Genomic DNA, 288,358 nt, shown 5'->3' with positions numbered 1-288,358 from the left:
ACGGTCACTTAACAGGACACAAAAGTGTCCTGTTACCATTCTAGTGTTAACATGTCACCCTCAAATGGATGTCCAAAGTGAGATCATAAATTTGACTATTCTTGATCTTCTAAAAAACTATGTTGGTGACAAGAATCAAGGTAGTCAATCATGGGAGAAGTACTTACCTTTGTTAAAGATTGCTTGTAATAACACGGTGCATACTTCTACAACAAAGTATCTATTTAAGATAATTGAAGGCCGCCACAAGCCTCCGTAGACCTACGGATCCTCTAGATTTTGAACAACAAGAGGAGATTCTACAACCTGAAGCTATCTTGCAAAGTGGAAAGGTAATACATAGGTATTTGATTTAGTTTAGGAATTACGCACTTGAAGATGCTAAATGGATGCAAGAACCTTGCTAAATGATTCTCTTCCTTTTTTGCAAGACTACGAGTTCATTCATGTGGCTTAAATGAAAATTTAAGGCATACATATACAACTTGTTGAAAGATTTAATACTATGTTTACTTTCTCTCAATGTGCAGTAAATTTTTTTCTTTGTGTCCACTAATGTTTTCAAGGAATAAGTTTTGTGATGACTATGGCACCAAAACTCCTTCTAAACTTGCCATCTAACCTAAGGAAAGTATTCTTGTTGAAAATGTGGACAATGCATTCCAAACATTGTGGGCTTTAAGTGAGGCCTCACAAATGATTATCTCAAGTACGTTGAGCCTCTTCAACCAAAGGACTTATCCGAGGCAGCCAAATAGCTCATGACACCAAGCGCCATGGTGTGGGAGATGGGGCAGGTACTCAAAACATCCACAAGGAACTAAACACTTAATTTACTTCACTTTCGTCACAAATTTCATTGATAGACAACTAAATTTCAATGCGAAATTATCATATGATACAGTTTTTGCAAACTTTACGTCCTTTAATATTTGCAATTCTTATGTGAAGATTAAATGCATGAAAACTAATGCTCATGACTTATGTTGCATTTATTTCATTCATAAAGCAAAAATAATAATAATTTTTATGCTATACCACGTGCATAATCATAGAATATATCGTTTAACCAAATAAATTTTCTATTCAATTCTTATGTGAAGACTAAATGCATGAAAACTAATGCTCATGACTTATGTTGCATTTATTCATTCATAATGCAAAAAAAAGTATTTTTAATGCTATAATGTGTGCATAATCATATTATATATCGTTTAAAAGAATAAATTTTCTATTCCTAATTGAATATTGTCGATCAAAGTAATACTTTTAATAAAAAACTTGAGATAGATTTATAAATATTTCTTTAATTTTATGAAATTTTTATTGCATAAGTCTCTAAATCTAGTTTTCACGTGATGTATGAAGACACAAAAGATATATTTACAAGGCACATAAAGCTCTACTCTACACAACCTATAAACAAAGTTTTCACAAGTACAGGACTAGTGGAACTAAGTTTCTCTCTCTCTCTCTCTCTCTCTCTCTCTCTCTCCAACACAAATCCATCAATCAACCTATGCTTGAGCGAGGGCTCTGTCACTATGAGTTGAGATAGGACCTTTGTGCGTGGCAATGAATGCACCTATGGGACTATATTCTCTCTCTCTCTCTCTCTCTCTCTCTCTCTCTCTCTCTCACACACACACACACACACACACACACACACACACACACACACACACACACACACACACACACACACACACTTTCTCTTAAAGTATTTGGTTTTTTTTTCTCACTATTGTAGTGTTCCCTAGATTTTCTACCTAAACTACAATGCCAACATCCTCAACAACCTCATTTCTCATCAACTTGCTGATGAAACTTCAAAATCCTTTCTTCCAAACTAAATATGCAGATAAATAAGAATTACTAAAAGTAATTTAAACGAAAGTAACTCAAAATATATAACATTCTATAATTCACTTGGCATGTGAGAGTGGATATAAGTTAATTGATTACCCTCCTATTCCAAGATTATGTTGGAGATTGTGTTGGAGCTAACCCATGTGCTCATGTGCCTTTCCTTTTCAACCATGGATACCCTTTGAGGGGCTCTGTGGAAATTAGTCATGAGGCCAACCCTATTTTTCTAGCAAAATATGGGCGGAATAGGATCAACATTGAAATATTCAACATGCCATCTTAGTCAGGTTGCCCCATCATATTTTGCCAGTGGAATATGGTTGGGAATAGGAATAAATGCGAAGGGGAAGGGAGGGCGGGGTGGCAACTTGCAGTGTTGCACATATGAGCATTGCATCGGCATGGTGTCTCCCAAGAACATGGTGAGATGTTGTCCGGTTGTCGAAGAGAGAGAGAGAGAGAGAGAGAGAGAGAGAGAGAGAGAGAGAGAGAGAGAGAGAGAGAGAGAGAGAGAGAGAGAGAGAGAGAGGCAAAGAGAGAGAGAGAGGATTTTTCCATGCTCCTAGTCTGCCACCACACAAAGAAGGGTGCCTGCAACGATAGCAAACGTCATCTCCAAGGCGTTCAACAAAGTGTTAACATGGATGTCTGAGAAATACCATGCCGACATTTCCAGAAGACTCAGTGCTTATGACTGCGTTTTGATTATTTGTATGATGACTCACATGATTTGGATGTAAAGGAGGCGTTGGCTCACCTTCCAGAGTCAGTGATTGATGCACGCAACCAATGAATCAAATGTGCTATGGACCTCTCAATGAAGCATTCACACCTCCCAAAGGAATCACAGGAAAAGAATACACCTCCGGAACCTTACCTTCAAGACATGCTTAGATTGGTGAAAGCAGAGCAGAAGGAAAGAGAAACATTGGGATCAGATGTGCCCTAAAATTGAGCACTTCCTTGAGGTTCTACCATATGCAGTTGTGTCCATGGTGAGCAAAACCACTGGTCTTCAAATAAGTAATGCATATGCCGATATTTTAAGGGAAGCCTACTTTCAAGAGAGATACTTATTATGCAAAGGCACGAGCTATTAGTTTATTTTGTTTATAAATCTTTTAGAGCATCCACTTTTTGGTTACGTTGGTTCTAGTAAACCCTTCATTGCAAGAAACTGTCATAGAATTTTATGTGCCAGGTTGAGTTATTTTCCACACACACACACACACACACACACACACACACACAAAGAGAGAGAGAGAGAGAGAGAGAGAGAGAGAGAGAGAGAGAGAGAGAGAGAGAGAGAGAGAGAGGTTCCGTATTACATCCCCTGCAAGTGGTTGTCTTGGCTTCCAAGAAGGATAAGGCCCTCTTTTGCCCAACTGATCTCCCTCTCTCCCTTTTTCTCAAGCTGCTCACATTCGTTGACAAGCTCCTTCACAACTTCTTGCTCTGCCTGTTCTACTCTTTTCCTGATGCCAAAGAGAGGAATGTCCTTCACCATAGCCACTTGTTGTTGCCTCAGAAGGGAACACATCCTGGTAGGAGGAGCCGCCATGAGTAACCTAATTTAGCAGGTGCATTTGTAGCGGAGGCTGTAGGAGAAGGAGAGGCACATTTCACAGCCATGGATGCAATAGAGGAAGACGTGGCTAATGCTGCAACCATGGCAACCATGGTGAGTAGGCTCGATTGTTGAACCTACTCGCCAAGAGTAGTGTAGGTAGCAAGTAGAAGAAGAAGAATGGAGCAAAGGAAAGAAAAAGGAGAAAGTGAACAACATGGTCTTGTTTGATAAGCTATTGACAGAGATGCCGAAGTACAAGCTCATTACGGGTTCTATCCTCTTGGACCAACTAAGAATAAACGGATCACTTTCTTTGAAGGCTATTAGGGAGTTAATTTTTGGTGGCACAATTAGGCTTGTGGCGCAAATCTATACTCGGGCTACAACTTACACCTAGTTTTTCTAATTGGGCTATTAACGCTTATATGCAAGATTTTAGCAGTCACTCTTTAATATTCTTATGATACTCTATTGGGATCTTGGATTGTCTTTAGCTTTTGTGCGGCAGAGTGTTTAGTGGATCGGCCCCTCTTGTCCTTGTTTTGATGAATATACTACTTTGTATTTGTATTTATCTAAGAGAGAGAGAGTCAGAGCTAGCTTCACCAAATATAGACTATATCGACTCTTGAAGAAATGGGGAGCATGGCTACTTGCAAGGCATGCAAGGCAATGATAGCAACTATGAATCCTTAGTTGATAAGCTACATCCATTAACTATTAGTGTTATCTACACATAGCCTCCCAATCTATATTGGCAAAAGTGTCCTCAATTGCCACCCTTTCCACACCCACCTTTGGATGTGTCCAAACTTGCAGATTTTGTCATCTCCAAAGTAGATGCACCAATGAACTAGGCTAGGAAGGGATCCATCTGACCCATGACCTTTGGTGGACTCGCTTGTGAAGTGTGTGTGTGTGTGTGTGTGTGTGTGTGTGTGTGAGAGAGAGAGAGAGAGAGAGAGAGAGAGAGAGAGAGAGAGAGAGAGAGAGAGAGAGAGAGAGAGAGAGAGAGAGAGAGAGAGAGAGTGCAGCAATGGAGAAGAGAGAAGAAGAGAGGAGACACAAGTTTGGGTGGACTCCAAACACAATAGTGTTAGGGTTATGAGTCCTTATTGTTTTATGTAGAATGAATGGTTAGTGTTAGTTCCTGGTTAGTTTCCGACCACCCAACACTTAGGCGCCGCACATTGGGCTTTACCACCCCAACAACCTCCCACTTAAAGGACAATGTTCCTTTAAGTTGGGGTGACAATGTATATATACATACAAAACAGGGAGACAATAACCATGATCATCTACCCAATGCCGATGAGTGCCCCACAATGTGCAAACCGCTTTGAAGGTAAGCCCTTTGTTAGAAGATCAGCACGATTCTCAACGGTGTGAATCTTGGCAAGCTGCAATCGCTTGTCTTGAAGCACCTCACAAAGGAAGTGATACTTCACATCCACATGCTTTGTCTTTGCATGAAACACTAGATTCTTTGTCAATTGTATAGCACTTTGGCTATCACAATGTAACATAGGCATCTCAACATTGATTCCCAAGTCTCCCACCAGTCGACCAAGCCATATAGCTTCCTTGCAAGCTTCTGAGGTTGCAACATATTCAGCCTCTGTAGTAGACAAGGTAACACAATCTTGAAAACGAGATTGCCATGAAATTGCACCTCTAGTGAATTCAAAAACATAGCCTAAAGTGGTCCTTCTCTTATCCAAGTCTCTTGCATAATCTGCATCCATGTAACCCATTACACATGCTTGCTTTCTTCCAAAGAAAATACACATGTCTTTTGTACCATTCAAATATCGCATAACCCCTTTCACTGCCTCCCAATGTTTCTTGCCTGGATTTGACATATATTTGCTAACAACTTCCACTGCAAAAAGAAATATCAGGACGTGTAGCAATGATAGCATACATCAAACTCCCAACTGTAGATGAATAAGGCACTTGTGCCTTCAGCCTTTTCCTCTTCAGACTTAAGGCAATCATTTTTAGAAGGTTTCACATACGGAGGCAATGGAGTACTCAATGCCTTCCCCCTCTCCATATTGAAACGCTTGAGCACTTTAGCAATGTACTCAGATTGTGATAGATAGACCAATTTCTTGCATCTGTCTTGCCTAATCAGCAAACTACCATCTTTAGCTCGCTTAGTGTAGAGGCAATGGTCCATATCACTATGTTTGTAGCCTTGAGACAGCATGAACGAGTAGAATTTACGATACCACTCCTTTGATGATTTTTTGAGACCATGAAGAGTCTTTTTTAACTGACACACCAAGTCTTCATTGCCCTTCTCAACAAAACCTTCTGGCTGCTGCATATACAATTCTTCTTGAAGATCACCATGCAAGAATGCCGTCTTGACATCCATCTGGTCAAGTTCCATGTCCTCTTTAGCAACCAACGCAAGTACACACCACAGAGTAGTCATTTTGACAACCAAAGAAAAGATCTCATCAAAGTCAATACCCTGCTGCTACTTAAATCCTTTAGCACTAAGTCGTGCCTTGTACTTGGGTTGATCATCATGAGGTGTAATTTTTTGCTTATACACCCATTTGCATGGTAATTCCTTTTTACCTTTAGGCAACCGAGCCAACTTCCAAGTTTGGTTCTTATGCAACGAGTCCATTTCTGATTGCATAGCTTTCCTTCACTTTGCTTTGTCATCCATTGACATGGCTTCCTTATAGCAGGAAGGCTCTCTACGGACCACAATCTGCCAACATAATGTAGTCTAGTGAGAGAGTAAATCTATCAGGAGCCTTGAAACTCTTGTAGACCTTCTAATAACTGCTTGAGCTGGTTGTCCCTCAGCAACATCTGGTACTACAAGAGGATTATGTCCTTGTTGTCTGACATTAGGTACTTCAACCCTATTGTGGACAACTCCATCTTCTTGGAAGGTAACTCTCCTGACCTCCACTGTATGCACACGCTTCTTATGCATCTTTTCTTCATTAAAGTATACGCCATTGCTGCGAAATATCTTTTTAGCTTCAGGATCCCATAACCAAAATCCCATCTCGCCAGAATTGCCATAGCCAAGAAATATGCATTTCTTTGACTTAGGAACCAACTTGCTTCGAAACTCCTTTGGAACATGGAAATACGCTTCACAGCCAAAGACTCTAAGATGCTTGTAAGAAGGTGGCTTCCCATACCAAATCTCTTCAGGTACCTTCTCATTTAAAGCCTTGTTAGGAGATCTATTAATAAGATGGACAATAGCTGCTAACGCTTCCACCCAAAATCCGTTAGGAAACTATGCATTAAACAACATGCTATGGAACTTCTCTTATATGGTACAATTCATCCTCTCAGCAACACCATTTTGTGGAGAGTTATATGGAGCAGTCAACTCTCTTTTGATGCCTTTGGAATCACAAAAATTTTGAAAGGTTTTAGTGACATACTCACCACCATTGTCTGACCTTAAGCACTTGACTTTCTTGCCAGACTGATTCTCCACTAATGCCACAAAGTTCTAAAATTTTGAAAGTAATTCATCCTTCTTCCTGAGAGGATATACCCATACTTTCCTTGAGAAGTCATCAATGAATGTAAAGAAGTACATTGAGCCTCCCATGGATATGTTAGGCATAGGTCCACAAACATCACTATGCACTAACTCTAATGGCTCACTTTTTCTAGTGCTTCCCCTATTGTGTGGTGACTGTGTTTATTTACCATAAAGACAACGCTCACAAAATGAAAATTCTAAGAAATTGAATCCAGGAACATAACCAAAATGAGACAAGATTTTCATTCCCTTTTGATACATATATCCTAACTGACGATGCCACAAAGAAACACTTGGCTGCTCGGTTACACAAATTACAAGGTTTTTAACATTAGATACATGTAGCATGTACAAAGTCCGAGACTTTGAACTATGTGCTACTACTAAAGAACCTTTGGTGAACTTCCATGAACTATCACCAAATGTAAAGTAATATCCTATGTTATTGAATCGTCCTGTACTAATTAAGCTTTTGATAAGCTTTGGCACATGTCTCGCATTGTTGAGCATGAATGAAGAACCATTCTGAAATTTCAGCTGCACATCGTTGACACCAACTATGTCGCAAGAAAAATAATTGTCAAGATGAACATGACTTTTACGGGCTGCATCATATGTACTGAACCACTCTCTGCGAGGAGTCACATGAAACGATGCACCTGAGTCAAGAACCCAACCCTGTAAAGCATAGTCATTAGTGGCAACCAAAAATGATGAATCCATGGTAGATGTGAGATAAATATCTCCATCAAAATTTTCAACAAAAACATTGTTGATCTCTTCAATCTTTATACTGCTTTCCTTTGTCTTGCCTTCTTCCTACTTCTTGTCTTTACCTTTCTCTTGTTTCCACTTTCGATAGTCTTTCTTCATATGACCCTTTCTCAATGTCTTTTTGGCCACAAGATTTGCTACAAGATTTTCCTCTCTAATTCTGCTTGCCCTTTTCATGTGATCGAGCACTAACAACGAGAGCATTGCTAGTACCACAAGAAGCATCAAGATTCTTCCTGCTAATCTCTTCGGTAAGCAAACTACCCTCAACATCAATACATGTTAAACCATCAGGAGGTGCTGAGTTAATTATGGTTGTGCAAAAAGTATCCCAACTTTCTGGCAACGTAACTAGCAAGAACATCGCTTTGATTGAATCTTCGAAATTGACTCCTTGTGTAGAAAGCTGACTAAAAATTGTGTTGAACTCATTGAGATGGTTGCACATGGGTGTGCCCTCATGCATCTTCAAATCAGCTTTTTCAGCCAATAAACCTGTGATGCTGCACTTTGCTTCTCATACAGGTCACATAACTTTTTCCACAGCTCCTAGCTAGCCTTTTCCATGTTCACATTGAAGTACACATTCTTTGACAAAGTCAGCATGATGGTGGACCTAGAAAGCTCTTCCAACTCCTGCCAATCATACTCATCCATATCCTCAGGCTTTATCCCTTCATCTTTATCGGCTGAATTTGCTTCTTTTGTACTAAGACATTGTAAATTTGTTCCTTCCAAAATGGGAGGTTAGTGCCATCTAACTTCTGAATGTTGAACAAAGAGTTCTCTGATGATGAAGCCATCAATTGACAAGGAAAAAAAGTGATAGATCCGTTGCACTAAAGAAGATGATAGAAATCCTATAAGAATTCGGTAGAGTCTCCCTTGTAAAACTGACTTCTAAACACAAAACAAATGTGTACAATGGCTGAAACGCTGATCAAAGTGGCTAAACTGGCAAGATAGAATCTCAAAGAACTGTCATTGTCAGTGTCTCCAAATCTAGAAGAGTTTCTCTGACCAGTTGAACACTATCAAACGCATACACATAAAGATGACAGCAATGCCAACAATGGCGGGTCAACAAATGCACACCAATACTTCACTAACCGCATAAACATACATCCTATGTCGATGCCGAAGCTATGGGGATGTCAGGAGACTCGCTCCAAAACTTGTATCACCGAAAGGATATCCACTTTTGAGAATCCCCCAGCTCAATAAAACCTTACCACGACCCTCAACAATAGGCTTTGCATATTTCCATCACAATACATAAACCGCATAAGATCTTACATCAACCACAAAAACCCATTTCTGTAACCACTGTGGTGGTTTGTCTGATTTAACAGACCCTCAAGATCTTACATCAATTATGCATGTGATAGTGATTGCAGAAAGAGTCTGCAACAAAAACCTGTAGTAGCCAGAAGAACCGACGAAGGTAGACCACCCTGTTGTTTGAATTGAATATCTCTCAAACTGTGCAAAATTTGCAAAAACTTCCTTTTGCAAAGTTGTAGACCACGTGAAAACAATTGGTAATATTGGGAATGGACATGAAATGAGTTGAGATCAAAATAGATTTGTAAAAATATGCAGCTTGTACTTCATGACCTACAGGAAGTTTGAGTGATGCATCTAAAAATTGGTGAAGATTTTGAGAAAGCTTTCTTCTACAAAGTTGAAGAGGACAAAAAATCGGTCAGGAATCACACGAATTGGGAATTGGCTTGAATGAATAAGTTTTGATAGGCCAAAACATATTTGCGAAAATGTGTTGTAGTTTTTGTTGCTTCTTTGCTTGCTTCCCCGTTGAGCTCCAATGGTGCTCCCAATCCCTGAAATTTGATACCAATTGAAGTGCGTGTGCGAGAGTGTGTGTGTGTGTGTGTGAAGCAATGAAGAAGAGAGAAGAAGAGAGGAGACACAGGTTTGGGTGGACTCCGAACAGAATAATGTCTACTCTATTGGAAACTCTTTTTTGAAAATCCATTGCTATCAAATATTCTCTTCCTCCTCATGCTTCTTGGCTTAGATTGCCTACCTTGCCTAAGTTGCTCTCCCCCTCTATCCGCTCCCCTATACCAACCCCTCTACCTCTTACCCTTCCATGTAACTCAGCGTTGCTCCCTCATCAAGAATGTTTTTTGCCTTTATGAGGATTCTTCAAAAATTGAAGGGGTGATGAAACACTTGAGGAGCACTACAGGGTAGTCGGCAAAGCACCATGTAAGGTGCAAATCAGAGAGGGGACATTACACTAGGCACACACTTTGGAGATTTTCTGATGCATAGTTGGGTTGCAGGTAACCCCATTAGGCCTAGCCTACATGCATTGCCACCCCCCTTGTAGCAAAACACGTTGTAGGAAAATTGTACGATCTTGCTTGAGTGTGAGAGAGCCTCCTCATGCCCTCATGCAAAATACTGAAGGGGTGATGAAACCCTTGAGGAGCACTACAGGGTAGTTGGCAAAGTGCCATGTAAGGTGCAAATCAAAGAGGGAACGTTACACTAGGCACACACTTTGGCCCTTTCTCATGCATAGCTGGGTTGCAGGTATCCCCATCAGGCCTAGCCTACATGTATTGCCACCCCCCTTGCAGCAAAACACGTTGTAGGAAAATTGAACGATCTTGATTGAGTGTGAGAGAACCCTCTCATGCGCTCATGCAAAATACTTTGTCTTTGCTTGTAGATACAAAGAAATATCATTGCGACACGTCAAGGAAGGAATACCATTTGACAAGTCGAGACTATCTCTATTTTAATATTGGTCTATTCTATGGTTAAGTGCATCCAATTCTTCTACTCTAGAACTAATTCATCTATTTTTATTTAAAATGAATAGCATAGGGGAGACCTACTTGCTATAACCTTGACTGGTTTAGTATCATTTTTTGGCCTAGTCCTCACCCATCAGACTGCATGATCATTGCTGGTACCCTTACAAATAAGATGGCCCCTACTTAGAGACATTTTCCCCTCTCTCACAATATTCTCCAACTTTTCAATATATCTATCTCTCTTAGAAATATGTATATAAACAATATGATTTATTTGAAGCTCGTCATTTCTTGCTCGTGTGTTTTAGCACTTAAAATGAACATACCCGGCTAGGGATAAAGGAAAAAAGGGGTCCAGGCTCAAAAGAAAAGGCCTTCTAGTGAGAGGCAAGGGGAGAGGACGGATTAGGGAACTAAAAAACCTTTCAAAAAGAAAAGAGAGTTTGCAATCCAAAAAATAAAAGAATTATGTTAAAGCGTGAAAGGAAATCCATTGCTTTAGCTACAATAAGGTAGGGCACACCATGGTTGAATGCCCAAAGCCTAAGCTAGCACTAGTGACATTGAGCCCAAGAGAGATAGTAAATCCTCTAGGGGTAGTTGCATGCGGTGCAGAGGATTCCTCTCACTTTCGGAGCATTGTAATGAGCATCATTTTTGTTGAGCGACGTGGCAGGATAGTGTAAGTCCTCATGACATGGTGCACATGTATGGCATCATAGGTGTCCATAGAGTCACCGTTTATATAGACGACGAAGCTAGCCATAACCTCTTAAAGTACTTTTTAGTTAAGAAGTTAAGGTTAACTGAGACTCCAAGAAATCATGCGTAAACTATTGGTTGGCCAACAGTTATGATAAGATGGTATGGAATATCGTAGTCTTGGGAGTTCCATCTACAATGCACGACTACAAGGATTCACTTGACTTTCATGCCATGCACTTGGCCAGAGCAATTGTGTACTTAGGCAAAGAGTGGCTGTATAGCCTGGGCCCTAGTCTAGTTCACAGTTACTTGCATAACATGCTACAATTTGAGCACGGTGGTAGAGTCATCAACCTACAAAGTGACCGTAGTGTCCCCCTCTACCTCTCTCATTTCTTCCATGGGGCTACATATAGCAATTCGTAGGGGCCAAATATCAGAGGCATTTTCTTGTTACCCTCTTTTAAATCTTGTTGTTGTAAATGATAATAAAATGTTTACGTAGTTGAAATTGTAAGTAATGTTTGCATAGAAACTACAAAAGAATGTTGTAGCATTAAGAATGGTAATACTGACCTAATTATTAAGCTTAAAACTGGTTTTTTAATATAGATATCTATTCAGGCCCTTTACAAATTGGGGCTATATAAAAACCATATGTATAGCTATCTCCTTAAAAATTGAAAAAAATTATAAAAATTTAGAGTACATTAGCGTTTTTTGGACATATGTTTTTAGTTTAAAAAGTTGTAAGTTGGACATGGATGAGACCCGCTATTTGAGAACCCTAATTGGCATGCATGTGATTCTAAAACAAAAAGATCTAAGGCAAAAAATACACTAAAGAAAAAGTTCGTAGATGCTTTAATGAATTTATTACAGGAGTTTCGGGATGTATTTCTTGGTGATGTACCGGATGGATTGTTGTCATCTCGGGAAGTAGACCATGGGATCAATGTTATGCTAGGTTCAAAACCTATAAGTAAACTTGCTTATAGATTAAGCCACTCCGAGGCACATGAAGTGGAAAAAAATTGATGGAATACTTGAACAAAGGCTTTATTAGGCCTAGTTCTAGTCCATGGGCATCACCTATTCTTCTGGCAAAGAAGAAGGAAGGATCTATGCGGATGTGTGTAGATTATAAGGCTCTTAATCAGATAACAATTATGAACAAGTATCTGATGCCGCGTATGGATGGGTTTTTTTATCAACTCTTTGGGTCAAAATTTCTAAAAAATAGACCCGAGATCTGGTATCATTAGGTTAGAATCAAACTAAAAGATGTTGCAAAGACACCATTTAGGACCCGTTTTGGACATTTTGAGTTCTTGGTTATTCCATTTGGGCTACCAATGCACCACCAACATTTATTTTGCATCTGTACTACTTAGTAAAATTTGTAGTAGCTTTTCAAGATGATATAGTAGTCGATAGTAAATCTCAAAAAGAATACTTAGATCATTCACGTCAAGTGTTCAAGGTATGAAGTAAACATAAACTATTTGCGAATGAAAGAAAATTTTATTTCTTTGAGACCGAGATTCATTATCTTGGTCACATTATATCCGCGGAGGGAACACGAAAGGAACCTCAGAATGTGGAAGCTAATCTCAAGTGGCCAGTGCCAAGAAATCTTGAGGAACTACAAATTTTTCTTGGTATGTCGGAATTCTACCAACAATATGTAAAGGACTATGGGAAGATTCCAATCCTATTGACGCACCAATTGAGGTCAAAAGGTAAATGTATTAGTTGAGGGGAAGCCCAATAGAAAATATTTCAAAAGCTTAAGGTGGCTATAGCAGTTGCACCTATATTGACTATAGTTGATCCAAATGAGTCATTTGTCTTGGAGACAAATACAATTAATGAGGTCGTTGAGCTGTACTTATGCAAAGGGGATGCTTGATTGCATTTGAGAGTAAAGAGACAGATCGTGCCTAGCGTAACTACTCGCCCTATGAGCGAGAGTTACTATCTATAGTACTTGCTTAAAAAGTAGAGAACACTATGCCACTTTTGAGGTCCAAGGTGGACCATGAAAGTCTAAAATGGCTTTCATGTCAGAATGAATTAAAGGGAAGAGAATCTCGGTGGGTGGATATCCTACAAGCGTTTGACCTTCAAATACATTACCAAAGAGGTAAATATAACGTAGTGGGGGATGCACTTATTTGCATGCCACAAATTAATGAATTATGCTTCACGATCTTCAAGAATGATTTCTTGGAGTCACTTTATGGATGATGTGAACATGATTCATCTTTTACCAAGGCCTAGTGCATTGTATGTGATTGCATCATCTCACAAATGCGACCACCGTACTGGTATTTCAGAGGGACTAGCCGTAGGTGCAACAGGTAAGAAAGCAAGAGTTAGTTTGGAGAGACTAACTAAGACTTCCAGGTATAGTTTGGAGCCAGAGATCTCTGACATAGAACCTTCATCACCTTTGATACTATAGATTCAAAGGGGGGTGATAAACATTGTCAAGGGGAGAAGTATGATAACTACTCCATTGACAACTGGTACTTACTCCACAAGGGTAGAGTGTGCGTACCAACTAATGGCAAGTTTCGAGTACATATTCTTAAAGAAAGTAACAATAGTCCAAGTCATGTGATCTTACAATTTAGAAGACCTATGCACTAGTTATAGTTAAGTTGACAGACTTAGATGAAGAAACGGCAACTTGGGAATGTCGTAGTGTGATTACCAAGAGATTTTCCCATGTTGTTTTTGCAGACAAAAACTCTTCATTGGAGGAGGAGGGGGGGGGGGGGGGGGGGGGGGGGGGGGGGGTAAATGTCACATAGCTTGTATTGTCGTGACAGCCGTTTGGATGGTCGAGGCCATGGTGGGAGCGCAATAGTATAATGTAAGGGGGAATCCACGCATTCGCCTTTACGATTAGTTGCATTTGAGGGTCGATCATCTCGATTACGAGACCTACCCCTGTTGTCTTTTCTCCCTTATACTTACCAACCAACTCGCATAATCTTGTGTGAACTCCTTCGATGAGTGCATAGGTGTGTCCATATCAAACCACAAGTCACCACCTCTTTTGGAGCGCGCAACCGCCTGTTGATGGCTACAATGAATGGATTTCCCAAGGATTGTATGGCCGTAGATGATTAAGCTGATGTTGAAGATACCGTGTACTATAGCAGTCACTGGTGAGAGACCATACGAACCACGAAAAGATCGTGTCCTAGTAGGAGGTAACTTCATCCTCTATTAAAAACACAAGCCAAGAGGCTGCTGTCCACCCAAAAATGCAACTGCAAGGTGATGAAAACGGTGTTGTCCAACGAAATCCATTACAATGATTGAGGTAAATTTTGGCTGGCTTATTCGTTCTGTTCACCGTTGGTTAGCAAGTATGTTCGACGCCAGGTGGTAATGATGGATCGCCTGTTGGATTTGTACCTCCCCGCTGGTCATTGTCATTTGCCACTAGTTAGTGAGAAAATGGAAGAGTCACCACCTCCTTTGGAGTGCGCAACCGCCTAGTGATGGCTACAATGAATGGATTTCCCGAGGACTGTACGCCCGTAGATGATCAAGCTGATGTCGAAGATACCGTGCACTATAGCAGTCACTGGTGAGAGACCATACGAACCACGACGAGATGGTGTCCTAGCAGGAGGTAACTTCATCCTCTGTTAAAAACACAAGCCAAGAGGCTGTTGTCCACCCAAAAACGCAACTGCGAGGTGATGAAAACGGTGCTGTCCAGCGATTTTTAGCGTGCCTAGCAGGAGGTAACTTCATCTTTTGTGAAAATCACAAGCCAAGAGGCTGCTGTCCACCCAAAAACGCAATTGCGAGGTGATGAAAACGGTGTTGTCCAGCGATTTTCAGCTTGCCTAGCAAGAGGTAACTTCATCCTCTGTTAAAATCACAAGCCAAGAGGCTGCTGTCCACCCAAAAAACGCAATTACGAGGTGATGAAAATGGTGCTGTCCAGCTATTTTCAGCGTGCTCGTACGCTCTCGACATTCGTGCTATTCATCATCTCTGCAAGGTGATGAAAACGGTGTTGTCCAATGAAATCCATTACAATGACTGAGGTAAATTTTGGCTGGCTTATTCGTTCTGTTTACCGTTGATCAGCAAGTATGTTCGACGCCAGGTGGTAATGATGGATCGCCCGTTGGATTTGTACCTCCCCCCTGGTCATTGTCGTTTGCCACCCGTTAGTGAGAAAATGGAAGAGTCACCACCTCCCCCCTGGTCATTGTCGTTTGCCACCCGTTAGTGAGAAAATGGAAGAGTCACCACCTCCTTTGGAGTGCGCAACCGCCTAGTGATGGCTACAATGAATGGATTTCCCAAGGACTGTACGCCCATAGATGATCAAGCTGATGTCGAAGATACCGTGTACTATAGCAGTCACTGGTGAGAGACCATACGAACCACGACGAGATGGTGTCCTAGCAGGAGGTAACTCCATCCTTTGTTAAAAACACAAGCCAAGAGGCTGCTGTCCACCCAAAAACGCAACTGCGAGGTGATGAAAACGGTGCTGTCCAGTGATTTTCAGCGTGCCTAGCAGGAGGTAACTTCATCCTCTATTAAAATCACAAGCCAAGAGGTTGCTGTCCACCCAAAAACGTAATTGCGAGGTGATGAAAACGGTGTTGTCCGGCGATTTTCAACTTGCCTAGCAGGAGGTAACTTCATCCTCTGTTAAAATCACAAGCCAAGAGGCTGATGTCCACCCAAAAAACGCAATTACGAGGTGATGAAAACGGTGTTGTCCATCTATTTTCAGCGTGCTCGTACGCTCTTGACATTCGTGCTATTCATCATCTAGTTCCAATCAAATGCGACAACCTCAGAATCTGTTCTATCTTCCCTTTAATCAACTAGCGTGCTAAGCTATGAGTATTGTGAGATCTCAATCAGAAGGCTACATACATGTGCTCTCACCTGTACTTTGTCCTCATTACCATCCTATATTTGCATCTTTCGTGGAGAGAGGCTTTTGAACGATTTATGCATGATGGTGTTGTGTTTAGAAAACCAGAACTAAGGAAATCGGGGGAGTGCCAGGAGGTGACTGTTGGCTTGTGGGCATCAAGGGCAGGAAAGGTTGTTGGAGGGGTCTCGTGGGGTGCCGTTTTCAGGTTATCCGGCGGTACCGGCCTCCTTGTGGGAGACTATTCCCGAGAGCGCAGGGGAAGCAAAATGGGTATCAACAAAGAAGGCCAGCGGTCAGGGGTCACGGGTAGAACCACCTGAACCTGTCCATATCAGGTTGACAGAAGGCAAGCTGTGGTATTGAAGGGTAAGCCGGGGATATTACGCTGGCAAAACCAGGAAAGGCGTGACAAAAGTTTGTTTTATGGAAAAATAGCGGGCGCGAGTCCTTTCGACGAAGAGATGCATGACAAGGGTATGCAGATGCTGGTAATTTCAATCACGGGACAACCAGGTCTGTGTTATGGAAACGTGTCGGGCGCAAGTCCCTTCGACAAAGAAATGCACGATGATTAGGTCATTCTTGTGGTTATGGAGACTCTAAATGGAAGGGATTTTGAGTCCTATTATGGTTTAGTCGCTGAGCCAAGACGGTCTAAAGTGGACCCTTCGGGAGTGTTCGTCATTAGGATATAGTTGAGCAAGAGGGTGCAGGTCCTGTCATGAACGCACTTGTATGGATGTCCCTTTGCTCGAGGTGTCCTGCAAAACAGCGGGCGACCTCCTCAATGGTCCCGATAGCATGGACAGGTGGTATCTAGAGTAGAGAGCTGAAAGAGATGCAGGGATATGACAAAGTGTGGGCCGAGTGTGTGTTCGAAAATGACATTACTTGGGGGTGCTGGGATATGGAACCCATATTATTTTTTATGCTCGTCCTTTGGTACTACAAACTGATGCTCATTGGGAGCAGCATGGAACAGGGTGGCAAGATGACTGGTATGGAAGGATGGGGGTCTCGGACCCACCTGACTAACGATGTGAATGGGTGGCAATGCCTTGGTCTATATGGATGCCAAAGGAGGTGGCAAATGCAATCACCTATGCTTTCACCTTGAAGGCATCTTGCAATTAATGTTTTCCAAGAGACGCAATTTTGGATATAAAGCTCATCAATAGAACTTTCCATACTTTGATAGCGGCACCAAATTTGGAATTTTTCTGGTTTCGAGAAGTTTCCTTGCCACATCATGTAGGGCAACATAAGGGCAAGCATAGGTGATTGCATTTGGAGAAAGTACTTTCCTTCATATCTGGTTAAAACATCCTAGTGCTTCCTTGCAATAGCCATGTTGGGAATATGCTACAATGAACGCATCCAGGAGACGATATTTTCACTAGACAGCTCATCAAGAAGTTCTAATGCTTTGATAATGGGACCACATTTGGCATTTGCATCCAATTCTTAAAACCTACTTTCCACACCATGTTAGGTAACATAAGGCCACATTCCTCGAATGTGCAAACACAAGTGATTGCATCCAGAGAGAGGCCTTTTTTGCATATATGTGACACAGACCTTCCTTGCGACAACCATGTTGGGCCAACAAAAGCTCACCAGCAACTTTTCATTCTTTCATAAAGGGACCACACGTGGCATACAAAGTGACAAATGCATTTCCAAGGATGAGTATTCGCAACTGCCCCTACCTACCATTCTCATCGTGAATTCTCTGAAGCACATGAGAGAGCCACACCTTCAACGTTCAAGCATAGGTGGAAACAACCCTGCGCCTATTGACACTGCCCGTGGTAAAATCGCACCACATCTGGTATACATCTTGACCTTAGGCCTTCAAGGTACAACCATAGGTGATAGCATCTATAGAGATGCCTTGTCCTTCAAGTAGGAAGCATAGCCAATTGCATCTAGAGAGAGACCTTCTGTTCACAGCTGGTGAAAGTAGTATAGAGCTTCCTTGTTAGAGCCAAGTTGGGCTTAAAACATCTTAATGCTTCCTTGCCACAACATGCTCAGTAGCATAAGGACACACGCCTTCAAGGTGAAAGCATAGGTAATTGCACATGCCTTCTGGCATACATATAGACCAACGCATCGCCAAGCACAACATGTTTTTACAACAACCCCTGATTAGCAATCTCATCATGAATTTTCTCATGCATGTGAAAATCTATGTAGGGCCACATACATCTCAAGGTGCAAGCATAGGTGATTGCATTTGGAGAAAGGACTTTCCTTCCTATCCGGTTAAAACAGCCTGGAGGTTCTTTGCAACACTTGTGTTGTACATATCCTGCAATGAATGGGTTCCAAGAGATGCAACTTTGGATAGAAAGCTCATCAATAGAACTTTCCATGCTTTGATAGCGGCACCATATTTGGAATTTTTCTGGTTAGAGAAGTTTCCTTGCCACACTTTGTAGGGCAACATAAGGGCAAGCATGGCTGATTCTATCTGTAGAGAGCCCCTCCCTTCGCATCCGATGAAAACAACACAGAGCTTTCTTGCCACAACCATGTTGGCCATATCTTGCATTTCTAGACACAATATTTTGTACAAAGAGCTCATCAAGTTCATTCACAAGGGCACCACATTTGGCACATGTGTTTCCGACACCTCTTGGCTAGCAATCTCATCATGAGTTCTCTCACCCATATGAAGTTGTTGTGTAGGGCCACACCCCTTCAAGGTGCAAGAATAGGTGATTGCATTTGAAGAAAGTTGTTGCCTTCATATTTGGTTAAAACATCGTAGTGCTTCCTTGCAATAGCCATGTTGGGAATATCCTACAATGAACGCATCCAGGAGACGAGATTTTCACTAGACAACTCATTTTAACAAGTTCTAATGCTTTGATAATGGGACCACATTTGGCATTTGCATCCAGTTCATAGAACCTACTTGCCACACCATGTTAGGTACCATAAGGCCACATTCCTCCAATGTGCAAACATAGGTGATTGCATCCAAAGAGAGGCCTTTTTTGCGCATATCTAGCACAGTGCGAGCTGTTGTGAAGACTCTAGTGCTAATCGAGCATATCTGTCTCTAAGGAGAGCCCATGTCAGATGCAGCGGAAGAGAATAAGGATTTGCTTGGATCTAGTACTCCACACACAAACACAAGGGACACTTTACTTCACTTGAAAGAACTGAACTGAACTGAAAGAAAGAGAGAAACGAGAGAGAGAGAGAGAAAAGAGACGACACAGGGATGTCGGGTCCCAACCCTCAAGGGCCCCCTTGCTCTGTTGCCAAATCAAGTACTTTCTTTATTCTTGCACAAATGCGACTACAATGACGCTGATGCTGAAGGGTATTGATGCTACTGAGGTACTGAAGGGGTCTATATCAAAGACGATGATGTCCACGACAAGTTCTGTGGGTTCTATGTCGAAGACGGGGAGGTCGACGACGAGGTCTATGTCGAAGACGATGAAGTCGACGAAAGTACTAAGGGTCTTTGTCGACGACGATGGTACTGTGTTGAAGATGGTGAAGTAGACGACGGTTCTGTGTCGATGACGGTGAAGTCGACGACGGTTCTGTGTCGAAGACGGTTCTGTGTCGAAGACGGTGATGTCCACGACGGTTCTGTGTCGAAGACGGTGATGTCCACGACGAGGTCTATGTCGAAGACGATGATGTCGACGACGGGTACTGCTGGTCTATGTCGACGACGACGACGACGATGGTGGCTGTGACGATGACGACAATGGTGTCGTCCTCAAGTCCGGGACTGCGATGACGTTGACGAAGGTGTCGTCGTCAAGATAGGGATCTGCGATGACGATGGCGATGGTGTCGTCATCAAGATAGGGACTTCGACGACGATGACGATGGCGATGACAACGATGGTGTCGATGATGACGGTGTCAAGGCTGAAAACTGAAAATGCCAGGCTGATCTGGGCCTTCTTCTTCTTGAGAAAATGCTAGGGCTCCTGCTGAGGTGCTGCCTGATTGCTGGGTGCCTGTCTCCTTGTGTCCCTGCTCTGATACCAATGTCAGATGCAGCGGAAGAGAATAAGGATTTTCTTGGATCTAGTACTCTGCACACAAACACAAGGGACACTTTACTTCACTTGAGAGAACTGAACTGAACTCAAAGAAAGAGAGAGAGAGAGAGAGAGAGAGAGAGAGAGAGAGAGAAAAGAGACGACACAGGGATGTCGGGTCCCAACCCTCAAGGGCCCCCTTGCTTTGATACCAATGTTAGGTGCAGCGGAATAAATGTTGTATTTTCTCACGATTAGTGATCTTTATTGCTCAAGGTTCCTTTTAGTTCTTAGGGAAAGAGAGAGCTTTCCGTCTTATGGGGAGTGCTATGATCACAACACAAAGTGAGTGGACACTGTGCGTGCAAGTGAATGAGACTGAGAGAAGGAGAGAGAGGAGATACGACACCCGAGAGGTTGTAAAACCCTCCTCCGAAGGCCCCACTCTCGTCGGCGAGAGTGGTCTACTTGATTGCACAAAGATGTACAATGCGTATGCAATGGACTGATGCAATGGGACTATGCCGATGGTGACGACGGTGATGACGATGACGACTTAGGCTGAAATCTGTGAACTTCTTGGTGGTTGAAAATGACTGTTTCTTGATGGGTTCATGGCTGAAAAAAGACTATTTTTGTCGGGTCGAGAGGATGATGAAAAACACTGCAGTAATCTGCTCTTTGGCTGCATTTTTGGGGAGAAAGTTCCTTGCTGAAAAACGTTGGGACAACAGAGGTTTTCTTGTTGAAATTTGCAGGTTTTCAGGTGCTAATAAACCCTTACCGGCTACAGAGGTTGTGCTACAACTGATGATAAAAAAAGCTGATCCAATGATGTGTTCCTGGCGCTAGTGCATGCTGAAAACGCTGCAGATCTGCAAGCAAATACTAGTGTTAGTGATTCTTGATGGTGCTGCTGCCAATGGGGTAAAACGCCAGGGCAAGGTGGGCTTGGGATGGCGATAGCAGGTTCTGGAAAACGCCAAGAGGAAGGTCCTTTTGGCGATGGCTGAAAACGCTGATGGCTGAGGGAAGGGGAGTCTTGCTGAGAGAGGGTGGGGGTCCTTTTCTCAACCCTATATTGTCCATTACATGTATGCATGCTCCTATTGTCAAGGGGGGACCCATCGGCTATCTATGGCTGCATTAGTAGCATACTCCGCTGTTCTATGTGACATGACCTACGTGAACCCACATCCGGCTTCAAAAAACCAGCAAGCAGCTCTAATTCGCCTGGCTTAGCGCTGCTTTGGCTGATCATGCTTAGTGTCCCTTTTTCTTCCACTTCCTCATACATCCTGGTCTCTTTGTATTGCATTGTCATTGTACCTACAATCCAATCATGGGGCCCTTTCCCCAAGTCCCATTGGGCACCATATTTGTCATACATATCAATAATGCATTGGAAAACACAACATCATTCTCCAACAGTCCCCCGACTAGCATCTCATCTTGAATTCACCCATGTCAAGGCCTTGTATAAGGCCTTCCTTTTGAGCCCGCTAAAAACATCCAAGAGCTTTCTTGCCATAGCCATGTTAGGAATATCCTTCCACGAACGTGTTCCAAGAGATGACATTTTGGACAGAAAGTTAATCAACAACTTCTTGTGCTTTGAACAGGGAACCACATTTGGCATTTGCATCCGGTTCATTGAGTTTCCTTGCCACACCATACTCTGTAGCATAAATGCTGATGAACATGGGCTGAAAAGGTTAGACTATTGCTAGAAAAACGGTGAAGTTCATGGGTCCTTGATTTGTGGTGCTCTGGGTACTTGGCTGGTACTTGTCCTTCTGCTTCTGGCCTTCTCAGGAGAGACCACCAAGGTCACATATATACTCGATAAATGCATAGTTATAAGGCTGAGGATGGCACGGTTGGCCAGTTCTCAGTCATGGTACCCTCGACGAAGTACTAATTGGTGGGAGATGCGCAAAGCCTAACTATGGGCAGCTTAAGCTTCCGGGCCTGTCTTGACTCGCCAGATATGGTTCACTCAGAGGACTAGATGTCCTTTTACTCGAGGTGTCCTGCGATGTGGCGGACGACCTCCTCAATGGTCGAGATGGCATGGACAGTTGGTACGGGCTAGAGAGCAGGGCGAGATGCAGGGATATGACAAAGAGTGGGCCGAGTGGGTGTCCGAAGATGTCAGTATCTAGAGGTCCTACCGGGAGATAGAACCCATATTTTTTTTGATGCTCATTTTGTGCTATTGGCACCTTATGCTCACGAGGAGCAGCATAGGAGCAGCATGGAACGGTGAGAGAGATGTATGGCGACCGGGGCTGCCTACTTTTATGAATAAGGAGCCCCCTAACGGGTTACTCAATGGGATTGAGTAGGGCCGGCTGAAGGTAAAGACATGCGAGTTGACTGGTTTTTGTTTTGAGAATCGTGAGCCAAAGTGTGGCAGTGACCAATGGCGGCCCTTTGAGCGGGCAGCTTTGCGAGGTCTTTCAGGTAGACGAAAGCAGGGGCTTGATGCATAATGGCTGGGACTTGATGCATAACTGCAGCCGTTCTCTGGTCTTGATGAACAAGAGGTAAGCAGCCATGTGGTGTACCTAATGGATCAGCAGGGGCTGGTTTTACTGCAAGCCCACAGATGGCCACTGCATTCCCCCACGACGAAGCGGAATACGAGAGAGGGGGGGCAAGACGGGTAGAGTGTACTCGATACCGTGCCTGGCATATCAGGCAGCAAGAAAAATAGGTGGTTGGCCGATGGTTTATCCCTCCTTGAAGAGGGCTGATCAGCGAGGTGGAGTACCATTTGCGAGGTACTAAAAAGAACGGTGTTTTTGACTGGTCATGCGAACCAGGTGAGGTGTCGCTCAAATATTCATGGGAGGAAAAGTTGGCCAATGTAAGGCACAATCCATATTGCGAGCGGGCGGGCTCCAGTGAGCACTAGCCCGCGTTTTATTTGAGTTGCTTCGTTTGGCTAGTGGCTTGGATTGGAGCTACGACAGGACAATGCGGGGTCAATGATGACGATGGGTATGCTTGGAGAGTGATCATGCACACACTTTTGCTCATTCAACGGTGTTGGTTAAGATGGCACCACTGGATTCCGGGTATCGAAGCGGCAAATAAACTATATGCTTATTGCAGCCAGCAGGGTAGTGCGTTGATGGGTAAATCAGAAATGCGGGGATGGCGATCGAGCGACTTCGTTTGGTTGATTGCTTGGACTAAAATTATGACAGTGGATGACACTGCATATGTGGCTTCGAGTGGTGTCCAACAATGTAAGCTGCGCCCGGAAGATGGGGGTTACTGCTCTATGGATAATGTATGTACACTCGATGAGGACATCGATCTTTTTTGCGGGAGGGGTGAGTGTTACGGGTCCCATTTTTGGAGAACACTTCGGGACCCTCCACCTCTGCTCGGCCTCGCATTACTAGCTCACTTTCATGATCCGAGGCCTCGAGGGCTCCGAGCCGACAAGAGGCCTAGCTATTCATTTTGGTTGTAAGCGTGCTCCCATTGGTCTTCGGTCAGGGAAAAGCTCAATGGGGAAGCTCAAATCAGGTTGCCTGGAGGCCATAGCATGTGAGGTATGGATGCAAGCCATTCCGGAGTGGAATGTGGATGGTTTTGGGCATTAGCCCTTCGTTAGCTTCTAAGTCATGCATGTTCACGGACATTGGCAATTCCCCATTGTCTGAGGGGAGAGAGTCGGCAGGCTCCACGTGATGCTCCTTATCATCAGTTTCACTTAAGTAGCCCGCAATCTTCCCATCTGGCTCGTAGGCCATCAATTACCCATCCCAAAGGACCTCACAGTCATTGCATCTACCGAAATCCAGCCCAAAGGATTAGAACCGTTTTCTGGTCTTGCTAAACAAGAGGTAAAAAAATAGGTGTTGCTCCTAATGGATCAGAAGGGGCTGGTTCGAATGCAGGCCACAGATGGCTATGAGATTTTTCCTCTACGAGGTGAATTACCGGAAGATGCGAGGCGTCTTGCAATACATCGGACTACCCCCCCGATGGTCCAGATGACATGGACAAATAATATCCGGGCTAGATAGCCGAGTGAGATACAGGGATATAATAGTTTGGTCTGAAATTTTTCTCAAAAATGTCGGTACAGTTGTCGCAGACGCTTGTGCATACTCACTCGCCAAGCATACCCAACATCATCATTGACCTTGTATTCCACTATTGTGGATCCAAGCCAAGCAACTGTCCAAATAAAACAACTCGTACGAGGCGCGGGCTGGTGCTCACTGAAACCCGCATTCCCGCAAGACGAGTTATGTCCTACATCAGCTAGGTCTTCTTCGTTTGTCCGTGTCGCATTCCTTACACTGCTAATCACTTGCGTGCCCTGCTCGTGACTGCCAAGCCCTTCGAGCATCAACCATACCAGAAACGTTACCACCATTAGTGTGCCCACTCTACATAATTGGGGGCCCCATGCCCTGTTTTGCTCGAGAGGTAAGCACCTATAATACAATCTGGTCGTGCTTCCATCTACTCCCCGTTTTTTAAAAACGTGCTTGTGTCCTCACAAGCAGCTTGATGGAAGTGAACCAATTGTCTGCAGTTGAAGGAGCTTGTCATCATGGAACAGAGGAATGAGCTGATCCGTCGTTCATCAGATACGAGATGTGTACCCGATCAGATCGCGAAGCTGATTCCTGGAAATGCACTGAAAAACATAAAGTGAATCTAGACCAAGTTCAGTGAGTTTGCAATGCGTCAATTTCTGAAGTTGATCCACCACATATCAGCGTATGGTATGATTTGGCATACATGTCAATCAAAGCTTTGTCAAGTATTATGTTGTTTTTCATCAAATTTTGAATCTTTTGCCTTGGTCGACTTCTTGTTTCCTTGGTTGATTTCTTGTATGGTGCCACATTCCTTCCAAATGCAAGGATTAGTGATTAGGAGAGATGCATGCCTTTGCGTTAAAAATAAATAAATAGACTAAGGCTTTCACCTTGGCCTTGCATATAAGTGGAGTCCAAGAGATAGCATTGCAAACATAAAGCTTACCAAGAACTTGTGTGCTGTCAAAAGTATATCACATACCACACATGTCAATCAAAGCTTTACCAAAGCTGGTCAAGCATTGTTCTCTTATCATTCCTTTGGTAATTAGCATCAAATTATATATCTCTATATTCTAACTTCTTAAGTTTTACCATTTGCTAGTTTACAAGAAGCTCTTCAACATCTACAAAGCAACTTAACATTTGACTATAACACAAGGTATGTCATATTTAAAAATATTTTAAACACCTATTAAAAAACAAATTTTAATATTAGTATTTTGATAACCACAATAAGATAAAAAAGATTTTCTTTCCAAATTAGAATATTAGTCTAAGCTCAATACAAATAATATACCTATCAATATAAATATAATGAAATCTTAAGGTCACCAAATATACAAAATAATAATAAACAATATATAATTGAAGATGAAAACAAATAAACTATTACCTACAAACAAAGCATCCAAACTAAAACAAAAAGCAAAGCATACCAAGATTATAAGACATTTATGTAGAAAAACAGACTTACTTCCAACTTTTGACATTTTTAATTTAGATTTTGATTCATGGGTAAATATTTGTTCTAATTCGATCAAATCATATAAATATTGTTCCAATTGTGGAAACTTATTTTTTAAGTATGAAAAACAAAACTTAAAATATATAGAAAAAACAAATACCTATTTACGAAGATATGAATTATCTAATCCATATCTAACATCATTTCAAAATAACAAACAAGGAAATATAGAAATTTATAACTGTTCAAAATGTTTTCAAAACAACATTAGAGGAAAATATTGGGTAACTTATCATCCGACTTATGTAAAAAAAATACTAACAATGAATGTACATGAAGTACAAATGCTATCTACTTTAGATATCTCTTTAAATATAAGTAAAAAGATAACATCTATAGCCATAGGTAATATAGAACAAAGATCATTATTAGATAATCCTCTATTTTCATATCAAAATAATAATGATTTATTAAATATTCTAACAAAAAACTCATATGACATAAACACACTATTGCACTTTTTAGTAAAAAATAATCCATTAGCAAAAAAATTCTATACTATATATGAGCAACCACAAAAAACTTTAGCAATTCCTATAATTCCTTCTAATGCAATTACTACTTTTCTAAACAAACATGCATCATCTTCTCCTTATGACTTAATGATAGTAGCACACAATAAAAATTATTTAGGTATCTTAGATCAAGTAAACAACACACAACTAAAATCACAATACAAAATAGGTAAGTTATCTCATGGTGGGGTTATATATGACAGATTAAATAACAAAAAAATCATTAACTTATATGCAAGTTTAGATGGAGTATCTAATTTAGAAGATATTACAATAGAGAAAGCCCTATTTCCATTTCTATTTCCATTAGGATATGGAGTTGATGATGGAGCTTTAAAATTTCATACATATCTAAAAATGAGAATAGCCTCATTCTTCTCAATATTCACTTTATACAAGCCATACTTATTGATGATGTACCAATTACGTCAAGCTTTGATAATAGCAAATTCAACAAATTTAACAATGCTACAATCAGACATAGATAAATTCAAACTTAAAAATCCACATGCATCTAATCTAGATACTATACGTTATATGTTAAAACACAATATCTCTTATTCAATTCCACGCTCTCCGTCATGGTATCGTAAGAATTTAAAAGATTTATTATGCATGGTAGAGTCATTTGGTTTACCTAACTTCTTCTTAACCCTAACTTGTGACGAAGTATCCTCTAGTAGATGGGTAGAAATAGAAGATTTAGAAAAAATTATCCAAAAGATAGACTTAAAACTCAATTGGACAGATTGTCGAGCCGAGTGCATGATGATTTTTCACAAACGATTACATACATTTTTAAACAAATACATATTTATTCCTAATGGATTATTAGGTACCATCAACCACTATCTAATACGATATGAGATACAAAATAGAGGTTCACCACATGCACATATAATGCTATGGGTAGATTCAAACGATATCGATCGAATATCTTTAGAGATAGATAGCCATATACCTTATTTACATACAATAAATAAATTTGATCCAATATCAATTGAATATAAATTGTATAACTTAGTTATCAAAAAACAAATACATAATTGTAGAGAATCTTGTAAAATAGAATTACAAAATAAAAAAATTAAATGTAAATATGGAATTCCATACGATATTCAAAGTAATCCTAAGCCAATTATTCATGAACAAACTCAAGGATGGCTTTACTATAGACCAACATTAGAACACAGAAATGTGGTCCCTTATCATGCAAGAGTATTATTGTTAGGGCAAGCTCATATGAATATTCAAAAAGTAACCAATATAGTTTTATCATATTACTTACTAAAATATGCATTGAAATCAGAACCTATAGGAAAAATAGATATCGATTTAGAAACAGCGAAAACATTAGGACTAAATAATATTGATGATACAAAACTCAACTAATATCTTCTTATGTATTAACAAAACTCAAACCATTAGAATTGGAAAGCTTAACATTTTATTCATACTTTCGTCACTATATAATTAACAAAATACTCAAGCATACAACAAAGAAAATATGTAAAATGCATGATTTATTTGGAAATGAAATAGAAGAGTATAAACAATTAGTAAGGTTTACCGATTTTCACCCTTTCCATCAAATGGCACTACAAGAGGCTCTTCACATTAGCGACGCTCACACAGCGACGCTCAAAAAAAAAATTCCCGGCGTCGCTATGAGCGTCGCTATGAGCGTCGCTATAAGCGTCGCTATGAGCGTCGCAAATTTACAAAGAAATTTGCGACGCTCATAGCGACGCTTATAGCGACGCTCATAGCGACGCCAGCTGGGGTAAAAAAAATAACCGAGCGCGCCCAAAAACTCAGATCTCAGATCTGAGTTTTTCGACGCCCTCAAGCAAAGAGCAGGTAACGCTCTCCCTCACTCTCTCTCTCTCTCTCTCTCTCTCTCTTTTTCTTTTACACACACACACACACACACACACACACACACGAGGAGAGGAAGGAGAGCCAGGTATGCTCCTTCCCTCTCCTCATTCTCATGTTCCCTTCCCCTCTTTCTCTCTCCCTCTCTCTCTCTCTCACACACACACATACACACACACACATAGTGTTTTTGAGAGAGAGAGAGAGAGAGAGAGAGAGAGCGAGAGAGAGTGCAAAAACGCACACACATACATAAACAAAGAATGCACACACACATTGAGAGAGAAAAAGAGAGAGAGAGCATGCATAAACAAAAAACGCACGCATTGAGAGAGGAAAAGAGAGAGAGAACATGCATAAACAAAAAACGCACACATTGAGAGAGGAAAAGAGAAAGAAAACATGCATACGATCCAAAAAAACGCACACACATTGAGAGAGAAAGAAAGAGAAACTAAGGGAGCGTCGTAGGAAACTACTTAAAATTAAAAGACCTAAAGATCTAGCCGACGAGGAGTTGAACTGAAGACCTATTATTCAAGAGAGAAATGGCATAATCAATCTATCATACTTGGCATGGGTGATAGAAAGGTTATACCATTTATCTCTTTTTATTGGCACACACATCCACACACGCGCACACACACAGGAAGAAGAGAGTTATAACGTCGTAGGAAACTATCTTAAAAGACGTTAAAGATTAGGTTATATGTAGACTTACATTAAATTAGATTTAGGTTTATTTTTAACTAGATTTACGTTTATTTAAGCTAGATTTAGATTTACGTTATATTAGATTAGATGCGGGTCTCCATAGACTGCGATGCCTGCATGAAGCGGGTGAAGAAAGCCCTCAATGGAATATAGGGTATTGCTGCCTTCACTCATGGTGGGCTCCGTCGATCCAAAAGTACTGGTGAAATGTCTTCAGAAGATAGGGAAGAAGGTGGATCTTCAGGGCGGCAAGAGTCACTACATCCCCGACACAATGACCATCTAGACAACCTCTAGTCATTAGACTTACGTTAAATTAGATTTAGCTTTATTTTTAGTTAGATTTACGTTTATTTAGATTTACGCTTATTTACGTTAGATCGAGTCCACGCAAGAATTACTTACGGTTTAGGGTTTAGAGTTAGACGAACAGTGAAAAGATCTACTGTGAAAAGATGTTAAGATGAAGTGAAGTGCTACAGCTAGAGAAGAGGCAAAGGGATTTTGTCCACTACATGCAGTATCATGTAGACGTGGGTGTCTAGAGAATGTGAGGTAAAGAGAGAGAGAATGTGAGGTAAAGAGAGAGAGAGAGAGAGAGAGAGAGAGAGAGAGAGAGAGAAAGAGAGATAAGACGAAGAATGCCAATAGAATATTAAATTTGTTGTTCAGGTTATAAGTTTTTTATCCTCATTATGAGTAGCGACGAGGATGTGGGACCGTCCAACCGAAACACCTATCTCTCAACGAGGGTCTTATGTCCTTGTAATCAATGCAAGCATGCTGTGCGACGGACTAGACGTGTTTCTTTGCAGCACGTTCGCGAATTTGGCGAGTTCGATCCATCTATTATAGATCGAGTTGTTGCCAATTATAACTCGTCGGACTCTGACGCTGGCCAACAAGCAGCAATCTTGCAACCCAATAGACGTATTCGCAGGCGCTTTGGTCAAGCAGCATATGTGAGGCCACAAGATGTAGCCTCTGACAGCTCGGGGGATGATCATGCAGAGCACATTCCCAACGAGGCAATGTTTGAGCCCGAGATTGATGAAATGATCGAGACGATCATGGATTCAGAAAGGCTTATCTATGATGATATGAAAAGTGAAGCCGATACATCATTGTATAATGGAGCACGTATGTCTAGATTGAAAGCACTCCTGGTTCTTCTCAACATGCAGGCAAAGTTTGGATGGAGTGACACTAGAGTCACAGCGCTTTTCAGGTGATCTATTACAATTAGTTTACTTTAATAGAACTCTAAATGTATAATGATCTGATAGATTTTTACACGACTGTATCATATTTTTATGTTGTGTAGATTGCTGAAAGAGCACATTCTACCAGCTGACAATGTGATGCCAGATTCCCGAGATGAAGCAAGAAAGATTTTGCGAAACTTGGGGATGGATTACAATTCTATCCACGCTTGTCCTAATGACTGCATTCTTTTCAGAGGGGAATACACAGACATGGAGAAGTGTCCGAAATGTGATTCCGAAAGATATCGAGTAGATCTCCACGGGACAAAAATTCCACAAAAGGTTTTGCGACATTTTCCTTTGCTTCCTCGCATCAAGCATTTCTTCGAATGTAAGTCCATGGCCGCCCTAGCATCATGGCATGAGGAGAATAAATCTTCGGATGGTGTGCTACGAATTCCTGCAGATTGCGCAGCCTGGAAACATATAGATGGAACATGGTCGGATTTTGCCAGGGAAGCTCGAAATTTGCGCTTAGGCCTGGCTATGGATGGCGTAAATCCATTTGGTCAAAGATCAACATCTTACAGTGTATGGCCCGTTGTCATCGTCAACTACAACATTCCCCCGTGGTTGACTACGAAGAAGGGGCACCTATGGCTAAGCTTGATTGTGCCAGGGCGATATAAAGTGGGGAATATGGATGTGTATCTTCGTCCACTATTGGAAGAGCTACAACAATTGTGGATTGGCATAGAGGTGGTGGATATGAGCCGACACACAGGACGACGGAATGCTTTGATCAGAGGTATTCTAATGTGGACCATGCATGACTATCCCGGGCTAACAGAATGCTCAGGTGATCTATTGACACTCCTCTCTCAGACACTGTAAATCTTGTTTTTTCCCATAGTTGATCTATTATCATGTGTATACATGCAGGGCTTCAAACAAGCGGATACAGAGCATGTGTCACATGTGGACCTAGACTGAATGCACGTAGGGCACCCTCACTGAAGAAGCAAATCTACGAAGGTCATCAAGCGTATCTTCCGGAGAATCATGTGTTACGCGACGGCTTTTTGGGAAGAGAGCCACCAAGGATGTCTGCACAAGCATGGTTAGAGCAGAAGGAGATGTGCGATGACGGATTGCCTCCAGGGATGAAGAGACTATCTCTATGGTACGAGTTACCATACTGGCCCCGACTCGTGATCAATCACTTGCTCGATCCAATGCACATATTCAAGAATGTGGGTAATCTACTATGGGACCATTTGACCGGCAAGAAAGATATTTTGGGAGCCAGAGTTGACCTTAGAAATGTGGATCGTATGGAGCAATATTGGCCGCAAACAGCGTCTGATGGATCGATAAAACTTCCTAAAGCACCATGGATTTTCACAGGAGCCCAAGAACGCAAAGTAAAAGAGGCCATTCGATCTTTGCGGACCCCCACTGGCGTAATGCACTCGCTCCGAACGTGTTTTACTAAAGAAGGAAAGCTTACCGGTTTGAAGTCACACGATTGGCATAAAATGTGTCAGGTACGTTCATAGTGGACTTTAATATCATTGCATAAAATGTGGACTTTAATATCATTGCTGCACATACTTTACAGTTTATTTTACCGGTTGCCATTGAGGGATGTTTGTCTCTCGACATCCGTAACACAATCTACAAACTTGCAAAGCTGGTGCAATGGATCTCACAAAAGGAGATCGACGTAGACTCCATACCATTCGCCAAACTAAATGCTGCGGAGCTTGTGTGCATGTTTGAGAAACATTTTCCTACTACAATACTAACCATTCAGGTGCATCTTCTTATTCACATAGTTGATGAGGTGGAAATAGCTGGCACAGTTCATTCCAGATGGATGTTCTTCTTAGAGCGTTTCATGAAAACGCTTAAGGGATATGTGCGTCAAAAGGCACGTCCGGAGGGTAGCATGGCAGAAGGTTGGTTGGTATCAGAGTCCCTAGTGTACATTGGAGAGTGGCTAGACGGATTTGATAAATCCCGGGACACGCTATGGCGAACCATAGATGATGAGCGCATATCTGGGATTGTCATGTGCAATCTCGGTGTTGAGAAGAAGATGACGGAAGATCTAGAGGCTAAAATCAACCGATTTTGCATGCTTCACAATCCAGTGATGCAAAAGTGGATTTCACAATATGAGGATGCAAAGCAAGAGCGACAAAGGACACGAATCGAGTGGAGACGGGGAAGACGACCACCGATGCACTATCCAGCGGTTCTGGAGAGCCTACCAACCTTCATGAGCTTAAGATGGTTGCACAACCAATTGAAAAGCGCACAACAATGCGGTGACGAAGTGACTGAAGAAGAGTGGGAGTACTCTCGGGGTTATGCTGAGTTATGCGAGGATGAGAGAGAGACGTCTTAAAGCCACAAATATTGTATTTGAACAATTTTGCTCCGTGCTGTAAAAGCTCTAGCTCTCTAAGTAGCTTCCATGGTGTGTAACGCTCTTTTCTACTCGCGCTCACATCTTTTGATTGAAAATTCTGAGTTTTCGACTTGCCTCTTCTATCACTCGATTCATTGCGTCATTGTATTTATATGCGTCATTACGTCATTGTATTTAATGGTCTTTGCGTCATTGTCTACTCTATTCATTCAATATTAAGTTTAAATATTCGTGTGTTTAATGCAGGTATGGATGATGAGGAGTTTCTTTCTTCTTTGTCACCGCAGCAGAGACAGTGGTACGTGGAGCGTCATCGCTCTGGCGCATCATCGCGCGTTCCTACACCATCCGCATCTCCCTCTCTTTCGGAGCATTCGGCGCGCTCCGAAGCTTCGGCGTCGACGAGACGAGCGTCACACTCGTCTAGACACCGGCGCTCTAGTGGTGGCGGTGGCGGTTGTTGTGGGGATTCCGCCACCGATGCCTCCACACCGCCTCGTGTTCGACGAGGCTCTTTACCCTCCCCTTCTTTGCCCGCCCCCACACCAGCCACAGCATCGCTGTCTACGCCAGGTTTTGCACGGCTGACTGTTCCTAGAAGCTACACACCTCTACCTACTCCGCCAGGAGCCACCCCACTCGACACTCCTCGCTTCGGCGCCCAGACGCCGATGGAGACACCTGACGTCCGTACCCCCATCGACACGCCGCTAGAGACCCCTGCCGGACACCCAGGTTCACGCGTCACCGGCCAGAGGGCTTGCCTTACTCCGTCGACATCAGCGGCGGCATCATCATGGATGATGACGGCAAGAAGGTGATCTCGCGCATGCGTGGTCTTTGCTCTCAGCTGTTTAGACACTATATACTAAACAAATGGAGTGAAGTACCAAGTGATTTAAAAAACAGAGTCATCAGCATACTTCATGATGAGTTTCCCGTTCCAACACGGGATCAGCGCTTCAATGAAGACCTGATGAAGATTCGAATGCGCGAATACTGCAAACACAAGCGTTCCGAAGTGCAAAAAGCAATCAAGAATGGGTGGAATAGGCCAGATTGGCTGGCCAAAGAAGATTGGAAGAATGCGAAGAAAGCAGCGCGCGAGAATCCCGACAAGTGGAAGCAACAAAAGGATGCAGCCAGAGCGCGAGTAGAGGCAGGGAGCTCGCACCACTTGGGGAGCGGTGGATGGGCATCATTTGAGGCCGATTTTGTAAGTCTTTTCACATTGCTCTTTATGCATGTTCGATAGTTTAGGGTTTATGAGTTTTTTAGTTCTAACATAATGAAATCTTTGTATGTTTTGACAGTGGTCGATGACAGGACGTGATCCCACACCGTACGAGCGCGAGTACGCAGGCAGGAAGGGCTTAAACGCCCTGATGGACATTCTCAGTTCTCGCGGCGGCATGGTTAGTATTAGGGTTTACTCTTTTTTATTTTTTGTATTGTTTTATAAATGTCGTTATATGTTTATATTTACTGAAAACTGTCTTATTGTCTTTTTTTGCAGAATCCGACAGATACGCCGCTTGGACGCGATGAGACGTCTGATTAGACGACGTTAGTTTAGCCGTAGCTAGATAGCATTAGTTTAGGGTTTCTCATAGCTTATGTATTATGAGACGGATTTTATACGTCTTTTTGAACCATGTATATTATTACATTTGTCACCGCAATTCCTTTTGCCAATCAATTCTTTATGCCTATGATGTTGTACAATTGTCATTATTACATTTGCCAATCAATTCAGTTTGTCTATGATGTGTACAATTGTCAATTTTGCAAACAATGCATCTTGTGGGTGACTATTTTGGGTCTATTATTTACTTTTGCACTTTTTTTTAAAAAGTGAATCAAGTACAATATGGTTGATGGGTGGTAGGACATTCAATGCCCTGCCACCAAAAAAATATTCTCTCAGGCGTCGCTATAAGCGTCGCTATTTATGGCTCTGTAGCGTCGCTATATGCGTCGTTATACTCTCCCTGAGAGCGTTGCTATGTGCGTCGCTATAGGCGTCGCTATGAGCGTCGCTATATAGCGACTCCTATAGCGACGTCTATAGCGACGTCTATAGCGACGCCTATAGCGACGCTCTCGTAGCGACGCTTTTAGCGACGCTCATAGCGACGCCGGGGGTTATAAAAACCCAGTGTATTTCCGTCGCTAAGAGCGTCACAAGAGCACACAACCTCTTGTAGTGTGGAAGGTTTTTTTTTAACTATTCTATTAAAACATATACATTTTCGTAATGAAAAAGAATTAATCTCAATTAACAACACAGAAAAATCTTACTTTTTAGAATGTCAAATACGACAAATAATAAAGAATGAAGAAGACATAGAGAATCTAGTTGGAAATTATTCTCAATTACATCTATTAATCGATGAATCTAGACAACAAATTACAAATCAAATACTTCAAATGCATCCCATACATAATTTAGAAGAACATTTAACATCAAATGATTTTATAGAAAACAAACCAATATTAAAACTGTAGGAGAGAATCAATATGATCCAATAATACATCTACAAGAGCTTAAACACATAGAAAATACAACTTTGACTAAAGAGCAAGAACTAATATACAATAAAATTTTCAAAAAATCGGGTGGGTTACAATAAATGGAACACATGGATCTGGGAAAACGTTTCTAATTCAATATATCACATTTAAATGTATAACCAAAAACATAGGAGTCCTCCTTATAGCAACCACAGGAGTAGCAGCTACAAGACTTAGTCGATTAGCGCGTACTTCACATTATTTTTTTTGTTTACCTAATAAAAATCAATTATTTTGTTCTAATTTGGAACCAAATGATATCCGTTCAATTAAAATAAGATCTTCTGATGTAATTATAATTGATGAATTCTCAATGATGACATCACAAATATTACATACAATTATACTCTAAATTTCAGAAGCTTGTAATTTATCTATGCTAGAAATATTTAACACTAAAAAACTACTTCTATTTGGAGATATAGCGCAATTGCCTGCAATATGTAATTGTAAAAATAAAGACTTGATATGCCAAAAATGTGTAATAACAAATTCTACATTTTGGAAATTAGCTATACACCACACATTATATACCTCAATACGTCATTGTTCATATCCAGACTTCATTGAATTCTTAAATATAATCAGACAAAGTAAACCATCTAAATCACAATTAGATAAATACTTAAAAGATACATTTATACAAGAGAAAGATTTAGAACAATATATAGATAAAGACACAACTATATTATGTACACATAATAAAGATGTCATATACTATAATGACCTCATATTATTAAAGATATTCAACCCTTCCAATATATTCAATATAGATATTGCTACAACAGCACATCATATACCAGAACTACAACATTGGATAAATGATACAGAATTTCATACCCTATCCAAAGTAGCAATAGGAGCATTAGTAATGTTTACACAAAACATAGATCTAGCAATAGGTATAGCTAATGTAACTTTTGGGACAATCGTAGATATTAAATATAACAATATTACATCTATTATAACAAAACTTATAATACGTGTAAATCATACACAACAAAATGTAACTATTAGAAGATCTAAATATAAAAAAAAGACATACAATGAACATGGTATCATAAAACATCTTTTCCACTAACACTAGCATATGCAATGATTGGACATAAATCCCAAGGATGTACTATCTTTGGTAAGTCATTGTTAATAGTTCGAAAATGTTTTTCTCCTGGACTATTATATGTCATGTTGTCTCGATCGACTAACCGAAAGAACATAAAAATATTGAATTCAATTACATTGACGATTTCTAAATACAAGTAATAAACCATTATATATATGAAGATTATTGACTTACAAAAGTATATCCCAAAGATTAAAACAAAGGTAACGTATGCTAAATTATTTTATATCTGTGCGCTCCTTGCCGCACTGTCAAAGCAAGGGACTTGCCGATACACCGTGTGCGAGCCACAAATGGCTCCAAGCACACAACAAGACTAATCTAGCAAGCTTAAGAGATCAAAGGGTGTGTCACTCACCGCTCTATGCTCGCCTTCGTGGTGGATTCCTCGCCGCGATGAAGAAGAAGCTGCAGTCGTGTCGCGCTCAACCGCTTCGCCACCGTCGTGCCTTCGTAATGCTCGATCGCACACACACTCTCCCTCTCTCTCTCTTTCACACACACACACACACACACACACACACGAGGAGGTGAAGAAGAAGAAGATGGAGATGGAGATGGAGCAAGAGCACTCTTCTATTGCACAAATGAGAGAATGAGTGAATTTTAGGTTTAGTTGGCTTTTATATGAGCTCACCCCATTCACACTTGGGCGCCCATGCTTAGCCAACTAATCCCTTGAATGTCCCAGTTAGAGTGTGCCTCTCATCGGCGATCACTCTTACCCTTTTCCTATTGGTCTGACAAGCCCGGTACCTGACTCTACCAAATACATAATACATGTCCGTCGTAGGTGATGGGGTGTCCGTGAGCCGTGAGGGTTAACATGCCCCCCTTCCTGATGTAGATTCCGTCCTCGGAAGCTATTGAGTTGAAGCTCGTTTGTCGAGGTGGAAGAGAATTTGAGATGAATGTCCTTAGCCTTCTTCAGTCACTGCAAAATCAAACAACATTGGCACAGTAATTGCATTCTCATAAGTGATTAAAAAGCATATGCAGTTTTAGGTAGACAAATTGATTGGTAAAAGAATTTCAAACAATTTGTCAGTAATGAACATTAAATTGCAATGTAATCAAATGCATAAACAGATGTAAAGGTAAAAAATTAAACAAGTCTGGGGTCGCTAATTTGACAGTCGAAAGGCACTAGAGATCGAATATTAATACCATGGGTAAGCTTCTTAATTTTCTGTGGTCAGTTAAGTTGTTTAATCGCGAGAGCCAAGTATTCATGTTCGAGGGCTGACTAGAGGCTATATCTAGAAGACCTTGTAGTTAATTTACCATAAAAGGAATTTCTCATGAAATCATCGCCTGACTGATTACTTTTTCTTTGACCCCCCAAAGTCTGTTCACAGTGATTCAATTTTGATGTGTGTGCTTATTTTGTATGCCTTCGGTTTTTTGCTTTTCAAGTAAAAGCGCCCATACTGGGAACCTCTAGGGCTCTAGTACCATAGGCAATACATGTGAGTGAAGTACCAAATCAAGCTGAGATTTCTCTTCCAGCTTAAGATTTTACAGTGTGGCACTTGATTTTTTGTTTGTTCATTTTCAACATTTTAATTTTGTAACTTTGGGGGGTCATATAACACTGATACACCTCCCCAGGCTCATCACACTAGTAAACTCCCTTTATAATACTTAAGCTAAAGGTCAATAGGGTCAAGCCCACTAGAAAGCCCTAGTACATTTCACACAATGTTGCCTAAATCGGATTAAGAACCTAAGTAACCATTAATTATTAGGAAGGCATTCCCCATGGTATTAAGAGAAGATTTCTAACACCTAACTTGGTCAAACTAGTTTGTCGGACTGCTTGAATTTTAAACCTAGACAAGTGATTATGACAAAAAATTACATTGAATTAAATGTTTGATACTAAGCAAATGCGATGAATATTAGGCTACCAATCACAATTAAAGCTGACAATCATAGATGCAAAAAAGATAAGGGGCAATGCTAATGGACAAGAAACACCTGTTTGTGTCGATGGTCGCGCTTGATTTGAAGAGTGAGTCGAGATAAAGATTCCATGAAGGTCCAAATCCTACCAATAGCAACACGCTCTTGTACACACTAGGAAACAAAAGGAATACCTCCAGGAGGCACATTAGTGGAAAAAGGTACTAACACTTATTGAACACAACAAAAAACATAAGGAACCCTAACCTAATTATTTGCACTCCCCCTAGAGAGTCAAGGGAATAGGATATTGTAGAGGTTGGGGGGAAACCCTAAGGCTAAACCCCTATCCTCGTCGTTGAGATAAACAAAGTCATCATCCATGAGACCATATGTGCCATCCGTGTAGTCGTGTAAATTTTCTTCTTCATCATAGGTGCCCATGTTTACTAAGAAGGTCACTAGACGCCTATAGTCATCTTGGTCAAAAGGGTAGGCTTGTGCAATGGGAGAAACGCTCTCTACTAAGTATGGATCAGACGTGGTCAAGAGACGTATCAGCCATTCTGACTCCTCAAAATTCCTCTCACATGCTAGCGTACCTATCAAATCCCATTCACATGCAAGCACTGGAAAGACCATGTGAAATATTTGTGAAAAGTAACGAGGGTACCTCTCACCCAAGGCAGGAGTGGATGACTCTAGCGTACTAACCATATCTGTACACGCAAATAGATGATGGTTAGAGTGCAAATATTACAAGGGTCGTGTTCTTGTGCATAATTTGTTTTTATGATTTGTGTTATGGCACTTGCTCTTTTACTTTCTTATCTTGGTTTTGTGAGTATAAGGCTTTATATATACATTCCCTAAGATCGGAGATTAAGAGGTCAGGGAGAAAGGTTGAGAGGGAAGCAAGTGAATGATGGATGTCCACAAACACTCCCCCCTTCCTTGGGTAGATCATACCGTTTGAAATGATGTCGTCACCCTTTGAAACCAATTGTTCCAGTTGGTAATAGGTGAGGATTTTTGCCAGTAGTTTTCTATTACCCTAGGTGCCTCGTCAAGTTGCAAGGGTGGTAAGGTACTCTCCCAGGATCGAACTTGAAGTGGTTCATCAGGTGATTCTTGAACACTGGGAGGTGTGGATTCTTTTGTAGCTTCATGGAGGTCCACTACTATAGATGGAGGTTGTGTAGAAGCTTTTACCTCTATGGATGTATTACATGAGGAGCTAGAAGCTTCATGGAACTCCCCCCTTCCTGAGCTAGGTGGAATAAATTGGTTTTGCCTTGGAGCCCAAACTAGCTCTGGACTAGGTGTGTAGCATTCTGTGATCTTTCCCTTCCCACGGTGTGCCATTGGCTTTAGCGTTACACTGTTTGACTCATATGGGTTTGTTGTTGATAGGGAAGGACACATTTTACGTTTAGGTACCCAGATTTGCTCATTTCCATCATAGTAGCCTTGGGCTTCTAATAGTTGTTTTGGAATCCATCGTGATTTGGTCTTGACTCTCCTAGGGCGCGCTCTTGGTTTTCCCGGGAAATTTTTTCTTGGAATGGATGGGAGGGTTGAGGTAGTTGGAAGTAAGGCCTTGGGGACCCATTGATATGTACTCTTAGGTCGTGCAGGTTGAGTACTTGCAATATTACTGCTTGCTGCAACTACAAGTGTTGAAGTGCTAATTTCATGGGTAGCCGGCAAAAGACGAGTTAACCACCTTGGCTTGTGAATGTTGGCTATCCTTCAACTTTGCTAGAGTTTGCAACGTAGGTGACTTTGCTTGAATGATAGGGGTAAGAGTCGGTGGTCGCGTCGTGACACTACCAGTATCCCAATCAATAGTGCATTTGGTTGCCAACATCCACGTGCGTCCCAGGTTTACGTTGCCTTCCATAGCTCCTGCGGGCATGACTAGAAACCTCTGCACTATGCTTCCATTGTCATAGACAACAGGGGTCTGAAGGACTCCAAGAATAGCAGTTTTCTTTTTATTAATGCCCTTGACTTGCATCGTACTCGGGGATAGGGTCGGTTTTCCTAATTGACACCAAACTCCATAGGATAACAAATTGTGTTTAGCTCCCGTATCTAATAAGGCATTGTATAGTACTTTCCCATAGGGGCTATTTAGCTCAATTGGGTATCGTAGGGGTGGCTCAGATTCTAATGAGTCGTCATCTGTGTCCTCGAAAAATTCTTGTGTGATTCCCAGATTAGCCTCTCGTTGGCGTATAAGACGTTGTTGTCGTTCTAGAGCCTCAACTCTTGCTTGGATTTTTTAAAGCTCTGCTTGTTCCTTGGCAGCCTTCTTTTGATGGATGGCTTGCAACTCTTCCTGGCTTAGAGGATCATAATATCTTTTGAATTTACTCCCATTAAGGAATCCAATGGTTTCAACTCCATCTAGAGTCTCCACACGAATGGTACCTTGCGGAGTAATTTCACACACTCAATATGGTCCCTTACCAGCGTATTTCAATTTCTTCTTTTCATTACGTACCCCGTACACAAGAACTTTATCACCAACCTTGATGTCTTTATCCTTTAAATGGCTATCAAACCACTTCTTTCTCCTATCCTTCTCCACTAGAGCATTTCGCACAGCTAATTGCCTTTCTTCATCTAGCCTTTCCAGGATATATAATCGCTCCACTAAGGGGTTACCATCGCAACCTTCTTGAGAAGCTACTCGAAGACTAGGAATGACAAACTCCCATGGCATAACTGCTTCTTGGCCATACACCATCTTAAACGGTGTGCAATTAATAACATCTTTATACGCAGTACGATAAGCCCATAAAGCTGATGTAAGCTTTAGGTCCCAATCAGTGCGATGAGCCTCGACTGTCTTTGTCAAAATGGAGATGAGAGTTTTGTTGGTACTCTTAGCTTGGCCATTTGCTTGGGGATAATAGGGTGTAGACTTGTGGTGAGATATCATGAAGTTTGATGTGAGTTCTTTTATTACTTCATTTATAAAATGAGTTCCATTGTCACTCACAAGTTCAAAGGGGCATCCAAAACGTGTGATAATGTTCTCAAAGAGGAACTTAGTTGTTGTTATTGCATTCGCCTTTCGTGTTGCTTTTGCTTCAGCCCATTTGGTTACATAGTCGGTAGCGACAATGATATATGGTGATTGCGTGTTACGTGCAGCCGGACTAATCGGTCCTACAAAGTCTAAGCCCCACTTTTCAAATGGTTGGGTTACCTTGATGGGATGTAGAGGCATCCTATCCCTTCTTTGTGGCTTGTTGAAGCGTTGGCATTCATCACATCCCTTTGCAAAAAGTGATGCATCCTTAAACAAAGTGGGCCACCAATAGCCTGACTGCAAGATCTTTCGGGCAGTCAACTTTCCTAAACAGTGACCACCAGCTACGCCCATGTGTGCCTCTTGTAGAATATATAAATACTCATCCTCGCGGGCACAGCATCTAAAAACATCATCTTTTCCTCTCTTATAGAGAGTTCCAGCCAGTAAGCAATAGGGTTCGCATTTCTTGATTAATTTTCGAGCTATATCTTTTCGCAGTTCTTTGGGTGGAAAACCATTAACTAAGAAGTTAACAATCTTTTCACTCCATTCAGGCATTGTCTCAACAATGAACAAAGGAGTATCAGGCAATTCATCATCAACTTCCGTAGGAGCTTCGCCATTAGGGATACGAGATAAATGATCCGCCATGACATGTTTCCTCCCAGGCCTAACAACAACGGTGAAGTCAAACTCAAGAAGAATTAACAACCATCGTGTAATTCGACGTGTGGAACACGGCTTGTTTACCAAATATAGCAATGCTTGATGATCAACATAAAACATAAACTTGGTAGCAAGAAGGTAATAGCAAAATTTCTTTACTGCGTAAATCATAGCTAGACCTTCGCGCTCTGTAGTAGTGTAGTTCATCTCGGCATCATTTAATTGGCGACTTGCAAAGCTAATAGGGTAGTCCAATTTATGTTCTCTTGGTTGAGTTAGAACACACCCAATAGCAAAATTTGATGCATTAATATGCACATGAAAAGGTACATTCCAATCAGGTGTTCGCAGGATTGGAGCACTTGTTAGGGCCTTCTTTAATAACTCATAAGATTGATGACATTCTTCCGTCCAGTGAAACTCGATAAGAAGCTTGTACAATGGACGCGCTATCTCGGCAAAGTTTAAAATAAACCTTCGATAATAACCAACATGGCCCATAAATCTTTGAACTCCTTTATAGTTAGTAGGTGGTGGCAAATCGGCAATGGCTTTAATCTTACTCTCATCTGTGGATATCCCGTTCTTGGACACTATATGCCCTAGAATGACTCCATGCTTAACCCAAAATTGGCATTTGAAAGGGTTCAATGAGATGCGATAAAATCTGCACCTTTCAAATATTTTTCGTAGATATAACAAATGCTTCTCCCAAGAAGAATAAACACAAAGGTCATCTAGGAAATCTTCACAAAACTCCCTTAGAAATTCTTTAAACGCAGTGTTTATTAATCGTTGGAATGTAGCAGGGGCATTCGTTAAGCCAAAAGCCATAGCACGAAATGCAAACACTCCAAACTTTGTGATAAAAGTAGCTTTAGCTTGGTCCTCTAATGCAATTGTGATTTGATTGTAACCAGAGTACCCATCTAAAAAGCTATAAGCCTCCTTGCCCGCAACTCTTTCAAGCACATGTTCTGAATATGGCAACGGATAATGATCTCTCCTAGTGGCTGCATTAACTTTCTTGAGGTCCACGCACACTCTTAGTTTCCCATTGTTTTTTGGCACAATGACTATTGGAGAAACCCATTCTGAGTGCTCAATAGGGTATATGAATCCACATTGGATAAGTTTTTCAATCTCCTCTTGTACAATTTTGGCGTACTTAGGATTCATTGGATAGGGTCGTTGCTGGACAGGTTTAGCAGTGTTGATCATGGGAATTGTATGTTGCACCACAGAAGGTGGAACGCCCTTCATGTCATGATATGTCCAAGCAAAGATATCCTTGTATTCCTTGAGGAGCTCCTTAAGTACAGCCTCTTCAGTTTCGGTAAGGTCTTGAGCAATAAAGACTGGTTTAGACTCCTCACCTGGTTCTGCTAATTCTATCTCTTTAACTACCACTGGACCATCATAGACTCCACTGCTTCCATTGGTAGGTATTCGTTGGGCTTTGGCATACACAACCTTTCACTCCCCCGTGGTATAAGATTTAAAATGTTCAGGAGCCGTATGTAAGTCGGCAGGCTCTTGTCCTGACGGAGACCTTTCTTTTAGTTCTGCCTCCTTTTGTTGTTGTGCTAACTCTCGGTTTTGACGTCTTCTTATAGTTCGACTCAATTTCGGCTCTGTAACCTCCAATTGAGCGAGGTCAATGGGTCGCGGGCTGCACCACATGACACTCTGGAGATGTTCACCCCAATTGTCTACTAGCTTTCGATGAGCATCACATGCCCCTAGATAGCTAAGCCATTCTGCAGTAGATCTTTCCTTGTTTATCCTAGCTCTCACATTTGCTCGATATCATCGTCTCTTATATGACCTTTGTTTCTTGTTAAGGTTTTGATTTTGGTAAATGTTTGAACTCGACTCGCTTGATAGGTCTTCGCTTGTATCTTCTTCACTCTCATATAAATTACCATAGATGGTCGTACTAGACCTTGAGTGTTCAGTTTCTATACTTGGCTCACTCGATGTTTCCTCAGGTTCTGAATCAATTTCTCCCTGAGATTCCGTTTCTGATGTGTATTGATCTGAAGCCTTGAGGAATCATCGGTTTCACTCTCAGGTAGGTGTGCCTCTTTCTTATCATCGGATGTTACATGCGCTACACCTAACATGTTTACTGGTGCAATGTGTGGTATCTCTTCCCCATGTGGTGTTACCCAGGTTGTTCCTCTAGCTCCCCATGTATCTATAGTTGCCGCTAGGTGTACCCAATCGACATTGTCTGACTCAGTCATTCCGGGTAGGATATCCATATAAGGAGAGTTCTCCCCAATATTCGTGTCTTCGTTACACGTGTAACAATACTGTAATGGAGCTGAGTGAATTGTTGTGTCTGATCGATTATCAATGATGACTTTATTTCCTAGAGGATGCGTTCGACCACTTAAAAGATCAACTCGAATGACAGAGTCTTGGAACTGTAAGTAGACGTGGTTTTTGGACTAGTCATGCACCATTTTTGCTTCCCTCATGAATGAACGCCCTAAGATCATGTCAAATGACATAGGATGCTTGGAAAAATCCATAACAATGAAAGTTTGCCTTACCTTGTGTCCCAAGACCTTGATCCTAAGATCCTTAAGCATTCCAATAGGCGTAACAATAGATCCATTAGCCATTTTTACCACTACGCTTGTGGCTTCAAGGTGAGGTCGCCCCATAGACTCCCAACAACTCTTTGTCACCATGCTGACTCCCGCACCACCGTCAAGGACCCCCTTTACAGTTAATCCTTTAGTAGTGATTGGTAGAGTAGCATTAGATTCATCACCTTCAAAGTATTGCCCCAACTTGTTAACGGGTACTTCAATTACAGATTCATGTCCCGCTAAGTCAGATGGTGGTGCTAAATGTTCCTCATCATTCATTACCGAGTTAGGTTTGTTCATATGTGCAAACTGTGGTTATCCGGCCTGTAATTCTCCATTGAGGAAGGCTCGAAGAGCCGAGACTAGCTCGGGGTCTTTATATAGTTTGGACATGATGGTGGTTCTAACTTCTGAAGACATGAAATCCATCAATTTGGCAACATTTAATGGAATCTTGTGGGACGTAGGACCCTGACAAGAGAATGGTGAAGATGGAATCTCCACTTCCTCAAGGGGGTCGGGCATTCCCTCATCAAACATTCTCTCTAGTAGGAAAGGTGTGTGTCCACTTTCAGATGTCCTACCCTCACTCTCTTCCCGAATGATACTGGGTATAGCTAACGGCCTGTAGTTCTTGTGAGGTTGAACTTGTGTGGGAAACACTGTGTCCGACATCTGGATATGTTTGGGTTCAGGTTCTAATGTTCGTTGAGTTTCTTCCACCAAACCCCTCAGTTGTTGGACTCGTTCAATTTCCACTGTTGGGTTTGGATAGGTTCCAATCTTTCTCTTGCAATCCTCATTTTTTGTCTCTCGTGGCTTATCTTGGGGATTCGCAACTGGGTGGTTTAACTTTGAATACTCTTTTGGTGTTCGTCGTAATTCCCTCTCGTGATCCTCCTCACTGGCTTTTTCCTTTGTAGTAATAGTTTTGGTCTCCGTGGTCTCTATCGAATCTGAGTCATCCTCAGGGTCATTCATATACACGGGATCCTCTCCTGTCCCTATGTTAGTCTTTGAACTAGGTTTTGAGCTAGAAGCATTAAGGGATTTCTTTCTTCGTATTTTCTTCTTTCTCACTCGGCCAATGGATGCAGCATCTCTCTCTTCGAGGATGTAATTTTGCTTTTGGAGCATCGACCGTGTGAGTGCATTCACTGGTGCTATGTTTATAGTTGGTGGTGTCCCATCAACAATCTCTATTAACTTCAATGGTGTGATTTTCGGTGCGTTTGGATTGTTAGGACACTGTGCGATCAAATGATCTATGCCACAACGATTACAAATGAGTATTGGCATTGCCAATGCACTCCCTTGACTTGTTTGCATTAGTGCAGCATTCTTTTGCATTCTAATGGGGCACTCAACTACTCGATGTGGTCCACCACATTCGTAGCACTGAAGAGGTGGTCTCCTAGCAAAACTATTAATGTTTTGGCCTCTTGCTGCTAGCGCAGTAGCTTGATATACCGGTTTGATTTGTCCCCAATGGTCTTCCATATAGTACATGGGACACTCCTCAAGCATGTCGACTCCATAGGTGATACTAGGGTCTATGTCCCCTTCGCAATCTACATAAGTACTAGATGAATCGCAACCTATTTGGTTCATAGGTGTAACTCTTGGATGAGGGGGTTGCGGTCCTAGCACTGGAGGTGGCAACGGTGTGGTTTGGACCACATTTTGGGTTCTAGGGACCATGTGCTATAATGGCAACTGTTGCTCCATGGGTGGGGTAGGCATCAATGCAGGAACTCGAGGTGAGTCTGCCCAAGCTATAGGCGGTCTATTTTCCATGATGCGTTTAAGCATTAGGCAATCCTTCGCTTGATGGCCATACCTACCACACGCGTTACAAGTCCCGTTAAACTTTACTCTGAAAGTAGGGCATTCACTCGTAGTATGTGGGCCCAAGCAAATTGAGCACCATTGTTGCTCCCTTCTTGGATACATGTGAGTGTTTTGTGGAGCACGATTACCCCTAAGGCTTTCTTGGATGGCCTTGGTGAGATCTGCCAAAGTCATCTCAGATATCGTTTGCTCTTTCACGATTGGCTTTATCTTCATTGGCTCATGCCCTGATGCTTGCGAGCTACTTGACTTCGGCTCGGCAGACACTCTTTCTCCTGCAATCATTAAATTATCCTCCAATTGGATTGCATTCATGGTGACTGCTTCCCAAGTAGTGATACCTCTAATGACTAGGCCATTATAGATACTTTCATGTCGTAGTCCCCTAATGAATCTATCGAGCAATTGGTTGTTGTTGAATCGCTCGTTTGGATTCCATCGAGAATTCAAATTCTTTAGGCGACTAATGAAGTCTCTCACGGATTCACCTTCTTCTCGTTGGGCTTTCTGGAGCTGAGAGGCTACACCCCAAAGTACTCCCTCTCGTATGTATTCTTTTAAGAACAGTCTCCTAAGAGTAGAGTAGATCGTTTTCTCTTCTACTCTTAAGGTTCTATACCAATCTCCAGCCTTTCCGCTTAGGGTCAAACTCAAAGCCTTACACTTATGTAGCTCATTGTGCTCTTCCAAGGAATCGCACACATGTTCAAAGACTTCCATATGCTTTCTAGCATCTCCGTCTCCACTGAATTTCTGTGTGAGCTTAGCTACTTGAACTGCCTTGCTCCTAGGCTCTCTATCAGGTGCACTACGCATGTTTTCCACAATAGAGCGACCGATAGTTTGAGCAAATGCTGCCAAATCTCCTATTTGAGCAGGTATAATGGGTGTATGTGCTCCTGGAACCACATGTGAGATGGGAGTTGGCCTTGGCCTTGGCATACGCGCGGCTCTTGGGTCCCAAATTTCGTATGGTGGTGTACTAGACGGTGGTCCAAAGTTTACAGGCGTGGCCCTAGGCATAGGGGGTGCCTGATATGGCATGTTATTATTAAATGGCATGGCTCCACTTGTATAAGAGGTTGGATAATTCCATTGTGGATTGTAAGCTCTTGGAATAATCGGAGGTGTAGGAGCTACATGAGGCTGAGGTACGACAGGTGCACATGATTGATACATACATGTAGGTATAGTTGGGGGCACTGTGCTACTAGGCATCGGCGCCGTGTTAACAAATGAACTCCATGGTGTACTTCTTGTCATGCTCACCATTGGGATATGCATGGTAGCCGTAGTGTCATTAAGAGAAAGATGAGCTAGATTTGGGAAGGTAAAGCTGCCACTTGTGGGCTCAGATTGTACTGAGGCTCCTAGCGAAACAACATATGGAGGATCAATGGGGCTCACTGAGGGAGTCTCCATTTGTGACAAGGTTGGTTGGTTGGCCTTTCCCGTATCCAAGAATCTCATTAGGCCTGTTGAAGGCATGTTGATCCCTGTGTTCTGTCTTTCTAACTCGACAATCCTATGGAGGACATCACAGAATTTTTGTTGTTGCTCATCTATACTAGTAGCACCCGATGTGGATTGTAGAACATCTAACCAACCCACATGATAGGTGTGTCCTGTGTACCGATCATGTAAAGCTTCTGCTTGTAGGTCATACTCCCAATTTTCGTTTAGGAATATCCCATCTAGGCCTGGCGTGATGGAGGTTTCCCTTGAAGTGGAAGCATTATTGCTCCCCATAGCTTGCCCCTCCGTGACTGCTACCTTGGGAGCACTCGGTTGCTCGGCTGGCATGATTGTTGTCATAGGAGCCTTTGCTTTCAGGGCTCGACTTTGTTCTAGCCTTCGTAGGTTCTCAATTTCCCTCTCCCTTGTTGCTTGCATATAGCGTTCGATCTCTTGTACTTCGGCAAGACTCCTACCATCGGGTAGTAAAACCTCAGAAGGAGATAGTCCTAAAGGATCAGGAGGTGCAGTGGATGGAACATTCACATGCACACTCTCAAGAAGCATAGGGTCCATTTTAGGCATGAATGACGAATTTACTTCCCCACTCCCTTCATTTATTTCATTAACCGCATGTTCGGAGTGAGTAGCTCTACTAAGGGTCTCTTTTAAGCGGCTAAACACGCTGGACCCGGGCCGTGGGCCCATGGCATGCATGTCTTGACTTGAACTATCAGGGTTTGGTGTAGGATACCCCTCCATGACTTCGTAGTCAGAGGAAGAATCACTAGACGCGATATGAGGATCTTGGGTCGCGCTACCTTGAGTCCCGGCCGAAGGTCAGAACCTAGGGTGGAGGAATAATGGGTGCCCGCGTAAATGGAGGCACTACCAATATGCTCGTGCTCTAACACTCGTCCAGAGCGTAGGTTCATATGACTTGGATCCCCTAGAAGTGTCAGTGAGGGCCCGTGAAGGCTGCTCACCTAGTAATTTTGGGTGTTTTGCAACCCAAGTCTTTTCTTATTTATTTATTTTTTGATTTTTTGGTCTTTTTTTCCTGACCCAGCTATAGAATAGAACGTATGATAGCTCAAAACGAGCGTCTCGGTCAGAGGGACGTGCCGTGCTTTACAGCCCTCTGTTTGGTCACTTTATGCCATCGGAATCCCTAAAACCGTCAATTTCTAGTAGGGAACTAGGCCCAAATTAGAAAGTCTAAGGGTGCAAGTGGAAAGAGAAGGGAGGAGAGTGGAGGACTTGCCCCACATGCCCTCATTCCCTCTTGAGGGGGTAGGGTATATATATAAGAGTGAGTCTAGTATATATCATAAGATTGAGGCCTGAGGCCTGGGCTTGGGCTTGGGCTTGGGATCCCGATCCCGATCAAAATTTTAGTGTAGCCCCCTAGTCACTCACGCTTAAATATTTTCGGTTTTTTTTATTAAAAAAATTTATTTTTTTATTTTTTTATTTTTTATTTTGGGGCGATGACCGCGCGCGGTTTAGGTGACCCTTTCTTGGCCACACACATTGTCACCTACCTAACCTCCCAGTCAACAGCTCACAAAGAGCTCACTACCTTATCTACTTACTAACAGTGCTGCTAACCACTGACTAATCTGTTAACTGCTTACTGACAGTGAGCTAACTGTCCACCTACTTCCTCTCTCACTACCTTACTGTGCAAAGACTGTGTGCAGCCAAACCTTGACAGAAAACTGCGTACAGACTGTGTGCAAACAGAAATTGCTAACTGCCTTCCTACTTATTCATTCACTGCAAACAAGCTAACGACTACTAATTGTGCAAAGACTGTGTGCAAACAGAAAACACAACATTATGCAGAAATCACAGAACTTGCAAACAACACAGAAATTAACAACTTACAGAAAAACAACTCATTCCTCTTCCTCTTCCTCTTCTTTCCTACTACAAACAACTCATAGGAGAAGCACAAAGTGCCTCTTGGGCTTAGTGCAGGGCGATTCCCCGACAACGGAGCCAAAAATGTGCGCTCCTTGCCGCACTGTCGAAGCAAGGGACTTGCCGATACACCGTGTGCGAGCCACAAATGGCTCCAAGCACACAACAAGACTAATTTAGCAAGCTCAAGAGAGCAAAGGGTGTGTCACTCACCGCTCTATGCTCGCCTTCGTGGTGGATTCCTCGCTGCAATGAAGAAGAAGCTGCAGTCGTGTCCCGCTCAACCGCTTCACCGCCGTCGTGCCTTCGTAATGCTCGATCGCACACACACTCTCCCTCTCTCTCTCTCTCTCTCTCACATACACACACACACACGAGGAGGTGAAGAAGAAGAAGATGGAGATGGAGATGGAGATGGAGCAAGAGCACTCTTCTATTGCACAAATGAGAGAATGAGTGAATTTTAGGTTTAGTTGGCTTTTATATGAGCTCACCCCATTCACACTTGAGCGCCCATGCTTATCCAACTAATCCCTTGAATGTCCCAGTTAGAGTGCGTCTCTCATCGACGATCACTCTTACCCTTTTCCTATTGGTTCGACAAGCCCGGTACCTGACTCTACCAAATACATAATACACGTCCGTCGTAGGTGATGGGGTGTCCGTGAGCCGTGAGGATTAACAATATCAAAGTTACACAACAACTTCGCGCTCAACTATTAGCTAACTGCCCCATACTAGTTTAAATTGGCTATCTTAACCTACATCAATCTCTCTCTCTCTCTCTCTCTCTCTCTCCAACTTATCTTTTCTTTGCATTTTCTCCATCAAGATAATGTTCATATATTGTATGATCTCAACCTTACCCTAGAGGGGCTTGACCTCTTGCTCATAAATAGAGCTAGTGGATAGGTCCTAGCTTCTTGGGGGTTGCCACATGTTAGCGGATTAACCTTTTAATAGCTTGTTTTGAGGATTGATACTTAGCCTTTTAAAGGCCCCTATAGTTGCCATAGGTAAGCCCATTAACCTTTTAAGGTCTTATTCTAAGGATTGGCACTTCTCTTTGAAATCATCAAAGCGTATTGAGTCTCCCTCGACTTACCTTCCTTGATAGCCATTTGTACTTTGGTGTTTTCTCATGAGCTTTCCAATAAAGCTATGTGCAATTGGGCTACTAGGATCTCCTCTTGTTGCTCTAGGATCTCCTCTTGTTGCTCTAGCATCTTTTCTCTTTCCCTCTCAAAAACGAAGTTATCTTTCTAAAGGAAATCTTTCTTCAATACTTTGAGATTTTCCTTGACCACACCTTATTTTCTAGTAGAAGAACTTTGCCATTTTATGTGACTTTATGTGAGGTTGTTCATCCTTTAACTTATCCACTATCTCTCTCTCTTGTTGGATCCAAAATTTTCCTTGAGTCTCCATCAATGACGTACATATTGTATAGAGAGGGCAATTGCTCTTGGGCCAACTATCTTCACCAATGGTTTGGGTTGATGTTGAGATCAATGATAGGTGTGGTGAATGTGATGGTTTCTTTATGGGCAATAGTATGGCCACCTACTCTTGATTACTTTCCACCCCTGTATGTGGGCTTTGTTGTTGTTGGTTCTTAAGGTGTTGCCTTTGAACTGTATGTTCTTTATCATGTTGTTGGTCTAAGTCAGTATCTATAATTTTATTCATCCTTGTTCTCCTCATCCTCTTGCTCCTTCTACTTGTCATCGTCTTTAGGGATTTTATAATGCTTCCCTTTATCCTCATCATTGTTTTGGTCTCATTTTTAGAATATGATCCTTCATGATGTCCTTTTTATTTGTCTTCCTCCCGTCTGAATTCTCGACCCCTTACCTTGGTCTTCATAAGTGTTGTTTTTGCATGAAGGAGGTTATGATGATCTATCTACTCTTGGCAAGTTCCTTCTTGTGCATTTTGAGTAGTAAGAGGGGCTCCTTCACTAGGTAGCTTGGTGGAGCAATCTATTGTTCATTTCATTGATCTTTTTAATTTTGTTGTTGTGAGGTGGTAAGTGGAAAAGAAGGTGGGTTTAGCACTCTAGAATCTCCTTACTTTCTTTCTCTATCAGCTCTCTCCAGCTCTTCTTTTTCTCTTTACAACTTCTCTTCTTCTCCCCTTTGTTGATCATTTAATGGGGTATATGCCATGCATGTAATATAGATCCTAACAAAAAAATATTGGATTTTTTAATGATAGAAAAATAACCAAAATAAATGCCACCTGAATTGGTTTACAATGGTTCATAACCACACTTATTGAGAAGAAAAAGACGCCATCTATTGTATGTATTGAAAACAAGGAGGCTCAATCATACAAGAATCGTTTTTTGTCCATAGAGGCAAAATAAATGCCTATAAGAAAATATTCGTGTCCAAAACATAATAGGAAATGCATACAAGGAAAAATAAATTCCAATCAATAGTCTTGTGTGCACCCTTATGAATAATTGCATAAGCATCACGATACAAAAGCTCATAGCTTAAAACGTGTGTACTTATACACCCTTGTGCATGCCTTGCATATCTTTATTATATTCAACCTTGCCAATTATCAAACAAATAATTGACCTTGTTGACTTTGTTGGGCATGAAATTTAGTACACTTGGATCATCGACTGTGATCTTATGCATAGAGGAAAAAAAAGTACCACAATCTGGCCAATGATGGCCTTGATAGAGTATCATGTGGTGTAGTGAAAGTGTTAAAAAGCCTTCTTGTGTGGAGATAAATTTCACCATATTGGCATGCCTTGCATGGAGCTTTAGCAAATTTTGTGGTAGCCATCAACCTTATAGATGAAATTCCAAAATCCTTGTTCTTGCCTCATTTGTATCTAGTTGCTTGTAGCCATCTATGCTGGCCTTGGCCTCTTTGAAAATTTTGGATCTTGCTTTAGTAATGATGGCTTGGTTTTGAGAAACACTCTTCCGTGTTCCTCCTTCTTTCTACTAGGTATTGAATTTCTCTATCGGCCAAAGTTTTCCTCCTTGAAAGAGCCTTGGAACTGAGTGTACCTGGTTCTTGAGACCTCCACAAGATCTAGACTTTTTAAAATATAGTTGATACCTTGTATGTGCTTTGGTTTAACGTTTTTGACAACTTGTTGCCGTGCTTGAAGGAAAATTTTCTTGCACCCTTCTCGCACCCTTATGCCTATGTTGTTTGTCATGCTTTGCACCAGCATGTATGAAGCCTTGCTCCCTAAAATGCGAACACCATTTTGCATAATTCCTTGGATTCCTTTCTTCTTGCACTCAAGAGATTTGCATGGCTTTGCATGAGCTTCTACATTTGCCTTGCATGGCATAGAAGCCTTGCCTCCTTTTTAATGACCTTGCTCGCCAAGAATTAGGCTTGGGTTGTACTAGCCCGGTCATATGCAAAACCTTCAAAACTGTTTAAAGAGGAGTCAATTGTCTACCCTTTGAACCATTGACATTGTGTGTGAGCGGATTGTATCCTTGAAAACCTTCAAATCCTTCTTGGTGAAGTGGGAGTGACCCCTTGTGTGGGCCTTAGGGACACACTTGGTCACCCAAGTCTCAAAGAAATGTATGAAAGGAAGATCTAATTCCATAGTGGTAGCATGCAAGGTACCAAGAAGGCAAAGAAAAGATTATGATGCTTTGTATGGGATTCTGTTGGAGCCGACGCTATGTCCAAATCCCTTCACTAGCTCAAGATACCTTGGTCCATGATTCCTATCGCATGAACCATGCACAACTCGCCTTGTGTGTATCCTACGAGCTCCCTGGCGACCTTCATCCTTGACCACCATCGGTTGAACTTCTTTCTAGATCAAGTTTCTAAATATTCACTTTTGGTATTTTTGTGAAAAAAAAACTACTCTCTTGTCACATTCATTGAGTTTTGTGACTAAATCATGTCCTGAGTTTTCTAAATGGAGAAAGGTCACAATTACAATGATGTCAGTTGTGATCCATATTTTAACAACTTTTCCATACTCATCTTCTATTTTTACATTCCCATCCTCCTATATCGACATCATAAGTTGGTAGCTTTTTTTGTAGTCCATTCCATTAGTACCATGAAGAGAAGCCTTGTAGTAGAAGGTGTTGGTAGTATGATTTTCTTAGTCTTTTTTTGTTGATAGGACTTTTGGAGAGTTATGGCAGCTATCCATGGTCTGAAAGGCCTCCTTTTAGATGAGGATGTGGATTCATCCAATTGGTCCCGTTATCTCGCAAGGATAGGTGTTATGGAGTGAGGGTTGTTTTGTGGTTGTGCCCGCAACTGTGAGAAAATTTTATCAGGTTGAGATGTAGTAGCCATGTTTAGCTCAGGGTCTTGGCTCAATTCCATGGCTATGTAGACTCCTTGCAATATTGGGAATTTTTCCTTAGTAGCTCCCTTGCCTTCCAAGGCCCTTATCGGCGAGTAGGGTCCATTTCTGTCCATTTACCCATTTATTGAGGTATTTCACGGTAGTGGGTCGACAACTTTTGGGGGGACCTATGTATGGTCCCCCACGCTTCGATACCCAGTGTGTTGTAGTACACCCGCTCAGGGGCATGCAAAGGAGGCCATTGTGCAGTAGAGAAAGTAGCCATGCCTAGCGTTTTTGGGATCAACATCTCTAACATTTTTAAGAGCCATGATTGAGAGACAAATGGTATGATCCCCATGCTTTGATACCCAGTGTGTTGTAGTACACCCCCTAGGGGACATGCAAACGAGGCCATTAGGTAGTAGAGAGAGTAGCCATGCCTAGCATTTCTGGGATCAATATCTCTAGCATTTTTGGGAGCCATGATCGAGCAACAGATAGAGAATACACACAACACAATGGATAGCAAGTCATTTCCTTGGTTGTCCTTCCACTTATGTTGTAGCCTGTTCTCCATGCTCTCAGAGTAGCAATAACACATTTGCACTCAGAGTAGCAATAGCACATTTGATGATCCTCACATCACATTACTTCCCTTTTTCCAGGAGGGGGTTTAGATCTGATGTTCCCCATGCTTGGTCTATTGGTTCCCAATTGGTGCCAAGGGTCTCGTGTGCATGATTAGTTGGCATTGTTAGTATAAATTTTGTATGTCGGGGATTTTTCCATGGGAGATGTAGCATATATGAAGGACCTCCCTAGGAAGCATCTTTGTGATCATCATGGATAGACTTTCCTCTCTCTCTCTCTCTCTCTCTCTCTCTCTCTCTCTCTCTCTCTCTCTCTCTCATTTGTAGATGTCGTGTCTCTTTCTACCTCAATGATCTCCCTTCTCCGCAATTGCCTTGAACAGATGGAGAATACACACATCACAATGGATAGCAAGTTAGTTCCTTGGTTGTCCTTCCACTTATGTTGTAGCCTTTTCTCCATGCACTCAGAGTAGCAATACCAGATTTGATGATCCTCACGACACATCTTCCCTTTTTCCAAGAGGTGGTCTAGATCTGTTGTTCCCCATGCTTGCTCTATTGGTTCCCAATTGCTGCCAAGGGTCTCATTTGCATGATTAGTTGGCATTGTTAGTAGAAATTTTGTCTGTCAAGGATTTTTCCATGGAGAGCATGTAGCATCTATGAAGGACCTCCCCAGGACACATCTTTGTGATCAGCATGGATAGACTCCCCCCCCCCGCCCCCCCCTGTCTCTCTCATTCGTAGATGTCATGTCTCTTTCTACCTCAATGATCTCCCTTCGCTGCAATTGCCTTGACCATGTATGTGGTATTCCAGGTGTTCTCTAATGTTAGAGGATCTTATCGGAGTCGAGCCAAATTGGAGTTGAGGCAGTGTTTGGGAAAAACCATTTTTCCAAACATACAAAATTCCTTTCCTTGATCTTGTTAAGAGGAAATTTCATAAAAGTAGGTTTTTTTTTTCCAGTTTTTACACAATTTTTGTCTATTTTGGGGTGGAATTTCTCCTTTTCCCCTTGCCTGTGATGTTTGTGGGCCTAGTGATGATTACTCTAGGCATGCATGTGTATATCCGCTTAAAGCGAAGTTTGAAGTGTTTTTGTGCTTCAAGCAATTTCTGGCTATGGCTAAAAATGTCTCAAAATATATTATGGGCACCCTCCATTCCAATCGAGGGGGGGGGGGGGGGGGGGGGGGGGGGGGAGTAAATGTCTCATGAATTTAATGCATTTTTGGCAAGTCATGAGATAAAACACCAATGAAAAGTTCCATTTACACCTCAACAAAATGGTGTTGCTGAGAGGAAAAAAAGGTATGTTATGAAAATCAAGATGTATGGTCAAAGGTCAAGCTTTGCCACAATCGTTTTGGCTTGAGGCTTTTATGTGTGCCACTTATGTACTTGATAGGTGTCCTACAAAATCTTTGCAATCTATGAATCCTTCTGAAGCATGGCATGATAGAAAGCTTCTATTGAGCACATGCGTGTTTTTGGTTGTTTGGCATATGGTTTGGTGCCACAAACGCAACACAAAAAATTGGATGATAAGTGTCTTTAATACTAGTCCTGTAATTGGACACTAAAGTGTCCCGAGACACTAAAGTATCCCGAGACACTAAAGTGTCCTGTTTTCCTACCAACTTTTGGCAATTTATTTGTCAAGCTAAAAAGAAGTTTTTTACACCTTGCTTCTACCATAGGTTTGTTATGAGGGAAAGAAAACGTTGGATTTTTCTCCATGTCAAAATACAAGCCCTATGGAGAGAATTGTGGTAAATCATAAGTCGTAAATTTTTGTAAAATTTCAAGATATTTTTGTTGAAAAATTTATAAAACTCTTATATCTTTTTGTAGAGATGACCCTTTTTTATGTTTGTAACGGTAAAGTGTTAGCACTTAGTGCTAGAAAACAATGGAATGGCCATCTCAAGAAATAGTTTCCACACCATTTGCAAGTTATAGACATAATCTCATACATGAGCACATGCTGAGTAAGAGCATAATTTCTGCCTTTCAAAGGTCCTCTCATGGAATTGGGGCTATTCTGGTACAATTTATTAATTGCAAATGACTTTATATGTTGAAACCAAGAAACTACGTATTTTTTTGGCTTCCTAACTCAGTTAAATCTTGTTGCTTGAACCCTATTTTGAAAATTTTATTGTGCAAAAACTCTCAAAAATCTAGAGTCCTCCATAAGAACATTGAGACCAAGGTTTTAGGTGCCCCAATTGTGTCCATATTATGTATTTTGACACATTTAGTTGATCTATTTGGAAAGTTTGAAATTATTTGAGGGTTCTACATGCTGATATCTCAAGAATTAAAATATCAAAATTTTTGCATGTGCAATTTTGAATATTTGAAATGATCTAGTAATTGTTGTGATATTTCTTGATCATGATGATAGCTTCTAAAATGCAAGGTTATATATATATATATATATATATATATAAAACAAAACTCACAATTGTGAGTGATTGTATTAGAATTCCTTCGAGGAATATACAAATCCACCTCAAGCTCATGACGAGCCTTGAGTGACAGATAGTTACATCAGAGCCTAGCCAGCCGTACCACGTATCAAACTATTAACTAACCTTTACATAGGACGACTCAATCGGATGGCGAGAGTCACTCTGACCCAGTCATCCGAGCTTTGCCCTTTTCCTACCGCAAATATTATTTCCTTACTTTTTTGTACTATCTCTGAGAAGCTAGCCACAATTAGATCATCGTCAAAAACTCGACGGTTCCTGGCCTTCCAAAGATTACTGAAGAAACAATATCTGACAAATTGAGTACAGACTAGAAGCGCAGGATTTTGAAAATGTTTCCCACCAAGGCACAGATCCTTCTTAAAGAATCCTATCTTCCACATTGTTTGCATCCATTTCCAAACCTTTCCTATCAAGCCTTTAATAGCCGGGAATTCCATGAACAGGTGGCAATGTCTTTGCAAGCCAAACTGCACCCTCAACATCTATCAAATTGGATGCCACATATCTGAACCTTGACACCTTTTGGAGAGCCCCCCACAGCATCTTCCACAGAAAAACCTTCATGAACTGCAGCCACTTTGGATTCCAAATGTTCTTTGTGACTTCAAGCCATCTAGCTTCTGACCATTGCAACTTCCACTTTTTTTGCAATGGGCCGAACTTATCAGCCTCGTGCACTAATGCTTGGTAAATGCCCTTGGTTCGAGGTTTTAAAAAAAAGGCAATTCTTGGTCCATTTCCAAGCTTTCCACTTGAAAGAAGAATCCCAGACCTCGAAATTCTGTTGCTTCTCAGTTCCACCGACTGGGCAGCCAATTGGTTAGAGGATTTTTGACCCTTGCTGTTACCATCCCAAAAGTTGATTAGCTATTGGAGTCGTATATTGTTCACCCTTCTTGCAGTTTCTCTCCAATAAAAGTTCAAGATTACACCAAAGGTTTTAACAACCACGGGGACCAATGTGAGATGGAGTTCTGGAAGTATCTGGTTAATTCACCCCATTCTAATACCCAAGCCGATCTATTGCATTTTTGTACCAGCTCTCCCGTAATGCCACCCAGTCTCAAGCTACACCAACTTGGGGCTAATAGTTTGTCGTGCACCTCGATCCCTTTCCATTGGCCACCTTTAGAGCAAAGTTTTGACTTGTCTATCATATCCTTGGCCATGATAGCCCAAGACTGGTCTTGTTTGGCTAATGAGACCACAAATTTGGCACATATGGCCTTGGCATGTAAAACTGGGTTGAGAATCGTGAGGTCACCTTGTAACACCGGTTGAGCGATGACGTCCCACTTTGCCCATTGCCATGGCAGCGAGGCTTTAGTGTTGCTCCTCCATAATAATATTTTAACATGTTTCAAAAACTCCTTCCAATTCCTTTTGGCTATTTTGAGAAGTGGGTTGGTGAAAGCAATGTAAGGAAGCATAAAAGAATTGATGACTTTGATCCAACTCGAGAAGGGAAGCAACACATACTCCCACCTTCTCATTTTTCTTTGGATCTTTTCCAAGACCCACTAGAATCTGTGCTTGTGTGTAACTTCCCCGTAACTTCCACCCCCAGGGGGACGCCCAAAATGTCAAAAAATCCTTCCTCTAGACATAATCTCCCCTGTCAGACCGATGGGTGAAATGAGTCCTTTTTTGTAAGTGAGATTAGTCTAGACTTCTCAATACTACACTTTGATCCCAAAGCCACTGAAAATGCCTGCACAATCTCAAGTGCCTTCCTGAGAACATGAGCACAAGCTTTCAAAAAGAGGAGGGAGTCGTTTGCGAACATCTTGGCCAAGATTTGGTCGTTGCCGCACAAAGTTAGACCTTGAATTTCCCCTCGTGTAGCAGAAGCTTCGAGCATCGTTATTAGAGGATGCGACCCAATGGAAAAGCCAAGGGTATCCTTGCTTAATAGCTCATCTAGCTTTGAAGGAGCCCAAAATTCTATCATTGAACAATAGTTCAGATTGATTGCCTGCACCTAGAGTTTGTATGAGTCGACAAAGACGAGGCCCAAATCCTAGTGATTTCATGACTTCTTCAATGAAAGACCACATTATCCTATCATACGCCTTGTCCAGGTATAGCTGAAATAGAATACACTCCTGCTTTGTGAAGGATGTGTACTCAATGCCAACCATTGTTGCCAAGATATTGTCAAGTATTGACCTTCCTTTGATAAACCCGTGCTGATGAGGGGATATGAGTCTATCCAAGAGGGGGAAAATTATAAGAGCGACTACCTTGGAAATGATTTTGTAAGCTACAGACATCATACTTATGGGCCACCATTCCTTAATATGCGAACAACAAACCTGTTTCGGGATAAGTTTGATAAGTCCTATTTTCACGCTAGGATCCAACGACCCCTTGACTAAAGTTTGGTTAGCCATTTTCGTGACAGGGACCTTGAGGTCATCCCAGAACTCCTTGAAGTTTTCAGTAGTCATACCATCCCAACCAGGTGACTTCTTCTTGCCAAGAGCTTGTAACGCGTGCAAGCACTCCTCTTTAGAAAAGGCCCTCTCAAGGTGATTGGCTTCTGGTTGAGCAACTTCCCTTTTGACACTCTCAAGCAAGGTCGCTTTGGCTTCATCCACTTTGAGAGCGAGTCTCTAGTTAGCCAATGATTTGGCTTAGATAATCAAGAATCATCCTAACCATTTTGTCTGGGTCTTACGTAGTATTCCTATTCTCATATGTGAGCGAGTTGATGGAGCCCCAACTTTTCTTGATTTTCAGGGCCTTGAAAAAGTGTGCTTGATTAGTGGCTTCTGGCTGGAGGAAAGTCACCGTGGATATCCATCTCGCCCTCCTGACCTCTTCAAGCTGCTGCTCAGCCAGATTGAATTTATCTTCTTGCCAACATTTGTGATCTTCTTTGGAGGCCAACCCATTAGCTTTTTTGGACGTTAGCCAAGCAAACTCCTCTTCGAGCTGCTTCCAATGCTCTTTTCGGGCCTTTTTCACCCAAGGGCGTGAACTTTTGATCGCTTTTTGGATGCTCCCAGCAAAGAGGTCCCAAGCTTTCGGTTTTACCAAACCAATATCTTTATTGAGTTTACCCAAAGCTTTCTTAGTCAACCTTCTAAACAAAAGGTAATTAAATAAGTGTGCCCCAATAGCCAACAATTTCTTACTCCCTCTAGGGACTTGCCCTTAGAGGGAGCAAGAAAGACCCTCTTTAGCTTTGTTGAAGGTGCTCACAACAAAGAGCAAGGTTATATTTTTAAAAGACCCTCTAGCTAACATATTTAAGTATATCAACAGGGTTTTCTTAAATACATCGTCTGATGCAAGTAGTATTTAATCTAAATTTTAAGTGTTCTCATACCAAACTAGTGTTGAGAGCCCAAAAAGACATGTAATCATTAACTTCATAGAAGCACTTCTTAAACCCCCCAATGTCTTGTAGTACCACTATTTTGACGCCAGAGAATGTCAAGCAAGCATTCTGCTAGAAACTCACCTATATGTCCCCCTCATAATTTCTAAAGAAAAAACTATCTTCTTGGTGGCCGTGACTTGTCATCTCAAAGATCAAGCTAATGATACAACTAGGATTCATGCCAAAAGCTAAAGAATTCCTCATGGCTTTGAAAGAAAAAAATTCTTACATTGCTCAAAGAAACTCTATGGGTAAGAAAAGACTTGAGGAAACTCTAAAGCTAAGCAAACAACTAAGGAGACAAGGAACTAAAACGCCCTAGGCATCCTCCTTTATAGAGAGCACAAAAACCTTTTGACCTTCCAATGTCACAAGGGTATTCATTTTCCTCGACATTGACTTCCATTTTTCTTCTCATACCCTCCGAAGTACCACCCTCCAATTTTGAGTTTTGGATGGTTTGAAAGGTTTTCTAATTTTTTAAAATCGTGGAGACCTACTCACCGAGATCTTTCATTAAATATGCTCAATTTTTTACCTTGAGAATCAAAGGCTAATGAATTACAATCAAGATTGTTTATTTCTTATTGGGAAATCTACACTACAAACTAAACATGTGAGCACTGCCCCTCATGACTGAAAAATGGGGCGCACAAAAAGATGATGCCTACTTGTTAGTGCCCCTCTTAAATGAAAAGGAAGAACATTAACTTCTCCATTTAACAAACTTTATCCAAAGTTCCACAATTTCCAGCCAGAGATCAACACTTTACCAAGGCCTTATATAGAAGTGAGTTTAAATATGGATCTCTTCTACCCTTGACTAAGCATAGCACACATGTAGCCACAATGAATGTGGAGATCTTCTAATAATGTGATTTGACATTGCTAAAATGATTTTTTTCATATAGGATTCATACTATCTCTCATGCAAAGACATCATAACATGAACAAAAGTTTCTCGCATGCACTCCTAGGATTTGAAGGAAGGACGGGCACTCTAAAGTAGTACCCCTCCCTATGGAATGACATATTTCCATTTTGTCCTTGAAATGATAGAATATCACAAATCAAATTTTGTATTAGGATGTAAATGTTGAAGAATATAAGAAGATAGTGTGTCGAGGGGCTTTAAACGCACTCGCTATGGTTCAACCTTACGACATGCGGGTGTGGGTGTGTGGGTGCAATCTCATAAAACAAAGTGATGTGAAGCATTATATACTATGACAAAAAGCCACATCAATGCGTGTGCAAGGCATGGTGTAGGTTCTTTTTTTTTTTGCTTTTTTAATGAATTTTCTTTGTCTTTTATGATTTTTTTGTGTTTTTAAAGATTTTTGTGAATTTTTATGAATTTTGTGGTGATTTTTCTAATTCTTTCCTAATTTTTAAAGATTTTTGTGCAATTTTTTAATATTTTAATTTTTTAACTTAATTTTCTATTTTTTGTACTTTTTTATATATTTTTTAAAATTTGAATTTTTTCTCTTTTTGTTTTTTTAATTTTTTGGGAATGTTTTATTTATTTATTTGTGTCTTTTTGGAATTTTGTTTTTTTGGATTTTTTGGGATCTTTATTAAATGAACCTTATGAAATAATTTTGTTAAAAAATAAATTCAAAATAAAAAAAAACATTTAAATTTAAAAAAGTAACCTTACCTGCAGAAGCAACGATGTTGGCGGCAACATTGATGTCTAATGTGGATGGCGAAGAGCGCGGGCAGGGTGCTTGTGCATGCAAAGGACGAGAGAGAGAGAGAGAGAGAGAGAGAGAGAGAGAGAGAGAGAGAAGAGTTTTGCGCTGGCGGCTGGAGCAGAGGGAGAGAGTGTGAGTAATGGGGTGTGTGTGTGTTGGTGAGATGGTGTGCAACGAACCACGCACACCGCAAATAGACGTGAGAGGGTGATGTGTGAGTATCTGTGTGGGTGTTTGTGCTGCTACATGGCTAGCAGCAACGCTAGTTAAAGCAGCAGGGGTGAGAGTGAGACCTTAGGCGGTGTTGCAAGTAGGGAGATGTGTCGGGTGTGTGAGCGTTAAGCTCGGGCATGAAGAGCCGTACAATTGATTGGCGGGCCACAATAGCTGGTAAATAGGTGAGGTTTGAGTGATGCTAGTGGGTGGCATTAATTGCAAGTAGGAGTGAAGAGTAGATTGAGTGAGAGCGTGTATGTTTACTCCTTAGCGTCGAAAGGCATCGAAGAGAGAGAGAATGTAGGTGTGTGTGTGTGTGTGTGTGTGTGTGTGTGAGGTAATTGGTTAGCAGCTGGCACCGAAAGGCATTATCAAGGGAGTTTGACTTTTGGTGTGTGTGTAGGTTTCAAAAAGGTGCCAAAAGGCATGGTGCTTGGGCCCTACATAATAAAGCGCAAGTTTAACTTGCTTCGAAGAGAGAGAAAGAGGGTAGGGTAGAGAGAGAGAGATAGTTAACGGAGAGAGAAAAGGAGAGGGAAGAGAGAGATGGAGAGGGGAGGAAAGAGAAAGATAACAAGCGCGCTTAGTGAGGGAGGGTCTCTTCTTTTTAAAAAGCATTACACAAAGCAAGAGGAGGTTCTCACAAAAAATGATGTCGAAAGTCAATTTCTCGCCGAAGCTCAAAAACTTATCGCCGCATTCGTCCGTGATTGTGCAACTTTGTTGGATTGCACACCGAAGCTCGTAAACAATCGCCGGCCGGAGTTAGGACCAATTTTTTGAATTTGAATTTTTTAAGTCCCCGAAATTGGCAAAATTAGCCGAAAGGTGGCATAAAACTCCAAAAATCACCCGAAAATTCCCAAAAAACCCAAGAAAATCCTAAAAATTTCCATAAACCATAGAGATCGTTGACATTCACATTGAAATATTTTTGACATGTACAAGCAAGCCAAAAATAGCAAATTTCATAAAAAATACCAATTACAATAAAATCACCAAACCAACCTTACAAAATAGCAAAACGCACAAAACTCGACCAATGAGGGCACCAAAGCGCTCCAAATCATACCATAATTATACACACACAAAAAATCATCAAGATCACAATTTATCAAATTTGTATGGAATTAATTGAAAATTAGTGCAAAAATTACCAAAAAGTAATAAAGTTACAGAAATTACTCAAAAAATACCAAAAAAATCTAAAAATTCCACACATATAAGCAAATTTAGGCAATTAAAACAAAAAAACTAGGTAAAAAATTGGCACAATTAGAGTATGTGTAAATCACTGCTTTGAGCTCAAAAATGTAACAATCAATCATAATATACATCAACTTTGAACTCAAACATCGAATTAATCATGCACATCAACCAACTTTTATGCGTGCGCACGCACACACACATACTTGGCAATTTTTACCAATTTCTAGGTGTACACACACAAGTTTTTCTCTTATCAAAATTGCAAATTAAGCGCACAAATGTCTAATTGGACATGTCCATATCACAAATCAATCATCACATTTGTAGAATCCTTAAGCACACATTGATTTTTAGGGCACACACAAAGGAAAATTAGTGCACACATACCTACAATTAGGTATTCACACGCTTAATCTTAGTGCACACAATTACAATTGAACCATCCAAGCATGCAATTAGCAAGTCAAATTACCAAATGAAACCATCAATTTATGCACATTCGATTCTGGGAAAATTTTGGCTTTATGACAGCATGCAAACGCACAAATCAAAAGCTCAAAAATCATCAAATTGATAATGACTATACATATTGCACAATTCTTGAATCCAATGGCACTATCCAATTGCCGATTACTCGATGTGTTGGCCAATTTCGTCGAAGCTTCAAGCCTCAAAAATCATCAAATTGATAATGACTATACATATGGCACAATTCTTGAATCCAATGGCACTATCCAATTTCCGATTACTCGATGTGCTGGCCGATTTCGTCGAAGCTTCAAGCCTCAAAAATCATCAAATTGATAATGACTATACGTATCGCACAATTCTGAATCCAATGGCACTATCCAATTGCCGATTACTCGATGTGTTGGCCAATTTCGTCGAAGCTTCAAGCCCTAATCTTGCATTCCAAAATAACCAATTGGCAATTAGCACAAATTGGCATCGTTAGAATGCAATCCAAGCCTCTAATCAGGCAGCATAAGCACAAAATATTAGTGCAATTAGTAAAAAATTAGTGTGTAAGTTAGCAAAAAAATAGTGAAATTAGCAAAGGGTTAGCACAAATCGGCATTGTTGTAATGCAATCCAAGCCTCTAATCAGGCAAATATCAAAAAATAAGCATAGAATGTTAGTGCAATTAATAGAAAATTAGTGTGTAAGTTAGCAAAAAATAGTGAAATTAGCAAGGGATTAGTGAAAAATTAGAGTGCGTAGGCACACAATTAGCATGATATAGTATCAAATTAGGGAAAACTGAATACATTGTCATATGCACATACATTCAAAATCCACAAACGACAAACACACAAAGAAAATTATGGAGGAAACCTATTCGATTATGCCATGATTACATTATCATAGGCCATTGATCCTCGAAAATGGTGCCAAATGTTGGGGGTACCATCATAGCATAGCTCCAATGACCAACACATAAATGCCAATCTGAAGTGATGTCCTACCCAGATAGGGCATGGAAACACTCACACGATTAGTGAGCTAATCATGGTGACTCTACGAGGTGAGTTGCTCGGCCTATGGAGGAGCTAAGCCATAGAGATATGCAATTTACACATCCACTTCTCTTCACCTCAAATCAACCCAATCATACACACTAACAATTGCACCGATGCACACATCAAATCCCATCATGCAACACACTAATCATAAGTGCACACACATAGATCTATTGAGCATCCACACTCCAATTAAACCTACATGCACACACAAAGAATAGAGTGCAAATCAGACAATATTAGAGCAGGATTAACACTAATTAGTTACGATCAAGCTAATTAAGCATCATAGATAATCATAAGAGAGAATGAAAGAGGCATAGTGAGAAGAGAATTAAGCATTGATTAGTGTTAATTAAGTCACATGAGCAAGGAGAAGCTCAAGGGCTCCATAGCTACACACCTCATGAGCTCTCACTAAGAGTGGTCTCAACAAACGAGGTTGAGAATCTTAATTCCATTTACACACTGCCTTATATATCTAGGGTTAAAATGCGCATTTTTCGCGAAACAAATAGAAAAATTACAATTTATGACCATCTTGGAAAAATGTTAAAATATGTAACTCCAATCTTAACTAATTCTTTGTATTCGTCTATGATGTGCATTTGCAAGGCTTGGGCCTTTAGCAGATTCTACTAACTAATGTTAGCTCAGTTAACTAAGTAGAAGCACCATACCCTATGTGGGATCAACCGGTCCACCTAGCCACATCCACTCTTACTACAGACAGAGAGAATTTCACTTCGTTGGGAGTGAGCCATAACATCTCCAATTTATCTGAGCTAGACATAAGCCGATCTTGCTTAGCCTCCCTCTATGAACCCCAGTTTCAAAAGGATTTCAAAGTGGTAGAATATGAACACCAACCAAACATAACACATAATTCCAACCATATCATAGCATCTTGTATATGCACAAACAATCCTTTCCAATTCAATCAATCTGTACAATGTCTTTATGCTTACATGTTTGAAATAATCCATAAAAGCCATGCATAATCCAGTCCAAAATCATAAACCATAATCCAAATTCTCATCACACACGAGTGAGCGCTCCATCCTACCCTGGGTGATGCACATCCATCCTCCAAAACCATTTTTAGCACATAACATGGCTAAGGAAAAAATGACAACATTTTGGCAATACACCCATGGTCAAAAAAGAAAATCCAAGAGACACACCAGCTACCACAACCAAAACATCCTAACCATAATCATAAGGGACCTTCAGGCCTTGACCAAAAAACATTTTCATCACTAAAACCAACTCCCACACTTGGGGCTTTGACTATACTTGTGATGCAGTCAACTGAGCCAATACACATGGCCCTTAAAGATAAACCTTTTATGCATACAAAAGTTCTAATCAATGACTAAAAATAACCTCAAATCACCAATTAAGTGTATTTAACTATATACAATTGATGTATCACACTCGCACATCACCCCTTGCACATAGAGCTAGTTTTGATCTAGAAGGGCGAAAAGTAGTACACACATGCACATGAGACATCCATATACATCCTTCTAGGTTTTATATATTATATAACATCAGCACATAGTCCTAATCATGATGCAAAACAACTCCATCACTTTGGTCAATCGTATGCCATAACTTCATATGTGACTACAAAAAAACTTTTATCTAGTTTTGGATGTGCACACGATAGACAAAAGAGAGTATTTGACCTCATACTAATGCATCAAGTTTAGCTCCATAACATAGACTATCACCTTATCACATTAGTTTACCCATATGAGACTCATGCTAACTATGGTGATGTGAAAATAAAGCCATTTTATACAAAACTACCCATACATTTCGGTTCGGATAACTATACATAAACACATAAGTTTATGGATGTCAAACGAGTGGGTTAAAATCACCAAAATAAACCATAAACCATAAACCATATATGAACCTCCAATCAAACCTACAACTCTATATGGTACCCCGTCTCTGTAGCACCCCTACATGTAATCCCGTATAAACAACGATTAATAACTCAACACTCATGGAGTGATAATGGTGATTCAAAATACATTTATCAGCATGTTTAATCAAAGTTTTGACTTGGCTAAATGAGTTTTCCCATCCAATAAGTCTATACATTGGCTCTCCAAGGAGCTAGGGTCCAAAATATTAACTAAGTGCAGTGGGAAGTAAGCTATATTTTGACCATAACTCTTTGCTCAAGCAGAATTTTCACATGATACATAGAAAGAAAATGCTCTAAGCAATGTGATTGATCTTTGATTCAAAGGGTTCGGCTTGATTCATAACGATCTGAGAGATACAACCAAAATAGTGTGTCTGCTGTCTACAAGAGGTGAAAACAAAGTGTGCTTTTTATGTATCTATGTGATCATAAACACATGCTAAACAAAGAGTGCCTTTTATGTATCTACGTGATTATAAACACACCCTATGCATGTATCATTATGCTAAACATGGTAAGACAACTATAAATCAACATTGTATACTTTCAACAAGCCCATACATGCCCATGTACACAAAAAATCATAAACCAATAGCGTAGTTCTTATACATGTAACGAAAACAAAAGTAGAGTAAATACTTCTTCCATTCACATTGGTTATCTGAAACATAGCGCTTTAAGATGTCTTGAACTATTGTAGAGTTAGAAATTTCGCATTGTCCACTGGTCTAAGGATGATAAGGTGATGAGAAATTCACCTTAGTTCTTGAATTTGGAAAAAGTGCTCTCCAAAAATTACTAGTCATTTATAGATTGCGATCACTTATAATTCTTTTGGGCATTTCACAAAGATCTTTGCCATGTGATCAACTTTGATGGTCTTTCTTACTGAATAAAATGGCCTTGCTTACTGATTCTATCAATAATAGTCCATATTACACCATTTCATTTGGATTTTGTGTCAAATTCATTATAAAATTCATGGCAATACTTTCGCAAGGTACCTGGGAAAGTATTGCTAATACTTTTCTAGCCCCTACTAGTACCTAGGGTACTGGTAGGGGCTAAAGTAAGTCAAGGGTTTTATACTTAGATTTTTGGCATGCTACACAATCTCTAACATATTTTTTTATGCCAGTTCGTAGCGTTGGCCATCAAAAATATATTTCTAATGCATGTATTGTGGACATTATACCTCCATGTCTCGCATAAGGATAAACAAGTGCTTCATCCATCACTTTTGTTCTAAGTGGATGTGCCACACCAAAGCCTAATGAAAATAAAAATATACCCATGTTGAGAACTAGTCAGACAAGAAGTTGAAGGCTTTGTGCACTAACAACGGGGAAGAGTACGTCTCTATTGAGTTAAAAAAAATTTGTAGTGAAAAAGGAATTTGATGGTAGTTTAGTACATCATACAATCTTGCTTAGAATGGAGTTGTTGAGTGTATGAATATGACTATTTAGGAGAGGATCACTTTCATACTATCTATGGTGAATTCACCTCAAGAGTTTTGGGGAGAGCTTGTTATGAAAATGATGCATGTAATCAATAAGTCGCCTACTACACCGTTGAACTACAAGATTCCACAAGAGGTGTGGACATGCAAGAAGCCTAATTATGATGGATTATGTGTGTTTGGGTGTGAGGCATTCTCATATGTGCCTCAAGCGCTTAGAAAGAAATTAGACCCCAAGTCACACAAATGCATCTTCATTGGCTATGGTACAATTGGAGAGATGGGTTATCATCTGTCACACTCGAAATTTTGAAGAGTTATTCGTAGCTCACAAGTGATCTTTAACAAATTAAAGATGCACAGACAACATGTGAAAGAGGTTGAGTATCACAAAGTGAGATTTGAGGATATAGCCTCAAGTCCAGTTATGCAAATATCTTAGTCTACTAGTGATGTTCCTACCACTAGTAGTGCGCTAGAGAGAGCATAGTCCAACAATTAAGCAATGAGAAGATCTACACGAGTCTCTTGTGCCCTTAAGCATTTTCAACCAGAGTTAGACTATTTGTTGGTCACTGACTACGGAGATCCAACTTCTTTACCAAGAGGCTATTTAGATGGAAGATAGTGTGAAGTGGGAGCAAGCAATGCAATCAAAGTATAACTTGATTATGTTAAATGAAACTTGGGAATCAATAGAGTTGCCAGAGGGCAAACAAGCCTTGCCTTGCAAATGGGTTTACATGAAAAAGTAGACGGCAAAAGATATCAAGACCAAAGATAAGGCTAAATTGGTTGCTAAGGGTTTCATGCAAAAGAAAGGCGTGGACTTTGATGATTTTTTTTTCTAGTGGTCAAGATGACTATGCTACATCTTGTGCTTGGGCTAGTAGCCACTCAAGACTTGGAACTTGTCCAAATGGAAGTGAAGGTGGCTTTTCTTCACGGGGATCTTGATAAGGATGTCTACATGAGGGTTTTGAACCTCAAACCTGAGAAGCCTACGAGAGCAGAAATGGTGTGTAGATTCCATAAGGCATTGTATGGCCTAAAGTAGGGCTCAAGGTAGTGGTACATGAAGTTTGGCATTTCTTGGTATGCATATCAAGAGGGATAGAAAACGTGGAATGCTAGAGTTATCACATGAAAAATATATCCACAAGATCTTACAACGTTTTAATATGCACGGGGAAAAGGCTACATTGAGTACCCCTAAGTAAGCATATGAAAAACTTAGCAAGAATGATGCTCCCAAATCTGATGCTAAGAAAGCAGAAATGACCAAGGTGCCATATTCTTCAACACTTAGTAGTGTTATGTACGCCATGATAGCCACAAGACGAGACAATGCTTTTGCAGTGGGAGTGGTTAGCAAATATATGGCAAATCCTAGCAAAAAGAACTAGGAAGCAAACAAGTGCTTACGCTTTAGGAATAGTGATGCATCCATTGTGGGTTACACGGCTGCAGATTATGTGGATAGTAGAAGATCCACGTCTAACTATGTTTTCTAATTTGCTAGAGCAACCGTGTTATGGAGATAAGTCTTCAAAACTGTACGTCATCTTCCAAGTTCCACCACAGAAGAGTATGTGACAGTTTGTGATGCTAGAGAATTTTGTACACATGTGAAAAACTTTCAAGGAGTGGCTTATGTGCCTGTTTCACCAAACTCTTTCAAATACAAAACCAACAAAACCTCTCTCTCTCTCTCTCTCTCACACACACACACACACACACACACACACACACACACTCACACACACACACACACACTCTTGACTAAGAGGTCTTGAGTTCAACTCTCCTCGTCCAGTAGATAGTTTCCTACGACGTTAAAACTTCTCTCACACACACACACGCGCGCGCGCGCACACAGAGAGCTCAAGTGGGCGCTAGAGAGAGAGAGAGAGAGAGAGAGAGAGAGAGAGAGAGAGAGAGACACGAAAGCGGAGCATGACACAACAGGGGTGGTGGATTAGGTAGCAATGGCGGAGCTATAACTTGGAGGTACAGAGGCACGAAGCGCAGGGCAGAAATGGGTATCGTAGATTGCAGAGTGGCTGAGGCAATTGATGAGTAGCTGAGCTACCGTCTGGGGCGGCGCGATGGCCACACAGTAGGGGCATACCTTATGGATAAATTTTGGGGAGCTGCGGTCCTGTAGGTAAAGGTGACCAGCACACCCTGTTACGATTTTTTCAAGGGGTTGTGAATGGGCTTGGCTCTTCAGTAGCAGGCAACTGTGCAGGGGTTGATAGTGCTTGAATGGTGGGGGGCAAAGGGGTGTGCTCTAGAGCTCTGTTGGGGACACAACAAGGCAGTAGACAGTAGCAGGTAAGTGTTGTGGTAGAAAGCAACAGATCCAGCATCGGTTCTGGACTAGGGGGTGATCAAAAGCGGATCACCGTTGCTGTTAGCAACAGGTGGGGAGGGGCCATTTGCATTAGGTAGACTCGGACAAAGATCCCGAGGAAGACAAGGTGAAGGAAGGGTGTTGACACTATAGCGATCAAAAAGGAGCTGTGGACAGTAGAGTGGTGGGTGTATAGACGTAGGATCTAGAGAGAGAGAGAGAGAGAGAGAGAGAGAGAGAGAGAGAGAGAGAGAGAGAGAGAGAGAGAGAGAGATAGAGATATTTAATTATCATCCACGGAGATCAGATATGACCCATGGGACCAAAACAAACCATTACATCCGTTCTTTTGGGGTGGAGGCGTTAGGTACATATCAGTTAGGTACTGAGAGTCCATCAAGGGAGAAAAGAAAAAGGATAAGAACTCCAATGATGATAAAATCATTGAGGCTTTGAGAAGGGGTTAACGGTTGCGTAAGAAACATGCGAGCGATTGCATGCAAAACCAAAGAGCAAGGACGATATGGCATGGTAGTTGCAACCTTGGTGGGATGGGTTCGCAAATGCACATGCACAAGAATCTGACTCGGAAGAAAAAGAGCAACAAGCTGATCCAGAGTCAAATAGAGAAGACAGTGACAATAATACAACTTTAAGTGAGATTAAACATGTTGGTGAGGATGAAAAGGAATAAGTGAACCCGGTTGTAGAACTTGAAGACAATAAGCTTCTATTTAAGTCTACGTTGGTACGTCAACACAACGGCAATCCCTCATAGTCAAAGGATTGACTTACAAGGGTTCGCCAAGGAGTTTACTATGCCAAGCATGAGAACTATCAAGCTGGGACAAATGAGAATTTATTTGGCATTGGCTCCGATTGTGCTGTATTCTTTGAAAAAGAGGATGCCAATCTGAAAATCACAAGGTCATGCAAGCGAAGGCCTTCAAGTAGCAAGAGGAAAACCAAGAGCCATGGAATGTGGTACTTGGGACGAGTTCAAAAGATGAGAAGACAAGTTAGTGCAGCCTATGTGGAGTACAAGAGGGGATTTAGCCTCTCAAATAGGCCATCAGAGACGGAGATTCAACTTGGCTGGTATCAAAAAGAAAAGGGACCTAGGTGCTTTACGTATGACTTAACGGACCTTGATATGGTGAATATTGATAGCGTCATTGCTCTTGCAAACCTCACATATGATTCCAACAAGAATAAGTATGAACTTGATGAAATGGATCGAAAAGTTTTTAATGATTTTTTCAAGGACCATTAAGGATAGATAGAGCTACTTTCACTTTGTCCTTTCTTTTCTTTGTCTTATTTAGTATGGCTTGTTGCATAGGATTTCTAAAATATATTTCTAGCATTACCCGAATTTTCAAGTTCTAATTTATGTTTTATATCTTTTGTAGGAGCATAACTATGGATTGGAGCAATACATGAAAACTAAGAATTGACTGCAAAATTAAGCCTTTTTGACAACTTGAAGGTGTTAAGTACATCATGTTTGTCAGCCAATGGAAGATTTTTGTCTCTAAATTTTTTTGCATGAATAGTTCTTATAGTTGCACTTATATAAAAGAGTTATACAACCACTAATATCTTGTTATTCGTCTAGCTGGACTTTGGTCTATAAAGACTCAAGAGACGTGTAAATTTGCCCTTTTATGTATTTGCTAACTATTAACAAATGGATAATGTATTCCTAGTTTTTGCTGAAAAGATGCAAATGTGATTAATGTGTAATACATAAATTTCATTAAATAGATGCATGATGCTGCTGTCTCATTGATGCATGTGGTTTACTATGTCATTTGAGCAAGTTGGTGAAAGTGGTGACGTACGTTGTCCCATTTTTAAAATTTCTTGGTTTTCTATACGTATGACAAGTTTTTGTATTTCATCACATAGTTGGATGTGCGTTTTGCTGAAGTGGACTGGACAAGACTAAGAAGAGTTTAAATCACTTCAAAACAAAAAGAAGAATTTTAGCAGAGAGAAGAAGAATCACATGTATACCAAATATGGTGTTCTTATGTGTACAAAAGCGATTTGCCCAACATGGCTATGCAATGCTAGGTAATACTTTGTTGATAGGTATTTGACTTGTAGTGTCCTTAGAATTGCACAAAACATTCTACACAAGCTTGTTGTTCGGAATGTTGTCGGGGATGTGGTCACTTAGAGTGCGCATGATGAGATCGCAAACCGTGTCGTGCTGGCAATGCTATGGTCGACAAGTATGCCAAACACAATGTCCTCCAAAAAGAAAAGAAATTCCTTAAATATCAAGCTTTATGTCTGGTAGGTACTCAGTTGGAGCGTGTTTATGGTGAGATATGCCCCACTTGGCTATGGCAAAGAAGCTATGGGTTGTTTTTAGTAGATGTGAAGTTCATGCCTTTCTCCTAATGCGATCACCTATGCAAAAGCCGATGGCATGACAAAGAGTATCCATGACGTTATCCCTAGTCAAGGACTATTGCTGTGGTACTTGACGACCACGATGTCGACGAGGATGATGATGTCGACAAAAATGACGACGACGATAATAACGATGATGGTGACGATGACGACAATGATGTCAGCGACGAGGTCTAGGCTAAGGGCTGAATTCTGAAAACGCTAGGGATGCTAATGAGATCTGGATCCTGCGGCGAAGCAAATGGACTGAACTGTCGTCGCTGACGACGACGATGGATGAAAGCTGAAAAACATTGTCCTTGTCGTGATGGGAAGATCAACGGCAACGAGGGAAACGTTGATTTGCAAGGGTACTGCAACGAGAAGCCGGGAAAGCAAACACTACTACTGGCTGCAAACGCTGAAGCTGAAAACTTTGGTCTTGCCGAGAAAAATGCCGGAGGAGACTGGGTCTTGCAGGTACTGCTGGTGCTCTGTGATCCTCTGTGCTTTCTGCCTTCATCTAGCACCCAATGGATTCCCTTTATAGGTGTAGAAACCTGGGTCGAGTTGTATTGACAAAGAAGCTATGGGCTATTTTCAATGGATGTGAAGTGAAGACCTTCTTCCACATGCATTCGCCTATGCTTGCACCTTGAAGGCATGTGGCAGTGCGCATGATGAAATTGCAAACCGTGTCGTGCTTGGCAATGCTATGGTCGACAAGAATGCCAAACACAATGTCCTCCAAAAAGAAGATAAATTCCTTAACTAATGAGATTTATGTCTGGTAGGTACTTAGCTGGAGCGTGTTTATTGTGAGATATGCCCACTTGGCTATGGCAAGGAAGCTATTGGTTTTTTTCAGTAGATGTGAAGTTCATGGCTTTCTCCTAATGCGATCATCTCTGCATGCACTTTGAATGCATGTGGGCTACAAAAGATGATGGCATGGCAAAGAGTATCCATGACGTAATCCCTAGTCAAGGACTATGGCTGTGGTACTTGACGACGATGATGTCGACGACAATGATGACTACGACGATGACGACAATGATGTCGGCAATGAGGTCGAGGCTAAGGGCTGAAATTTGAAAACGTTAGGGATAAGATATGGATCATGCAGCGAAGCTAATGGGCTGAACTGTCATCGGTGACGACGACGATGGCTGAAAATTGAAAACGCTGTCCTTGTCGCGATGGGAAGATCAACCACGACGAGGGAAACATTGATCTGCAAGGCAACGGGAAGCCGAGAAACCAAACGATGGCGCATCACGCTCAAGCTCCATAGCTGCCCTTCTTTCTTCGCGATAGCGGTCCATGGTAGCGCGTTGTGCCTCTTGTTGTAGCATCATGTCCATCATCGACTTGACCAAAGCCTCCATATGATTCGGTTCAATCCGTGGCGTAGATGGGGATGGGGGAGGATCAGGGAGCGATCCTCCTGGTGTAGAAACTTCTTCTTCTCCAACTCCACTCTGTCACAAACTAATGACGTGGCAGGCTTCCAGACACACACATAGTGTCCGTGGCAAAAATGCCACGTGGCAACAATACAGACCCGCACATAATGCGCTAGTAGGCCGACGTGGCCAACTGTACAGAATTCCAAAAATTGCGGTGCAGAGTACGCTAGCAATACTGATGTGGCATTTCTGTATAGATTTTCGTTAATTGCGCTGGCTGAATGAGTGGGCAGCTTTTGGGACAATTGCTTTTGTATAAAAAGCTTTTGAGTCTAATGCTTTTGGGCATCCCATGTACCTTTAAATGAGTGGGCAGGGCCTCACTTCTCAGAGCATCTAGACGCAGAGTCTGAGAGTGAGCACCCACCCGCTCTCTTGTACTTTGAACACAGATTAACACAAAAAGAAATACCGAAAGGGGCACCAGTCTTTGGGGCCAATACCTCTGGGCATGGAACTACGCCGTGCCGTGTCAATTTTGTGAACTTTTTGAAGTGAATCTCTGTTGTGTTGTGGTAGAATTTTGACTTGGGGTGTCCAAGTTTGGTACAGTGGTATCAGAGCACAGAAAGATTCTTCTTCTACGGAGGATCCGATCCTTTTTGCAACGCACACAGCGTTTGGGAAAGAATCTTTGTGTTCCGACCCTAGACTTATTAGCCACTCCCGCTGTAGCAGGCTACAGTGTCACTTTCACAGGACACTCAGTTAGTACGGTTGGTCTGGCCTAGTTCACACTAGTCGGACTCTGGACGGACTCTGTGGGCTGGGCTGGGCAGTGACACGTGGCAGGATACGGACGGTGGTCTAGTGGACATCGTGGCCAGGTCACCACCACCACTCACTTTGGAGATTGGCTTAGGTGGTTGACATTTATGAGCCGTTGGGTCATTATCATCATCGGCTTCACCTTTGGTCCCAGCATCGTCGTCGAGGGCAGTGAGTCTATTCACAGAGCACTTCTTCACCATCCCGGCACATCTGAGCCTCGACGCCCCCATTGTATCTGAGAGTCCTGGGCTGGAGCTGAGTGTGCTGCCACGCCAGAGTCTGTATCAGTCTTTGAGATAGTCGAGTCATATGTTCTGGTCTGCTGTTGTGTCTTTGCGAGCTCTGTTGACGTCTACTGTTTCCTTTCTGTTCAGTCTGTTTGAGTGAGATTGTCACGCACATTGCACTGAGGACCACCCACTGTAGAGAGCACGACACGTTATCCGCGCTACAGGTGCTCTCATTTTGGCGATCACGGTGGGACCTCAACTGAAGACTCACTCTGTTGAGTAGCTGGTTTTCTTCGCTTCGCCTGTGCAGCCTGTTGGTCTGGTCTAGTTTCACCCTTGACAGCTTCATCTAGCTGGTCTAGTCTCTCGCCTTGCTGGTCTGGTCCTCTCTCGCCCTAGTCCACCCAGTCCTCGTCCTGGTCTAGTCCTTCTCGTCCCTGGTCTAGTCCTTCCTCGTCCTGGTCCAGGCCAGGTGGTCTAGTCACTCGCCCTGGTCTAGTAGAGTCTAGACCAATGTTCAGCCAAGTGAAGGTCGTCTTGCCCAAGTGAAGGTCTTCTTGCCCAAAGCTTGGTGGGATTGGCGGTTACTGCATGACACATACAAGGAGGTCATTGGAGCGTCAAAGTGCACTACTGAGTCGTCTGAAGTACTACCACAGACGGCGTCACCCCTTGGTGCCCAGTAGAAGCATATTAACCCCATCACCCATACCTACTCATACGGCTACCTCCATTCCTTCGACCGGTTCTACATCCTCCAGGTCACCTTCTCCGGTAAGGCTCTCCCCCATCTTGTTACAGCAAGCTAGTGAGAAACAGACTCAGGAGCAGGAGGCCATGGAGGAGCTCACAAGTGTTTTGGCAAAGGTGAACATCAAGTTCCCTACCTTTAAGGGTCTCTCCACAGAGGATGCAGACGACCATGCTCGGAGGTTTGTCTCTCTTTGCAGAGGTCGTGGCCTCTGCAAAGAGGATGCAGACGACCATGCTCAGAGGTTTGTCTCTCTTTGCAAAGGTCGTGGCCTCAACAGAGAAGACGCATACCTGGTGCTCTTTCCGTCCACCTTGGATGGTCTTGCAGATAAATGGTACAGTCACTTTGTTGAAAACCACTTTACTACTTGGACCATGTTAAGACAGCAGTTCTGTGAAGCTTTCCGACCAGGGGATTATCACGAGAAGATTCTAGATGAGTTGGCCAACCTGTTGCTCCAGCCCAAGGAGACATTTGCAGAGCTCATGACCAGAACAAAGTCCCTGGTCGCCAAGCTGCCTTAGCAACCAGGGGAATTCATGGTGAAGAAGTGGGTAGAGAAGGCTCTACCTAAGACTTCTCAACAAAAGCTCAGAGAAAGCCTCCGTCCTGAAGCCAGTCTGGAAGACTTTGTTGCTACTGCTACTAGAATAGAGGGAGCAAGAATGCAGTTCACTGACTCTCCTAGGTTAGATGCTGCCCCTGTACTCGTGGACAGTCCAACAGATCCCTTGACTTCTTTACGAAGGGAACTGGAAGCCCTAAAGTTACAGCGGGCCCTTCAAGAAGAGAGATCCTTCTCTCTCAAACAGGAGAAGCCTCCACATCAAGGGGCTTATGATCAACTTAAAAGAGAGTTAGAAGAGCTCAGGTCTCAGCAGGAGACTAAGGCTATGGTATGGTGTAGTTCATGCCGCTCTCCAGGACACCCTCCACAGGACTGTCCCCTTCGCTCTTATTGCCACTTCTGCAAAAAATCGGGTCATGAGGATAAGGATTGCTACTATATAAAGGGATTGCACAAAATACAGCAAAGTCTTGGTCCTACTCTCCAACAGGGGTTAGCACCAGCATCCAACATGGTTTCCCACTACGGCCATCCCAACTACATGCCACCTTTGCTCAATACCCCTATTGTCCAAAGTATGTCAAGTACTTTCCCGACTCAGTTTTTATAATGCTAATGCCACCTCAACCCCTCAGAGCTTCTACACTTCAGCCTCCAACTCCATGCAACAACCACCTTGTCCCCCGTTTCGTCCTTCCAATCGGCCCATACTCTGCTACAGATGCGGAGAATATGGGCATTATCAGAGCAAGTGTCCTTTACCTAAGGGGTCCCCTCCTTGTCGTCATTGCCCTGATTCGAAGGATCACTACAGTAAGGATTGTCCCACGCAAAGGGCATCCACGTCTTCAGGCTCGACTCAGAACCAACAAGATTTCACCTTCCCGAAGATAAACTTGATTACTGTGAACACCGTGCCTCAACCATCACCTGCTACTCATGTGGTAAAGCCACTGCAAGTGGAGGAGCCTGCTGGTGTCCTTACTCGGGCACAAAGAGCAGCTCTTGGTCTCAGTCTGCCCACAGGTCCACCTCGCCAGTTCCCACTTCCTCAATCTGGTCTACCTAACCCAAAGGACGAGTCCTTCAAAATTGTTCAGAGCAAACCAACTTCCCTATTATCTGACATTGATGGAGGCTTCTTGGAAGCAGTGGCTGACTTGGAACAGATTAAGGTCCCAAAGGGAGCCCAGTTTGAAGGCGACAAGCCCACAACAAAAGCCATCTTGAAAAATACTTTTCAGCAGGTGTCACTATACGACATGCTAAGGCTCGACGCAACACTTAGAAGTGACACCTTGTCAGTCATTCAGTCTCTGTACCCGGGGGCTGGGCCTAGTGGCGGGAACCTCCCTGTACAGCCCTTAGAGTCTTATTTGATTTCCTATCCAAATGCTCCCCTCACCGATTATAAAAGTCCTCGTCTCACTGTATCTATTCTTGGGCACCAACTATCCGGCGTCATCGTTGATGGTGGATCTGGAATCAACCTGATGCCCGAGTTCACTATGTTAGCTCTAGGTCTACAACCTACTCGCCCTGCCCCCTTCACAGTTACATTGGCCGATCAACGAACAGTATACCCGGTGGGCATCGTGGATAATGTGCCTCTGCAGGTACAAAACTTTACTTTTAACTTGGATTTTGTGGTGGTTCGTCTTCCCCAGGTTGAGGTTGGATTTCCTTTGCTCATTGGAAGACCATGGCTGCGACACACTAAAGCACTTCATGATTGGGGAAACGACGCAATGTGGATACAAACTTCTGGCTCCCCGATGCAACCCATCCTTTTGGAAGGAGGTATGGATCCAGCGGTGTAGCAAGTTTTTTTGTCAATGGAAACCAACCCTGAACAAGAACAGCCTACTACACCTGAAGGGTCAGACGAAGATCTGCTGGAGTGGTTGGAGGCTACCAAATCTATGCCTTGTTATGGAGCCTCTATTCACTCTTTGCCTGAAGGAACACCCTCTTCAAATGATTCCACAACAACTCAATCTAATGTGCCACCTGAGCCTATGAAGAAGCATAAAAGCAGTAAGAAATCTCTTCTACAGCAGTTCACCCCCCTTCAAACATCAACCCCTTTGGTGTCTGCTTCTCAGACCAGAACAAAGCTCTCCTCTGTGTCTAGCAAACTCCCTTCACCGAACCCGTCCTGCAAGATGAATTCCAAGATCATGATATCTCTCTTGCTCATGATAGCTGCGTGCTCTTTATTTGCACCCTACCCATCACCCTACCCTTCCCATCTCCCCCTCACCTTCGAGCTAATCCCTCCCCCTCCCCTCGCCCTACCCTCCCCCTCTCCCCCTCGCCCTTGCCCTACCCTCACCCTCGAGCTAATCCCTCCCCCTCCCCTCGCCCTACCCTCCCTCTCTCCCCCTCGCCCTTGCCCCTACCCTCGCCCTCGCCCTAACCTTCCCCCTTTCCCATCCCCTCGCCCTCGCCCTTTCCTATCCCCTCGCCCCTCGCCCTCGCCCCCCTTTCCCCCTTTTCCCCTCGCCCCTAGCCCCTAGCCCCTGGTCCCTAGTCCCTAGTCCCTAGCCCCTAGCCCCTAGCCTCTAGTCCCTAGTCCCTAGTCCCTAGCCCCTCGTCCCTAGTCCCTAGCCCCTTTGCCCCTAGCCCCTAGTCCCTTGCCCCTAGCCCCTAGCCCCTGGTCCCTAGTCCCTTGCCCCTAGCCTCTAGTCCCTAGTCCCTCGCCCCTCACCCCTAGTCCCTAGCCCCTCGCCCCTAGTCCCTAGCCCCTCGCCCCTAGTCCCTAGCCTCTAGTCCCTAGCCCCTCGCCCCTCGCCCCTCGCCCCTAGTCCCTAGCCCCTAGCCTCTAGTCCCTAGTCGCTAGTCCCTATCCCTCGCCCCTTTCCCTTGCCCCTGCCCACCCCTGCCCTATCTAATAAACCCAGCCTCAGCAGCAACCGCTTCTTCCTCAGCAGATGATTTCTCGTGGCGGAACCGGCCAGTACGCTACTCTCAGACGTCTAGGAATGGCTAGGAAGTATCTCTTCAAGGAGCCAATAGCTATGAAATGGCTGGAATTCCTTCGAGCACATCTGATACAAGCCTCTCATTCCGCTCTACACCCGCCCTTCATACATCGCACATCGGGCGCGCTCCACTAGTTTGCAATCAACAGTGTCTAAACCATGAGTGTGGTTGCTTAAGAACTAAATTTCAAAGGTAAAGAAGAGTAGCGAATAAGGTTTTTGAGGGTACTAAAGCACAAAATAAATTATACATAAGTTTAATTAGCATGACTGACAATAATCAAGAGAGTAGAATAAATATTGACAACTTTGATTTTGCACATGAAGTTGCTAATGATGATGCCCCCATGTTTGTTAATTATCTTGTTACTAGGCTGCAACAAGCTATGGGGAACCCTGCTTTGCAAGCCAACGTTACTCAACAACTTCGTGCTTATGGGATTACCCTTCCTCTCCAAGAGGAGAGAGAGCTTAGGAGGCCTCTTGATTAGACTCCCAAAAGAAGACTCTCTCCCATAAGAGAGGAGGAATCCAAAGAATGAAAGAAGCGAATCACTAAGTTCCTATGAAGATGTGGCTCCATGAAGAGGGCGGTCTACACGATCGCCAACTACTCCCAAGAGGAAACGGTCAACCCATAGTCCTACTCCTCGTCATTCTAAAAGGGAAGAGAGGAAACAAAGGAAGAAAAAGTCAAGAAAGAGATCACACCTTCTCCTTCTTCTTTACCTTCCTCCTCTTTCGATGAAAACAACAACTATTCTCCTAGAGAAGACAAGAGGAGAGGACATTGCAAATCCTACCCTACGTGGAGAACGTCCCAAAATATCAATAAGTTCAAAGACGGAGAAAAGAGTATCTCTTTTCTTACCTATGATGACACTTTTGGTGCTACCGACAAAGTATTGGCCTTCATCCAACAATTCAACGCGGCCTTTGGAGACGAGGGATTCACAGAGTCCTCCAAGCTATACCATGTAGCTATGCACTTCCAAAAATCTTCTCATCAATGGTGGGCTAGCTTTCGTGGCAATAGCAACGCCCCAAAGACATGGAAAACTCAACAAATTTCCATCATGAAGCAATTCCTTGCAAGCAATGTAAAGGACAAAGTGCTCACCGAATGGTAGAGTTTGAAGCTCCTCTTCGACGAGTCTATCCAAAAATATGTGGACAAGTTTTGGGATTTACATCTCAAGGCTACTATCTTTCAAAAGATAGACTTCACCGAAAAAAGCGATGATTTTGTGCAGGATTAACTGAAGAAATGGTTGAGTATGTCAACCGCCAAAGGCCTGGTTATATCACCAAAGTAATCCACCACACTATGGTTGCTTTATATTGCAAAGGGGAAGAACAACGCCCAAAATTCTTCCCAAGGCAATTCCAACAACAACAACAATCGGTCCAAGGAGAAGGGAGTTTACAAAGATAAAAATAAATTCTCTCCTGAAGTGCTAGAAGCTTTTCATAATAAGGACCACAAATGCTTTAAGAGTGGGGAGCAAGGACATGGCTATCGTTCTTGTTCCAAAAGAAATGAGACTCCTAGAGCTTCCACAATCGAAGCTCCAAAAGGGGATTCTCATTGCAAAGGATCACCTCTCTCCTATGCTTGGGGAAAGGTAAGGAAACATGATGCCTTCATCCTGTTTGACACTCGCTCTACTCACAACTTCATATCAATGGAGTTGGCCACTAAGTTGGGCATTCAAGCTTTCGAGATGAGAGATATTGTAACTGTCGAGATGGAGATTTCAACGGATAACAAGCCTCCGTTACTTCCTTGATTGGAAAGTTGAGGCTTCATGTTCAAAGCTACATCGACAAAGAAGACTTTTTCATCTCTCCTCTCCAACATGAGGATGTTATCCTAGGGGAACCATGGTTCAACTGCATGGCTGCCAACATGAAGTTCCCTGAAAGGAGAATCTACTTCACTTACAGGGAAAAGACTATGTATATAGATGCTAATGAGTCTGGTAGTACTATACCACTTGTAAATTCACCTACTTTTGATAAGTCAATGATATGAAAATGGATTATACTTTGTGGTTGTCCAACCATCACCCTGTGTTGTTGAATTTGTATTTTGGGCAATCACTTTGTGATAGACCTCTTTCTCGGAAGTGTCTGCTACATATTAATAATGCTTATCTTACTCATGAGGCCTTTCGAGATATGATTGCTGGACTCATTTCCCCCTTGATTGCTCACATGCATCTGGATCTTGATGTTGCCTGGTTTTGATTTGTTATGCGAGTGCAATGTGTTATTCAGGATTATGGCAAGCAATACTTGCATTGGACTCGTGGCAAAGGTATGGATGCCAAGCAGGCCTGTCACACTTGCAAGAATTGGCTATATGAATATGAACTATCGGAGTTGTGTGAAGCTCGAGTATGCATACAACTTGATGATAAACATAAGCTTGAAAAATGGCAAACACGGCTCGTCAAAGGGATTTTGTGGGTAAAGGATGTGCTTCAAATTTCAAGAATTTGCATCACACGAGGCTTTCTCAGAACATTAAGCGTGCGAAGCTTCCTTAAGGTGCTTGAACATCTTCCAAACAGGAACTTGCTACTGCCATGATCTTGCATTATAGACAAATTTTTGCTGCTCCTCATGAATCATCAGCAGTGCATCAAGCACAACAATTGCTACTCTCTCATGTACGTCCAATTATTTCTTTACAAGATGCACTATCCCTTGAGGAGCCTTTCACTGATTCTGAATTGCATAGTGCATTGTTTTCTTTGGGCCGTTGGTGATTCCCTGGCTAGGATGGGCTTATTGTGGAGTTTAATCTCTTTTTGGGAGACTTTGAAAGAGCCCTTAATTTTCATGATTAATGCAACATGGAAAAAACATGATTCGCTAGTTCCTTGGAAAGAGGGTCTGCTTAAATTGTGTCCTAAGTAGGCAATTTGTGAGCACTTCTCGCATTGGAGCCCAATTACATTGATCCCTGCCATGTATAAGATATTGGCTAAGCGTTGGTGAATAGAATTAAGGATCACCTTTTTACTGGAATACATCAAGCTCAATATGGTTTCATATCACGTCGTCAAATTAATGATAATGCAAAGTACACGCAGCAGGATGCAATTGTCATGCAAGTTGATATTGAAAAGGCTTTCGATAATGTGCAGTGGGACTACATTGCAGCCACAATGTACTTGGTCCTAAATTAACCAATGTTGTTTATTTCTTGTACGCTTGCAGTTTGTCTTCAAGGATTCTTGATGGTGGATTCTTGATGGTGGTGAACTGGCAGACGCTTGGCCTCTTGGTTGCTTCGTTAGACAAGTCTGCCCCCTTAGTGCACTATTGTATGCTATTGCCACACACCCTTTGTTGATGCATCTGGATCATTTGACTTCTGTTGGTTGTCTTCACGGCGTGCAGATACCGTCGAGTCACAACTTCATTGGGCAAGCCTATATTGACGACTCGTTGTTCGTGTCCCATAAGTGCCAAGCTGATGTTTGAATGATTATGGAAGCTTTGGAGTTGTATGGGCTTGTAGTGGGTCTTCGAGTAGATTTTTGCAAATCGAATCTTCTGTCGCTGAATTCTTGTGATTGGCATGATTTGCTATGGCCAGTAGAAGAAGAAGAAGAAGAAGAGAGTTTTAATGTCGTAGGAAACTATCCCAAGAGACCTTCAAGATCTAGCCGACGAGGAGAGTTGAACTCAAGACCTGTTATTCAAGAGGGAAATGGCATAACCATTCAGAGATTGTTCCTCCGAATGTGATCGTGATGCATTTGGGGTATCCAATTAATTGAAATGCTACCCATACTCAAAAAGTGGATTGAATCATGCAACACTTAACGTCAAATTGCATTACTGGAAATTGTCCACATGGCCATTGCATGTTCGGGTGCGAATTATCCAGAGTATCATGATGGCTTATGTTCAGTTATTTTTGCCGTTGTTGTAATGGTCTTGCCGTTGTCTCACATCACTTATGTCACCGACTCTGTCTCATTTATGGTGTACTCATGCTCACAAAAAAGGCTTGCGTTTGATGTCGATGGAGAAACTTTGCACTCCAAAACGATATGGTGGTTCAATATTATGGATTTGCGCCGGCATGTTCTTGCCCAGAAAGCTACGTTGCTGTCGACTCTCGTGCAACAAACTCAACCATGGGCTCTTATGCTTGCCTGCTTGTGTCGACATGTTGTTACTTCTTCCTTTGGTCATTTTGACAGCAAGATTTTTGGAAGGTTGTTTTTGGCAAGATGGAAGGGCACGTTCCTGGATGCCCTACCACCTCCAATCCGATTTTCGATTGGAAGGAAGTTACAGTGCATTTATCATTGTCTCATCAACATCAGCATGAAGTGAATTCGTTTTGATGAGAGAGTCTCCATTAGAGGTGGGTATTCTCTCTTGATTTGGTTGATCACTCGCCTCGCCAGGCCTACTTCCTCTCTTGTCGTGGCCTTCGAGTTGTTGGTGATGTCGTTGATGATGCGGGATACACCTTTCCCTCTCCTATTACTGCTCGTCAGTTTGGGTTGGGTCGGTTTGGGTTGGATATGCATTACTGTCAGTTTTGGGGACAACTTCAACACATGCTGATTGACTTTTTGCATGTTCCACCTTTGTTTCCTAGGGATTGCATGTCTGATTGGTGTCTTTGGGACATGCGCTTTGAGGCTATGTCTGCTAACAAGGTTTATGCTCTTCTTCTTTGGTGAACATTGCAATGCATTATGGTCGATGCACAAGTCTAATATTTGGTGGAAGAAAGTGCTTTCTACCCTTTGGAAGAGCCATTTGCCTTTGAAGGAGAGATTGTTTCTTTGGCGATGCTTGGTTGGAGTTCTTCCAGTGGGTGCTTTTGTTAGTGTACGTTGTATCTGGTCCTCCCCTTGTGTTTGTTGCTCGATTGCAGAGGAGACTATCAGTCATCTCCTTTGGATTGCAGCATCACTAGATAGTTTCTTCCTAGTATAGCAGCTGGCCTGCAGCTTCGATTCCCCTCCATGGTTTTCCACAAAAGGTTTTGGGCTTTTGGCATTCTCCCACCTTCTTCACAACGATTTCAACGATTTTCTTCATGCGGATCAGATTTTGGGCCTATTGGATCCTGTGGCGTCAACGCGATAAGTACATGTTCTCTCGTGCTGATGCAGATCCTTTTCACTTCAAGCTTTCCCTTAGGAAATCCTTATGTTTTGCCTAAAAAGTGGATTACACCACTTTAAACATGCATCAACTCTGATACCACTGTCACAAACGGGAGCACACACGAACAATCAACAAGCTGAAAATAAATAATCTTTCAACTAAAAGAGTTGAAGGAGAAGATCGACACAGTATTTGAGACCAGAAGATGGGCTGTCCTCAACTGTAGTGCTTTAGAATCTCCTGATAAGATGCTAATTTCTGCTCGGTCATCCACTCAGTGTCTTGAGTAGAATAATTCTTAAAATTTACCAAATCTTTTCGTGTAATCTTTTTGGACTTGAGTGGCCGCTCCTGATGATGAATGATTTGCTCCGGATGGAGTATTTCTTCTGTTTTCTCAACTTCATGAGGTTCCTCAGCAATAGGCTGACTTGGAGGCAATCCCACATATGATCGAAGTAGACTAACATGGAAAGCACTATGGATCTTCCAATTAGATGGTAAATCTAATTGGAATGTCATATCGTTCACTTGGTCAATTATCTTAAACGGCCCATAATAACGAATGGAAAGTTTTATCACGTTCCTTTTATGAGTCGCTTGTTTCTTTAGTCTTGCTTTCTCAAACTTGAGTAAGACTAATTGATTGACTGTTAAGTTTAGATTCTTTTTGTCCAAATCTCGGACAAACTCATCTGTTGCAAAAATCTTATCCTTAGTGACAAGAATTGGTGGAAGCAAAGGCTTACCATCAAGAATCTCAAAAGGTGCTTTCCCCGTAGACGAAAGCACGGTATTGTTATACACATACTTGACAAGGGACAAATACTTGCCCACTCAGACTGTCTTTCTGACACATAAGATTTCAGCATATCCAATACTGTGGAATTAGCGATCTCACTCTTGCAGAAGAAAAATTCAACTTTGTACCAAGGGAGAAGCGTTGAAAAGGAACTTCAACAAGTGCGAGTCCAGCTTGTGGAATTGCAACAACTTCTCACGTTGCCAGATGTCCAGAAGGTTTTGGATGGACTTAAGAACACGCAAGGAACAAATGTCGGTGGGCATCAGGAAAACACTACGGGTGGTACAAAACCGTAGGAGGAACATACTGAGGGTGGTGTCGATAATGTATATACACGATGAATGTCCCCTGTATTGAAAGAACTATATAGATAAAAAAATGGAAATCAAAGGGGTTGCAAGGGCAATACAATCTTCTTGCCATTTAATGACTTGGCCTTGGTGCTCATACTTGAGAAGGCAAGACTAGCTTGCTAATACACACACTTCTAGCACTACAATGTTATTTTGTTGTAACCATTTACCAACTGTAAGATGTACTTTGATCACAGTACATCTCAAGAAACTTCAACTTTTTGACTAGCAAATAGTTCAAAAACCCTAGGTTGTGTAATTCTACCTATAAAATTTAACATTTAATTCTAAATTTAAAAGGTGAGAAAACCTACAAAATTTAATAAAATTTAGTGTGAAAACCTTCCAATCTAGTCACTCTCATGCTAGTCATATGTAGGTTTTTATATGTTTTTTGAAAAGTTCTTTATTGAGCAATGAAATAAACTTGATTGAACACTAGACAAATAGGATTTGTGTAAATTTGAAATGTACAAGTGATTGCCTTGTATGGTAGAAACATTAGGCTTCTTTTTCTTGTATTTTGTATAGAGAATATGATATGCTTTTGGAGTTTACATAATGTCATATAATATTAGCAAAGTCACTCGGATCTAATGTTCGGGAAAAATCATATTTGCAACCATACACGATTTCTTTTCAAGGATTTTTCAAGAGAAATTTTTGAAAAATTGACTTAAATTTTTTTTATTGATTTTACACTTTCGTCAAAGGAAATTTTGTTTTTCCAATCGGCATTTTGGAATTTTAAAGCAACCCAATTGTAAGCTCATACACATTTTTCCCAAACATTGCAATTAGATCTCAATTCCATGGTGGATGAGAGTAGCTAGCTTGCCACAAGACATGCTTCTAAAAAACCGAGCTACTATCTAGAAGTTTGATGATATAACAACCAAATTGCATTGAAAAAGAGACCTTTTGAAAATAGCATCACTCGACATCCCAAAATGTCTTGATTGATGAATTCAACACACCTAATAATGCTTCTACTACAAGACATGCAACTCATCGAAGGAGACATGTATATTTACCACTATTGTCAATTCTTCATTCAATGTGGTGAACCATTCACAGCATCTAATAATTGTTATAACAATAGGAAAACACTGAATGAAGGTGTTGACAAGAGTGTTGTTATTGTCAAAATCCATATGTGGTATTAATAATCTTATCAATGCAAAATTCTAGTGCATTATTGCAAGGATTTTGAACTACATGAATCATGGACACTTGTCAACCCCTTCATTCAGTGTGGTGCACAATTTACATTACTCAATCAGGCTTAATCTAGTTTAAGTGCACGAGTCATAAACTACAAACAAACAATTCATTACTGTCTGCCAAGAATTGGAACTAAGGTACATGCTTTTCATTCCCAAAAAAGTGTAAACGCAACCACTTCATCTATGGGGAGAATTCTTCAATCTTCTAATGCTTCTAATACATTCATTATGCACATCCCTCACAAAAAAAATAAAACCATTTTTGGGCAGAGTACAAGCACATGCACAATAGTACAATGTTGGTGATGACCTTTAGGTAGGTACAACGGGATTTCTCATGAGGTGAAGTGTGCACAAACCATACAGAGAAGGTTCTTGGAGCTGTGCCGAACATATCTAAACATAAGGAAGCATATGAAATGCTTTGAACCGCAAATTTTTTTGGCCATAAGCATGTGTCTTTGCTATATACCAGTCCAAACCTGCTTACCATTTAAGCACACTATATAAACAAAGAAAACCCTCATCCAAATAAACAGATATCTACATTAAAAAAGGGGTTTATTAGTGCATAATGCTTGCTTCAACGGTGAACAGGATAGGAAGTGCCGATCAAATTACAAATGCTGCCTTACGTTATATGAGGGACGACAACATTACACAATGCTAATAAATAGAAATTAAAACATGCACAACATGCTAATGACATAGGGCACATAAATGTTCAAGCACTATAGCTTCAGGTAGTTCTTATTTATATCGATTGACCCCAAGGGACTCGGGTTTTTTTAAAAATGAAATCTCTCTAAAATGATATTATTTCGTCCCTCTAGTTAATTCAAAGCGCGCTTATGGCAACAAAGAAAAAAGAACTTGATTATGGTTGACACGTCAGAGCATAGATGACTTCATAGTTAAGTTTAAGCAAAAATCTCAATGTTTACCAAATTAACAGGGATCATGATGCATGTTTCACACACACAACCCCTTCTTGCACATGGAAAGATCTTGATTCTGACTCTAATCCATGTGATAAGGGTGTCTTCAATTTAGCACAATCAAATGCTAAAAACTTGTAGATAAGTAAGCTATCACAACAAGGCACAAAATTTACGAAGACTATTATAAGCTTTACCTTAACTCAATATATATTGAACTCAAAATTTTGCTGACCATGACACTCTAGGCAGAAGGTAGCTGACCTTGCACACATTGGAGTGTTGCTTGCTGAAACTTGAGGTGATATTTTATGTATTGACATGCTCAAGAAGGTGGAAGCAGAGAATCAAATAAAACATATGTGCATGAGCCCCCTTCCAGACAGGCATTTTTAGTTTGACAATTTCTCTCATTACAAAGAGCAAAAAGGTTAGTTTCTTAAACTCTTCGTTTGGCTTCCTTACACCTCATAGAAAACCAAACATCCTTCATTTTACACTGTAAGCATGAGAGACCCTTCCTCTGCAACTTAAAAAAACTCTCCTCTTCTCAAAAAGAGAGGTTGCAATCAAAACTTCATTTACTGTTCACAATCAGTACAACATAGTCCATTGCATTGATTTGAACTATCTGAGAGGTACTTATCATGCAATTCTACTTTTGACAGTTGTGGTAAGCAATTACTTGCATACTGATAATTATTCCCCAGAAACCTTACAGCACCACGGTTATGCTTTGTCTTTGACATTAGTTTGAACATATGTACAAAAACCTCGAATGAATTTTGTACACTCGTATAGTCAATGAGCTATGAAAATCCCCACAACTTCAATGTGGGTGCATCCTGTTTTGAGTCTCTTATAATGCTCTTGCTGGAGGCTAGCCGACTTAGAGCCATACAGAAGCGAATCTGCCGACAAAGCAATGAAAGAAATTACTAAGAAGCAAAAACTTGATTGTAAGCCATACAATTCAGGTGTACAAATATAGAGCATCTCTTTAAGTGCTAAACAGAGATAAGTAAGAAACATCGTTTAATATGGTAGAGACTTGTTTTTCTAAGTATGCTAAACACCCTTTTTCTTTAGTAGACAATGAGAAGCCATTTTAGTGATTCACTACATATCACTGAGTTATCTGGACACGTGCAATCTATTTCTTTTGTGGTCCATAAAAGATGCCAGAACAGATGGAGAGTTTTCTATGAGAAAAGCTTTGTTCCAATGCAGACATGGAAGTATCGTCTTCTCTAAGAGAAAGTGTCATCAGTCATTCAAAAGATGAAGTAGAATACATGAGATTTCAGTTTTAAAGCGCAGGTCTCCTCAGCTAAAGTGGTGAAAATGTCATTTTGAGCATGCTTTCTCACCTTCAGTTCAAAGTTGCTGGAGCAAGGCAACTCCCAACTTGGGACTCACATGGGCCCACAAATCTGAGGAGTTACTGTCCCTTGCTTCACACACTAGGTTTTCTGGATGTACAGGCATATCATGAGCTGAGACTCCAAGGGTCCCATGACAGTGTACCTTTATAGAACTTGCACAAAGGTCATGCGAAGCAGATGTTGCTTCTGCCTTGAAACTGGCAGCCGCAATGTTCCCAACACAACCAAGGTTTGATCGAAACACATACCTGTGTGTGTGTGTGAGAGAAATGAAATGAAATGTAATATTAATGTCTGGCTGAAAGCATACAATGGTGGTACAAAAAGGACTGTCCTTGACACAACATGGGCTTGGTGGTTCATTTGTGTATAAATTGGACCTTTTAATTGGAAATGGAGAGGGGCGGCCATATATTTCTTTGTTTTTAGACGTTTCACTATTTGGAGGGGCCACTCCAAGAGAGGAGGTGGGGGGAGAGGGCTGGACCCACATTATGGTTATTGGCTTTCATGACACCACCTCTCTCTCTCTCTCTCTCTCTCCACACGGTTGTGTTGATCCTGTGCACCTTCCGTGCTCCATAGCTAGCGAACTTGGGCTGCTCTCTCTCTCTCCACCAGCAAGCTGAGCCCTAGTTTTGCAAAGGATAAATGGATAAGATAATTGAATTGACCAGCCGCTGCATCTCTCTCTCTCTCTCTCTCTCTCTCTCTCTCTCTCTCTCTCTCTGCGTGCGCGCGTGTGTCTCTCTTGCTCCTTACCAATATACAATACTACAAGAGTTTACCGCTCGGGTGACTCACAGCTACTCTCTTTAGACAAGTTGGATGAGGAGGAATCACGCATGGATGAACAGATACAAAACCATCCCATTGTCAGTTCAATTGAAACACGTGTCACTAATCAAGCTTTTCTTCGTAATTATTGGGCTGCAAAGAAACGCGAGAAGAGAAAGAACGATATCCTTCTTTTGCATTTGGATTACCGAAAGCCAAGTCAAGAAAGAACATTTGTGCAGCGGCGGCACGATGTTGACGCAAGCAAACACTCGGGCTATCAAGGAATGAGCAAAAGGAAATATTTTAGCAACTATTGGACCACCAGACATTTTTCGAGCTGCAAAAATCAAATTTCAACAATGTCGAAGACACCATTCTATCAGTTGTGCGCAACAATTTGGCTTAAATTAAGGTCCCGCACTCAATAAGTGAGCTTTTTGTTAAGAGAACTTGTCTGACGATGATCTTGAACAATAGTACAGGTGTAGCCTCAGTAAACCAATCCAAAATTGCTAGTGTCCTGGGTGTCCATGGAAGGAATATAGCTACTGCAACTTCAAGGCTGGAGAATAAAGATGAGGATGAAGTGTTGCCATTGAGTGCTTGTGAGAGACAATTGCCACAAGGAACCATTATCACTAATGAAACAAGAGATTTGGTGTATGCCTTTTGGACATCAGAAACCAGAGTTTCACCTAACAAGAAGGACATATGTAAGAAGAGAATTGGAAGGAAAAGCGTTGTCAAACATCCTGTGCATCTACTCGATGACTCTCAAATACCAACAAATCTTAGCAATTGTAATTTATTTGGTGATTCTTAAGACTGATTTGGTCAAGACACTACCAAATTTGGTGGTCTGCTATATGGCAGTGGTGGTATACAGTACCTTACAAAGGTTGTATACAAAACCAGTGCATTCCTGGGTGGTTCCAGAGCTATTCTTTATAGAACCAAAGCCCTTGTGCAGTACCAAATTTGGTAGTCTGCTATATGGTAGTGGTGGTATACAGTACCCTACAAAGGTTATATACAGTACCAATGCACTCCTATGTAGTTCCAAAGCTATCTTGTAAAGAACCAAAGCCCATGTGCAGTACCAAATTTGGTAGTCTGCTACATACTAGTGATTCCAAAGCACCAAAGCCTCAATCTTTAGTACCAAAGCCTCACCCTATTTTACCAAAGCCTACTTGTGTAGTACCAAAGTTTTTGTGCAATACCAAAACTATTCCCTGTATAGTACCAAAACATTCTTGTTTATCACCAAAGCATTTGCAAAGTTTCCATATGGGTACTCCTCTGCAAACAATTCTAAAATGAGTCAAAAGCAGACAGATAGTACAATTTCTGGTACTGCTTACAACCAATTTGGGTTCTACAGTACTATCTTTGGTACTGTTTACAACCAATTTTGGTTCTACATTACTAAAATTGGAACTGTTTACATCCAATTTTGGTTCTACAAAACTATCTTTCGTACTGTTTACATTCAATTTTGGTTCTACAATGCAATCTTTAGTACTTTTTACATCCAATTTTGGTTCTACAGTACAATCTTTGGTAGTGTGTACATCCAATTTTGGTACATTACTATCTTTGGTACTTTTTACAACAAATTTTGGTTCTACAGTACAATCTTTGGTAGTGTGTACATCCATTTTTGGTACATTACTATCTTTGGTACTGTTTACAACCAATTTTGGTTATGTAGTACAATCTTTGGTACTCTTTACATCCAATTTTGGTTCTACAGTACTATCTTTGGTACTTTTTACAACCTATTTTGGTACTACAGTACAAGCTTTGGTAGTGTGTACATCCAATTTTGCTACATTACTATCTTTGGTAATGTTTAAAACCAATTTTGGTTCTACAGTACAATCTTTGGTACTGCTTACATCCAATTTTGGTTCTATAATACATTCTTTGATACTGTATACAACCAATTTTGGTACTACTGCACATTAGTGGCATTTTACCATTTGCATGAAGTTGGAATTTTCTAACTCTTATTGTATTGGTTCCACAGGTAGAGCTATACCAAAGATTCAAGAGGACTCACCTACAATGGTCGTGTCTCTTAGATGCTTTGAGGCATTAAAGCTGTACTTTGTTCGGAAGTTGAGAGTGCGGTATACGTGCTGCTATGTATCCCATATGCAGATACTCTATTTCAAAGAGGCTTTTAATCAGATGCGACAAAACAAGTTTGGGCATCATGGGAAAGGTCACCTTTTCACTTGCTCCGTGTGTTGTAGAAGTGATGATATAAGAGAGTGTTTTGCAAACCAGGTAGTTTGTCAGCACATCACTAGTATGTGGAAATCCATCATGTGCCCAAAGCCAAAGATAGTGAATACCATGCCAAGAAATGCTTGATGGGGGACTGCTCCCAAAGTGGTGTACGGAAGTTGACATTTTGTCCCGATGAGATAGCAAAGGATAGTAGGGAGGTGTCTGTGAAGGTCTTCATGGATGTTGGAACAGGACAACTTGATGCAGATGGGAGTGAGAAGAAGAGAAAGGACTTGATTGTGCGACGGATGAAAAGGGCTGCTTTTCTTAGCCTGTTTTCAGCCCACCTCACAGGCTTCATCAAGCACAACTTTGTCTTTCGTTGGCAAGCCTAGCAATTCAAGGATTGTTTGCTCAAGTTTCCTAGCAATGTCGTTGTATCAGTTATTGACTTTGCAGAGAATTATTCTTTTAAAATTCAGAATGAGATTCAGTCAATGCATTGGTGGTCTACCCAAGTCACAATACTTGTGCACATCACTTATATAAGAAATGCAGCAGGTGGTGTTCAAAAGACGCTGCATGTTACATATCTGATGAAACAAGCAGCATGATACAGTGTTTGTACAACATTGTCTCTTGCTTCATGACAGGTGGCTGAAACAGCAAGGACATTGTTTGCAGCACCATTGGGTGTGGTCAGATGGTGCGGTTTCACAATTCAAAGCACGTAGACCTTACTATTTTGTGGCCAGGTACTATCAGATAACAGGCTTGCACATGATGCATAACTTCTCAGCATCCGGGTATGGAAAAGGAGAGCATGATGGGGCACGGGCAGTCATCAAGAGAACCTTGACACAAGATGAAACCATACGGCTGGCCTATGAAGTGTGCGGCTAATGTGGTGAACTTTTTGAACGCAACATTTCAACCAAGAGATCAGTCTCACAGGTGTACTACACAGAGAGTCTTCTGGCTTATTGGCGTGGATGATATGCAACGCGATCTCCAATGGGACTGTGAGAGCATTGTGGGCTCACGCTCATTTCATTGTGCTGATGGGTATTCAAAGGACAACCCGTGCGCTGTGCGCTTTCGAACCCTTTCATGCTTCTGTGATCCATGTATGAGTGGATTATGGAGAAGATGCAAAAATAGACTACACATAGAAGAATGGAAATATGTTTCCATCAAACCACTGCCGGAGTCTGTAAATACAGGAAGGTACGATGAAGATGATGATGAGGAGGATGACAGATATCCAAATTTTGTGCCGATGAGCTAAGTTTCTAACCTGCCATTGTATGAAGGAAGCCCTAAAATGTTATGTGAAATGCTGTCCATTGGGGATAACTTTGCAGTCAAAGCAACCGAGACTAAAGAGGACTTCTACCTTATCAAATGCACGAAGGAGTTGTACCAGACGGTGAGATCACAAAAGGATATGTGGCATAACAAGATTGTTAGAGGCGGGAAGGTTTCTACTATGGCCAAGTTGAAGGAAAAGTTGATACATATAGATTACTGGATCAGACACCTGTAGTCATGATCAACTTACATCTTGTAAGGGCCATACGTTTTCCGATGGAGCCTATTGTTGGAGCCCCTAATCAGCTCAAGTTATCTGCTGAAGTATATGAGAACATATACAATAGCATGCCATATGATGATGATGATAGTGATGATGGTGCATCCATGATTCTTCAAGTTACACAATGCCAAAACCCCTAAGTGGGCAAGTCCATGCTTTTCCTCTTGGTCAGAATATATCTTTTTGTCCTCATGGTTTACTATTGTTCTTTCTATTTCCTCTGTTCAGTACTTGAGATTGATGTAAAATAACTGCCTGGATATATCTTTTTGTCCTCATGGTTTACTGTTGTTCTTTCTATCCTTCACCTCCTCTGTTCAGTACTTGAAATTGATGTAAAATAACTGCTTGGATATATCTTTTTGTCCTCATGGTTTACTGTTGTTCTTTCTATCCTTCACTTCCTCTGTTCAGTACTTGACCCTAACCAGTATCAAAATAATACTAACCAAAAGGGTCCTAACCAATACCAAAATGATGCCAGGAAGTACCAAACTTTAGTACTGTAGCCAGTACCAAAAGGGTCCTAACCAGTACCAAAGTGATGCCAGGAAGTACCAAACTTTGGAACTGTAGCCAACTTTCCATAATCACAAGACTATGGATCCAAGCTGTAACCCGAGGCTACCAAAATACAAGTATGCACAGTAGGGTCTCCAATTACTGATTGTCTCTTAAGACTTTCCCCTAACCAGAACTAAAATTATACTAACCAGTACCAAAAGGGTGCTAACCAGTACCAAAATAATGACAAGAAGTACCAAAATTTGGTACTTTAGCCAACTTTGCATAATCACAAGACCATGGATCCAAGCTGCAACCCTAGGCTACCAAATACAAGTATGCACAACAGGGTCTCCAATTACTCATTGTCTCTTAAAACTTTCCCTTCACACTGATACCATGTGAAAAATAGGGGAGTGAAGGGATCTTTGTGCCATATGTGAGAATGACAAGTATATAACTGAAATGTATGAGAGAGAGAATGATATACTGAAAGGAATATCTTTATTAATGATGAAGAAACCTTGGCATACAATGTTGGTACTACAGACTACCAAACTGGGTACTGTAACACAATCTTAACAGTACCAATAACAGAGAGCAAATAGTACTAAAAAGAAAATGTTGGTACTGTGAGTACCAGTACCAAAGTAGGTATTGTGTAACACCCAGATACACAGTACTGGCACTTACTGATATCATTGTATTAACACCAATGTCAGGGATCTTAAAAAAGTTGCTTTTAGACTAGAAACTACTAAACAATACCAAAAAAAAGACAGTACAGTTTAAGTACCGAACAGACAATTTGGTACTTTGGAAGTACCAAAGCAGGTACTGTGTAACACCTAGATACACACAGTACTGGTACTTACTGATACCATTGTATTAACACCAATGTCAGGGATCTTAAAAAAGATGCTTTAAGACTAGAAACTACTAGACAACACCAAAAAAAAGACAGTACAGTTCAAGCTCCAAGACAGTGTACAAAAATAGTGGGTTTCCATTATATATGTGCACGACACTATACAAATTTGGTTCAAGTACCGAAGTACCGAAGTTCAAGAATCTCCATTACATTTTATGTGACATGATACACAAGTTCACCAAGTACAACACTTCAAGAATCTCCCAGGTCAGGGGGATCTAATCTGTAAGAGTACCCATCTGAATGAAGTAATCAGCAACGTATGCAGAGACATCATCTTGTGTGTCAAAAATCGGGTTTTTGCGTGTGTATGCTGTTGGGTATTGATCATGTATCCATCCTTGCAACCAGGGCAAAATATGGTCCAACAGGTAAAAAGGGTAATCTTTTTCAACCGACAGAGGTTCATATGATCTAATGGCAAGACAATTCTCATAGTCGTTTTTCAGTGACTTGTATCTGCAGTCATCCACCAGTATTGTGTTGCTAGCATCAAAATGGGGGTGCCTTGCCCACATTGTCCGTAGGTTCTTCAGAAAACATGCTTGTTGGCCACATCTTCGGGCACGTGCGGCACCTCTGCCATACTTTGCCGCTAGGTCTCACAGTCTTCTTGTGATAGTATACCTGCCATGCCATAAAGGCGGTTAAAAGTCTGAGTAGCTTAACATCTAAAGCACTCAAACCATTGTTACCTGCAGAATACTTCTGCCTCACATGCTGGGGGAAGCAAGCGTTCAACATATCTATCAATTTTGCCCTTCTACATCAGAACCACACAATTATCTTGGCTTTCTTCTTAAGAGATCGTATGAACTCTTCAGCATCTGGCCTTACACAACAAACCAGCGAGCTATTGACATGGACGATCCGTGGTTGGAGCTCATCCGCCAAAACCCAAAGGCTTTCTGGCAGCTCTGTGTAGCTTGTCAATAAGACCCCATTAAGGTCAAGCACAGTCAGCCGGCCAGGTTTAGCAGCCAGACCAGCCGCAAGTGTTGTGTTTGGTTGTGTCTCATCTTGCCACCAAGATCTTACTACAATACCAACAGTTCAAATGAGTGGTGGAAATATACAATGCAAACATTATATAAAAAACAAAGCACCACTATGACACAAGAAGTACAAAATTTGATACTGTACTGTACAGAATTTGATACTCTATTGTACCAAAGTTGATACTATACAGTACCAAATTTGGTAGTATATAGTACCAAATTGGGTACAATACAGTATTATATTGTGGTACAATATTGCACAGTAGCAGTGTAACATTGGAAAACTGCATTGTACTATACAGTATCATATTATGGTACAATATTGCATAGTAGAAGTATAACATTGAAAAACTGCATTGTACCAAACTGCAGTGTAACATTGGAAAACTGCATTGTACTATACAGTAGCAAATTTGGTACTATACAGTACCAAATTGGGTAATGTATTGCATTGTAAAAGTGTAACATTGGAAAACTGCATTATACCATAGTGAGCAGTAACATTGGAAAATTGTATTGTACCATAGTGAACAGTTACATTGGAACACAACTGATGAAAGACAAAGGCCAAAAGTTGATTGTATTGGTAGAATGAAAAGCACATTGTACAAAATACATAAGCATATCAGAAGGGCTACAACTTGCATACACGAGAAAATTGGTCACGCGCGCGGTTGCGCTTCTTTCTTTGCAGACTAAAAAGCTCCGACAGGGTCACCGAATCAGTGGAATCACCTGACATCTTTTGCACAACATCTTCAGCTTCAGGATCCGCACTCCTGTCAGTACTGTCCAATTTTGCATCCTCCACTGCCACTTCCTTCTTGGAATCCTCTGGCCCATTTTCCTTCATCGCATTGCCTACTTTTTTTTTTCTGCCTCTTCCCTCTTCCTGGCCTCCCCGTCATCCCCTTTCTTGGCATCCTCTGCACATTTGTCATCCCTGGCTTCCACCCCCCTCTTGGCCTCCCCCTCAACCCCCTTCTTGTCCTCCTCCCCCATAGTGGCCTCTTTCCCTGCACCTTCCCTTTGCCTGTTCTCATCCTCGCTAGTGACTCGATCCTCAAGCCCCTTGGCAGTAACATCTGATCCATCCAGCTCCACTATGTGAGGCACTTTACCTCCAACATTGTCTTTATTCCTTTCAGCATCTTTGTCCTCACAGTCACTGTTTTCTTCGCTATCCTGCATGGTATCACAACGTTGTCCCTTTCCCTTCCACACCACCATGCTTTAAATCCCGGAGAACATCCCTTATCTGTGTAGTATCCTCATCCTCCTCCCATGCATGACTTGCAACAGATTTTGTGGCATCTGGTCCATCCTTGACTGCCTGTCCATTTTTCCCACCGGCCAAGCCGTTGCAGCATCCTCTTCCTCTGCAAAAACAGAGAAAGACAACACATACTTACAAACAACCTCACATTCAGTACAGGTAGGCATATGATTTGCAGAACACACACATACTTATTCTTCACACCACGATGCCCACCGACCCCAAGACTTTGCCACGTCGGGGATCACCATGTTACAACCAGGTTTGGCACAATGATCCCTGCTTAGTAGCAAAGCACTAAAACAAAGGGGATGATACTGATGTTGGCACTCAAGCATAAAGGTTCTTACAGCTCCTGCAGACTCCAAGAGCTCACCACATGCAACACACATTCCAAACACATGGATCATCTCCCCCGAATCAACAACCTGGGGCCTAGGATATAACATATATCTCTTTCCGCTCTGAACATCAGCAATCATCTGCTTCACAAATAAGACATGGCCTTGTGCTTCCTACCATGTTGCCTCGCGCACATCATACTCAGCATGTTGTCAACCAGTAGCAATACAAACAGTCCCAAATTAGAACCCAAAAGCTAGCAGACAGTATCAAAGACATCATGCTACCAATTAGTACCAAAATGTAGCAAACAGTACCAAGGCCATCATACTACCAATTAGTACCAAAATGTAGCAAACAGTACCAAGGCCATCATACTACCAATTAGTACCAAACAATAGCAGACAGTACCAAGGCCATCACGAATTAGTACCAAAAACTAGTAGACAATACCAAAGCCATCATACTATCAATTAGTACCAAGAACTAACACACAGTACCAAAGCCATCATGCTACTAATCAATACCAGAACCTAGCAGACAGTACCAAAGCCATCATACTGCCAATTAGTACAGAAAAAACTAGCAGGTCATCAATGCAAGAAGACAACCGTAAACTACCAAAATTAGTACCAAATCATAACCATGAGCTACCAATTAGTACCAAATCATAACCATGAGCTACCTATTAGTACCAAAAATCCTAACAGCCACCAAAAAAGCAATGTAAGAAGCTACCCTAAAACGCTAAAAGTACCAATACATTCAAAGTAGTGTCGTTACAAAAGAACCATAAACTACCAAAGGGAGTGCGAGAATAGTACCAAATGCTACCAGTTAGTACCAAAAGCATTACGAATACACCCAAGTCCACCAATAAACTACCCAAAAGCAACCAAAACTGCCAAAAGAACATTGCTAGATCCACTCCAAAAACTACCAAAGCATTACCAAAAGCTACCTTTAAGGGTTTAGTGGTACTAGCAACACAACCAGAACTTTTGGAGAAGTTCTGGTTGTGTTGCTAGTACCGCTAAACCCTTAAAGGTAGCTTTTGGTAGTTTTTGGTAGTTTCTGGAGTGGATCTAACAATGTTCTTTTGGTAGTTTTGGTTGCTTTTGGGTAGTTTATTGGTGGACTTGGGTGTATTCGTAATGCTTTTGGTATTAACTGGTAGCATTTGGTACTATTCTGGCACTCCCTTTGGTAGTTTATGGTTCATTTGTAACGACACTACTTTGAATGCATTGATACTTTTAAAGTTTTATGGTAACTTCGTACAATGCTTTTTTGGTGGCTGTTAGGAAATTTTGGTACTAATTGGTAGCTCATGGTTATGATTTGGTACGTAGCTCCTGGTCATGATTTTTGGTACTAACTGCTAGCTCATGGTTATGATTTGGTACTAATTGGGAGCTCCTGGTTATGATTTGGTACTAATTTTGGTAGTTTAAGGTTGTCTTCTTGCATTGATGACCTGCTAGTTTTTGGTACTAATTGGTAGTATGATGGCTTCGGTACTGTCTGCTAGGTTCTGGTACTGATTAGTAGTATGATGGCTTTGGTATTGTGTGCTAGTTCTTGGTACTAATTGGTAGTATGATGGCTTTGGTATTGTCTACTAGTTTTTTGTACTAATTGGTAGTATGATGGCCTTGGTACTGTCTGCTACTGTTTGGTACTAATTGGTAGTATGATGGCCTTGGTACTGTCTGCTACATTTTGGTAGTAATTGGTAGCATGATGCCTTTGGTACTGATTGGTAGCTCATGGTTATGATTTGATACTAATTGCTAGCTCATGGTTATGATTTCGTACTAATTGGTAGCTCCTGGTTATGATTTGGTACTAATTTTGGTAGTTTACGGTTGTCTTCTTGCATTGATGACCTGCTAGTTTTTGGTACTAATTGGTAGTATGATGGCTTTGGTATTGTCTGCTAGGTTCTGGTTCTGATTAGTAGTATGATGGCTTTGGTATTGTGTGCTAGTTCTCGGTACTAATTGGTAGTATGATGGCTTTGGTATTGTCTACTAGTTTTTGGTACTAATTGGTAGTATGATGGCCTTGGTACTGTCCGCTACTGTTTGGTACTAATCGGTAGTATGATGGCCTTGGTACTGTCTGCTATTGTTTGGTACTAATCGGTAGTATGATGGCCTTGGTACTGTCTGCTACATTTTGATACTAATTGGTACCATGATGCCTTTGGTAGTGTATGCTAGCTTTTGGGTTCTAATTTGGGACTGTTTGTATTGCTGTTGGTTGACAACAAGCTGAGTATGATGTACTGGAGGCAACATGGACAGAAGCACAAGGCCATGTCCTATTTATGAAGCAAATGATTGCTGATGTTCAGCGCGGGAAGAGATTTATGTTATATCCTAGGCCCCAAGTTGTTGATTCGGGAGAGATGATCCATGTGTTTCGAATGTGTGTTGCATGTGGTGAGCTCTTGGAGTCTGCAGGAGTTGTAGGAACCTTTATGCTTGAGTACCGACATCAGTATCACCCCCTTTGTTTTAGTGCTTTGCTACTAAGCAGGGATCATTGTGCCAAACCTGGTTGTAGCATGGTGATCCCCGACGTGGCAAAGTCTTGGGTCAGTGGGCATCGTGGTGTGAAGAATAAGTATGTGTGTGTTTTGCAAATCATATGCTTACCTCCACTGAATGTGAGGTTGTTTGTAAGTATGTGTTGTCTTTCTCTGTTTTTGCAAAGGAAGAGGATGCTGCAGCGGCTTAGCCCGGTGGCAAAAATGGACAAGCAGTCAAGGATGGACCAAATGCCACAAAATCTGCTGCTGCAAGTCATGCATGGGAGGAGGATGAGGATACTGCACAGATAAGGGATGTTCTCCGGGTTTTAAAGCATGGTGGTGTGGAAGGGAAAGGGACTTAGAAGGGACAACGTTGTGATACTATGCGGGACAGCGAAGAAAACAGTGATTGTGAGGACAAAGATGCTAGAAGGAATAAAGACAATGTTGGAGGTAAAGTGCCTCACATAGTGGAGCTGGATGGATCAGATGCTGCTGCCAAGGGGCTTGAGGATCGAGTCACTAGCGAGGACAAGAACAGGCAAAGGGAAGGTGCAGGGGAAGAGGCCACTATGGGGGAGGAGGACAAGAAGGGGGTTGAGGGGGAGGCCAAGAGGCGGCTGGAAGCCAGGGATGACAAATGTGCAGAGGATGCCAAGAAAGGGGATGACGGGGAGGCCAGGAAGGGGGAAGAGGCAGAGAAGAAAAAAGCAGGCAATGCGATGAAGGGGGACGGGCCCGAGGATGCCAAGAAGGAAGTGGCAGTGGAGGATGCATAAGTGGACAGTATTGACGGGGGTGCGGATCGTGGAGTTGAAGATGCTGTGCAAAAGATGTCAGGTGAATCCACTGATTTGGTGACCCTGTCAGAGCTTTTTAGTCTGCAAAGAAAGAAGCGCAACTGCGCCCGTGACCAGTTTTCCCGTGCATGCAAGCTGTAGCCCTTCTCATATGCTTATGTATTTTGCACAATGTGCTTTTCATTCTACCAATACAATCAACTTTTGGCCTTTGTCTTTCATCAATTGTGTTCCAATGTAGCTGTTCACTATGGTACAATACAGTTTTTCAATGTTACTACTCACTATGGTATAATGCAGTTTTACAATGTTACACTTCTACAGTGCAATACAGTACCCAATTTGGTACTGTATAGTATCAAATTTTGTATTGTATGGTACAATGCAGTTTTCCAATGTTACACTATAGTTTGGTACAATGCAGTTTTCCAATGTTACACTTCTACTGTGCAATATTGTACCACAATATGATACTGTATAGTACAATGCAGTTTTCCAATGTTACACTTCTACTGTGCAATATTGTACCACGATATGATACTGTATAGTACCCAGTTTGGTATTGTATAGTACCCAGTTTGGTATTGTATAGTACCCAATTTGGTACTATATACTACCAAATTTGGTACTGTATAGTATCAACTTTGGTACAATACAATATCAAATTCTGTACATAATAGTATCAAATTTTATACTTCTTGTGTCATAGTGGTGATCTATTTATATAATGTTTGCATTGTATATTTGCCACCACTCAGTTGGACTGTTGGTATTGTAGTAAGATCTTGGTGGCAAGATGAGACACAACCAAACACAACACTTGCGGCTAGTCTGGCTGCTAAACCTGGCCGGCTGATTGTGCTTGACCTTAATGGGGTCTTATTGACAAGCTACACAGAGCTGCCAGAAGGCCTTTGGGTTTTGGCGGATGAGCTCCAACCACGGATCGTCCATGTCAATAGCTCGTAGGTTTGTTGTGTAAGGCCAACTGCTGAAGAGTTCATACGACCTCTTAAGAAGAAAGCCAAGATAATTGTGTGGTTCTGCTGTAGAAGGCAAAAATTGATAGATATGTTGAACGCTTGTTTCCCCCAGCATGCGAGGCAAAAGTATTTTGCAGGTAACAATGCCTTGAGTGCTTTAGATGTTAAGCTACTCAGACTTCTAACCGCCTTTATGGCATGGCAGGTATACTATCATAAGAAGACTGTGAGAACTGGCGGCAGAGTATGGCGGAGGTGCACGTGGTATCATGAGAAGACTGTGAGAACTGGCGGTAGAGTATGGCGGAGGTGCCGCACGTGCCCGACGATGTGGCCAACAAGCCTGCTTTTCTGAAGAACCTACGGACAATGTGGGCAAGGCACCCCCATTTTGATGCTAGCAACACAATACTAATGGATGATTGCAGATACAAGTCGCTGAAAAACGACTATGAGAATTGTCTTACCATTAGATCATATAAACCTCTGGCGGTTGAAAAAGATTACCCTTTTTACCTGCCGGACCGTATTTTTCCCTGGTTGCAAGTATGGATACACGATCGGTACCCAACAGCATACACTCGCAAAAACCCGATTTTTGACACACAAGATGATGTCTTTGCTTACGTTGCTGATTACTTCATAAAGATGGAGGGGTACTCTTAGAGATTAGATCCCCCTGACCTAGGAGATTCCTAAAGTGTTGGGACTTGGTGAACTTGTGTATTATGTAACATAGAATGTAATGGAAATTCCTGAACTTCGGTACTTGAACCAAATTTGTATCGTGTCGTGCACATATCTAATAAAAACCCACTATTTGTGTACACGGTCTTGGAGCTTGAACTGTATTGTCTTTTTTTTTGGGTTGTCTAGTAGTTTCTAGTCTTAAAGCATCTTTTTTAAGATCCCTGACATTGGTGTTAATACAATGGTATCAGTAAGTACCAGTACTATGTGTATTTGGGTGTTACACAGTTAGAGTACCAACTTTTGGTACTTCCAAAGTACCAAATTGTCTGTTCGATACTTGAACTGTACTGTCTTTTTTTTGGTGTTGTCTAGTAGTTCTAGTCTAAAAGCAACTTTTTAAAGATCCCTGACATTGGTGTTTATACAATGGTATCAGTAAGTACCAGTACTGTGTATCTGGGTGTTACACAGTACCTACTTTGATACTGGTACTCACATTACCAACTTTGGGTACTTCCAAAGTACCAAATTTTCTATTTGGTACTATTTGCTCTCTGTTATTGGTACTGTTAAGATTGTGTTACAGTACCCAGTTTGGTAGTCTATAGTACCAACATTGTATGCCAAGCTTTCTTCATCATTAATAAAGATATTCCTTTTAGTGTATCATTTTCTCTCTAATACATTTCAATTATATACTTGTCATTCTCACATATAACACAAAGATCACTTCACTCCCCTATTTTTCACATGGTATCAGAGTGAAGGGAAAGTTTTAAGAGACAGTGAGTAATTGGAGACCCTGTTGAGCATACTTGTATTTGGTAGCCTAAGGTTGCAGCTTGGATCCATGGTCTTGTGATTATGCAAAGCTGGCTAAAGTACCAAATTTTGGTACTTCTTGTCATTATTTTGGTACTGGTTAGTATTATTTTAGTTTTGGTTAGGGGCAAGTCTAAAAAGACAATCAATAATTGGAGACCCTACTGTGCATACTTGTATTTTGGTAGCCTAGGGTTGCAGCTTGGATCCATAGTCTTGTGATTATGGAAAGTTGGCTACAGTTCCAAAGTTTGGTACTTCCTGGCATCACTTTTGGTACTGGTTAGGACCCTTTTGGTATTGGCTATAATACCAAAGTTTGGTACTTCCTGGCATCATTTTGATACTGGTTAGAATCCTTTTGGTTAGTATTATTTTGATACTGGTTAGGGTCAAGTACTAAACAGAGGAAGTGAAGGATAGAAAGAACAACAATAAACCATGAGGACAAAAAGATATATCCAGGCAGTTATTTTACATCAATCTCAAGTACTGAACAGAGGAGGTGAAGGATAGAAAGAACAACCGTAAACCATGAGGACAAAAAGATATATCCAAGCAGGTATTTTACATCAATCTCAAGTACTGAACAGAGAAGTGAAGGATAGAAAGAACAACAGTAAACCATGAGGACAAAAAGATATATTCTGACCAAGAGGAAAGCATGGACTTGCCCACTTAAGGGTTTTGGCATTGTGTAACTTCAAGTATCATGGATGCACCATCATTACTATCATCATCATCATATGGCATGCTATTGTATATGTTCTCATATACTTCAACAGATAACTTGAACTGATTAGGGACTCCAACAATAGGCTCCATCGGGAAACGTATGGCCCTACAAGATGTGAGTAGACTGTGACTACAGGTGTCTGATCCAATAAGCTATATGTATCAACTTTTCCTTCGACTTGGCCATAGTAGAACCTTCAACAATAACAGCGTTGCACATCATCCACGCCAATAAGCCAGAAGACTCTCTGTGTAGTACACCTGTGAGACTGATCTCTTGGCTGAATGTTGCGTTCAAAAAGTTCACCACATCAGCCGCACACCTCATAGGCCAACCATCTGGTTTCAACTCCTCATGTGTCAAGGTTCTCTTGATGACTGCCCCTGCCCCATCATGCTCTCCTTTTCCATGCCCGGATGCTGAGATGTTATGCATCATGTGCAAGCCTGTCATCTGATAGTACCTGGCCACACAATAGTAAGGTCTACGTCCTTTGAATTGTGAAGCCGCACCATCTGACCACACCCAATGTTGCTGCAAACAATGCCCTTGCTGTGTCATGAAGCAAGAGACAATGTTGTACAAACAATGTATCATGCTGCTTGTCATCGGATATGTAAAAGTGCAGCGTCTTTTGAACACCACCTGCTGCATTTCTTACATAAGTGATGTGCACAAGTATTGTGACTTGGGTAGACCACCGATGCATTGACTGATCTCATTCTGAATTTTAAAAGAATAATTCTCTGCAAAGTCAATAACTGATACAACGACATTGCTACGAAACTTGAGCAAACAATCCTTCAATTATTGGGCTTGCCAACGAAAGACAAAGTTGTGCTTGATGAAGCCTGTGAGGTGGGTTGAAAACAACAGGCTAAGAAAAGCAGCAGTTTTCATCTGTCGCACAATAAAGTCCTTTCTCTTCTTCTCACTCCCACCTGCATCAAGTTGTCCTGTTCCAACATCCATGAAGACCTTCACAGACACCTCCCTGCTATCCTCTGCTATCTCATCGGGACAAATGTGAACTTCCGTACACCACATTGGGATCAGTCCCCCATCAAGCATTTCTTGGCATGGTATTCACTATCTCTGTATTGTACCAAAATTGGATGTACCCACTACCAAAGATTGTACTGTAGAACCAAAATTGGATGTAAAAAGTACCAAAGATTGTACTGTAGAACCAAAATTGAATGTAAACAGTACCAAAGATAGTATTGTAGAACCAAAATTGGATGTAAAGAGTACCAATTTTAGTAATGTAGAACTAAAATTGGATGTAAACAGTACCATATATTGTACTGTAGAACCAAAATTGGTTGTAAACAGTACCAAAGATAGTATTGTAGAACCCAAATTGGTTGTAAGCAGTACCAGCAATTGTACTATCTGTCTACTTTTCACTCATTTTAGAATTGTTTGCAGAAGAGTACCCATATGGAAACTTTGCAAATGCTTTGGTGATAAACAAGAATGTTTTGGTACTATACATGGAATAGTTTTGGTACTGCACAAAGACTTTGGTACTACACAAGTAGGCTTTGGTAAAATAGAGTGAGGCTTTGGTACTAAAGATTGAGGCTTTGGTGCCTGTAGGGACGGAAAAGGTACTATACGAGGCTTTGGTACTGTACAGATAGGCTTTGGAATCACTAGTATGTAGCAGACTACCAAATTTGGTACTGCACAGGGGCTTTGGTTCTTTACAAGATAGCTTTGGAACTACATAGGAGTGCATTGATACTGTATATAACCTTTGTAAGGTACTGTATACCACCACTACCATATAGCAGACTACCAAATTTGGTATTGCACAAGGGATTTGGTTCTATAGAGGATAGCTCTGGAACCACCCAAGAATGCACTGGTTCTGTATACAACCTTTGTAAGGTACTGTATACCACCACTACCATATAGCAGACCACCAAATTTGGTACTGTCTTGACTAAATCAGCCTTAAGAATCACCAAATAAATTACAATTGCTAAGATTTGTTGGTGCCTGAGAGTCATCGAGTAGATGCACAAGATGTTTGACAACATTTTTCCTTCCAATTCTCTTCTTACATATGTCCTTCTTGTAAGGTGAAACTCTGGTTTCTAATATCCAAAAGGCATACACCAAATCTCTTGTTTCATTAGTGATAATGGTTCCTTGTGGCAATTGTCTCTCACAAGCACTCAATGGCAACACTTCATCCTCATCTTTATTCTCCAGCCTTGAAGTTGCAACAGCTATATTCCTTCCATGGACACCCAAGACACTAGCAATTTTGGATTGGTTTAACGAAGCTACACCTGTACTATTGTTCAAGATCATCGTCAGAGAGGTTCTCTTAACAAAAAGCTCACTTGCTGAGTGTGGGACCTTAATTTGAGCCAAAGTGTTGCGCACACCCGATAGAACGGTGTCTTCGACATTGTTGAAATTTGATTTTTGCAGCTCGGAAAATGTCTGGTGGTCCAATAGTTGCTGAAATATTTCCTTCTACTCATTCCTTGACTACCCGATGTTTGCTTGCGCCAACATCGTGCCACTGCTGCACAAATGTTCTTCCTTGACCTGGCTTCGGTAATCCAAGTGCAAAAGAAGGATGTCGTTCTTTCCTTCTCTGTTCGCGTTTCTTTGCAGCCCAATAATCACGAAGAAAAGCTTGATTAGTGACACATGTCTCAATGGAACTGGCAATGGGATGGTTTTGTATTTGTTCATCCATGCGTGATTCCTCCTCATCCAGCTCGTCGAAAGAGAGTAGCTGTGAGTCACCCGAGCGGTAAACTCTTGTAGTATTGTCCATTCGCAAGGAGCAAGAGAGAGACACACACGCGCGCGCGCACACATAGACACACACACAGATAGATAGATAGATAGATAGATAGATAGAGAGAGAGAGAGAGGCGGTGTCGTGAAAGCCAATAACCATAATGTGGGTCCAGTCCTCTCCCCCCACCTCCTCTCTTGGAGTGGGCCCTCCAAATAGTGAAACGTCTAAAAACAAAGAAATATATGGCCCCTCTCCATTTCCAATTAAAAGGTCCAATTTATACACAAATGAACCACCAAGCCCATGTTGTGTCAAGGACAGTCCTTTTTGTACCACTGTTGCATGCTTTTAGCCTTGAAGCACATAAATACTTCGGAGTTCGCTTTAAGAGGAAATACCCATACATGCCAGGAGTAATCATCAATGAAAGTCACGAAGTAAAGGTAATTGCCCAAGGACAGAGTTTGCATGGGCCCACAAACATCACTATGCACAAGCTGCAACCTACATGTGGCCCTCACTGAACCATCTTTTGGAAACTGCGAACGTTGCATCTTACCCAAAATATAGCCTTTACAAACATGTTTGACTGGTGCTTCAAGAGGTGGCAAAGAATCAACCATGTCAGATTTTTGCAAACGCAGCAAATTGACAAAATTTCGATGTCCAAAACGTGCATGCCAAAGTTTTTCATCGAAAATAGACTGCATTTGCAAAATTCTGCCCACTTGTCATACAAAGTGAGCTTATATAGCCCACGGCATAAAATGCTAGATGTAACAATTTCATCATCGAAACTGAGATCATGTACTGTACATCTATCATCCACAAATTTGACTACAAGACCAAGTCTAGCAAGTGCAGATACAGACAAAAGATTCTTCATGATCCCATGTACATATTGTGCTTACTGTTGCAAATGGCAAGTGTCCATATCATCTTCCTCATGCGTAATCTTCGACTCCAGCTCTTTATGCAGCAATGCAATTTTTGCCTCATTGCGACTTACATAAAGGCCAGCCAGAATATCCCAAGCCTGTTTTGCACATTTCGCTGAACGAATGTGGGGAGTAATAGTGCGCTTCACCAACAACGCAATCAATGCATGAGTCTGCGCATCTTTTACATCCCAACGAGCTTGCTCAGTTGTAGGCAAAACAACTCTAGCAACACCAATCCTTGCAACAAGACCTGCAACATCCTCAATATCGCCTGTATGCTCAAAACTAGGATGTACATCAATGCCCCGCACAATGTTCCAAATGCTCTTCAACTCAAGAACATGTTGCATCATATAAGCCCGCATAGGGTAATTGTCCCCATCTAATCTGTCCTCAGCAGCAAACATCTTGAATACATTTATGTTGTTGTCAGCCATGGTAAATGCTGCACCTGATGTGAAAACTGCCCGAAAAGAGGAGAAAGAAAGTGGGAACACGTGCTATATAGCACAAACCGTAGAAGAGTGCAAAGGACCTTTTATGTAGAAAACGGCACAGACAAAATTTTTGCACAAAATGACGAAATAGCCTGTGCAGTACTAGCCTGTAGTGGAAACGGATACCGAAATCAGCCCAAATCAGAAATCTGAGCAGACTGAGCTTTTCTAACTCACCCGAAATTTTTGTCGACCTGCGAACGCTCACCAAAGCTCACAGAAATTGGAGAAAATGAGCAGGCGTGTGCTGGAGCTACTGGCGACTAAGCCCGAGAGGACGCAACCTGCTCTAATACCAATTGCTGGAATTAGGGTTGCAAGGAAACACACACAGCTTGGAGAAGACGAAGGAAGCTCAAGGCACACAACAGAGAGTGTATTACTTAGTGTGCAATGGAAAGATAGGTAGCCCTAGAATGATGGACGTATATACAATGCACGGGGAGAAAACCTCCCAGTGAGGGAGAAAATGCCCCGGCGGTCCGAAGTGTGTTCACACACATCTACCACATGTATATGATAGCAGAGAGTTGAAGGCAATGGTGCGGATCGCACTCAAGAAAATAGGCTCGAGCATGTAAGGGTGGGTGTGGTTCCTTCGTTCAGAAAAAAAGATGGTTTTGTAGTCAAGGGAGACATATGTGGTGTAATGTCCCCCCCGGGATTCTCCCAAGCCGTGATACATTGGCATTGTAAAAAAGCCTCATTCACTTTGGAGTCTATAGAGGCATCATGAAGAAAGTGTAACGCGTCCCATCTTCCAAATTCCATCCATTCCACCCACACACCAATGTCAGCCAGTTGAGGAAACCCGACGGATCAGTTGCTTCAAAGCCTGAGGATATGCGTGCAGGTGCTGCTGACTTTTACTGTGATCTGTTGTCAATTGAGCCTTAGTCAAAGGGTCGGGATACATGCACACATCAAGTTTGGACACAGATGCCTTGCCTTACTGAGGAGATGCAACAGAGACTTGAGCTTCCCCTCTAGCTAGAGAAGCTGCATGAGGCCCTCCGAGCACTCCCCCGAGGTAGTTGTCCATGGGAGGATGGTTTGACTCCCAGTTTTTTATTCACCCTATTTATCCACTCCTGGAAAGTCGTATATGCATTGACCAAACCAAAGGGCATTGAACAATAGGCAAATCATCCCCATGGAGGAATAAAAGTAGTCTTTAGTTGATCTTCAAGGGCTATATTAATCTAGAAATACTTGTAAAAACCATCCATGATTGAGTACCTCTCATGCCCTACGATGTTGTTTAAAATTTCACCTTAAAACGGTAAAGGGTAATAATTCCATTGTGTAGCAACACTAAGTGGCTTGTAATCAACACACACCATCCAATTACCATTCTTTTTGCAACTAGTAACAATCAAAGAAACTCACTCTGACTCTTGTTCTTGTACAAGATAGATAATACCTGCTTCAAGTAGCTTGCTAACTCCTGCCATAAGGCTTCTTGATGAATCCCTCCCAGTCTTCATAGCTTTTGTACTTTCAATCTATATCCTTCTTTGATCCAAATCTTGTGCTCCACCCCCTTTCCTTTCATAGATCCTTGTTATCCTTGCAAATAAGTTGGGATAGGATGCACACAATTGCTATGCCCAAGCACCTTGCCTTTAGTAGGAAAGAATGGTTCGACCCCCAGCTTTTTCTTGGAGTATTGGGACTTGCTTGGTTCACATCTTTGTAGTGCATTCCAGTACGTTTTGCACACTAGCGAGATGCCTGACAGCATGAGTAAGGGCATGATTTACCTTATTCCCAAGGAGGGAGGCTCCTTGGATGAGATTCGACAGTGGCCACCCATCACCATCCTCAACTCATCCTACAAAATTCTAGCAAAGGCTCGAAGCTTGAGGATTCGGCCAGTACTAGAGAGCATTATACATGGGACCAAAGACAGGTTTTGTCAAGGAGCGTAGCATCCTTGACAACATCTTCACTTTTTGGGAGGCATCTGCCCTAGTGCTTCTCCGAGGAGAGGATCTGGTGATACTCCTTCTCAATTTTGAGAAGGCCTACGACAGAGTTAACTGGGACTTCCTGGAGGGGCACTCTACACAGGATGGGTTTCTCAGATGCTTGGATCAAAGGCGTGTCAGCTCTCTACATGCATGCGCACAATCAAGGGCTCTTGGGAGGGGGAAGAGGGAAACACTTCATGCTCACACGTTTGGTCAGGCAGGTTTTCCCTCTAGCCCCCTTTCTCTTTCTGTTCTATGCTGAGGCAATGAGCAGATTTTTGACTTCTCAGCAGGTTGGCTTGCATGGTCTCAAGCCGATGACCTACTTGACGTTGAGTTTGCCAACGACTCAACCTTGTACTTGGAGGGCCAGGAGGCCAATCTGCACAGGTGTGAGCAGGCTCTTGAGGTGTTTTGTTGTGCATCAGGAGCATTGATCAACTGGAGGAAGACAGTAGCTTTCTAGGTTGACAGTGCTCCTACGTCTGATTGGTTGCCAGGTGAGGGTTTTAGATGGATTCCTCCAAGGACTGCTATTCGTATTCGGGTTGCCAGGTTGGCTTGGACTTGTCCCCTGAGCAACAGACTGCTCCCCTCCTCCTGTCCATTAAGAGATAATTATTGCATTGGAGCTCGACAAGGCTCTCTTTGGCAAGCAGAGTTGTAGTGGCCAACCAGATACTGTTGGCTACTATGTGGTACATCATATCTTGTTGGATCTTCTCGAGCTCCTGCATCACCCAGCTAGAGATGATCATGAACTTTCTTTGGGCAAGGCGCGACACCTAGTTAGCCCGGGCCAGATTAGCCTAGCAGATCATCACCTTACCATGTTCTCAAGGGGGGCTGGGGATCATAGACCCAGCAGAGTAGAGCAGAGCCCTTCTTGGGAAGTTTGTTGTTAGAGGACTGCTTCCGGGGGAGAAGCCCTGGAAGGAGTTTTTGCTTCACCGGCTTCGAGCTCGTGTCCCCACGCAAGAGACCCTTGGAGCCCTTCCATCAGGTGGATCTTTACACAGATGCGTAGAGTTGGTATGAGCAGGAGGTTGGAGGATTGGTTTGCTGTGAGTTTGCTTCGGTCTTGGGAGCGGCTGAGGAGTGGCCTAGAGCAGCACCAACCCACTTGCACGGAGGAGCGCTTGAGACGGCCCTTGTTTGGAACCCCATGGTTAGCACTCAAAGAGGCCACCTGGTTGGTAGTAGGCCTCATGTTTCTTGGGGTCCCATGGCAGAGTGTCCAACCCGCACTGTTAGCGACTCGCTTCAGTTTTCATGTTTGCCCGAGGTGGCACAGAGCATCCAACTACAAGCTAGAGAGAGTGCAGAGCATGTGTCAAGACATTACAAAGGGTTTACCAGCAGATTGGCTCACCCCTCGAGACAACAGCTCCCAGATGGATGGGAGCCTTCACGCAACTGGAGGTCCTCATCGTAGTTCGTGCTTGCTTGGAGTTCATACCCCCCATGTTCTTTGAGATCTAGGGAGAGGGTCACCTTCACAGTGTCTCAGTAGAGGCTCCATAGGTTGTAGAATGCTGTTTTCAAAGGATACGAGCAGTGGACATCTGCGGAAGGACTTGTGTCATAGATCCTAACCCAGCAGATCTTGAGATAGGCCACTGGCGGCTTTGGGCTCGAGAGAGCTGCCCTTTGCCATGAGTGCAGTGGGACCCTGGAATAGAGAGACTGAAACACGGAACGGGAAATTGGGATCGGAACGGGGGCGGCCTGAAAATGGCCATTCCCTGTAATTATGTTTTTCCGCATCTTAACCATATACTCCATGACTCTCTCCATACCCATAACCTTAATGGGAACTGATCCAAACTCCAAAAGTAAGAGCATATATAGTGTTTGTGTCTTGACTAGGAGAAAGTTCAACATTTAATCTCCACCGCACTGTACATGTTCTCAAATGCATAGTAAGCTCTCTTCTCTTCTCGACGAGAGAGAGAAATGAAATGTAATATTAACGTCTTCAAAAGGCCAAAATGACCTATGAGACCAAAAGGTTACATGTGTCGGCTCTATCCATGTCCTCCTGGTGTCCGGCTGGGTCAGGTCCTAGCGAATTAGTCTAGTAATCTCCACCCGTGTAAGAGAGCGATGGTGAATCAAGGGAGTACTGGAAGGGAGGCAAGCTGTCCATGCTGAAGCCATGTATCTGGAACCATGATGACATTTGTGCATACCAACATGATTTGTCCCCCTATAGAACTAACTGTCCGGAGGACTCGGGGACCAATCCGGCATATGTCTCTGGTAGTATCCCATACGCTATACATAAAGGAGACTGATCTGGTAAGCTCCCCTATCTCCATAGGGGGTGGCTGCTAACTCCACTGTAATGATCTCGTGTGGCATGAAGGCCTTGGATCTAGTCAGCCGAGAGATCATAGATACCAAGGGCCTCTCCATACCTCTCCACCCATCCTCACGATGAAGGGTCCCCAAACTTGAACCCCATAGATCATACTTGAAGAACCCCTTAGAAGCATAGGCTGTAGTCACTCTAAGGGGGGGGGGGGGGGGGGGGGGGGGGGGGGGGGGGGGGTCCCAAAACATGAACCCCTTTGGCTGTATATGCTCTGGTCAGTCTAGTCTCTGCTACTCTCTTCAAAGAAAACCTTGGCCAAGTGAAGACTGCCCCAAGATAAGTGTATGCATCTGTGTACTCCACAGTCTCTTGACCATAAGTGAATGTAGGTACTGATCTCCTGATCCACTGCGGTGTGGTGTTAAACACCATAACCTTGGTTATACCAAGGTTTACAGACAATCCACTATCCTCCGCAAAGCTATGTAATGCATCCAAACGTTGTTGCATACCCTACACAAAATCAGAGATCAACACAATATCATCAACATATAACAACAATGGAATCCATGTCCCTGCCAGCTGGGCACCTCTGTCACCCACTCTGTCAATGTAATCAGAAACCTCATCTATATACATACCAAATGAAATAGGAGACAATGGAAAACCTTGTTTCACTCCAATAGTGGAATGAACTAACTGTCAATGTAATCAGAAACCTCATCTATATACATACCAAATAGAGTAGGAGGCTATGGACAATCTTGTTTCACTTAGTACAATGAACTAAATCAGATATCCCCTTTGGTGTGCGTACATGTCCCACCACTGATCTGTACAGAGCCATGATTCCCCAAATCAACTCAATGTGCACTCCCATCTCCTGTAGTCTGCGCATCAATCTGGCTTTGGGCACCATGTCAAACGCTTTGCGGAAATCCACAAACCTACAATAAATCCATCTCCCATGAGCCCTACCCTCCTCAATGATGGCTCTGAGTGTCAGAATATGGTCAAGAGTGGAGAAGCCTCTTCTAAAATCGGCCTGTCCCGCTGCCCGTATGCCCTCTCTCTCTACCCATCTGCTAAACAGCTACTCAAGGATAGATGCATACAAGCGCACCAATGTGTCCAATCATAATAGTACGGTAGTTTACAAGCTCCATAGGATCACCTGCCTTGAAGATAGGCACAATAGTAGACAATCTCCAAGTCTCAGGTAGACCCTCACACATGACACGATTGAATAGAACTGCAAGAACCTCTGCCAACATATTCTCGCATGTATAAAGTGCTCTGCTACTAGACCATCATGATCATATGCCCTCCTGGTCCTCATCTTGTCAATGGTCGTCTTTACCATCTAAGTGGTAAAGAAGGTACTTGTAGATGGGCATGGCTTAGGAGGATCTGAAAGGGGTGTCTGCCCAGGGCAGTACATAAGGATGTTGCATACTGACCCCACACATCAAGGGAAGAAATCACTAGGGGAGGGGAGGTCTCATGAAAGAAACTCCATGCTTCTCCTGAGTCTCTACTCAAGAACAACCGGTATAAGTCTCGCTCCATCTGAGGTGAGAGCGCTCGCTTCTTCCATCGCACAAGGCGATGCCGAGACTATCTGTGATTGATGACCGCTAGCAAAAGATCCCACTACAACTGTGCTCTCATCTCTCTACACTCCTTGTCATACCAACATTTTTGAAGCATGATCCCAGATCGGCCTCTCAAATCAAACTGAGTGTGAGGGTATGCCTCTACTGCTGCAACATGCAATGTCTTAGTCAGTAAAGTGGTGATCTCCTCACTAAGAGTCTTGGCTTGACTGTTGTACATAGACGACTATATATCTCCTTTGTATAAATAGAGTCGGTCTTTGGTGTAAATGTATAACAGGTATGTGTTGTCCCTCCTGACACCTGGGTTCTACTGAACTGAAAGGAGACAGAAGTGAAGAGAGCATGATCCACTGATATACCCACTAGTCTGGGTCCTACTGTGAAATCTTGAATGCAAGGGATGAAGCTTGACTATGCCATGACATAGTCCACTGTGTTGGCCCCATGCCTATGTGGAAAGCATGTGAAACCGGCCTCTCTAGGAAAACGCTACAAGCCATCAAGTATGGCCAAACCATGTGTAGTCGCCATCTTCGTGAGACATCTCCCATACTCTGTTTGCTCTATGTCGTCTGAATGTCCATCAAGCCCCAAGTATCCTACATCCAGCTCTCTAAGCATCTCCTTTGAAGTTTCATATAAGACTGTCTGCCGTTTGAGCATTGAAGTCCCCTAGGAGGAGGATGTCACCATCCCTGGAGGCTGAAAAACTCACATACGTCATTGTCTAGGATAGAGAAAGGTGACTACCCTCTAGGCCAAGCATAGACTGATGTACTGGGGGGAGTAGCTTATGGAAAGGTATAAAACTCGGCCTGTGTCGGCCCTCAGCCTCACCCACATGTATCTAACATGATCATCTCTTTGTACAATGTGTAGAAGTGGATGTAGCTCCTCTCTAAATAATGATGTACAGCTCCTCTTTAAATAATACTGCTAATCTCCCCGATCCCCTGCTCCCATGCTCAGATCTCTTGTCAGTCCGGCAACCTGTCTCCACACACACACACACACACACACACACACACAGAAATAAAATGTTATATTAACATCTTCAAAAGGCCAAAGTGACCTATGAGACCAGAAAGTTACAATGTGGTGGAAAAACCCCTCCCGAAACCTGCCTGTCCGATTGCGCGTATCCCCTCCCTCTCTGCCCATCTACTCAGCTGTTGCTCAAGAATAGATGCGTACAACCGTGCCAATGTGTGTCCAATCATGATAGTGCAATAATTCCCAGGCTCCATAGGGTCTCCCGACTTGAAGATAGGTACAATAGTAGATAGGCTCCAAGTATCAGGCAAGCCCTCACACATGGCACAGTTAAACATAACTGCTAGAAGCCCTGCTAGTAAATCTCTGGCATGCATGAAATGCTCAGCCACTAAGCCATCATGATCATATGCTCTCCTAATCCTCATCCTGTCAATGGCCTTCCTCACCATCTCAACGGTGAAAAAAGCACATGTGTGTGGGCATGGATCGGGGCGGTCGGGAAGGGGGGGTGCTCAGGAACTGTGTACAGAGATGATGCATACTGGCCTCAGGCCTCTGTAGAAGTGATGGCACAAGGGGGGGGGGGGGGGGGGGGGGGGAAGTGCTCATGAAAGAGCCACCATGCCTCACGTGAGTCCTGACTCAAGAATAGCTGGTATAGAACTAAATCAGATATCCCCTTCGAGGTGCGTACATGTCTCATCATTGATCTGTATAGAGCCATAATCCCCCAAATCAACACTATGTGCACCCCCATCTCTTGCAGTCTGCGCATCAATCGAGCTCTCGGTACCATGTCAAATGCTTTGCGGAAATCCACAAAACTACAATAAATCCGTCTCCCATGTGACCTGCCCTCCTCAATGATGGCTCTGAGTGTCAGAATATGATCAAGAGTGGAGAAACCCCTCCTAAAACCGGCCTCGCCCTTTGCTCGTACACCCTCACCCTCTGCCCAATTACTCAACTGCTGCTCAAGAATGGATGCATACAACCGTGCCAATGTGTGCCCAACCATAATAGTGCGGTAATTCCGAGGCTCTGTAGGATCACCTGCCTTGAAGATAGGCACAATAGTAGACAACCTCCAAGTCTCATGTAACCCCTCACACACGGCACGATTGAAGAACACTGCAAGAACCTCTACCAGCATATCTCTAGCATGCATAAAGTGCTCTGCTACTAGGCCATCATGATCATATGCCCTGCTGGTCTTCATCTTGTCAATGGCTCTCTTTACCATCTCAGTGGTGAAGAAGGTGCTGGTAGGTGGGCATGGCTCTGTAGGATCTGGAAGGGGGTCCTGTCCAAGAACTGTATATAACGATGTCGCATACTGGCCCCACACATCAGGAGAAGTAATCACTGGGGGAGGGTAGTGCTCATGAAAGAATCGCTATGCCTCTCCTAAGTCTCTACTCAAGAACAGCTGATACAAGTCTCGCTCCATATGGGCCAAATAAGCTTGTTTCTTCCGTCGCACAAGGCGCCTGGAAGCAATCCGAGATTGTCTGTAAGTGACGACTCCTAAAAGAAGATCTCTCTGGAGCTGGGCTCTCATCTCTCTGCACTTCTCATCATACCAACTATTATGGGGCATGCTCCCAGAATGTCGCCTCCGCCCCGGCTGAGTGTGTGGGTATGCCTTTGATGCTGCACCATGTAGTGTCTCAGTCAGTAAAGTGGTGCACTCCTCCACTAAGAGACCAAGACTAGCTGTGCATAGACGGCTAGAGAGAGAGAGAGAGAGAAAGAAAGAAAGAAAGAAAGAAAGATTTTTAACGTCTATGTCAGGCCGAAATCGGCCTATGAGACAAATCAAATGTACATGGTGTGTATGTCATCCGTCTATCGGAAAGACAAATGAAACAAAACTGATACAAAACTGAACTGAATGTAGGTAATGGAGTATCTGAGGAGGGATGGAGCTCTATCTCTAGGGGTATATGCATGTCTATATGCTCAAGGTAGTACAATCATGAGAATGCATCAAGCTATCTAGCTCCATCCTGTACAAATGGGGGGATGTAAGATGTGGTACACGGGCGGGGCTGGTGCCAAGGCTACCCGGATGAAAGCTGTCGGGTCGGCCCTCATCTGAGCTACTCGCTCCTCAGTGGCACGGCGCTCCCGGGCTCGGATCTCCTCGATCTGTCGGTGGTGGGAGCTCACGCCCCTGTAGCCTGTGACTCGTGGTCGTCGTCTAGCTCGGTTCACCTCCGCCTGTGGGAGTGTCACTCCTCTCTGAGTATCTGGTGAGGTAGGGGTGGCAATCCTCTGAAAGAAGTCTGTGAGTTGCGACTGTCTCCCCTCTGTCTGTGTAGCTGTGCGTGGCTGTAGTAGTGTGTCCCGATGGCTCTGTATCTCTAGTAAGAAACGTCCGAGCTGTCTCTGATCTCGAGAGTCCATGATCTCTCGGAGAGTGGGCTGTCCTCTGAATAAGGCCTCATACCTGCCTCTGATCTCAGTGTATGCTCTGCATCTACATACAAAGTGCTCCTCACTCTCCACCTCCTCTGTGCAGGCTCTGCAGACTCGCTCCTCCCTGGGAACACCAGTATGTCTCCCGATCTCAATCTCTAACCTGTGTGAAGCCACTCTCAGCTGACCAATCGCCACCCGTGAGCTATGTGGCATATATGTGTCCATATAGCGTGGTCTCTGTATGAACCCCCCAGACAATATGGTGAGAGAGAGAGAGAGAGAGAGAGAGAGAGAGAGAGAGAGAGAGAGAGAGAGAAGAAGAAGAAGAAGAAGAAGAAGAGGATTTTAACGTCATATGACACTATCCCAAGAGACCTCAAAGATCTATCCGACGAGAGTTGAACTCAAGACCTGTTATTCAAGAGGGAAATGCATAACCAATCTATACCACACTAGGCCTTAGCCAGAATCATCCTCGGAGATCATAGAGACTAAAGGCCTGTCCATACATCTCCATCCATCAGTGTTACCAGAACTGCCATGGTGGTCCACTTAGGGTCCCCAAATCTGAACTGCGTAAAGCATAGCTGAAGCCACAAGAGTGTCAAAAAGCCTACAAAGTAGATGATGATCCCCGTGACTCAAAACAACTACGATATATACAACCATTGAGCCACCAACGGCTCACAAAATATCAAGTCTAGCTAAGTCTATCTCCAAACTGTGGTGGTGGTGAGCTGGCCTTGTGTCGGCTAGACTATCACCCGTATCCGTGCCACGTGTCACTGCCAGGCGAAAGTCTCGGTCTATGAGAATGCCAGTAGTGCGGGCAGACCTCTCCACTGTTCGCTGCTCCTCTGTCTGTTCTTCACAGAGAGAGAGAGAGAGAGAGAGAGAGAGAGATGCAATGTACACTCGGGTTCGTAATATAGCCACTGATTGATAGTTCTTAAGCACACTCACCATCTGAAAACAAGCCACCGTCCACCAAATGCCTGCAAGTCCCCATTCCATTTTTTGGCCTACCTGCAGAAGTTTTGCTTCAGAACACAAATGTCAAAAACAAAAGTGTGCATGTGCAACATCCAACAGTGGAGTGTTATTACCATCAACAAACTTGAACTTCCAAGAACGCAAGCAATCATGCTTAGGCTAAGATATGTTAGGTCTCGACCTGCCTGGGGGGGGGAAAAAACTTGAATCACTAGCAGCAATACCAAATTAAGTCCCAGAAAAAAGAAACTCAAGGTGGAGCTAGTTTACCAGAAGTGTTCCTTCAAGGGAGAGAAGAGGTGGAGTTATCAGTAAACCCCACAGAAAAGGCAGGATTACTTCTTGCATCTGAAAGAATTAAATTGACTCCATAATCATAACCAAGTGTATGCCTATTGATTGTGTCAGTAAATGTACCAGATTAACATCAACCTGCATGATGACTGCTGCATCATTCGTAAAGAAACGAGGAAAGAACAATGAAAAACAAGTTCCCATAGCTCCCAGCATGGCTCCAGAGAAAACACCAATCATCAACAGCGATCGTAGAAGCATTTGAGCCTTGAAATGATCATCAATTACTCGATGTCACAAACCAACAGAAACTTGACCACACAAAACTTTCGTAATGTTAAGACTTTCAACCAACACAAAAGCTTCATCGTAACACATAAATTTTTTGGGAACAATCAATGACGGATAGTGCTAATTAATTTGGATTGTGCAATCCAAATAAAAGTTATTGTGAATAGTTTGCAAGTCATAATTTGCTTGGTATTGCCTGCACTAAGTGCCTAGGCCTGTTCTCAATCACATAACTAAGCTGTTTTGAATACAGCACACACGCAACTATCCACTACTCCTCAGACTGCGGCTTGGGCTGGTCTGGACCAATCCTCCATCCTATTGGGGAAGCCATGCAACCTGAGGGTGGGTGTCTCTAGGCCATCGGAGCCACCCAACAGAAGAATTGCAGCCCAGGCGCCACAAATAAGATATTACCCCTGGATGCAAGAAAGATCTAATATACCAAGCAGTAACTAGAAGCACCTGGCTCACAATCAAAGTTCTACCAGCAATGGCCAAGTACAAAAATGACCAATGGCAGCTTCAAACTGGTAGACTGGCTCAAATTGCTGCTGCAGGCATACATCAATGCTAACCAGAAATCCGAGGTAAAGATGGTTTCACTTGGTGCATAGCATACTTCATCTACACCCAACAAAAAGCAGCGCAGCTTGTAATGAACCGCCTCTGAATATAGGACCCCCCTTTGCACTCTGTCGCTCCACGAGTATGAACATCCAATCCGCGATATTCCGAGAACTGCTTCCGAGACTCATCTCCAAGGACAAGATCCCGTACAATGAGCTTGGAAAGCAAAGCACACATCTGCAGCTCTGGATTAAGCATACCCAATTCTCCATCTTCCCGGGGCACAATACCCCTGAATGCTGCATCCATAGAGATGCAGTATACAAAGCAGAAGCTAGAAGTGCCCGATGCACAATCAAAGTCATGATTGCTTCCAAGGCTCGTCCCCAAGGAAAAGATCCCATACAGATCCACACCTTCAGATTGACCATACCCAGTTCTCCATATCCTTCCAAGGTATAATAACAGCAAGCCATGCAACCTGAGGGCAAGTGTCTCTAATGCCATCGAAGCCACCCAGCACAAGAAAGTGTGAACCAGGAGCCACAGCCAAGATAACACCCTGGATGTAGCATCCAGATGATATCGTATACCAAGCAGTAGCTAGAAGCACCTGGTTCACAACCAAAGCTCTACCAGCAAAAGCGGACAAGTGCAAAGACGACCAATGGCAGAGCTTCTAGGGATACACTGCAAAACTGGCTCAAAATATTGCTGTGAAGATATATCAATTCCAGCTTCCGTAGCGGCACGCCGGCATGTCTGATTTGATTGTAGCTGAGAGAAGCCACCTGACAATCAATAGTGAAGATGACATACATGCGTACACTCCATAGAATGAGAACGTTGCAGACTTCATCCCTTAACTCATGCAAACCTTGTGTATATAAGACATCCTAGTTTGTGTAAGTTGACATTGTTGCATCAGATTCCACAAGTACACGAATAGTCACAACACATACAACACAGAACATAGGACAGAGCTCCAACACATCAAATCTAGTGATAGTCTGTGCCAGGTGAGCTGGTGAATTTGACACATCGATTCAATATTGGTATGAGCCAAGAAAAAGTTCCCAACTGCCTCATACAGAAATCCGACCCTTAAGAATTCGTGCATGCGAAAGCCCTGTAACTTGGCTCTAGATAGATATCAAACTGCCTATGAGTTGGGCAGTCTGTGTGCTCAACAAGTGGCGGGGAGGTGACCCGCTCACCCAGTTGCCAGTTGCCTCCACAGATAAACGGAAGGGTGTGTACAACCAAAAATGATTGTTCAATCACACATTTTGATTAACCACAGACATTTGATTAATCAGCACCACACTTCTAGCCTGCACGACCCCAGGGTCGAGCACGTAGAGAGGCCCATGCTTAACCACTAGCATAGGGGCGTTGGCTGAACATGGGCTTCACACATGATTATAATTTGTTACAAAAGAAGGGGGGGCTTTAGGGGGGGGGGATTTCTTTTTACGTGGGTGCAACCGGTTTCCAGTTGTGCCACATCGGACAGCACTTCGAGATCCAACAAAAACCCTATAGCTCCAAAATGGAGGCTGAAATGCTCCCCAAATAGAAATCTGTCGAATGAACTGCACATAATCTTCAACTGCATGACCTCCCATAAAAATCACCGAAACTGGAGATTGTTACTGATGCCCCTCAAAACTCCGAAAAGGGGTGTAGTACCAGCACAAGAAGGGAAAATCCTTATCCTCAAATTCCTTTTCCACGGCTTTTCCTTGCTCCTCACAGCTCCTAAGCTACAACGCTCTGAAGTCAGATTGGGGCTGAGCTGACGCCATGCCTTTATTAGCCCTTTGCGGCTAGGCCCTTCTTCAACGTGCAACATGATCTTTGCTTGCATTACATGCCACCTGTTTGTTGGCATTCCACCCCCTCTCATTTTATTGTGTAGCCATTGTACATTACATTTCCATCTTGGGAGAGACTTCTCTCCTTGTACATACTCCCTCCTTGTGGAGGTTGATGTAGACGTTTAGCTAATAGAACGATTCCACTTTGTGATAGAATAAAAAAGAAACTGGCACCATCTTTGGGACCAATATGGTGTCGACCTTTACCATTTCCTCTCTTTCACTCTACATGTGTAATGTTAGATTCCATGCATAGGTTACAACTCATTACAACATCGTGTGACTGAGCTATAAATACAAAAAGTAGAACCAACTATCAACGCCTAGTGTTTTGCGTACTAAACAGTTGGATACAAAATCCCACGTTTATAAAACTTCTTATAAGTCCCCTCCATATCACGACAAGAAAAGACTCCCATGTTGTGGACTCCCATCAAATTGTCAATGGCTAATGAACAAGCAACAACAACTCCACAAGGGCCAACATTACTATGTCAACAACCTTGTTGTGAATGGTCAAGGTAGTAGCGAGCAATTTGTTTGTCTACCAATTATTCATGTTGTCATGAGACTATGACAGACACTAAGTTTATTTGTTGGTTTCTTTCCCTTGATTTTTGGGACCCTCTTTTTGAAATCATAACTGCCCGGACATTGCATGGCAAGAGTGAAATGGCCGTTGGCCAAGAGTTTCACCCGCAGGAGTCAAGGCCATGCAGCCACGACATGGTTGGGCCAATCGGCACTGGAATCGGACTAGTAAAAAGGTGGCTAGGGCCCCATAGTTACCTGGAACGGGAACGGGAAACGAGAAGGGGAGGGTCCGGAACGGGACGGGAACGGGTAGGAGAAGGGGGGCCCAGAACAGGAACGAGGCCGGAACAGTTGACTAAAGTAAGGCTTGAGTTACCACCATTCAACTTAGTCCCAAATCAACTCCAAAACAACCCCAGAACTGCCCCCAAACCTGCCCTGAAACTGCCCCAAATCTGCCCCCAAATGCCTACTTTTGCCTGTTCCGCCATTCCCCCCGTTCCGGTTACACCTTGTTCCGGAACGGCGTCTCCGTTTCAGAACGTTTGGGCTGTGTTCCACCCACTCCCTATTACATTGGGCTAGGCTCACTTAAAGTCATTCAGGCCCCTCGGCAAGACTTTATAAGTTGGTGGGCACTAGGAATTAAGCCAAAAGGAGCAAAGTGGACACATAGCTGAAGGAGAGCCGCTTGAGGTCCAATCTCAAGAGGAGGTGCCCAAATTTGAGAGGGGCTGATTTTGACTCATTGTGAGTACAATGTGTGTGTGAGAAGTAGGTGCAGGTGATCACAGCTTTAATGGAAATTTTGCCTTCTTCCTTGTCTCATGTGATGTGATGATTTACTCTTGTGCATCTCTGTCTCCCTATTGCACATATGGTAATGCCCCACTACTTGGGCTTCTCAGATGAACATGTACACTTCTGTGAGGTTTTATGCGTTTTTACCAAGGCAAGAGCCTTCTGAACAAGAACCGGATTAGTTGATTGCTAATATCCCATAGGTACGCACAGTTGTATCGTGACAAATTGCAAAAACAGAGAGCTCACGTGAAAACTTGTCCAAATCAAAGGGGAAATGTCCCATTGCGTGCGGGAGCTTTTGAGACACGCATAGACGTGTTTGCTCCGCTCAAAACGATCCAAAACAGAAATATACCGCCTGTTGTGTTTATTTGCAGGTTAAGGGTTTCACACCTAAATTGCAAGACAACATCAAGGGAGCCTCAGGGAACCCTTGGGGTTCTAATACAAGGCTTTGGGCACCTGACAGTGACCAAAACAGGGAATTACAGCATGCTGGAACTGACCTGCAGCTCACCGGAAAGCTTCTAAAATGCAAGGGAAACCGTCCTAGACATGTACTTTTGACCTAAAGGTGTTTGGCGACGTTATGCCGCCGAAATTGGGTCAAAAACCTGCAATTTCATCCCTTGACAGGTTTGGACAGCTTGTTGAGAGTTTGGTGAAAGTATTCAAGTCGTTTATTTGCAATTGAATAAAGAAATACAGAAAGGGACGCCAATCTTTGGGGCCCACAAGGTGTTATCTACTTGGGAGCACTCTAGCTACCTAGTTGTGAATTGTTTTGAAGTGGTGAATTTTAGTTATAGGTACAATTGTGAAGTTTCTTTGTGTCAGACAATACAGGAAAGGATGATTTATATTCGGGTGAAAGCTAAAGTTTACCGCCCCTTAGTAAGGCTACAAGCTGGTTTCATGATTCCATTGCCGGGACTACATCACTTTTTTCTCAAGAAGAAGGCCTTGGTTCGTTTTGGTCGAAGACATAAAGCACAAATACTTGGAATTCTGTTATGGCTGACAGGATGGGTGACACCAGAGAAGAGGGTTCTTCTTCACAGGACAAACATAATAGCATACAGTGCATGAGGTTGACAAAAGTTCACGGATACCACTGTCTGTACCTTTTATTGATGAGAATGTGCCACAAGCTCGAGCGATAATGACTAGGCAACTAGATGAGAATACGTTTGAGGATACAATTGGTAGTTGTTGTGTATGTGTTTACCCGGCTGATGCAAAATCCCAGGTTTATGGAGTTTCTGCAAGCTCCACCAATGTCACAATAGGCAAGGAAACATTCTCATCCAGTTGAGCCCGTTGAGGCTCAAGGGCAAGTCCCAAATGCAACCTGGCAAGACACGGAGCATTTGCATATTGCCGAGTCATTTTAGGCTCCAAGGCAAACCTTTTCTGTCCATGAACAAGTGGCTAGGATGCCAATTCCCCGGGCTATATCAGTTCAGCCAGCCACCTCTGAGTGTCCAAATATTCGTCTAAATGGACAGGGGACTACTTTCCAAGCTATGCATCAAGTGTTTACACCACCACCTTCGGTACATCCTAAGTATTTTGGAGGTGGATCTGTGTTTCAAAGCATGGCTGGTTATGCTCCTGAAAATCAACAATATATGCAAGGAATACTGTTTGGGGGGTATGAAAGGCGTGATCCCAAACCCCATGTATGGTAATATCGGCTTACAACCAGGGTTTCAGAGTACTTAGGGCTAGTTTGGGGCAATTTTGATATGGCTGGGTTTTCCAATCAGCAAGCAAACATGGCACCGCGAAGCCAAAATGCTAAGGGCCAAGGAGCATAGATGATCCCAACCAATGTACGAATGTTGCAGACACTTCCCTGTAACAATCTAAACCGAAACCTTACAAAGAAGGTGATGCAACACTAAAGTTTTCGGTGGTTTTGAACAAGACGAAGGCTCTTACCTTCGTTCAATACTATGATATTGCGTATGCAGAGGGGGAATTTTACAAAGACTTCGAAGGTTCGGAAAGCAGCCATTTTCTTAAAAGGAAATGCGCGTTCATGGTGTACGACTTTATTGATGCAAGGATAGGCACGTGCCACGGATGCATGCAATCAAGAACGTTTGCGATTTCAAGAGGAGAGGTTCAGGGTTTCGTACCTAAGCTGCAAGACAACACTAAGGGAGCCTCGGGGAAGCCTTGGGGTGCTTCTACGGGGCTTGGGCACCAAACAATGACCAACACAAGAAATTACAACATGCTGGAATTGATCTGCAGCTCACCAGAAAGCTTCTAAAATGCAAGGGAGCACCGGTCTGTTGCGAAATTCGGGTCAAAAGCCTGCAATTTCAGCCCTTGACAGCTTTGGACAGCTTGGTGAGAGTTTGGTGGAAGTGTTTGGGTCGATTCTGTGCAATTGAATATAGAAATACTGAAAAGGGGCACCGGTCTTTGGGGCCTACAAGGTGTCGTCTACTTGGGAACGCTCTAGCTACCAAGTCATGTGTCACAAACTGTTGACATGTCAAGCCACTGAAGAACGGAGCCAACTTGCAGATCCTGACCGAGGGGCATAAACCATAGCAGTTCTCATCAACTTACAGATCCTCGCCAAGTGGGTCTGTTTTTTAAAAAGTTCCCGCCAACTTATGGGACCCGTTCGATGGGGCCCAAGTGACCTAAAGAGAGTAAATAAAGCAGCACCCACACACACACAGCACAGGTCTGTTCAGCTGATGACGTGGCAGTAGGCTATACGGACGCTCGGATTTTGTGCTGACTTCCTGACGTGGCAGTCTGTACGGATTTCCGCGTTTCACGCTGACTCTGCTGACGTGGTAGCCTATACGGATTTCCGCGTTTCACGCTAACTATGCTTACGTGGCAGCCTGTACAGATTTTCGTGATTTATGCTGGCTAATTTGAAGGTGCAGAGCGCGAGTACCGGCATTGTACTGAGTTCAAGTAATATAAGAAATACCGAAAGGGACGCCAAGGTTCTCTGCCAGTACTCTCTGGGACGGAATTCCGCCACTCCGTGTCACGTGTGCTCTCTCTCTCTTTTAGTTTCAGTTGTTATTGAAGTGCTAAAAGTTTGTTCAATCTGTTCCTTTCTATTGGCACGTGGTGCCCGTCTTGTGACATCGTGAATTGTTTTCAAGTGGTGAATTCCAATTACAGGTTCAATTGTGAAGTTTCTTTGTGTCATAAAGTACAGGGAAAGTTAGACGGTTTATATTCGGGTGAAAGCTAAAGTTTGTTGCCCTTTAATAAGGTTCAAAACTAGTTTCATGGTTCCGTTGCCGGGATTGCATCACTTTTTCCTTAAGAGGTGAGCCTTGGATGTGCGAAGTTGTTGGAGAATATACCACCTATAGGAGAGGGAGGAGGGAAACAAGGCGGCGGCGCAATACAGTGCCAGTATGTCTAGCATCCCTTGCCATTATGCTTCACATGATTTATGAGAAAGTTTCCATGACCTCTTTGACTCCCCTCATGTTGGAAGTTTCCTCTACCACTTGTAGTTTTCCTTTGATTTTCAAAAATGTGCAGACTACCCTGTTTTTTATTTTCATAACCATGGCCTACACCATATCCTCTACCTCTTCCTCTATTATTGGTGTAGAACCTGTTAAGAATTACCTACATGTTGTGAATCTTCACTAATGTTCTTCTCTTCCACAAATTAGCAATGATACAAGATAGGTAAAACTCGCAGCAATATAGAGACATAAAAATGGTTTTTTTTTCTTTTTGTGGGGTGGGGTCGGTTTGAGAGGGGGGGGGGAGGGGCGGGCGCAACAATTTGTTCTCTCCTAGAGGGCATAAACCGAGGAGCCGATGCAACTTGATGCCTGATTCCATTCTTCGGCCTGAACAACTCGCCATACTTTAGATCCGATTAAGTAGATATAACCTCAATGCTTTCACACACGATATCCTTGAATTGAGCTACCACAGACTGTCTCTCAAAGACCCGTAGGAACCGGGATTTCTAAATCTATTTTAGATAGCAATAGTTGGTTAGTTATGTGCACACTAGAGTTGCTTGGTTCTGAAAATTTCTCACTCTGAGAGCTAAGTCATTCCTAAAGAAGAGCACCTTCCATGTCTTTTACACCCATTTAAACACTTTGGTGGCAAGGCCCCATCAAGAAGGGCAATCTTTAAACAGATACAAGGGATCCTCCATAGCAACTTTGAATCCAGAGCAAGTGTCTGTGTCAAGACCTCTCGCAAAAACCTTATTCCCAGTTCGGATCGCCCCCCACAATACCTTCCAAGTGAAGATCTTCATTGAGCTTGGCCATTTTACCTCCCAAATGTTGTTTGCATACTTCAGCCACTTCTCTTCTGGTCAATTTATCCTCCATAATTTGATGAGCAAAGTGAACTAATCTGCTTTACAGATCACCTTGTTATAAGTTCCTAGAGTGTTTGTAAGAGCAAAAATTATGTCTTTGGGCCAATGCCAAGCTTTCCAATTGAGCTCTGTCCCGGCGGCATGCATTGGGCTACTGCACAATACTTTTGAAACTCTATTGATCAGTAGCCTTTAATTTAAATTCAAACTACATCACCGATTGGTCCACATCCTCCCACCAGAAGTTAACGTCATCCTAGATATGTGCGAGCTTGGAGATTCCTCTTTCTAGCAGCTTCTCTCCAAAAGGTATTCAAGGATCCTCCTCCTAACTTGGAGAGCCAAGAGGACTAGTGTAAGAGAGATACGACACAAGAGACGTTTTAAAACCCTCCTCCGAAGGCCCCACTCTTGTCGGCGAGAGTGGTCTACTTTTGATTGCACAAAGTGGTACAATGACGATGCAATGGACTGATGCAATCTGGGACTATGCCGGTGACATGCATTCCCATTGTACATGTGATTTCTCACGAGCATGATGATTTGCATGATCAAAATGTGATTTCTCACAAGCATGATGAGTTGCATGAATAAGATGTGATTGTTCACAAGAAGGATGATGTGTTAGTTGATACTTTCTCTAGTGAAGCTAACCTCATTGCAGAGACGATCAATCACGAAGAACCGATCTTGGCTCTCGAGCCTAGGTCCCAAGAACCCTTCAGGAAGAACCGATCTTGGCTCTCGAGCCTAGGTCCAAAGAACCCTTACAGGAAGTATTATGTGTTCGCATGATTGATACGCACGCATTGTACGAGTGTTTCATTCGTGATCGTTTCCTATATTTTAATCAGCGTCTTTATGTGATCCCTTTTCCTAGGCATGACATATCGTATGTTGAGCACGAATGTACACGGATTGTTCATGAAAAGCTGAAAAGCATGCATTCAAGGAAGTCACATTCCACGTCTCTTCCTTGGCATGACACATTTGTAGAAAGAGCACATGAAAGTATGAGCGCTAAGCATGGGCATTTCCGTTGTAATTGCCACAGTTGATTGCTCTAGATCATAAGAGAAAGATTCGATATCATTGTTTGCGTGTGTGTGGTGAACGGTTTGGTCCTCCGTCTATTGGTTCATCGACATTGCATGCACAGTCTTTGAGGAAGACGATATTTTTTCCACTCACTTTACATGGAATAGGTATGTTCATGGTTTTGTGTTGGAAATGGTTTCAGGAATTTTCAGCCATGGAGATTCTTGAAGAAGAAAGAAGCATGACTCTCGACGAAGTTGAAGCATTGAAGGAGCCACAGAAGACTTTGTGTCGCTTTTGGTGCGGCCCAAAGAAGCAAGCGTTGCAGACCTTTATGAAGTTCAAGTACCGCATGACCCACACATCAGAGTGGGCCAGAGAAGAGTCCCTTCCAGGATTCCGGATGCTATTGGCGATCTCCCTCGACGCCATACAGTTCCGTACCAGTACCTCACTTTGAAAAGGAGGGCATGTCAAAGACCAATCCAACCCTATGTGTCCGTGGACAAGCTATAGCACGACAAGGGTTCAGTTCAGTCAAGTCAGTCTAGAATAGGAAGTGATCTGGCACTTTTGTGAGTCTGTTCGCAGACCGTGCATTCCCAGTCACTTAGTATAGATGCATATCCTCTGGTTGCACACAACATGATCATAAGCATTCCCATCAAAATCCATTAGAACCAGTTAGGGGAATTTTCCAGTGATTTTAGCCTATTTTCCCTATTTTTGACATTTTTCGCTTTTTATTTTTAAGTGACTTTTGTTGGAAAGTAGGTAGGGCAATCTTGCCAAGTTTGTATATAAGCAAACTAGAGCTAGCACTATTTGGCAAAAGAGGCAACATAGCCAAGCTCAGCAGGCACCTTCTCAAGCAAGACCGTGGTGGACTTTACCTCCAAGCAAGACTACCTCTCTTCCTAGCGTTTTCTCATCAAGGAGATTATCGCCAGAATAAGCAGCATCCCCTAGCGTTTTCACATTCAGCATCACCGCCAGGACATTCCCAAGCCTAGCATTTTGCATCAGCATCATCGCCACACATACCATCAGCTAGCGTTTTTGAGAACCTTCATCACCTAGCACTTTTTGGCAGTTTCAGTAGGGCGTGTTCAACATTGAAGCACCTGCAAGTTCAGCCCCTAAGGAGTAGCAGATTCAGCCCCGAAAGACCATCAAGTTTCAGCCTAAAGAAACCTCAGTTTTCAGCCCTAAACTGCAGATTTTCAGCGACAAAGACCCACAGAAACAGCCCCCCAAATCAGCGTTTTTGGATTGTAGCAGATTTCAGCCCATAGCGTTTTTGGACAGCAGATAAAAGATTGCAGATTTCAGCCCTTAGGTCAGTGTCGTCATCGCTGACATAGCCTAGACTTGCACCAGTCACATGCATTCCCATTGTACCAGTTTGTGCAATCATAAGTAGACCACTCTCGCCGACGAGAGTGGGGCCTTCGGAGGAGGGTTTGACACCGTCTCTGGTGTCGTATCTCTCTTCTCTCTCTATCTCTCAGTCTCAGACACTTGCACGCACAGTGTCCATTCACTTTGTTTGTGATCATAGCATTCTCTCATTAAGAACGGAAGGCTCTCCCTTCCATAAGAACAAAAGGAACCTTGAGCACAGTTCGGAGCACTCATCTTGAGCAAAGCGCAAACATTCATTCCGCTGCACCTAACAACCTTGTTGCACTTTGATCGAATCTCCCCCATGCAGCCTCCTAGTTTCACAAAGACCAATTTGGCGCTATTCATGCCATGCTGACCCAATCCTACCTCTGGTTTGTTAAGGAGACTACTAGCTTTGCGCACGTGGCTTTTGTTTGTATCCCTGGGTCTAAGATCCCAATGTTAAGAGTTTTGGCTTCTCAAGTGAACTGCCCAATGTGATCCCATTATTTAATTTGGCTTTTACGTATTTATTTTACTTATTTGTCAAAGTCTGGGTAGGGCAATTTACTGAGGTTGATATATAAGCAACCCTCAGCCCCAATTGTATTGTACATCAGTTATTCATTGCCAAGGTTGATTGGTTAAGGAGACTCTCTCTCTCTCTCTCTCTCTCTCTCTCTCTCTCTCTCTCTCTCTCTCTCTCTCTCTCTCTCTCTCTCTCTCCCCTTGGTCTCTACGCTTCTGCATCCTCGACTTTGACATGGTATTAGGGCAAACGGCTCTATGACCTTCAGCGAGGACAAGCACCAAGAGGAACAGAAGAGGTGCAGCGTTTCCTTGCAATCGGCATTTTGGAGGACTCGGAGCGCTAGGAGAGACTGTCTTGGAGCATTATGGAACGCTGCCCAGTTGAGCTGGGAGTACGAAAGCCCCTTGCGTTCTAAAACGCTAGGCTTTGGAGTGTCCGCTGCCACCCCTCCATCGCCCCCTTGGTGCTCATTGAAGAAGCATCGCCAGCAGCGTTTTCAATAGCACAACCCTCAACCAGCACTCTGCTTTTAACTACATTTTAGAACGCCCGCAGAAACGCCATCTCTCCTCTGCCAGCTAGTGTATTAGAACGCCCACTCCAAAAAGCTACACGTGGTCGACCCCCAATGGATTCCTCCCCCTTGGCAGCCCAACGTTTTTGAATGCCATAAGCAAGGATCGATGGGGGCAGCAGTAAAATTGGAGGGTACTTGAGTCAAAATTGCCCTGGACTGGCTTGAGAAGCAAGGAAAGGTGGAGCCCAATTCTTTACTTGCAGAGGCAATAGAGTTCATTGGTGTAAGAGATCCTTGAGGAGCAGCTTGGGGAAGTGTGAACGAGGCTTGCGAAGGAAATGAGAAGCTTGCTTTTGGAGCAGTTTGGAAGGGTAGGTGTGACCAGAGGATTTCGAAGTTTGGTGCGGCTTTGTGGAATAGTACGGACCTTGGCGTTCGAGACGGAACTTAAGCATCTATATCTTGCAACTTCAACATGGCCTTCCCTTGCTCGAGCGCCAACAACATCCGCCAAAACCAATAAATGGCTATGGATAGCAGATTGTCCACCATCCAGTTAGCAGCCTATGCTCAACCCCCAATTCTCAAGGAAACCGACAAATTGTTTGGCTCGAGATTGTGAGGCCAAAAGCAAATGGATGAGTTCGCTAGAGGATAGAGGCAAAGGCAAGCTTTACAAGGACGGCAGTACCAGTACTCAGTTAGCTGCCTTGGTACCCACGAGGTTTGACAACATTTGTTATTAATGTGACATGACGCTTTGTTTGGCTGGGGTGTTTGAAGTCAAATACAAAAGCAAGAATTCACAAAGAGACAAAGACATAGGCAAGTTGGACAAAGATAACGGTGATAAATATTTGATAGAGATCGGCATGGCACACGTGGTGGCGACCACAGTGTCCAGGGCACCATATTTCTAGTTAGATGACAGATGCCGCCACTAGCTTCAGCTAGAAAGAGGCTTGTGAGTGGCACGGAGGGGAAAACAGTGCTCCGTATAATCAATTTGGACCCTCGTGTTGGAGTTCAAGTTATCGGTGTTTGAACCCATGGGTCAGAGTTCAAGGCACATGCATCTGGCAGGGAACCAATTAAACATATCAAAAAGACTATGGATGAGTGTATCAAACCATTGTTGTTGGTCGGATTATGGACAGGATGTGTTCCATACTTCATTATCTAGGGGTATTTGGACGTGATGTGTTCACAATTCACGAATGGGGATTCTTGGACGTAGTGTGGTCTACAGTTCAAATTTTCTAAAAGGCAATCGATGCTCAAGATGGCATTCTTCTAAGGTACAAAGTTGAGAGTAGCAAATCCGAGGTGTATCCAGTGGAAAGGATCTTTTGCTGGGGTGTCCATGGTAGCTTCTTCATTGGCTTGGTCACACTATTTATGTCCAACATGAGCTGCAGCGAGGGTGTTAAGAGTTTTGGCATCTCATTGTATTGTACATCAGTTATTCATTGCCAAGGTTGATTAGTTCAGGAGATTCTCTCTCTCTCTCTCTCTCTCTCTCTCTCTCTCTCTCTCTCTCTCTCTCTCTCTCTCTCTCTCTCTCTCTCTCTCTCTCTCTCTCTCTCATAGGTCACTTTGACCTTTTGAAGACGTTAATATAACATTTCATTTCATTTCATTTCTCTCTCTTCATGAGAAACCACGATCAGAAATGCCTCGGATTATACTTACTGGAGATTTGCAGACACAGAGAGGACCTCTTGAAGAGGAGCACAATGAGAGAGAAACAGCGACAGCAGCAGATTACAGATTTCTTTCAATCACAGATAGAGGAGTTTGAGCAGCCCCTACAACATAGTAGCACCAGAAGCATACTGCTTGATCAGGCGATAGAGTTGGGGCGGTCCCGTTGCCCACGGATGAGAGGGCCCTCTCAACATCGACGCAGATTGCAACAGAGGATCCATACCATACTTGCGCGACGTAGGAGCAGTCACGACAGAGTGCTTACCGTGGAGGACATTAAACCTCTACAGACTTTTGGATACTAATGTCTCTACTGTCAGAGAGCTCCATTGTATCAACCCCCCCCCCCCCCCCCCCCCCTTCCCCTTTTTGTATCCCCTTTGTATCAGCTTTCACCCCACCCCTACCCACTATTTTCTTTTCAGTTCTTTGTACTTTTTGCACCCAGACTTGGTATTAGATTCACCACATGTGACCTTTTGGTCTCATAGGTCATTTTGGCCTTTTGAAGATGCTAATATTACATTTCATTTCTCCCTCGTGCTTTCTCCCCTTGGTCTCTACGCTTCCACATCGTTGACTTTGACATTCAATGCCACCTTCGTCCTTGGGTCTCGCCACCCATTACCAATTCGTCCACTACCATGGATGGAGTCCTTTCTTTTGTGTTATTTTCCATAGAAAGCTTTTGATGGGTTTCAAAAATTCTCTTTGGTTGCATTTGGCCATTTTCAAAATAGTCGAGACAAAGGTTATGTAAGGAATCATGAAAGAGTTAATCACAGTCAATGTGTTGTAGGAGGGGAGGAATGAGTATTCCCACCATGTCATCTTGCTATTGACAATTCTCAGGACCCAAGTCTTTTTTTGTCTGGTATGTCCACTCCAAGGTGCCTGAACACTTTGCCTTTAGACACAATTTCCCTCAACCATTCAGCAGGGCCAGACCAGTTATTTTCAGTGAGTGAAATCAATCCTGATTTTTCAATGTTGGACTTAGAGCTTGACACAGTTGCAAACAATTGGACGATCTCGAGAGTTCTTAGCATCAGGGAATTTGCTTTTATGAAGAGCAGAGAAAATCATTAGCAAACAATTTCACTAGCAATTATTTGCCCCCTGATAGTGAGAGTCCTTCAATCTCCTTGAACGAAGTCACAAAAGGATGTGAACCAATAGCAAGGAGAAGCGGGGCAAGTGAGCAACCTTACTTGATTGATGTCTTCACTTCCAACGATCCCACCACCCTATTGTTGAAGAGTTCATAGTAGCTTCCCTCCCCAAGGATGTGCACTATCGCGCATCGTGGGTCCAAAACCGAACGCCTTTGTGATACCTTCGATGAATAACCACGAGATTTTGTCATATGCCTTATCAAGGTCGAGCTGAAGGAGGATGCATTCTTGCTTGGTGAAATTTGCATACCTGATAGGTAGCGCCTATCTAGCTGCAAGAGCATGTTGGCATATTGGAGGCTACTGTACGTTAAGCCAGGTGAGCCACTCTAAGAGCCAAAAGTCCATAAGTCAATTAGTTCTCATTTCTTACATAAAGCTTTCCATTTTGTTTTTTCGAAACCTATCAATAGGCTAGAAGGGCCTTTCTAGCCTTCACCGTATTGAAATCTCCCATGATGCACCGATCTTCTTTTGCACGCATAGCTTGGCTCTTCCCTTTGCATCGCAAGGGCCGTAAACGTTATTAATGGTGAAAAATTGATCTGCCCCCTTAATTCTCATGCCCAGGACTCCTAAGGAATTATTCAGCACCACTTGCAGTTCTAGATCTCTGTCTACAATGGTTAGTACCCGACTACAGCCGAGTGGGCCCTCCCCATAGAACGCTAACCTTTTCCCTATTGCTTGTTTTCTGCATTTGGTGGCGTCCAAGTGATGTTGTTGGATTATCTAACAGTTCACAATTGACTTTCTTACCTCCTCCCAAAAAAGAGCACTCTTCTTTCCCGATTTGATGTCCTTCACATTCAAAGTCTAAATAATAAGCTCCTCTATCATTGAGAGTGTGGGACAAACTCCTCAACTTCCGGCGGAACTTCCTCCTCCTATTATCTTCCTCCATTTCACTCAGATGCAAGCCTTTGTCATCTTTGCAGCCATCCACAACAATGGGCGCCTGGGAGGTACACATCTTTGAGGTATCAATGCCAACAGATTATCGGCTTGAAGCAACTTGAATAAGTTTCCGAGATCGATAAAAGCTTTCAGACTGTCAAGCGTGTTCTCTTTATGATGAGCATCACTTTGTGCCAAGGATTTAAAGCACTTACATTTGATAATGGAAACTTTTTGTCAGCCATCCTCCTCTTTTCTTGGAGCAGGGTGCAGGACAATTGGTCGAAAAGGTCGTGCTGGTGTTTTCTTGGAGTAGTATTGTTCTGGATATTTGCAAATCTATGTAGTCCTTGGCTACAATGGACTCATCCATATTCTTCTTAATTTATGCACTCGACTACGACAAGAATTTATCCTCCTCTACATATGAGGAAGACGTGAAGATCTTTTGTGCTAAAATGTGAGTACAAAAGTTTGTACGGCCTTTAACACACCCATGAAAAGTATGTCAAATTTTCTGAGATAAAAATCACCATCATGTGCCTTATTGCCATAACATGAACACCATAATTTTACCACGTGTTCAATGGATTGTAGTAAATGATTCCAAAGTCCAAGAGTTCAGACACCAGACACCAACCTAGCTATGACACCTTCAATAAGGACCCTCTATGAAAGTGAAACAGGTATGACCATTGACACATGTTACCTGTAACCATCTATATTTCAGCAACTATATTAAAGAGGGGGAGGAAATGATGTGGTTCAGGTTCTCTAAGGCTGCTCACTGCTGGCAATTAATTTATGTATATGGACATTAATTTGAGGGTGGTGTTTGAATAATCCAGCTTGTACCATTCCAAAGCCTTAGAATTGATAATTAATCGTATCATACATAGCCAGAGGTAAATAATGATGCGTAAATCATAGATACCTAAAACCTCATGGTGGAAAAGAAGACCACAACCATCTTGATGTGAAGAAGATTATGGAAAATAATACTTTCAATAACTCATCACCAACGATGTGGTCAATCCTTCACAAATGTGTTTCTTTCTCCCTTTCTTGTCTCATAATGATTGGCTCCTCATTAGGTCAGCCAGAGGTAAGTATAAAATATATAGGGGATCATTATGGTGACTTTGGGCCACGACATGGCTGCCATGCTGCAGACTCAGCATACAGATGCACACTCAGATTGCAGAGCTTCACAAATCTGTCTCAGGTGCCTTTATGATCTAGAACAACATTGCTCAAAGCAGCAGCAAGAGAAAACATTCAGCATCACCACCTGAAACTGTACATAATGATGCAAACAAAAGATAGATGATACACAACATTGGACATCTCCTTACCTAATGTTTCATGTTGTATGCTAGTACCTTCTTTACATTCCGATTAGACCCTCGAATAAGCTCTGGCATGAATGATTGAGCAGTTTGATTCAACGGTTCTGCTGACACAGAGAAGATGCCAAACAGTCCAACCATAACCTGTATTCCTGAAACAAAGAAGAGTAAGATTATTTCTAACATTGACAACGATAGCAAAATTTCATCTTTACAATGAGAAACTGCGTGTACCTGATGAGCAGCTAGAGTCACAGCTCCTAAGGCAGTTGACATGTATGTTACCAATGAAAAGAAACAAACCTGGTAAGACAGTACTGTTCTCGTTTACAGAAACTGCTCTCTCTCTCTCTCTCTCTCTCTCTCTCTCTCTCTCTCTCTCTCTCTCTCTCTCTGTGTGTGTGTGTGTGTGTTCATTCTTCTCTTACTGACACTCAAGTGACTGAGTTGTTTTCTGCTCGCGCTGTGTTACGGCACAATGATGAGAGGAAATTGGCCAAATGGCAGACTCGAGCTCGACAACAAGCTTTTGCAGATAAAGGTTGTTCTTCTAAACAATTTTTCCGGCATTTGCATCACTCCAGGCAGTCTCAAGCTATACGAAGATTTAAATTACCGTCGGGGGAATGGACCTCCACTTTACAAGAGCTAGCACTAGCTCTACATTCTCATTATGGCAAGATTTTTGAGGCCCCTTCTTCTCCCACGAGCGGAGCTTGTCAAGCGCGTCGCATGTTTCTATCACATGTTACTCCCATCCTTTCGATGCAACAGGCTCAAGACTTGGAGGCTGTCTTCACTGAGCCGGAATTGCATGCCAGCTTGCTTGATTTGGGTCGATGGAGAGCTCCTGGTTGGGATGGCCTCTCTGTGGAATTTTTCCTATCCTTCTGGGATTATTTGAAGATGCCTCTGTTGTTCATGACGAATACAGCTTCGAAACAGCAGGAACTGCCCTCCTCTTGGAAAGAAGGTTTGCTCAAGCTGATACCTAAGCATGCATTGTGCGAAGAATTCTCTCATTGGCGGCCTATTACACTTATGCCTGTGGTATATAAATTAATGGTAAAAACGCTCGATAACCGATTCAAGTGCTTTTTGCATGAAGGCTTGCATCAATCTCAATACGGCTTCATTCCACGACGTCCAATTACTCATAACCTCGCGAATGCCATCATTGGTATGGAGTATGCAAAATACACTCAACAGGATGTATTGGTCATGCAGGTTGACATTGAAAAGGCCTTTGATACTGTTCTTTGGGATTATATTGCCGGCACCATGCAACACTTGGGATTTGGGCCTAGGATATCCCGTGTCGTGCTGTTCTTGTATGCACACAGCACTTCAGCGAGCTTAATGGATGGATCTCTTACAGAATCTTGGCCTTTGGGACGGTCAGTGAGACAGGGTTGCCTTTGAGTGCTCTACTCTATGCGATTACTACTCACCCCTTGTTTATGTATTTGGATTCCTTGACTTCCAATGGGGCAGGCTACATGGACTGTCTTTACCTTCGGGACGGCAATTTGCTGGTCAGGCATATGCCGATGACTCTTTGTTTATGCCTCGTAATCACAATGATGATGTACAGCAAATTATGCATACTCTTCATTTGTTTGGATTGGCAGCGGGTCTCAAAGTTAACTTTTGCAAATCCAAGCTATTGCCCCTGAAGGAGTGTGACTCGCATAAGATATTATGGCCTTGGGAGATTGTTCCTCCACATGTTTTGGTTCGCCATTTGGGTTATCCATTGGGTTGGAATGTATCAACTATACAAAAACTAGATGGGGTGCTCCAACGTCTACATTCCAAGTTAAATTATTGGAAACTGTCCACGTGGCCACTTCATGTACGTCTCAGGATTGTCCAATGCATCCTTGTGGCTATGTGCAGTTTTACTTGCCTTTGTTATCCTGGCCTCGGTTGCGCTTGCAGTCCCTCATGTCAAATATTTTAGGGCATTTTTGGCGGACGGCGTCTACCAAGAAGGGTCTTCTGCTTCTCTCTATGGACAAGCTGTGTTCTCCCAAGCGGCTTGGAGGGTTAAATATTTTGGACTTGCGACGTCATCTTCTGGCCCGGAAAGCTATGTTGTTGCCGGCCTTGGTGGAGCAGCAGCAACCCTGGGCTCTCATGGTCACACATTTGTGTACGCACATTGTCACCCCAGCTTTTGGTCATTGGCAACCGACCTATTGGGATGTTGTCTTTGGGAAGCTTGAAGGACACATTCCTGGATGTCCCTTTACTTCTTCTCTCATTGTTGATTGGAAAGTTGTCACTTCGCATTTGGCTTGGAATGGTCGACCATCCGCTGTGGGTAATTCTCTTCGTTTGGAGAGTCTGCATTGGAGCAGGGCCTTCGCTTCGACTTTAGTTCAACGGTCTCCTCACCAAGCATATTTTTTTGCCCAGAAAAGAATCTGTCAGGTGCATCAGGTGCTTGATGGCTCGGGTTATGTTCTTTCGTTCGTTGATGCAGTGTCCCGTTTTCGGTTGGGTCCTCACTATTCTTCTCTTTGACAGAAAATTCAAAGGATGCTTGCTGATTACTCACCCATTCCTCCTTTGGATGTGGACTCTCGCTTCTTTGATTGGAATCTGGCTACGACTAGATTGGACTGCGTCTGATATATGGATTGTGCATCATGGTAATCTGTTGTGGTTGCTCTCCGAGTCATCCTTGTGGTGGCAACACACAATGTCTCGTATTTGGCAGAGTCATTTACCTTTGAAGGAGCAAGTTTTCTTGTGGCACTGCTTGGTGGGAGCTCTACCTGTTGGCAGTGTGTTACATACTCGGCATATTGCACCTCCCCACTACCCCAGATGTCTTGAAGCTGAGGAGACAGTGCCACATTTGCTATGGCGTTGTCGCCACTCCAGAGCCTTCATTCGGCAAGTGTCGACTGCTCTTCGGCTGCGTTTTCCTTCCGGCCCTTTTCACAGACGCTTTTGGCTCTTTGGAGTGCTTCGGTCATCGCATTCTCAGTTCGCGGTGTTCTTCACCTGGGTGAGATTTTGGACTCTGTGGATCATCTGGCACCATAGGAACTCCTTAATGTTCCAAGGCACCTATGTTGACCCCTTCTCCTATTTCAAATCAACTCTTGGTGAAGCACTACATTTTGCTCATGATGTTGGAGACATCACTCTTGATACCTACAGGATTTACTTTGACTGTTTTTAGCTTTTGGAGCTTTATAGTGCTCAGCTTTTTGTATCCCTTTCTTTTCGTGGGTTTTCCTCGCTTTGAGGTTTCCCACTTGTAAAGTAATCAAAGCAGATTTACAAAAAAAAAAAGTGTGTGTGTGTGTGAGAGAGACTGCTCGCGCTGTGTGTGGTATTCGACACCCTCTGTCGTGTAAAGTCCTGCGGCTGTAGAAGCCCTCTGCGCCTGAGCCAGTGGGTGTCTGTGAATGTGAGTGTGTGCGCGCGCGCGTGCGTGCGCAGGCAGAAGACTGCAGGGCGCAGAGCTCACAACAGACCTACAGGGTCACGTAGGGCTGAAAAGGCGCAATAGCAGGGCACAGAAACCAGAGAAGGCTAGCGGCAGAGACCACTGCTTCTGCATGTGTGCGAGCCCTCCCTGCTGCAGCCCCATCACCCACGTTCTCTCTGCACCTGCTCTGCGCACACAGTTTCGCCACCTGCACCCTAGGATTTCGCAGTTGGACATCAGCACGTCAGGGTTTTCATGCCCCAAGGACTGTCAGGGCAGGTTGATTGTTTTCAATTGGTAGCTGATCAAAGGTTTGGTACTGTATAAAGCTCGAAATTGTTTGGGCAGTGTTCAGTTGACGTATTCGTGCGGTGGTTTTGGATGCTTCACTCTGTGAAGACTGTACAGAGCTTTGGTTACTTAGTTGTTTGCAAAGTTTTTTCGACAGTAGTTTGCAGAGTTTTTTCGCCAGTTAGTTTTGTTTGGAGAGGGTTTTTTTAATTTATGTTTGACTCACTGTGCGTCTTTAAGCGTCGGAAAGCAATGGAACCCATGTCGGAGGCAGCTTTTGAGATCAAAGCATAGTTACAGGGGACGGGGGGGACGGGCCCTAGGGCCGGGGGACGGCCGTAGCCGGGCCGGTAACGGCTGGGAACGCCGAGGGACGGACGGAAAACGGGCCGGACGGGCGGGTCGCAGGGGGGACGGCCGGGGCCGGACGGACCGGACGGGGACGGCAGGGGTCGGCCGGGGTCGGATTCAAAAAAATGGCCGTTTTTGACCGTTTGCAACGGCTCTGTGCAGCCCCAACTGCCATATTTTTTAAGCCTTGGCCCTTGGGAGGCTATAAAAGGCTCCCTTGGGCCTCTTAATACTCATAGTCTCAATGCTCAATGCTCATTCCATTTCCCTCAAGCTCAAGGCTCAAGCTCATTCCATTTCCCTCAAGCTCAAGGCTCAAGTTTGAACTTTGAAGCTCTCCTCTCCCTCTTCTACCCACTTTGAAGCTCTCCTTTACTCTCTCTCCACACAAGCTCTCCTCTAACCCTTCTAACTTCTAAGCTCTACTCTCTCGAGTCTCTCCACCATCATGTCATCTCAAGCCAACTCCACTTCTCAAGCCGCTTCTTCTCGAAGGAGGCCCGCCGTGCAAACGTGGTCGTGGTGGGATGAAGTCGACTTTAGCTCGCGTGGCAAAGGTGGCGGTGCAAGACCATGGACGTGCAAGCTATGTCCATACAAGAGATCGGGTGGTTCAAACAAAGTGCGAGCCCATCTTCTTCATGAACCCGATCACGAGGTGAAGTTTTGCCCTCATGTAGCTCCCGAGAAGAGGTTGGATCTTCTTGAGAAACTCACGGTGTATGAGGTTGCGGAAGCGGCCAAGAGGGGCCGTTTTGTTGCCGTTGATCCCTCCGCCACGGCCACACCGCGAGAGCAAAGGGAAGCTAACCTTGACGACATCTCTCGAACCTTCAAGAGCCATGGATCTACACCGTCCTCTTCCCTTCCGCATCGCCAAACCACTCTCAACGAAAATTGGAATCCTAAATTGAAGGAAGAGGTGGATAGGTCGGTTGCCCGATTCTTCTTCCACGACCACATTGCCTTCCATGCTTCGCGGTGAGTTTCCCTTGGCATATGCACATTGCAATCTTCCATTTTGTATTCATAATGGGTTATAATTTCTCGACTCTCCATACTAACGCAACATGCTCTATTTTGTGTGGATAGGTCTCCATACTTTCGAACCATGGTTACGAAAATAGGGGAATATGGCTCCTCTTATGTGCCACCTTCATCGGAGAGGCTTCGCACCACCCTCCTTGACAAAGAGAAGCTTGCCGTGGAGCAAGCGGCCCAAGCAACAAAGGATTTGTGGGAGACCAATGGCGTCTCTCTTCTTGTAGATGGATGGAGCGACACCCGCAAGCGGTCCATCCACGGGGTGGTGGCCTACTCTCGGGGGGAGATGTACTTTGTGGAGTCACATGATGCAACCGATAGTGGCAAGGCCGCCGAGATGCTTGCTGCGGAGTGGACAAGCACCATAGAGATCACCGGCCCGGAGAATGTCCTTTGTATGGTTGCACATGGAGAGGCGTCAAATAGGGCAGCCGGAGCTGTCATTGAGGGCATGTATCCCAGCATCCATGTCACATTTTGCATGGCGCATTGCCTCAATAACCTCCTCAAGGACATAGGGAACTTGTCATGGATTTCACCCACCATTGGTGACGCCTCTCGAATTGTCTCCTTTGTGCTCAACCATCAAAAAGTGCGCCATGAATTCTCAAAGAGGAGCCACTTGTCTTTGCTCAAATATTCAGAGACAAGATTTGCATTCAATTGGCTTATGCTAGGCCGCTTGTCTACATGTGGCGGAGCCTTAAGGGGCCTCTTTCTCAGTGATGAGTTCCAGGCCATGCCGGAGTCTACATCAGCAGTAGGATTGAAATGCCGAGAATGGGCCGACGACGTCGCTTTGTGGGAGGAGGTGAAGACTCTTGACGCCATGGTCAAGCCTATTCTACACCTACTTTGAGTGGTGGATGGCTTGCAGCCATGCATTGGCAAAGTCTACGAAGCCATGGATCGGATGATGGAGGCACTTGAGAAGCTTGTGCCTGACCCTGTTCAGTATGCGGAGATTCATGGCTTGTGTGAGTCGAGGTGGAATGGATACTACTCTCCACTTCATGCGGCAGCTTATGTGCTTGACCTTGAGTTTCAAGGAAGGCGTCAAGAGACCGACAAGGAGGTGAGCAAAGGATGGCGGCTTGCATTGGAGCACCTTGAGCCTAGCAGTGACATTAGGCGCAAGATTAGAGACGAGCTACTCAACTACAAGCAAAAGAAGGGCTCCTATGGATGTGTAGATGCACAGCTTGATCGCAACAAGATTGGCTCCGTTTTGTGGTGGGAGGACTATGGAGGAGATGGCCCACATTTGCAGCGCTTGGCTGTTCGTGTCCTTAGCCAAGCATGTACCACTAGTTGCTTGGAGCAACTATGGAGTGTGTACAGCCACATTGCCTCTCGGAAGAGGAATCGCCTTGGGGTTCAGAGGGCCAATGATTTGGTGTTTGTGAGCGCTAACTTGCGCATGCTTGCCAAGAGCGTCACACACAAGGCAGATCCTTTCACTGAGTGGGAGATGGCACAAGAGAATCCATCTATGGCCGATCCTCTTTTGGAGGAGCTAGAGGAGGATTTCGAGCCTCAATGCGAGCCTCCCGAGCCGGAGCCCTCATACGTTGCTGACGACCTCGACTATGACGACTATGTGGAGATTCAGCAGGCGAGCACTTCTTGAGTTTGATGATCATTGATCACTCGACTCTCGAGTCTAGACTCTTGAGTCTACGACTCTACCTACTACATAGCCCTTTTTACTTTTTGTTATCCTTGAGGCCTCAGGCTTGTCCTAAGTCCTTTAGGCTTTTTGACTCTTGAGCCCTTGTGGTATGCACTTCTCATTTTGTATCCATCGATCATCGATGTTTTATTAGCACATTTCAGCCTATATGACTCGTGTTCTTTGGTCTATTTAGTGTAAATTTATGGTCAAAGTGATGCTCTATGTGTGTGGCATGTGTGTAGGTCAAAAAATGCCAAAAAAAACTCTCTTTTTTTTTGCCGTTCCGACCCCCGTCCCCGTTTCCTGACTTTTGCCGTCCCGACCCCGTTCCCGACCCCGACCCGCCGTCCCATGTAACTATGGATCAAAGCATGCTTGTATGAGGACTTTGAAGTTTGAGGAGGCTCGACAGGCATGGAATGGTCAGGCGCCTGCTCTTGAGGTGCGCATTCCGGTACAGGACCTCATGGACACAGTTGCGCAGTACACTATGAATGCAGTTATCCTATTTTTCCCGGGGAAAATGCCTATTGCGCAAGATGTCGGGCAATGGGTAGATTCTCTCCTCAAGCGACAAGCTGTCCGTGGTGTCTACTTTGGGGCCCGTGGATTTTATGAAGTTCTGCTCGCAGATATGGAAGCAAGAAATCTTTTGCTTGAGATGTCTCTCCTCTTTTTTAATACACAGATGACACATGTTCTCCCGTGGACACTCACTAAAGACTACTAGAGTCTTATTCGTCACAAATGCCCAGTGTGGGTGGAAATTGTTGATTTCCCCCGCACGTGGAGACATTTCCTGCCGTTGTTGGCTGCGCAGCTTGGAAAGGTTATTTGTCCCCCAAAATTGGATGCAAATACCAAAAGGTTTTGCATTTTCTGGGACACTGACAAGATTACCCCTGATGGTATTATGGTTGACTCAAGAGATCCATGGGTGGGCAGGCGCCCCTTTAAACTTAAATGGGGAAAATCTGCGAATTCATGTTTTCGATGTGGCAAATTTGGTCATATGCAATCCGAATGTCCAGAGCCGGTCTTACAACCCCCTCCCCCTCTGTTGTTCCTTCGTCCACCTCTATCCCTACTGGAAAACCCACAAGTGAAGTCAAGCAGAGTGGAGCCTCTACTATGTCGGCACGCTACCACTCCCGCTTTTAGTCGTTGGTAGACTTCCCTTTGGGAGATTGTGTTTGGTAAGATGGATGGTTATGTTCCTGATTGCTTATTCACCTTTGCCTTCCTCTCCGCTTGGAAAGATGTTACGGATCATCTCTATTGGCACGGCTGGCAGCAAGCAGATGGGAATTCCTTGCGTTTGGAAATCATTCACTGGAGTAAAATGTTCTCTCTTACCCTGGTTGATCAATCGCCTCGTCAAGCCTATTTCCTCTTTGGTCCTGGCATATACACAGTGGATGATGTGGTGGATTAATCTAGGAATTTGCTTACTTTTTCTCAGGCAGCAGCACGCTTTGGGTTGGCCCGACATGCATTATCGTCAGATTTGGAGCCTGCTTCAGCATATGCTGGCTGATTTCCTCCCTATTCCGCCGCTGTGGCAGGTGGTTGTCATATGCAGGATTGGACTCTATGGCACACTCCTATGGATACGATTTCTACCCAACATATCTATGCTTCTCTTGTGCAAGACTCTTGGTTGGCCGATCACTGTAATGCGCTCTGGGCGGCTTTGCACAAATCAGAAGGATGGTGGAGACACGCTCTCACTGCGATTTGGAAGTCTTGCTTGCCTCTTAAGGAGCGTCTGTTTCTTTGGTGTTGTTTCTTGGGAGTTCTTCCGGTTGGAACTCTCCTTGCAGCGCATCACATTAGCTCCTCTCGTTGTGTCAGCTGCTCTGCTGTTGATGAGAATGTCAGACATCTGCTTTGGGATTGTCGTTGCACCAGGACATTCCTTCGATGCGTTTCTGCTTGTATGAATCTTCGATTTCCCTCGGTGATTATCCACAAACGTTTCTGGCTTTTTGGCATTCTTCCGACTTCCCTCCAACGTTTTGCCATCTTCTTCGCATGGGTCAGATTTTGGTCGTTGTGGTCTCTGTGGCACCATCGCAATCTCCGTATGTTTTACCGTCGTGAGGTGGATCCTTTTCCATCGTTCAAGATTTCGTTGAGGCAATCATTACATTTTGCCTTTGACACTAAAGAGATATCCCTGGAAATCTTGCAACTTTCTATGTTTGCTTTTAGCGGTTTTACGTCGCAGAACACAGTTGTGTTCTTTCCCTTGTATCTGATCTTTTTGGTAGGTTTTCCTCGCTTTGAGGTTTTCCCACTTGTAAATTAATCAAATCAGATTTACAAAAAAAAGTGTGTGTGAGGGGTCTCCTTCGGGTCATTTACTATTGACCACGGACAGAAGAAATGAGAGTGTTAATCATTTGTGCATCATAGCCTTCATCCTATATTAATTTAACTTAACACAATACCAATTCATGTGCATTCTTTCTTGCATTAACCAAAAAAAAAATGTAGTGGAGAAAAATAGTAAGTGAAAAAAAAAGATAATGAGTTGGAAGAGAGAAGCTTCTTGATATTTATCTCAAATGAGAAGAGGATGAAGACATGTGGAATTCCACTAACTTGATAAGTAGAGGTACTTATCCACTAACTTACAAAGGGAAACTACTTACTTTTCCACTAACTCATTTACTTATAATTTTTGCATTAAAAAAAGAGGAGGCAAGCCTATTCCATACCTTTATTTTTTCAATTACTATTCACAACCTTTTACACCATAGACTAGATATTACATCCCCACTAACATCGCTAGTGCCCAATAGTGGGTGTTGAACTAGATACTAATTGCTCCCAACACACCCACACCAGACACATGCATGCGCACATGAGTATACATCAATACAAAGATCTACGAATTGAATTTCTGTCATAACTCTGTGTCTATGAAGCCTATGGCTATTTTTTCGGTTTCCTTACAGCTCAACCTTTATAGATTTTGTTTACGCTCAGTCTTCAAAGTATTCTGTTGAGGTGGGAGACCTCAACAAAATACCTCATAATTTCTATCTCAAGCTATCTTTTGGCTGACTCTAGTGATCTGTTTCATCTCTCCATCTCGCTAATGAGAGAAGAGAGTGTCTTGTAGTATTCTTATCTTTTGTGGGATTCTCATTTGTTTGAAGTCATATAAGCCATTACTAAAAACAAAGGCCATTATTGAAAACAAAGTGAGTGCACGCGTGCGCAAGCGTGTGCGTATGTGTATAATTGGACACACGTGCAAATTGGTGACCAAAATGTTAGTTAATTGTCTCCAAGATCACCCTAAACCACTATGGACTAATATGTTAGCAGCCTTCTCTGGACACACGAGTGTCCGTACGTATGGTCATTGGATACTTAACTATATGGATCTCATTCATGAACATGATTTTGGTTGTGTACCTACTTGCTCTTATTCCACCTCTATGATTTTTGCTTGGGGAAAAAATAAATAGTTATCTCCATTTGTTGTGTTCGTAGAGCATACACTGGAGTAGAGCCTTTCTACAGACGTTGGGCTACCTACAAAAGCATATAATCTTTCTCCCATTGGTAAACATTGAGTTGATGTGATTATTGTGGAGGCTTCTCTCTCTACCTGCAATAGTGCATTTGAGGAATGCATCATTGGCCAATATGGAGAGCTCTTATTCACCTTACAAGATTGGTATTTTGTTCGTCCAGGATTCTCTTACTTTGGTTTTCACACGCTCATTGCTTCTCAAGCATATCGCTTGCTTATTCCTCTGCCCTATATTTCTGAGCATTGTAATCAGTTATGGTTTTTGCAAACTCCATCCATTGGAGAAAAATTATTCTACAGAAGACTTGGGAGTTCAAATTGCGTCTCAAATAGAGGCTCCTCTTTTGGAGTTGTCATAGATGCGGTTCTATAGGAGCCCTTGCCTCTTGACACATTTCTTCTGTAGGTTGCTTTTAAGACCAACATGCTTTTGGAGTTGTCTCATAGATGCGATTCTATAGGAGCCCTTGCCTCTTGACACATTGCTTCTATAGGTTGCTTATAAAGCCAACGTGCTCAAACGGTACCTCACATGCTCTGGCGTTGCTCTCATGCTCAAGGTCTCTTTCATGAGTTTACAGAACAACTACAATATTCTTTTTCTCACCGCTGTTTTGGAATCTTTCGGTTTTTTGGCCAATTGAATCCACCATTGCCAGAATATGACCAACTCCTTGGATGACTTTGGGCTTACATGCAGTTATCTTCAGCAGTGTCTCATTGTTGCAGCACTAGTTCAGCTTTACCCTTCCCATACTTTTGAGTTCAGCTCCTTCCATCTCTTTGTGATTGTTTCCATTTGAGAGACAATTCAATTCAGCAGTTTGAGGACTTCTATTACTATTCTAGCCTCCCTTCCTTGTGATATATACAATCAACCCCATTACCACAACACAGTATCAAACTAACCGTCACCCATTGACTCCACCCATTTAGGGTAGTTTTATCTTGTACATAATTGTAATTGATGCAATTTGATCCAGACAATGAGGCAATTCTCTTTCATCCTCAGTATAAACTCTTAAAATCGTAACTCTGGACCAAGTAGCTAAATTGGATGAAACAATCACATGAGACCACAAGATGGTTTTCTCAATCTCTATGTACAGTTTTCCAGATTATTACAGAAGCATATAGCCTAAAGCATTTACTAACATACAAATATTGAGTACAGAGGCTTTGAACTACGACTTTAAACATCTCAATAGACAATAATACCATGGTGGCCGTTTTGATAGGTAACTACCTTTGAAAAAATTGTCAAGAGGACAGGTGCGGCAAGCTTGAGCATATAAGAGAACTCTTCAATTGAAGGGATTGTGAAGGCAAAGGGATTGTAACCTTTCGAACCAAGCGACCTTAGCATGAGGAATCCACCAACACACTTCAACCCGTAACAAGAGTAACCAACAATTACAACAAGAACAAAATGTGTGAGCTTGCAAACATTTGAAACAGGGGAGGCCAGCTTACGAATAGGTCATGCCACAATCTGCAGAACGGAGCAAAAAGTACCTGAGAGATTGCAGTTGCCCAAGCTGCACCTGCTATTCCATATTTAAGAAATGTGCAGAATAAAACATCTCCCGAGAAATTCAAGATGCTTGCAATAGACAATACCCGCAGGGGCCCCCACGCATCCTGCATGCCAAGACTGGAAAACAAGCAAACAAGAACCTCAGCCTTGTTGCATAGGCACACGTTAAACCTTAGAAAGTGAGAAATACTCCAAAGCCCTCTTGATCAAACTCAGCCTTCATACTTTCAGTGGTAGCATTTTTTGTTTGAAAGTTCCTTTTTCTGTGTCAATGATAGAGCGAGCTTCACAAATGCCCAGATCAAGCATTGCTCCCATCAAAAAAAACTTAGAAGCATTCACTAGGATAACAGAAACATGAATTATGATCCCTAACCAAAGGTCATGGGTTTCAATAACTTCACAAACCAGAGGTAAAAACCTATTGAACACAGGATGTTGATAAGCCAGCATAGCAGCCACCATGTATATGCAATATTTGTGCACTCCCTTACATAGTCTTTATGCCAAGAGATTTTCTCTCTCCTTCACTTAGGATCTGACATGAGAGGGTGTCCATGGGGAAGCATGGAGATCGCAAGACATAGAAAAGAACAGAAAAATAAGCTCTCTTAACAGCCAGAATAAAGTGAACCACATGTGAATGGTATTGTAATCACATCTCTTATGCATCGTGAGGGTTTTCAATGTTTTTGTCCTTTTTTTGTATGCCTTTTATGGCATGATTCTTAAAGTGCAATGTAATGAATGGGATGTCTCCGTTTAGTCATGTATGTTGACTTTTACCTCTACAGGAGTCGGGACGTTAATAGAGCTTTCTTTCTATCTACCTATCACTATATGATCTATAGATGTGAGAGCATACTCACACATCCTAGGGAGATCAGAAGGTACAATTTGTGGTACACTCCAAGAGTGAAAAAATGGCCACCCTCAAACCTGATGACTTAACAATGTCCAGGTAAGACTTTCGGCGTCTATCAAAATCATAGACCACATTATTGCCATGTAGACATAGTGGTCTCGTACGGTCCCGTACGTTTTGTACACGTACGATGATGTGCGGTACTAAACGAACTAAAAAATATTAAGATGTACGACGACGTTACGTACGTTCAAAATAAAAAAACAAAGAATTCTTATGTCTAAGGCTTAGGCCCTTGGGTTTAAACTTTACACTTAAAGAAACTTGACGTTATGAGATCTTCAATGGGAGCTTGAGAGGGAGAGACCCAATGGAGAGAAGATGGAGAGGCAAGACTCTAGTCTCTAGAGCTTGTCACTTGAGAGCTAGAACATGGAAGCATTGAGCAGTGAGAGCATTGAGAGCTTGAGAGCAATGAGCATTGAGAGCTTGGAAGTGTTGGAGAACAAGATGGAGAGGCATTGCTTAAATAGGAAGAGGCTAGAGCATGAGAGAGAGAGAGAGAGAGAGAGAGAGAGAGAGAGAGCATGGATGATGACTCTTGATGAGAGAGGGAGAGCGTGGGGGAGAGGGAGAGCATAAGAAAAGTGGAGCCCTAGCACATAGAATCCAATGTTTGAATGTGGCTTAAGTGCTTGAATTGGCGCTCCAAAACGGCCCCAAAAGTTGCCCTCAATGGCCCTTAGTCAACAGTCAAGAGCTGCCAATGGAAATAAACAGCCATTTAAAAATTTTTGGGCTGCTCAATATAATCCACTCACAATTGTGAGTGCTTTTTTTTTTTTTTTTTTTTTTTTTTTAACGTACGGAACGTACCAAACGAACGGGACGGTACGTGACCCGCAGTACGGAACGAGACGTTCCGTACGTCGTACGAAAACTACCCTGCATGTAGATCACGTTAAACCAAAGTCCTCAAGGTAGAGATCCTATAGTTGAGGACTATCTACCACCTCGCCCTTCCCCAACCACTTGGAATCCAAAGCTGGATAGTTCTTGAACTTAAATAAGTTTCTCTAGATCACATTCCCTTTTTACCTTCCTTTCTTTGTGTGCAAATACCTGTTCGATCACGGCATTTTTTCTTTTTCTTTTCTTATTTTCTGATAGAGCACCATCAGCCATATTCTCTTGCACCTCACCTTGAAAAGTTCAAGGAAGTTTTTGCATGAAAAGCAGCCAAATCTAGTGGATCCACCTTGGTCTGCAGGTCCTTCGTACAGGATCACAAAGGTGTTAGTCTAAGATCCCCAAGGCTTCGCTAGTCTGAGGGTGGCTACAAGTAGCTCTGAAGGGCGTTGCTTGTATCAAATCTTGTGGATTGAGCAGTTGTTCCTACTTGGACAAAGTCGAAAGAAAGCTATTTCAGGATTTTTGGAAACAAAAATTGCCTCTTGTTGTTTTGCTCGTCTTTGTGTGAACCACCATGACAAAGTCTACCCGAAGTTTTCACATTAAAACTGCATGTGCTTAAACTCATTTAGGCAAATTGAGACATGACCTTATTATCAACTTTTGGCTTCGTCAATTCATTAGCTAAGGAAAATCTACATGCGCTCATGATCATGCAGTTTTAAGAGAGAACTTTATCAAGGCAGGTTCTCCCTTGGAGATCATAGACACATTCACCTACACCTGTTACCACTCCACACATAGATATCATTCTAACACTCTAAATTGACTCTGTATAATTCTCAGACTATATATGTTGATCATAAATAGCTCATGCCTCTAGGTCTAGGGTAATGAAAACTATATGCTGAGGGAGTACCATCATGAAAGGCATGCATCTAGCTAGCTTCATTCGATACCAAACTAGGAGTGTACAATATGATGCATGGTTGGGTAGGGAGTGAAAAGCCCACAAAGTATAGCACCATGGTCTACCTAGTAGTGTTTGACTCTCTGATGTCGTACCTGGATCTCCCTCTGACATACGTCCTAGGGAGGGTACCATGGTGCTCTAGGTTGTCTACGGGCTCAAACAATCTCTGCCTATTGTAATGTATCTCCTCTTTGGGAGGGAGTAGCTCTTTGGAAAAAGTCAATGCGCTAGGACTGTCGTCCTCTACTAGAGGTGGTGGGTGACTTGAGAAGTACCTCTATGCCTCTGAATCGCGAGGTGTAAGCTCTGCTGGTACACGGTTGGGTGTGGTGTAAGGGTTGTGCGTATGATTGTGGCTAGGTATCCAGCATCGTAGCAAATCTCTTTTGGATTTTCTGGTGGTGGTGAGTCTAGATTTCTTCGATTTGCATGCGATGGAGTCTAGGAGCTGTGTATCATGGAGCTCAGGGGCGTCCCCTAGCTTTATCCGTCTCAACCTGCTATAGGGTGACCCCTCTCATGTGACGAGTGATAGTAGAATGTGGTCCTTTGGAAGAAGTCTATAAGTCGTGACTGTCTACCACCCTCTGGTGCCGCTACAAGTGCCTGCAATCTCTCTATCGATGTATCTCCACTAGAAAATGGCCAAATTGGCGCTGATCTCTAGACTCCATGATCTGTCATAGGGTGGGTTGTCCTGTAAAAAGAGCCTCACATCTGTCTTTGATACTCTCATATGCTCTACATCTGCATACAAAGTGCTCCTCGTCTTCAATCACCCTCTTTATGAAAAGCTGGCAAAACCTCTTAGCACGAGGGTATGAGCAGCACTTCCTGTCTCTATCTCTAGCCAGTGTGATGATACTCAGAGCTGACCAATCCCACTCGGGAGCTATGTGGCATGTATGTGTCCATGTAGTGTGGTCTCTAGATGAACCTCTCATCTAGCATGGTCAAGAAGTGCTCACTATAATCCAGCATCTTCGCGGGAAGAGGCAATCTAGGTCCGATTCATGTCTCTTTGATGCAGAGCTGCCAAGATCCTCTCTCTAAACTATGTGAGAGCTGGATGAAGGGTGAGTCTAGGTCATACGAGAATGGTGATAATAAATCCATGTCTAGTCCATGTGCTCCAAACCACTCTCTCACCTGTCTATACCAAGATTCTTGCTTTTCTGACTCTGAAATTTGCCCGGAGGCCTCAAAGGCTTTGCATGCGAGTCTATCTAATGGCATCTCTCACATCCTCTGAATGAGACAAATTGTCTAGAAAATAGCCTCAACTAGCATGGGTGGAGTGGCTAATTCTGATCTAATAATGTCGTGTGGTATTGAGGGCTTGCTGTGAAACAAGCATTATCTCATACATATATGTGGTCTCTCAATCTATGTCCATGAGGTGGCCCATAGTCCACGTGCCAATACTACTACAGCATACATCAAAGCTCGGGTGCCAAAGTCTATGTATGATTCTTTGCATGCGAGTCTATCTAATGGCATCTCTCTCAATAAAGGGCTCTTAAAAGTGTCCCTAAAGTCTATGTATGAGTCTTTGCATGCGAGTCTATCTAATGGCATCTCTCTCAATACGGGGCTCTTAAAAGTGTCCCTACTAGCATCTCCTTTCTAGCATGGACAAAGCCGCATATCCTGTAGTCAATCTATCCGTCGCTGCCTTTGCCATGGTGAAGCGACCGGGTGGACTGGCAAAGGTGACTCCAAAGTATACGCAAGACTCCACCACCTCTACTGGTCCACCTACAACCAGATTGTTGCACTCCTGATTGCCCTAGCAGTATAAAAGATCACGACCTTGGTTTTCCCAAGATTCACTGTCAGCCCTCTCCGTGTACAAAATTCGTAAGAGCCTCAAGGTGTCATTGTAAGCCCTCCGAAACCCCACATCCCAAGGATTGATGGTATTCTTGACCGATAAGAGGGTGCTGCAATTTTCAGTATGATAGACCTTAAGAGTGGGTAATTCGAATCAGGCCACAGGATGTGCACAAGACTGCGTTTAGGACGACATTTGGTTTGTATGAGTTCTTAGTGATGCCGTTCGGTCTTACAAACGCTCTTGCTACGTTCAAAAGGATGATGGAACAAATCTTGCGGCCACATCAAAAGTTTGTCGGCACATTCTTTGATGACATGATACTCTATTCAAATTATGAAGAGGAGCGATAACCATCACCTGACCATTGTGTTTGAACAGCTACGCAGTCACAGGTTGCTTGTCAATCCTAAGAAAAGTGAATTCTTCTTGGAGGAGATCCACTTTCTTGCCACAGAGTGTTAAAGGATGGTGTCTGAATGGATCCAGCCAAGGTTGAAGCAATCAGAACATGGCCAGATTTGAAGACTGTGCATGATGTCCGTACCTTCTTCGGCTTATGCTCTTGCTACAGAAGGTTTATAAGGAACTTTGCTGAGATTGCTTCGCCCTTCATGCTCTACAAAAGAAAGAGGTCACCTTCAAGTGGACACAAAAAGAGATTTCAACTTTTAATCTTTTAAACGAAAAGATGACTTCAAATCGAGTAATTGTTTTAACGGATCTCTGAAAGTCATATGTGTCCAATGTGATGGTTGTGGCAATAGTATTGGTGCAGTGTTAATACAAGATGGTCGGGTAGTAGCTTATAAAAGCAGCCTCTTGCAAGGGCCAGAAAACACTATGCAAATCTATGAGAAAGAGCTATTGGTTTTGATTCATGCGCTTTCTAGTTGGAAGCACTACTTGCTAGGTGCTCATTTTGTTGTCCAAACAGATCATCAGACCTTGTGATATTTCTAGACACAATCAAAGTCATCCAAAAAGCATATGCAATGGGCAAACATTCTCTCTATGTTCCACCTTCATTTTCTGCATGTGGAAAGCTAACGAATTTTGTGGGTGATGCATTATCCAGAAAGACATAAATTTCAGCTGTCAATTGCTTATCATCATGAGCTTGATGACATGAAGGAACAGTATGCTACTGATGAAGATCTTGCAAGGATCTTTGAACAGTTGCAAGATGGGCAACGTCATGAGCGCTACCTCCTCGAGGGCAGTTTTATGATGATGCATGGAAGGCTATGTGTCACTTATCCAATGCGACATAAAGTTATGGTAGAAATCCATGTCTCACCGTATGCAAGGCATAGTGGTATAGATGCGACAGTGAAAGCGGTTGAGACATTCTTTTATTGGCTTGCTTTGAGGAGAGATGTGGATGCCTTTGTGCGACCATGCGTGATATGCCAGAAGGTCAAATTTGACAGGCAAAAGGAACTAGGATTGTTACAGCCACTGCCTATTCCAGATAAGCCATGGGAAAGTATTTCTATGGATTTTATCTTTGATCTTCCAAGAGCGCCGATAGGGAATGATGGTATATGGACCATTGTTTGTAGGTTCAACAAGCAGGCCCAATGCCCATTTTATTCTTGTCAGGAAAACGATAAAATCTAATCAAATGACACGGTTGTTTATGTACATGGTACTGCACAGTCTATTGTCAATGATCGTGATCCTCGTATGATTATCCTATTTTGGACAGTCTTGTTTGAAAGCATGGGCACCACGTGCAAGTTTTCCTCCTCGTTTCATCAACAAACTGATGGACAGTCAAAAGAGGCTAATTCTATTGTCTTAGATCTGTTGAAATGCTATGTGTCAGATAATAAGGGCAAGTGGGAACAGGACCTACCCATGCTTGAGTATGCGTACAACAATACCGTGCCTTCATCAATAGGCAAGGCACCTTTTGAGATTGTTGAGGGTGGCAAAAAGGTTCCTCCCATTTTGCACACAAAGGACAAAATTTTTGAAGCAGATCAATATGCTAAGAATATAGATGAAATGTACAAGAAAATCAAGCTTGCCTTGGAGAAGACTAGCGCAAAGCAAAAAAGGGTTGATGATGATCACCGACATTAATTGTTGTTTTCACCTGGTGATTGGGTACTCTTACATTTTGAAAAGGCAAGATTAAAGAAGATGAAGGGCAGGAAAGGTTATTCCCCAAGCTCAGCATGCGTTATTATGGGCCTTTTCAAGTTCTTGATAAGATCAGCGATGTTGCTTACAGGCTGAAATTGCCTAATACTTGGAAGATTCATGATGCGTTTCACGTGAGTCTTCTAAGACCCTTCGTGAGAGATGTGTCAGATGAGGATCAACCAGAAGTTGAGGAACCTCATGAGATCTTGATACCTAAGCAGTTTTTGGAACATAAGAAAAGAAAAGCTAAGAGAAAAGTTACACGACGGTATTTGGTGAAGTTCAGGAACTATCCACCTATGGATGTAGAGTAGATGGAAGAGTGTGAATTGCTAAGAGTCACCGAATTACTGCAGCTTTACCTTGAGGCCTTTGGATTACTACCTACGTATGCCTCAACTCAACGTGCTCAAAAGAAGGGTCATAATGGAGCTAGCACATTAAATGTACATACCGATTCAGTGCAATAGAAGTGGACACTGCTCTACAAATGCTAAAGGTATAACGTTTACTTCTATAGTAGATAAAAATGGCAAAAGTATGAAGGTTTTATTAAGTCACTTGTATCTATGTTACATAACCTTTCCTGCGTATACATGTGATGAGAAAAGGGTGCTAATCACACTAAATCATCTACGGCAAATATATCTGGCATGCAATCGAGGACGTTTGCAATTTCAAGAGGGGGTAATGTCACGAGGCTGTGGCAACCACTAGCCTTAATTGTTGGTTTCTTTCCCTTGATTCATATTTAATTTTTGGGACCCTCTTTTCGAAGTCACAAATGACCGAACATTGTGTGCGAATGTGAAACGGCCGACGGTCGAGAGTTTCATTCGCAGTCGTAAGGGCACGTCGCCACAAGATGGTCGAGCCAGTCGGCACTGATATCCAAGCAGTAAAAGGATGGCTAGGCTCAGTTCAAAGTCATTTAGGCCCCTCGCTACATTTTATAAGTCTGTGGGTACTAGAAAATTAACTCAAAAGAGGCAAATTGGACACTTGGCAGCTCCATATCATTTTGCCAAATCTGCATGAAGAGGGAGCTCCCCAATTGAGCGAAGGGGCTGATTTGCTTCATAAGTGAATTACTGTGTGTGTGACAGTAGTGGGTGCACGTGATCATAGCTCTAATGAAAAGCTTGCCTTCTCCCTTGTCTTATGTAGCACGATGATTCATCATTCCGCTCTCGTGCCTCTCTCTCCCCCTTTGAATACAGAATCATAATGCCCAGCTCAAGGGCTTTCTATCTGTATGTACAGTTGTGTGGGTTCATGTGTTAGGTGCAGCGGAATGATTGCTTGCGCTTTGCTCAAGATGAGTGCTCCGAACTGTGCTCAAGGTTCCTTTTGTTCTTATGGCAGGTAGAGCCTTCCGTTCTTAATGAGAGAATGCTATGATCACAAACAAAGTGAATGGACACTGTGCGTGCAAGTGTATGAGACTGAGAGATAGAGAGAGAAGAGACATACGACACCAAAGACGTTATAAAACCCTCCTCCGAACAAAGTGGTACAATGCGTATGCAATGGACTGATGCAACAGCAGCAGTGGGTTCCCACGGGGAACCGCTTTGGTCCTTTTGAGCAGGAGGAGTCCCCTACGCCAGCCTCCAGCTCCACTTCACCGTCGATAGACGCTCCCCCTTCAGAGTTCCCCTCCTCCTCCTCATCCCCCCCCCCCCCCCCCCCCCCCGCCCTCTGCTCCCGTCGCCTCTCCACCTCGACCCTCTACCTCTGTCGCCCCACCCCGCTCCTCTGCTCCCCCCAGCTCCTTCTCCCCCCCCTCCTGCTCCAATTCCACAGTCGACTCAGGAGACTGGTCCCTCTCCGGCGGCTAGGAGATCTCTTGGCAGTGCCTTTGCCACGAGTCGCCTAGCGAGAGAGGGTCAGCCCTTCTTGCGGCCCCCTCTGCAGATTCAGACATCTTCCCTTACAGCTATCCCTCGTGGTCTGACGAGCATTGACCTCCGACGCCGATGGGACTTCTTCGACTACGGGTTCACTCGCTTTCTCGGCGATTCCGCAGCAGACCACGAGGCAGCCTACTTCAGGGTCCATGCTTTGTTCCTCGCCGCTAGGGAGACAGAGGCCTTGGACTCAGCAGTTCTCCTTCCCCCTCTGTGGTAGGGCCGAGACAGAGTGGTCCCTTGACTCAGTGTTGGGATGGTTGCATACACAAGTTCTCGAGTTCTCTCATCACATGGGAGAACTTGGAGTTACAGATCCGCTGCAGACTTTGTGGCCATTGGCCATGTTTGCGGTGACACCCCCAGACTCAGCAGGATATAGGCACATTGTGGTGTACTTCTTTGTTGATACGCAGTGTTTGCCTTCCTATGTATACATTCATCAGGACTCCTGGACAGAGGAGGTTGCTTTACGCACGGCTCGCTCAGCTTGGGCTTGGGCTAGGCACTCACTGCAGTCTCGCCTATCTAGAGGACGCTCGGATGCGGATTACTCCCCATCCAAGCCAGCCTCGAAGATAGTCCGTCTTGCTACTACGACAGCATCTGTTCTCTCTCGCTCCCCATGAGGATCGTCTCATGGAACGTACAGGGACTAGGTGGGCCCCAGTTTAAGCGACAGCGGGGCCGATTGCGTCAGGAGCTTCAGCGTTGCCTTGTGGGAGGAGAGATTGATCTCCTTATGCTTCAGGAGCACCATCTGTGTGAGAGCCGCATTCGGCGATGTGGTCAGATTTTGTGTGGACGATATGATACCTTTTGGTCAGCTGCTTTTGGACCTGGAGGCATCCAGGGTGGGGTATGTATGACTATTGCGGATTCATTGAAGCAGGCCATTGTGGGCAGAAGGATTATTGTGCCTTGCAGGGCTCAGTGGATTACTATGCAGGTTTAGGGTGGCCTTGTGGGCTTCCTGAACATCTATGCGTCCAATGTGGCGAGTGCTCGTGCAGAGTTTTGGTCACAGATTGTTGAGTCTTTGCTGCAGGCCGACCATTGGTGTGTAGGAGGGTACTTCAACATGTTGGAGGACCCTTCTGATAGGATTGGAGGCAACCATGCTACTATGCATGGAGTCGAGTTAGCAACTTGGGAGAGGTTGTGTATGACTTTGAGGGTCTCGGATACATGGCAGCACTCTGGCTTTGTGAGGCCTCCAGCGAGTCTTGCCTTCTCTAGATCGGACCGCAGAGTGGGAGGAGTGAATCTATCGCGGATAGATCGCTTCTACACTAGTGACCACTTCAGTGACTTGGGGGGATCAGTGGGCATCCTGGCAGGGACATCCTTCTCGGACCATGCACCAGTGATCCTCACAGTGGCAGACAGGCAGAGGAGTGAGAGCACGATGCTTCGCATCCCAGAGCGGGTCTTGTTAGACTCAGCACTCAGAGAGAGGGTAGAGGCTCTCTGGACAGAGGACATGGACAGCCACGTTCCACCTGCAGAAAGAGTGGCCTTAGGCCTAGCTCAACTTAGCCACTTTTTTCTTGAGGAGTCTCTGGCTCGCCGGGCTGCAGCGAGAGAGGAGGAGCAGCGTCTCAGACGAGGCATTGCTTCACTACAGAGGATGCAGGAGCAGCATCCAGACAGTCCATGGTTGGAGGAGCAGTTACAGCAGGCTCGACATGAGCTTGCTAGCACAGAGGAAAGGCGTCATGAGTTTGCCTTTCACCGACAGGCATCTCATTGGACTCAGGTGGGTGACAGAGTGACAGGTGCTTTTTTTGAGACAATGGGACCTCGGCACTCGCATGCCAAGGTCAATCAGTTGAGGAGACCCAATGGGTCAGTTGCTTGAGAGCCTGAGGATATGCGTGTAGTTGCTACTGACTTTTACCGTGAGTTACTGTCGGCTGAGCCCCAGTCAGAGCGGCAGGATGCATGCAGGGAGTAGGTTTCGGCACAGATGCCTTGTCTTGTGACAGAGGAGATGCGCCAGAGGCTCGAGATGCCACTTTAGCTTGAGGAGCTGCACACGGCTCTTAGGGCCCTCCCTCGTGGTAGCTATCCAGGTGAGGATGGGTTGACTCCGAGCTTTTTCTTGGAGTATTGGGGCCTGCTTGGCCCAAATCTTTGTAGTGCCTTTCAGAACATTTTGCACACAGGAGTGATGCCTGATAGCATGAGTGAGGGCCTGATTTACCTCATTCCAAAGGAGGGTGGCTCCTTGGATGAGATTCGACAGTGGCGCCCCATCACCATCCTCAACTCAGCCTACAAAATTCTTGCCAAGGCTCTGAGTTTGAGGATTCAGCCACTTTTGCAGAGCCTTATACATGGGACTTAGACAGGTTTTGTCAAGGAACGCAGTATCCTTGACAACATCTTCACTTTCTGGGAGGCTTCTGCCCTGGCACAACTCCGTGGGGAGGACCTTGTGATTCTTCTTCTCGATTTTGAGAAGGCATACGACAGAGTTGACTGGGACTTTCTAGAGGGCACTCTACGCAGGATGGGCTTCTCAGATGCTTGGATCAGAGGGGTGTCAGCTTTGTACAGACAGGCTCACAGTCAGGTGCTTTTTGCACGAGATAGAGGTGAGCGCTTCATGCTCACACGCTCGGTCAAACAGCGTTGTCCTCTTGCCCCCTTTCTCTTTCTGTTCTATGCGGAGGCGATGAGCGTATTTTTGGTGTCACAGCAGGTTGGTCTGCAGGGCTTAGCACTCCCTATTCGGGGAGATGAGCTACTGGACGCTTAGTTTGCTGATGACTCAGCCTTGTACTTAGAGGGCCAGGAGGCCAATTTGCACAAATGTGAGCAGGCTTTGGAGACCTTCTCTTGTGCATCGGGCGCACTGGAGAAAGACAGTGGCTTTCTCGGTTGGCAGTGCTCCTGTGCCAAATTGGATGCCAGGAGCGGGTTTCAGGTGGATTCCCCCAAGGACGGCAGTTCGGTACTTGGGTTGTCAGGTTGGTTTGGACTTGTCCCCCGAGCAGCAGATTGCTCCTCCTCTCCTCTCCATCAGGAGAAAGCTGTTACATTGGAGCTCAGCACGACTTTCGCTGGCTGGTAGAGTAGTAGTTGCCAACCAGGTGTTGTTGGCGACTATGTGGTACATCACTTCTTGCTGGATCTTCTCAAGTTCTTGTATTAGCCAGGTAGAGAGGCTGATCAGGAACTTCCTTTGGTCAGGTCATGACACTCTGATTGCCCGAGCCAAGGTGGCTTGGTCGATCATCACGCTTCCTTGTTCTCAGGGAGGGCTTGGGATCATTGATCCAGCACAGCAGAGCAGAGCCCTTCTTGGGAAGTTCGTAGTCAGAGGACTTCTTCCAGGAGAGGAGCCCTGGAAGGAGTTCTTGCTGCAGAGGCTTCGTGCCAGGGTGCCTCAGTCAGGAGGCCCTTAGCAACCTTCCACCAGATGGATCTTTACAGAGTTGCGGCGAGTTGGTTTAAGCAGGAGACTGGAGGACCGCTTCGCTGTGAGTTTGCTTCAATCTTGAGAGCTCTTACGGCGTGGCCTGGAGCAGAGACAGCCGACGTGCACGGAGGAGCGCCTACCACAGCCCCTCGTCTGGAACCCCATGGTTAGCACTCAGAGAGGCCACTTGGTTGGTAGTCGGCCTCATGTTTCTTGGGGTCCGATGGCAGCAGGTCCAGCGCGCTCTCTAGGTGACTGGCTAGAGTTCACAGGTTTGTCGGAGAAGGTGCAGGGTTTCCAACTACAGGGCATGAGAGGGGTGCAGAGCATGTGTCAGTACATCACAGAGTCAGTTCCAAGTGAGTGGCTCACGCCTCTCGAGCCAATAGCACCCTGGTGGATGGGAGCCTTCACACGAATGGAGGTTCTCATTTCAGTCAGGGCCTGCTCAAAGTCTGTATCAGCCCTGTTCTTCGAGCTTCAGGGTGGGGGACGACTACAGCGAGTTGCAGTAGAGGCCTCGAAGGTAGCAGAGTGCTGTTTTCAAAGGATCCGAGTAGTGGGCATCTGTGGGAGGATCTGCGTCATAGACCCTGACCCAGCATTTCTTGAGACAGGACACTGGAGGCTATGGGCTTGGGAGTGTTGTCCGTTGGCACGAGTACAATGGGATCCTGGTGAGTGGCTATGGAGGGACCCCTTCTCTTCTGCAGACCACCCAGGAGTCCCTTTCTTTCAGTACACTGTTCGACTGGGACGTAATATACTAGCAGCACAGAGAGAGGCCCTCCCCGCTGAAGCACGTCATTGGCAGGAGGAGGGTCTCACAGTCGAGTTCTTGGCAGACTTTTGGGAGAGGTTGTGGGACTCCAGACAGCCGAGGCGAGTCACCTTGTTTCAATCGCTGGTCGCACATAGAGCCACAGCAGTAGGGAGCTGGCTAGTGCATAGTGGTCTCTCGGCCACATGTGCAGCTTGTGACCATTTGGTGGAGAGTCAGCGTCACTGTCTTTGGGAGTGTCCCTCGGCCCAGCAGGTGTGGCTACGAGTTCTTCCGCTGATGCCTGCTCTCTCCACGGCTCGACAGTACACTTGGGGGGCAGCGGCTTCATCCACCCTCACGGGCCCGGCACTTCAGTTTGAGCTATCTTCCACGAGCAGCATGATAGTGATGCAGGGGGGGCGTCCTACACTCCAGCCTGCTACAGAGCTTACTCCACAGGAGTGGTGCAGTGAGAGAGAGGAGTGTTGGGAGCTCATCAGTGGCCTGACACTTTGGTTCATCTGGCGGGCCCGCTGTTTCCGCATCTTTGAGGCTCGCCCTATGCCACCAGTAGAGACTGTTCGTGACTTTCGGCTAGAGCTGATCCATACTCTCAGAGAACAGCTTGAGGGACTACAGGGCAGCTCTGACCGCATGCTTTCCTTCGACTCTGGCGCACTGGGCCTTTCTACACCATAGTCCAGGCGGTGCTCAGATGGCACTACTGTCCACCTGTGTGGCTCTTCCCTCCTCCCATCTCTTCATTTAGCCTCATTGTATATATGCTGTTTTTTCATTGGGAGAGTCTCCCCATCATGCTTGTTGTAGCCCTCTCTTGCAGAGGTGGTTGTAGCCCTATGCGCAGTTTTCATTAACTAATAGAAGGATCTTTTTGTCGGAAAAAAAAACAGAGTGGGTAATTCGTATCAGGCCAGACGATGTGCACAACATTGCGTTTAGGACGACATTTGGTTTGTATAAGTTCTTAGTGATGCCGTTCGGTCTTACAAACGCTCTTGCTACGTTCAAAAGGATGATGGATCAAATCTTGCACCCACATCAAAAGTTTGTCGGCACATTCTTTGATGACATGATACTCTATTCAAATTATGAAGAGGAGCGATAGGGATCACCTGAACATTGTGTTTGAAGAGCTACGCAGTCACATGTTGCTTGTCAATCCTAAGAAAAGTGAATTCTTCTTGGAGGAGATCCACTTTCTTGCCACAGAGTGTTAAAGGATGGTGTCTAAATGGATCCAGCCAAGGTTGAAGCAATCAGAACATGGCCAGATTTGAAGACTGTGCATGATGTCCGTACCTTCTTCGGCTTATGCTCTTGCTACAGAAGGTTTATAAGGAACTTTGCTGAGATTGCTTCGCCCTTCATGCTCTACAAAAGAAAGAGGTCACCTTCAAGTGGACACAAAAAGAGATTTCAACTTTTAATCTTTTAAAGGAAAAGATGACTTCAAATAGAGTAATTGTTTTAACGGATCTCAGAAAGTCATGTGTCCAATGTGATGCGTGTGGCAATACTATTGGTGCAGTGTTAATACAAGATGGTCGGGTAGTAGCTTATAAAAGCAGCCTCTTGCAAGGGCCAGAAAACACTATGCAAATCTATGAGAAAGAGCTATTGGTTTTGATTCATGCGCTTTCTAGTTGGAAGCACTATCTGCTAGGTGCTGATTTTGTTGTCCAAACAGATCATCAGACCTTGCGATATTTCTGGACACAATCAAAGTTATCCAAAAAGCATATGCGATGGGAAAACATTCTCTCTATGTTCCACCTTCATTTTCTGCATGTGGAAAGCTAAAGAATTTTGTGGGTGATGCATTATCCAGAAAGACACAAATTTCAGTTGTCAATTGCATATCATCATGAGCTTGATGACATGAAGGAACAATATGCTACTGATGAAGATCTTGCAAGGATCTTTGAACAGTAGCAAGATTGGCAACGTCATGAGCGCTACCTCCTCGAGGGCAGTTTTATGATGATGCATGGAAGGCTATGTGTCACTTATCCAATGCGACATAAAGTTATGGTAGAAATCCATGTCTCACCGTATGCAAGGCATAGTGGTATAGATGCGACAGTGAAAGCGGTTGAGACATTCTTTTATTGGCTTGCTTTGAGGAGAGATGTGGATGCCTTTGTGCGACCATGCGTGATATGCCAGAAGGTCAAATTTGACAGGCAAAAGGAACTAGGATTGTTACAGCCACTGCCTATTCCAGATAAGCCATGGGAAAGTATTTCTATGGATTTTATCTTTGATCTTCCAAGAGCGCCGATAGGGAATGATGGTATATGGACCATTGTTTGTAGGTTCAACAAGCAGGCCCAATGCCCATTTTATTCTTGTCAGGAAAACGATAAAATCTAATCAAATGACACGGTTGTTTATGTACATGGTACTGCACAGTCTATTGTCAATGATCGTGATCCTCGTATGATTATCCTATTTTGGACAGTCTTGTTTGAAAGCATGGGCACCACGTGCAAGTTTTCCTCCTCGTTTCATCAACAAACTGATGGACAGTCAAAAGAGGCTAATTCTATTGTCTTAGATCTGTTGAAATGCTATGTGTCAGATAATAAGGGCAAGTGGGAACAGGACCTACCCATGCTTGAGTATGCGTACAACAATACCGTGCCTTCATCAATAGGCAAGGCACCTTTTGAGATTGTTGAGGGTGGCAAAAAGGTTCCTCCCATTTTGCACACAAAGGACAAAATTTTTGAAGCAGATCAATATGCTAAGAATATAGATGAAATGTACAAGAAAATCAAGCTTGCCTTGGAGAAGACTAGCGCAAAGCAAAAAAGGGTTGTTGATGATCACCGACATTAATTGTTGTTTTCACCTGGTGATTGGGTACTCTTACATTTTGAAAAGGCAAGATTAAAGAAGATGAAGGGCAGGAAAGGTTATTCCCGAAGCTCAGCATGCGTTATTATGGGCCTTTTCAAGTTCTTGATAAGATCAGCGATGTTGCTTACAGGCTGAAATTGCCTAATACTTGGAAGATTCATGATGCGTTTCACGTGAGTCTTCTAAGACCCTTCGTGAGAGATGTGTCAGATGAGGATCAACCAGAAGTTGAGGAACCTCATGAGATCTTGATACCTAAGCAGTTTTTGGAACATAAGAAAAGAAAAGCTAAGAGAAAAGTTACACGACGGTATTTGGTGAAGTTCAGGAACTATCCACCTATGGATGTAGAGTAGATGGAAGAGTGTGAATTGCTAAGAGTCACCGAATTACTGCAGCTTTACCTTGAGGCCTTTGGATTACTACCTACGTATGCCTCAACTCAACGTGCTCAAAAGAAGGGTCATATGGAGCTAGCACATTAAATGTACATACCGATTCAGTGCAATAGAAGTGGACACTGCTCTACAAATGCTAAAGGTATAACGTTTACTTCTATAGTAGATAAAAATGGCAAAAGTATGAAGGTTTTATTAAGTCACTTGTATCTATGTTACATAACCTTTCCTGCGGATACATGTGATGAGAAAAGGGTGCTAATCACACTAAATCATCTATGGGCATATATATCTGGCATGCAATCGAGGACGTTTGCAATTTCAAGAGGGGGTAATGTCACGAGGCTGTGGCAACCACTAACCTTAATTGTTGGTTTCTTTCCCTTGATTCATATTTAATTTTTGGGACCCTCTTTTTGAAGTCACAAATGACCGAACATTGTGTGCGAATGTGAAACGGCCGACGGTCGAGTGTTTCATCCGCAGTCGTAAGGGCACGTCGCCACAAGATGGTGGAGCCAGTCGGCACTCATATCCGAGCAGTAAAAGGATGGCTTGGCTCAGTTCAAAGTCATTTAGGCCCCTCGCTACATTTTATAACTCTGTGGGTACTAGAAAATTAACTCAAAAGAGGCAAATTGGACACTTGGCAGCTCCATATCATTTTGCCAAATCTGCATGAAGAGGGAGCTCCCCAATTGAGCGAAGGGGCTGATTTGCTTCATAAGTGAATTACTGTGTGTGTGACAGTAGTGGGTGCACGTGATCATAGCTCTAACGAAAAGCTTGCCTTCTCCCTTGTCTTATGTAGCACGATGATTCATCATTCCGCTCTCGTGCCTCTCTCTCCCCCTTTGAATACAGAATCATAATGCCCAGCTCAAGGGCTTTCTATCTGTATGTACAGTTGTGTGGGTTCATGTGTTAGGTGCAGCGGAATGATTGTTTGCGCTTTGCTCAAGATGAGTGCTCCGAACTGTGCTCAAGGTTCATTTTGTTCTTATGGAAGGTAGAGCCTTCCGTTCTTAATGAGAGAATGCTATGATCACAAACAAAGTGAATGGACACTGTGCGCGCAAGTGTATGAGACTGAGAGATAGAGATAGAAGAGAGATACGACACCAGAGACGTTATAAAACCCTCCTCCGAACAAAGTGGTACAATGCGTATGCAATGGACTGATGCAACTTGGGACTATACCTATGACGACGACAGGGACGACGACGACGACGAGGACTTTAGGGCTGAAATCTGTAATCTTCTAACTGCTGAATTTCGGAGCTGTTTCGGTGGCTGAAAATGACTGTTTTGGCTGCGTTTTTATGGGCTGAAGATGGAGATCTTCTGCAATCATTTAGGGCTGAATCTGTTGCTGTCCAATAGGGCTGAAAGCGCTGATCATCTAATGCATCAAGGCCTGAAAACCAAAAACGCTGATCTACCTTTGATAGGGCTGAAAAACGCCAGCTCTTGCAAAATGGAAGGCTGATGTGCTGGTGATGCTGCTGATGTCAAAAACGCTATGCCTTTTTGCTGCTTGCTGAAGCGCTAGCTGAGATGTTGAAGGGAAACCAAAACGCTAGGCTGACTGTCTATGACGAGGATGGAGGAACCAGAAACGCCAAGGGGGTACTGCTGGGGTTCTGCTGAGAAGGTGCCTTTTGAGCGGGGAGCTCCTGCTCCTCTTCTGCCAGAAAGTGCTAACTTGGGTTTGCTTATATATTAACTTAGCAAACTTGCCCTACCTACTTTTGTTGGGAAGTCATTTAAAAATAATAAGTGAAAAATACCAAAAATAGGGAAAATAGGCTAAATGCACTAGAAAATTCCCCTTACTGAATCTGATGGATTCTGAAGGGAATACTGATGATCATGCTGTGTGCAACCAGAGGATATGCATCTACACTGAGTGACTGGGTATGCACGGTCTACGAATAGACTCACAAAAGTGTCAGATCACTTCTAAATCTAGGCTGACTGGACTGACTGAACCCTTGTAATGCTGTAGCTTGTCCACGGACACATAGGGTTGGATGTGTCACGTGACATCCCCTCCTTTTCAAAGTGAGGTACTCGTACCGAACTGTATGGCGTCGAGGGAGATCGCCAATAGCATCCGGAATCCTGGAAGGGACTCTTCACCGGCCCACTCTGATGTGTGGGTCGTGCGGTACTTGAACTTCATAAAGGTCTGCAGCGCGTGCTTCTTTGGGCCGCGGCGAAAGCGACACAAAGTCTTCTGAGTTTGCTTCGATGCTTTAACTTCGTCGAGAGTCATACTTCTTTCTTCTTCAAAAATCTCATGGTTGAAAATTCTTGAAACCATTTCCAACACAAAACCATGAACATACCTATTCCATGTAAAGTGAGTGGAAAAAATCTTGTCTTCCTCAAAGACTGTGCATGCAATGTAGATGCTAACCCGTTCATCACACACACGCAAACAATGAGATCGAATCTTAGCTTTCTTTTGATCTAAATCAATCAACTGTGGCAATTCACAACCGAAATGCCCACACTTGGTGCTCATACTTTCATGTGCTCTTTCTACAACTGTGTCGTGCCAAGGAAGAGACATGGAATATGACTTCCTTACATACATACTTTTCAGATTTTCATGAAAAATCCACATACATCGTGCTCATTCATGAGTGAAAGGTGCTCAACATACAATATGTCATGCCTAGGAAAAGGGATCACATAACATGTTGACTAAAATACAGGAAACGATCACGAATGAAACACTCGAACAATGCGTCCGTATCAATCATGCGAGCACATAATACTTCCTATGAGGGTTCCTTGGACCTAGGCTCGAGAGCCAAGATCGGTTCTTCGGGGTCTAACGAATCTTCTTCTGGGGGATCTGTGGATCTCGACTCGAAAGCCAAGATCGATTCTTCGTGATTGATCGAATCTGCAATGAGGTTAGCTTCGCTAGAAAAAGCATCCACTAACACATCATCCTTGTGAACAATCACTTCATCTTCATGCAACTCATCATGCTTGTGAGAAATCACATCTTGATCATGCAAATCATCATGCTTGTCATTGGCATCCAAATAATCATGCTTAGCAATATCATTCAAATCATCAAGCTTATCTTTGTCATCCAAATCATTGTGCTTATCATTGTCGATCAAATCATCATCATGCTTCACACAATCATGCAAATCCTGTGTATCATGCTTTGGAGAAAAGAAACTGAGAGAGTCTCCTTTCCCCGAATCTCTTGCATCTGTGCGTGAGCTTGAGAAAAGAGTCGCAAGAACTCTTCCCTTCTTGCTTTGATCTCGCGATCACATTTTTCTTGTCTTGCTTTGTTCTCTGCTTGTCTTTCTGCTTCGTCTTCTGCGTGTCTACAATCCATTTCTGCTTTTCTTTCTACATGTCTGCGTTTCATTTTGCTTTTCTTTCTTTGCATTCACGATCAAATTTGGCTTGTCTTTCTTTGGCTTCCAAGCGTGCTTGCTCGCTCTCACACGCTATGGTTGCCATTCTTTCTTGGTATGTGCGCTCTATGGCCGCTATTCTTGCGGCATTTCTTGCTTCGCGTTGTAAATTCTGTTCCATAAACAACAGCTCCAATTCCTCCATAGGAGTTAGTGCAATCGTTGTCGTAGATGGGGAAGGGTCAGAAAAACCTCCAAGTGGGGAAAATTCTTCTTCGCCTCTCTCATGCTCATCATCTCCAAGCGAAGTATCCATTCCGCTTCGAGTGATGATCATTCTGAAGTCGTGGGTTCTTGTGGGATCTTGTGGTCTTGGGTTCTTAAGCTAATGAGGACCTTGGGCTCTTGGGGGTCTTGGGTGCTTAAGTTCACGAGGAACTTGGGTTCTTGGGGGTCTTGGTTCTTGAGGTTTTCTTTCGCTTGCAAACCGCGTTTGAGAAGGATCTTCTCTTCACCCGAGTTCTACTCTTTTCCGCGGGCGCACCTCTTGGCGGCCTTGCGCTCATACCAAGCTTCCTTTTTCCCGCCTCACGTCGATTGGCCGGCCGCTAAGTGCACGGTCCGCTCTCAATGAGTGAAAACAGACACAAGGGGAGTCTGGACAAGCCCTTCTTTCTTGGGATTCCTGTCACTCTTCAACAAAACACGATTAGGAATCGACACGCCCAAGCTAACTTGGGTTCGTGCGACCTCAACAAGAAAAAAAATTCTTGTGGTTCTTGTGGTTCTTTCCTTGAGTGATACAGAACACTGCCAAAGCTCTGATACCAATGTTAGGTGTAGCGGAATGATTGTTTGCGCTTTGCTCCAGATGAGTGCTCCGAACTGTGCTCAAGGTTCCTTTTGTTCTTATGGAAGGTAGAGCCTTCCGTTCTTAATGAGAGAATGCTATGATCACAAACAAAGTGAATGGACACTGTGCGTGCAAGTGTATGAGACTGAGAGATAGAGAGAGAAGAGAGATACGACACCAGAGACGTTATAAAACCCTCCTCCGAAGGCCCCACTCTCGTCGGCGAGAGTGCCGATGAGAGTGGTCTACTTACTCTCGCCGACGAGAGTGATCTACTTATTGATTGCACAAAGTGGTACAATGCGTATGCAATGGACTGATGCAACTTGGGACTATGCCGATGACAACGACGGGGACGACGACGACGACTTTATGGCTGAAATCTGTGGTCTTCTAACTGCTGAATTTTGGGGCTGTTTCGGTGGCTGAAAATGACTGTTTTAGCTGCGTTTTTATGGGCTGAAAATGGAGATCTTCTGCAATCATTTAGGGCTGAATCTGCTGCTGTCCAATAGGGCTGAAAACGCTGACCATCTGATGCATCAAGGGCTGAAAACCAAAAACGCTGATCTGTTGCCTTTGATAGGGCTGAAAAACGCCCTCTTGCAAAAACGCAAGGCTGATGTGCTGGTGATGTTGCTGATGTCAAAAACGCTATGTCCTTCTGCTGCTTGCTGAAGCGCTAGCTGAGATGTTGATGGGAAACCAAAATGCTAGGCTGGCTGTCTATGGCGAGGATGGAGGAACCAAAAACGCCAAGGGGGTACTGCTGGGGTTCTGCTAAGAAGGTGCTTGTTGAGCGGGGAGCTCCTGCTGCCTCTTCTGCCAGAAAGTGCTGACTTGGGTTTGTTTATATATTAACTTAGCAAAATTGCCCTACCTACTTTTGTTGGGAAGTCACTTAAAAATAATAAGTGAAAAATACCAAAAATAGGGAAAATAAGCTAAATGCACTGGAAAATTCCCCTGACTGAATCTGATGGATTCTGAAGGGAATACTGATGATCATGCTGTGTGCAACCAGAGGATATGCATCTACACTCAGTGACTGGGTATGCACGGTCTACGAATGGGCTCACAAAAGTGCTAGATCACTTATAAATCTAGACTGACTAGACTGACTGAACCCTTGTTGTGTTGTAGCTTGTCCACGGACACATAGGGTTGGATGTGTCACGTGACATCATATGCATATGCTGAGGCAAGCGCCTCTTGTCCAAGTACTGGATTAGCTAATTGCTAATCCCCAGCAGGTATAGGTGAACTCGTAGAGATTTCACACAAGAAATCTCGTCCAATTCAAAGGGCAAGTAGACCTACACGTGCCGGACTACGAGGGCTTGCTACAAATGCGGTCAGCATGAGAAACGGAGCCCGAAGCAGTAAATTACAGCCTGCTGTGTATTTCTGCAGGTTTAGGGTTTTGACCCTAATCGATCCCTAATACCCCCAAGAGCTTCGGAGAAGCGAGGGGATCACTGTACATGCGATTTGGTATATTTTCAGGGCAGAAAACAGAGAATTCAGCGTGCTGCACATTCTTGCCAGGTTTGGGAAAGTGCTCCTATGCACCGGGAGAGTCATCTTTTACATGGGAATTTTGTCTGTGAAACTTCCTACTGCGGTTATGCTGCCAAAATCGGGCTAGAGTAGGTCATTTTCAGCCCGGTAAAAGCGGGACAGCTCATGGGAACTTGCAGATTTCTCCCAAGTTTTATAACAATAAAGAAATACCGAAAGGGGCGCCAGTCTTTGCGGCCTATAGGGTGTCACTGTCCGCTTGGAAGCACTCTAGCTGCCAAGCCGTGTTCTCATTTGAAGTGTTGAGTTCCAATCACAGGTTGATTCGTGAAGTTTCTCTGTGTCATGAAGTTTTTCAAGTAAAGACTCGGGTGAGAGCTAAAGTCTACCATCCTGTTGTAAAAATCTGAGATGGTTGCTTTGTTGCCCCTGCTTGAGGCACAATCTAGACATGTATGTGAGGACTGTGTTTTGAAAAAAATGCAACATTCAACATTCTAAGCCTCCAAAGAACAATTGCAGCTAGTACATAATGACATCTGTAATGCATTACTCCATCTTTTAACAACCATCTATAGATACTCTCTCATATAAGTCTCCAATGTGCTCTCTCAACAGCATTCTCAAGAATGTGAATATTGCTGAATGGAAGTGCTAACTCTATATGTTTTTTGAGCCAAAAATCTCCCTCTTTCTTTGAAGAATTTTTTGTCTTCATACTCAAATCCATGAAAATTTGCAGCTTTCTTGACAACAAAAGTAATCTTCCCCAAAAATCTAACCACAGCCCAGAACGGTTGCTAAAAATCAAGAGATAAAATCATGACACTCTACACAGCGCCAAAAAAAAGTGGGCCAAATGTACAACCCGCACTAATGATAAAAACAGCATAGCTTGCTACCAATAACAAGTACAAAGGATGACCAAACTCATACCAAACCCAACAATACAAAACAACAAAGAGTCCGATTATGAACCCATACAAGACATTTCTGAACACAAGGTCAACACTGATGGTTTTTCATTGTTGCACCCACTCACCCACTTAAAAAACAATGTCAAAGGTACTCAAATCATTGCAATCACATGTTAAAACCATGAAAAATTTGTCTCCTCCTTGAAATAGGAGATACCAATCCTTTAACATGCCCCAACCCTTTACAAAATTAGTAGCAAAGATTTCTTTAATTCCACTCGAAGCCTTAAAGCATCTGCCATCTTTTTCTGAAGTTGATGATATTCATCTGGCATCTGAAACCACTATGGGATTGCAAGACCGCCAGCAGAATTGCTCATGCATAACCACACGAGAACACTCCTTCACTCTAAGAAAGTTATTTGAACTTTGTGGGCAATTTGCATAAATTTAGTCAAAAGTATGCCTCAAAGCTCTAACACACTCTTTTGAGCTCCTACGTCATTGAACTCAAAAAAATTGGGATTTCAAAAATTTCCTGCAATTCACCCTTTGCATGTAACGTGCCGTGAAGTCTACTGTATACTTAAAGCAATCCACCACAAAAACTTTTGCTCAGATCTCCCTCTCCAAGCGGTGAACCATAAATAATTTACCTGATAACGTTCACCCCCTTATTAGTCTCCTCCCTCCCCAAGGAAACGGAGACTAGCAAGCATGACTGTTACCTCGTTGTCCACCTCTGCATATAATAAACTATATCCAGAATTTCCCATCCTCTATTAGGGTATTTAAAGATGTGAAAGTTCATCTATAATTAACGGAAAGAATCACATGGTACACCGCATTTATCACATAAAACATTATTCTGTATGCCAGGGACATACTTTTTGATTTCAGAGTTGACATCTTGGCAAGAAATTTGGTTTTATCTGCAACTTTTATCATGGCATCATGATATATCTTAAGCACAAACATATCTGAGAAATACCTTGCACTTTGTGCCACAAGTCCAACCAAAACAGCAGGCCATGCTAAACCCCTGATCTACATTAACAATATCAACATTTCAAAATAATTCCTGTTCAGCATAAACCCACCCAAAAAAACACATTTAAAAAGTATTGGAATAAGTGTGGAAAACATAATCAAATTTTAAGCCATACTACTCGTGTTTGGAAAGAGAGGGGTGTCTCAAGATGCATACCTTTCCTCTCAAAGGGAAGTAGAATAAGGAAATGCGGACCAATTGACACCTGTGTGTCCAATCGTTGTATCCACACCCACATTGTATGGCCTCCTCATCTCTGCTCATGACACTCATCCTATCTTGTAGCTCTTGTCTGAATAGAATGGCAATCCTGCTCGATCCTCTGAAGGATCCATAGCGTCGACCCAATAGGCTGACGCCCACTAAAAGCCTTGAACGTGAGGGAGGCCTCTCCTAGCTCTGGTGTATCTTCGTCAAAAAGATGATATCTCTGCCCTCCATCACCTCCTCCAATCTACCAAGATGTGCCCACAAGGAACCATCACAATACCATACAGCAAGCGTGAGCTCCAATGGTGTATCCTTCACTGTCTCATGGGCCTCCTTGCCCTCTCAATGTCTTGAGAGATCAGTACCCACATAAATAGGGATATTAAAGAGGCATCGTGGCACTGTCCTCTTCTTCTATCACCTACTCTCCTCCCAAATTAAACCATAAGTGCGCTCTTGTTTACCTCCCTTCCTACCCTCCATGCTCTGGCAAATGGCTTACTCTCTTGAGAGTAACCTTGTGTCTTGCATAAATCCATTGCATCTTGTTTAGGTAAGGCTCCCTTAGCCTCCACCATCCCCATTACCCATGCATTGAGCTCTTGGGCTTTTCCTCCTCTAAGGTTACATTCATCATGGTGGTGCTCTTCTTTTCCCTCTTGCTTCACTCTCTTCCAAACAACATTCCACCCATCCAACTTTTTTTTTTTTCCCGGAGAAAAAGATCCTTCTATTAGTTAATGAAAACTGCCCATAGGGCTACAACCACCTCTGCAAGAGAGGGTTACAACAAACATGATGGGGAGACTCTCCCAATGAAAAAACAGCATATATACAATGAGGCCAAATCAAGAGATGGGAGGAGGGAAGAGCCACACACGTGGACGGTAGTGCCATCTGAGCACACCCTGGACAATGGTGTAGAAAGGCCCAGGGCACCAGAGTCGAAGGAAAGCCTCGCGGCGCTCCCGAATGCGGTCGGAGCTGCCCTGTAGTCCCTCAAGCTGTCCTCTGAGAGCATGGATCAGCTCTAGCCAAAAGTCACGAACAATCTCTGCTGGTGGCACAGGGCGAGCCTCAAAGATGCGGAAACAGCAGGCCCGCCAGATGAACCAGAGTGTCACGCCACTGATGAGCTCCCGACACTCCTCTCTCTCACTGCACCACTCCATTGGAGTAAGCTCTGTAGCAGGCTGGAGTGTAGGTCGCCCCCCCTGCATCACTATCATCCTGCTGGTGGAAGATAAGTCAAACTGAAGTGCCGGGCCCGTGAGAGTGGACCAAGCAGCTACCCCCCAAGTGTACTGTCAAGCCGTGGAGAGAGCAGGCATCAGCCGAAGAACTGGTGGCCACACCTGCTAGGCCGAGGGACACTCCCAAAGACAGTGACACTCACTCTCCACCAAGTGGTCACAAGCTACAGATGCGGCCGAGAGACCACTATGCACTAGCCAGCTCCCTACTGTTGTAGCTCTGTGTGCGACCAGCCACTGAAACAAGATGACACGCCGGCTGTCTGGAGTCCCACAACCTCTCCCAAAAGGCTGCCAAGAACTCGACTGTGAGACCCTCCTCCTGCCAATGACGTGCTGCAGCGGGGCGGGCCTCTCTCTGTGCTGCTAGTATATGACGTCCCAGTCGAACAGTGTACTGGAAGAAAGGGACTCCTCGGTGGTCTGCAGAAGAGAAGGGGTCCCTCCATAGCCACTCACCAGGATCCCATTGTACTCGTGCCAGTGGACAACACTCCCAGGCCCATAGTCTCCAATGTCCAGTCTCAAGAGCTGTTGGGTCAGGGTCTATGACGCAGGTCCTCCCACAGATGCCCACTACTCGGATCCTCTGAAAACAGCACTCTGCTACCTGCGGGGCCTCTACTGCAACTCGCTGTAGTCGTCCCCCACCCTGAAGCTCGAAGAACAGGGCTGGGACAGTCTCTGAGCAGGCCCTGACTGAGATGAGAACCTCCAGTCGTGTGAAGGCTCCCATCCACCGGGGTGCTACTGGCTCGAGAGGCGTGAGCCACTCAGCTGGAACTGACTCTGAGATGTCCTAACACATGCTCTGCACCGCTCTCATGCCCTGTATAGCTGGAACCCCTGCACCTCCTCTGACAAACCTGTGAACTCTAGCCAGTCACCACGAGAGCGCGCTAGACCTGCTGCCATGGGACCCCAGGAAACATGAGGCCGACTACCAACCAGCTGGCCTCTCTGAGTGCTAACCATGGGGTTCCAAACGAGGGGCTGCCGTAGGCCCTCCTCCGTGCAGGTCGGCTGTCTCTGCTCCAAGCCACGCCGTAAGAGCTACCAAGATCGAAGCAAACTCACAGAGAAGCGGTCCTCCACTCTCCTGCTCAGACCAACTCTACGCATCTCTGCAAAGATCCATCTAGTCGAAGGTTGCCAAGGGCCTCCTGACTGAGGCACCCTCGCACGAAGCCGCTGTAGCAAGAACTCCCTCCAGGGCTCCTCACCTGGTAGAAGTCCTCTGACTATGAACTAACCAAGAAGGGCTTCTGCTCTGCTGAGCTTGATCAATGATCCCAAGCCCTCCCTGAGAACAAGGAAGCGTGATGACCTGCCAAGCCACCTTGGCTCGGGCTATCTGAGTGTCACGACCTGACCAAAGGAACTTCCTGATCAGCCTCTCTACCTGGCTGATACAAGAACTCGAGAAGATCCAGCAAGAAATGATGTACCACATAGTCGCCAACAACACCTGGTTGGCAACTACTACTCTACCAGCCAGAGAAAGTCGTGCAAAGCTCCAATGTAACAACTTTCTCCAGATAGACAGGAAGGGGAGCAATCTGCTGCTCGGGAGACAAGTCCAAACCAACCTAACAACCCAAGTACCGAACTGCAGTCCTAGGGGGAATCCACCTGAAGCCCTCTCCTGGCATCCAATCTGGCACAGGAGCACTACCAACGAGAAAGCCACAGTCTTTCTCCAGTTGATCAGTGCCCCCGATGCACAACAGAAGGTCTCCAAGCCTGCACACATCTGTGAAGATTGGCCTCCTAGCCATCTAAGTACAAGGCTGAGTCATCGGCAAACTCAGCATCCAGTAGCTCATCTACCCGAATAGGGAGTGCTAAGCCCCGTAGACCAACCTGCTGTGACACCAAAAATCTGCTCATCGCCTCCGCATAGAACAGAAAGAGAAAGGGGGCAAGAGGACAGCCGTGTCCGACCGAGCGTGTAAGCATGAAGCGATCACCTCTACCTCCTGCCAAAAGTACCTGACTGTGAGCCTGTCTGTACAGGGTTGACACCCCTTTGATCAAAGTATCTGAGAAGTCCATCCTGCATAGAGTGCCCTCTAGAAAGTCCCAGTCAACTCTGTCGTATGCCTTCTCAAAATCGAGAAGAAGAATCACGAGGTCCTCACCACGGAGCCGCGCCAGGGCAGAAGCCTCCCAAAAGCAAAGATGCTCTCTAAAAGTGGCTCAATCCTCAAACTCAGAGCCTTGGCAAGAATTTTGTAGGCTGACTTGAGGATGGTGATGGGGCGTCACTGTCGAATCTCATCCAAGGAGCCACCCTTCTTGGGAATGAGGTAGATCAGGCCCTCACTCATGCTGTCAGGCATCACTCCTCTGTGCAAAGTGTACTGAAAAGCACTACAGAAATCTGGGCCAAGAAGGTCCCAGTACTCCAAGAAAAAGCTGGGAGTCAACCCATCCTCACCTGGACAGCTACCACGGGGGAGGGCCCTAACAGCCGTGTGCAGCTCCTCAAGCTGAAGTGGCATCTCTAGCCTCTGACGCATCTCCTCAGTCACAAGACAAGGCATCTGTGCCCAAACCTGCTCCCTGCATGCATCCTGCCGCTCTGACTGTGGCTCTGCAGACAGTAACTCACGGTAGAGGTCAGTAGCAACTACACGCATATCCTCGGGCTCACAAGCAACTGACCCATCCGGCTTCCTCAACTGACTGACCTTGGCATGCGAGTGTCGAGGTCCCATTGTCTCAAGGAAAGCACCAGTCACTCTGTCACCCACCTGAGTCCACTGAGATGCCTGTCAGTGGAAAGCAAACTCATGTCACCTCTCCTCTGTGCTAGCAAGCTCCTGTCGAGCCTGTTGTAACTGCTCCTCCAACCAAGGACTGTCTGGATGCTGCTCCTGCATCCTCTGTAATGAAGCAATGCCCCGTTTGAGACGCTGCTCAGCCTCTGTCGCTGCAGCCCGGCGAGCCAGAGACTCCTGAAGAAAGAAATGGCTAATCTGAGCTAGGCCTGAGGCCACTCTGTCAGCAGGAGAATCCTGTCTGTCCATGCCCTCTGTCCAGAGAGCCTCTACCCTCTCTCTGAGTGCTGAGTCCAACAAGACCCTCTCTGGGATGCGGAGCATCGTGCTCCCACTCCTCTGCCTGTCTGCCACTGTGAGGATCACTGGTGCATGGTCCGAGAAGGAGGTCCCTCCCAGGATGCCCATTGATCCTCCCAAGTCACTGAAGTGGTCACTAGTGTAGAAGCGATCTATCCGCGATAGATTCACTCCTCCCACTCTGCGGTCCGATCTAGAGAAGGCAAGATTGTCTGGCGGCCTCACAAAACCAGAGTGCTGCCATGTATCCGAGACCCTCAGAGTCATACACAACCGATCCCAAGCTGCCAACTCGACTCCATGCACAGTAGCATGGTTGCCACCAATCCTGTCAGAAGGGTCCTCCAACATGTTGAAGTCCCCTCCTATGCACCAATGATCTGTCTGCGGCAGAGACTCAACAATCTGTGACCAAAACTCTGCACGAGCACTCGCCACATTGGGCGCATAGATGTTCAGGAAACCCACAAGGCCACCCTGAACCTACATAGTAATCCACTGAGCCCTGCCAGGCACAATAATCCCTCTGCCCACAATGGCCTGCTACAATGAGTCCGCAATAGTCATACATACCCCAACCTGGATGCCTCCAGGTCCAAGAGCAGCTGACTAAAAGGTATCAATTCGTCCACGCAAAAGCTGACCACATCGCCGAGTGCGGCTCTCACAGAGATGGTGCTCCTGAAGCATAAGGAGATCAATCTCTCCTCCCACAAGGCAACGCTGAAGCTCCTGACGCAATCGGCCCCGCTGTCGCTAAAACTGGGGCCCACCTAGTCCCTGCACGTTCCATGAGATGATCCTCATGGGGAGCGAGAGAGAACAAATGCTGCCGCAGCAGCTAGACGGGCTATCTTCGAGGCTGGCTTGGATGGGGAGTAATTCGCATCCGAGCGTCCTCTAGCCCAAGCCCAAGCAGAGCGAGCCGTGCGTACAGCAACCTCCTCTGTCCAGGAGTCCTCATGAATGTATACATAGCATGGCAAACACTGCGTATCAACAAAGAAGTAAACCACGATGTGCCTACATCCTGCTGAGTCTGGGGGTGTCACCGCAAACTTGGCCAATGGCCACAAAGTCTGTAGCATGTCTATAACTCCAAGTTCTCCCATGTGGTGAGAGAACTCTAGGACCTGTGTATGCAACCATCCCAACACGGAGTCGAGAGTCCACTCTGTCTCGGCCCTGCCGCAAAGGGGGAAGGAGAAACCAACTGCTGAGTCCAAGGCCTTTGTCCCCGTAGCGGCAAGGAACAGAGCATGGACCTTGAAGCAGGCTGCCTTATGGTCTACAGAGGGATCGCCGAGAAAACGAGTGAAGCCGTAGTCGAAGAAGTCCCAGCAGCGCCGGATGTCAATGCTCGTCAGACCACGAGGGATAGCTGCCAGGGAAGATGTCTGTATCTGCAGAGGGGGCCGTAAGAAAGGCTGACCCTCTCTCGCTAGGCGAGTCGTGGCGAAGGCGCTGCCAAGAGATCTTCTAGCCGCCGGAGAAGGCCCTGCCCCCTAGGTCATCGACTGTGGAACTGGAGTAGGAGGGGGGGGAGAAGGAGCTGGGGGAAGTGGTGGAGAAGAGGGACGAGAGGGGGCGACAGAGGTAGAGGGACGAGGTGAAGAGGTGATGGGGGCAGAAGGCGGGGGGGAGGATGAGGAAGAGGGGGGGAACTCTGGGGGGGGGAGAGGCTGTCGAGGGTGAAGCTGGGGTGTGGGCTGGAGCAGGGACCTCCTCCTGCTCAAGAGGACCAAAGCGGTTCCCCGCGGCGGGGGGGGGGGGGTGGCAGCGGGAGCGATGGCAGCAGCGGGCGGGGGCGGCAGTGGTGGGCGTGGCCAGCCCACCCATCCAACTTTCCTTGCCTCTATCTCTGAACCTCAACAGTTTTGGCCGAACACTTTGTAATCTCCTATTCTCTAACCTCCCCGTCAACCTCCTTGATGTCCACTTCTTTCTCCTCCACAATGTGATATCGTCCACCTCTTCCTTCAAAGCACCCACCACTTTTCTCTAACCTCCCCATCAACCTCCTTGATATCCCCAACTCACTCAACACAAAATGGGATAGTGACACTATCATAGAGTTAATGTCACAAGGACGTGGCAACTGCTAATTACTGTCACAAGGACGTGACAAATGCTAACCTTAGTTGTTGGTTTCTTTCCGATGATTTTTATTTAGATTTTGGGACCCTCTTTTTGAAGTTGCAAATGGCCGGCCATACAACTGTGAAACGGCCGATGGCCGAGAGTTTCACCCGCAGACGGGAAGGCCTTGTCGCCACGAGTTGGTCGGGTTGACCGACACTAGAATCCCAGCAGTAAAAGGGTGTCTAGGCTCAGTTTAAAGTCATTTAGGCCTCCTCGCTACACTTATAAGTCAGCGGGTACTAGAAAAATACTCAAAAGAGGCATAGTGGACACTTGGCAGCACCAGAGCCTCTAGAGAGTCAAACCAAGCCACCTCAGCTGGAAATTTGCTCTCTCCCATCTTTCCTCCTCTCGAAGTCAAAATTGTGGAGCCTTGAGGCTTGATTCCTTGAAGCCTACCCCTCTCTCCTTCTATTCGAGTAGCGAGCTTTCTCTAATAACTATCATGTATGGCATCTCAAGATGGATCCGACGCTCTAAGCCCTCCTCCTTCTCCTCCCTCCGGCCCCGCCGCGGCTTCTCAATTCCTTCCTCCGCCAACTTCACATGGATATGGTGGAGTGAGGTGATTACTTCCAAGTCCGGTGTTGGAGGTGGAAGCAAGCCATGGAAGTGTCGTCGTTGTGGCTACGAACACAATGGTTCCGTGAGGAAGGTGCACGCACACTTCCTTCACGAAAAAGGGCATCAAGTTCAATTTTACTAAACCATCTCGGATGAGGAGAAGCAAAAGCTCCTACACCTTGAGAAGACTCTTGAGGATGTCAAAGAGGCCAAGAAGAATAGCACCAAGCGTCGCACGGTGAATCCGAGGCAGATGGCCACAGCGGCTTTCATGCGAGCATCGGCATCTCCTTCTTCGGCATCATTTTGTGCATCAACCGGCACCGATAGCGACCGCCCACCTACACTGTCTAGCAACCCTTCATCGTCATCTTTCCCTCATTCTCATCCACCCAAGCGGCAAGCAACTCTTGGAGAGAGTTGGAAACCGGCCTTGAAAGAGGAGGTAGATGTGGCCGTGGCAAGATTTTTCTACCACGACCATATTGCTTTCAATGCGGCACGGTAAGCTCTATAGACTATAACTTATAAGGCTTAAGCTTTAATCTTTAGTTTGTACAATGTATATCACTAATGTACACTTTTTTTTTTGACAAAAGGTCTCCATATTTTAAAGAAATGGCACGGAAGATCGGAGTGTTTGGACCCACATATGTCCCTCCCTCTTCGGAGAGCTTGCGCAGCACTCTTCTTGATCGGGAGAAGATGATGGTGGAGATAGCATGTGCATCCACAAGGGCTTCATGGAAGAAGAATGGGGTATCCCTCATTGTGGATAGCTGGAGTGATACTCATCGTCGCTCCATTGATGGCATGGTGGCATATTCTCGGGGGGAGATGTATTTGATTCCCATGATGCATCGGGGACCGGGAAGAGTGCGCAAGTACTTGAATCCGAGTGGACGCTTACCATTGAGAAGGTGGGAAAGCGTGATGTCATTGCCGTCATCATCGATGGAGAAAATAGTAATCGTGCCACCGGAGCCATCATTGAATCCCGTTATCCAAAAACCATGGTCACATATTGCATGGCTCATTGCCTCAACAATCTTCTCAAAGATATAGGTGCCTTGGAATGGATTTCCCCCGTCATTGAGCATGCAAATACAATGGTGACTTTTGTCAACAATCATCAAAAGGTAACCATTAAGTGTTAACCAATCTCATTTCAATTTGAATCTAATTTCAATATGCAATGCCAATTCTCATTTTTAATGTTGAATTTTCTAAATAGGTGAGGGCTGAATTTTCAAAGAGGTCAAAGCTAGCTCTTCTCAAATACTCGGAGACTCGCTTCGCCTTCAACTTCATTATGCTCCATCGCTTGAGTGTGTAGAGTGGGGCATTGAGGGGACTCTTTATTAGTGATGAGTTCGTGGCAATGCCCGAGTCAAAAAGTGTCAATGGAGTGGCATGCCAAGCACGGGCCGATATGCCGGAATGGTGGGAGGAACTAAAGACAATCTCCAAAATGGTGAATCCTATCATCCACCTCTTGCGAGTGTTGGGTTCCATTAAACCTTGCATCGGCAAGATATGTGAGGCCATGGCACCATGATTGCCTCTCTTGAAAAACTTGTTACCGACCCTGATAGATAGTCACGAGTCACTTTTCCCTATGCTTTACAAGTTTACTCTCTTGAGTTTTTTTTGAATCTTGATTCAAGCCTTGTGCATGTGCCATATACTATGTATAATATAGGTACGAGGACATCCAAGAATTGTGTGTCAAGGTGGAATGCTTACCATTCTCCTCTTCATGTGGCGGCTTATGTAGTGAATCCACAATTCCAACAAGGGAACCAATGGAAGGACAAAGAGGTGATGAATGGTTGGCAAACCATCCTTGTGCGCCTTGTGTCCGACCCAAAGGAAAGGACCGAGATTCGGAGGCAAATCAATGTCTACAAGAATGGAAAGGGAGAAATTTGTCACATGCCCGATGCACAAGCAGCTCGCTTTGAGATGGGGAGTGCTCTTTGGTGGGAGGAGTTTGGGGCGGGATTGGATGGTTTTACAGGATTTGGCTATTCGCATTCTTAGCCAAGCATGCACTATGAGTTGCTTGGAGCAACTTTGGAGTGTGTATGCTCATGTTGCCTCAAAGAAGAGGAATCGTCTTCATGTGCAGAGAGCCAATGATCTCATATATGTCTCATCAAATTTGAAGATGCTTTCCAAGTCACACCAAAGTGATGATTTCGCGGAGTGGGCACTTGCAGAGGATGATCTTATCCCAGAGGCAAAGATAGATGCAGTGAAAGAGATTGAGACAACACCACTTGAGGATGATCTTTTGGAGCAAATGGACTTTGCAGAGCCAGTTGTCATTCAGTTGGCACCATGGGCCAACATGTAGACCTCTTGAGTCTTGAGTCTTGACTCTTGAGTCATTCCCTTTCTGAGTCATATTTTGTACTTTTGTCATTTGACATTGTCCCATATATGCTAAACTCTACTTATCCACTTTTCACTTGTACATCATTACTTTTTGCCCTTTGACGAAGATGATTGATCACCACACCAACGTGTGCGGTGTCGCACACGCCCTTCCGAGAGAGGAAACTATGGTATTTGGACCATTATTTGCAGATTCAGCAAACAGGCTCATTTTATTCCTGTCAGGAAGAAGATAAAGCCAGATCAGATGGCACACTTGTTTATGAGCAATATTTTCAAGTATCATGGCATGCCACAGTTGATTGTTAGCAACCGTGATCCACGCATGACAAGCTTGTTCTGGAGAGGCTTGTTTGAGAATATGGGCACAACGCTCAAATTCTCTTCGTCATTTCATCCTCAAACAGATGGGCAGTCAGAAGAGGCAAATTCTACCGTCCTAGATCTGCTGAAGTGCTATGTGTCAGAGCATAAAGGAAAGTGGGAGCAGTATTTGCCATTGGTGGAGTATGCATACAATAATACAGTGCATTCATCAACTGGCAAGGCACCTTTTGAGATAGTTGAAGGTGGCAAAAAAGTTCCTCCCATACTGCATACAAAGGACAAGATATTTGAAGCAGATAAGTATGTTCAGGACATGGATGAAATGTACAAGAAGGTCAAAGTGGCCTTAGAAAGGACTCGGGCAAAGCAAAAGAAAGCAGCTGATCGTCACCGTCGTGAAGTGGTATATTCACTTGGTGATTGGGTGCTTTTACGCTTTGAAAAGGCAAGGTTAAAGAAGATGAAGGGCAAGGAAAGACTGTTTCCAAAGCTCAACATGCGTTACTATGGGCCTTTTCAAGTGTGCGACATAATCAGTGATGTTGCATATAGGCTGAAATTGCCTGACAATTGGAAGATTCACAATGCGTTTCATGTGAGTCTTCTCAGACCCTATGTGGGTGATGTGCCAGAAGATATGCCAGCTGAAGATCAGCCGGAAGTCGAGGAACTTGACGAGATCTTGGTCCCTGAACAGATTTTGGCACACAAAGAAAGGAAAGTGAAAGGCAAGGTTGCTAGGCGTTACTTAGTAAAGTTCAGAAACTATCCACCAATGGATGCTAAGTGGATGGAAGAAGGTGAACTTGCAGAGTCACCAACTGTGTTATCACTTTACCTTGAAGCCTTCGATTTGCAACCTACCTTGACCCCTTGAGTTTCAAAGCTACATGGATTGTCAGTGTGACAATGGCTTCTGAAACAAATGATGTACATGGTATTTAAAGTGAGCTCAAATGAAATACCTGTTACATGAATGTTAGAGCTGTACAGATTGTCAGTTTGGCAATTGCTCTTATGGAATGTCCAAAAGTTTGGTTAGTGCTATAGAAGTGAGTATTTCTTGTCAGTTTGTCAAGGATACAATGATTGCTTCTATTGAACAGTACATGTGTAACTGCATTCTTAAACTGTCGGTTTGGGTATGCTCGAAAGTGTTACGGGATCCAACGTGTACTATAAGACAGTGGCAAAATGTGCAGCTACCATTTTGTCATTGGAAAGTTAGTGACTCAAAGCAATGGCAGAGTGCGAAGCTACCACTATGTCATTGGGACAGGGTTCACACGCAGGCAATACATGAGTCGACGAGGTGTTGAATACACCAGGGTTGACAATGAGCATGTATGTGTCGTATATGTGTCGACGAGGTGTTGAATACATCAGTGTTGACAGTAAGCATGTACGACATAGATGCAAACGAGGACGTTTGAGATTTCAAGAGGGGGGTATGTCACCAGCATGTGACTACTATCTATCCTTTTTGTTGATTTCTTTCTTATTATCTATTTACTTTCACTTTTTGGAAACACCCCTCGGGAAATCTAACTGCCCTGCATTGCATAGCTAGTGTGGAACTGTCCAGAGGGAGTCCAGGCCTGAGGGCAAGAGAGCACTAAGGTTGGACAAGGACTATGGTTAGCCAAGTGGGGTCATTGACTAGCCAAAGTGGAATCCTTTGCTACAGAGGCTACATTTCAGTTCTGGATGTGGCCAGAGTGTAGAAAGAGGGTCGGATGACCTAGAAAGATACAATGGCAGCATCTCCTAAAATTTAGGGAACTGCTATTTTGGGACTTGAAAATGTGTTGACGTCATTACCTCCGGAATGACAAGGGGAACATTTTCTTACTCTGCCGTGAAGTCAACTGGGCAACCGGTTGGGATATTTTTAGGCGGCAACCCCGAAACGGGAAAATGCTTGTAAATGTGCCAAGTGGCACATTCTGGTGCACTTGCCTCATGCAACAAGAAGTGGCGCTGAATTTTAAGCTGGGAGAGGCTCATTTGCAGCTTTTGTCACAGGTTAAGAGCTATAGAGTGCTTGCTTTCCCTCTTATGCACAGTGCGGTGCCAGGAGTGATGCCCTGCACGCTACGCACTGCCCTCTCTCTCCCCTTTGGCAGTATGTTATGCCCCTCTAGTGGGCTTTTCATTTGACCAATGTACAGTTGTGTGGGTTCATGCGCGATTGCCGAGGCAAGAGCCTCTTGCACAGGTACTGGATTAGCTAGCGGCTAATCCCCCCGCAGGTACAGGTGAATTCGGAGAGGTTTCACGCCAGAAATCTCGTCCGATGCAAAGGGCAAGTAGCCCTACAGGTGCGGGAGCTCGAGGACTTGCTACGGATGCGACCGGCACGCAAAACGGAGCCCGAAACAGTAAATTACAGCGTGCTGTGTATTTTTGCAGGTTTAGGGTTTTGGCCCTAAACGGACCCTAATACCCCCAGGAGGTTCGGGGACGCAAGGGGACCGCTGTACAGGTGATCTGGCGCATTTTCAGGGCTGAAAACAGAGAATTCAGCGTGCTGCAGATTCTCGCCAGGTTTTGCAAAGTGCCCGTATGCGTCGGGAAAGTCAGTCAATGCGTGGGAATACTGACTGTGAAGGGTTCTAGTACAGTTATGCTGCCGAAATCGAGCTGGAACAGTGGAAATTCAGCCGAGTTTGTGCGGGGCAGCTTGTAGGAACCACAGCGTTTATTCCCTCTTTTGAACAATAAAGAAATACCGAAAGGGGCGCCTAAGTTAGGGGCCAATCTGGTGTCCGTCTTCTCATACAGGTGCATTCTAGCATCTGTATCCCATTCCCCTCTCTTGTGTCACTATAGCGCAGGTATAATAGACGACTAATAATGGGTGAAAGCTAAATCAAGGTTTGAAGTAAAGTCTACCGCCCTTTTTGGATTGAACAGGCCGGTATCAGATACTGTCTGTGAAGCGTCCTGATATAGTTATGCTGCTGAAATCGGGCCAAAATAGGTCACTTTCAGCCCGGATTATGCACGATAGCTCGGAATCGCCAGTTTTATTCCCTCTTTGAATAAAGAAATTCCAAAAGGGGTGCCAATCTTTGAGACCTATAGGGTGTCGGCGTCTACTTGGTAGCGCTCTAGCTTCCAAGCCGTGTGTGTTTGAAGTGTCAATTCCCGTTACATGTTTTTATTTGCAAAGTTTCTTTGTGTCCTAAAGTCTAAAGTAAAGTTTCGGGTGAAAGCCAAAGTCTACCGCCCTACGGGCCGGTTGTAATTAATTTCAATTAACAAAAAGGTTGTTTCTTTGTTTAGAGGACTACATATTGGATCAAGAGTTATGTTAGGTCAAAAGCCAATGAAAGATTTTCTTCATCTCTCCACTTTGAATTAGCATGTCGATTTATCATGACTATGATTAGAGGCCTTAACTAAGCATGTGAGTGCTCTCCATGATTATAAAAAGGTCAATGCTCAAAACCTAAAACACACAAACGAGTCTTGAAAAGCAATGTTGAAAAGAAGCACTCGAAACTTCTATCAAATGCTAGTGACTATGAAAAATTTTCTCCACACTGTGATAGCATCCATCTCTTCCTTCCAAGGCACCCACCACTTTTGTGTTTGTGTGTTGGGGGGGGGGGGGGGGATTGTGAGAGTGTGTGTGTGTGTAGCTCAGATGGGGAAAATTTGCAAATTCATGTTTTCGTTGTGGGGAAATTTGGACACATGCAATCTGAATGTTCTGAGCCTATTTTGAACCCCCTCCTTCAGTTGTTCCTCAGCTTGTGGTTTCTACTGAGAGGGAAGTCCCTCACTCCAGATCTACCGCTGTTGCGGCTTCTGTGTTGCCTGACATTTTATCTATGGAAAAAGGCAAGGTCAAACCTGCTGTTCCCTCCGATCCTCAGGGTAAAGGAAAGTTTGCGTCTACTCCTGAAACCAAAAACAAAGGAAAAAAGGTGGATTCGACGGATGGATCTCCTTGGGTGACTCCCAAGAAAACTGTTAAGATGCGTTCACAGCCTTCCTCTCGTAATTATGTACCTCCCGAAGTGAAATCTGCGGGGCAGAAACCTCTTCCCTGTAATGATAATCGCACTCTTGCGGATGCATGCAATAAGGTGGTGCACTCTTACAGAGATGCTGTGGTTCATGGTAATTCTCAATCACTTGCAAGCCCTTTTGCTGCTAAGACTGGCTTGCAGAGTACTGTGGTTGAGTCGCGGGCTGTTGATGTTGATGTGCTTATGGGCACGTCAACCTAGTCCCTCCCTTTACTTTCCTCTGTACATATGTTTTCAATGCATAGTTGTGTCAAATGCATTTCATATAATGTGCGTGGGTTATGTAACCCGAACAAATGGAGATTAACCTGGCACTATGTGCGTGGGTTATGTAACCCGAACAAATGGAGATTAACATGTATGGCAGACATTGTGATTTTGCAAGAACACAATCAGCATGATTATGCTGGGCAATGCTCCTACTTTGCAGGATACTGGATAGCATATGCTAATTTGTCGGATTTTTCTGGTGTTTTGATTATGGTTAGGCATGAGCTACAGCCAGTTCTGGCGTATAATGATCCAGAGGGTCGTTGGATGGTGGTCCAATGCACGATCAATGGTCAGATTTATGAATTTGGTGGAGTATATGCGTATACAGCCTCGGGACAACGAGCTACTTTGTGGCATGAGATATCTTCTTATCCATGGCTATCCAATGCCTTGCTTTGTGGTGACTTTGACAATGCACCCGCTTTTTTGGATGATACCACAGGACATTCCCACATGCTGAGCATAGAATTGCAGGCATGGGAAAATCTTGTTGCATGCACACAGATGTTGGACTTGTGGACTCTCTTGCATCCTAATGTTTCGGGATACACATTTCAACATAATGCCTTTTCTACATATCGTGCAAGATTAGACCGTTGGTATGTCCTCGGCATGCAACAATTTAATGAGTTTGTATGCGAAATGCGAATAGACCATTCTTTGCTTTTATCTGATCATGCTCCTGTTGTGATGTTGTTGCGCTATGGGCAACTACACTCTGATCAGCCTCTTTCCAAGAAACGCCTGTTGCACATCAACAATGCTTATCTTTCACATGAGGCATTCCGCGGAATGATTTATGATGTTATTCCCCCCTTGGTTGCTCAAATGTATCTTGATCCTGATTTTGCTTGGGTTCGCTTTGTTGCAAGAGTGCAAAGTGTAATTCAGGACTATGGAAAGCACTACATTTTCAATTACGCAGCGATGTTGAGGAGGCGAAATATATGTATCAACAGCTCCAACTCATAGCTGACGCACGTCTGTTGTCAAAAAGTGAATTGACAGACCTTTGTCACGCCAGAGTGAGTCTGCAGCATAATGATAAACGAAAATTGGTCAAATGGCAGACTCGTGCTCCCATCGAGCTTTTGTGGACAAGGGATGTGCTTCGAAACAGTTTTTTAAGCACTTGCATCATTCAAGGGCTTCTCAAACTATTAAGCGGGTCATGTTCCGACCTAGAGCTTGAACAACCTCAAAGCGTGAGCTTGCGGATGCCATGGTGTCACATTTTAGGAATGTTTTCGCCACCCCCCCCACGGCATCTGCTGAAGTTGTTAATGCACGTCATCTTTTGCTATCTACCGTGCATGCCATTGTCTTGCCTCATGATGCTTTGGCCTTGGAGGCGGATTTTACAGAAAATGAATTGCACTCGGCATTGCTTGCTCTTGGTAGATGGCGTTCCCCCGGTTGGGATGGGCTCACTGTGGTATTTTTTATCTCCTTTTGGGAGCCTCTGAAAGAACCTTTGCTTTACATGATGAACATTGCATGGGCGAAGCAGTGCTTGCCGATGTCTTGGAAAGAGGGTTTGCTGAAGTTACTGCCCAAACAAGCGCTTTGTGAGAAGTTCTCGCACTGGCGGCGGATAACCCTTATGCCGGTTATTTATAAAATCTTGGCTAAAATCATTGTGAACCGCATCAAGGAACCTCTTATGGCTGGTATCCATTCTGTGCACTATGGCTTTATTCCTCGTCACCAAATTTTGGATAATTTGGCTAATGTACTGATTGGAATGGAATATGCAAAGTATACCCAACAAGATGTACTTGTGATGCAAGTAGACATTGAGAAGGCTTTCGATACGGTTCAATGGGATTTCATTGCTGCCACGATGCAGGCCCTTGGATTTGGTCCCAAGATGGTCAATGTGGTATACTTCTTGTATGCTCGCAGTACATCTTCAGGTCTCCTTGATGGGGAGTTGACAGAACCTTGGCCTCTTGGATGCTCTGTGAGACAGGGTTGCCCGCTTAGCTCTTTGTTGTATGCCGTTGCCACCCACCCCTTGTTGCTGTATTTGGATCATTTGATTTCACTCGGTCGTCTTCATGGGTTGCAACTACCGAATGGCAAAGACTTTGCAGGGCAGGCCTATGCTGACGATTCATTGTTCATGCCTCGTAATAACCAGGGTGACGTGCATGAAATTATGCAGGCATTGGATACATTTGGCCTGGCAGCAGGCCTTAAGGTTAACTTTCACAAATCCAAACTCTTGCCTCTGGCGGTTTGTGACTGGCATCATCTTCTGTGGCCTGGTGAGATCCTTGATCCGCATGTGGTGGTCAGGCACTTAGGATACCCTATCGACTGGCATGTAACCAATTCACAGCAAATTGATTGGGTTATGCAACGATTGAATGTCAAGTTGCACTATTGGAAACTGTCTACATGGCCGCTACATGTTTGACTTCGTATTGTGCAAAGTATCATGATGGCGTATGTTCAATTTTACTTGCCGTTGTTGCACTGGCCTCACTCTCAACTCTCATTGCTGATGTCTAAAATTGTATCTCACTTGTGGTGCACTAGTTCTCATAAGAAAGGCCTCCGTTTGTTAGCAATGCAGAAGCTTTGCACTCCGAAGCGTCTTGGGGGCCTGAATATTTTGGACCTTCGGTGCCATGCATTGGCTAGGAAGGCAATGTTATTACCAACTCTTGTGCGGCAATCTCAGCCATGGACAGTTATGGTTGCTGATTTATGTCGGCACGCTACCACTCCCGCTTTTGGTCGTTGGCAGACTTCCCTTTGGGAGATAGTGTTTGGCAAGATGAATGGTTATGTTCCTGGTTGCTTATTCACCTCTACCTTGCTTTCCGCTTGGAAAGATGTTACGAATCATCTCTACTGGCATGGCAGGCAGCAAGCAGATGTGAATTCCTTGCGATTGGAAAGCATTCATTGGAGTAAGGTGTTCTCTATTACCCAGGTTGATCAATCGCCTCGTCAAGCCTACTTCCTCTCTGGTCGTGGAGTATGCACAGTGGATGATGTGGTGGATTCATCTGGGAATTTGCTTACTTTTTCTCAGGCAGCAACATGCTTTGGGTTGGGCATGCATTATCATCAGATTTGGAGCCTGCTTCAGCGTATGCTGGCTGATTTCCTCCCTATTCCGCCACTAGCAATTGGTTGTCGTATGCAGGATTGGACTTTATGGGACACTCCTATAGATGCGATTTCTGCCCAACAGATTTATGCTTCTTGGCATTCTTGCGACTTCTCTCCAACATTCTGCCATCTTTTTCGCATGGGTTAGATTTTGGTCGCCGTGGTCTCTGTGGCACCATCGCAATCTCCGTATGTTTCACCGTTGAGAGGTGGATCCTTTTCCATCCTTCAAGATTTCATTGAGGCAATCGTTACATTTTGCCTTTGACAATGGGGACATATCCCTAGAAATCTTGCAACTCTTCTATGTTTGCTTTTAGCGATTTTACATCGCAGAACACAGTTGTGTTCTCTCCCTTGTATATGATCTTTTTGGTGGGTTTTCCTCGCTTTGAGGTTTCCCACTGGTAAATTAATCAAATCAGATTTACAAAAAAAAGTGTGTGTGTGAGTGTGTGAGAGAGAGCGTATGTGCATGTGTGTGTGTGTGTGTGTGTGTGTGTGTGTGTGTGTGTGTGTGTGTGTGTGTGTGTGTGTGTGTGTGTGTGTGTGAGATTATCAAAGTCTTATTCGTCATAATGCCCGGTGTGGTTGAAATAGTGGACTTCCCTCGCACGTGGAGACACTTTCTATTGTTGTTGGTCACACAGCTTGGAAAGGTTATCTACCCCCGGAAATTGAATGCGAATACCAACAGGTTTTGCATTCTATGGGATACTGATAAACCTACCCCAAAAGGCATTATGGTTGATTCGGGGACCCGTGGGTGGGCAAGCGCCCATTCAAACTCAATTGGGGCAAGTTTGTAAATTCATGTTTCCGATGTGGTAAATTTGGGCACATGCAATCTGAATGCCCTGAACCCAGTTTGCAGCCCCCTCCTTCAACAGTTTCGTCATCTGCTCGTGTGACTACGGCAAACCTGTCGGTGAGGCTAAGCAAAATAGAGGCTCAATTTTTATTGTAGCTCTGGATGTGGAAAAAGGGAAAGCCAAGCCTTCCCAATCCATGGTTCCTCGTAATGGCGATGTTGTGAAGGGTAAGAAGGTGGGGTCCAATGATTCTAGCGCTTGGGAGGTGCCTCAAAAGACAATGAAGATTCGCACTCCACCCTCCTCTCATAACTATGTTCCACTTGTCAATGCTAATAAGAATGCATCATTCAAGCAACTTTCATGTAATGATAATCGCACATTGATGGACGCATGGGAAAAAGCGATGCATTCTTATAGAGATGTACTCATTGGTGAGGCTTCCACCTCGCATAAAAATTCTGTGGAAACTTATTTGCATTGAATCAATGGATTGGCTCTAGCACAAATGTGGTGGAGGAAGCCATGCACATGGACACGTCTACCTAATTCCTTATGTTCTTTTGCCACTTGTACACATGATTTCCCATGCATAATCGCATTAGATGCATCTCGTACAATGTGCGTGGGTTATGTAACCTTGATAAATGGTGGCTAGCATGGCACCATGTAAATACATGTAGGACAGATATAGTTTTTTTGCAAGAACACAATCAGCACGAGTTTGCTAGTTAGTGTTCCTATTTTGCAGGTTGTTGGATTGCATATGCTAGCTTGCATGGTTATTCCAGAGTTTTTATGATGGTTCGGCATGAGCTTCAGCGAGTTCTCATGAGCAATGACCCACATGGTTGCTGGGGATGATTGTGCAATGTTTGTTGAATGGTCAGATTTATAAAATTGGAGGCATCTATGCATAAAGATCCTCTGGGCAAAGGGCCACCTTATGGTGAGACATCTCTTCTTATCCATGGACCTTTAATGCACTCCTTTGTGGTGATTTTAACAATACTACTGATATGCATGGTAGCACCACAAGCAATTCACACATGTTGCTCGTGGAGAGACAAGCATGGGATCATCTCCTCGCTTCTGCACAAATGCTTGATTTATGGCATTATTTGTATCCTGATGTCTCAGGATTTTCTTTTCAACATGCTGCTCATTACTCATATCGCACATGGCTCGATAAATGGTATGTACTCAAATCACAGCAATACGTTGATTTTGTATGCAATATGAGAATGGATTACACTTTGCAACTATCGGATCATCACCCTTTTTTATTGAATTTGTACAATCTCTTTGTGATAGACCTCTTTCTCGAAAGTGTCTGTTGTATATTAACAATGCTTATCTTACTCATGAGGCCTTTCGAGATATGATTTTTGGACGTATCCCCCCTTTGCTTGCTCATGTGCATCTTGATCTTGATGTTGCTTGGTTTTGTTTTGTTATGAAAGTGCAATGTGCTATTTAGGATTATGGTAAACAATACATGCGTCGAATTCAAGGCAATATTAATGATGCCAAGCAGATTTGTTAACAATTGCAGGAATTGGCTGACTCGTGGTCGTTATTTGACTCTGAATTGTCGGGGTTGTATGAAGCTAGAGTATGTATACAACTTAATGACAAGCGGAAGATTGACAAATGGCAAGTACTTGCTCGTCAACACGCTTTTATGGATAAAGGTTGTGCTTCGAAACAATTTTTTAAGCTGCATCACATGAGGGTTTCTCATAACATTAAGCGGGTAAAGCTTCCTTCAGGCGCTTGGACATCATCCAAACAGTAGCTTGCTGATGCCATGGCCTCGCATTATAGATAGCAGTTTGGTCAACCATCTACAGCAATTTGTCAATCATTCCTTCTCAGAATGCACAATGCCTTGAGGAACCTTTCACTGATTTTGAATTGCATTGTTTGTTGCTTGCATTGGGCCGTCGGTGATCCCCTGGCTAGGATTGGCTTATTGTGGAGTTCTTCCTCTCCTTTTGGGAGACTCTTAAAGAGCCTTTTCTTTTCATGATGAATGTGGCATGGGAGAAACAAGACTTGCTAGTATCATGGAAAGAGGCTTTGCTTAAATTGTTGCCTAAGCAAGCACTTTGTAAGCAATTTTCTCATTGGCGGCCAATTACTTTGATGCTTGTAGTTTATAAGATATTGACTAAGTTGTTGGTAAACCCAATTAAAGATCACCTTCTTACAAGAATTCATCAGGCTCACTATGGTTTCATACCACGTCGCCAAACACTGACAACTTGGCTAATGTTATAATTGACATGGAATATGCAAAGTACACGCAACACGATGTACTTGTTATGCAAGTTGACATTGAAAAGACTTTTGGCACTGTGCAGTGAGACTACATTGCTGCTACGATGCGGTGTCTTGGGTTCGGTCCTAAATTAGCCAATATCGTTTATTCTTCACAATTTCCACAAATTCTTGAGTCAATTTCCACAAAGTCTTGAGTCAATTTCCACAAATTCTTGCGATTGGCATGATCTGTTGTGACCACGAGAAATTGTTCCTCCGAATGTGATTGCCAAGCATTTGGGGTATCCAATTGGATGGAATGTAATTTACATTCAAAAAGTAGATTAGGTTATGCAGCGCTTCACTGTTAAATTGCAGGAAATTATCCACATGGCCTTTACATGTTCGCTTGCGAATTGTTCAAAGTATCTTGATGGCTTATGTTCGGTTCTATTTGCCATTGTTGCATTGGCCACGCCATTGTCTTGCTTCTCTTATGTCATCAATTTTGTCTCTGAACTCATGCTCACAAAAAAAGCCTGCATTTGATGTCGATGGGGAAACTTTGCACTCCCAAGTGCTTTGGCTGTCACAATATCTTGGACTTGCATCGGCATGTTTCTGCTACAAAAGCTATTTTGTTGCCCACTCTTGTACAACAAACTTAGCATTCGGCTCTTATGCTTGCCTGCTTGTGTTGGCATGTTGTTACTTTCTCCTTTGGTCATTGGCAACCACCTCTCTAGGAGGTCGTGTTTGGCAAGATGGAAGGACACATACTTGGATGCCCTGTTACTTCTACGTTGATTTCTACTTGGAAAGATGTCACAGTTCATTTATCATGGCATGGTCGACAGCAACGGGAAGGGAATTCGCTTCGATTGGAGAGTTTTCATTGGAGAAAGGCAATCTCTCTTACTTTGGTCGACCGTTCGCCTCGCTATGCATACTTTCTCTCTTGTCGTGGCCTTCGAGTAGTTGGTGATATGGTTGAGGAGACTGGCTACACTTTTCAGTTTCCCCTTGCTACTCGACATTATGGATTGGGTATGCATTACCATCAGCTTGAGAGAGAGCTTCAGCATATGCTGGTTGACTTTTTGCCCATTCCGCCTTTGATTGATGGTGCTCGCATGTCTTGATTGGTTTTTCCCGGACACACCCTTTGAGGCTATCTCTACTAGTTCAGTTTATGCTCCTCTTCTACCACGGTCCTGGCTTGTTGAGCATTGTAATGCCCTATGGTCAATGCACAAGTCTGATACCTAGTAGAAGAAGCCACTCTTTGCTCTCTAGAAGAGCCACTTTTCATTGAAGGAGTGATTGTTTCTCTAGCAATGCTTGCTTGGAGTTCTCTCGGTGGGCTCTTTTCTCAATGCACATCATATATCTCTTCTCATTGTCTTCATTGCTAGATTGCGGAAGAGACTGTTAGTCACCTGCTTTGGGATTGTTGTATTACTAGAGGTTTTCTTTGCCGCATAGCAGCTTGTATACGGCTTCATATCCCCTCTATGGTCTTCCACAAAAGCTTTTGGGCTTTTGACATTCTCCAATCCTCCTTATAGCCATTTGCGGTCTTCTTTATGTGGGTCAGATTTTGGGCTTTTTGGACCCTATGGTGTCAACGTAACGGCTGCATGTCCCTTCGCTTTGACGCAGATTCCTTTTAGTTTTTCAAGCTTTCCGTTAGGCAATCTTTACGTTTTGCCTAGGGAGTTGGTGATATCACCTCAGAGATGCATCATCTTTTCTATGAATGCTTTTAGCCCTCTTTCACACATGAACACTTTTGTGTTCGTGCTTTTGTATATGATCCTTTCTGTGGGGTTTCCTCGCCTTGAGATTTCCCACTTGCAAATTAATCACAAAGATTACCAAAAAAAAACGGTGTGTGTTTCTCTTTTATTTTAATAAATATACACAAAAGAACATAAAAGTTCAAAAGACAACTGGCTTCAAACAAGAGACCATGGTAACACCAAAAAAACTCAGTCTTAGAATTATTATTGTGCATAGCTAGAAGAATGAGACCTCATCCCAATGTTCATATACATAGAGTAATCTGTATTGATTGTTCCATATAGTGGCAAGAGTCTCGTACACAAGGGACGGACATCAATTAAGCCAAAAAAATTTCAAGAAAGGATACAGTCCTCACCTGCATCCATGCAAACAAGACAACACATACGTTAGCCTTGAATACGTTTTACAAGTGTCAACGGACTATATCAATTGTTATCCATGTCCAACTTACAACCTTTTTAACTTAAACCATCGTGCAAAGTAATCATGAAATCATGTTTATCCAGGTATAAGGTGTATTTTGGTTCTTTTTAAGTTCAACTTAAACTTGTAATCATGAAGGTCATCACTCCTTTAAGATACAAGTGAATTTAAGTAGGTTTCATAGATAAGGTTATTATATACTTGTAGCGCGGATAGTTTGGCGTGCTCTCTAAAGTGGGTGCTCCTCAGTGCAATGTGCGTGACATCTCACTCAAAACAAAGTGAAAACACAGGAACAATAGATAACAGCAAATCAACCCAAAGACACAGCAACAGACCAGAACATATGGACTCGATTATCTCAAAGGAACCGATACAGACTCTGGCGTGGCAGCACACTTAGCTCCAACCCAGAACTCACGGGTACAATGGGGGTGTTGAGGCTCAGATGTGTAGGGATGGTGCAGACGTGCTGTGTGTATAGACTCTCTACTCTAGACGACGACGTTGGACCATATATGAAGAAGATGATTGTGATGACCCACAACTACTACTCATATGTCCAACCATAAAGAGCCACTAACGGCTCATAAATGTCAGCCATCTAAGTCTATCTCCAAACTGAGTGGTGGTGGTGACCTGGCCAAGATGTCCACTAGACCACCGTCCATATCCCTGCCACGTGTTACTGCCCAGCCCAGATAGTCCGTCCACTGTGAACCAGACCAGACCAACTGTACTAACTGTGTGTCCTGTGAAAGTGACATTGTAGCCCTGCTACAGGTTTCCCGCCACAAGACCACTCACCGTCCCGGTGAGAGAGAACATTGAAACTAGAGAGAACAGTGAAGCAAGCAGGAAACACGCACAACACTTTGACTGAAGAAGGTGATGTTTGGAGAAGATTTTGAGTTCCTAAAGGGAGGGTATCAATGAAGCAATGTAGATCTTTGCAAGATATGTTGAAGAAGCAATAACCCCGCCTCAATGTGGTAAGTTGTCTAGAAGGTAGAAACTGAAGATTGACCAAGATGAACCAAGTCACGACGCTAGTGTAACTGCAGCCAAAAGAGCAAGTAATTGACTTGAATTTGCTTGTAGCAACTACTTCTAACATGGATGGTTGAGGGGGTGGATAGTGTTCTAGGGAGTGAATAGGGTGAGGGAAGAGAGAAGGGGTGGTAGAAGGAGGGTAGGGGCGAGAGGGGGTAGGTATGGACGAGAGGAGGAGAGGGTGTGGGTAGGGGCGAGGGCACTAGGTAGGGGCGAGAGCACTAGGGGTGGAGAGGGGCGAGGGGTGGGTAGGGGCGATGAGGGAGGGAGGGGGTGAGTAGGGGCGAGGGTAGGGATGGGTAGGGGCGAGGACACTAGGGGTGGAGAGGGGCGAGGGGTGGGTAGGGGCGAGGGTAGGGGATGGGTAGGGGCGAGGAGGGAGGGAGGGGGTGGGTAGGGGCGAGGGTAAGTTGAGGGGGTGGGCAAGGGCGAGGGGGAGACAGGGGTTGGGTAGGGCGAGGGGGGGAAAGGGGTGGGTAGGGGAGAGGGGAAAAAATGGTGGTTAGGGGTGAGGGAGAGAGAGGGTGTGGGTAGGGGCGAGTGAGTGTTGAGGGGGTGGGTAAGGCGAGGGCAAGAGAGAGGTGTATAGGTTGGGGGTGTAGGGAGGTGGATAGGGGATGGGTAGGAAACAGAAGACAAAAGCAATAGATACAGATACACTTGAGTTGTACCGGCAGCGGTTCTCCTACTGCGCTCCTTTGCGAGCTTCCCCAGTGTGAATGCTTTTAGTAAAGGGTCAACTGAGCAATCAACTTCTATGACTTCTACGCTAGTTGTTGGCTTAAGTGGATCATTGGGTTACGGTAGGAACACAGCAAAAGGGTGTGACCTCAGGCAAAGGTTGAATAGATAGTCCATAACAAGGCGTAGACTTGGTAGCTTCCAACGACTCTAGCAGATCTTTGTCTGACCCTTCACGTGTAGTAGGCTGTTCTTGTTCAAGGTTGGTTTCCATTGACAAGGAAACTTGTTGCACAACGGGATCCATGCCTCCTTCTAAGCGAATGGGTTGCATCAGGGAGCCAGGAGTACGTATCAACATGGCATCGTTTCCCCATTCATGAAGTGCTTTAGTGTGTCGCAGCCATGGTCTACCAATGAGCAAGGGAAATCCGCGCTCAACCTGGGGAAGACGAACCACAACAAAATCCAAGTTAAAAGTAAAGTCTTGTACCTGCTACAGAGGCACATTGGTAGACTGTCCGCTCGTCGGCCAATGTAACTAAGAAAGGAGCAGGCGAGTAGGCTATAGACCTAGAGCTAACATAGTGAACTCGGGCATCACGTTAATGTCAGATCCACCATCCACTATCACTCCTGAGAATTGCCGCCCCAATACCGACACGGTGAGATGAGGGCTTCTACAATCAGTGAGGGGAGCAACGGGATGGGATATCATATAGGACTCTGATGGTCACACTGGGAGGTGCCCGCCACTAGGACTTGCTCCGGGGTAAAGTGACTGAATAACAGCAAGGGTGTCACTTCTAAAACTCACATCTAGTCGCAACATATCATAGAGGGACACTTGTTGGAAGGTGTTCTTCAAGATTGTCTCTACTGTAAGCTTTTCTTTTTCTACCAGTGGTTTCTCTGGTACCTTAAACTTTTGTGGATCGGAAACTGCTTCCAAAAAAGCTTCATCAATATCGGAGAGCAAGGTTTTGGATTCTTTCTTGGCACTGGGGGATGGCATGACAACAGCTGAAGGCAGGGTATCCACTGTTGTGAGAATGTGTGAGGGAGTTGAACTTGTTGGAATGCTAAGACAGAGAGCGGCTCTCTGGGCTTGAGTGAGGATACCCGATGGCTCCTCTACCAACTGCAGCTTATTTTGACGGGTAACCACGTAGGTAAAAGGGGGCGGCTGAGGAACGGTGCTAGCTGCTATCAGATTGAGCCTGGGAAAGGTAAAATCATTCTAGCTTTGACTTGGGTTCGAAGCCTTGGATGCACAAAGTTTCGGGCAATCCTTACTGTAGTGATCCTTCGTTTCAGGGCAATGACGGCAATGAGGGAACCCTTCGGGCAAAGGGCATTTGCTTTGGTAATGACCATATTCCCCGCATCTGTAGCACAAAATGGGCCGATTTGGTGGGTGAGTCGAAGGGCAAGGTGGTCCTTGCTCCTCGTGCATGGAGTTGGAGGTGGACGCATAAAAGCTTTTAGGTGATGAGGGAGCATGGGTATGATAAAAGCTCTAAGACGGAAAAGTACTTTGTATAACTTGCATAGGAGGGGCTGTTAATAAAGGTGGCATGTGGTGTGGAAGGCCACAACGGGAAACCATGTTGGATGCAGGTGATGGCCCTTGTTGAAGAGTAGGACCAAGACTTTGATGTATTTGTCACAATCCCTTGAGGTAGTAGCAGTTCTTATCCTCATGTCCAGACCTTTCACAAAAGTGGCAGTAAACCCGAAGGGGGCATTCCTGTGGAGGGTGCCCAGGAGAGCCTCATGAGCTACACCAAACCATGGCCTTAGTCTCCTGTTGAGACTTAAGCTCTTCTAGCTCACGCTTGATCTATTCCAATGCCTCGTGATGCGGAGGCTCCTCTTGTCTAAGAGAGAAGGACCTCTCCTCTTGAAGAGCTCGCTGTAACTTTAGGGCTTCCAATTCCCTGCGTAAAGAAGATAACGGATTAGGACTTTCCGAAAACACTGAGGGGGTCTCTACCTGAGGGGAGTTGGTGAACAGCTTCCTTGCTCCCTCTATCCTAGTAGCAACCGCGACAAACTCCTCCAGAGTGGCGTCAGGTCAAAGATTCTCTCAGAGTTTTTGCTCGGAAGTTTTGGGAAGAGCCTTCTCTACCCACTTCTTAACCATAAATTCACCCGGTTGCTGAGGAAGCTTGGCCACCAGAGACTTTGTTCTGGTCATGAGCTCTGCAAAAGTCTCATTTGGCTGGAGCATCACGTTTGCCAACTCATCCAGGACCTTCTCTTGGAAGTCCCCTGGTCTGAAAGCTTACAAAACTGTTGTCGTAAAGTGGCCCAAGTTGCAAAGTGGTTCTCTGCATACTAACTATACCACTTGTATACTAAGCCATCCAAGGTCGATGGAAAGAGTACCAAATAAGCATCTTCTCTATTAAGACCACGACCTCTACAGAGAGATACAAACCTCCTTGCATGGTCGTCTGCGTCTTCTGAGGAGAGTCCCCTGAAAGTAGGAAACTTGATGTTTACCTTGGCCAAAACACTGGTCAACGCCTCCATGGCCTCTTGCTCAGGAGCCTGTTGCTCAATACCTTGCTATAACATAATGGGAGAGAGCTTTACTGGGGAAGGTGACCTGGAAGATGTAGAACCGGATGGAGGAATGGATGATGCCGTATGTGGAGGTATGGGTGATGGGGTTGGTGGACTTCTACCAGGTACCAGTGGTTGATGCCTTCTATGGTAGTACTTTAGAGGACTCAATAGTGCGCTTTGACGCTCTAATGACCGCCTTGTATGTGACATGCAGTAACCACAAACCCAACCAAGCTTTCGGCAAGAACACCTTTGACTGGCTAAACACCGGTCTAGACTCTACTAGACCAGGGCAAGTGACTAGACCACCTGGCTGGACCAGGGACGAGGAAGGACTAGACCAGGACGAGAGCTTGGTTGGACCAGGGCGAGAGAGGACCAGACCAGCAGGGCGAGAGACTAGGTCAGCTAGAGTAAGCTGTCTAGGGTGAAACTGGACCAGACCAGCAGGCTGCACTGTGCAAGGCGAAGTAGGCGAGGCTAGGTAAAAACCAGCTAGCTCCTTGATTTGTACCTCAACAGAGAGTGAGACTTCAGTTGAGGTCCCACCATGTGTGCCAAAAATGAGAGCACCTGTAGCGCGGATAGTGTGTCGTGCTCTCTACAGTGGGTGCTCTTGAGTGCAATGTGCATGACATCTCACTCAAAACAGAATGAAAACACAGGAACAATAGGTAACACCAAATCAACCCAGAGACACAGCAGCAGACCAGAACATATGGACTCGACAATCTAAAGGAACCGATACAAACTCTGGCGTGGCAGCACACTCAGCTCCAGACCAGAACTCACGGGTACAATGGGGGTGTTGAGGCTTAGATGTGCAGGGATGGTGCAGACGTGCTATGTGTATCGACTCTCTACTCTAGACGACGACACTGGACCATATATGAAGAAGATGATCGTGATGACCCCACAGCTACTACTCAAATGTCCAACCATAAAGAGCCACTAACGGTTCATAAATGTCAGCCATCTAAGTCTATCTCCAAACTGAGTGGTGGTGGTGACCTGGCCACGATGTCCACTAGACTACCCTCCGTATCCCTGCCACGTGTCGCTGCCCAGCCCAGAGAGTCCGTCCAGTGTGAACCAGACCAGACTAACTGTACTAACTGTGTCTTGTGAAAGTGACACTGTAGCCCTGATACAATACTCTATTTAAAACCTTAAATAGGGTATATAGCTATTTATATACATAAAATTCTGATTAGAAGGCCACCACCCCTTCTGATCCAGGTGTTTTAATTCCGATTTTAGTTCCAAATCAGTGTGTATCTACATACCAATCCATACTTTTGAATACCATAGTCTTTAGATGAGTATCATTACCAATGTCTTCCACAACCAAATACTATCGTAAGCCTAAACAAGTGAGCGAGGTAACATTCCCTCCCATTCCCATTTATAAAAAAAAACCAAAACCACAACCAATGCAATAGCCCTTCCTTCTATGTCAAGGTGCTTATGCATCCTTTGTTACGAGAAGTTCTATAACAGCATGTTCGGTATACTAAAATATACAGAGTTATGCACATCTCCGACAGCATGCCAACCAGTTCAGATAACATGCTAAATACACCAAGCAAGGGTTTGGAAAGGAATCACCCCAGTAGGTCCAACTCACTCCAAATGTCATCAGGGAAGCAAAACCAAACCACCGTATGCGGTTTCAGATGGAGAGTTTAGTCAGCATGCAGACATGCGAAACCAAAGTTTATCCTCAGAAGCTCATTAGACGAATATGTACAGCATGTGCTTTGAGCTTGGCGCCCAACTAAATACCAGGTGTCCAAGTTAAGTATAGGATAGCAAAAATACAAAGTTTGAAGACAAAACAGTTCATTCTATAAAGCATGCGCAGACCATGGCAAAACATATCAAACGACAGTAATGAAACAATCCACCGCCTTGTGTTTCACCAACAGAATGGAAAATGGTGCCAATTTATTCTTGTATTGGGTTTATTAAGTAGAGCAACATACTAAAAAAATGTTTTAAATAAAACTTATGCGCCTAAATTCAATGAGTAAACTCAATTGAGTATAGTATCCCATATGCAGACAGTAAGTAAACTCAACAGAGTGCAGTATTCCATCAACAAGCCCAAGTATATACTATCAACAAGATCAAGCTTCGTAATCAACGACCTACGAAGGTTGCTCCATAAGCTCCATGACAACACAATAAGCGGCAACACACTCACTCCTCACTTTCACATACACACACAGAACATAACCAAGGCTAAGTGAGGGCAAAAAGCGCCATCACCTCGCTATATAGCAGTACTGCAAGGTTGAGGCATCATGATATGCTCCAGGGAGCATCTCCCCCCACGATCAGTATGATCCGCCAGTGCGCCTTACCAGATAGGAAGCAAATGCGCCCACATTAGTATGTATAGTGGAGGCTGAGTCTCTGAGAGCATGATAGGGTAGGAATTTGCACAGGTGTCGAGACACCAGAGTACTAGTAATGGGGCTGAGGGAGAGAGGGAGAGAGGGCTGCAAGAGTGTGAAAAGTCCTCTAAGAACGAGATGAATTTACAGGGCATTAAAATGTCACGTTCAGCTAACAAGTTTTAGGTTTCTTACCATGCTTCCTTTTAAGGGTAAACTCCCACGGAGTCAAAGGGCATGAAAATTATATAAGAGGCAACCAGGTACAAAGTCCAAGGTAGATCGAACTAGCCACCCAGGGGGGCTAGGTGTTTTATCCCTTTATTTATAAAAGTGGTCAGGGGGGAGAATATGAAAATGGTGCAATGTTCCAACTATATATGGCTCAAATTAAATATGTGGGTGAGTATATACAAGATAGGTTTTTTTGGGGGGGAGGGGGGAAAAATTGGCATGGTTCTAACTAATCAAAGTTGGTAGCAAGACCTGTGTGTGTTTGTGTGTGTGTGAGGAACAATCAACCCCCTACATAGTCAGCCTTCTACAGATTTTGTATAGCTTTCGTCCCCTATCTGTGATTTGCTTTGGTGGGTGTGTGTGTGTGTGTGTGTGTGTGTGTGTGTGTGTGTGTGTGTGTGTGTGTGTGCGCGCACGCGCGCGATCAAGACAGTATGCTTGTATGGATAAAGGTTGTTCATCGAAGCAGTTCTTTAAGCATTTGCATCATTCGAGGCAATCTGTATCTATCAAAAGGGTTAAGGTCGATAGTGGATAATGGATAGACAATAGAAGTCAACTGGCGGAATTTATGGTGGATCATTTTCAACGGGTTTTTGCGAAGTCTCATGCTCCCTCAAGTGAGGTTTTGCGAGCCAGATAGCTATTGCTGTCATATGTGCATCCTATATTGACAATGAATGATGCAGTTACCCTTGAGGCTAGTTTTAATGAGACTGAGCTGCATGATAACTTGTTGCATCTTGATCGTTGGAAAATCTCCTGGATGGGATGGTCTTACTGTTGAATTTTTCCTTCGCTTTTGGGAGCCCCTTAAGCAGCCTCTACTTTTCATGATCAATCATGCATGGACTACGCAATCTCTGCCGCAGTCGTGGAAAGAAGGATTGGTGAAATTGTTGCCCAAGCAAACATTATCTAAATACTTCTCACATTGGCGTCCCATCACGCTTATGCCGATCGTTTACAAATTGTTGTCAAAAATTATTGTTGCTCGTATTAATGATCATTTGTTCTCAGGCATACATCCGGCTCAATATGGATTCATCCCTCGCCGACAAATTATGGATAATATTGCTAATGCTTTCGTTGAAATTGAGTATGCAAAATATACTGGACAAGACGTACTTATCATGCAAGTCGATATAGAGAAAGCATTTGACACTGTTCATTGGGACTTCATTGCTCAGATCACGACAGCTCTGAGCTTTGGTTCCAGAATGTGTCGGGTGGTCTATTTTCTTTATGAGAATAGTCAATCTGTTGGAATTCTTGATGGTGAGTTGACCCGGCTATGGGATCTCGGTAGATCGGTTAGGCAAGGCTTCCTTTGAGTGCTATGTTGTACGCTATTGCTACACACTCTCCGTTGTTGTATTTGGATTCCTTAACCGTATCTGGACATTTACATGGATTGGACTGCCGTCTCATGATCATTTTGTGGCGCAAGCGTATGCAGATGACTCCATGTTTTGGCTTAGAAATAGACATGAAGATGTTCAATGTATCATGGAAGCACTGCAACTTTATGGGTTGACTGCAGGTCTGCAAGTGAATTTCCAAAAATCTAAATTGTTATTGTTGCATCAAATGGATTGGCACTTGGTATTATGACCAGGTGACATAAGTGAAGGTTGATCAAATTGTGAGACATCTTGGATATCCACTGGCTTGGTCGGTTAACAATGCAAAATTGTTGGACTGGGTTGAGAAAAAATTGAGGTCTAAATTGCACTATTGGAAATTATCTACTTGGCCGTTACATGGAAGACTCAGAATAGTACAATCCATTTTGGTGGCATACATGCATGTTGCATTGGCCACCTCGTCGTCTTCGAGCCTTGATGTCTACTATACTAGAGCACTTCTGGTCTACTTCCTCTCAGAAAAAGGGTCTACGTTTGCTCGCAATGGATAAGTTATGTACTCCAAAGCATTGTGGTGGTCTGAATATTCTGCATTTGTGTTCTCATATAACAGCAAGAAAGGCCACTTTGTTGTTGGTGTTGGTTGAGCAACAGCAGCCTTGCGTTGGACGCAAATGTTTGCGTTTCTGTGCTCTCATGCGGTTTCTACACCAGCTTTTGGCCATTGGCAGCCGTCATATTCGGATGTGGTTTTTGGTAAGTTTGAAGCCACAATACCTGGATGCCCCTTTGCTTCTAGTCTTCTAGCAGATTGGAAATTGGTCACGCAAGAATTGTTGTGACATGGTACAGATAATGCCTTTGGAAACTCGCTTTGATTAGGAAGTTTATATTGGAGTCAAGTTTTTTATCAAACTCTTGTTCAACGCTCTCCTAGACAAGTTTATTTTCTCTCCCAAAAAGGTATTGACAGGATAATTGATGTGACGGATGCTGATGGACAGGTGTTCTCGTTTAGACAGGATTCTCTTATCTTTGGGCTTGGGATGCACTATAGGCGCATGTGGGACACCATTGAAAATCTGGTTGGCTCAATATCTCCTATTCCACAACTGGTTATGGAAATCGAATTTGTGATTGGCGCTATGCTGGTTCTTCCTTCTCTTCGATTTCTGCACGGATAGTGTACTGTCATTTGCAATCATCCTCCTGGATCCACGAACAGTGTAATAAGGTGTGGAATATGAACAAGAGTGTTTCATGGTGGCGGAGTAAAGTCATGAAAGTGAGACAATGCGAAGTTGCCTCAGAAGGAGCGACTGTTTATGTGGAGATGCATTGTTGGGGTTCTCCCAATTGGCAAATTCTTGCGATCTAGAAGATTGGCCTCTTCGTGATGTGTTCGATGTGGTGCAGCCGTTGAGAACGTTCCACATTTATTGTGGTCTTGTCCTCATACGCTACAATTTATGGATTGCATCTCTGCAGCTCTTCGCACGCGTTTCCCTGGCATGCATTTTGGTAGACCTTCTTGGATTTTTGGAGTGCTTCAGCCATTGCTTCGGCCGTATGCATACTTTTTTGGCTGGATCAAATTCTAGGTGCTCTTAACGGTGTGGAGAGCACGTAATTCCCTCATGTTTCAACAGATTCAAGCGGAGTATGTTTCTTTCTTCAAGACATCTCTCCGACAGTCTCTCCGAGTGGCCTATGACTTGGACGAGCTTCCCGCTAGCCATTTCAAGCTCTACTTTGACTGTTTCTGATTTCCTCTTTGTAGTATTTTTCATGGGTTTTCCTCGTCTTGAGGTTTCCCATTGGTAATTCAATCTGACATTACCAAAAAAAAAAAAAAGTGTATGTGTGTGTGTGCAACCTAGCACCTATTTGCAGAGTTTGTGTCAAAGTTTTCTTGTAGCCCAATCAAAGCGAATACATTCAGTTGTTAAAGCCTTCAAGTTAATGAGGTTGTCACAATTCTTTGCTTTCAATGTGTTGGCGATTGTACAGAAGTATGGTTTCTTGTATAGAACTGTGGACAGTTGTGCAGAGCTTGGTTTTCTTGAATCCATAGAGTTGATTTTGTACAAAATTGTGGGAAGGTTTATAAACACAAGGTTCCCTTTAGTGTATGTCAGATTCCGGCACCCCCATCATTAGCTCCTATAATCGCAGGAAATAGATGGTTGCTGAGTATTCGGAAATAGGTGAAATCTGAGCCTGCTTATTGAAGGATTTTGAAGGTGCTTGGGAGGGTGAAGAACCCACTACAGAAGTGCTCATTCCTGTTCAAGCTCTCATGGACCCAGTGGCGCAATATGCTCTCAATGCAGTGATTTTGTTCTTTTCGGGCAAGATGCCTACTGCGCAAGACGTGGGTCAGTAGGTAAACTTCCTTCTTAAATGTTAGGCAATTCGAGGTGCACTGAATTCATGGGCCTTCTCCTTCACCTGCCGGATTTGCTTCCTTTGAGGCAAGCATGCACGATGTTGTAGCAAAGCCACGGTCTGCTGATGTTGATGTGCTTAGGTAATCTTTTTGTTGTAAGTATCTACCATAGCATGCAACTTGTAACACCATGTTATGCCCAATAACACATCACAACCCTCAAGTGGCATAATATGAAATTATTCCGCATCCACATAACTCTAAACGTGCAGACGAAGCTTCCCTAGAATGGGAGTAACAGGCTTTGAATGACCTGGGCATGCCAAACCTGCTTCACCTGTCATACCAATCTCCTTTGGCACGAATGCCCAACTTTGATGCCAATTCTGGAGATCTGAAATTTGCACGACCTCCTGGATCAAAGAAAACCGATACTGTCTGGTCTCTAACTTTGTCCCAAGCTCTGCACAATTCCATGGCATCTATGTATGGCTCGTCACCAACCAAACCTGGGACAAGTCCTACACTGGGCTTTGGCTTCTTTCCTTTATGCTCTAACTTGTCATCCTTATCTTGTGACTTCTTTTGTGGACATTCATTCGCAAAATGTCCCTTCCTCTTCACAAATGTAGCATTTCTTGGCCTCTCTTAGAGCTTTCCTTTCTTCAAAAGATTGATCAGAAAAATGTCTTTTCTGTCCTTGTCCTCGCCCAGAAGAAGGTTTAGACTGCTTCTTGGACATGTCAGCTTCATCAGTGGAGTATTCTTTGTGGGAGGCACAGAAGGCTTTGCTGCAACATTTCCCTTGGTTAAAAATTGTTTGCTCTCGCACCTTCTCTTGTTGCTATTAAATCCATCGGAATCTCCCTTCGACAGATTGCTAGCCACTCAGACATTCTCAATCAACTGCGCCATATTCATGACAGTAGTCATTGTGTAGTAGTCCCTAATTTTCTTGGGCAATCCACAAAGGTACTCTCAATTTGTTTTGGCAATGGCACAAACCTATAGGAGGTTACTGGCAACAGTGCAGCCCATGATTGTTTATTGTACTCTTCAGATTCGCATACTACTTAGCATGGGCAATCCACAAAGGTACTCTCAATCTGTTTTGAAAATGGCACAAACCTATAGGAGGTTACTGGCAACAGTGCAGCCCATGACTGTTTATTGTACTCTTAAAGATTCGCATACTACTTAGCATTCAACTCGTGCCATTCTCTCATCACATCCACTTCAAAAGGTTTTGTAAGCCATGCAGGTGCAAAAAGCTGTTTGAGCTGGACCCACGTTGTAGGGGCTCGACCCTAATTCAACAATGTAGTCCACCATTGAAGCACATTCCCTTTCAAGAAAGTGGCAAACTTGCGTATCTTCGAGGACTCTGTGAAGTTTCCTCCAACATAAGTTGCATCAAACTGCTGTATGAAGGTCAAACCCTTCAATTGATCCTCAAATCCCCTAAAAGTTTCAAACTTCACTGCCTGCCCACCTTCCTTGTAATCCTTAGGCTGACTCAAAGGAACACCTCATGCAAAAGATAAGCATTAATGATGCGCTACAAACGTTTCCTAGCAAGAGGCTAATGTTAGGTGCAACGGAATGAATGGTTGCGCTTTGCTCAAGATGAGTGCTCCGAACTGTGCTCAAGGTTCCTTTTGTTCTTATGGAAGGTAGAGCCTTCCGTTCTTGATGAGAGAGTGCTATGATCATAAACAAAGTGAATGGATACTGTGCGTGCAAGTGTATGAGACTGAGAGATAGAGAGCAGAGAGATACGACACCAGAGACGTTGTAAAACCCTCCTCCAAAGGCCCCACTCTCGTCGGCGAGAGTGGTCTACTTTTGATTGCACAAAGTGGTACAATCACCATGCAATGGACTGATGCAATCTGGGACTATGCCGGTGACGACAACAGTGATGACGACGACGACTTTAGGGCTGAAATCTGTGGTCTTCTATCTGTTCAATTTCGGGGCTGTTGCGGTGGCTGAAAATGACTGTTTTGGCTACGTTTTCGAGGGCTGAAAATGGAGGTCTTCTGCATGAGGCTAAGCTGAATCTGCTACTGTGGGGAATGCTGAAAACGCTGAGCTTTCTGCTGCGGAATGGGCTGAAAACCAAAACGCTGGCAGATCTGGGTGTTGCTAGCAAAAACTCTAGGTCACTGGAAGTGCTAGCGATTCTGTTGATGTCAAAAAACGCTATGTATTGGGGACTGCTGGCGATGTTGCAAAGTTGGAAAACGCCAGGGATGGGGAGGTGCTGAGGATGTCCAAAAACGCCAGGGCTTGGAGAGGGAATCTGCAAATGCTAGGTTCTTGATGGGTTCTTGCTGAGAAGGTGCCTGTTGAGCGGGGAGGTCCTGCTGCCTCTTCTGCCATTTAGTGCTAACTTGGGTTTGCTTATATATTAACTTAGCAAAATTGCCCTACCTACTTTTGTTGGAAAGTCGCTTAAAAATAATAAGTGAAAAATGTCAAAAATAGGGAAAATAGGCTAAAATCACTAGAAAAATCCCCTAACTGATTCTAATGGATTCTGATGGGAATGCTTATGATCATGTTGTGTGCAACCAGAGGATATGCATCTACACTAAGTGACTGGACATGCACGATATGCGAACAGACTCACAAAAGTGTCAGATCACTTCCTAATCTAGACTGACTTGACTGAACTGAACCCTGATCATGCTATAGCTTGTCCACAGACACATAGGGTTAGATGTGTCACGTAACATCCCCTCCTTTTCAAAGTGAGATACTGGTACCGAACTGTATGGCGTCGAGGGAGATCGCCAATAGCATCCGGAATCCTAGAAGGGACTCTTCGCTGCCCACTCTGATGTGCGGGTCGTGCGGTACTTGAACTTCATAAAGGTTTGCAACGCTTGCTTCTTTGGGCCGCGCCAAAAGCGACACAAAGTCTTCTTCAATGCTTCAACTTCGTCTAGAGTCATGCTTCTTTCTTCTTCAAGAATCTCCATGGCTGAAAATTCATGAAACCATTTCCAACACAAAACCATGAATATACCTATTCCATGTAAAGTGAGTGGAAAAAATCTTGTCTTCTTCAAAGACTGTCCATGCAATGTAGTTGAACAAATAGACGGAGTGCCAAACCGTTCACCATATACACGCAAACAATGAGATCGAATCTTTCTCTTTTGATCCAAAGTAATCAACTGTGGCAATTCACAACGGAAATGCCCATGCTTGGTGCTCATACTTTCATGTGCTCTTTCTACAAATGTGTCATGCCAAGGAAGAGACATGGAATGTGACTTCCTTGAATACATACTTTTCAACTTTTCATGAAAAATCCGCATACATTTGTGCTCGTTCATGAGAGAAACGTGCTCAACATACAATATGTCATGCCTAGGAAAAGGGATCACATAACGATGCTGACTAAAATACAGGAAACGATCACGAATGAAACATTCGAACAATGCGTGCGTATCAATCATGCGAACACATAATACTTCCTGTGAGGGTTCTTTGGACCTAGGCTCGAGAGCCAAGATCGGTTCTTCCTGAAGCAGTGCTTTGGACCTCGGCTCGAGAGCCAAGATCGATCCTTCGTGATTGATCGAATCTGCAACGAGGTTAGCTTCGCTAGAAAAAGCATCAACTAACACATCATCCTTGTGAACAATCACATCTTCTTCATGCAACTGATCATGCTTATCAGTGTCATCCAAATCATCATGCTTATCTTTATCATCCAAATCATCATGCTTGTCATTCAAATCATCATGCTTATCTTTGTCATCCAAATCATCATGCAAGTCATTGTCAATCAAATCATCATCATGATTCACACAATCATGCAAATCCTGTGTGTCATGCTTTGGAGAAGAAGAGACTCAAAGAGTCTCCTTTTCCTGATCCTGTTGAATCTGTGCCTGCATTTGAGAAAAGAGTCGCAACATCTCTTACATTCTTGCTTTGGTCTCGCGGTCATATTCTGCTTGTCTTGCTTTGGCTTCCAAGCGGGCTTGCTCGCTCGCACGCGCTATGGCTGCCATTCTTTCTTGGTACTCACGCTCGATGGCTACCATCTTTTCTTCGTGGTCACGCTCTATTTCTGCTTTTCATTTTGCATATCTTGCTTTCTCTTCTAACTTCTTGTCCGTCATCCTCTTGTCGAAAGCCTCCATAGGAGTTAGTGCAATCGTTGTCGTAGATGTGGAAGGGGGAGGGTCGGAAAAACCTCCTGGTGGGGAAAATTCTTCTTCGCCTCTCTCATACTCATCACCTCCAAGCGAAGTATCCATTCCGCTTCGAATGATGATCATTCTGAAGTCATGGGTTCTTGTGGGTTCTTGTGGTCTAGGGTTCCTAAGTTCACGAGGAACTTGGGTTCTTGAGGTTCTTGAGGTTTTCTTTCGATTGCAAACCGCGTTTGCGAAGGATCTTCTCTTCACCCGAGTTCTACTCCTTTCTGCAGGCGCACCCCTTAGCAGCCTTGCGCTCACACCAAGGTTGCTTTTTCCCACCTCACGTCAATTGGCCGGCCGCTAAGTGCACGGTCAGCTCTCAATGAGTGAAAAGAGACACAAGGGGAGGCTGGACAAGCCCTTCTTTCTTGGGATTCCTGCCACTCTTCAAAAAACACAACTAGGAATCGACACGCCCAAGCAAACTTGGGTTCGTGCCACCTCAACAAGCAAAAAAAATTCTTGTGGTTCTTTCCTTCAGTGATACAGAACACTGCCAAAGCTCTGATACCAATGTTAGGTGCAGCGGAATGAATGTTTACGCTTTGCTCAAGATGAGAGCTCCGAACTGTGCTCAAGCTTCCTTTTGTTCTTATGGAAGGTAGAGCCTTCCGTTCTTGATGAGAGAGTGCTATGATCACAAACAAAGTGAATGGATATTGTGCGTGCAAGTGTATGAGACTGAGAGATAGAGAGAAAGAGATACGACACCTGAGACGTTGTAAAACCCTCCTCCGAAGGCCCCACTCTCCTCGGCGAGAGTGGTCTACTTTTGATTGCACAAAGTGGTACAATGACGATGCAATGGACTGATGCAATCTGGGACTATGCCGGTGACGACGACGGTGATGACGACGACAACTTTAGGGCTGAAATCTGTGGTCTTCTATCTGCTGAATTTCGGGGCTGTTTCGGTGGCTGAAAATGACTGTTTTGGCTGCGTTTTCGAGGGCGGAAAATGGGGGTCTTCTGCATGAGGCTAAGGTTGAATCTGCTACTGTGGGGAATGCTGAAAACGCTGAGCTTTCTGCTGTGGAATGGGCTGAAAACCAAAACGCTGGCAGATCTGGGTGTTGCTAGCAAAAACGCTAGGTCACTGGAAGTGCTAGCGATTCTGCTGATGTCAAAAAACGCTATGTATTGGGGACTGCTGGCGATGTTGCAAAGCTAGAAAACGCCAGGGATGGGGAAGTGCTGAGGATGTCCAAAAACGCCAAGGCTTGGAGAGGGAATCTGCAAACGCTAGGTTCTTGATGGGTTCTAGCTGAGAAGGTGCCTGTTGAGCGGGGAGCTCCTAGAGCCTCTGCTACCATTTAGTGCTAACTTGGGTTTGCTTATATATTAACTTAGCAAAATTGCCCTACCTACTTTTGTTGGAAAGTCACTTAAAAATAATAAGTAAAAAATGTCAAAAACAGGGAAAATAGGCTAAAATCACTAGAAAAATCCCCTAACTGATTCTAGTGGATTCTGATGGGAATGCTTATGATCATGCTGTGTGCAACCAGAGGATATGCATCTACACTAAGTGACTGGACATGCACGATCTGCGAACAAACTCACAAAAGTGTCAGATCACTTTCTAATCTAGACTGACTTGACTGAACTGAACCCTAATCATGCTATAGCTTGTCCACGGACACATAGGGTTAGATGTGTCACGTGACAGCTAATCACAGCGTAGTCGCCCAAAGCGTAATGACATCATGACGGGGGCATGATCTGACAACACGATACGAAGAGTGAGCATTATGTTGAAAAGTATACCCAAAAACATTTGGATGCAAAAGGCTCCACAAGTCCGACACTCCGTGTGCATGCAATGAGATTTGTCCAAGCCTGCAATTCCACACTCAAGATGTGAATGTCTTGTGGTGTTATCAGATAAAGTGGGCAGTTAAAGAGCATTCCTTGGAGTAGAATGTTCTCTCTCACTTTGGTTCAGAGCTCTTCTCGACAAGCATACTTTCGGTCACAAAAAGGGGTATGCTAGGTTGATCAGGGGGTGGACGACTCGAGGCAGGTTTTCTCCTTTCCTACTGCCCCTCTTTGTTATGAGCTAGGACCTCATTTTTGACATTTGTGGCAGCAAATTCAGTAGTTGCTTGTTGATGTTTCCCCAGTGCCTCCATTACTTGTGTCTGATGTCATGGGGCCGACGGGACTGTGACGCATACGCTTTGGGATTGCCACTGCTCTCGGACTTTCATCAGACAAGTGTCCTCTCCTCTGTGCCTTCGTTTCCCCTCCGAAATCTTTCAAAGACGGTTCTAGATTTTGGAGTCCTTCAACCGCCACAGTCTCCGTTTGAGGTCTTCTTCAAATTTTGGGTTATGTGGACCATATGGCACCAACGTAACTCTCGGATGTTTCATGCCCTTGAAATTGACCCTTTCCCTTACTTCAAATTTTCGCTTGGACATGCATTACACTTTGCTCATGATGTCAGAGACATCTCTCTTGAAGCTTATAAGATTTACTTTGATTGTTTCTAGTTTTCGAGCCTTCTGGAGCTTCCTCAATTGTACCTCTTAGAGATTGTGGGTTTTCCTCGCTTTGAGGTTTCCCACTTGTAAATTCGATCAAGATTTCGGAAAAAAATTTAAAAAAAGTGTGTTTGCATGCTGCGCAAGTGCATGTGTGTGTGTGTGTTATCAAGGTCATTTGTTTACAATGAGCACAAAATTTCAAAGCTTTAGTTGTGGAATTGAGAGATCAAGTTTATCAATGCAAGCGTCTACAGATAGCCTCTTCATCCGTTCAACAATCTTGTCTTGAGGTACATTATGCCTATGACACCTTAGCCCAAGACTTTCAGCAAAGTCGGAGTGGGTGGGGTGAATCCCCCCAACACATAAGTTCTCCATAGCTCTTCCAAGCATCTTCGCACCCCTTAAAACATTTTTTTGACACGTTATCTTTTTTCCTGAGAAAATTCCTACAGCACAGGATGTGGGTAAATGGGTGCAAAATATTCGGTGAGAACCCTTTGTACAAAAGGTCACCTTGCCTCAGCATGGTTTTTGTGATGTGTTGCTCTCAGATTCTGATCAAAAACAAATCATACTTGAGAAGTCCCCTTTGATGTTGGACCTAAATTGGCGCATGTATTGCCATGAACTCCTGATTACTTACAGGAACACTTACCTACTATAGCTTCTTCACTTGGTAAAGCAGTGTGCCCGCCAAGAACGCAAGGCAATAAGAATAGATTTTATGTGCTTTGGGATACAGATAAGGAGACTATTCCATCTATTGCCATTGAAATACAAGTTGTACAAGGCATTGGGGAACGTTAGTAAAAGCTTAAATGGGGAATTTTTGCTGGAGCGTGCTATCTACACGTCCGTTGAAATTTGGGCAATTGTGAAAAAGATGTCGTAGTGGGGGCAAACCCTTTTATGAATATGGATCAGCCAGTACCTGACAAAGGACAGAAAGAATCAGACAATATCTTTATATCAGACGATCCTAAGAGACAATCTTTGTAGGCCAAGCATTGGCAGATAATTATCTGATATTCCTCGAGGCAGACAAAGCAAATCAAAACAGTGCAATGGAAGCAAGCTCTCTCTATGCACTTGCATTTGGCTTGTGCATAAACATGTGTAAAGCTGCCTTTTTTACCTACACGAAGGAGCATCTGCACACCTCAGGGTGGCAAGGAAATGTAGAGCACAAAATACTTATTCAAACACCTTGGCTAGACAATGGACGTGGATGTCGTGCTTATCAGATGTTGTCTTGTGTCTCTAGCAAGACCATGGATAAGTTCGTCTGTTGGAAATCGCAAGCATGGCCTTTTCATGTGCAGCTGAAATTACCTTAGGCAATCATTCTTCCTATGCTTTCATATTTCATGCCTTTGCCACCATGGAACGCTATAGAAATTTCTCGCGTCACTAAACCCATCCGCTTCATACTTTGGAAGAAAATAATATCAAGTCAAGGATGGTTTACACCCCATGATAGCAAAGTATTCCAATCCTGAAAGAATGGGTGGGGCAACAATTTGAATTTATGGACACAAAATAGCCAGGTGTTGGAGCCTTCTTTGGACCATGTGTTTTCATTCATGCAGCCATGGGTTTGTGTCAGTCTCCCACATGGCAACCCTATGATAGAGGCCCATGGCAGCATATTGTGAATGCAATTATTTAATCAAATGTAAGAAGTCCTGCGTGCTCACATGGTTGGTGCTTTCATGGCAAGAGGTATACCCTCCTTTAGACAGGCAGAAACTCTTTGCAATATGAGGTGCTTGCCACTTTGAGGAATATTTCCTAGCCTAGCAAGGAGCACCATAGCCGACACCTCAATTATGTATTGTTCGGCACTTTACTCCCATCTTACCACAATGCAGCCACCTCTACTTCTGCAGAGCATAATATCAATATCTCCTCCCTCACGGGTATCGATATCTTTGGGAGCAACTTCATGCTTACCTTTCCTCTTTTCATGTGCTCCCTGCCTTGGTCACCGACCACCCTTGCTAAGATTAAAAAGTCAAAGGCAAAAATCAATTACTGATTGTTTTGCAGAGACTGTGTCTATCACTGAAGTATTGCATGGAAGCATTGAATGGCTGACAAGGCCAACGGAACTTAGCGAGTTAATTTTGTTTCTTCCGCTTGACTTCCTGTTGCTAATGCATCTCTTTCCCTACGTGATTGGGTGTTTGGAAAATGGTATCATGCACGGTTTCCTGAGAATTTTGAGATGCTCTTTTACATGCTTCATTATGACTGAACCACCACGAACGCCTTTATTTTCAATCGTGCAAGTGGTGCGAGAAAACATGTATCTATGTTGAGAGGCATTGTGCTCTGGCATGTATTTGTAAGGAATTTGTGAATGAAGCAACCTGCACTATGAACGAACTCGAAAAATACAGGCATTAAAACTTGGTACCTGAACATATGAGCATGCAGCAGGTAGTAGTGACTCATTCTTTGGTCCTACAAAGACTGCCAACAAAGTTGCATAAATTCTTGGCAACATTAGTAAGCTGTTCATAAATAATGAAAGCATACGGTTTTAGATTTACCTTTTAGAAGTATTGAGGAGAATGCTCCTGTTAAAATAAGCATACAGATGCCACACACTAAACCCACAAATAACAGCCTTGACAAATGATCGGCTGCTTCAACTTTATCCTGCAGTACACAAACCAAGAAAGAGACAACTCTGCTCAGCACAATTGGACACAATAGACAAAACATTTACATATACTGTGACCTGATCGCTAGGATAATTTTAACAATATTCTGGTCATCACAATCATAGCTTGCAGTCAAAATGTAAGCTTTGTGAAACATAAACTTATTGTAAGGTAATACAATAAAACAATTTTATGAGCTTGAGAGAGGAGGACATGTGTTACTTCATTTAAGAAAATTAGATGCAACAAAGTTTACCAGCATTATGAGAACCCACACTCATTTTCAGATGGAAAAGCGGCTTTCCTCAAAACTACAAAATTAAAACAAGAAAATAAAATATGAACTAATATTACCACCAAAGTATCTATTTCGATGAAGAAACATCCGAGTTTCATCTCATGGCCCACATGTTGCCCTCGCACGTTCCTTTAGAGCAGCAGCCTACCAAATTACGGAGCATCTGCTCTAGATGCCACACCCTTGACACCTTTGCCTCACCCCCGAGACCAAAGTTACTCTCCATCGGTCACCTAGAGACACCACTCCACGTTAGCTAGTAGGATCATGAGTCCAAGAAGAATCACGCTTAACTCACTCGGCTCTGGGATCCATCATTTATATTCGAGCACAACTAACAAGTCTCCTTTTTCCATTTAATACATGGAAAACTCAACTACCTTTGCCACATTTAAGCAGAAGACAAACAAACATTTCTTGAGGGGGGGTTGTTAGGATGCATAAAGACTTTTGAAAGAAAGCCCCTATCCATACCAATGGTCATCATAATATCTTTGGAATGAGATGCCTTTCCATCATATAATTAACCACCTCTCCTATATCCATGAGTAGATAAATCTTGGGACATTCCAACATTTAAGGCTCGCAACATGTAGCACGGATAGTGTGTCGTGCTCTCTACAATGGGTGCTCCTCAGTGCAATGTGCGTGACATCTCATTAAAAAACAGAATGAGAACACATGAAACAATAGATAACAGAACATCAACACAGAGACACAACAGTAGACCAGAACATATGGACTTGACTATCTCAAAGAAACCGATACAGACTCTGGCGTGGCAGCACACTCAGCTCCAGCCCAGAACTCACGAGTACAATGGGGATGTCGAGGCTCAGATGTGCAGGGATGGTGCAGACGTGCTGTGTACAGACTCGCTACACTAGACGACAACGCTGGACCATGTATGAAGAAGATGATCGTGATGACCCAACAGCTACTACTCATATGTGCCACCATAAAGAGCCACCAACGGCTCATAAATGTCAGCCATCTCTCCAAACTAAGCGGTGGTGATGACCTGGCCACGATGTCCACTAGACCACTGTCCGTATCCCTGCCACGTGTCACTGCCCACCCCAGAGAGTCCGTCCAGTGTGAACCAGACCATACCAACTGTACTAACTGTGTGTCCTGTGAAAGTGACACTATAACCTGCTACACGTTGCCCGCCACAAGGCCGCTCACCGTCCCGGTGAGATACAACAGTGAAACTAGAGAGAACAGTAAAATACCAGAAAAAATGCAGTATACTCTGACTGAAGGAAATGATGTTTGGAGAAGATTTTGAGTTCCCAGGAAGAAGTACCAATGAAGCAATGTTGATATTTGCAAGATATACTTAAGAAGTAATGACCCCCGCGCAATGAGGTAAGCTGACCAGAAAGTAGAAACAGAAGACAGAAGACTGCCAAGATTAACAAATCCCACAAAGCACCCAAAGTGGAGGAATTTTTGTTAGTTGCAATTGGCTAGACGGGAAGGAGTAGGTAGGGGAGGGGAGAGGGGATAGGCCCTAGATTCTACTAATCCATAAGAGCTCAAAGTGTACGTGATCATTGTAGTGCGGATTGTCGAATCGATCTAACCTGTTTGATTTAGCAAATGCACGAGCTATCACTCCAAGAGCAGCAAAGGCCTTGCCCACAATCTGGCCACCCAAAAATACTCCCAACAATAGCTAGACTTACAACAAACATCCAATAGAAGGAAAGCCACCTAAGGATACCCGAATCTGCTTGCCCGGAGAAGTAGTACACAGTGAGGTGTTGGGGAGGAAGGGAGGGGTGGGCAGGGGCGAGGGGTGGATAGGGGGTGGGTAGGGGGCGAGGGGAGACTAGGTAGGGACGAGGGGGGAAAGGGGTGGGTAGGGGGGGGGCGAGGGGTGGGTAGGGGGTGTGGGTAGGGGCCGAATCTGCTTGCCCGGAGAAGTAGTACACAGTGAGGTGTTGGGGAGGAAGGGAGGGGTGGGCAGGGGCGAGGGGTGGGTTGGGGGTGGGTAGGGGGCGAGGGGAGACTAGGTAGGGATGAGGGGGGAAAGGGGTGGGTAGGGGGGGGCGAGGGGTGGGTAGGGGGGCGAGGGGCGAGGTGTGAGAAGATAGGGGCGAAGGGGAAAAGGGCTGGGTAGGGGGCGAGGTGGGAGAAGATAGGGGCGAGGGGGGGAAAGGGTAGGGGCGAGGGGTGGGTAGGGGGTGTGGGTAGGGGGCGAGGGGTGGGTAGGGGGTGTGGGTAGGGGGGGAAAGGGTAGGGGCGAGGGGTGGGTAGGGGGTGTGGGTAGGGGGCGAGGTGGGAGAAGATAGGGGCGAGGGGGGCAAAGGGTAGGGGCGAGTATAAGGGGAGGGGTGGTAAGGACGAGTAAGGAGAGAGGGGTAGTGAAGGGTGAGGCTGGTGATGACACTCCAAAGTAGTGGATGCCTATAGGTGAAGAGGTTGGAAGGTCAAGGAGTAGATAGATATCATAAGCATGAGCAAGCTTGAAATCAACATTTTTTGGTTGTATCCGGTCTTGAGGAAGCTCTTTGAAGGGAGTTCGAGACACAAAGGAGATCTTTGTTCTGGTCGGAGAAGCAGACAGCAATGGGGGTGATGTTGAGGGGGGGTGAACTCCTGTAGGGGAGCTTTCTTCCCGCTTCTATGATTCTTCATAGGCTCACCAAATCCAAAGGCTTCCACCAAGGGCGCACGGGGAGTAGTTTCTGTGACCCTTACCCTTTGAGCTGGCTCAGGTGGCTCATTAGGTTCACATACTGTGGAAACATTGGAAGAGGGTGTACCTTCAGGCAAAGAGTAAATAGCGACTCCATAACAAGGAGTAGATTTGGTAGCATCCAACCACTCCAACAGATCCTCGTCTGACCGTCAGGTGGAGTAAGTTGTTCCAATTCAAGGCTGGTTGCTAGGGACAAAGAACTATGTTGCACGACGGGATCCACGCCTCCTAGGCGAATGGGTTGCATCTGGGAGCCAGGAGTATGTATCCACATGGCATCATTCCCCCAATCATGAAGTGCTTTAGTGTGTCGCAGCCATGGTCTATCGATGAGCAAGGAAATCCACCCTCCACCTGTGGAAGACGAACCACAACAAAATCCAAACTAAAAGTGAAATCTTGTACCTGCAGAGGCACCTTTTCCACTATGCCCACAGGGTATACTGTCCTCTGGTCGGCCAATGTTACTGTGAAGGGGGCAGGTTGAGTAGGTTGCAGGCCTAAAGCCATCATAGTGAACTCAGGCACCCTATTGATGCCAGATCCACCATCCACAATTACTCTTGAAAATTGTTGCCCCAAGACGGACACGGTGAGACAAGGGCTTCTATAATCCGTGAGGGGAGCTGCGTGATGGGATATCATATAGGACTCGGATGGTTGCACTGGGAGGTGCCCGCGACTAGGACCTGCTCCGGGGTAAAGTGATTGAATAACTATAAGGGTGTCACTTCGAAAACTCGCATCTAGCCGCAGCATGTCATAGAGCAACACTTGTTAAAAAGTGTTCTTCAAGATTGTCTTTGTTGTAGGCTTTTCTTTTTCTTCCGGTGGCTTTTCTAATACCTTGATCTATTGTAGATCAGCCACTCCTTCCAAGAAGGCTTCTTCAATATCGGAGAGCAAAGATTTGGATTCTTGCTTGTCACTGAGTGAGGGCTTGGCGCCAGCTGAAGGCAGAGTATCCACTGTTGGGAGAATGTGTGGGGGAGCTGAACGTGTTGGAATACTAAGACCGAGAGCGGCTCTCTGGGCCCAGGTGAGGACGCCCGCCGGCTCCTCTACCAACTACAACTTCTCTTGGGCGAAAGGGGGTGGTTGAGGAGTGGTGCTAATTGCTATCAAATTGAGCTTGGGAAAGGTAAACTCATTTTGGCTTTGACTTGGGTTCGCAGCCGTGGATGCACGAAGTTTAGGGCAATCTTTACTGTAGTGATCCTTCGTTTCAGGGCAATGACGGCAGGGAGGGGACCCTTCTGGCAAGGGGCATTTGCTTTGGTAATGCCCATATTCCCCGCATCTGTAGCACAAAATGGGCCAATTCAATGGGCGAATTGAAGGGTGAGGTGGTCCTTGCTCCTGGTGCATGGAGTTGGAGGTGGAGGCATAGAAGCTTTGAAGGGATGAGGGAGCATGGGCATGATAAAAGCTCTGAGAGGGAAAAGTACTTTGCATACCTTGCATAGCAGGGACTGTCAGTAAGGGTGGCATGTGGTGTGGATGGCCACAAGGAGAAACCATGTTGGATGCAGGTGCTAGCCCTTGTAGAAGAGTAGGACCAAGACTTTGTTGTATTTGTCGCAATCAGTAGCAGTCCGTCCTCATGTCTAGACTTTTCACAGAAGTTGGCAGTAAACCCGAAGGGGGCAATCATGTGGAGGGTGCCCTGGAGAGCGGCATGAGCTACACCAAACAATAGCCTTAGTCTCCTGCTGAAACTTGAGCTCTTCTAGCTCGCGCTTAATTTGTTCCAATGCCTCGTGATGTGGAGGCTTCTCCTCTCTAAGAGAGAAGGACCTCTCCTCTTGAAGAGCTCGCTATAACTCTAGGGCTTCCAGTTCCCTACGTAAAGAAGTGAAGGGATCAGAAGGACTTTCCAAAAACACTGAGGGGGTCTCTACCGGAGGAGAGTTGGTGAACAGCTTCCTAGCTCCCTCTATCCTAGTAGCAGCAGCGACAAACTCGTCTTGAGTGGCGTCAAGTTGGAGACTCTCGGAGTTTTTGCTGGGAATTTTGGGAAGAGCCTTCTTCACCCACTTCTTAACCATAAATTCCCCTAGTTGCTAAGGAAGCTTGGCAACCGGAGACTTGGTTTTAGTCATGAGTTTTGCAAAAGTCTCCTCTGGATGGAGCACGATGTTGGTTACCTCATCCAAAACCCTTTCCTGAAAGTCACCTAGCCTGAATGCTGCACAAAATTGTTGTCTTAAAGCTGCCCAGTTTGCAAAATGGTTCTCTACAAATTGACTGTACCACTTGTCTGCTACGCCATCCAAGGTAGATGGAAAGAGTACCAAATAAGCATCTTCTCTATTAAGACCACGACCTCTACAGAGAGATACAAACCTCTTTGCATGGTCGTCTACATCTTCTGAGGAGAGTCCTTTGAAAGTAGGAAACTTGATGTTTACTTTGGCCAAAACACTGGTCAACGCCTCCATGGCCTCTTGCTCAGGAGCCCGTTGCTCAATAGCTTGCTGTAACAAAATGGGAGAGAGCTTTACTGGGGAAGGTGACCTGGAAAATGTAGAACCGGATGGAGGAATGGATGATGCCGTATGTGGAGGTTTGGGTGATGAGGTTGGTGGACTTCTACTAGGTACCAAGAGTTGATGTCTTCTGTTGTAGTACTTCAGAGAACTCAGTAGTGCGCTTTGACGCTCTAATGACCGCCTTGTATGTGTCATGCAGTGACCACAAACCCAACCAAGCTTTGGGCAAGAAGACCTTTAACTGGCTGAACACGGTCTAGACTCTACTAGACCAGGGCAAGTGACTAGACCACCTGACTGGACCAGAGACAAGGAAGGACTAGACCAAGGACGAGGAAGGACTAGACCAGGACGAGAGCTTGGTTGGACCAGGGGGAGAGAGGACCAGACCAGCAGGGCGAGAGACTAAGTCAGCTAGAGTAAGTTGTCGAGGGTGAAACTAGACCAGACCAGCAGGCTGCACTGGGCGAGCCGAAGTAGGCGAGGCTAGGTAAAACCCAGCTAGCTCCTCGATTTGTACCTCAACAGAGAGTGAGACTTCAGTTGAGGTCCCACCGGGCGTGCCAAAAATGAGAGCACCTGTAGCGCGGATAGTGTGTCGTGCTCTCTACAATGGGTGCTCCTCAGTGCAATGTGCGTGACATCTCACTCAAAACAGAATGAAAACACATGAAACAATAGATAACAGCAAATCAACACAGAGACACAACAGCAGACCAGAACATATGGACTCAACTATCTCAAAGGAATTGATAGAGACTCTGGCGTGGCAACACACTCAGCTCCAGCCCAGAACTCATGGGTACAATGGGGGTGTCGAGGCTCAGATGTGCAGGGATGGTGCAAACGTGCTGTGTGTACAGACTCGCTACACTAGAGGACGACGCTAGACCATATATGAAGAAGATGATCGTGATGACCCAACAGCTACTACTCATATGTGCCACCATAAAGAGCCACCAACGGCTCATAAATGTCAGCCATCTAAGTCTATCTTTAAACTGAGTGGTGGTGGTGACTTGGCCACGATCTCCACTAGACCACCGCCCGTATCCCTGCCACGTGTCACTATCCAGCCCAGAGAGTCCGTCCAATGTGAACCAGACCATACCAACTGTACTAAATGTGTGTCCTGTGACAATGGGGGTGTCGAGGCTCAGATGTGCAGGGATGGTGCAGATGTGCTGTGTGTACATACTCGCTACACTAAACGACGAAGCTACACTAAACGACGAAGCTGGACCATATATATAAAGAAGATGATCGTGATGACGCAACACCTACTACTCATATGCGCCACCATAAAGAGCCACCAACGGCTCATAAATGTCAGCCATCTAAGTCTATCTCCAAACTGAGTGGTGGTGGTGACCTGGCCACGATGTTCACTAGACCACCGTTCGTATCCCTGACACATGTGACGTGTCACTGCCCAACCCAAAGAGTCCGTGCAGTGTGAACCAGACCATACCAACTGTACTAACTGTGTGTCCTGTGAAAGTGACATTGTAGCCTGCTACACAACATCATAAAGGTAGAAGAGCCTAAGGGCTTGACTTAAAAACCCATCATTCACATAGTACATGGGACAATTTTTAGGTTGCACGCGCACGGCTCAGAACTATGCTTAGTGGCCATAGCACTGCATGCATCCCGACTCTTACATATTCATATGTTGGTCACATGGCTACTTATTGATTGACTCTGTTACTCAAAAGCAACCATGGACTTGGATGTTGGCATTTATCTGTGATGGATTGTGTTCCTCTGTATTTGGCAATTGTCATGCATGTTCTAGAATGTGGTCTTCAATCGGTTTTCTGGCTCCATACTTGGCTGTACATGTGTCATTATCGTCGTTTTGGTTTGGGTAATCATTACTGCTCTTTTGATATCAAATTTGTGATATGCTTCGACCCTTTCTGCCACTTCCATACATTGGCATTTTTTCAATGTTTGCTTTCACTGCTTGACATAGTTTTGGCTTGAGTAATCATAACTGCTATTTTTGGTATCAAATTTGTGAGTAGCTTCGACTCTTTCTATTGCTTCCCTTATAAATGCCCAAAAAAAAAAAAGATTGATTGGCGCCTTGGTCCTTCGTGATGTTTCCTTTTCTTGAATTTCAGCCCAGCACATATTTTAAAGTCATATTCTTGGGTATCAGAGGTATGAAATTCTTTGTGGCATATGCAAAAAAATGATGCTTGGTAGTGAAAACGTCTTAAACACGTGTTTGAGAAGCCATCTTATGTTTGTTTTTATGGTGATCCCTTGTTGGAGTGCTTCCAATAGGTGTCACGCTTGCCAAACACAAAATTTTAGATGCACAATGTCCATGTCCACATGTGAAAAAGATTCATGTGAATTTGCTTTGACTTTTTCCTTGGCATATGCAAAAAAATGATGCTTGGTAGTGCAAACGTCTTAAACACGTGTTTGAGAAGCCATCTTACGTTTTATTTTACGATGATCCCTTGTTAAAGTGCTTCCAATAGGTGTCACACTTGCCAAACACAAAATTTTAGATGCACAATGTCCATGTCCACATGTGAAAGAGATTCATCTGAATTTGCTTTGATTTTTTCCTTCTTCTCAGGCATTGTTGTTGTGCATTTCCAGCTGCTTTTGTGTCAGATTCCATTCTCTCTGCTTTGGGAAGTGGTTCCGGCTTTTGGTGTGCTATCTTACCCTCATTGTGACAACAAGAAACGGAAACGGAAAAATCGGAGTTTTAGAGTTTCGACCAAGGCTGAACCGGTTAAGCAACAGAGTTTCTTTTGATCAAAAAATTAACTAGATGTACAAACTATTATAGGACCCTCGATCATGATATATCATATGTCACAAATACATAAATCACAGCAAATGCAAAAACAGTGGTCCATAATCATAATCTACTGGCAACAACACCAACATGCTCAAGGCTTAAGCATCTGGGTCTTGAGGATCATCCCCTTCCTCATTCTCCACCTTCTCCTCATTTTCCTCACTAGATGCAAAGGACCCTCCCATGCACTACCACCATCGACCACCCATTTTAGGGGTCCGCACAAAGAACTCCGTTTCTGCCGGTCCATTTCTTCTAGAAACTGTTTTTTGGCCCAAGAATGATCTTTCATTTCTTCAACCCCCAAGAGATCCTTTTCACTTCTTTCAATTGTCTCTTTGATGATTATTACACTTCTCCATCCCCATTCAAGACATATCTCCACAAACCTAGAGTTCTTTGTTTTATTGCTTTTAGTTGTTCATTGCCTTGGCCCTCTTCTTCATGGTCTGAGTGCAAGATTCTACTTTGTATATTACTTTCTTTGTGGGTTTTCCCCCATCCCAAGATTTCCCACCAATAATATAAGCATTACAAAGAACAAAAATGTGTGTGTACACGCTTGCGAGTGTCTCTGCCCAAGGTGGTACCATACGTAATGTACGGTAAGTATCTGTACGTACTGTACGTCGTTCCATATGGATAAATTTTTTTATGTACGTAAAAATACGTACCTTTGTAAAAAAACCAGTAAATGAGAAAACATTTTTTTAAAAAATCTATTTTTCATTAGAGATTAAGAAAATGTATATGACACATTACTACACATTATTAACTGGAGATTCACTAGCCAAGTACCAAGTAACGATCATGTAAAACATACATTAAACATTTGTATCTGGTGACAAATTAGAACGTCACTCACGTGCCCTGAACACCCCTGTCATTGCAAACGAAGTTTGCCAATGCTCAGTGTAATGGCAACATCCCATCCAGGTGCCAATCGAACTACCTCCGCCTGTGGCGTCAGTCTGTCGGGCGTAATTCCAAATCGAGCTGCCAATTCCAAGTGAAAAGAAGTTGGCCTTGGCTCCTTCAAAAGAGCTTCCCGATCCTTCACTTTGCCCCAAAGCGGCAAAGTTTTTACTTTCATTCATTAAATTCGATGTAGGTCCCACGCCATGTGGTATCAGTTCTGCTTTTCTATCTGCCTTTTCTGCCACATTCCTCAGCTGCTCTCGAACCCTCAGGCTTGTCGTCGTCTTTATCATTCTGTTCTTTCTGTGCCTTTTTAGGGCACTTCGCGGAGATATGTCCATGTTCCCCGCATCCAAAACACTTCCCCTCTCGAATGAAGCGAGCTTTCTCTTGAGGAGTAAGCTTGGGTCGTGCATCCTTCTTCTCTGGGTTGCTCTTTTTCTTACTACTTTCATTCCCAGACGTCTGTTCGGCTCGTTGTGTCATGGCCTTATCTGTGGGGTAGGTCAAACTGCCAGAGTGAATGGCAAAGCCTCGCTTCGCATGAGTCATCAACTCCTAAATAGAAGCTGACTTCTATTCCAAGCAGTGATCTCGGATCTCTGTAGGTAGACCCAAGGTAAACCGCTCAATCTGTTCTTTGAACGAGATCTTCTTGAATGAAGAGGCGGGTAGAAAAGAGCTCCAGAATCTTTCACAGAGTAAGCATTGATTGTATCTTTCTTGGTCATCCGAAGATGGTTCCAAGCAGCTTGTATATCTCATTCATATTCTTACGTCAACCAAGAAGAAATAAAAAGCTTCTTAAATTTCAACAATTTAACTGGCGCAGTGTTGTTTAAAAGAAGCGTGGACCACCAAGTACGAGCATTCCTCTTGAAGTGAGAGGCACCTCTCCGAATCTTGGAGTGCTCTGAATAGCCTCCTCCCGCGAAAGCGATGTCAAACTGCTGTATAAAAGACAAAGCCTTCGAAGCATCTGAATATCTTGAAAAGTATCAAACTTGATCGAGTGGCCACCTTCCTTAAACTCTCGGACTTTCTTGCTTTTATCGTCGAGAAAGTCATACTAGTTGGCTTTGTAAAAATTCTTCTTGTTCACATAAAAGTTTCCGTCATCGGAATCTGAGCTGTCTGTAGACGAGTCCTCAGTAGAATTGTCAGTCTCTGGGCGAGATTTAGCCTTCTTTGCCTTTTTCTTGCCCTTTCTGAAGCTTTGTTTCTTGCTTCGCTTTTTACCTTTTCTGTCTTCTTCGCTCGAATTTGAAGAGCTAGAAGAACTGTCAGAAGAAGAAGAAGAAGAAGAACTGGGCACTCCTTCAAATCGAACACGCTTCTTCTGTTTCTTTGCCTTGTCAAAAGTCGATTGACGACCCAAATATCCCGGGAAGTCAGCGCTTTTCTTTTGCTTTTTTGCGGTGCTTTTTGGCTTTCTTTTACGCGTCAAAAAGCTGAGCAATCCGTGCATCAACCACGTCCTCCAGTTCCTTCTCCGTATATTTCTTTGAGGCAGAAGGTTTCTTGAGAGCGAGTTTCGGGAGTGGTGTTGTGGTTCTTTGCCACTGCATCTATACCTCTTCCAAAGAGGTCTGGTTCATATATTTTGCCATCTTCGGGTCCTTGGCAAAATTGAGCATCATCTTTGTTGCATCGCCAATCAATTGACGACGCTCCATCTCTCTTTGCTCCGCCTGAGTAGGCCGAGGCGGGCCATACTCTCTGTCTGAATCTTCGTTGTGATCCCAGCCTGCATCTCCAGATGCAGAGGGAGTCGACTGATCATTGCCTGAAGCCATAGGTGCCGCGGAAAAAAAAAATCCGGGATCGGATTTCCCGTAGAAGAGAAATCGGCCGTGCTCTGATACCACTGTAACAGACTTGGACACTCCAAGTCAAGAATCAACCGCGACAGCACCAAATAACCACTTCAAAACAATTCACAGATCACAATAGATTTGCACTGGCCCGGCAGAGTTCCGTGCCTAGAGATATTGGCCCCAAAGACTGGCGCCCCTTTCGGTATTTCTTTTTATATTTATCAGATCAAAGTACAAGAGAGTGGCTAGGGTTTCACTCTCACACTCTGCGTCCAGATGCTCTGAGAAGTGAGGCCCTCACCACTAATTTAAAGGTTACAAGGGATGCCCAAAAGCAGAGCCCCAAAAGCTTCAAATCAAAAGCAATTGCTCTCTCTCTCAGAGAGTCAAAACTTGAAAGCAAAAGCATTCTCTCTCTTTCTCATATTGTAGAGAAAAAGCAAAAATTTGCGTCGCTCATCATTTTCAAAAAAAAAAAATTATTTTATTTTTTTATAATAGCCTCCGCGATTTCCAAAAATTAGGGTTTTTGGCAAAAATTAGGGTTTGCAAGAATTTTAGGGTTTCTGTTGTCTGCCACGTCATCACTTTGTGACATTTGGTACTCAGATGACACATGTACTGTCGTGGAAGGACGATCAAAGTTTAATCCGTCATAAGTGCCCGGTATGGGTGGAAATCCTCGATTTCCCACGCACTTGGCACCACTTTCTTCCTATGCTCACCTCACATTTGGGAAAAGTCATTTGTCCTCCTAAGCTTGATGCCAATACAAATTGTTTTTGTGCGCTTTAGGACCCACCCCTGAAGGTATTACTGTCAATTCGGGAGACCCACTCATTGGGAAACTCCCTTTTAAGCTCAGATGGCAAAAATTTGCGACTTCATGTTTTCACTGTGGGAAATTTGGACATATGTCACAAAGTGATGACGTGGCGGACAGCAAAAACCCTAAAATTCCTGCAAACCCTAATTTTTGCCAAAAACCCTAAATTCCGGAAATCGCAGAGGCGGATCATTATTATAAAAAAAAAATACAAAATGATGAGCGACGCGAATTTTGCTTTTGCTTTTTTTATATAAAAAAAAGAGAAAAGACTCTCTAAGAGAGAGAGAGAACTGATGCTTTTGATTTTAAAAGCTTTTGGGGCTCTGCTTTTGGGCATCCCTTGTAACCTTTAAATTAGTGGTGAGGGCCTCACTTCTCGGAGCATCTGGACGCAGAGTCTGAGAGTGAAACCCTAACCGCTCTCTTGTACTTTGATGATTGATTAATATAAAAAGAAATACCGAAAGGGGCGCCAGTCTTTGGGGCCAATATCTCTAGGCACGGAACTCCGCCGGGCCAGTGCAAATCTATTGTGATCTGTGAATTGTTTTGAAGTGGTTATTTGGTGCTGTCGCGGTTGATTCTTGACTTGGAGTGTCCAAGTCTGTTACAGTGGTATCAGAGCACGGCCGATTTCTCTTCTACGGGAAATCCGATCCCCGAAATTTTTTTCCGCGGCACCTATGGCTTCAGGCAATGATCAGTCGACTCCCTCTGCATCTGGAGATGCAGGCTGGGATCACAACGAAGATTCAGACAGAGAGTATGGCCCGCCTCGGCCTACTCAGGCGGAGCAAAGAGAGATGGAGCGTCGTCAATTGATTGGCGATGTAACAAAGATGATGCTCAATTTTGCCAAGGACCCGAAGATGGCAAAATATATGAACCAGACCTCTTTGAAAGAGGTACAGACGGAGTGGCAGAGAACCACAACACCACTCACGAAACCCGCTCTCAAGAAACCTTCTGCCTCCAAGAAATATACGGAGAAGGAACTGGAGAAAGTGGTTGATGCACGGATTGCTCAGCTTTTTGACACGCAAAAGAAAGCCAAAAAGCACGGCAAAAAGCAGAAGAAAGGCACTGACTTCCCGGGATATTTAGGTCGTCGGTCGACATTTGACAAGGCAAAGAAATTGAAGAAGCGCGTCAAGTTTGAAGACCTACCCAGTTCTTCTTCTTCTTCTTCTGACAGTTCTTCTAGCTCCTCGGATTCGAGCGAAGAAGACAGAAAAGGTAAAAAGCGAAGCAAGAAGCAACGCTTTGGAAAGGACAAGAGAAAGGCAAAGAAGGCTAAATCTCGCCCAGAGACTGACAGTTCTACTGAGGACTCGTCTACAGACAGCTCAGATTCCGATGACGGAAAGTTTTATGCGAACAAGAAGAATTTTTTACAAGGCCAACCAGTATGACTTTCTCAAAGATAAAAGCAAGAAAGTCCGAGAGTTTAAGGAAGGTGGCCACTCGATCAAGTTTGATACTTTTCAGGATACTCAGATGCTTCGAAGGCTTTGTCTTTTATACAGCAGTTTGACATCGCTTTCGCGGGAGGACGCTATTCAAAGCACTCCAAGATTCGGAGAGCTACCTCTTACTTTAAGGGGAATGCTCGTACTTGGTGGTCCACGCTTCCATTAAGCAAGACTGTGCCAGTTACATGGCTGAAATTCAAGAGGCTTTTTATTTCTTCTTGGTTGACTCAAGAGTTTGAGCGAGATATACGAGCTGCTTGGAACCATCTCCGGATGACCAAGAGCGATACAGTGAATTCTTATTGTGAAAGATTCTGGAGCTCTTTTCTACCCGCCTCTTCATTCAAGAAGATCTCGTTCAGAGAACAGATTGAGCGGTTTACCTTGGGTCTACCTACAGAGATCCGAAATCACTGCTTGGAACAGAAGTCAGCTTCTGTTCAGGAGTTGATGAGTCATGCGAAGCGGGGCTTTGCCATTCACTCTGGCAGTCTGACCTACCCCACAGATGAGGCCATGACACAACGAGCCGAGCAGACTTCTGGGAATGAAAGTAGAATGAAAAAGAGCAACCCAAAGAAAAAATAGGATGCACGACCCAAGCTTACTCCTAAGGAGAGAGCTCGCTTCATCAGAGAGGGGAAGTGCTTTGGATGCGGGGAACATGGACATATTTCCGCAAAGTGCCCTTATAAGGCACAGAAAGAACAGAATGATAAAGACGACGACAGGTCTGAGAGTTCAAGAGCAGCTGAGGAATGTGGCAGAAATGGCAGATAGAAAAGCAGAACTGGTACCACATGGCGTGGGACCTGCACCAAATCTAATGAATGAAAGTACAAACTTTGCCGCTTTCGGGGCAAAGTGAAGGATCAGGAAGCTCTTTTGAAGGAGCCAAGGCCAACTTCTTTTCACTTGGAATTGGCGGCTCGATTTGGAACTACGCCCGACAGACTGACGCCACAGGCAGAGGTAGTTCGACTGGCACCCGGATGGGATGTTGCCATTACACCGAGCATTGGCAAACTTCGTTTGCAATGACAAGGGTGTTCAGGGCATGCGAGTGACGTTCTACTCGGGATCCCTTGGTACCACAAGAACTACGCCATGGTTGACTACCGGGCCGAGAAAGTGGCTTTGATAAATGAAGGGCTTAGAGATTGTACTTGATGAACTTCAGTTTTCTTACTCATTCTTTTGGGAGAACTGAACGATGGATAAAAGTTGAATATGTTTTGACCTGAAGAAAAGAACGCCAAGATTTTTTTCTCCACGCTCATGCCGATTGCTTTTGAGAGGACCTGAAGATCATACCATTGATCTGATATCTGGAAGCACGCCACCGAATCGGCCACCTTATCGTGTGAGCTGAGTACAGAATGAAAAGATTATGAACTCAGTGAAAGACCTCTTGGAAAAGGGTCTTGTCCAGCCTAGTACTTCACCGTATTGCTCTCCAGTGTTGTTGGTTTTGAAGAAAGACGGAGCTTGGAGAATGTGCATCGATTATAGCACTCTCAACGAAATCACCATCAAGAACAGATTTCCGACCCTAGGATCGATGATATACTCGACAGGTTACAGGGATCCTCGTGCTTTAGCAGGATTGACTTAAAGAGTGGATATCATCAGATCAGGATAGCGCCAGGAGATGTCTACAAGACAGCTTTTCGGACGACTTTTGGGCTATTTGAGTTTTTGGTGATGCCTTTTGGCTTAACCATTGCTCCTGCGACATTTAACCGGATGATGGACAGGATTTTTCGAGAGTATAGGCTATTTGTTGGCACTTTCTTTGACGACATCATTGTTTTCTCCAAGAATGAGGCAGAACACAGAGATCATCTGCTTCAAGTCTTTCAGGCATTACGAGATCACACGTTAGTGATTAATGCAAATAAAAGTGAATTTTTCCTACCAGAGATACACTTTTTGGGACACATTGTGTCAGCAGCAGCAAGAGTGCAAATGGACCTGGCCAAGATAGAGACTATCCGTGATTGGCCCGATTTCAGGAATGTCATGAAGTTAGAAGCTTCTTGGGACTGTGTTCGTACTACAGGCGGTTCATACGAAAGTTTGCAGAGGTTGCTTCTCCTTTGCATACCTTGACACAGAAAGGAGTACCTTTTTCGTGGGGACCCACAGAGGTGACTGCCTTTCGGACATTGAAAGAGAAATTGACTACGGGACCTATTTTGACTTTGCCGGACTTGCAGAAGTCATTTGAAGTATATTGTGATGCTTGTGGTCGTAGTCTGGGTACGGTCTTGATGCAAGAAGGCCATGTCATAGCTTACGAGAGCCGTTTGTTCTCTAGGCCGGAGATGACAACACAAATTTATGAGAAAGAGCTTTTGGCGGTTATCCATGCTCTTACTCAGTGGCGGCATTACCTACTCGGAGCGGATTTTACTGTCTTTACAGACCATCAGAGTTTGCGCTACTTCTTGTCACAAGAGCAGCTTTCGGAAAAGCAGATGCGATGGGCGAACATCTTGTCACAGTTCCACTTCCAGATTGTCCATGTGCAGGGACAAAAGAATGTGGTGGCAGATGCTTTGTCTCGGAAACCGTTGGTTCTGGCTATTTCCGCGATACATCATAGGAGCTTCGAGGATATGGTCGATCAGTATGCCACAGATACAGGTTTTGCAGATATTTTCACACGGATACGGGATGGGGAGACAGTAGCTGGATACTCCCTTCGGGAAGGCTACTTGATGAAAAAGACTATGTTGTGCGTTACACAGCCGTTGAGGGAAAAGGTTATGACTGAATGCCACTGTCCACCTTTTACGGGTCACCACGGCATTGCTACCACCATGAAAGGGGTAGAGAGATACTTCTTTGGGCCGAGACTCAAAAAGGATGTGGAAGAGTTTGTGCGCAGTTGCTCAGTATGCCAGAAGGTCAAGTTTGACAGGCATAAGGCTCGGGGATTGTTACAGCCTTTACCCATACCCACCCACCCCTGGGAAAGTATTGCAATGGATTTCATTTTTGATCTCCCGCGAATACAGAATGATCACGATGATTTTCCGATTACATGGCACGCCTGAGACGATTGTCTCTGACAGAGACCCCAGATTTATGAGTTTGTTTTGGAAGGCAATTTGGGAGAACATTGGCACGCGGTTGCAGTTCTCGTCATCGTTCCACTTGCAGACTGACAGGCAATCTGAGATTGCCAATTCAGTGATTTTAGATTTATTGAAGTCTTGTATCTCGCATCAGAAGACTCAATGGGAAAAGAACTTACCTTTGGTGGAATTTGCCTACAATAACACGATACACTCTTCGACGGGGAAGACGCCATGTGAGATTGTTGAAACTGCTGCGAAGGTTCCATCCATCCTGAGCACGAAAGATTAGAAATTTGAAGCGGATGAATATTCGCGAGACTTGGATATGGCTTTTGCCAAGGTTCGCGAGAGTTTGCAGAAGTCTCAAGAACGACAGAAAAAGGCAGCGGATCGCCATCGTCGCGACTGGAAACTGAAGGAGGATGATTGGGTGCTCTTACTTTTGAGAAGGCACGCCTAAGAAAGAAAAAGGGAAAGGAGAGGCTTTTTCCAAAGCTTAGTATGTGATACTACGGACCTTTCCAGATTACTAACAAGATAAATGATGTCTCCTTCCGATTGAAACTGCCAGATACTTGGAGGATTCACAATGCATTGCATGTGAGTCTCTTGAAACATGTTAAGGGTGATGTGCCTGATGATGGGGAGCCTGATGAGCAACCCAAAGTGGAAGAAAATGAGGAGATCCTTGTTCCTGAACAGATTTTGGCACATAATGATCCGAAGGCGGTTCTTGGTTAAGTTCAAGAACTTTCCTGCATTTGATGCGAAGTGGATGGAGGAGGAGGACCTAGCAGATACTCCTCGGATTGTGAAACTTTACCTCGATGTTTTGGTTTAGCATAGTCTACTCCAAACGGAACCCAGAATTCAGCTTGGCCGGAGATCTGGTGCAGTGGGATGCACAAGAGGGGAGTCACTCCACTCCTTTGTCAACAGATGCCTCGATTTTGATACTAAAGTCACTGATGTCTCTTTGAGCTTCAGGGATACTGAGAGCTGACAGTATTCTGCTGGATGACTTTATGAAATGGAATTCCTGATTATGATACTGATTTGTTCTTGACTTCTTGTGAGTGCAGGAACTGATAGCCGAAATGACTGCAGCATTTTGGTCTGATTGATCTCGAATGGACATGGTTGCAATAGGGGTTAGTCAATCGGACATCGATGAGGTCCCGATTGGACCTAGATGTGATTGCTAGCTACATTGCCAATAAATCATGGTCTAAGATCCGAATGAATGTTGAATGTCATGTGATGTCCTGTGATGTCTGGTAATGTCCTGTGATGTCGTGTGATGTGACTGTCGATTTTGTACATGTGCTAGATATGTGTTCCTAGTACGTAGGTACTAACAGTCAGTGTCTGCTAAGACGGTTTATGGCTTTTGTCGGTTTTGCAGACGTAATCGCGGTCGATTACAATGCTTTCAAGAGGGGGGTATGTCACAAAGTGATGACGTGGCGGACAGCAAAAACCCTAATTTCTGCCAGACACCCTAAAATTCCTGTAAACCCTAATTTTTGCCAGAAACCCTAAATTTCGAAAATCGCAGAGGCGGATTATTATTTTTAAAAAAAAATGGAAAATGATGAGTGACGCGAATTTTGCTTTTGCTTTTTTTATATAAAAAAAAGAGAAAAGACTCTCTAAGAGAGAGAGAGAACTGATGCTTTTGATTTTAAAAGCTTTTGGGGCTCTGCTTTTGGGCATCCCTTGTAACCTTTAAATTAGTGGTGAGGGCCTCACTTCTCGGAGCATCTGGACGCAGAGTCTGAGAGTGAAACCCTAACCGCTCTCTTGTACTTTGATGATTGATTAATATAAAAAGAAATACCGAAAGGGGCGCCAGTCTTTGGGGCCAATATCTCTAGGCACGGAACTCCGTCGGGCCAGTGCAAATCTATTGTGATCTGTGAATTGTTTTGAAGTGGTTATTTGGTGCTGTCGCAGTTGATTCTTGCCTTGGAGTGTCCAAGTCTGTTACAACATATGCAATTTGAATGTTCTGAGCCTATTTTGCAACCCCCTCCCTCAGCTGTCCCGCAGCTTGTGGTTTCTACTAGGAGAGATGTCTTTAATCCCAGATCTGCCGCTGTTGCGACTTTGCGTTGCCTGATGCTTTATCAATGGATAAAGGCAAGGCCAAATCTGCTGTTTCCCCCAATCCTCAGGGTAAAGGAAATTTTGTGTCTCTTGAACCCAAAAACAAGGGGAAAAAGGTGGACTCGGTGGATGGATCTCCCTGGGTGACTCCCAAGAAACCTGTTAAGGAAATTTTGTGTCTACTCCTGAACCCAAAAACAAGGGGAAAAAGGTGGACTCGGTGGATGGATCTCCCTGGGGAATCCCAAGAAACCTGTTAAGATGCGTTCGCAACTCTCCTCTCGTAATTATGTACCTCTTGAAGTAAAATCTGCGGGGCAAAAACCTCTTCCCTGTAATGATAATCGCATACTTGCAGATGCATGGAACAAGGTGGTGCACTCTTACAAAGATGCCGTGGTTCATGGGACTTCTCAATCGCTTGCAGGCCTTGTTGCCCCTGAGACACGCATGCAAAATAGTGTGGTTGATTCGGGGGCTGCTAATGTTGATGTGCTTATGGGCACGTCAACCTAGTCCCTTCCTTACTTTGCCTCTGTACATATCTCTTGAATGCATAGTTGTGTTAAATGCATTTCATATAATGTGCCGGGTTATGTATCCCTGACAAATGGAGATTAACCTGGCACTATGTACATACATGTCAGACAGACATTGTGGTTTTGCAAGAGCATAATCAGCATGAATATTGTTAGGTGCAGCGGAATGAATGTTTGTGCTTTCCTCAAGATGAGTGCTCCGAACTGTGCTCAAGGTTCCTTTTGTTTTTATGGAAAGTAGAGCCTTCCGTTCTTAATGAGAGAATGCTATGATCACAAACAAAGTGAATGGACACTGTGCGTGCAAGTGTATGAGACTACGAGATAGAGAGAAGAGAGATACAACACCAGAGACGTTGTAAAACCCTCCTCCGAAGGCCCCACTCTCGTCGGCGATAGTGGTCTACTTATGATTGCACAATCTGGTACAAATGGAATGCATGAGACTGATGCAAGTCTAGGCTATGTTGACGACTACGACGAGGATGACGAGGACGACACTAGGGCTGAAATCTGCAATCTTTGTACTGCTGTTCAAATACACTATGGGCTGAAATCTGCGATTGATCCAAAAACGCTGATTTGGGGACTGTTTTCGGTGGTTCCTTGACGCTGAAAATCTGCAGTTTAATGGCTGAAAACTGAGGTCTTTCTAGGGCTGAATCTGCTACTTATTCATGGGCTGAATCTGCTACCTTTAGGGCTGAATCTGAAGGTCTTTATCTGCTTGGAATCTACGGACCTCCTCAAAACGCTAGGGCTGCATGTCTGCTACTGACCAAAAACGCTAGCTAATGTTGCATCTTCAAAAACGCTGGGCAAAGGAAAAACGCCAGGCATAAGAGAGTATTGCAGTGATGATCTGATGCAAAAACGCCAAGGGCTTGGGCTTGCTGGCGATGGTACTGCTGTGGAAAATGGTAGGGATAGGCTGATGTAGATTGTAGAAAACGCTAGATGGTGCTTGGAGAAAACGCCAAGGCTTGGGATCTTGCTTGGAGGGGGAAACCGCCAAGGTTCTGCTGAGAAGTTGCTTGCTGAGCTTGGCTCCTATTGCCTCTTCTGCAAAATAGTGCTAGCTCTAGTTTGCTTATATACAAACTTAGTAAAATTGCCCTACCTACTTTTGTTGGAAAGTCACTTAAATTAATAAGTGAAAAATGTCAAAAATAGGAAAAATAGGCTAAATGCGCTAGAAAATTCCCCTGACTGATTCTGATGGATTCTGATGGGAATGCTTATGATCATGCTCTATGCAACCAGAGGATATACATCTACACTAAGTGACTCGGCATGCACGGTCTACGAATAGACTCACAAAAGTGCCAGATCACTTCTAATCTAGACTGACTGGACTGACTGGACCCTGATCATGCTGTAGCTTGTCCACGGACACATAGGGTTGGATGTGTCACGTGACATCCCCTCCTTTTCAAAGTGAGGTACTGGTACCGAACTGTATGGCGTCGAGGGAGATCGCCGATAGCATCCCGAATCGTGGAAGGGACTCTTCACCGGCCCACTGTGATGTGTGGGTCGTGCGGTACTTGAACTTCATAAAGGTCTGCAACGCTTGCTTCTTTGGGCCGCGCCGAAAGCGACACAAAGTCTTCTGTGGCTCCTTCCATGCTTCAACTTCGTCTAGAGTCATGCTTCCTTCTTCTTCAAGAATCTCCAAGGCTGAAAATTCCTAAAACCATTTCCAACACAAAACCATGAACATACCCATTCCATGTAAAGTGAGTGGAAAAAATCTTGTCTTCTCTAAAGACTGTGCATGCAATGTAAATGAACCATTAGACGGAATGCCAAACCGTTCACCACATACACACAAATAATGAGACCGAGTCTTTCTCTTATGATGTAGAGCAATCAACTGTGGCAATTCACAACGGAAATGCCCATGTTGGTGCTCATACTGTCATGTGCTCGTTCTACGAATGTGTCATACCAAGGAAGAGACATGAAATGTGACTTCCTTACATACATACTTTTCAGCTTTTCTGCATACATTCGTGCTCATCCATGAGAGAGACGTGCTCAACATACAATATGTCATGCCTAGGAAAAGGGATCACATAAAGATGATGACTAAAATACAGGAAACGGTCACGAATGAAACACTCTAACAATGCGTGCGTATCAATCATGCGAACACATAATACTTCCTGTGAGGGTTCTTTGGACCTAGGCTCGAGAGCCAAGATCCGTTTTTCCTAAGTGATCAAATCGTCCTATGAGGGTTTTTTGGACCTTGACTCGAAAGCCAAGATCGGTTCTTCGTGATTGATCGAATCTACAACGAGGTTAGCTTCGCTAGAAAAAGCACCCACTAACACATCATCCTTGTGAACCATCACGTCATCTTCATGCAAATTATCATGCTTGTGAGAAATCACATCTTGATCATGCAAATCATCATGCTTGTCTTTATCATCCAAATCATCATGCTGATCATTGTCAATCAAATCATCATGCTGCTCACAATCATGCAAATCAAATCATCATGCTACTCACAATCATGCAAATCTTGTGTGTCATGCTTTGGCGAAAAAGAGACTGAGAGAGACTCCTTCGCATGAATCCGTTCAATCTTGTCCTGCATATTAGCAATGAGGGATGGAGAATGAACAATGTGCTCTCCATGAATGACAATGGGAGAATCACTTTTGGCATTGAGAGTGAAAGTGTTAGCCTCCCAATCAATTAGAGGGTTAGCATCACGAAATTATCGAATGCCTAAAATCATATCACATCCTCAGAGAGGAGAAACAACAAATCTTCTAGTGAAGGCAGCTTTTTGAATTACAAACAACACATCAAGGCACTCCTCCGTGATGAGAGCATCCATACCAGGAAGAAAGCCAGAGACCTCGATAGGAGATCTCTGACTAACTTCGAGGCGGGCTCTCTCAACAAGAGAGGGACTGATCACATCATACATACTACATGGGTCAAACAATATGACAAAACGTTGCCCCTTCATACGACCATAACATTTAATGAGAGAATCATCAATGGGAGGGTCATGAGAAACTTGGGGCACACTCGTGTTATCATTAATTGCATCGACAGAAGAAGTGGGTTGTGTGGATTCTTTAAATTCATTCGATTCAAGCTTAGGACATGTTCTTTTTATGTGACCCTTAATGTGACAATGAAAACAACGACCTTCCTTGGAATAAGTGCTTTGCTCTTCCGACGTGATGTATCCTCCTACAATTCCTTGTGCTACCTTTTCATCTGGAGTAAGCTTAGGTTTAGCAATTGTGTTAGCCTTACCCTTAGATTCATTGGAAGAATTCTTTTCTAAGAGACTGTTGGAAGATTGGTTAGAAGAGTTACCATTCTTACCATTCTTACCGTTCTGAGAAGTCTGCGAGGTACTTGTGGAAGTCTTGTGCTCCTTAGGCTTTCCCTTGTTGTGCTTCATCTCCTGTGCGAGAGCAATCGCTACCGCTTTGTTGAGATCGATTGGATCGAAGACTTCTACATCAAACTTGATGTATTCGTCTAACCCAAAGAGGAAAGCCTCCTTGCGCTCATCATCCGATTTGCGTAATTGAGTGCCGAGCTGCAAAACACGGTTAGAAAAAGACATGACTGGCATACCATGTTGCTTGAGATTGCGCCAACCTTCTTTCAATCGCGCGAGGTACTGAGGTGGCATAAACCGCACCTTGAGCTTGTCTTGGAAATCAGCCCAATTGAAGGAAAGGGGCATGAATTCGTCGGCTTCCTCTAGGTGCGCCGCTAGCTGTGACTTGCCATGCATAGTACCAATTGATAGCATCACCGGCAAGGTACATAGCTGCCGTCAAAACCTTTCTATTTCCTGTCTTCATAGTTGTTGCAAAGTAAGCATTAAATTGATGCAACCAAGAATGAATAACCGTAGCATCCATCTTACCATCATACTTACTAAAAGTCAACTTCTCGGTGACTGGGTTGTTGGAATCCGCATTGTGGCTTGCGCCACTTGAGGAACTCCCACGATCTTTGGCTGATTCGGACTTCGAGGCTAGTACTTGTCGAAGCAATTCTTGAGTGCGTAGATCTCTTTGAGCCTCACGCTCGGCCTCCCTTTCTGCTTTTCGTTCGTTTCGTTCATCGCCCTCGCGTTCGAAAGCAATGCGATTTGCTTCTTGTTGTGCCAACGCAACTCGATTCGCTTCTTGTTGTTGTATTGCATTTCGTTCTTCGCGCTCGTGTTCCAAAGCAATGCGAGTCGCTTCTTGTTGGGCCAACGCAATGCGATTCGCTTCCTGTTGTGCCAGCGCAAGGCGAGTCGCTTCGCGATTCGCTTCTTGTTGTGCCGCCATCATGTCCAACATCGACTTGACCATTGCCTCCATAGGGTTTGGTACACTTGGTGGCGTAGATGGCGAAGGGGGAGGATCGAAAAAATCTCCTGGTGGGGAAAATTCTTCGTCGCCTCTCTCATGCTCATTGTATGCGAAGTATCCATTCCGCTTCGGGTGACGACCATGCACTATGATCTTTGGTTCTTAAGTCCACGAGGAACTTGGGTTCTTGAGGGTCTTGAGGTTTTCTTTCGCTTGCAAACCGTGTTTGAGAAGGATCTTCTCTTCACCCGAGTTCTACTCCTTTCCGCGGGCGCACCCCTTGGCGGCCTTGCGCTCACACCAAGGTTGCTTTTTCCCACCTCACGTCGATTAGCCGGCTGCTAAGTGCACGGTCTGCTCTCAATGAGCGAAAAGAGACACAAGGGGAGGCTGGACAAGCCCTTATTTCCTGTCACTCTTCAAAACACGATTAGGAATCGACACGCCCAAGCGAACTTGGGTTCATGCGACCGCAACGAGCAAAAAAAAAATTCTTGTGATTCTTGTGGTTCTTTCCTTGAGTGATACAGAACACTGCCAAAGCTCTGATACCAATGTTAGGTGCAGTGGAATGAATGTTTGCGCTTTGCTCAAGATGAGTGCTCCGAACTGTGCTCAAGGAGTTCCTTTTGTTCTTATGGAAGGTAGAGCCTTCCGTTCTTAATGAGAGAATGCTATGATCACAAACAAAGTGAATGGACACTGTGCGTGCAAGTGTATGAGACTGAGAGATAGAGAGAAGAGAGATACAACACCAGAGACGTTGTAAAACCCTCCTCCGAAGGCCCCACTCTCGTCAGAGTGCTGTTTTTGGTGGTTCCTTGACACTAAAAATCTGCAGTTTAATGGCTAAAAACTGAGGTCTTTCTAGGGCTGAATCTGCTACTTCTTCATGGGCTGAATCTGCTACCTTTAGGGCTGAATCTGAAGGTCTTTATATACCTTCATAAGTTCAGAATAGTCTGAACTCACGAATTATAACAGGGAATAAAGCACTCATAAAACTATAAAAGCAAAGGACACACGAAAAGAAAAGAAAAACAAAAACAAACAAACAAACAAACTAAATCACTTTGTTTTCTGAAGGTCTTTATCTGCTTGGAATCTGCAATCACCAGACCTCCTCAAAACGCTAGGGCTGCATGTCTACTACTGACCATAAACGCTAGCTGATGTTGCATCTTCAAAAACGCTGGGCATAGGAAAAACGACAGGCATAAGAGAGTATTGCGGTAACGATCTGATGCAAAAACGCCGAGGGCTTGGGCTTGCTGGCGATGGTGCTGCTGTGGAAAACGGTAGGGATAGGCTGATGTAGAAAACGCTAGATGGTGCTTGGAGAAAACGCCAAGGCTTGGGATCTTGCTTGGAGGGGGAAACCACAAAGGTTCTGCTGAGAAGTTGCCTGCTGAGCTTGGCTCTTGTTGCCTCTTCTGCCAAATAGTGCTAGCTCTAGTTTGCTTATATACAAACTTAGCAAAATTACCCTACCTACTTGTGTTGGAAAGTCACTTAAATTAATAAGTGAAAAATGTCAAAAATAGAAAAAATAGGCTAGATGCACTGGAAAATTCCCTTGACTGATTCTGATGGATTCTGATGGGAATGCTTATGATCATGCTCTGTGCAACTAGAGGATATGCATCTACACTAAGTGACTGGGCATGCACGGTCTACGAATAGACTCACAAAAGTGCAAGATCACTTCTAATCTAGACTGACTGGACTGACTGAACCCTGATCATGCTGTAGCTTGTCCACGGACACATAGGGTTGGATGTGTCACGTGACAAATACGTTGGGCAATGCTCGTATTTTGCAAGATATGGATAGCATATGCTGGTTTGTCGGGTTTTTCGGGTGTTTTGATTATGGTTATGCATGAGTTGCAGCCAATTCTGGCGTGTAATGATCCAGAGGGTCGTTGGATGGTGGTCCAATGCATAATTAATGGACAGATTATGAATTTGGTGATGTCTATGCGTATACGACCTCGCGACAACGAGTTGCTTTGTGGCGTGAGATATCTTGTTATCCATGGCTTTCCAATACCCTGCTTTGTGGTGATTTTAACAATGCACCTGCTTTATCGGATAACACCACAAGACACTCCCACATGCTGAGCATAGAATTGCAGGCTTGGTCAGATCTTGTTGCATGCACACAGATGTTGGACTTGTGGACCCTGTTGCATCTCAATGTTTCAAGGTACACATTTCAACATAATGCCTTTTCTACATATCGTGCAAGATTAGATCGGTGGTACGTTCTCGGCATGCAACAATTTGATGAGTTTGTATGCAAAAAGCGCATAGACCATTCTTTGCTTTTATCTGATCGTACTCCCGTTGTGATGCTGTTGCGCTATGGGCAACTACATTCTAATCAGCCTCTTTCTAAAAAACGCTGCTGCACATCAACAATGCTTATCTTTCACATGAAGCGTTCCGCGAGATGATTTATGATGTTATTTCCCCTTTAGTTGCACAAATGTATCTTGATCCTGATGTTGCTTGGGTGCGCTTTGTTGTACGAGCGCAGGGCGTAATCCAGGACTATGGCAAGCAGTACATATTTCAACTACGTGGCGATGTTGAGGACGCCAAACATATGTATCAACAACTCTAACTCTTGGCTCACACACGTTTGTTGTTGGAAAGTGAATTGACAACCCTTTGTAAGGCTCGAGTGCGTTTGCAGTGCATAATGATAAACAAAAATTGGTTAAATGGCAGAGTCGTGCTCGCCATCGAGCATTTGTGGACAAAGGATGTGCCTCGAAACAGTTTTTTAAGCACTTGCATCATTCAAGGGCTTCTCGAAACCATTAAGCAGGTTATGTTCCGACCTGGAGCCTAGACAACATCAAAGCGCGAGCTTGCGGATGCTATGGTGTCACATTTCAGGAATGTTTTCGCCGCCCCCCCCTGCGGCATCTGCTAAAATTATTAATGCACACAAGATTTGTTATCTACAGTGCATTCAATTGTCTTGCCTCATGATGCTTTGGCCATGGAGGCGGATTTTACAGAAAATGAATTGCACTCGGCATTGCTTGCTCTTGGAAGATGGCATTCGCCAGGCTGGGACGGGCTCACTGTGGAATGTTTCATCTCCTTCTGGGAGACTTTGAAAGAACCTTTGCTTTACATGATGAACATTGCATGGGCGAAACAGTGTAAGTTATTGCCGAAACAAGTGCTTTGGAGCAGTTCTCGCATTGGCGGCCGGTAACTCTTATGCCCGTTATATAAAATCCTGGCTAAAATCATTGTGAACCGTATCAAGGAACCTCTTATGGCTGGTATCCATTCCGCGCAGTATGGCTTTATTCCTTGTCGCCAAATTTTGGATAATCTGGCTAATGTATTGATTAAAATGAATTATGCAAAGTATACCCAGCAGGATGTTCTTGTGATGCAGGTAGACATTGAAAAGGCTTTTGATACAATACAATGGGATTTAATTGTTGCCACGATGCGGGCCCTTGTATTTTGTCCTAAGATGGTCAACGTGGTATACTTCTTGTATGCTCACAGTATATCTTCAGGCCTCCTTGATGGGGAGCTGACAGAACCTTGGCCTCTTGGATGCTCTATGAGACAGAGTTGCCCGCTTAGTGCCTTGTTGTATGCCATTGCCACTCACACCTTGTTATTGTATTTGGATCATGTGACTTCGCGGTCATCTTCATGGGCTGAAATTACCTAATGAAGAAGACTTCGCAAGGCAGGCCTATGCTGATGATTCGTTGTTCATGGCCCGCGATAACCAGGATGATGTGCGTGAAATTATGCAGGCATTGGATACATTTGGCTTGGCTGCAGGCCTTAAGGTTAACTTTCACAAATCCAAACTTTCGCCTCTACTAGATGTTTGTCACTGGCATCGTCTTCTGTGGCCTGGCGAGATTCTTGATCCGCATGTAGTGGTCCGGCACTTAGGATACCCTATGGGCGGGCAAGTAACTAATACACAGCAAATTGATTGGGTCATGCAATGTTTGAATGTCAAATTGCACTACTGGAAACTGTCTAGATGGCCGCTACATGTTCGACTTCGTATTGTGCAAAGTATCATGATGGCATATGTTCAATTTTACTTGCCATTGTTGCACTGGCCTCGCTCCCGTCTCTCATTATTTATGTCTAATATTGTATCTCACTTGTGGCGCACTAGTTCTCATACGAAAGGCCTCCGTTTATTAGCAATGGAGAAACTTTGCACTCCGAAGCGTCTTGGGGGGCTGAATATTTTGGACCTTCGACGACATGCATTGGCGAGGAAGGCAATGTTATTGCCTACTCTTGTGCGGCAATCTCAGCCATGGACAGTTATGGTTGTGATCTATGTCGGCACGTTACCACTCCCGCTTTTGGTCGTTGGCAGACTTCCCTTTGGGAGATTGTGTTTGGCAAGATGGATGGTTATGTTCTTGGTTGCTTATTCACCTCTGGCTTGCTCTCCGCTTGGAAAGATGTTACGGATCGTCTCTACTGGCATAACAGGCAGCAAACAGATGGGAATTCGTTGCGTTTGGAAAGCATTCACTGGAGTAAGGTGTTCTCTCTTACCCTGGTTGATCAATCGCCTCATCAAGACTACTTCCTCTCTGGTCGTGGCATATGCACAATGGATGATGTGGTGGATTCATCTGGGAATTTACTTACTTTTTCTCAGGCAGCGGCACGCTTTGGGTTGTGCATTGTCAGATTTGGAGCCTGCTTCAGCATATGCTGGCTGATTTCCTCCCTGTTCCGCTGTTGATAGGTGGTTGTCGTATGCAGGATTGGAATCTATGGGACACTCATATGGATGCCATTTCTGCCCGACATATCTATGCTTCCCTTGTGAAAGACTCTTGGCTGGCTGATCATTGTAATGCGCTCTGGGCCCTGATTTGGAGCCTGCTTCAGCATATGCTGGCTGATTTCCTCCCTGTTCCGGCGCTGATAGGTGGTTGTCGTATACATGATTGGAATCTATGGGACACTCCTATGGATGCCATTTATGCCCGACATATCTATGCTTCCCTTGTGAAAGACTCTTGGCTAGCTGATCACTGTAATGCGCCCTGGGCCTTGCACAAATCTGAAAGATGGTGGAGACAAGCTCTCACTGCAATTTGGAAGTCTCGCTTGCCTCTTGAGGAGCGTCTGTTTCTTTGGCGTTGTTTGTTGGGAGTTATTTCGGTTGCAACTCTCCTTGCGGGGCGTCGTATTGGCTCCTCTCGTTGTGCCAGTTGCTCTGCTGTGCTGATGAGAATGTCAAACATCTGCTTTGGGAATGTCGCTGCACCAGGACATTCCTTCGATGCGTTTCTACTTGTCTACATCTTCGATTTCCCTCGGTGGTTTTCCATAAACGTTTCTGGCTTTTTGGCATTCTTTCGACTTCCCTCCAACGTTTTACCATCTTCTTCGCTTGGGTCAGATTTTGGTCGATGTGGTCCCTGTGTGACCGTCGCAATCTCCGTATGTTTCATCAACATGAGGCGGATCCTTTTCCTTTGTTCAAGATTTCGCTGAGGCAATCGTTACATTTTGCCTTTCACACTCGGGACATATCCTTGGAAATCTTGCAACTCTTTTATGTTTGCTTTTAGCGATTTTACATCGCAGAACACAGTTGTGTTCTTCTCTTTGTATCTGATCTTTTTGGTGGGTTTTTCTCGCTTTGAGGTTTCCCACTTGTAAATTAATCAAATCAGATTTACAAAAAATAAAAAATAAAAATGTTAGGTGCACCGGAAGTGAATGTTGAACTTTGCTCAAGATGAGTGCTCTGAACTGTGCTCAAGGTTCCTGTTTCTTAGGGAAGGGAGAGCCTTCCGTTCTTTAATGAGAAAGTGCAATGGACACAAACAAAGTGAATGGACACTGTGCGTGAAAGTGCATGAGACTGAGAGAAGAGAGAGAAGAGAATACGACACCAAGGAGTTGTAAAACCCTCCTCCGAAGGCCCCACTCTCGATGGCGAGAGTGGTCTACTATTGATTGCACAATCTGATACAATGATGCTGATGCAAATCTAATGGCTATGTCGAGGCCGACAGTGTGGACGAGGAGGACGAGACTATGGCTGAAAACTGACTGCTTCGATCCGGTAACTGTGGCACCAAATCGAGGGCTGAGCTGTTGACTTGAGCGCTGAAAACACTCTGCTTCCGATGGCTGAAAACGCTGTCCTTATGGCTTGCAAAACGCTGAATGCATGTGCAAAAACGCTGGCCTGCACTGCTGGAAAACGCTACTTGCTGGCTGAAGCAATGGTGTCAAAAACGTTGTCTAAAAGCTGCTGAAAATCGCTGGTTCTGAGGGCTGAATATCTGCTACTGAATCGCTGCTTATGGCTGTGCTGCTACTGCAGAAAACGGCAAGGTCAGGGCTGACGGCGATAGGGGTCTGTTGCTGAAAACGCCAGGGCACCAGGCTGAAAACGTTGGCCTTCTGGGGTAGGGAAAACGCCAGGTTGAGGGTTCTTGTCTTGCTTGAGAATCGGCCTGCTGAGCAATGCTCCTATTGCCTGCTCTGTCAGAAAGTGCTAGCTTTGGTTTGCTTATATATTATCTTAGCAAATTGCCCTACCTAGTTCCCAACAAAAGTCACTTTAAAAGTCACTTTAAAATAATAAGTGAAAACTGTCAAAAATAGGGAAAATAGGTCTTCTGCCCTGTAAAATGATCTTGATGAATCTGATGGGAATGCTGATGATATGCATATAATCTAAGTGACTGGTCATGCACGGACTACGGACAGACTCACAAAAGTGCCAGATCACTTCCTATTCTAGAGTGACTTGACTGAACTGAACCCTGGTCATGCTGTAGCTTGTCCACGGACACATAGGATTGGATGTCTCACGTGACATCCCCTCCTTTTCAAAGTGAGGTACTGGTACCGAACTGTATGGCGTCGAGGGAGATCGCCAATAGCATCCGGAATCCTGGAAAGGACTCTTCGCCGGCCCACTCTGATGTGTGGGTCGTGCAATACTTGAACTTCATAAAGGTTTGCAACGCTTGGTTCTTTGGGCCGCGTCGAAAGCGACAAAGTCTTCTGTGGCTCCTTCGATGCTTCAACTTCGTCTAGAGTCATGCTTCTTCCTTCTTCAAGAATCTCTGAGGCTGAAAATTCATGAAACCACTTTCAACACAAAAACATGAACATGTAAAGTGACTAGAAAAAATCTAGTCTTCCTAAAAGACTGTGCATGCTGTCACGAGGACGTGGCAACTGCTAACCTTAGTTGTTGGTTTCTTTCCAATGATTTTTGTTTAATTTTTGAGACCCTCTTTTTGAAGTTGCAAATGATCGGACATTGTATGGCCAATGTGAACGGTAGTTTCACTCGCAAACGGGAAGTTGGTCGGCACTGGAGTTCGTAAAGTAAAAGGATGTCTAGGCTCGGTTCAAGATCATGTAGGTCCCCCCGTCGCACTTAGCAAGTTGGTGGATGCTAGGAAGTGAACTCAATCAAGGCATAAAGTCAAGGTGGGACTACCAGCAGAAAGTATCCGATAGTTGGGCCACATTGCACTTTTGGATGCGGTCCCAATGAGGATAGATGGTCAGATGACCAGTGGGAGCCCAACGGAATCATTTCCTAAAATTTAGAGAACTGCTATTTTGGGCCATGAAATCTGTTCGCGTCATTAGCTTCAGAATGACAAGGGGAACATCTTATTACTCTGTTGCAAAGTCAACTGACGCACCAGTTGAGAGATTTTTAAGCAGGAAGCCCAATGCAGGGAAATTGCATGTATGAGTGCCAAGTGGCACTTTTTGGTCAATTTACCAAGTTTGGGAAAACAGAACTCGTAACTGACTTTTTGGAGCAGTTTTGGAGGCTGTTAACTGTGATTTTCAGCCATTTCTCTCCATTTTTGAGTTTCCCATGACTTTACCTTGGACCAAGGAGCTCATTTTCAGCATTGGAATGCATCAGATACGTGTTTACAAGGCTGTTTTGCTGCGTTTTCAGCGATACGCAGGTTTTGGCAGCCATGGAAATCTTCCCTTTTTGCATCTATTTGTTCACAGATGCATTACAAGTCAAGGGCAGAAGAGGGGGCGCTCGATTTATGCTGGGGGGATGCTTCATTGAGAACCCGTCTCACAGGTTAAGAGCTATGGAGTGCTTTCTTTCCCTCCCATGTACAGTGTGGTGCCAGGAGTGATGCCCTGCACGCTACACACGGCTCTCTCCCCCCTACGTGCAGTTATGTGATGCCCCACAAGAGGGCTCTTCATTTGATTGATGTACAGCTGTGTGGTTTCATGCTTTTGTGCTGAGGCAAGAGCCTCCTTGAGCAGGAACAGGGGTAGCTAACTGCTACTCCAAAGTAGGGCCCAGTGAGGGTCATAACCTCACCGTACAGGTGTGTTTTCAGCGCTGTGTCTGCGTTGTAAATTGACTGTTTTTCAGCCATACGCATGCCAGAACCATTGGGAATAGTGCCCCATCGGCAGAGGACAGTTAGGGGACTATTTGGGGCTGAAAACAGGGCAAAAACCAGTAAATACAGCGTGCTGAATTTACTGTTTTTGGGCAGGAATCAGAGGGTTTATGACAGTGGAAGTGAGTTCCAGCAGGGGAATTGGTTTCGCGCAAGTTTTGGGGTTGTTATGCTGCCGAAATTTGGCCAAATCAAGTGGTATCTAGTTGGATATAGACAAAGGATTCCCAGGACTCTACTTTGTAAATTTACCCTCTCAAAGTATAAAGAAATACCGAAAGGGGCGCCAATTTTAGGGCCTACAGGTTGTCGGCGTTTGCTCGGGGCATTCTAGCTTCCGAGCCGTGTGTGTATTCAAGTGTTAATTGCCGTCGCAGGTTTCCTTTGCAAAGTGCTCTGTGTGTGTGTCTAAAGTAAAGAATTTTGGGTGAAAGCCAAAGCCCACCGTCCCACTACGGACCGGTTTCAAGGTTCCATTGCCGGGATATCAATCACTTTTTCCTCAAGAAGTGAGCCTCGGTTGTTTTGGGTGAAGACACAGAGTACAGGAACACGGGATTACACTATGGCCGCCAAAGGGAAGGGCATTATGGAAGAGGGTTCCTCTTCATAGAACAAACAGGAAATTCCGCATGTTCGCCCTACCAAAAAGTGGTCAAATTAGGGCTGATTTTCTGTTGCGCTTTTAGGGTTTGCAAGTATGAACCAAGATGAGATAGGGAGAGGTCTCACGGTGGTAGATTGGCCACTAGATCTCCTGCGGGAGTGATGTGGGTCTGCCAGGTGACACGCTGCTTGCCGATTCTCTGAGGCGATTGCTTGGATTCTATGACGCATTGGTAAATCATCTTGAAATTTGAGCTTGCTTGGTCGTGGGTGGTACGTCAGTATTGTGGAATTATGCTCGTTTGCAGAGGCAAGAGCCTCTTGCACAGGTTAAAAGTTAAGGGACAGGTTGCAAGATGCTATGTGGTGAAGTTCAAGAACTATCCACCTATGGGTGCAAAGTGGATGGAAGAGCATGAACTGTCAAAGTCACTAAATGTATTGCAGCTTTACCTTGAGGCCTTTGGGTTACAGCCTACGTATGCCCCAACCCAATGTCTGCAAAGGAGGGGTAATGATAGAGCTAGCACATCAAATGTACTCATGGATTCAGTGCAACAACAGTGTACAGTTCAACAAAAGTATGAAGGTCTCATTAAGCCATTTGTACATATGTTTTGACAGTCTTTCTTGCGGATACATGCGATGATAAAAGAGTGCTAAAAACACAAGATCATCAGTGGCATGTATTTATGGTATGCAATTGAGGACGTTTGCGATTTCAAGAGGGGGGTATGTCACGAGGACGTGGCAACTGCTAACCTTAGTTGTTGGTTTCTTTCCAATCATTTTTGTTTAATTTTTGAGACCCTCTTTTTTAAGTTGCAAATGGTTGGACATTGTATGGCCAATGTGAACGGTAGTTTCACCCGCAGACGGGAAGTTGGTCGGCACTGGAATTCGTAAAGTAAAAGGATGTCTAGGCTCAGTTCAAGATCATGTAGGTCCCCCCGTCGCACTTAGCAAGTTGGTGGATACTAGGAAGTGAAGTCAATAAAGGCATAAAGTCAAGGTGGGACTACCAGCAGAAAGTATCCAACAGCTGGGCCACATTGCACTTTTCGATGTGGTCCCAATGAGGATAGATGGTCAGATGACCAATGGGAGCCCAACGGAATCATTTCCTACAGTTTAGGAAACTGCTATTTTGGGCCATGAAATCTGTTCGCGTCAATAGCTTCAGAATGACAAGGGGAACATCTTATTACTCTGTTGCAAAGTCAACTGATGCACCACTTGAGAGATTTTTAAGCAGGAAGCCCAATGCAGGGAAATTGCATGTATGAGTGCCAAGTGGCACTTTTTGGTCAATTTACCAAGTTTGGGAGAACAGAACTCTAACTGACTTTTTGGAGCAGTTTTGAAGGCTGTTAATTGTGGTTTTCAGCCATTTCTCTCTATTTTTGAGCTTCCCATGACTTTACCTTGGACCAAGGAGCTCATTTTCAGCATTGGAATGCATCAGATACGTGTTTACAAGGCTGTTTTGCTGCGTTTTCAGCGATACGCAGGTTTTGGCAGCCATGGAAATCTTCCCTTTTTGCATCTCTTTGTTCACAGATGCATTACAGGTCAAGGCAGAAGAGGGGGCGCTCGATTTATGCTGGGGGGATGCTTCATTGAGAACCTGTCACAGGTTAAGAGGTATGGAGTGCTTTCTTTCCCTTCCATGTAACAGGTTAAGAGCTATGGAGTGCTTTCTTTCCCTTCCATGTACAGTGTGGTGCCAGGAGTGATGCCCTGCACGCTACACACTGCTCTCTCTCCCCCCTACGTGCAGTTATGTGATGCCCCACAAGAGGGCTCTTCATTTGATTGATGTACAGCTGTGTGGTTTCATGCTTTTGTGCTGAGGCAAGAGCCTCCTTGAGCAGGAACAGGGGTAGCTAACTGCTACTCCAAAGCAGGGCCCGGTGAGGGTCATAACCTCACCGTACAGGTGCGTTTTCAGCGTTGTGTCTGCGCTGTAAATTGACTGTTTTTCAGCCATACGGATGCCGGAACCATTGGGAATAGTGCCCCATTGGCAGAGGACAGTTAGGGGACTGTTTGGGGCTGAAAACAGGGCAAAAACCAGTAAATACAGCGTGCTGAATTTACTGTTTTTGGGCAGGAATCAGAGGGTTTATGCCAGTGGAAGTGAGTTCCAACAGATGAATTGGTTTCGCGCAAGTTTTGGGGCTGTTATGCTGGAGAAATTTGGCCAAATCAAGTGGTATCTAATTGGATATAGACAAAGGATTCCCAGGACTCTACTTTGTAAATTAACCCTCTCAAAGTATAAAGAAATAGCAAAAGGGGCGCCAATTTTGGGGCCTACAGGTTGTCGGCGTCTACTCGGGGCATTCTAAGCTTCCGAGCCGTGTATGTATTCAAGTGTTAATTCCCGTCGCAGGTTTCCTTTGCAAAGTGCTCTGTGTGTGTGTCTAAAGTAAAGAATTTCGGGTGAAAGCCAAAGCCCACCTCCCCACTACGGACCGGTTTCACATGCAATGTAGATGAACAAATAGACGGAGTGCCAAACCGTTCACCACACACACGCAAACAATGAGATCGACTCTTGTCTTGCTAATCTAAACCAATCAATTGTGGCAATTCACAATGGAAATGCCCATGCTTGGTGCTCATACTTGCTTGTGCTCTTTCTACGACTGTGTCGTGCCAAGGAAAAGACATGGAATGTGACTTCCTTGAATGCAAACAGTTCATCTTTTCATGAGAAATCCGCATACATCCATGCTCATTCATGAGTGAATCGTGCTCATCAAACAATATGTCATACCTGTGAAAAGGGATCACATAAGGACGGTGACTAAAATACAGGAAAGCATCACGAATGAAACACTCGAACAATGCGTGCTTACTAATCACTCGTACACATAATACTTCCTGTGGGGGTTCTCTGGACCTAGGCTCAAGAGCCGAGATCGGTTCATCCTGAGGGGGTTCTTTCTGAGGGAGTTCTTCCTAAGGGGGTTCTTTGGACCTCGACTCGAGAGCCAAGATAGGTTCTTCGTGATTGAATGAATCTGCAATGAGGTTAGCTTCACTAGAAAAAGTATCCACTAACACATCATCCTTGTGAACAATCACATCTGGATCATGCCAATCATCATCATGCAATTCATCATGCTGGTGAGAAATCACATCTTGATCATCATGCAAATCATCATGCTTGTCATTGTCATCCAAATCATCATGCTCATCATTATCATGCAAATCTTCATGCTTATCATCATGCAAATCCTGTGTGTCTGGCTTTGGAGAAGTAGAGACTGAGAGAGTCTCCTTTTCCTGACTCTGTGCAAAGTGCGCCTGCACTTGAGAAAAGAGTCGCAACAACTCTTGCATGTGTCGCGCTTGTTCATGCTCACGCTCTATGGCTGCTTTCTTTCTGCTTTTCTTTCAGCGTGTCTGCGATCCATTTCTGCTTTTCTTTCTTTGCATTCACAATCAAATTCAGCAATTCTTTCTGCTTTTCTTGCTTCGCGTTCTAACTTCCTGTCCATCAACATTTGCTCCAACTCCTCCATAGGAGTTAGTGCAATCCTTGGTGTAGATGGGGAAGGGGGAGGGTCGGAAAAACCTCCTAGTGGGGAAAATTCTTCTTCGCCTCTCTCATGCTCACCACCTCCATGCGAAGTATCCACTTCGGGTGATGACCATCCACTGAAGTCTTGGGTTCTTAAGTTCACTAGGAACTTGGGTTCTTGTGGGTCTTGGGTTCTTGTGGGTCTTGGGTTCTTGGGGGTCTTGAGTTCTTGAGGGTCTTGAGGTTCTTGAGGTTCTTCTTTCGCTTGCAATCTGTGTTAGAGAAGGATCTTCTCTTCACCCGAGTTCTGCTCTTTTCCGCGGGCGCACCCCTTAGCGGCCTTACGCTCACACCAAGGTTGCTTTTTCCCACCTCACGTCGATTGGCCGGCTCCTAAGTGCACGGTCCGCTCTCAATGAGTGAAAAGAGGCACAAGGGGAGGCCGGACAAGCCCTTCTTTCTTGGGTTTCCTGTAACTCTTCAAAAACACGATTAGGAATCAACACACCCAAGAGGTCTTGGGTTACGTGCGACCGCAACAAGCAAAAATAAAATAAAATTCTGCGGTTCTTTCCTTGAGTGATACAGAACACTGCCAAAGCTCTGATACCAATGTAAGGTGCAGTGGAAGTGAATGTTGAACTTTGCTCAAGATGAGTGCTCTGAACTGTGCTCAAGGTTCCTGTTTCTTAGGGAAGGGAGAGCCTTCCGTTCTTTAATGAGAAAGTGCAATGGACACAAACAAAGTGAATGGACACTGTGCGTGAAAGTGCATGAGACTGAGAGAAGAGAGAGAAGAGAATACGACACCAGGGAGTTGTAAAACCCTCCTCCGAAGGCCCCACTCTCGATGGCGAGAGTGGTCTACTATTGATTGCACAATCTGATACAATGATGTTGATGCAAATCTAATGGCTATGTCGAGGCCGACGGTGTGGACGACGAGGACGAGACTATGGCTGAAAACTGACTACTTCAATGCGGTTACTCTGGCACCAAATCGAGGGCTGAGCTGCTGACTTGAGGGCTGAAAACTCTCTACTTCCGATGGCTGAAAACGCTGTCCTTATGGCTTGCAAAACGCAGAATGCATGCAAAAACGTTGGCCTGCACTGATGGAAAACGCTACTTGCTGGCTGAAGCAATGGTGTCAAAAACGATGCCTAAAAGCTGCTGAAAATCGCTGGTTCTGAGGGCTAAATATCTCCTACTGAATCGCTGATTATGGTTGTGCTGCTATTGCAGAAAACGCCAAGGTCAAGGCTGATGGCGATAGGGGTCTGTTGCTAAAAACGCCAGGGCACCAGGCTGAAAACGCTGGCCTTCTGAGGTAGGGAAAAAACGCCAAGTTGAGGGTTCTTGTCTTGCTTGAGAATCGGCCTGCTGAGCAATGCTCATGTTGCCTCCTCTGCCAGAAAGTGCTAACTTTGGTTTGCTTATATATTATCATAGCAAAATTGCCCTACCTAGTTCCCAACAAAAGTCACTTAAAAATTAATAAGTGAAAAATGTCAAAAATAGGGAAAATAGGTCTTCTGCCCTGTAAAATGATCCTGATGGAATCTGATGGGGATGCTGATGATCATGTTGTGTGCAACCAGAGGATATGCATCTAATCTAAGTGACTGGTCATGCACGGTCACAGACTCACAAAAGTGCCAGATCACTTCCTATTCTAGACTGACTTGACTGAACTCAACCCTGGTCATGCTGTAGCTTGTCCACGGACACATAGGGTTGGATGTGTCACGTGACAAAAAAAAGTGTGTGTGGGAGGTGGGGGGGGGGGATACTTTTCAGCATAATGCTCACTCTTCATATCGTGCACGATTACATTGATCGTATGTCCTCAGTATGCAACAATTTGATGGGTTTGTATGTGAAATGAGCATAGACCATACCTTGTTGTAGTCAGATGATGCCCCCATTGTGATGTCATTACGCTGTGGGCGATTGCACTGTGATCAGCCTCTTGCTAGGAAACGTTTGTTGCACATCAATAATGCTTATCTTTTGCATGAGGCATTCCGCAGGAATAAAATGGGCCCGCTTGCTGAACCTGCAAATAATGGTCCATATATCATCATTCCTTATCGGCGTTCTTGGAAGATCAAAGATAACATCCATAGCAATGCTTTCCCATGGCTTATCTGGAATAGGCAGTGGCTATAATAACCATGGTGCCTTTTGCCTATCAAACTTGACCTTTTGGCAAATCACGCATGCTCGCACAAAGGCATCCACATCTCTCCTCAAAGTAGGCCAATAAAAGAATGTCTCAACCGCTTTTACTGTCGCATCTATACCACGATGCCCTGCATACAATGAGACATGGTTTCTACCAATAACCTTATGTCGCAATGGCCTAGTGACGCATAGTCTACCATGCATCATCATAAAACTATCCTTGAGGAGGTAGTGCTCATGGCGTTGCCCATCTTGCAATTGTTCAAAGATCCTTGCAAAAGCTTCATCAATATATATACCTAAATGAATCCAGGATAAGCCCAGATTCACCTTTAAAGGAAAGTGCAAGGTATAGACCTGTGGTAGTCACCCACAAGACAATATAACCATCATCATGCATAGTATTGACTAAATACCACGACATCCCCACTAACGTCGTCAGTGCCCAATAGCGGGTATAGAAGTAGGTACTAACATATGCTCCCAAACACAACACACACCGCACGCGCACGCGCACACACACACACAAGAGCATACATCAGCACAAAGTTCAACGTACTGAGTTTCTGTCAAGACTCCGAAGATCAAGGGCAGACTCAGCCATAATGAAGCCTAGCACCAAAAGAACCATTAAATCGGAAGAATTAGCACAAAAATGAGGTAGTTGATAGGGCATACGCACCACAAAAGATAGAAAGAATTAGCACAATATCAATTGGTCGTAACTCGGACAAAAACTTCGCAATGTCAAGTCCACATGTCCGCTATACGACTAAAAAATATACCTAGATGAATCCAAGATAAGCCCAGATTCACCTTTGAAGGAAAGTGCAAGGTATAGACCCCTGGTAGTCACCCACGAGACAATATAACCATCAACTCCATCATGCATAGTATTGACTAAATACCACGACATCCCCACTAACGTCATCAGTGCCCAATAGTGGGTGTAGAACTAGGTACTAACATATGCTCCCAAACACAACACCCACCGCACGCACGCACACACACACACATAAGCATACATCAACACAAAGTTCAGCGTATTGAGTTTCTATCATCAATAGCATACTATTCCTTCATGTCATCAAGCTCATGATGATAAGGAATGGACACAGCTGAAATTTGTGGCTTTCTTGATAACGCATCAGCCACAACATTCTTCTTGCCTTCCACGTGCAAAATTTGAAAGTGGAACATAGAGAGAATGTTTGCCCATCGCATGTGCTTTTTGGATAACTTTGACTGCATCAAGAAGTATCACAAGGTCTGATGATCTGTCTAGACAACAAAATCAGCACCTAATAGGTAGTGCTTCCAACTAGAAAGCACATGAATCACGGCCAGTAGCTCTTTCTCATAGATTTGTGTCGTCTTTTCTGGTCCTTGCAAGATTCTACTCTCGTAAGCTACTACCTGACCATCTTGCATTAGCACTGCCCCAATACTATTGCCACACGCATCACACTGGACCACAAATGACTTCTTGAGATCTAGTAAAACAATTACTGGATTTGAAGTCATCTTTTCCTTTAAGAGATTAAAAGCTGAAAAAAAAATTTGTGTCCACTTGAACATGACCTCTTTCTTTTGCAAAGCATGTAGGGGTGAAGCAATCTCAGCAAAGTTTCTGATAAACCTTCCGTCGTAAGAGTATAAGCCCAAGAAGCTACGGACATCATACACAATCTTCAAATCTGGCAATGTTCTGATTGCTTCAAACTTGGTAAGATACATTCGGACACCATCCTTTGACACTATGTGGCCAAGAAAGTGAATCCCTTCCAAGAAGAACTCACTTTCTTAGGATTAACAAGCAACCTGTGACTACATAGCTCTTTGAAGACAATGGTCAAGTGACGCCTATGCTCCTCTTCATTCTTTGAGTAGACTATCATGTCGTCAAAGAATGTGCCGACAAACTTTTGATGTGGGCGGAAAATCCAATCCATCATCCTATTGAACGTAGCAGGAGCATTTGTAAGACTGAACGGCATCACTAAAAACTCATACAAACAAAATGCCGTCCTAAACGCAGTCTTGTGCACAACCTCTGGCCCGATACAAATCTGATGGTACCCACTCTTAAGGTCTATCCTGCTGAAAATTGCAGCACCCTCTAGTCGGTCAAGAATATCATCAATCCTTGGAATAGGAAATCTGTTCTTGATGGTATTCTTATTCAACGCATGGTAATCAATACACATGCACCAAGAGCCATCCTTCTTCTGCACTAGAAGCACTGGGGAGGAAAAGGGTGAAGAACTAGGTTGAATCAGCCCTTTCTCTAGCAGCTCCTCTACTTGCCCATAATCTCTTTTTGTTGAGCCGCACTAACCCTGTACAAAGGCCTATTTGGTGGGCTACAACCTGGCACCAAATCAATCGCATGATCCTCATGCCTCTCCGGCGGCAACCAAGACGGTAATGAGTCGGAAAAACAGTCATTAAACTCTCGCAAAAATGTTGACCTTTCTTTATCTAAGACACAAATAAATTTGACTCACAATTATCTGAAACATCACGTGCAAAAATCAAGTTCGCAAACGATGATTCTTAATTACAGAAGTGATAGCCGAAGCAGATACAATAGGGACAGACTCCCCTTTAAGCTTTACATCAAGGATGTGAGTTTTGTCCCTATGCTGTAGGGTAATCTTTTTGTTGAAGACATCCAGCACTCCATGTATACGGAACATCCAGGGATTCTCAACAGCATATTGCACCCTTCCAATGGCATGATATAAAATTCCTTTGTGTCCACATATGAATGGATATGCAGACACAGCTTTCCAATGATAGACGTAACACACTCTGGGTGGCCAGGACAGGCCAACCCTGCCTGTATCCCATCTCTTCAGCTTTGATGCCCAGCTTGATGGCCAACTCTAGTGAGATAAAGTTTGCTTTAGCACCTGGATCAAAGAAGATAAGTGTTATTCGGTCTCTGACTTTACCCCACGCTCTGCATAGCTCACTGGCATCTGAACTTGGCCTATCACCCACCATATATGGCACTAGACTTGCCGTGGGTTTAGGCTTCTTGCCTTTCCTGTCCTCTAAGTCAGCGTTGGCCTCCCCCTCTGGGGACAATCTGCAGCAAAATGACCAAGCTGCTCGCAGATAGAGCATTTGTTCTCAGCCATTAAAGCTTTCTTCTCCTCAAACGACTTGCGCAAAAAAGGCTTCCTTTTCTTTTTCTTGGCATGTCATTCAGATGTCTCTGCTGAGTCCTTGCCTTTGTTTGCCTTTTCTGGCCCCCGGGACGCTTCAGGAGTCACTTTCACAACAGGCTTCTTTGCTGAAGTTTTCCTTTGTTGACTCCCTTTCACGTTCCCCTGAAACCCACTGTCCTCCCACTTCAACAAGGCAAGATCAGTGTTGGCAACTTCCATACGCCGAGTGAGGGTAGCCACTCTGTTCTTTGTACAGTAATCTTGAAGCCCTTTAGGCAGCCCACAACAATACTTTCCGTTCTTGCCTTTCCTGTCCTCTAAGTCAGCGCTGGCCTCCTCCTCTGGGGACAATCTGCAACAAAATGACCAAGCTACTCGCAGATAGAGCATTTGTTCTCAACCATTAAAGCCTTCTTCTCCTCAAACGACTTGCGCAAAAAAGGCTTCCTTTTCTTTTTCTTGGCATGTCGTTTAGATGTCTCGGCTGAGTCCTTGCCTTTGTTTGCCTTTTCTGGCCCCTGGGACGCTTCAGGAGTCACTTTCACAACGAGCTTCTTTGTTGAAGTTTTCTTTTGTTGAGTCCCTTTCACGTTGCCCTGAAACCCACTGTCCTCCCACTTCAACAAGGCAAGATCAGTGTTGGCAACTTCCATAAGCCGAGTGAGGGTAGCCACTCTGTTCTTTGTACAGTAATCTTGAAGCCCTTTAGGCAGCCCACAACAATACTTTCCGATCTGCTCTGTAAGCGGCACAAACCTGTAAGAGGTTACTGAGAGCAACGCTTTACAGAACCTCCGATTGTACTCCTGTAGGCTCTTGCAAGTAGCCGCAGTGAGTTGGTGCCAATCCGTCATGATCGGCTTCAAATTCATTTGACAGCCACATAGATGCAAGTATACCCATGTGGCGGGTGTCTGTCCTTGCATAACAGTGTAGTCCACCATGTAAGTGCATTGCCTTTCAAGAAAGTGGCAACTTTCCTGACTGTCACGTGACACATCCCAACCCTATGTGTCCGTGGACAAGCTACACCACAGCAGGGTTCAGTCAATCCAGTCAGTTTAGATTAGCAGTGGTATGGCACTTTTGTGAGTCTATTCGTAGACCGTGCATGCCCAGTCACTGAGTGTAGATGCATATCCTCTGTTTGCACACAGCATGATCATCAGTATTCCCATCATAATCCATTAGAATCAGTTAGGGGAATTTTCCAATGCATTTAGCCTATTTTCCTATTTTTGGTTATTTTCACTTATTATTTTTAAGTGACTTTCCAACAAAAGTAGGTAGGGCAATTTTGCTAAGTTAATATATAAGCAAACCCAAGTTAGCACTTTCTGGTAGAAGAGGCAACAGGCAACTTCTCAGCAGTAACTCCCCCCTCAGCACCCCCAGCAGATTACCATCGCCATCCTCTTCCAGACTTTGGCGTTTTCTTCCACAGCGGGCCATCGCCATCACAACCCAGTTTCCTGGCATTTCCCCCGCGACCAACAACCCCCATTCACTTGCATTTTTGATCGCCAGCCAAAACAGCAGATTCAGCGTTTTTATTGGAGCTTTCAGCCTTGGTAAAAACGCAGCCATACAAGGTTTAATAGCAGGACAAATCAGCCTCAAAAACGCAGCTTTGCCCCCTGCAATATCCAGCGTTTTTCAGCCTGCAACAACAGCAGAAAACGAAGCCAAAAAGATACAACAGTTCAGCGTTTTTGTCCTCAGCATGAACCCCGACGGAACCATTCAATTTCAGCCCTTAAGACAGCAGTAAACAGTCGATTTCAGCCCCGAAACAGTCCACGAAATGCAGCAAATAGAAGATCCAAGATTTCAGCCCTAAGTCGTCGTCATCACCACCGTCGTCGTCATCGGCATAGTCCAAGTTGCATCAGTCCATTATACGCATTGTAAACCTTTGTGCAATCAAAGTAGACCACTCTCGCCGACGAGAGTGGGGCCTTCGGAGGAGGGTTTTACAAACTCTCGGGTGTCGTATCTCTTCTCTCTCCTTCTCTCAGTCTCATTCACTTGCACGCACAATATCCACTCACTTTGTTCGTGATCATAGCACTCTCCATAAAGACGGAAGGCTCTCTCCTTCCCTAAGAACTAAAAGGAACCTTGAGCAATATAGATCACTAATCTTGAGAAAATACAACCTTCATTCCGCTGCACCTTACATTGGTATCAGAGCTTTGGAAGTGTTCTGCATTACTCACGGAAAGAACCACAAGAATTTTTTGCTTGTTGAGGTCGCACGAACCCAAGTTCGCTTGGGCGTGTCGATTCCTAATCGTGTTTTGTCGAAGAGTGACAGAAATCCCCAGAAAGAAGGGCTTGTCCAGCCTCCCCTTGTGTTTCTTTCCACTCATTGAGAGCGGACCGTGCACTTAGCGGCCGGCCAATCGACGTGAGGTGGGAAAAAGCAACCTTGGTGTGAGCGCAAGGCCGCCAAGGGGTGCGCCCGCAGAAAGGAGTAGAACTCGGGTGAAGAGAAGATCCTTCTCCAACGCGATTTGCAAGCGAAAGAAAACCTCAAGAACCCAAGACCCTCAAGAATCAAGAACCTCAAGAACCCAAGTTCCTCGCGAACTTAAGAACCCAAGATCATAGTGCATGGTCGTTACCCGAAGCGGAATGGATACTTCGCATACAGGTGATGAGCATGAGAGAGGCGACGAAGACTCTTCCCCACCCGGAGATGATTTCTTCAACCCTCCCCCTTCGCCATCTACGCCACCAAGTGCACCAAACCCTATGGAGGCAATGGTCAAGCAGATGATGGCCATGATGGATAGACAAGAAGCAAATCGCCTTGCTCAGGACCGCGAGCGCGACGAAAGAAACGCAAAACTTGCCGCAAAACAAGAAGACCATCGACTTGCTTTAGAACGCGAGCACAACGAACGCAAAGACCGGAAACAACTAAGAAAGGCGGAAGAGACGGCAAGAAACGCGGCCTTGGGAGGTTGATCGTACCGCTCAAAGATTGGCTTTGGAGACCGAGCGTGAAGCTCAACGAGAGCTACGCACTCAAGAATTGCTTCGACAAGCGCTAGCCTCAAAGACCGAACCACCCAAAGATCGTGGGAGTTCGTCAAGTGGCGCAAGCCACGACGCGGATTCCAACCATCCAGTCACAGAAAAGTTGACCTTCAGTAAGTATGACGGTAAGATGGATGCTACGGTGATTCATTCTTGGTCGCATCAATTTAATGCTTATTTTGCGACAACTAAGAAGACGGGAAATAGCAAAGTTTTGACGGCAGCTATGTACCTTGCCAGTGATGCCATTAATTGGTACCACGCATGGCAAGAGGCAGTTAGCCGCGCACCTAGAGCCAGCCGACGGATTCATGCCCCTTTCCTTCGATTGGGGTGATTTCCAAGACAAGCTCAAGGCACAGTTTATGCCACCTCAGTACCTTGCACGATTGAAGGACGATTGGTGCTCTCTCAAGCAAAATGGTATGCCGGTTATGTCTTTTCTAATCGTGTTTTGCAGCTAGGTACCCAATTACGCAAATCGGATGATGAGCGCAAAGAGGCTTTTCTCTTTGGATTGGACGAGTATATCAAGTACGATGTCGAAGTCTTCGATCCAATCGATCTCAACAAGGCGGTAGCGATTGCTCTCGCACAGGAGATGAAGCACAACAAGGGAAAGCCTAAGGAGCACAAGACTTCCACAAGTACCTCGCAGAGTTCTCAGAACCCTCACAACGGTAAGAATGGTAAGAATGATAACTCTTCTAACCAATCTACCAACAGTATCTCATCAAAGAGTTCTTCCAATGAAACTAAGGGTAAGGCTAACACAATTGCTAAATCTAAGCTTACTCCAGATGAAAAGGTAGCACAAGGAATTGTAGGAGGATACATCACGTCGGAAGAACAAAGCACTTATTCTAAGGAAGGTCGTTGTTTTCATTGTCACATTAAGGGTCACATAAAAAGAACATGTCCTAAGCTTGAATCGAATGAATCTAAAGAACCCACAGCACCCACTACATCTGTCAATGCAATGAATGATAACACGAGTGTGCCCCAAGTTTCTCAGGACCCTCCCATTGATGATTCTCTCATTAAATGTTATGGTCGTAACCGTTTTGTCATATTGTTTGATCCAGGTAGTATGCATGATGTGATCAATTCCTCTCTTGTTGAGAGAGCCCGCCTCGAAGTTAGTCCGAGATCTCCTATCGAGGTCTCTGGCTTTCGTCCCGGTATGGACGCTCTCATCACAGAGGAATGCCTTGATGTGTTGTTTGCAATTCAACAGACTACCTTCACTAGAAGATTTGTTGTTTCTCCTCTCTCAGGATGTGATATGATTTTGGGCATTGGATGGTTTCGTGAGACTAACGCTCTCATTGATTTTGAGGCTAACACTTTAACTCTCAATGCCAAAGTGATTCTCCTACTGTCTTTCATGGAGTGGACATTGCTCCTCCTCCATCTCTCATTGCTAATATGCAGGACAATGTTGAAAGGATTCGGGATAAGGAGATTCTCTCAGTCTCTTTTTCTCTGACGAATGACACACAGGATTTGCATGATTATGAGAAGCATGATGATTTGAACGATAATGATTTGCATGATGATTTGGATGATAAAGACAAGCATGATGAATTGCATGACGATGATGTGATTGTTCACAAGGATGATGTGTTAGTGGATGCTTTTTCTAGCAAAGCTAACCTCGTTGCAGATTCAATCAATCACGAAGAACCGATCTTGGCTTTCGAGTCCAGGTCCAAAGAACCCCCACAAGACGATTCAATCATTCAGGACGAACCGATCTTGGCTCTCGCGCCTTGGTCCAAAGAGCCCTCACAGGAAGTATTATGTGTTCGCATGATTGATACGCACGCATTGTTCGAGTGTTTCATTCGTGACGGTTTCCTGTATTTTAGTCAACATCGTTATGTGATTCCTTTTCCTAGGCATGACATATTGTATGTGGAGCACGTTTCTCTCATGGATGAGCACGAATGTATGCGGATTTTTTATGAAAAGCTGAAAAGTATGCATTCAAGGAAGTCACATTCCTGGTCTCTTCCTTGGCATGACACAGTTGTAGACAGAGCACATGAAGGTATGAGCACCAAGCATGGGCATTTCCATTGTGCTTTGCCACAGTTGATTGATTTCGATCAAACAGAAAAGATTCGACCTCATTGTTTGCATGTGTTTGATGAACGGATTGTCACTCCGTCTCTATGTTCATCTACATTGCATACACAGTCTTTAGAGAAGACAAGATTTTTTTCCTTCACTTTACATGGAATGGGTATGTTTATGGTTTTGTGTTGGAGATGGTTTCAGGAATTTTCAGCCATGGAGATTCTTGAAGACGAAAGAAGCAGGACTCTAGACGAAGTTGAAGCATCGAAGGAGCCACAGAAGACTTTGTCGCTTTCGGCGCGGCCCAAAGAAGCAAGCGTTGCAGACCTTTATGCAGTTCAAGTACCGCACGACCTACACATCAGAGTGGGCCGGCGAAGAGTCCCTTCCAGGATTCCGGATACTATTGGCGATCTCCCTCAACGCCATACAGTTCAGTACCAGTACCTCACTTTGAAAAGGAGGGGATGTCACATGACACATCCCAACCCTATGTGTCCATGGACAAGCTACACCACAGCAGGGTTCAGTCAGTCCAGTCAGTTTAGATTAGCAGTGATATGGCACTTTTGTGAGTCTATTCGTAGACCGTGCATGCCCAATCACTGAGTGTAGATGCATATCCTCTATTTTCACACAGCATGATCATCAGTATTCCCATCAGAAACCATTAGAATCAGTTAGGGAAATTTTCCAGTGCATTTAGCCTATTTTCCTATTTTTGGTTATTTTCACTTATTATTTTTAAGTGACTTTCCAACAAAAGTAGGTAGGGCAATTTTGCTAAGTTAATATATAAGCAAACCCAAGTTAGCACTTTCTGGCAGAAGAGGCAGCAGGAGCTTCCCGCTCAATAGGCAACTTCTCAGCAGTAACCCCCCCTCAGCACCCCCCGCAGATTACCATCGCCATCCTCTTCCAGACTTTGGCGTTTTCTTCCACAGCAGGCCATCGCCATCACAACCCAGTTTCCTGGCGTTTCCCCCGCGACCAACAACCCCCATTCACTTGCATTTTTGATCGCCAGACAAAACAGCAGATTCAGCGTTTTTATTGGAGCTTTCAGCCTTGGTAAAAACGCAGCCATACAAGGTTTAATAGCAGGACAAATCAGCCTCAAAAACGCAGCTTTGCCCCCTGCAATATCCAGCGTTTTTCAGCCTGCAACAACAGCAGAAAACGAAGCCAAAAAGATACAACAGTTCAGTGTTTTTGTCCTCAGCATGAACCCCGACGGAACCATTCAATTTCAGCCCTTAAGACAGCAGTAAACAGTCGATTTCAGCCCCGAAACAGTCCACGAAATGCAGCAAATAGAAGATCCAAGATTTCAGCCCTAAGTCGTCGTCATCACCACCGTCGTCGTCATCGGCATAGTCCAAGTTGCATCAGTCCATTATACGCATTGTAAACCTTTGTGCAATCAAAGTAGACCACTCTCGCCGACGAGAGTGGGGCCTTCGGAGGAGGGTTTTACAAACTCTCGGGTGTCGTATCTCTTCTCTCTCCTTCTCTCAGTCTCATTCACTTGCACGCACAATATCCACTCACTTTGTTCGTGATCATAGCACTCTCCATAAAGACGGAAGGCTCTCTCCTTCCCTAAGAACTAAAAGGAACCTTGAGCAATATAGATCACTAATCTTGAGAAAATACAACCTTCATTCCGCTGCACCTTACACTGACCTTAGATGCCTCTGTAAAATTCCCCCCTGCATAAGCTGTATCAAGCTGCTGAAGGAAAGTAAGAGCCTTTACCTTATCCTCAAAGCCGCTGAAAGTATCAAACTTTACAATTGCACCACCTTCTTTGTAGGCTTTTGGCTTTTCCAATGCTCCCAAATTGTCATAGGGAAGCGTCTCCAACATAGGCACTGTAATAGGGATCATCGGCGCCCCTTAACCATTGACATTCTGCGTCATTGGTGCCATATGTGGCTGCTGGTCGGAAAAACCAGCCATGTTAAAATTGCCCTGTGGCACCCCATACTGGCCTTGATTGCACTGAAACCCTTACTGCATGCCTATGTTACCGTACATGGGGTTTGGCATCATGTCCTACATACCCCCAAACACTGTTCTTGGCATATATTGTTGGTTTCCATGCGCGCCACAAGCCATGCTCTAAAACACTGATCCACCCCCGAAATACCCAGGATGTACCGTCGGTGGTGGAAAAACCTGTTATACAGTCTGGAAACTAGTTCCCTGTCCATTTAATGCAACATACAGACTAACTCGAAACAAATCTAGATCGCTCTCTTGTAAGTGATCTTTATGGATTATGCCCTGTAAGACATGAGCGGTGAAGACGGGAGCACGCCCGATGCGCGATGAAGTAAGGGTGGGAGTGGCTAATAAGTCCGGGTTGGAGAGCGAAGATCCCTCGAATAAAATTCCAATAGCTCTCTTTGCTCTTTTGTAGGACCGGTATGCTTTCAGAAAAGCACAAGCCTGATGCTCTGATACCACTGTCACAAGACGAGCACCATGTGCCAATAGAAAAGAACAGACTGAACAGACTTTTAACACTTCAATAACAATTGAACTGAGAGAGAGAGAGAGACGACACGCGACACGGAGTGGCAGAATTCCACCCCAAAGAGTATTGGCCCCAAACCTTGGCGCCCCTTTCGGTATTTCTTTATATTGCATCAACACAGTACAAGCTGGTACTCCAAACTCTGCACCTTCTCCAAGAAGCATGCCAGAGAATGAGCCCTAACCTCATATTTAAAGGCCCTTGGCTTGAAAAGCAATTACAGTAAAAAGCCTTTAAAACTCAAAAGCTTATGGTCCAAAAGCAAAGCCAAAAAGCTGCCAGCACAATTTACGAAAATCCGTACAACCTGCCATGTCATCATGTCACCGCAATTTTCAAAAATCTGCCACGTCATCAATTTTTGCGTGTATGTGGGTCTTGCTTTATTTTAATCCCTTTATGTCACTGGGGCCCCATCGGACGAGGTCCCCATAAGTTGGTAGGACTTCTTCTTCTTCTGCTACTTGTTCTTCTTAGGGTTTAGGCCCCTCAGCCGGCATATGTAAGTTGGCCCCATTCTTTAGGCTGTGACACGTCAGCAGTTTGTGACACACACTGGCCACACAATGTCCGGCCATTTGTGACTTCAAAAAGAGGGTCCCAAAAATTAAAGAAAAATCAAGGAAAAGAAACCAATAACTAAGGTTAGTGGTTGCCATAGCCTCATGACACTTTCACATTCTTTATATCAACCACCTTGACGGTTGGCTTATATTATCTCTTACCTTGGTCTCCATAGCATTATATAATGTCCATTGGGTTTGATAAATATGACCTTTGGAACCCTCCTATACGTGGAAATAAACAGCCACTCTTTTTCCAAAGAAAAGGGAGATGTGCAGCCAAATCACTTAGCAAGAGCAAAACTCGAGTATATCAGAATGGCTTGTGTCTGCTCCAGTATCGAAGGCCCTCTATAGAAGAAAGGCGAAAAGAGGCCCCATGCAAGGGTGAAACTTTCATGAGAACTATGTTTTTGGGTGTTCAACCTAGCTGTTTAGATTGATTTGAATGTGCCAACTTCTTTCCCACGACTATAAAAGTGAACCAAGTTCCCATTTTGTTGACAAAGCAAGCATAACAGCTTTATATATTCCATGGAAAAGTCGCACCTGCTTTGCCATGGATGTGGCAATCAAGTTTGAAGTTGCCACTGACAAGAACATAAACAAGTAGCCCACCTGGTCACAGAAGACAGTACCTGGACCTGATACACCATTACTTTTTATCAGCATTTAGACATCTACCATTAGCGACTGTGCTATGTATAGTCATTCTTGCACTTCATGCAAAATGCAGAAAAATTAAAGACAGGCTGGTATACATACAAAATCCTCCTAATCAATACAAAACTTTTTTACGAGTGAAAGCCACAGCTTACCAAGAGCTGCAAGCTCCAACAAACTGCTGTTTCCCACCACAGCTGTATCAATCATACTCATGATAGGTCCTGAAAGCCAAATTCCAAGAGCTGGGCCAGCGAACATGACAATGTCATACATTTGCTGCAGCAGGCCCTTCTTATAAATCTCCGTGCTTTGATCATGAACCTCCACTGTCATACGTAGAGGCTCTAAAGCTTCGTGATTGGAAAAGCCATTAGTGCATTCAGCCCTTCTTTCTAGACCTGGAAGAGCAGAAAGATTGAGCCGATTGGGAGAAGAGTTGGAATGACTTCAAGCTCGCACAAAAGATCACTGTTCTCAATACCTTCTGAAGCAGATGATGTGTCTGGAGAAGGACCTGAACTGAGGCATGTGCAATAACGTTCTCTGCGCTTTCTGCTGCGGCCAAGAAAGCTTGAAATGCAAGAATGCAGAGAGAGACGGAAAGGAGGTGCCGATTTGAACTCGAGCGGCCTCCCGTTGTGGACGAAATTGCTATTACAACTGACTTCGAGCAATAATGCCGTCCTGCTTCTATAACAGGAGAGAAAATGAGGCACGCTTTTCATCTTGCAGACGAAGCTTGTGCGATCAGATGAAACAAGCTGCTCTAGGCTACGTATCACCAGTGCCACGCTAATAACATAATTCAACTCCACGTAAGGTTCCTAACGCTATTTGAAAACATGGCAATGGCAATGGCAATAGCAATGGCAATGGCAAATCCACTAAGGTCAGAAATGACCCATGGGACCAAAAGAAAAACGTTACATCTGTTCTTTTCTGGTGGAGGTGTTAGACACAAATCACTTAGGGATTGAGGGTCCATCAGGGGTAAAGGGAAAAGGAAAAGAACAAGAACAAAACCTAAGGGGGGCCAATTGGGGGGGAGTTGGGTTGGGAGTACGAACTCTTGAATGCCCATGGTAGATTGCCCATTTACCTTGCTTATGGGCTTCATGCATCTCACTTGCTTTAAGCTTGAGTTGATTTGTAGTCAATTCTTCGGCGATCCAAAACTTTGTTCCCTTGAGGCGCTAGGATTGGCGTAGCAGTCTTGTCCCTTCTTCTTTGTTCTTGAAAATGAGGATGCATTGGCCAGGTGGCACACACCTATGCATGTCGTTGATCTAAGAGATAGTGTCAAGCTCGAGGTTGATTGGAATGTCATTGAGTTTGGTGATGGCTTCTTTGAGGATGTCCTCCTCGGTGCACCATGGTGAGGAGAGTCCTCCAATTCCTAATTTTGAGGGCAAGGGATTCTTGTAGCCGAAATTCTTGTAAGGCTGCTTGTATTTTGTTCTTATGTGCTGCTTCATGGGCTTCTTTCTAAGCCGCCTTGACAGTCTCGATGAGAGAAGCTTTGACTTCACATGTTTTCGTGAGCAGAGTTCCACTCCCCTTTGCCTTCATATCCTAAAGCTTACTCAAGTGTTGTTTGAGTTCAACATTCTCCAAAACAAGCTCTTGGATCTGAGCCTCTAGCATTGTGATCCTTGCATCTTGGCGAGCGACACGATCCTTCTGGACACAACTCCCACCGCAAGAAAAGTCTTGCTTGTGTTGGAAATTGGTGTGTTGGAAGACATGACTCTCTGTTAGGTGGACAAGCCCGTCCAGCACTAGGGCAAAGCTAGCCTTACTTGTCGAGGCCCTTTGGGGTAGAACTACGGCTATGGGAACAAGATCAAGGTCAAGTTTGGTATTTAGAAGGGCACTAGCTTGTAAGAAATTTGTTGAAGCTTGAAATTCTTAGTTCTGCAACACATTTTGTATGTAGCTCATCGAAATAGGGCGAGAGAGAGAGAGAGAGAGAGAGAGAGAGAGAGAGAGAGAGAGTTGTAGGTCCTTGTTGCTCGCTATGAGAACAAGTAGGTCGAGAGAGCGGGAGAGTTTCTGGTTGAGCGAGCGAGAGTGTTGTAGGTCGGCTCTGGTTCTGTGATTGCAGGCGAGCTTGGGGGCTTAACGCCCCTCCACAAGCCCGCCCTTGAGCGCTGGAGGGATTGAGGGTGCGGGTCTAGAGTTTCACCGAAGCAGGAGTAGGGCTTCGCTAGAGAGAGAGAGAGAGAGAGAGAGAGAGAGCCCTTACTATTTTTCTCCAAACACATGGTAAGGTTTTGTGAAAAGTATTCCCTTGTTACCGGCTCAATAAAACCTCCACCAACACTCCCTTTCTCTAAAATAGCACTACCAACAAAGTACAAGCATATGCATTGCCGTTTGCAAAAGACAAATGGCGTAGGTTTTTACTGGTGGAAAGATTGTGACAAAGGCAATGCCAATTTTGGGTAGCTTGAACACCCCGTCCAAATTACCTTGCATTTCATGCTTACTTTGTTGTGCGAACAAGGAAATGGTGAATGCCTTTGAATGGCATTGTGAATGCAAATGCACGTCCATTTTTGCACTGTCTGCATACAATTGGTTCCACAAAATTGAATTGTGTGCCATGCTTGCAATGAGTAAAGCACCTGAACCGTAAGATCGTGTCAACTCCACATGTCAATATTTTGAACCTTTCCTTTTTATCCATGTGGCAAGAGCAACAAGCATAATGAAAAGCATGCTTTGAGTAGGGTATCACTATACACTAGTAAGGCTTGTGTCAGATGTGAGCAAATGAAAGCAACATGTGTTGTTGTGGCTCAATCCCAGAGGACTCCTCATGCATTTATAATGACATCGTGACCCAGACATACCCTAGCTATCTCAGATGGCTTCCAAGGCATGGCCAACGTCCTTTCAAACATGGGAAACCCCCCAAGCTTACCAATCCTACCCCATGCAAGCTTGCATCATGGACATCTGCCTCGATGTGAGTAGCCATGATGGACAAGGTTATTTGGTGCAAAAAGGCCTCCATCCAAAGCATCCCACCTCACATATAGTCATTGGCCATGTGTGACAGGGCCCTAAATTTGTTTGATTGTACAATATAAACCACCTCCACTCCATTTCATTAGTAATAGGAGGTTCTCAAAATCTGAATGAGGTAAAGAGAATTACTAATGACTAAAAGTTCCAACTGGTGGCATACCTCTCTCTCTCTCTCTCTCTCTCTCTCTCTCTCTCTCTCTCTCTCTCTCTCTCTCTCTCTCTCTCTCTCTCTCTCTCTCTCTCTCTCTCTCTCTCTCTCTCTCATGAAAAGAACATCAAGGGCATTCCAAAATATGGCATTCGTGGGATAACTGAAGAGAAGATCAAAACATCTACGCCTCTTGCAAATGCTAGTGAGGATGACTTCAAAGAACAATTTGGTGTGTTTATCGTACAGGGTGCATTTGAGAGCATAAAGCATGAGCTCCACTCCTGAGAGAAAGACCCAATGTATGCACTATGGTTGATGAAATCAAATGTAAGATCATCCTTGATATTACTTGGATCTATCCTAAAAGCATGTTTGTATATGTAGACTGGAGTTTAATGGATTTTGAGGTGGTTCGTTGGCCATTAGGTCCATCCAGCCTTAAGTGTTTTGGATACTCTTTTATATCTCACTGGCTCGAGACGATGTTGCTCCCCTTGCAATCATTTGAAATAAGATGGTACAAAATGACCATTTACCTTGCGAGCGGGTGCTCAAAATAAGTAACTCAGGCACTCATCCCATGATGTAAAAACTCCTCTCAATGAGTCAATTATATCCTCAAGGGGTTGAGCATCGGGTTGGGGGCATATATAAAACACCATAGTTTGCATTTTTCTATGTTTATGGAGATCCTTTATGTACCACCTTTCTTGATAAAAAAGACCCCTTATGTACCAAAAATTTCACTTTTTCAATTTAAAACACCTGTATGTATGTATACTTCCTATAACTTCGTAAGATAAATTAACGGCTTCTATTGAACCCACGTGCTATTATGCATATTTTTAAGTGACCCTTCCCCCCCCCCCCCCCCTCCAAATTATATCCCACAAATAGGGACACATGATCTATGAGCCCAAGTCACTAAATGTCAGTATCACAATTGATGAACTTGAAGATGAGCAAATGTTATACTTCTTATTGCAACTTGGGATCATGATGCACAAAGGATCAACCGATTCTATAATATGCACTCTTTGATGTGGACACAAAATCCAGAGCAAGAAGAGGGCAAGAAGAAGTAGTATGTTTGATCAAGAAAGGATGGGAAGACTATTCATCTATTGGAAAATATGACAAGCATGAATGGTACACATAGTTGAAAATAAATGCACCAAATGGTATGCTCAATTTGCAGTTGGTTACTATATCCCTCATCATAATTTTAACTTTTGTGCTTGCATAAATCGATAGCAATATTTTGTAGATTTGGAGAAAGATATTGTGTATTTCAAGGAAAAAGGTGAGGTTATCATCTTTGGTGACATGCACACATTGGAACTTTGCAGCTTGACACACAATATGTAGACATGCCATATCATAAAAGGCATCTCGGTCATAAATGGAGCTCAATCATTTTGAAAAACTTGTTCTACGAGTGTGTAACAATGTCGGCTCCGTATTGGAAATGGGGTATCAATGTGGAAAAACATTAATGACTTTATAGATAAACAAAATTGGATAAGTGTGATTGACTACAGGCTTCTTACAGAAAACGTCATGCATAGCATTAAAAAGTTTACACAATGGAGCTTGGAATCTAACCATCATAATTTATGTATAGCTCTTGCTCAAGGGAAGAGAAATAAACATTTAGATTGCAACGAAATACTACAAGGGGCTCTTCACTCTAGCAATGTAGCTTTTGACAACATTGAGCAGAGTCTTCGAAGCTATTTTTATTGAAACTAGTGTCGGCATGGTTTCGTTGGTATTATCGTTGCGGTATTAGAGTGGATATATACCGATTGTGAAAGTGATGGTAATGCCAACATTATAGAGCCATATAAACCAAAGGTAATATTGTCGCTTTCTGCATAAATCTTTTAGTGACAAAGCCTTCTTGGCTTTGCCACCTCGACCCCATCAACTAGCCTCATCAATACAATTGGCCATATACACTTTGCAATACAAATGATGGGATTACAAGTATGAGACTTAAAATGTTCCACTACTTCAAAATTGTACAACCAAAAGTGATCGCTCAATAAGATACAATGAGTGCATATAAGAACTTTCAAATTACAAAACCATATGTCAATCCCAAAAAAATTGTTCAACGACGATATGGGATATAATGTCATTGCAAAAAACTACATTTATGGCCATATATATGAAATATTTGCATATACACCATGGTGTGCTACTCAGGAGACGACAAATCATCCCATATCATCTCATCCTCTAGTGGGTGTTGCAAATTGAAAAGATCTTGAAAACAAAAAATAGAAAACAACAATGATTGCAAAGAAACACCCATTAGTATAAAATGTGCTAAAAGATGAAATAACTTACCAATTGCCTTGTGATGTCAATTTCTCGATAAGCGGACGTAGGCATTTCTTTTGCACCATGTATTTGCTTGACCTTTGACAACAACCTTCTATAAATGGAGCAACATTTAAAGCATCAAACTCAATAAAAAGATTCAAATGGCCACTTACAAAAGTCTCAAATTTTATGGCTTTAATTTTGCTTTCATCTATGGAAATCCCATTTTTGGAGACTATATGCCCTAAAATGACTCCATGTTTAACCGCATTTGAAAGGGTTCAATAAGATGCAATACAATCTGCACCTTTCAAACACTTTTTGTAAACATGATAGATGTTCTTTCCAAGAAGAATAAACACAAAAGTCATCTAAAAAAGCTTCACAAAACTCTCTTAATTATTCTCTAAAAGTAATACTTGTTAGTCTTTGGAATATATGTTGGAATTAGGTTGCAGCGAAACAAACACAGCTTGGAGAAGACGAAAGGAAGCTCAAGGCACACAACACAGAGTGTATTACTTAGTGTGCAATGGAAAGATAGATAGGCCTACAGTGATGGGCGTATATACAATGCACGGGGGAAAAAACCAGCTCCTAAAGAGGGAAAAAATGCCCTGGCAGTCCTAAGTTCACACACATCACTACCACATGTATATGGTAACAAATCCTGAACGAGAGCTGGCACATGAGTAAACGGAAGTGCCATGCCCTGAGGACACGATTGTTGGAATTAGGGTTGCAGAGAAACACACACATCTTGGAGAAGACGAAGGAAGCTCAAGGCACACAATGGAGAGTGTGTTACTTAGTGTGAAATGGAAAGTTAGATAGCCCTAGAGTGATGGGCGTATATACAATGCATGGGGGAAAAAACCTCCTAAAGAGGGAAAAAATGCCCCGGCAGTCCTAGTGTGTTCACACACATCACTACCACATGTATATGGTAACAAATCCCCCCTGGAGTGATGCGGTGAACGAGAGCTGGCACATGAGTAAAGGGAAGTGCCATGCCCTAAGAACAGGATCAGTCCACAAAGGGGAGTAATCCCAAAGCTTTGCGGAAAGCTTCAAGCTTCTCACTAGACAATGCCTTTGTGAAAAGATCTGCAAGGTTGTCCTGTGTTGGCACATAAGCCAAGCTCATCTCTCCTGTTGAAAGCCTCTCCCTGACATAGTGGTAATGCACCTCAATGTGCTTTGTGCGAGCATGAAAAACTGGGTTCCTCGCAACTACCAATGCTCTCTGACTGTCAGTGTACATAGTGTTGGCAGTGTCTTGTCCAACACCCAAATCAACCATAAGGCATCTGAGCCATACACACTCAACCGTAGCTGTGAAGACTGCCCTGTACTCAGCCTCACAACTCGAAGTGGCCACAGTAGGTTGCTTCTTGCTCAACCATGATATACATGAACTGCCAAGCATGAAACAAAAACCACTTGTGGACACTCGCGTGTCAAAACAACCAGCCCAATCTGAGAGCCGAAAAAGCATGTAAGTCTGGCGGCAATGATCCCCCCTTGGGATAAAACAAGCCAACATGTAAAGTGCCACTAAGGTAGCGGAAAATCCTCTTGACTGCCTGCCAATGCTTAGACCTTGGGCTATGCATAAATCTGCTCACCTGTGAGACTACAAACTGAATATCCGGCCTCGTGTTGCATACATAAATGAGGCAGCCAACAGCAGTTTGGTAAAGAGTGACATCAGCAGGATCGCCAGCATCATGTAGACTCAACTTCAAACTTGTTTCCATGGGAGTGGCAATAGGTTTGCAATCCTCAAGTCCAAACTTACATAGCAAAGTCTCTATGTAACTTTTCTGACACAAGGCAATACCACCATCACACTGCTTAAACTGTATACCCAAGTAATGATGCAACAGCCCCAAATCTTTCATCTTGAAAGTAGCATTCAAATCAGCCTTAAATTCAGCAATATGTCTCTCATTTGGTCCAGTGATCAGCAAATCGTCAACATAAAGAACCACAATGAGAAGTACATCACCCTCACGCATTACATACAATGTGCTTTATGTTGGACTGTTATGAAAGCCTCGTTTCACCAAATGAGTGTCAGCTTTCTCATACCAAGCACGAGGAGATTGCTTCAACCCATACAAAGCCTTGTTACATTTGCACACTTTGTCCTCTTTCCTTTTATGAAAAAACCGCGAGGCTGCGTTACATAAACTTCCTCAAATATGTCACCATTCAAGAAAGCAGTAACAATGTCTGATTGATGTACATCCCACCCACAATTAGATGCCAATGCACATAGATAATGCACAATAGTCATACGACAAGTGGGAGCAAAAGTCTCTTCATAATCTATGCCTTTTTGCTGTGCATAACCCTTTGCAACAAGTCGAGCCTTATGGCGATCAATCTCACCATCCGGCTTGCGTTTCAACTTGTAAACCCACTTCGTACCAATGGCCTTTTTGCCAGGAGGCAAATCACATAAAGTCCATGTGTCATTTTCTATAAGTGCATCATATTCTGATTGCATGGCAGCCATCCAATTTTCTGAATTATGTGCTTCATCAAAAGATAGAGGCTCCTCAACATCATGTAAGCTAGACACAGCCAAAGCATAACAATCTGATGCATAAGATGCATGGCAAGAGCCTGAACGAGTACGACTAGACAAAGGTGCATCCAATTTACTGTCACACAAAGTGTGCACCAACCATTTTGGCATACCTCTAGCCTGCTCATTTTCAGCCCTTTCCTCATCAAGTACATCATGTACATCTGCATCAGTAATAGGCTGATCTAAAACATTTTCAGAAACCCCCATAGGCTGTACATTTGCCTCATTGGAACTTACATTCGTATTTCCACCACTGAAAAAGAGGCAACAAAGTGTCATAAATGTCCTATGAGCTTACATTACTGTCTCTAGTACATGACAGCAAGGGCTGAACAGAATTTTCCACAAACACTACATACCGAGAAACCAGAATACGTTTTGTTTGCGAATGATACAACCTGTAACCTTTGCTTTCAGCACTATAACCAACAAAAATACATTTGACAGCCTTATCATCCAATTTTCTGCGCTGCACTTGTGGCACCAAAGCAAATGCCAAACAGCCAAAAACACGCATGTGCTCAATAGAAGGTTTTCTATCATGCCATGCTTCATATGGAGTAATAGACTGCAAAGCTTTTGTAGGACACCTATTAAGTACATAAGTGGCACACATGATGGCCTCAAGCCAAAAAGAATGCGGCAAAGCTTGACTTTTGACCATACATCGTGCCATTTCTGTCAGTGACCTGTTTTTCCTCTCAGCAATACCATTTTGTTGAGGCGTATAAGGCATTGTACATTGGTGTTTTATCCCACGACTAGACAGAAATGCATTAAATTCATGAGACATATACTTCCCCCCTCGATCAGAACGGATGGTGCCCATAGTACATTTTGAGACATTTTCAGCCATAGCCAGAAATTGTTTGAAGCACATAAAAACTTCGGACTTCTCTTTAAGCGGAAATACCCATGCATGCCTGGAGTAATCATCAATGAAAGTCACGAAGTATAGGTATTTGCCCAAGGACGGAGTTTGCATGGGCCCACAAACATCACTATGCACAAGCTGCAACCTGCATGTGGCTCGAACTGAACCATCCTTTGGAAACTTAGAACGCTGCATCTTACCCAAAATACAGCCTTCACAAACATGTTTGACAGGTGCTTCAAGAGGTGGCAAAGAAGAAACCATATCAGATTTTTGCAAACGCAGCAAACTGGCAAAATTCAGATGACCAAAACGTGCATGCCAAAGTTTTGCATCTAAAATAGCCCTTGAATCTGCAACAGCATTTGCAAAAAAAATTTCCACACTTGTCATACAAAGTGAGCTTATACAGCCCACGGCACAAAAGCCCAGATGCAACAATTTCATCACCAAAACTGAGATCATGAACTGTACGTCTGTCATCCACAAATTTGACTACAAGTCCAAGTCTAGCAAGTGCGGATACAGACAACTGATTCTTCTTGATCCCAGGTACATAAAGTGCATCAACAAGTGTGAAGGAACTGCCATTAGAAGCAATGAGCACAATCTTTCCAGCTCCCTGAACTGGATAAGAGGCGTTGTTGGCACAAGTGACTGAATTCCCATGAGGTACAGACTCAAGAGAGATAAACAATTCACGATGTGAGGTAATGTGCTTTGTAGCACCACTGTCTAAATACCACACATGTGAATCTGCAGCAACTGACAAGCATGCATCATGGACAGTAGGATTGTAAGTGCACTCTGCGCTAAAAGCCTATTCTGCATCAACATCAGCATTACAGTCTCCTTTCACAGAAGACTCAACAATGGCTACATTTGTAGCGGAACCAGCATTTGCAGTGGAACCACCCTCTTTCTTCTTAGCCTCTTTGGCCTTCAACTTAGGACACGACTTGATCAAGTGATCATTGGCTTTACAATAATGGCAACGCATCTTCTTTTTGCCCTTATCACCAGAATTGCCAGACGAAGTACTGCCAGCAGAAGCATTAGGAACAGAATTTTTGCCACTCGCAGTAGAACCATAAGAAGTGGCTACATTACTGTTACCACCCTTTCTTTGAGAAGCAATAAAAGCCTGTTCAACTGCACGCTGCCTAGTCGTGTTTTTTCTAGAAAGTGACTCTTGCAACAGCAATGTGCATAATGCATCAAACTTGACAACTTCAGGATTTCCTTGGATCATCAGTCTCCAAGTACTAGCAAAAGTCTGGTAGGAATCTGGTAAGGCATCAAGAACAGTCTGCAGAAGGGAACGATCTGAAATGACTTCACCTGCAAAACTAAGTTACTCATTGATATCCTTGACACCAACAAGGAAAGTGTCCATATCATCTTCCTCATGCATAATCTTCGACTCCAGCTCTTTACGCAGCAAAGCAATTTTAGCCTCATTGCGGCTTGCATAAAGACCTGCTAGAATATCCCAAGCCTGTTTTGCAGATTTTGCTGAACGAATGTGAGGAACAATGGTGTGCTTCACAGACAACACAATCAATGCATGAGCCTGCGCATCCTTAATATCCCAACGAGCTTGTTCTACCATAGGCAAAACAGCTCTAACATCTGCAATCCTTGCAGCAAGACCTGCAACATCCTCAACATCGCCTACATCCTCAAAAACAGGACGTACATCAATGCCCTGCACAATGTTCCAGACACCCTTTGACACAAGAACATGTTGCATCATATAAGCCCACATAGGGTAGTTATCCCCATCCAACCTGTCCTCAGAAGCAAACATCTTGAACACATCTGTGTTGTTGTTGTCAGCCATGGTAAATGCTGCACCTGATGTGAAAACTGCCCGAAAATAGGAGAAACGGAGCGGGAACAACCTGTGCTATATAGCACAAACCGTAGAAGACTATAAGGCACCTGTTATGCAAAAAACAACCAGCCTAGCCTGAGTCTGAAAAAGTATGTAAGTCTGGTGGCAATGATCCCCCCTTGGGATAAAACAAGCCAAGATGTAAAGTGCCACTCAAGTTAGCAAAAAATCCTCTTGACAGCCTGCTACCAATGCTTAGACCCTGAGCTATGCATAAATCTGATGACCTGTGAGACTGCAAACTGAATATCCGGCCTCGTGTTGCATACATAAATGAGGCAGCCAACAGCATTTTGGTAAAGAGTGACATCAGCAGGATCACCAGCGTCATGTAGACTTAACTTCAAACCTGTTTCCATGGGAGTGGCAATAGGTTTGCAATCCTCAAGTCCAAACTTACATAGAAATATCTCTATGTAACTTTTCTGACACAAGGCAATACCGCCATCACACTGCTTAAATTGTATGCCCAAGTAATGATGCAACAGCCCAAATCTTTCATCTTGAAAGTAGCATTCAAATCAGTCTTAAATTCAGCAATATGTGCCTCATTGGGACTAATGATCAACAAATCATCCACATAAAGAACAACAATGAGAAGTACATCGCCCTCACGCTTGACATACAGTGTGCTTTCTGTTGGACTGTTATGAAAACCTCGTTTGACCAAATGAGTGTCAGCTTTCTCATACCAAGTACGAGGAAATTGCTTCAACCCATACAAACCCTTCTTACATCTACACACTTTGTCCTCTTGTCCTTTCTGGGCAGAACCGCGAGGCTGCGCTACATAGACTTCCTCAAAATGTCACCATTCAAGAAAGGAGTGACAATGTCTGATTGATGTACATCCCAACCAAAATGAGCTTCCAATGCACATAGAAAATGAACAATAGTCATATGACAAGTGGGAGCAAAATTTTCTTCATAATCTATGCCTTTTTGCTGCACATACCCTTTTGCAACAAGTCGAGCCTTATGGCGATCAACCTCACCATCTGGCTTGCGTTTCAACTTGTAAACCCACTTTGTACCAATGGCCTTTTTGCCACGAGGCAAGTCACATAAACTCCATGTGTCATTTTCTATAAGTGCATCATATTTTGATTGCATGGCAGCCATCCAATTTTTTGAATTATGTGCTTCATCAAAAGACAGAGGTTCCTCGACATCATGTAAGCTAGACACAGCCAAATGATAATAATCTGATGCATAAGAGGCATGGCAAGAACCTGAACGAGTATGACTAGACAAAGGTGCATCCAATTTACTGTCACACAAAGTGTGCACCAACCATTTGGAATACCTCTAGCTCACTCATTTTCAGCCCTTTCCTCATCAAGTACATCATGTACATTTGCATCAATAATAGGCTGATCTTTAACATTTTCAAAAAACCCCATACTCTATACATTTGCCTCATTGGAATTTACATTCATACTTCCACCACTAAAAAGAGGCAACAAAGTGTCATAAATATCCTGTGAGCTTACATTACTGTCTCTAGTACATGACAACAAAGGTTGAGCAGAATCTTCCACAAACACAACATCACGTGAGACCAAAATACACTTTTTTTTCGGATGATACAACCTATAACCTTTGCTTTCAGCACTATAACCAACAAAAACACATTTGACATCCTTATATCCAATTTTTTGCGTTGCACTTGTGGCAGTAAACCATAAGCCAAACAGCCAAAAACACACATGTGCTCAATAAATGGCTTTATATCATGCCATGCTTCATATGGAGTCATAGACTGCAACGCTTTCGTAGGACACCTGTTGAGTACATAAGTGGCACACATGACAGCCTCCAGCCAAAACAAATGTGGTAAAACTTGACTCTTGACCATACATCTTGCCATTTCCATAAGAGACCTGTTTTTCCTCTCAGCAACACCATTTTGCTGAGGCGTATACGGCACTGTACATTGGTGTTTTATCCCACGACTAGCCAAAAATGCATTAAATTCATGAGACATATACTCCCCCCCTCGATCAGAACAGAGGGTGCCCATAGTACATTTCGAGACATTTTTAGCCATAGCAATAAATTCCTTGAAGCACATGAACACTTCAAACATAGCTTTCAATGGATATACCCATGCGTGCCGAGAGTAGTCATCAATGAAAGTCACAAAGTACAAGTAATTTCCCAAGGACAGCGTTTGCATAGGCCCACAAACATGACTATGCACAAGTTGCAATCTGCATGTAGCACGAACTGACCCATCCTTTGGAAACTTAGCACGATGCACCTACTTTGCAAGCCGAATTTACTTAACAACTTTGTGCTTATCGAATTTCCTTTCCTCTCCAAGAGGGGAGGGAGAGAGAGAGAGAGAGAGAGAGAGAGAGAGAGAGAGAGAGAGAGAGAGAGAGAGAGAGAGAGCTTAGGAGGTCTCTTGATGAGACTCTCGAAAGAAGAATCTCTCCCATAAGAGAGGAGGAATCCAAAGATCGAGAAAGAAGCAAATCCCTAAGTTCCTCTGAAGATGTGGCTCCACAAAGACGGCGGTCTAGACTATCGCCAACTCCTCCCAAGAGAAAATGGTCAACCCATAGTCCTTCTCCTCGTCACTCCAAAAGGGAAGAGAGGAAACAAAGGAAGAAAAAGGCAAGAAAGAGGTCACCCTCTTCTCCTTCTTCTTCACCTTCCTCCTCTTCCGACGAAAGCAATATTTATTCTCCTAGAGAATAAAAGAGGAGAGGACATTGCAAAACTTACCCAACATGGCGAAGGTCCCAAAAGCTCAAGAGATTCAAAAAGGGAGGTAAGATTATCTCTTTTCTTACCTATGATGGCACCTTTGGTGCCACCGACAAAGGATTGGCCTTCATCCAACAATTAGATGCGGCCTTTGGAGACGAGGCCTTCACGGAGTCCTCTAAGCTACACCATGTAGTTATGCACTCCTAAAAATATGCTCGCCAATGGTGGGCCAGCCTTCGTGGCAATGGGGAGGCCCCAAAGACATGGAAAACTTTACGAGTTTCCATCATGAAGCAATTCCTTGCAAGCGATGCAAAGGAAAAAGTCCTCACCGAATGGCAAAGTTTGAAGCTACTCTTCAAAGAGTCTATCCACAAATATGGAGACAAGTTTTGGGATTTACATCTCAAAGCTACAGTCTTTCAAATGATAGACTTCTTCGAACAAAAGCAACAATTTTGTGCGGTATTACCTGAAGAAATGGTCGAGTATGTCAACTCACAACGGCCTAGCACTATCACTGAAGCCATCCACCACACTATGGTTGCTTCAAGGATCAATTTCCAACAAGGGGTGAGAAGAAATTTCGAGCTCATGGAAAACAAGGAACGAAATGAAGCTAAAGGGAAGAGCAATGCTCAAAACTCTTCGCAAAGCAACACCAAAACCAACAACAAGGCCAAGAAGAAAGGAGCTTACAAAGGTAAAAATAAGCTCTCTCTCGAAGAATTAGAGGCCTTTCATAAAGACCATAAAAGTGTGGGGAGCAAGTGTTGGAATTAGGGTTGTAGAGAAATGCACACAGCTTGGAGAAGACGAAGGAAGCTCAAGGCACACAATAGAGAGTGTGTTACTTAGTGTGCAATGGAAAGATAGATAGCCCTAGAGTGATGGGCGTATATACAATGCTCGGGGAAAAAACCTCCTAAAGAGGGAAAAAATGCCCCGGCGGTCCTAGTATGTTCACACACACACACTACCACATGTATATGGTAACCAATCCCCCTTGGAGTGATGCCATGAACGAGAGCTGGCACATGAGTAAAGGGAAGTTCCATGCCCTGAGGACATGATCAGTCCACAAAGGGGAGTAAGCCCAAAGCTTTGCGGAAAGCTTCAAGATTCTCATGAGACAATGCCTTTGTGAAAAGAACTGTAAGGTTGTCCTGTGTTGGCACATAAGCCAAGATGATCTCTCCTGCTGAAAGCCTCTCCCTGCCATAGTGGTAATGCACCTCAATGTGCTTTGTGCGAGCATGAAAAACTGGGTTCCTCGCAACTGCCAATGCACTCTGACTGTCAGTGTACATAGTGTTGGCAGTGTCCTGTCCAACACCCAAATCAACCATAAGGCGTCTGCGCCATACACACTCAACCGTAGCTGTGAAGACTGCCCTGTACTCATCCTCACAACTCGAAGTGGCCACAGTAGGTTGCTTCTTGCTCAACCATGATATACATGAACTGCCAAGCATGAAACAAAAACCACTTGTGGACACTCGCGTGTCAAAACAACCAGCCCAATCTGAGTCCGAAAAAGCATGTAAGTCTGGCGGCAATGATCCCCCCTTGGGATAAAACAAGCCAAGATGTAAAGTGCCACTAAGGTAGCGAAAAATCCTCTTGACAACCTGCCAATGCTTAGACCCTGGGCTATGCATAAATCTGTTGATCTGTGAGACTGCAAACTGAATATCCGGCCCGTGTTGCATACATAAATGAGGAAGCCAACAATAGTTTAGTAAAGAGTGACATCAGCAGGATTGCCAGAATCATGTAGACTCAACTTCAAACCTGTTTCCATGGGAGTGGCAATAGGTTTGCAATCCTCAAGGCCAAACCTACATAGCAATGTCTCTATGTTAATTTTTTGACACAAGGAAATACCACCATCACACTGTTTAAACTGTATACCCAAGTAATGATGCAACAGCCCCAAATCTTTCATCTTGAAAGTAGCATTCAAATCAGCCTTAAATTCAGCAATATGTCTCTCATTTGGTCCAGTGATCAGCAAATCGTCGACATAAAGAACCACAAGGAGAAGTCCATCACCCTCACGCTTTACATACAATGTGCTTTATGTTGGACTGTTATGAAAGCCTCGTTTCACCAAATGAGTGTCAGCTTTCTCATACCAAGCACGAGGAGATTGCTTCAACCCATACAAAGCCTTCTTACATCTGCACACGTTGTCCTCTTGTCCTTTTATGACAAAACCGCAAGGCTGTGCTACATAAACTTCCTCAAATATGTCACCATTCAAGAAAGCAGTAACAATGTCTGATTGATGTACATCCCACCCAAAATTAGATGCCAATGCACATAGATAATGCACAATAGTCATACGACAAGTGGGAGCAAAAGTCTCTTCATAATCTATGCCTTTTTGCTGTGCATAACCCTTTGCAACAAGTCGAGCCTTATGGCGATCAATCTCACCATCCGGCTTGCGTTTCAACTTGTAAACCCACTTCATACCAATGGCCTTTTTGCCAGAAGACAAATCACACAAAGTCCATGTGTCATTTTCTATAAGTGCATCATATTCTGATTGCATGGCAACCATCCAATTTTCTGAATTCCATGCTGTATCAAAAGACAGAGGCTCCTCAACATCATGTGAGCTAGACACGGCCAAAGCATAACAATCCAATGCATAAGATGCATAGCGAGAGCATGAACGAGTACGACTAGACAAAGGTGCATCCAATTTACTGTCACGCAAAGTGTGCACCAACCATTTTGGCATACCTCTAGCCTGCTCATTTTAAACCCTTTCCTCATCAAGTACATCATGTACATCTGCATCAGTAATAGGCTGATATGTAACATTTTTAGAAACCCCCATAGGCTGTACATTTGCCTCATTGGAACTTACATTCGTATTTCTACCACTGAAAAGAGGCAACAAAGTGTCATAAATGTCCTGTGAGCTTACATTACTGTCTCTAGTACATGACTACAAGGGCTGAACAGGATTTTCCACAAACACTACATCCCGTGAAACCAGAATACGTTTTGTTTGCAGATGATACAACCTGTAACCTTTGCTTTCAACACTTTAACCAACAAAAATACATTTGACAGCCTTATCATCCAAATTTTTGCGCTGTGTTTGTGGCACCAAAGCATATGCCAAACATCCAAAAACACGCATGTGCTCAATAGAAGGCTTTCTATCATGCCATGCTTCATATGGAGTAATAGACTGTAAAGCTTTCGTACGACACTTGTTTAGTACATAAGTGGCACACATGATGGCCTCAAGCCAAAAAGAATACGGCAAAGCTTGACTTTTGACCATACATCGTGCCATTTCTGTAAGTGACATGTTTTTCCTCTCAGCAACACCATTTTGTTGAGGTATATAAGGCACTGTACATTGGTGTTTTATCCCATGACTAGCCAGAAATGCATTGAATTCATGAGACATATACTTCCCCCCTCGATCAGAACAGAGGGTGCCCATAGTACATTTCGAGACATTTTCATCCATAGCCAAAAATTATTTGAAGCACATAAAAACTTCAGACTTCGCTTTAAGCGGAAATACCCATGCATGCATGGAGTAATCATCAATGAAAGTGACGAAGTAAAGGTAATTGCCCAAGGGCGGAGTTTGCATGGACCCACAAACATCACTATGCACAAGCTACAACCTGCATGTGGCCCGAACTGAACTATCCTTTGGAAACTTAGAACGTTGCAGCTTACCCAAAATATAGCCTTCACAAACATGTTTGACAGGTGCTTCAAGAGGCGGAAAAGAAGCAACCATATTAAATTTCTGCAAATGCAACAAACTGGCAAAATTCAGATGACCAAAACGTGCATGCCAAAGTTTTGCATCTAAAATAGCCCTTGAATCTGCAACAGCATTTGCAAAATTTTTTTCCACACTTGTCATACAAAGTGAGCTTATACAGCCCACGGCACAAAAGCCCAGATGCAACAATTTCATCACCAAAACTGAGATTTAAAATTGTACATCTGTCATCCACAAATTTGACTACAAGTCCAAGTCTAGCAAGTGCAAATACAAACAAAAGATTCTTCTTGATCCCAAGTACATAAAGTGCATTAACAAGTGTGAAAGAACTGCCATTAGCAGCAGTAAGCACAATCTTTCTAATTGCCTGAACCGGATAAGAGGCATTGTTGGCACAAGTGACTGAATTCCCATGAGGGACAGACTCGAGAGAGGTGAACAATTCACGATGTGAGGTAATGTGCTTTGTAGCACCACTGTCGAAATACCACACAGGTGAATCTACAACAACTGACAAGCATGCATCATGGACAGAAGGATTGCAAGTGCACTCTGTGCTAAAAGCCCATTCTACATCAACATCAGTATTACAGTCTCCTTTTACAGAAGACTCAAAATGGCTGCATTTTTAGTGGAACCAGCATTTGCAGTGGAACCACGCTCTCTCTTCTTAGCCTCTTTGGCCTTCAACTTAGGACACCACTTGATCAAGTGATCGTTAGCTTTACAATAATGGCAACGCATCTTCTTTTTGCCCTTATCACTAGAATTTCCAGACGAAGTGCTGCCAGCAGAAGCATTGGGAACAGAAGTTTTGCCACTCGCAGCAGAACCATAAGAAGTGGTTGCATTGCTGTTACCACCCTTTCTTTGAGAAGTAATAAAAGCCTGCTCAACTGCACGCTACCTAGTCTTGTTTTTTCTGGAAAGTGAATCTTGCAACAGCAATGTGCATGATGCATCAAAACTTGACAACTTCAGGATTTCCTTGGGTCATCAATCTCCAAGTACTAGCAAAAGTCTGGTAGGAATCTAGTAAGGCATCAAGAACAGTCTGCAGAAGGGAACGATCTGAAATGACTTCACCTGCAAAACTAAGTTACTCATTGATATCCTTGACACCAACAAGGAAAGTGTCCATATCATCTTCCTCATGCATAATCTTTGACTCCAGCTCTTTACGCAGCAAAGCAATTTTAGCCTCATTGCGACTTGCATAAAGACCAGCCAAAATATCCAAGGGATCCTCTACCCGCTAAGAAACATGAACTAATGATTAGGCTTTATCTTCTCTACCTCATAGTCGAGGACGACTATAATTTGAAGAGAGAGGTAATGTCATAAAATATAATATCTAACTTTACCAAATGGTTTTCTCATATTAAACAGATCATTTAATATGGGAAGATGAAAGGGGAACAAGAGTTAAAATATAGATATGTGCTTCTAGATAACAGGGGACTAAAAGGAGAAATGGTTGCATCTAATTAATGGTCCAAAAGGAGATGGTCTACCAAAGAGCAATGTGCAATAGGTGCTTCTAGATTTACCTCAGCAAGGGACCAAGAGAAGAGAAGGTTACATCTCGATAGGGGTCCAAAAGGAGGTAGTCTGTCAAAGAGCAACGTGCATCTAATGGAGCTTAAAAGACCTTAGGGTTAGTTTCATTAAAGACTCCCAAAAGTTAGTGTTAAAAAGTCCTTTGACATTATGTAAGCTAGGGCTAACCTCGAGGTGGGAATCCTACCCAAGCATGGGGTGCTAAGATGCTTAAAGTGGTTGTGGGAACCTTGCCCAAAGCTTGAGGTGATTTTTATGCTTAAATGACTAAGGTTCTTGAAGTGTTAAATTCAAAGATAAATTCTCAAGATGCATGAACGTTTCCATGCTTGATTGACTAAATGCTTGAAGTATTCAATTCAAACCAAATGACATAAGAAGCATAAAAGATACATGCTTGATTGATTAAGTGCTTAAAGTATTTAAATCAAACCAAATGGCTTAAAAAACATAAAAGATACATGTTTTCAAAAAATTCTCCACATGTGGCAATTATGATGTGCTTGAATCCTATTGGATATGCTTTAAAGGGGTCCAATGAGAATTTAGATGCATAAAAATAAATAATTAAGTTCTTCATCTCAAAGAGGAAAAATAGGACACATGTCCCAAAATGATATAATTAAATATTAAGAGAGAGAGAGAGAGAGAGAGAGAGGTGGACCAAGCATGAGAGGGGGGGTATACTCTCCCACACACACACACACACACACATTCTCTCATTATGTGAAGTGCAAAGTACAAGAGCTCCATCTCCTTCTCCAAGCTTGTTGAGAAGTGGAGAGCCTACACCAACACTCTTGGCTATGGAATGCAAATCCAACCAAGAGCCATGCTTGCCATCTTATTCATCTTCATTATTATGCTATTATGCTATGCTAAGCAAGAAGAGTGATGATAAGTGAGGAACTATTTCTTTCTCCTATGGATGATTCTTCTTCCTCTTCCCTACCCTCATTCCCCACTAGCTCTCTCCACCTTCAAAGGTGTTTGAGGCCTTGGGACCGCGGCTTGGGATAATTAATGATTTCTGCAAATTTTATGTTATGCTCGTGATGCATGAAGCTTTCCATCTTCATAGCATCACCAAGGTCACAAGGAACACAAAGATTGTATTGTACCAAGTCTCTCTCTCGATGGGAGAATCTATAATACAAACGCCTTTTGGAGGGGGGGGCGGCTCTACGTAAATCCGGTCATTAACTATTGTCATGTTCTCTAATAATACTCTCTCTCTTGCAAAAGTATTGTTCATGCCAAGTAAATTAAGTACTATGTTCATGTTGTTACCATCAATTTGTTACCATATACATGTGGTACTGATGTGTGTGAACACACTAGGACCGTCGGGGCATTTTTTCCCTCTTTAGGAGGTTTTTTCCCCCGTGCATTGTATATACGCCCATCAGTCTAGGGCTATCTATCTTTCCATTGCACACTAAGTAATATACTCTCTATTGTGTGCCTTGACCTTCCTTCGTCTTCTCCAAGCTGTGTGTGTTTCTCTGTAACCCTAATTCCAACAATTGGTATCGGAGCAGGTCATGTCCTCTCGGGCTTAGTCGCCAGCTGCTCCAGCACACGCCTGCTCACTTTCTTCGATTTCAGTGAGCTTTGGCGAGCGTTCGTAGGTCGACAAATATTTTGGGTGATCTCGAAGAGCTCGGTCTACTCAGAATTTTGATTTGGGCTCATTTCGGCCTTCGTTTCCACTACAGGCAGTACTGCACAGGCTATTTCGTCATTTTGTGCAAAATTTCTGTCAGTGCCGTTTTCTGCATAACAGGTGCCTTATAGTCTTCTACGGTTTGTGCTATATAGCACAGGTTGTTCCCGCTCCGTTTCTCCTATTCTCGGGCAGTTTTCACATCAGGTGCAACATTTAACATGGCTGACAACCACAACACAGATGTGTTCAAGATGTTTGCTCTGCTGAGGACAGGTTTGATGGGGACAACTACCCTATGTGGGCTTATATGATGCAACATGTTCTTGTGTGAAAGGGTGTCTGGAACATTTTGCAGGGCATTGATGTACGTCTTGGTTCTAAGGATGTAGGCGATGTTGAGGATGTTGCAGGTCTTGCTGCAAGGATTGCAGCTGTTAGAGTTGTTTTGCCTACGGCAGAACAAGCTCGTTGGGATGTTAAGGATGCGCAGGCTCATGCATTGATTGCGTTGTCTGTGAAGCGCACCATTGTTCCTCACATCCGTTCAGCAAAATATGCAAAACAGGCTTGGGAAAACAGGATTGCAGCTGTTAGAGTTGTTTTGCCTACGGCAGAACAAGCTCGTTGGGATGTTAAGGATGCGCAGGCTCATGCATTGATTGCGTTGTCTGTGAAGCGCACCATTGTTCCTCACATCCGTTCAGCAAAATATGCAAAACAGGCTCATGCATTGATTGCGTTGTCTGTGAAGCGCACCATTGTTCCTCACATCCGTTCAGCAAAATATGCAAAACAGGCTTGGGATATTCTAGCAGGTCTTTATGCAAGCCGTAATGAGGCTAAAATTTCTTTGCTGCGTAAAGAGCTGGAGTCAAAGATTATGCATGAGGAAGATGATATGGACACTTTCCTTGCTAGTGTCAAAGATATCAATGAGCAACTTATTTCTGCAGGAGAGGTCATTTCAGACAGTTCCCTTGTGCAGACTGTTCTTGATGCCTTACCAGATTCCTACCAGACTTTTTCTAGTACTTGGAGACGTATGACCCAACGAAATCCAGAAGTTGTCAACTTTGATGCATTATGCACATTGCTATTGCAAGAGTAACTTTCCAGAAAAAACAGGACTAGGCAGCGTACAGTTGAACAGGCTTTTATTGCTTCTGAAAGAAGGTGGTACCAGTCATGCAACCACTTCTTATGGTTCTGCTGCGAGTGGCAAAACTTTTGTTCCTAATGCTTCTGTTGGCAGCACTTCGTCTGGCAATTATGGTGATAAGGGCAAAAAGATGCGTTGCCATTATTGTAAAGCTAATGATCACTTGATCAAGTCGTGTCCTAAGTTGAAGGCCAAAGAGGCTAGGAAGAAAGAGGGTGGTTCCACTGCAAATGCTGGTTCCACTACAAATGCAGCCATTGTCGAGTCTCCTGTGAAAGGAGACTATGATACTGATGTTGATGCAGAATGGGCTTTTAGCGTAGAGTGCACTCACAATCCTGTTGTCCATGATGCATGCTTGTCAGTTGCTGCAGATTCACATGTGTGGTATTTTGACAGTGGTGCTACAAAGCACATTACCTCACATCGTGAATTGTTTACCTCTCTCGAGTTTGTCCCTCATGGGAATTCAGTCACTTGTGCTAACAATGCCTCTTATCCAGTTCAGGGAGTTGGAAAGATTGTGCTTACTGCTGCTAATGGCAGTTCCTTCACACTTGTTGATGCACTTTATATACGTGGGATCAAGAAGAATCTCTTGTCTGTATCCGCACTTGCTAGACTTGGACTTGTAGTCAAATTTGTGGATGACAGATGTACAGTTCATGATCTCAGTTTTGGTGATGAAATTGTTGCATCTGGCCTTTTGTGCCGTGGGCTGTAT

The 288,358-nt window shown here is 43.9% G+C and overlaps 1 protein-coding gene and 2 pseudogenes across 6 annotated transcripts; 2 read left to right on the top strand and 1 right to left on the bottom strand.

The window, feature by feature from the left end:
* Positions 1–89,099: 89,099 nt before the first annotated feature.
* LOC147436976 (protein DETOXIFICATION 46, chloroplastic-like) lies at positions 89,100–266,720 on the bottom strand. Of its 6 annotated transcripts, XM_086486372.1 has the most exons (16): positions 266,353–266,716; positions 266,024–266,269; positions 265,755–265,849; positions 215,455–215,563; positions 215,319–215,374; positions 172,701–172,756; positions 148,886–149,024; positions 148,617–148,754; positions 137,246–137,314; positions 137,045–137,155; positions 120,122–120,250; positions 119,960–120,037; positions 119,803–119,874; positions 119,660–119,722; positions 90,493–90,555; positions 89,100–89,449 (listed from the first exon to the last, which is right to left on the bottom strand). In XM_086486372.1, the coding sequence occupies exons 1-16, from the start codon at positions 266,594–266,596 to the stop codon at positions 89,348–89,350; spliced, it is 1,770 nt and encodes a 589-aa protein (XP_086342498.1). In that variant the 5' UTR covers positions 266,597–266,716; the 3' UTR covers positions 89,100–89,347. The 6 variants fall into 6 exon arrangements, with proteins under 6 accessions (XP_086342498.1, XP_086342502.1, XP_086342500.1 ...); XM_086486376.1 differs by lacking the exon at positions 148,617–148,754 and having other exon boundaries at positions 266,353–266,720; XM_086486374.1 differs by lacking the exon at positions 119,803–119,874 and having other exon boundaries at positions 266,353–266,717.
* LOC147436978 (uncharacterized) lies at positions 141,550–145,357 on the top strand (annotated as a pseudogene).
* Positions 180,266–182,371, top strand: LOC147436977 (uncharacterized; annotated as a pseudogene).
* Positions 266,721–288,358: the final 21,638 nt, after the last annotated feature.

This window comes from Adiantum capillus-veneris, chromosome 17 (assembly GCF_014529385.1).
Source record: "Adiantum capillus-veneris isolate H3 chromosome 17, ASM1452938v2, whole genome shotgun sequence".
Lineage (NCBI taxonomy): Eukaryota > Viridiplantae > Streptophyta > Polypodiopsida > Polypodiales > Pteridaceae > Adiantum > Adiantum capillus-veneris.
This window is presented reverse-complemented; position numbering and strand designations above follow the sequence as displayed.

Coding starts and splice junctions, on each gene's coding strand:
- LOC147436976 (XM_086486372.1), bottom strand. CDS start 266,596: ATGAAAAGCGTGCCTCATTTTCTCTCCTGTTATAGAAGCAGGACGGCA. Junction 172,757..215,318: donor CTGCATGCTCATATGTTCAG/GTACCAAGTTTT, acceptor TTGTTAATGTAG/ATCAGGGGTTTAGCATGGCC. Junction 148,755..148,885: donor GGGCAACTGCAATCTCTCAG/GTACTTTTTGCT, acceptor TACGGGTTGAAG/TGTGTTGGTGGATTCCTCAT.